Source organism: Homo sapiens, chromosome 9 (genome assembly GCF_000001405.40).
Source record: "Homo sapiens chromosome 9, GRCh38.p14 Primary Assembly".
Lineage (NCBI taxonomy): Eukaryota > Metazoa > Chordata > Mammalia > Primates > Hominidae > Homo > Homo sapiens.
In genome coordinates, this window is record NC_000009.12 from 74,071,297 (window position 1) to 74,343,273 (window position 271,977).

The 271,977-nt window shown below is 36.7% G+C and overlaps 1 long non-coding RNA gene across 2 annotated transcripts, besides 8 other annotated features; it reads right to left on the reverse strand.

Moving 5' to 3' along the window:
* Positions 13,951 to 14,514: an enhancer, noted in NCBI's record as "OCT4-NANOG-H3K27ac hESC enhancer chr9:76700163-76700726 (GRCh37/hg19 assembly coordinates)". NCBI's record gives its function as "activates a minimal SCP1, AML or CMV promoter by ChIP-STARR-seq in naive and primed H9 embryonic stem cells {active_cell/tissue: H9 hESC(naive and primed)}" and the evidence as "EXISTENCE:reporter gene assay evidence [ECO:0000049][PMID:30033119]".
* Positions 14,515 to 15,078: an enhancer, noted in NCBI's record as "OCT4-NANOG-H3K27ac-H3K4me1 hESC enhancer chr9:76700727-76701290 (GRCh37/hg19 assembly coordinates)". NCBI's record gives its function as "activates a minimal SCP1, AML or CMV promoter by ChIP-STARR-seq in naive and primed H9 embryonic stem cells {active_cell/tissue: H9 hESC(naive and primed)}" and the evidence as "EXISTENCE:reporter gene assay evidence [ECO:0000049][PMID:30033119]".
* Positions 15,079 to 15,642: an enhancer, noted in NCBI's record as "NANOG-H3K27ac-H3K4me1 hESC enhancer chr9:76701291-76701854 (GRCh37/hg19 assembly coordinates)". NCBI's record gives its function as "activates a minimal SCP1, AML or CMV promoter by ChIP-STARR-seq in naive H9 embryonic stem cells {active_cell/tissue: H9 hESC(naive)}" and the evidence as "EXISTENCE:reporter gene assay evidence [ECO:0000049][PMID:30033119]".
* Positions 17,331 to 17,894: an enhancer, noted in NCBI's record as "H3K27ac hESC enhancer chr9:76703543-76704106 (GRCh37/hg19 assembly coordinates)". NCBI's record gives its function as "activates a minimal SCP1, AML or CMV promoter by ChIP-STARR-seq in primed H9 embryonic stem cells {active_cell/tissue: H9 hESC(primed)}" and the evidence as "EXISTENCE:reporter gene assay evidence [ECO:0000049][PMID:30033119]".
* Positions 19,544 to 20,130: an enhancer, noted in NCBI's record as "OCT4-NANOG-H3K27ac hESC enhancer chr9:76705756-76706342 (GRCh37/hg19 assembly coordinates)". NCBI's record gives its function as "activates a minimal SCP1, AML or CMV promoter by ChIP-STARR-seq in naive H9 embryonic stem cells {active_cell/tissue: H9 hESC(naive)}" and the evidence as "EXISTENCE:reporter gene assay evidence [ECO:0000049][PMID:30033119]".
* Positions 31,878 to 32,379: an enhancer, noted in NCBI's record as "NANOG hESC enhancer chr9:76718090-76718591 (GRCh37/hg19 assembly coordinates)". NCBI's record gives its function as "activates a minimal SCP1, AML or CMV promoter by ChIP-STARR-seq in primed H9 embryonic stem cells {active_cell/tissue: H9 hESC(primed)}" and the evidence as "EXISTENCE:reporter gene assay evidence [ECO:0000049][PMID:30033119]".
* LOC101927329 (uncharacterized) lies at positions 49,886 to 204,090 on the reverse strand. Of its 2 annotated transcripts, none has more exons than XR_242624.4 (5): positions 203,817 to 204,090; positions 203,490 to 203,525; positions 103,230 to 103,397; positions 101,636 to 101,842; positions 49,886 to 52,604 (listed from the first exon to the last, which is right to left on the reverse strand). It is a non-coding gene; the product is annotated as an uncharacterized LOC101927329 (long non-coding RNA). The 2 variants fall into 2 exon arrangements; XR_929946.3 differs by lacking the exon at positions 49,886 to 52,604 and adding an exon at positions 72,118 to 72,202.
* Positions 74,689 to 74,858: an enhancer, noted in NCBI's record as "experimental_108123 CRE fragment used in MPRA reporter constructs". NCBI's record gives its function as "activates a minimal promoter by MPRAs in K562 erythroleukemia cells, with activity observed for both the introgressed and non-introgressed 9:76760986 variant alleles {active_cell/tissue: K562}" and the evidence as "EXISTENCE:reporter gene assay evidence [ECO:0000049][PMID:34662402]".
* Positions 231,517 to 231,811: a silencer, noted in NCBI's record as "tiled region #9175; K562 Repressive non-DNase unmatched - State 24:Quies". NCBI's record gives its function as "represses a minimal TATA promoter and a strong SV40 promoter by Sharpr-MPRA in K562 cells {active_cell/tissue: K562}" and the evidence as "EXISTENCE:reporter gene assay evidence [ECO:0000049][PMID:27701403]".

Genomic DNA, 271,977 nt, shown 5'->3' on the forward strand with positions numbered 1-271,977 from the left:
AAAAAACCAATTTCTGAATGTGTTGATCTTTTCTATGGTTTTTTAAGTCTCAATTTCATGTAATTGAGCCCTTATTTTGGTTATTTTTTGTCTTCTGCTAGCTTTGGGGTTGATTCCCTCTTGTGTTTCTAGTTCTTCAAGGTCTGATGTTAGATTGTTAATTTGAGATCTTTCTAACTTTTTGATATGGGCATTTAGCACTATTAACTTTCCTCTTAATGCTGCTATGTCCCAGAAAATCTAGTATATTGTATCTTTGTTCTCATTAGTTTCAAAGAATTTCTTTATTTCTGCTTTAATTTCATTATTTCCCAGAAGTAATTCAGGAGCAGGTTATTTAACTTCCATATAGTTGTATGATTTTGATTGATCTTAGTATTGATTACTATTTTTATTGCATCATAGTTTGAGAGTGTGGTGGTATGATTTCATGTTTTTAATGTTTTCTGAGAATTGTTTTATGGCTGATTATGTGGTCAATTTTACATTATGTGTCATGTGCAGATGAGAAGAATGTATATTCTGTTGCTTGGGGGTGGAGAGTTCTGTAGATGTCTGCTAGGTCCAAATGGTCAAGGGTTGAGTTCCAGTCCTGAATATCTTTGTTAGTTTTCTGCCTTGATGACCTGTCTCATAGTGTCAGTGGGTGTTGAAGTCTCTCACTATTATTGTGGGGTTAGTTTCTTCATAGGCCTCTAAGAACTTATTTTATAAAATTTGGGTGCTCCTGTGTTGGGTGCATATATATTTAGAATGGGTAATCTTCTTGTCGAATTGAACTCTTTATGATTATGGAATGCCCTGCTGTCTTTTTTGATCATTGTTGGTTTAATGTCTTTTTTGTCTGAAATTAAAATAGCATTCCATTTGCTTGGTAGATTTTTCTCCATCCCTTTACTTTGAGCTTATTGGTGTCATTGCATGTGAGATGGGTCTCTTGAAGACAGCATACAGTTGGGTCTTGCACCGTCATCCAACTTGCCACTCTGTGCCTTATCATTGGGACATTTAGTCTGTTTATATTCAAGGTATATATTGATATGTGCAGATTTGAACCTGTAGTTATGTTGTTAGCTGGTTATTATGTAGATTTGATTGTGTAGTTGCTTTATAGTGTCAATGGTTTATGTAGTTAAGTGTGTTTGTGGTATGGCTGGCTATAACCTTTCATTTATATATTTAGCACTCCCTTAATGACTTCTTATAAGGCAGGTCTGGTGCTAATCAATCTCTTTAGCATTTGCTTGTCTGAAAAAGATCTTATTTCTCCTTTGTTTACAAAGCTTGGTTTAGGTGGATATGAAATTTTTGGTTGGAGTTTCTTTCTTTTAAGAATGCTGAATATAGGCCCTATCTCTTTTGGCTTGTAGGGTTTCTACTAAAAGGTCCACTGTTAGCTTACTGGGGTTCCCTTTGTAGGTAACCTGCCTCTTCTTTCTAGCAGCCTTTAATATTTTTAATTTCATTTTTACCTTGGAGAATCTGATGACTGTGTGTCTTAGGGATGGTCATCATGTATAATATCTTGCAGGGATTCACTTAATTTCCTGAATTTGAATATTGGCTTCTCTAGTGATGTTAGGGAAATTTTTGTGGATGATATTCTCTAACATATTTTCCAAGTTGCTTACTTTCTCTCCCTCTTTTTCAAGGATGCCATTGAGTTGTAGATTTGTTTCTTTACATAATACCATATTTCTCTGAGGTTTTGTTTACTTTTTTTTCTTCATTTTTGTCTGAGTAAATTAATTTGGAGAACTAGTCTTCAAGCTGTGAAATTCTTTCCTCAGCTTGGGCTATTGTGCTTTTAAAGCTTGCCATTGTATTATGAAGTTCTCGTAGTGTCCTTTTCAGCTCCATTAGATCACTTTGGTTCTTTCTTAAAGTCATTTCATCTTTCAGCTCCTATACTGTTTCATGTATTCCTTAGATTTCTTGAATTGGGCTTCAACTTTCTCCTGAATCTCAATGATCTTCATTCTTATCCATATTCTGAATTTCACATCTGTCATTTCAGCTATTTCAGTCTGGTTAATAACCATTGCTAAGAAACTAGTGCAGTTGTTTGGAGCTGAGAAGACACTCTGACTTTTTCAGTTGCCAGAGTTCTTGCACTGGTTCTTTCTTAACCGTGTGGGCTGATGTTCCTTTAATCTCTGAAGTTACCGTTCGTGGATGGGGTTTTTCGCTTTTGTATCCTTTGATGCCCTTTGGTGGTTTGATTGTGAATTAAGGTGGGTTTGGTCAACTGGCTTTGATTCCGCCCCTTGAGATTAGGAACCTGCTGTACTAGATGACCTGAAGTGTTCCTGGTCCACTAGCTCCAACACCCAGCCAAAACACTTTGTTCAGGTGGTAGCAGCAATATCCATGCTCACTCATGTTTGCCAGTGTAACTGCCCAGTGGGTTCACCTTGCCTGCTTCCTAGACAGAGCCAATTTATCAAGGCAGGGGAATTACAATAGAGAAAGATTAATTCATGCAGAGCTGGCTGTGCAAGAGAACAGAATTGTATTATTATTACTCTAATCAGTCTCCCTGACAATTCAGGGATCGGAGTTTTTTTCTTGTTGTTGTTTTTGTTTTTAATTAAAAAGCAAACTTTAATGTCAAAAATGCAAACTTGAGGAGGGCAGAAAGATCACACACAAGGCTATCACTTCACACTTGGAGGGTTGCACAGTGGCCAGGCAGCGGTGCTCCTCACTTCCTAGATGATGCGGGGGGCTGGGCAGAGGTGCTCCTTACTTCCCAGACAGGGCTGCAGCTGCACAGAGGTGCTCCTCACTTCCGAGACAGTGGGCAGCTGGGCAGAGGTGCTCCTCACTTCCCAGATGGTGAAGCGGGCAGGCAGAGGTGCCCCTCACTTCTCAGAAGGTGGGGGGACCAGGCAGAGGCGCTCCTCACTTGCCAGATGGAGCGGTGGCTGGGCAGAGGTGCTCCTCATATCCCAGATGGTAGGGGCGCCTTTTAAGGATAACTTGGTGGACAGGGGGACAGTGATTCAGGTGTGCTGATTAGTTGAGTTGGAGATGAAATCATAAGCAGACAAAGCTATCCTCTTATGCTGAGTTACTTCCTGGGTGGGAGCCACAAGACCAGATGAGCCAGTTTATCCATCTGGGTGGTACCAACTGATCCATCAAGAACAGGGTCCGCAAAATATCTCGAGCACTGATTTGGATTTTGCATTTGTAATATTATCCCCAGGAGCAATTTGGAGATGTTTAGAATCTTGTGGCCTCCAGCTGCATGACTCCTAATTTCTGATCTTGTGGCTAATTTGTTAGTCCTGCAAAGGCAGTCTAGCCCCCAGGCAGAAAAGGGGTTTGTTTGAGGAAAGGGCTGTTATCATCTTTGTTTCAAAGCTAAACTATAAACTAAGTTCCTCCCAAAGTTAGTTCATCCTATGCCTAGGAATGAACAAGGACAACTTGGAGATTAGAAGCAAGGTGGAGTTGGGTTAGGTTAGAACTCTTTCACTATCTCAATTATAATTTTGCAATGGCAGTTTCACCAACAGCTGCAGCAGTGTGGCGGGTTGCCTGCACATAGGTGGGGCAGCGATGGGGGTGCCAGCATCAGTGCACACACTCATCCCAGTGGTGGTGGTGGCACAGCAGGCCCACTCATCTGTCATTGAACATTTAGGCTGTTTTCATTTGTTGGTTATTGTGAATAATACTGAAATAAACAAGGAACTGCAGACATCTCTTCAAGATCCTAATTTCAGTTCTTTTCGATATATGCCCAGAATTGTCATTGCTGGATCATATGGTCATTTTACTTTTAATTTTTAGAGGAACATCTTCATACTGTTTGCCATAAAGGCTGCACCATTTTGCATTTCCAGCAGTGTACAAGGATTCTAATTTCCCCACATCTTCACCAACATCTTATTTTCTTTTTTATTTAATAGTGGCCATCCTAACAAGTTTGAGATGATATCCCATTGTTCCTTCAATTTGCATTCCCCTGGTGATGATGAGTATCTTTTCATACATATATTGGCCACTTATATGTCATCTTTGGAGAAATGTCCTTGCAAGTATTTTGCCCATCTTTCAGTATTTTTTTTTTTTTGCTATTAAGTTGCAGGATTTCTTTATATATTTTGGATGTTAACCTCTTATCAGGTATATGGTTTTTAAATATTTTTGCCCATTCAATATGTTGCCTTTTCATTCTGTTGATTGGCTTGCAGAACAGAGCCATTTTAGCTTGATATAGTCCCACTTGTCTATTTTTGCTTTTGTTGCATGTGCTTTTGGTGTCATATCCAAGAAATCATTGCCAAAAATCAATGTCATAAGGTGTTTCTCCTGTGTTCTCTTCTATGATGTTTACAGTTTTAGGTATTATATTTAAGTCATCAATATCCATTTTGAGTTAATTTTTGTGTATGATGTAAAATAAGAGTCCAATTTCATTCTTTTGTACATGAATCTTTATTTTTTTCAACATCATTTTTTGAAGAAACTTTCATTCCTCCATTGTGTATAATTGGCTCTTGTGTCAAAAATCAGTTGATGGTATATGCGTGGGATTATTCCCCATGCTTTCTATTCTGTTTCATTGGTTTATATACCTGTCTTTATGCCAGTTCTTTATTAGTCTGTTCAGGCTTTTATAACAAAAATACCATAGACTTGGTGGCTTAAACAATCAACATTCATTCCTTACAGTTCTGGAGACTGGGAAGACCAAGATCAATGCACTGGTGATTTGTTGTTGGTGAGGATCTGCTTAATGGATCACAGACAGTCATCTTCTCACTGTGTCCTCACATGGCAGAAAAGAACTAGAGAACTTTATTTTTTTTTTAAATAAAATAAGGCCACTAAGGCCATTTATGAGGGTTCCATCCTTGTTATTTAATTACTTCCTGAAGACCCCATTTCCCAATATAATCACTCTGGGGGTTACTGTTTCAACACAGAAATTTGGACAGACACAAATATTCAGTCTATAGCAAGTACCATACTGCTTTAATTACTGTAGCCTTGTAACATACAGACATACCTCAGAGATATTGTGGTTTCAATTCCAGATTACCTCAATAGAGCAACCATTGCAATAGAGACTCACGTAAAATTTTTTTGTTTTCTAGTAGACATAAAAATGATGCTTACATTCTACTGTGGTGTACTTAATGTTCACTATGTGTAAGAAACAATGAACAGATCTTAATTTAAAAATACTTTATTGCTAAAAAGTTGCTAATGTATTAGTCTTTTCTCATGCTGCTATGAAGAAATACCCAAGACTGGGTAATTTATAAAGAAAAGAGGTTTAATTGACTCATAGTTTCACATGGCTTGGAAGGCCTCAGGAAACTTACAATCATGACAGAAGGTGAAGGGGAAGAAAGGCACCTTCTTCACAGGGCAGTAGAAAGGAGAAGTGTTGAGCAAAAAGGGAAAAGCCCCATATAACACCATCAGATCTCACGAGAACTCACTCACTATCATGAGAATAGCATGGGGAAAACTTCTCCCATGATTCGATTACCTCATACTGGGTCCCTCCCACAACATGTGAGGATTATGGAAACTACATTTCAAGATGTTATTTGGCTAGAGACACAGCCAAACCATATTATTCCACCCTTGGCCCCTGTACTTATATTTTGAAATGAAATCATGCCTTCCCAACAGTTCCCTCCAAAGTCTTAACTCATTCCAGCATTAACCCAAAAGTCCATGTCCAAAGTCTCATCTGAGACAACGCAAGTTCCTTCTGCCTATGAGTCCATATAATCAAAAGCAAGTTAGTTACTTTCTAATCATAATAAAGTTATAGGCATTGGGTAAATACACCCATTCCAAATGGGAGAAATTAGTCAAAATGAAAGGAAATAGCCCCCATGACAGTCCAAAATTCAGTAGGGCATTCATTAAACCTTAAGTTCTAAAATGATCTTTGACTCTATGTCTCACACGCAGGTCATGCCAATGCAAAAGGTGGACTCCCACGGCCTTTGGCAGCTCCACCCCTGTGGCTTTGCAGGTATATCCTTAAAATTTTTATTTCTTAATTAATAAGACTTGAAAGTGAAATTACTCTTGATCCATGGGCTATAGAATGGATGCTGTGTTAGCAGACATAAAAAAAACATTAAGCCAATAAGGAGTTTTCAAGATGGCTGGCTAGGGACATTGGAGGTCAGTTCTCCTCAGAAAGAAGATCAAAATTACTCAAAAATGGATAAGTTCTGAACAGAAAACTGAAAAAAGAGAGCTATGCTTTGTCAGAGTGCCCACAGAGAGAAGCCAGGGCACAGAAAAGGAAAATCAGCAGGAGTCTGGCAGAGACTGACCCCCAAGGAATTTGAAGCCCCATGGAAATGATAGGTGAAAGTGCTTCCCTGCTCCGCTCAGCCTTCTGACAATCTGCTGATAGTGAAACTCTTGGGGAGTTCCTCTGTCCTCACAACCCAGGTAATGCCATCAGTGGCAATTTGGGAACTTCCTGGGGACAGCTACCTGAGTGGCCAACTCACACAGATGTTCCTGCATTTCTCTCTGACTGAACTGAGATTATTGGTGTCACACTGGTTATGCCCATGGTAGGACATGACCTTGCTTGGGATTACTTGCCCTTGTGTCACTATACCACCACAATCCCTGCAAACATACTCCCACAACCTGCCTTGACTTTGTTAAACACAGGGCCACCAGTGGTGCCCTGAAGAGCTGCAGGGCCCCTGGAGATCTAACCCTCAGTATGGACCACCCCTAAGGGAAGGGGAAGCACAGCTCGCCAAAGCCACTCAGTACAAAGGAGATGCAGGCACTGGGCTAATTGCAGCATCGACCCAGGAATAGACATGAAGATGGGGTCACCTCCCATCCACCAGCAACCTCCCTGTACACTGCCGCAGGTGCAGCAGCAGTTCTTTGCACTGGGAGCCAATGAGAGTGTGCACTGGGGGAAAGCATTTTTCACACTTTTCATGTCTGTTGCCCTCTACCCCCCAAGTAAACCCTGACTTCTGGGGCTTTCACAGTGGGGGCGGGGGCCAAGCTACCCCTCCCTACATAGAGTGGCAGTGCCTGGCAATGAAGAAGATACTGTGGAAATTCCTTCCCTAGAGAGCGAGAAGAGACTATGCCCCAAGCCCCACTTTTAATGGTAGCCATCAGAAAGGCATATCCATAACCCACAGTGGCACACTGCAGTTGGGAACCAAAGGACAAAATCCTTAAACTGAAGGTCATGAGCCCTGTGACAGAGGCATGATAGGGAAGCAGATTATGTTTTTCCTAAATCAGGATAAGGAGCTGGTGAACCCTCCACCCTTTCCACGAGACCTCAGTGCACCCCAACACAATCTCTTCCCACCATCCTCATCAGGAAGGTGCTTCCACTTAGCAGCAGCCTATCTGTCAGCTCTTACTCATAAGCATCATCTAATAGACTGCAGCCTGAACTGCACCACCAAATTAAAAACCTGCTACTGAATTGGCTTAGTTCTAGTCCATGAGTTAAGCTTTCTGAGACCTCCACACCCTCAGCTCTTCAGGAGATAGTGTGCTGACTCATACATCTAATATGTCACTCCAACAAGCAACACTGAATTCACCACAAAAGGAATTTCACCACTAAAGGAATTACCATTAAAATATTCACCACTAAAGGAATTTCAAAAGCTATCCACAACCAAGGAGCCCATAGAGAGCCTTGGCCCCCTGAACAGTATCCCAAAATGAAGCAAAACAATCATACACAACATATACCACAGACATAACCTCAAGGAAAAAAGAATTTAAAAATTTAAAACCCCATCCAAATGATAGTGAATTCAAAAATAAGAAGTGAGAGCTACCTCAGATGAGGAGGAATTAGCATAAGAACTCCAGCAGTTTGAAAAGCCAGTGTTGTGAAACTTTCAAAGGATCATATCAGCTTTCTAGGAGTGGATCCTATATACATTGAAGTGTCTGGAATGACAAGTAAAGAACTCAGCATATTGATTTTGAGGAAACTCAACAAGATCCAAGAGAAAATGGAAATTCAATTAAAAAACCAAAAATAATACAGAAATATGAAAGATAAGACAGCTATATTTTTAAAAAATAGAATTTCTAGAATTAAAAAATTTACTAAAGGAATTTCAAAATACAATTGTAAGCATTCACAATAGGCTAGATTAAGCACAAGAAGGAATTTCAGAGCCCAAAGACCAGTCTTTCAAATTAACCCAGTCGGACAAATATAAAGAAAAAAGTATTTAAAGAAATTAACAAAGCCTTTGAGAAACATGGAATTGTGTAAAATAACCAAATTTATTGGCATTCTTGAGAGCTAAAGATAAAAGGTAAGCAACTTGAAAAACATTTTTGAGGGAATAATTCAGGAAAAATTCCCTAATCTTGCTATAGAGATCCACATCCAAATACAAGAAATTCAGAGAACACCTGCGATAAACTATACAACACAACCATCCCCATGACATGTAATCAACAAATTATCCAAGGTCAACCCAAAAGGAAAAAATCTTAAAAGTAGCTAGAGAATAGGGGCAAATTACCTATAAGGGGAATCCCATCAGACTAACAGTAGGCTTCTCAGCAGAAATCTTTTAAGCCAGAAGATATTAGGGGCCTATTTTTAGCCTTCTTAAAAAGAATGCCAGCCAAAAATGTTATTTCCCACTGAACTCAGCTTCATAAATAGAGGAGAAAGAATATCTTTCCCAGAAAACAACATTAATCCACTTGTACATCTCCATCAGAACTCCTGGATGATTAGGTGCATTGTCAGTAAGCAGTAACAGTTTGAAAGAAATCTTTTTTCTCTGAGCAGTAAGTCTCAAAAGTGGGCTTAAAATATTTAGTAAATGATGCTGTAAACAGGTGTGCTTTCATCTAGCTGTCATTGTGGCATGTATAGAACACAGACAGAGTAGATTTAGCATAATTCTTAAGCATTCTAGGACTTTTAGAAAGGTGAATAAGCATTGGCTTCAACTCAAAGTCACTAGCTGCATTATCCCTTAACAAGAGAGGCAGACTGTCCATTGAAACTTTGAAACTAAGCATTGATTTCTCCTTTCTAGCTACAAAAGTCCTAGATGGCATCTTCTTTTAATATAAGGCTGTTTCATCTCTACTGAAAATCTATTGTTTATTGTGTATATCTTCATCAATTTTCTTAGCTAGTTTTCTGAATAACACAGTTATTCTGAATAAACACAGTTCATGGCACCCCAAAGCAATTTCAATAGTAACATCAAAGATCACTGATTACAGATAACCATAACATATTATAATAATAATGAAAAAGTTTGAAATGTTGCTAAAACTACCAAAATGAAGGCATGAAGTGAGCACATGCCTTTGGAAAATGGCACCAATAGACTTGCTCAATGCAGAGTTGCCACAGACCTTCAATTTGTAAAAAAAAAAAAAAAAAGCAGTATCTGAAAAGGGCAATAAAGTGAAGCACAATAAAATGTTTGTACTTTGAAATCAGCAAGTGTGACACTTGCAACTTTTTTGTTCCTCCTTAAGATTCTTTTTATTATTTGTTATTTATTTATTTATTTATTTATTTATTTATTTATTTATTTGAGACAGAGCGTCACTCTGTCACCTAGGCTGGAGTATAGTGGCATGATCTCCACTCACTGTAACCTCTGCCTCCCAGGTTCAAGTGATTCTCCTGCCTCAGCCTCAGAGTAGCTGGGATTACAGGTGCTGCCACCACGCCCAGCTAATTTTTGTATTTTTAGTAGAGACACGGTTTCGCCATGTTGGCCAGGCTCATCTCGAACTCCTGACTTTAGGTGATCCACCCACCTCGGCCTCCCAAAGTGCTGGGATTACAAGCATGAATCACCGGGCCTGGCCACCTTCTTAAGATTATTTTTTACTTTCCAGGGTCCTTTGTGGTTTCACATGAATTTTATGGTATCTTTTTCTATTTTTGTAAAAAATTTTATTGGAAATTTGATAGGAATTGCACTGAATCTTTAGATCACTTTGGGTAGTATATACATTTTAACAATATTGTCTTCTAATCCATGAACATGGATGTCTTTGTATTTATTTTTTTCTTTTTCAATTTATTTTATTTCATCAGTATTTTGCAGTTTTTAGTGAACAACTGCTTTACCTTTTTAGTTAAGTTTAATGCTACATATTTTATTCTTTTTGATGCTATTTGAAATGAGATTGTTTTCTTAATTTATTTCAGACAGTTTGTTGTTAGTGTACAAAATTATAAGAAATAGAAAATCTGAACAGACCAATGATAGTAAGGAGACTGAATCAGTAGTCAAAACCTCCCAACAAAGAAAAGTCCAGAACCAGATGGCTTCACTGGTGTATTCTGCCAAACATTTAAAGAAGAACTAACACCAGTCTTTTCAAACTCTTCCAAAAATTTGAAGAGGAGTGAATACTTCCAAACTCATTTTCTGAGTCCAGCATTGCCCTGATACCAAATCCTTATAACACTACAAAGAAAAAAAAAAAACAAAAAAAACTATAGGGCAATATCCCTGATGAACATAGATGAAAAAATTCATTACAAATACTAGCAAACTGAATTCAGAAGCACATTAAAAGGATTATATACTATAACCAAGTGAGATTCATCATTGGGACTCAAGAATGGTTCAACATAAGCAAGTCAATGAATACGATACACTATATGAACAGAATGAAGAATAACAGTGTATGATCCACCTCAACAGATACATAAAAAGTACTTGACAAAATCCAACATCTTTTCATGATAGAAACACTCCACAAACTAGGAACAGAAGAAAATTACCTCAACATGGTAAAGGCCATATATGAAAAGCTTAGAGCCAATATCATATCAAGTGTGAAAAACTAAAAGCCCTTCCTCTAAGATCAGAAAGAAAGCAAGTATGGCCACTTTCACCATTTCCATTCAATAGAGTACTGAATGTCCTAGCCAGAGCAATTAGGCAAGAAAAAGAAATAGAAATCATCCTAATGGAAAGGAAGAAATAAAGTTATCTCTGTTCACAAAGGTCATAATCTTATATGTAGAAAACCCTATGGACTCAACATACATCAAAAACTGTTTTTAAAACTAGCAAATGAATTCAGTAAAATTTCACAAAACAAAATCATCATGCAAAAATCAGTGGCCATTTAGAAGTATTACCTGACTTAAATATGTATCCAAGCCATTTGTTTAGTTTTCAGGAGCAATAGGGAAATAGTACTGATTTATCACTACAAAAAAGTGTTGACTGTATGCACCTGTATCTACATAATTGCAGCTACATATGAACATATTTTGTAGGGCATATAACGTAGGACACTAGCTCCCAAATGGCATTTAAATTAAAACCCTCTAAAATGTATTTGCTTTACACACTAGAGACAAATTGCTTGTGACGTCACCTTGCCCCAAGAGACAACATTGCTTTTTGCACACCCACAACATTTTGTCTTTAAAATATCTCTTCTCCTTCTGTTGTGAATGGAGAATTTTTAAATTGTTTCTAATTTTTTATGGTTGAAAGATAGAACTATATTTTCTGAAATAATCATGTTTAACTTTGAGTTAGGAAAACTTTGAGACCACTGAACAATTAACTTTGACATTCTTGGCTCTCTGAAAAGTGCCTAAGTTATGAAGAAGTACCATATTGTCTTATAGAGTACATTACATTGCTTTTTTTGTCATCATTGGAGGTAAATCTCAGGAATGTTAAGGAAGAAATGCACATCAAAAAATCAGCAAATTAGATTTTTCCCCAGATCTTTATGAGATGTGACATTAAAATATCTGGGCATTATACAAGCCAAAATATGATTGTCTCTGTTACAGGTCACTCCAATTTTTATTTTATTGTCCAGAATCCCATTTTTGGACAGAATACCATTTCTGAGACTTCATCATGTATATTTACACCAAGCAGGTGGTTAGGAAGTGCCATCTACCGATTGTTTTACTTTCTAATTTGTAGAGTCTATAATGCCCTTTCATATATCAAACTATAATTAAAACAAAACACATGGGAATAGAATCCAAGTATTACTTTAATAGCTTAGGCATTTGTGGTTAGTACAGATGACTTTTTTCTATTTGTTTTCAGAAGCCCAAATACCGTAAATAGAATCCTGCAGCAAGCCTTGTGTTTCAACTGTATAACAGAAGCTTGAACTGGGGATTTTTAACAATTCCACTTCAAAGGAAAGCAGACTAGTCAGTAGCTCAGTTTTGTCCTTTTGAAGCAAACAATAATAGATGTGCCAGTTTGCAAAATGTGCACATATGACTAGTGTATCAACATTGTTAAATAAAAGGTTATTGCATTAAATAAGATGACCTTGCTACCTTTTAGTCACAGTCTTAGAGAGCAAACTTGTTTTAATTAGCAGTCAGCAAGCAGACTGTAACTTCACTGAAGGAGCATTGAAGAATCACTGCCTATTAACAACCCAGCGGTAAGTAAGCCAGCACAAATACTTATAACCAAATAGTGTGCATTTCAGGAGTGGAAAGGATTAGCTATTGGGCACACAACACAGTGGAGGAAATTGCTTTATTCCCAGTACTGCTGGGTACCAGGAGGCAATCACTGTGCCTCCATCCCATTAACAGCATTCAGAGTGTTGCTTCCCATAGAAGGGGTTATTGGCTAACCACTGGGTGACCAATTAAATGCTATGAATAAGTCCCAAACCCAGCAGCATGGGGCCTGTTTGTGGCACAGTTGTATCATTACTAAAGTGAAAAACTTGATGAGAAAGGAACATATTTAATTATAGAACTATACAAATGGCTAATTAGGACCATAAAGTGAAATGAATGACTTTCCAGTGGATTTTTGAATGTTACTGATAACTGCTCAGCTTCTTTGGAGACCATGAAAGTGATCTACAGACAGAGCTTGCATGTCATGGTAATGGATGGATCTTCATTAGAGGAAGTTTTTTGACCTGGTTGCTCAGGTAGCATGGGTTCTAAAGACAATCCTTGATTCCTTTCACTGCAAGGGTTCTTTCACTCCAACCCCCTGGTCTCTCTTGAGTTCCGCTTGCTTTCACAATAATTCTTATGGGTTTAAATGCAGAAACATTATCTGCAATAGTCACTCTCTATCAGTTGGAAAACTGAATGGCAAAAGAGTGTCACTAGTTAGTGGGAAACACTGATCCATGCTTAAGTTTAGCTTTTAAACTCTAGGATTAATCCTAAAATCTGCAATTACACTTTGCTAATTCAGGCATCTCAATTGCTAAAATGTCATGAATCCTTTAAATGGAAGAATTATAATTTAAGGCTGTATCTACCTAGTGACTAAGATTAAATTAAGAAAAACAAAAAAAAGGAACATTGGAAATTGATCTGAAATCATGAAAATGAAAATCAATGTAATTGACTTCTTGCTATCAATTGCTGGAGCAAACTTTTGTTTTGGATGTGTTTGTGTGTTTTATGTTAATTTTGTAAGAACAGGTTTAATGATACTAATTTTATTTTTGTTTATCAAAAATGTAATAAACATCTATAATGTATAAATAACTGCACTAAAACTGTTCAGAAACATCACCTTCCTGGCAGAGTAAGAAATATTCAGTGCTATCAAAGAATTACATCCTTCTAGTCAGGTAACTATACAAAAGACTTACTTGATGTCACTTAATATTATTGAATGCTTGCCTTTGCTTTTATTTTTATAATTTAATTTTATTTTTATTAAACAAATTATTATTAAAAAATAAACAATTCTTCAATATGTATAGTAAAGAGAACAATTTTATCACCTCTGAACTCTGTCTACTAAATTTGCTAGTCACTATTATATTGTAAAGGGCATAGTAACCACCTTCCTGGTAATCAAGATTTGGTGAAAGATACTGATACTAGATGAGTTTATAAACATTGTGGCTAGAAATTTGAATGAGAATGCTATAAATTTTCCACATCGGTAAATACATTATATATTCCTAGATGATTTTATCCAGCAGCAAAGTCAAGGTCAATATAAATATGTACCCAATTCTGTTCCTGAGAATACTGGAATAGTGAAAATGTATATTGACTGACTCCATTTCCACCAATCACAAGAATACTTGTCATGAACTTGTTGATTGACTGCTTAGTCAGAATTCATATAAATATTATTTTATTTTTAGCTTGATCACTGAAATGATTTGGAGAGTTCTAAAGGTAGCACAGATCTCCAAAGATCATCTGACATGGACCTTTCTATCCAGGAAAGCTACATTTTACTCATCCAAGGAATTGATGGCTCCTTACGTTTAAAATATCCTCAGGTATGCAGAGCCTGTCAGGCCTCTGAGCCCAAGCCAAGCCATCACATCCCCTGTGACTTGCACATATATGCCCAGATGGCCTGAAGTAACTGAAGAATCACAAAAGAAGTGAATATGCCCTGCCCCACCTTAACTGATGACATTCCACCACAAAAGAAGTGTAAATGGCCAGTCCTTGCCTTAATTGATGACATTACCTTGTGAAAGTCCTTTTCCTGGCTCATCCTGACTCAAAAAGCACCCCCACTGAGCACCTTGCGACCCCCACTCCTGCCTGCCAGAGAACAAACCCCCTTTGACTGTAATTTTCCTTTACCTATCCAATCCTATAAAACGGCCCCACCCTTATCTCCCTTCGCTGACTCTCTTTTCGGACTCAGCCCGCCTGCACCCAGGTGAAATAAACAGCCATGTTGCTCACACAAAGCCTGTTTGGTGGTCTCTTCACATGGACGCGCATGAAATTTGGTGCCGTGACTCAGATCGAGGGACCTCCCTTGGGAGATCAATCCCCTGTACTCCTGTTCTTTGCTCCGTGAGAAAGATCCACCTATGACCTCAGGTCCTCAGACCGACCAGCCCAAGGAACATCTCACCAATTTTAAATCAGGTAAGCAGCCTCTTCTTACTCTCTTCAACCTCTCTCACTTTCCCTCAACCACTTTCTCCTTTCCACTCTTCAATCTCTCCCTTCTCTTAATTTCAATTCCTTTCATTTTCTGGGAGAGACAAAGGAGACACGTTTTATCCGTGGACCCAAAACTTCGGCGCTGGTCACGGACTGGGAAGGCAGCCTTCCCTTGGTGTTTAATCACTGCAGGGATGCCTCTCTGATTATACACCCATGTTTCAAGGGTGTTAGACCATGCAGGGACGCCTGCCTTGGTCCTTCACCCTTAGTGGCAAGTCCTGCTTTTCTGGGGAAGGGGCAAGTACCCCTCAACCCCTTCTCTCCTTGTCTCTACCCCTTCTCTGCTTTTCTGGGGCAGGGGCAAGTACCCCTCAACCCCTTCTCCTTCACCCTTAGTGGCAAGTCCCGCTTTTCTGGGGGAGGGGCAAGTACCCCTCAACCCCTTCTCTTTCACCCTTAGCGGCAAGTCCTGCTTTTCTAGGGGGCAAGAACCCCCAATCCCTTATTTCCGTGCCCCAACCCCTTATTTCTGTGCCCCGACCCCTTATTTCCATGCCCCGACCCCTTATTTCTGCGCCTCATCCCTTATTTCCATGCCCCGACCTCTTATCTCTGCGCCCCAACCCCTTTTCCCAGTTTTCTGGAAGGTAAGAACCCCCGAACCCCTTCCCTCCGTTTCTCTACTCTCTCTTTTCTCTAGGCTTGCTTCCTTCACTATGGGCAACCTTCCACCCTCCATTCCTCCTTCTACTCCCTTGGCCTGTGTTCTCAAAAACTTAAAACCTCTTCAACTCACACCTGACCTAAAACCTAAATGCCTTATTTTCTTCTGCAATGCCGCTTGACCCCAATACAAACTTGACAGTAGTTCCAAATAGCCAGAAAATGGCACTTTGAATTTTTCCATCCTGCAAAATCTAAATAATTCTTGTCGTAAAATAGGCAAACGGTCTGAGGTTCCTGACGTCCAGGCATTTTACACATCAATCCCTTCCTAGTCTCTGTGCCCAGTGCAACTCGTCCCAAATCTTCCTTCTTTCCCTCCCACCTGTCCCATCAGTACCAACCCCAAGCGTCACTGAGTCTTTCTAATCTTCCTTTTCTACAGACCCATCTGACCTCTCCCTTACTCCCCAGGCTGCTCCTCGCCAGGCCGAGCTAGGTCCCAATTCTTCCTCAGCCTCTGCTCCTCCACCCTATAATCTTTTTATCACCTCCCCTCCTCACACCTGGTCCAGCTTACAGTTTCGTTCCGTGACTAGCCCTCCCCAACCTGCCCAGCAATTTACTCTTAAAAAGGTGGCTGGAGCCAAAGGCATAGTCAAGGTTAATGCTCCTTTTTCTTTATCCCAAATCAGAAGCATTTAGGCTCTTTTTCATCAAATATAAAAATCCAGCCCAGTTCATGACTTGTTTGGCAGCAACCCTGAGACACTTTACAGCCCTAGACCCTAAAAGGTCAAAAGGCCGTCTTATTCTCAATATACATTTTATTACCCAATCTGCTCCCGACATTAAATAAAACTCCAAAAATTGGAGTCAGGCCCTCAAACCCCACACCAGGACTTAATTAACCTCACCTTCAAGGTGTACAATAACAGAAAAAAGTTGCAATTCCTTGCCTCCACTGTGAGACAAACCCCAGCCACATCTCCAGCACACAAGAACTTCCAAATGCCTGAACCGCAGCAGCCAGGCATTCCTCCAGAACCTCCTCCCCCAGGAGCTTGCTACACGTGCCAGAAATCTGGCCACTGGGCCAAGGAATGCCCACAGCCTGGGATTCCTCCTAAGCCGCGTCCCATCTGTGTGGGACCCCACTGAAAACTGGACTGTTTAACTCACCTGGTAGCCACTCCCAGAGCCCCTGGAACTCTGGCCCGAGGCTCTCTGACTCCTTCCCAGATCTTCTCGGCTTAGCGGCTGAAGACTGACACTGCCCAATGGCCTCGGAAGCCCCCTAGACCATCACGGACACCCAGCTTCAGGTAACTCTCACAGTGGAGGGTAAGCCCCTCCCCTTCTTAATCAATACGGAGGCTACCCACTCCACATTACCTTCTTTTCAAGGGCCTGTTTCCCTTGCCTCCATAACTGTTGTGGGTATTGACGGCCAGGCTTCTAAACCTCTTAAAACTCCCCAACTCTGGTGCCAACTTACACAATGCTCTTTTAAGCACTCCTTTTTAGTTATCCCCACCTGCCCAGTTCCCTTATTAGGCTGAGACACTTTAACTAAATTATCTGCTTCCCTGACTATTCCTGGACTACAGCTATATCTCATTGCCGCCCTTCTTCCCAATCCAAAGCCTCCTTTCGTTCTCCTCTCGTATCCTCCCACCTTAACCCACAAGTATAAGATACCTCTACTCCCTCCTTGGCGACCGATCATGCACCCCTTACCATCTCATTAAAACCTAATCACCCTTACCCCACTCAACGCCAATATCCCATCCGACAGCACACTTTAAAAAGATTAAAGCCTGTTATCACTCACCTGCTACAGCATGGCCTTTTAAACCCTATAAACTCTCCTTACAATTCCCCCATTTTACCTGTCCTAAAACCAGACAAGCCTTACAAGTTAGTTCAGGATCTGCGCCTTATCAACCAAATTGTTTTGCCTATCCACCCTGTGGTGCCCAACCCGTACACTCTTTTGTCCTCAATACCTTCCTCCACAACTCACTATTCCGTGCTTGATCTTAAAGATGCTTTTTTCACTATTCCCCTGCACCCCTCGTCCCAGCCTCTCTTTGCTTTCACTTAGACTGACCCTGACACCCATTAGGCTCAGCAAATTACCAAGGCTGTACTGCCGCAAGGCTTCATAGACAGCCCCCATTACTTCAGTCAAGCCCAAATTTCATCCTCATCTGTTACCTATCTCGGCATAATTCTTGTAAAAACATACATGCTTTCCCTGCTGATCGTGTCCGATTAATCTCCCAAACCTCAATCCCTTACAAAACAACAACTCCTTTCCTTCCTAGGCATGGTTAGTGTGGTCAGAATTCTTACACAAGAGCCAGGACTGCACCCTGTAGCCTTTCTGTGCAAACAAGTTGACCTTACTGTTTTAGCCTAGCCCTCATGTCTGCGTGCAGCAGCTGCCACTGCTTTAATACTTTTGGAGGCCCTCAAAATCACAAACTATGCTCAACTCACTCTCTACAGTTCTCATAACTTCCAAAATCTATTTTCTTCCTCATACCTGACGCATATACTTTCTTCTTCCCAGCTCCTTCAGCTATACTCACTCTTTGTTGAGTCTCCCACAATTACCATTGTTCCTGGCCCAGACTTCAATCCGGCCTCCCACATTATTCCTGATACCACACCTGACCCCCATGACTGTATCTCTCTGATCCACCTGACATTCACCCCATTTCCCCAAATTTCCTTCTTTCCTGTTCCTCACCCTGATCACACTTGATTTATTGATGGCGGTTCCACCAGGCCTAATCACCACACACCAGCAAAGGCAGGTTATGCTATAGTACAAGCCACTAGCCCACCTCTTAGAACCTCTCATTTCATTTCTATCGTGGAAATCTATCCTGAAGGACATAACTTCTCAGTGTTCCATCTGCTATTCTACTACTCCTCAGGGATTATTCAGGCCCCCTCCCTTCCCTACACATCAAGCTCAAGGATTTGCCCCACCCAGGACTGGCAAATTAGCTTTACTCAACATGCCCTGAATCAGATAACTAAAATACCTCTTAGTCTAGGTAGATACTTTCACTGGATAGGTAGAGGCCTTTCCTACAGGGTCTGAGAAGGCCACCGCAGTCATTTCTTCCCTTCTGTCCGACATAATTCCTCAGTTGAGCCTTCCCACCTCAATACAGTCTGATAACAGACGAGCCTTTATTAGTCAAATCAGCCAAGCAGTTTTTCAGGCTCTCTGTATTCAGTGAAACCTTTATATCCCTTATGGTCCTCCGTCTTCAAGAAAAGTAGAATGGACTAAAGGTCTTTTAAAAACACACCTCACCAAGCTCAGCCACCAACTTAAAAAGGACTGGACAATACTTTTAACACTTTCCCTTATCAGAATTCAGGCCTGTCCTCGGAATGCTACAGGGCACAGCCTATTTGAGCTCCTGTATAGACGCTCCTTTTTATTAGGCCCCAGTCTCATTCCAGACACCAGACCAACTTAGACTATGCCCCTAAAAAAACTTGTCATCCCTACTATCTTCTGTCTAGTCATACTGCTATTCACCGTTCTCAACTACTCATACATGCCCTGCTCTTGTTTACACTGCCGGTTTACACTGTTTTTCCAAGCCATCACAGCTGATATCTCCTCATGCTATCCCCAAACTGCCACTCTTAACTCTTGAAGTAAATAAATAATCTTTGTTGGCAGGACTATGCTGAATCTCCTTAGGCACTCTCTAATCAGATATCCTGAATCGTCCCAATTCTTAGACCTTTTATACCTGTTTTTCTCCTTCTGTTATTCCATTTAGTTTCTCAATTCATCCAAAACCATATCCAGGCCATCACCAATCATTCTATACGACAAGTGTTTCTTCTAACATTCCCACAATATCACCCCTTACCACAAGACCTCCCTTCAGCTTAATCTCTCCCACTCTAGGTTCCCACACTGCCCCTAATCCTGCTTGAAGCAGCCCTGAGAAACATCACCCATTCTCTCTCCATACCACCCCCCAAAAATTTTCGCCACCCCAACACTTCAACACTATTTTGTTTTATTTTTCTTAGTAATATAAGAAGGCAGGAATGTCAGGCCTCTGAGCCCAAGCCAAGCCATCACATCCCCTGTGACTTGCATGTATATGCCCAGATGGCCTGAAGTAACTGAAGAATCACAAAAGAAGTGAATATGCCCTGCCCCACCTTAACCTATGACATTCCACCACAAAAGAAGTGTAAATGGCTGGTCCTTGCCTTAACTGATGACATTACCTTGTGAAAGTCCTTTTCCTGGCTCATCCTGACTCAGAAAGCATCCCCACAGAGCACCTTGCGACCCCCACTCCTGCCCGCCAGAGAACAAACCCCCTTTGACTGTAATTTTCCTTTACCTACCCAAATCCTATAAAACAGCCCCACCCTTATCTCCCTTCGCTGACTCTCTTTTCGGTCTCAGCCCATGACTCTCTTTTCGGACTCAGCCCGCCTGCACCCAGGTGAAATAAACAGCCATGTTGCTCACACAAAGCCTGTTTGGTGGTCTCTTCACACGGACGCGCATGAAAGAGCCCACGATCTTCCTTTCAGGTTGATGCCCATCCTGATCATATCTATAACCAAAAAGGCATCCTTATATGATGGCTTTGCTTGGGCTTAGAGGCCTGACATTCTTAACTCCAGTTTCTCTTGTTAATATTTGTATATGTTTTGTCAACATCTGCCCCTGTATTTAGTGACCTCTAAAAACATTCCTCACCAGTTAAAAAGAGGCATAACTATGTAAACCAAAAATAAAATTATAAGCCTCCCAACCAACTGAATGGACTCACTTCTTGACCAAATGGATCCCAAAGAAACCTGAAAAACTAGTTCAGGCCATGATGGGAAGGGAGGTCAGACATGCCTCATTATACCCTCTCTCTATGGTGTTTAGAAACAACTGACCAACATTAACATTAAAATAGAGATCCTAAGACTAACAGAACAGACTCTTTGTAGCAAACAGATACCAAATTCCAACCTGTTTCCTGTATAGCCTCACACAACAGATAGCAGGCCCTGAAGGCAATAAAAATATTTTACCCCAAAATATATTTCTTCGACAGTTTGAAATGGCTCTGTAAAGCTGTCTTGTGGGTAAAATTTGCATTCTGTGGAGAATCTCCTCCCTTTTCTAGGTGTTTTCCAAGTCTGATACCTTTTAAATTCCGAAAAGAGACATTCATAGGCCGGGCGCGTTTGCTCACACTTGTAATCCTAACACTTTGGGAGGCCGAGGCGGGTGGGTCATGACATTGGGAGTTCGAAACCAGCCTGGCCAAGATGATGAAACCCCGTCTCTACTAAAAATACAAAAATTAGCTGGGTGCAGTGGCAGGCACCTGTAATCGCAGCTACTTGGGAGGCTGAGGCAGGAGAATCGCTTGAACCCGGGAGGCGGAGGTTGCAGTGAGCCAAGATAGTGCCATTGCACTCCAGCCGGGGCAACAAGCAAGACTCTGTCTCAAAAAAAAAAAAAAAAGGGACATTTACATTGCCCATCTATTCTCTCTGAAGCCTGCTACTTACAGACTTCATCTACGTGACAAGAACCTTGTCTTCCACAACCACAATGCCCTTTATCTTTTTTTTTTTTAAGAGCTAACTCTTATAACCAGTTGTCAATCAGAGAATCTTTTATCCACCTATCACCTGTAATACCCACCATCCACACCTCTTTTCCTACTTCCAGATGTCTCACAGTTCTAGGCCAAATCAATGTGTGCCTTACATGTATTGATTTATATCTTTGCCTGTAACTTCTGTCACCCTAAAATGTATAAAATCAAACTGTAACCTCACTATTTTGGGCACATATTCTCAGGACCTCTTGAGGTTGTACCCCGGGCCATGGTCACTCATATTTAGCTCAGAATAAAACTCTTTAAATATTTTACAGAGTTTGACTTTTTTTTTGCTCAACAACTATAGACACTCAAAATTCTTTAAAATTCTCTGGCTCTCTAGAAGTGAGATGTTTCAAATGATCATTATTTTTTGTTTTCTTCCTCATTGTTCACTTTAAGATGATTTTTAAGTATATAAACTACAAAAATGTTATATATAAATTAGCTCTGCACTGATATTTACTATTATCTTGAAAATTATATTGCCTTTTAATTGCATGTCAGATATTTTGCATAGCACATGTGACTAAAGTGTATCTTTTTGCTAATTGCATACTGATTCTTTTGGTTGTTTTGGCTTCTGAATGTACTGAATTTATCTTAACTAAATTTATCTCTATGCTCTTCTTGATGACATCGTTAATATATCTGTTTCAGATAAAACAACAACTCTGCCCCACTTCCTCAGACTCAACTTTAAGATAGTGTTTTCTATTTTATTACCTAAGGCACGAATAAGAGTCTTAAAAATGTTTCCATTACTTTTGTTAAAGCTTTACTTAAAATAGCTAAATAATAGAAAAAAAAAACAGACAAAAATGTAAACCAAATATAGCTATGTTTTTATTAGGTATTTTTGTTATTTCCTGAAGAAACTCAGTTTGGATTTCAAAGGCTTTGCTGAATCATATATACTATTTCTGAATGCATTCTTAAGGGAGGACAAAGAAAGAATTTACCCTACGCAACAAACAACAAATATCTTCAGTATTTGTTCTACTTCTCTTTGCAAGTCCCACATCACAGGCAGCTAACTCTAGTATTTCTTGTCTCTCTCTCCTTGATAAAACTTTAGCCAACTTTAGTGAGTTCTCCTGTTTGGCTTTCCTTTCCCTTTCTTTTCCTAACTCTACTTTCTCACCCGTCCCAGTTTCCTGGTCACCATGCACTGGGACCACACAGAAAGAGTTCAGAAATAGTCAAACAAAACAAAATGGCCCGAAGAAACCAAAAAAAAAAAAAAAAAAAAAGGGAAAGCTTTTGGATGCTTGTATTTGATATTTTTGACTCTGTCTCATTCATATAAACAGTCAAAGTAAATTATGGTGAGCTCATTTGAAGAAATATAATCCAATTATAAAGGTAATTATTATGAACACTATATAACCACACAGATAAATGTTTATGGTATAATCTCAAAGGAAAGAAAAGGACAGATTTTAGAACAGAATATTTACCTACAAAGATTGTAAAATAAATAAATATATATACTGTTAGGGTAAAAAATGTTCATTAACAGGTGAATAGACAAATTATGCTATAGGCACACACTGTAATGCTACTCAGCAATACATAAAAATACACACAAACACATACATGCCTATTGATATGGTTTGACTCTGTGTCCCTACCCAAATCTCATCTCAAATTGTAATCCCCATGTGTTGAGGGCGGGGTCTGGTGAGAGGTGATTAGATCATGGGGGCAGTTTCCCCCATGCTGTTTCATGATAGTGAGTGAATTCTCATGAGATCTAATGGTTTTATAAGGGGCTCTTCCCCCTTTGCTCATTTGCTCTCTCTTCCCTGCTGCCATGCAAGACATGCCTTTCCTTCTCTCTTGCCTTCTGCCATGACTGTAAGTTCCCTGAGGCCTCCTCAGCCATGTGGAACTGTGAGTCAACTAAACCTCTTTCCTTTATATATTACCCAGTCTCAGACAGTTCTTTATAGCAGTGTGAAAATAAACTAATACACGCACATACAGGAAATAAAAAATAAAATAAATCCAACAGAGAGACTAATGAACAAAATTACACATAAGTCTCAAATCTAACTCAATTTTTCAGCAGTCAGTATAATAATAATGACCCATTCCACAGCTCAATGTAATAATCAGATACAATTAATTAGTGTCTTAAGTGAAACACAAATCCTAAAAATGACATAAAAGAAAAAAATTGTCTTATAGGTCACATTTGATATCATGTTATCAATATAAGAACATCCTCAACAGCATACATTTCTTAGAGACAAGTACACATTTTACATGAGAGTTTTTGAAAAAGTTCCTCCGATTATGTCAAAGTAAATTCAGAAAAATAGAAATTAAAAGTCAGGGGATGAAGTATGGTGGTGTTTGATGAGTTGCAGAGAAATGATGAGGTCCACATCTGTAGCAGATGACTAACATTGTAGTTTAAGGTAAGCCACATTGTAATGCTTTTTAGAGGAACAAGTAGATTTTAGATGCATTGGTCAATCAACTGGATTTGATGGACATTAAGTATCAGTTCTATTCCCTGACAAGCATCTGAGATACAGATATTCTACACTGTCAGTAACATACAAAGCCATAAACTTTACAAACAGGTTGAGTTGAAGTAGATTAAGATTCTTTTGTTTGAAAACAGTAGGATTTAAAAATGTTTTGCTCCTAGGCAAAACACTAGCTGCAAGTAGTGCAAATATATATATACACACTCATAAAATAATCTTGCATCTAATCTTTTCATGTACATGAATTTTAATGGGAGAAATGTCTCTTAAAGATAAAATAGTGGAAGCTGGAGAAGGCAAGGAGACACTTCAGAATGATGCAGGTCTAACATGGGTACAAGAGAAGCAAGGCACAAGGATTAGGTAGGAAGAGTTTTAGACTAGTGAACAGTCCAAGAAAGTTTTGTCTAAACCAATAAAGAATCCTAGATCTCAAGTTCCCATTTAAAGAGGTCCCATATCCTATATAAATAGACCAGCGTTAGTATTCTCACTAGGCTCAGAAACTGACTGGGAGCTGTCTGTAGAAGCATGTCTTCAGTGTAAATGCAGTGGTTAATTCAAAAGGATCACATATGAGACCATCAGTCCATTACATTCTCTGCAGCAGAATATATATGAGTGGGACATTTTCATGTCCACTACAGGAGGCTTGTTATGTATGTGGAAAACATATTTCTTGTGATTGGCAACATAAATAATACAAGTTTGCAGTATGAATTAATACTATCTGTGTGTTGTAAAATCAACTTCTAAGGGTAAACTTAAAATGTTTACTGGTAGGTAGACTCTCAGTCAAGTAGAGAAGAAAATGTAAATCTTCTCTGGAATAATATAACTTAAAACAGGCTTCATTAAATTTCATTTTAAAGAAAAGTAACACAATCAAAATCACAAGGTACACAAATGAGTAAGGAACCATGAGTGTAAGCCTGTAGAAACAACACACAGTAGAAGATAATATTTAAGAATAAATTTAGGTTGTATGCAGTGTCTCACATCTGTAATCTCAACACTTTGGGAGGGTGAGATGGGAGGATCACTTGAGCCTAGGAGTTCAAGACCAGCCTGGCCAATATAGCAGGACCCTTTCTCTAGAATTTTTTTTTTAGTTAGCCAGGTATGGTGGCACAAACCTGTAGTCCCAGCTACGTGAGAGGCTGAGATGGGAGGATCACTTGAGTCGTCAAGGTTGAGGCTGAACTGAGCTGTGATGGTGCCACTGTACTCCAGCCTGGGCAACAGAGAGAGACCTTGTCTCAAAAAAAATTAATAAATATAAATAAATGAACTTAGATATTAAAACTATTAGAAAACAAGATATGAGATAATTACATTTAATGTGTTTAAAATATAAAAGAGATAAAAATATGCATAAGATATAGAATATTATAAATATAAAAGATTGAAAAAATAATAACTCTAAAATTGGAAAATAATTTTTAAAACTCAATCGATAGATTAAAGTAGGTGTCAGCAAACTATGGCCCATGGGCTAACTGCCTGTTTTTGTAAATCTGTTTTATTAAACACAGTCATGCCCATTTGTTTATCTATCATCTATGGCTGCTTTCATGCTACAGTGGCAAAATAGCGTGGTGGCAACAGAGACCACAGAAGCCAGAAGCCTGACAGACAAGTTGACACTCTGGTACTTTTAATAAAAAGACTCCTGGATTAAACAGATGATTAGATTCAGCTGAAGAATTAGTTCATTGGAAGAAAGGGTTAAAGAAATTATCCTGCATGCAACACAGAAGAGACAAAGACATGGAATATATATGAAAGGGTTGATATACAGGGATGATAAAAACAAAAGAAAATATCATATACCTAAATGAAGTTCAGAGGGAGGAAAGGAGAAAGAATGGGGAAAAGGTCCTATTAAAAGAGAAAATGGCTACAAGTATTTTCATAGTTATTCAAAGAAAACAATTCTTAGCTCTGAGATTTCCAAGAAATCACAGGAAGACACATGAGAGATCACCAAAGAAAATATTTCTTCAAACAAGCCAAAGAGAAATGAGAGATCAACTACAAAAGAATTGCAATCTGAAAGAGGAGAGACTTCTCAGTAACAATAAAAACAGAAGACAATGGAATCATAGCTCCCATGTGCTAAGATAAAATATCAGGGAATATAGAATTCTATACATAGCAAAATTAGATTTTGGTAATAAGGACAAAAGAAAAACCAGGTAATATAGTTCAGGTGAGGAATATGATGACTGATAAAAAAAGAATATTGAACAAAAACTTTGGTTAATATGGGGTAAATCTAAACAAACTTTGAATGTAATAGAAATAATAATTATGTTTAACATATACTAGGGGCCAAAAATCAGACTAAAACATTTCTTGAAACATACTTGAAATCATAGCATATGACAGCATTTAATATGAGAGACGCTAATGGGTCTTAAAGTATTCTAAGATCATTGATTTTCAAGAAGAAAATAAAAACGGTTTAATTTTAGATTTTGCTAATTTAATTATAAGTGTAAAAAAGAGCCAGAAACCATAAATTAATGGCATACAACACTTAACTTCAAAACAAGTAAAAAAATAGAATGAGAAAAAGGGAAAAATAAGTCAGGAAACATGCTAGTGAAAGAAACAGGAAAATGAGTTTGCTTAGTTAAAAGCATGTGATAAGATAGGAGTAATGAATCCAATTATCAATCATATCAATCATGATAAATATAAGTGGACTAAACTCTCCAATTAAAAAGCAGGTTTTCAATGGCCAGGCATGGTGGCTCACACCTGTAATCCCAGCACTTTGGGAGGCTGAGGCTGGAGCGTTGAGGCCAGAAGTTTGAGATTATCCTAGCCAACATAGCAAGACCATATCTCTATTTTTTTTTAATTCAAACTGCAATTTAAAAAATAAAATTCTGTCATATTCTGTTTATGCTGTTGATAACTAAAACATAAGAAGAAATTTTGAAATCAAAGGGCTGAAAAACATAAAGGGAATAGTATCTATCCAAAAGAAAGCTATGTAGTTATATTAATATCATGAAAAAAATACAATTTGAGGCAAAAACCAATATTGGAAATATAAAGGCAATTCATAAACATAAAGGTTGCAATTTACTAGGATGATCTGGTAATTATAAACTTGCAATTATTTAATAACATAGTTTCAAAATATATAATGACAAATTTAACATAACTACAAAAATAAATGGTCAAAGCAATATTTCTTATGGCAATTTTAAACATGTTTCTCTCAGTAAACCATGGATCAAGCAAAACAAAAATCTAAAATGATATTATTTGAATGTCAAATTGTAAAGCCTAAAATAATATATGGATAATAAACATTGGGCTTATCAGAAAACATTATCTTCAAGTACATATGGAAAGACATTTGCAAAAATTGGCCATGTGCTAAGATTTAAAGCTATCCTTCAATTTCAGAAAATTTATATTGGTCAAACCAACTTCTGACCAGAGGGCAATTAAGTTCATTCAATAAAAAGCAGACAGAGAGCTTAGAAGATACAATCTCTTTGGAAATTTATATAGCATACTTTCAAACAAACCAAAAGTCAATGGGGAATAATGAAATATTGCAAATATTTAAAACTGAACAAAAGTAGAAATACTAAAGTAAAATATGTTAAATTTTCATAGTTTCTTAATCACGTAACCATGAGTGACTGAGCAACTATTAAAAGTAATGGCAAAAACTGCAATTACTTTTGCACCAAAGAATACTTTGTTGATTTAATTTAATTTTTACTGATTTGAAATTGAATTTAAATAGCCACATGTGGCTAGTGGCTACTGTATTGGACAACACAGATACAGTGTATTCCCACCATCATGAAAAGTTATATTGAACAGTCAGGATCAAGCACAGAGGCTGTGTTTGTGTGTAAGTGCGTGTAAGTGTGTGTGTGTGTGTGTTTCTGTAAAGAACCAGAATAATAGCTTGTTGTTCTTTTGGTCTCTGTTTCACTTTGCTCTTGTAATACAAAAGCAACCATAGAGAATACAAAAATGAATAGGAGTGGCTGTGCTAAAATAGATTTTGTCTATTTGTTTTGGTTTAGTTTGAGACAGGGTCTCACTCTGTCCCCCAGGCCTGACTGCAGTGGCACAACCACATCTCTCTGCAGCCTCAGTCTCCCAGGCTCAAGCAATCCTCCCACCTCAGCCTCCCAAGTAGCTGGGACTACAGGGGTGCACCACCACATCCAGTTAATTTTTGTATTTTTTGTAGAGGTGGGGTTTTGTCATGTTGCCCTGGATGGTCTCGAATTCCTGAACTCAAGGGGTCAGGAGTTCCAGATCAGCCTGGGAAACATGGCAAAACCTATCAGCCTTGGCCTCCCGAAGTGCTGGGATTACAGGCTTGAGCCACCATGACCAGCCTAAAATAAAATTTTATTTCCAAAAAGGCATCCAGGCAACAGACTGTAGTTTGCCAACTCCTGGTCTTAGAAGAATATGACAGAGGATAGCAGTCTTCCTCAGTTCTCAGTACTCCGGGTAAGGATCTAGTATTGTTTATCTAACACAGTGACAAAAATTTGAGTTTGTAATTTTTGTTATTTAGTTGCTATACACCACTGGATAGCAAAGAAAGAAAAAACATAACCTGTTCTACTCTCCCGTCTCCCAAAAAATGACTCTGAGAAATGAATTCCTTTAAGAAGAAATACAATCTCAAGGAAAAGAACTCAAAATGAAATAGTCTAAACAACCTTGTAACTTCTCTAATATTGGAATATTCTCTGTTTTCCAAATCCAAATCAAGCTTGATTGTGTCATCACTAGAATCTGAAGTAGAACCCTCTATCAGCTTCTTGTATCTCACATGCTTTTCAAACAAACATGTATCTTCTCTATTGAATGATAATATGGTAAGCTAGTTGGTTGATGTCAGCCTGGACAGTTTAGATTTACTTTTGCTGTATAGTAATAAAAGAAGAAAGGTAGAAAAGATGAAACAAAAGTAAACAAGAATGTTATCCTCTGGGATATTCACTGTGGAGAGATTACCACTGAGGTAAGTCACTGACCTATGTTGAAGAGTTACTCCTGAGAAGTATGGGGCTGTTGTTAGGAAACAACACATCCTTGTAAGGTGTAGGTGGAAGAAGCCTAGGAAGAAACCTGAGAGTGAGAGTTCAGTGAGATAGGAGACAAGGCAAAAAGTAACCTGTCTTTATGGCCCTCTAGCCTTTCCCCACTGGGGCCTAAATGTCTATTGTGGTTTCAGACATAGATAAGGAAGCTGTTTCAGATCACCTGCGCTCTCAACCTTCTTCCCCATTTGTTGAATCTGCCCCTATTCCAAACACCTGGTAATTTGACCTTGGTTTTTATTTTCATTTATTTATTTATTTATTTGTTTGTTTATTTTAGAGATGAGTTCTCACTATGTTGCCAAGACTGGTCTTGAACACCTAGTCTTAAGCGATCCTCCTACCTTGGACCCCCAAAGCGCTGGGATTACAGGTGTGAGCCGCTGCGCCCAGCTTAACTCCAGTTTTTATGTGTTCCCTCTTTTCAAAGTTCTGTTTTATTTTGCATAACCAGTTTTCTGACTCCTAATATCCCTGATTCAATTTAGCACGAAGAACTGAGCTCTTTTTCTCTGAAAATTAATAGTGCAGTGAGTACCTCTGCATGGATTATTGTTACTTATTAAAACACAGCTTTCTCTGGACCTGTCTAATTATTTCTACCTACTGGTAATGATTCTCTACTTAAATTCCATGGGCTAGCAACGTAGAAACACTCTCAACATTTCACTTAACAAATTTCTCATCAAAACTGAGATTCTTAGCTAAGCCAATAATTATTCTTCATCTTGAAACAACAAACAGGATACCAGACATTCATTACTTTGCTAATAGCTGTTTCCTATTTATACACCAGCTCTTTTTATTTTTTTTTCCTTTACTACAAACAGCAACAGATGCACAAAATATTTTGGCAATATTATCACTAAAAATATAATTTTCACTGGTGATAAAATATGTCGAAATTTTTATCTTTGAGTAATGGAACTGATTAATTTTTTGTTGTTGCTCCTTTTCATGGACTTTCTACATTTCTCTATACAAATCAAGTGTTACTTTTGTCATGGAGGGAAAAAGTAAAGTAGTCTTAATTTTAAAAAAAAAAAAGGTCAAAAATCTGTGGTCAATATTTGTATATTGATATATCTAGTTGTTCTAATGCTACCTTTTAAAAATGTGTGTACTACCAGAAGAAAAAGGCCTATCTTGAGAAGAATAATGGAAGCTGGCAGGCATGTCTAAGTATATAAAATCTGACTTTATTTTCAGTTTTTTTCAACCATAGGTACAAATGTAGGAAAATTAAACAAATTCAGTAAGTTTCCTTCATTTTGTCTTTAAAAGCCACAAATTTGCCAGAATGTTTTTGTTGCTGTTGTTGTTTTTATAACAGGTTGCTTCGAAATGGCATTTCTTAATTCGGCAGAAGTGGTTTTCTAAACATACCTCTATGTGTGCTCTTAAGTGCACCTATATGTAGTATACCAAGAAAAATATTATAAAACGCAGAAAAGTTCTGCTTCATAGAGTGTTTTATGCTTATCAGTAGCTAATCAAAAGTTTCAACTTTCCCTTAGAATGCTATAGAGAAAAACAATAGGGAATATCCTCCAGTTCCCAAAAATATAATCCATACTTTTTTACTTTGAATAAATTGCAGATGTTTTTCCCAAAGCAAAATATGTATTCTTCAGAGCTAATCAAGGTATACCTCATGAATTTTCTAATGGAGAAAATTGTGTTTAATAAAGCCTAAAGAAAATTACTCACATAGAGTAATTGTGCGGCCCCACTCAGGAAACCATGCTTTTCCCATGTATCTTTGCAACCCACAGATCAGGAGATCCCCTCATAAGCCCATGCCACCAGAAGACAGAAAATTAACAAAGATATTCAGGACTTGAACACAGCTCTGGATCAAGTGGTCCTGATAGATATCTACAGAACTCTCTACTCCAAAACAACAGAATATACACTTCTTCTAATTGCCACATGACACTTACTCTAAAATTGATAACATAATCAGAAGTAAAACACTGCTCAGCAAGTGCAAAAGAACTGAAATCATAGTCTCTCAGACCACAGAGCAATCAAAATAGAACTCAAGATTAAGAAACTCACTCAAAACCACACAACTACATGGAAATTGAACAACTTTCTCCTGATTGACTCCTGTGTAAATAATGAAATTAAGGCAGAAATCAGGAAGTTCTTTGAAACTAATGAGATCAAAGAGACAACATACCAGAACCTCTGGGTCACAGCTAAAACAATATTAAGGTGGAAATTTACAGCACTAAATGCCCACATCAAAAAGCTAGAAAGATCTCAAATCAACAACCTAACATCACAGCTAAAAGAAGTAGAGAACCAAGAGCAAACAAACCCGAAAGCTAGCAGAAGACAATAAATAACCAAGATCAGAGTGGAATTGAAGGAGATAGAAACACAAAACACCTTTAAAAAAAATCAATGAATCCAGGAGCTGGTTTTTTGAAACAATTAATAAAATAGATAAGCCGCTAGCTAGACTAATGAAGAAAAGATAGAAGACTCAAATAGATACAATCAAAAATGATAAGGGGGATATCACCCCTGACCCAAATAAATACAAACAACCATTAGAGAATACTATAAAAAACTCTTTGCACATAAACTAGAAAATCTAGAAGAAATGGACAAATTCCTGGATGCATGCACCCTCCCCAAACTGAACAAGTAAGAAATTGAATCCCTGAATACAACAATAAGGAATTCTAAAACTGAGACAGTAATAAATAGCCTAACGACAACAACAACAACAAATCCCAGGACAGTACAGATTTAGAGCTGAATTCTACCAGAGGTACAAAAAAGCACTGGTACTATTTCTACCAGAACTATTCCAAACAATTGAAAAGGAGGGGCTTCTTCCTAACTCATTTTATGTGGCCAGCATCATCTTGATACCAAACCTGGCAGAGATACAACAAAAAATGTAGACTTCAGGCCAATATTCATGATGAACACTGATGCAAAAATTCTTCATAAAATTCTGGCAAACCAAATCCAGCAGCATATCAAAAAGTTTATCCACCATGATCAAGTTGGCTTCATCCCTGGGATGCAAGGTTGATTCAATACACACAAATTAATAAAAATAATTGACCTAATAAACAGAACTAAAGACAAAAACCACATGATTATCGCAATAGACACAGAAAAGGCATTCAATAAAATTCAATGTCCCTTCATGTCAAAAAATGTCAATAAACTATGTATTGAAGGAACATACCTCAAAATAATAAGAGCCACATATGACAAACCCACAGCTAACATCATACTGAATGGGCAAAGCTGGAAGCAGTCTCATTGAAAACCAGCACAAGACAAGAATGCCCTCTCTCATCACTCCTATTCAACATAGTATTGGAAGTTCTGGTCAGGGCAATCAGGCAAAATAATGAAATGAAGGGTATGAAATAGGAAGAAAAGAAGTCACATTACCATTTTTTTGCAGATGATATGATCCTATATCTAGAAAACCATGTCATCTCAGCCTAAAAGCTTCGTAAGCTGATAAGCAGCTTCAGCAAAGTCTTAGAATACAAAACCAATGTGAAAAAATTGCTACCATTCCTGTACACCAACAACAGGCAAGCAGAGAGCCAAATCATGAATCAACTCCCATTTACAATTGCTACAAAAAGAATAAAACACTTAAGAATACAGCTAACAAGGGAAGTGTAGGACCTCTTCAAGGAGAACTACAAACCACTGCTCAAGGAAATCAGAGAGGACACAAGCAAATGGAAAAACATTCTATGATCATGGATAGGAAGAATCAATATTGTGAAAATGGCCATATTGCCCAAAGTAATTGATAGATTCAATGCTATTCCCATTAAACTAGCATTAACATTCTTCACAAAAGTAGAAAAAACTATTTTAAAATTTTATAAAACCAAAAAAGAGCCTGAATAGCCAAGACAGTCCTATGCAAAAAGAACAAAGCTGGAGGCTATCCAACTTCAAACTACACTACAAGGCCACAGTAACCAAAACAGCACGATAGTAGTACAAAAACAGACATACAGACCAATGGAACAGAATAAAGAACTCAGAAATAAGACTGCACACCTACAACCATCTGTTCTTTGACAAACCTAACAAAAACAAGCAATGGGGAAAAGATTCTGTTATTTAATAAATGATGCTGGGAGAACTGGCAAGCCATATGTGGAAAATTGAAAGTGGATCCCTTCCTTTTACACTATAAAAAAATTAACTCAAGATGGATTAAAGACTTAAATGTAAAACCCAAAACCATAAAAACCCTAGAAGAAAATCTAGACAATACCATTCCAGACATAAGCATGGGCAAGGATTTCATGGTGAAAACATCAAAAGCAATTGCAACAAAAGTAGAGGTTGACGAATGGAATCTAATTAAACTAAAGAATTTCTGCACAGCAAAAATTATCATCTGATTGAACAGACAACCTACAAAATGGGAGAAATTTTTTACAATCCATCCATCTGACAAAGCTCTAATATCCACAGTCTACAAATAACTTAAACAAATTTACAAGAAAAAGACAATCAGCCCCATTAAAAAGTGGGCAAAGGACATGAACAGACACTTCTCAAGATAATACATTCATGTGGCCAACAAACATTTGAAAAAAAATCTCAACATCACTGATCATTAGATAAATGCAAATCAAAACAACAATGAGATACCATCTCATGCCAGTCAGAATGTCAGTTATTAAAAAGTCAAGATACAACAGATGCTGGTGAAGTTGCAGAGAAAAAGGAATGCTTTTACACTGTTGGTGGGAGTGTAAATTAGTTAAGCCATTGTGGAAGACTGTGTGGTGATTCCTCAAAGGCCTAAAAACAGATATACCATTTGACCCAGCAATCCCATTACTGGGTATATACCCAAAGGAATATAGATCATTCTATTACAAAGATACATGCACATGTATGTTCACTGCAGCACTGTTCACAATAGCAAAGACATGAAATCACCCAAATGCCCATCAATGACATACTAGATAAACAAAATATGGTACATATATACCATGGAATACTATGCAGCTATAAAAAGGAACGAGATCATGTCCTTTGCAGGGACGTGAATGGAGCTGGAAGCCATTATCCTCAGCAAACTAATGGTGGAACAGAAAACCAAACACCACATGTTCTCACTTGTAAGTGGGAGTTGAATGATGAGAACACATAGACACATGAAGGGGAACAAAACACCCTGGGGCCTGTTGGGGCGGGTGGGGGTAGGGAGAGCATCAGGAAGAATAGCTAATGGATGCTGGGCTTAATACCTAGGTGGTGGGTTGATCTGTGCAGCAAACCACCATGGCACACATTTACCTATGCAACAAACCTACACATCCTGTACAAGTAGTTCAGAACTTAAAATATAAGTTAAAGAAAAAAATTACTCACATAAAGATAGATGTACTAATTAATGTAGGAGGAAGAGTTAGATTGTATGTATCTTTAAATGTGATACTACATGCTATAAATTCTTCAATAGAGAAACTGAGTTTCTTTTTTACTGGTTCAAAATGCCAATATTGAATCCACATTGCCATCATCAATGTGGAGATGAATGTTGAGTGCCCTACTCATTCTTAGAAGAGTTGTAGAACTATCTCAGAATTGTCTGGAAGGTTTTCAGTGCCCTTGATAAATGCACGTTTCCCAAACTTTAGGAGGAAACAGAAGCAGGTGTATGGTATGAGCAGGAGAAAAAAAGGAGCTACAGTTCCAGGGACAGATGTTCTGGGAAATTATATTTTAATACGGAGAAGAATCTTCAAAAGAGAGGAAGATGTGATCCAGTATTAATGTATTCGTCATTCTTTGCCAAGAATCAAACATTGCAGTTTTCCTTCGTGCCCTTGCTTATCTGAGCTTTCTGCCTGTTTGTATTTCACTATTTAATGCTTTAACCTGTGGTTTTAGACCCCGTCTTTCCTTTGCTCCATTATCCTAAAGTAATTTTGTAAATGTTTTGATGTTACCAGATGTGTGAGATGAATTGCTTCCCCACAAAAATTCATATGTTGAAGTCCTAACCCTCAGACCTCAGAATGTGACTAGATTTGCAGATAGTGTCTTTAAAGATTAGGTGTCATAGGGAGTGGGCACTAATCCAAAATGACTGGTGTTCTCATAAGAAAGAAAATCCAGACACAGACATGTACAGAAGGAAGACTTGTGAAGACATAGGGAGAAGATATAGGGACAAGAGGGCCATCTACAAGTCAAAGAGAGAGGCCTGAAACAGACCCTTTCCTCACAGCCATCAAAAAAGAACAAACCTTTCTGACACTTTGATCTGATTCCAGCATCCAGAACTATAAGAAAGTGAATTTTGTTGTTTACACTGCCAAGTCTCTGGTACTTTTTAACAATAGCCCTAGCAAATTAATGTTTCAGATTTTCTGATTTACTAAAATTTTCATGCCGTAGATTGCTCAACCTAAGAGGATCCAGTTGTCAAAATTGCCTTAATTTCTGGAAGTGTTGGAGTTAAGTTTAGGAGTCTGGACGTGATGAGTGGTTTGGGGAAGAAGGCACAATTCTGCCCCAAGATGGACAAATTCTACATGTCATCTGCTATGTGAACATGATAGTGAAAGGCTGTCCAAGAGACAGCAAAAATAAACCAGAAGTTTTACCATATGTTCCTATTATACATGAAGAAAAAGTGTCTTCTGCGAGACCCAAAAGGAGCAAATCTTAGAGAGCTTCTACTTATTCCCTTTAGTGGGTAATATTGAAATGCACTTCTTCTGAATTTAAAAGAAGGTAAGGTCTTGGAAAATAGTTACTAATTCCAAATAAATTAAAACCTAAAAGAGTACTTAAAATGAGAAAAACCAGGCCATCCTACATTCTGGTAAGTTGAGAAAAATGGTTGTTTTTGTCTTTTTTGTTTATTATATTTAAAAGCAATGAGAGGCCTATAAAAAAAAGAAAAAATATTTGCTTATTAAGTAAATCAGAAGGTCACTGACAATACTCAGTTAAACTAAACATTAGATTGTCACCGTTAACTACTTCTGTCTCCATCTTTAACATTGTAAGAACATTTACCTTGGAAGTTTTTTGGGAACTCTTACTGGCATTGCTGTATGTTGCTCTATGATTTATAGAAGGTGAAGCATAGAGCAATTTTGGTAATCTTTTTGTCAATGTCAAAGTCAACAACAGTCCCTAAATTAAGCAAATAAAAACACAGGATACCCAGATAAATTTGTATTTTACTTGTATTTATATTTTATGATCGTGTCTTCAGCGTAATTATGTCTCATGCACTATTTGGAGTACACTTACAAAAAGTTATTCCTTGGTTATGTTTCAAATGTATCTAGGCACTGTAGATGTTATCTGGCAACCCTGGGTATAACTTCCATTTTGACAGGAACGGTAATAGTCTCTCACTCTTTCTTACCAGGGTGCCTCTCTTTTATGTTAGTTGAGATTTTATAGCTTTACATCCAAAACTTAAAAAAATTACTCAGGAAATATTGGAATTTACAAAGCATTATCTCACATCAGCAGGATATTAAGTAGTATGTCACATGGCAACCAATGAGGTTGTTGCTATCAACTAATGAAGTGGTTTGGGGTGGAAAACCCTGTACATTTTAATGGGCAGTAATATCTCAATTCCCTAGGAAAGTTTGAGGCCAGCCTGGGCAACATAGTGAGACTTAATCTGTGAATGTTTTGTTGACTGAGCAAGCATGGGGTAAAGTCTGTGCTACCTGCCTGCATTAGTGGACCTTGGCTGGCCCAATTTCTTGATGACTCATTGATGGAAACTTTGGCCCTTCCTGACTTTAACTTTGCATCTACCCATGATTTTAGGATAATAGCAGGGTGGAAAAACCTCTCAGCGCTGTTATATTATTCAAGGCTACTTTAAACATGTTGAAATGGGTTCTTCATTTTTTTATAACCTATAAATATGTGTGTCAAAATAATTTTCCCATGAGAACAATGATAAAAGAGCTTATTGTTTCATTTTCAGGGGACTCTCCCAACTAGCTGGTTACTTGCCTATTTATAGGTTAACTTATGTAGTTCTCAAGATACATTTAACCTCTGCCACCACTCCTCCCCAACTAGAGTTGTTCTATGTTAAATGTTAGATTTCAAAGTTAAATTTAAGATTTGAGTAATACACCCTTATATTTATGTTTCTTAACTAACCTCCACGGCTTGGAAAAAATAAAGAGTGGAAAGGTTGTACACCATTCTGAAATACAACATCCCCACAAATGTACTCCAGAAAAAAAGCTCTATCTTCCAACTCTATTCCATAGTAAAAGTAACTGCTAAATGTTCTCTCAAACACTGTGTTAGGCTCTTTATAGACACAGGTATAATTCAATCTTCACAACATGTCTATAAGTTAAAAGTTATGATTGTAATTTTACATAAAATGAAATGAGACTAAGAGAGGATAAAGAGGTTAGAAAGTGGAGGAACCCTTATTTGAAAGCACATTTAACAGAAAAACCATGTTTGTCTGTCTGTCTCAAAAGTTTGGATTTTTAACTACTTCCTAGTGCTTTTTTTTTTTCTCCTGTATTAGATCCCAGACTTTGCAGGATCCTCTGCCCCAAACCATCAGCAATGATTTATAGTTGGGGGATTCTCCACTCCTGTTTTCTATCAGGTGGAGCAAAGAGAAAGGTGGTAAAATAGAAAAGAAAGTCTCAATCTCATCAAAATTGATGAAGAACATTTAAATTTCTTAAACTCTTACTCAGAGTAATATGGGGATGTCTGCTGGGTAAGATCTATAAGACCATTAGTACAGTATTAATGGTGAATTTTTTTAGGTATAACACATGTTAAACGAGCTTTTGGTATCAGGTGAGGAATCTACCTTAACTGCTAACATGCAAAGATAAGATCCACACTAAATACAAGTCAATAGTGTGGACCTTATAAATGGGGCGCCCCTTTGTGGAAATGAGAAAGTTATTTTGGCTTTATTCCCTCATTTTCTCAAAAAGTTAAATCAAGACCCCTGTCCTTTGTCCAAGCAATCAAATTAACACTAAATTGAAGTGTTGCATGGCCATCACAGCCACAAGTATGGCCTCACACATACCAGACCAAGAAGATGCCCACATCTGACCATGTCCTGGTTACATGAGGTCAAAAATAAAATTGGATTGGTTTTGAATATACATCAATAATTAAAAATATTGCAGGGTACACTCAACAATTTTAGTATTGAATTTTTGTCACATATCTATTTCTGAACTCTTTTTAAAAAAAAAATTATTTAATTTTTTATAGAGTTGAGGTCTTGCTATGATGCCCAGGCTGATCTTGAACTCCTAGGCTCAAAAATTTCTCCTACTGTGGCCTCCCATGTAGCTGGATCTATAGGAGTGTTAACCACACCCAGCCGTGAACTCTTTACAATCCATTCATAAGTTGTAGTCTGTTTGTTTATTTATGTAAATTGCTCTTGTTTGTTGCTCTTGTTTATTTATGTAAATTATGCAAGGTTTGGGTGTATGTTCATGAGTGTTCCTGTGTATAGAGGTAAGAAAAGACATTATAAATAAATGAAATTCCATGTTTGTAGGTATAAATAAAAGCAAAGGAGTTGGAGCCAGACTGAAATCAAGCTATGTCTCAACCACTGATTAGCTCTGCGATTTTGGGCAAGTTCCTGAGAAACTCTTTGTGCCTTAGCTAAAAGTTCCTCCTTATAACATTGTTGTGGGGAATAAATACAATAAAACATAAAGAATAAGTTTAATAGTGCCTGAGAATATAGTAAATGCTCAATAAATATTAGTATTATTGTTGTTGCTGCTCTTCTTGTTGTGTGACCTTATTTTCTGAGAGGCTTAATAAATGAAAAAGAGATGACCCAGATGTTTGTACCTATGCCCTGTGATGCTGTCTGGTTTTTGAAAAGTGTCCATTATGCTATGAAACCAGGATAATTTGTTACTTATTTGCATATGCACAGCAATTGAGAGACATGCAATCCAACAGACTAGGATTAAAATGCTTAAAAAGAGAATTGTGTCTTCAAAATGAACTGAAGATAGACTGAGAAGATGCGAACCACTGCCCAGAATATCTTGAAGACACAACCTTTATTAGCTTTCCTCTTTTCTGCTCACATCTTCTGGGAGATTGAAGAACATTACACTTGCATGCTCTCGGTCATTTTCTAACCCTTATTTAAATAAACTACCTAAGGTTATGTTACAATCTGTTAAAACATATTATTGTTGGATTATGAATATTAGGAACTTTGTAACAAAGTGGAAAGTCGAGGTTATATTTGGAGCTTCTAAATTATTGAATCTAGTGAATGATGAAATATAGGCTTCATCACTATCTCTTCAAAGATACCTCAAAGAATATTACAGAAAAAAAGTTATAACACAGACAGTGTGATTACTTTTTTACATTAATGAAAACCAAAATCAAGTTGAAATTCTGCATTAGCACTCAACAGGAATGCATTTTTTGCTAGATCTTTTTAGAGATTATTTCCTAATCATGTGTTACTATAACTAGGTAAATAACAGTATTTACTCAAATACAGCTATGTTTATTTTTCTGGGGTGGTACATTGAGCAACAACATATTTTTATCTTGTTTTTGATTACTTAAATATTGTACATCACACCTTGCTCTTCTCTCTCTGCCCCACCAGTCCCTCATGGCTATTTCATTGAATACTGATGGTGCCTGCAAGTAGCTTACCAGAATGGTTTATTTTCGTATTTTATAGATAAATACTAGGCACTGTTATATGAAAACAGAATGCCCAAATCTGGTTTCAATTCCAACATTCCATCTGTTGTTTAAATAGAAAGAAGTGGTCATTGGTACATCAATCTGTGGCATATTTCAATAAATGTAAAGGAAACATCTTCAGATGGTTGGTTGGATTAGAAATAAGAAGCAGTATGAAGAAGTGATGTCCTTTTCCATTTCACCCCTAAAAATAGCATAATTCACTTGATTATGTATACCAATCATACTCTCTAAATTGCCTTTTTAAAAAAGATTGTATTTATATGCAGTCTTATTTATAGTGTATTTTTAAATATTCCAAAATTCTTTTGTTTTTATATGTCAGTTTCTACTATTTATATGCTTTTTATGCTTTAAGAAATTTAAAACATCAACCCTAGTGCTTATTATTCTACACAACACTCCAGTCTACAGCTTCATTTAAGTTGGTTAAAATGGAAATATCAGTTCTTAAGCAAACCAGGAAACCACCATCCTCATGCATCTTGCTTTCAATTATTTTTTAACGTAACCTTATTATTATGTTTAACTTTCTATTTTGCCTTTGTATTTAGTTTACTCAATCCAATATTATGACTTATTTATAAGTATATAATAAATGGTAAATAGAGTGAAGGTTCATGGAATTTTTGCGTTTTATTTTAGAATGCAATATTCACTTAAATGAATTACTTCCAAAAATGAATATACACAATGTCTAGACAAGTGCAAATAATACCTTGGCAGAAAGACAATTTACAGAGAAGTTAAATAAAACTCTTAAAATTTTTTTAAACAACAATAAAGGATTATATTAAGCTAGTCATGTTGCTAAGAATATTGTTATCATTCAATAAATTAATGCTATTCTTTTATTTGTATTATTATGGTTTGTATAATCACTAGTGTATCAAAAGTGAGGATACCAAGAGAATATTGATAATTTGAAGTATAACTTTCTGATTGAAAATAATTGTAATATCTGAGTGTTGTCCTTATACTGAAAATGGCACATTAGAGTTTTAAAATATTCTGTGAAAAACAAAATTTAATTAATTTTAAGAAGACAAATTCTTCTATTCTATCACAGAAAACCACTGCTTCTGAGAAAATAAATACACTAAATACCAAATATTGTCAGCAGCCTGCACTGTACTTTCAAATGAATAGAGTTGAAAGGCCTCAAGGGAAGTTCTCCTTCAATAAAGTAACTCTTGACCAACAGCCCTTGCCTTGTCCTCAAATGTCTTGTGGATTTTTTTTCATGTAACTATTACAGTTTTTGGTGACCCTATATGTAAACTCATTCATTTTATAACGTAAATGCAGTTCAATGAATAATATTGGAATCACTGTATTATTGAGACACAAAATGGTAAACACTTTTTGTCTTTTAAAGAAAATAATGAGAGAATATTCGAATTCTGAAAACTACTTTTTTTGCCATCTCTACTTCTAAAACAAGATTTAGAAAGTTTAGAATAAAATTTGACATCGTATGCATTTATTTTATTATTCAAAGATCTTAGTTAAATGACATTATTCGGAGGATAGAACCATGAGTAAGTTAAAGCCTGTATTTACAGAGCTTCATATGGATTTAGAAAGCTGAAAAATCCCAATCTTATTTCTTTTTCCTTCCTGTGGTTGGGCTTTTTGCTATTGCTAAGCAGATGAACCAAACAGGCTAGCAATGTGAGGGGTATTCTCACTTTATAAAAAGGTCTCTTCATTTTACCTACAAATCAACCTCTTGGTCATGTTCATATATTTCTGCCTGCAGTACTGTTGAGGAATGAGCTTGCCTCTGAGACTTGGGAGAAATGGATAGAACTGCCTGGGAGATCATCATCCTTTGTGTATCACCACTTATTGTGCTCTTCTCAAGAAGAGCACAGAAGCAGATATTGAATTTGGAATACTATCTATTGAATTTGAAAAGAAAACAATTTGTAGTGAAAAGAGCATTTAGAAAATAGAAAAGCATGAATTTATTTTCTTTTTTTTTTTTTTTTTTTTTTTTTGAGATGGAGTCTCATTTTGTTGCCCAGGCTGATGTGCAGTGCTCTATCTCAGCTCACTGCAACCTCCACCTCCCAGTTTCAAGTGATTCTCCTGCCTCAGCCTCTCAAGTAGCTGGGATTACAGGTGCCCACCACAACACCCAGATAATTTTTGTATTTTTGGTAGAGATGGGGTTTCACAATGTTGGCCAGCCTGATCTCGAACTCCTGACCTCAAGTGATCCACCTGCCTTGGCCTCCCAAAGTGCTGGGATTACAGGTGTGAGCCACCAAGCCCAGCCAAATAGAACTTGGGGAATTACATCTAGTTTAGCAAAAATTTAGAAATAGTGAAGTTTCTGGTGCTTTAAAAAAATAATCACAGGAATATAGTGATTCTACCCATTAGTGTGAGCATAAACCAGCCAGAAGATTGGGTGGCTCGTTTTCCTTGTCTGTATCAAAATGCACAGATGCCCTTCCACTGATGCCATAGAACTGACTTCCACAGGCAAATAAAAGTTGACACTTCCTGCCTTTGATTCATTGCAAAAGTGTGACTTTGGGGACTCTTACCATCAGAGCTGAAATAGGTCACTGTGGCAAGACACTGAAATAAAAAGAATGGATAACAGGAAAAGTCTCTTCTTGTCCCACCATAGCCCATCAACATTTTCTCATTTGCATAAGCATAGTAATTTCATAACGAGGAAAGAAGTCTCCATTAAGCCTGACTTTATGTCCTTTCCAATGGCTACTGCCCGCTTGTTTCGGAAAGGGGAGAGTAACTGGTATCTGCAGAAGACAGTGGAAGACAACACAGTGTTTCCCTGAAGTGGTGGGATCTGAATTTGATAATCCACCTAAGAAGAGTTATTAATTAAATAAAAAATAATATTGGGGATACTATGAATAATGATCAGCATTTCACCCTTTCAACATACAATAATATATAAATCCAATAATTGATATATTACTGTATTTAATTCTTAAATTAACTCTGGTAAAAACAAAACAAAACAAAACAAACAAAAAAAAACAGTAGATTAGCATCCCTCATGCATTTACCTTACACCAACCTTCGGTGAAAAATATCTGGTCTTTATTTTTTCTCTTCCTCTCTCTTTGACAGAATTTAAAGTATAGGAAAGTCATACCTTGCATATATGCCCTCTCATATACCAAACTTTCTGGGTACATTTATATATACCTACTCCTCTACAGAATTGCATATGCAGAAGCACATGCACGCTACTTCACAGACACTTTAAAACATTTTAAAAATCAATTTTTACTCTATTTACTTCTTATTTTATTTACTCATCTTAGTACTTTCACACGTCATTGTAAGATTCTGATAATGACAGCAGTAGTTTGTCTTGAGTTCAACTGAAATGTGAAACGCTATCTTAAGAGGTCTACACACAGCACCCAGCAACTCTTTAAGGTTTTCGCTTCTGATATTTGCATTTTACAGATGAAGAAATTAAAGCAAAGGAGTGTTGAATAATTCTTCTAAGATGACACAGCAGTACATTTTGAAGCTGGAATGCAAACTCAGATAATATTTCTCCTAACATGATGCTCTTGACTATTATTTTACTCTACTTCCCTTCCAGTGCTTCTATGTTATTATTATCAACAACTTACAAATGTAGACAACTAGGCTTAGAGAAAGCAAGGGTATTGACTAAGGTCATAGAGTGAATAGTGGTGAGGCTGAGACTGCACCCAGAGGATATGCTCTTAAACAATACACTGCAATATAAATCCACACGCCTTTTTCTTCATTATGGGGCTAGAGTTTCATTCATCCATAGCTACTAAGCTGTATAATATATATTACCTTTGTGGGAATCAGAAAGTTATTTCAGCTTTTATTCCCTCGTTTTCTCAAAAAGTAAAATCAAAGCCCCTGTCCTTTGTCCAAGCAATCAAATTAACACTAAATTGAAGTGTTGCATGACCATCACAGCCACATGTCTGGCCTCACACATACCAGACTAAGAAGATGCCCATTTCTGACCGTGTCCTAGTTACATGAGGTCAAAAATAAAATTGCATTGGTTTTGAATATACATCAATAATTAAAAATATTGCAGGGTAGACTCAACAATTTTAGTATTGAATTTTTGTTACATATCTATTTCTGAACAAAATTTAAATCTTTGAGCACTGCTGGAGTTCATTCAGCACCCCAGAATTGTTTGCAGTCATCTGTGTGTCCCAACAGCCTAGTTCCCTTTGATTCTTTTAGTATCAAACTCTGGACATGTGAAGTTGGGATGAAAGGCCTTGGCTCCTACAGTGAGGACAAACATCAGTGGTTCACTCTCAGGGTGATGGAACCAGGAAGGAGAAGACAAACTTTGCATTGTGTAAGGCACCCACTGGAAAGCCATCTTTAATCCCTTTCCTCCACAGAAGGATTTGAATGGAATTGAACTAAACAATTAATAAGTGTCTGGAGATACTGTAAAGGAAGATACTTTAAGCAACAGATCAGTACTGTCATTATTCAGAATACTGTATATTAGAAGGCTTTACACTGGAGGAGGCCAGTGATGCATTTGAAGCTACCCGTATGTTTTCTCTTGCTAGGGCTTCCTCTGTCTTGCCATGGCAGGACGTGAAAAGTTTCCTAGAGGCTGAATTGAAGGGCAAGAGCAGCCAAGTACAAGGTTCCAAAAAGACTGAGCCAAACCTTTCTGTCAAAGTAATTGCATAACACGTTTCTATATTGACCCAATGATTTCAATATAGAATTGAACAATTTCACACTGATAGACTTTTTTTTTTTAAAACCATTAATGGCATAATGAAAATCTGTGCTATATTGAAAAGAGACTGCCACTTTTTGATGAGAGAAAACTGTATAGCCATAAACTCAGTCATGAGAAATAAACCTGGGGAAATAAACCTCAGTTGTGGCTAAATGTCATGGTGATTTTAGCTCACTTTCATCAGCTGCTATTTAACTACAGGTAAAATCGCTTAAGAATGATATCTCTCAATATGGGAAGCCCAAATGTTAAGTGCGATCACTTTGCCCATATCCATAAATATAATGGCACTTTCATGCTTATATATATACCCTATGATACTTTATATTATCATGCTATGGGATTGTAAAACTGATTTCACAGCACGTGGCTTATTAAAACTCCGGCCGTCACACAGCATTCCTGTGCACTGGATTTTCAATTTTGTTGTCGCTCTTGATTCCCTTTTGCATATGTATTTGCTGGGAAAACCAATTACCAGATGGCACATGGTTATTTTTACATTTTGTATGGAGAGCTTCCAGCTGATAATTATGACATTACAGGAAGACTCCTATGCTTTGCATTAAGAATCTTTGGCAGAGGCCGTGATAAGCTTTTCCATTTGACTCTATACCTCTTGACTGATATATATTTATAAATTATTTGTGGGCAACGTTCACAGATATCAGGGAAGAATTTCCTTTCTTATAAATGGGGTTCCACAAACATAACACTCATGGAACAATGAACGGTGTTTTTCATTCCTTCAATCCATCAATAAACTAATATGTATTTTAAAATTTCTGGTTCTAGGTAACTCAGGACAAATTGTCATAGCCATCGCATATCAGAAAAGTCACACAGTCCAGTGGTCTATGTGTGACTGAGGCTTTCAGACCTGTCAGGTGGCATCTGTGTTACAGCATCCAGTCATTTTTTTTATTAGCTCCCTTGCTTTAATGCTTCTGAGGGAGGTTTTAAGAGAGAGGAAGAGCGAAAAGGAGAGACTGAAAGCAAAGGTAATAGTACAAAATGACTATAATTACAATTATGTAGTAGTAATAAATCCAGAATTGCAGTGTAACACACCAGAGTAGAGTCAGGCCTTAAAACACATTAGAATTAGAATTAATAGGCTATACTTTTGTTAGTATATCAACCCTCAACCCAAAATGCACCTTAGCTCCTGAAAAACACTGGGTTGCGTTCCTGCTATGCTCCCAACTCAGACACTTCTTTCCAATTACTTTAATTATGTTATTAAAAGCGTAGAATATGTGAAATCTTGTTTCCTTGAATATTATCAATGTTTTCCTTTTGATTCACCTCAGTTACAGAAAGTACATTTTTCCCCTAAATACATATATTGTTCTTGCTGGTTTTGATTTTTTTTAATTTTTCAATATAAGGGAAGAATGGCTATTAGATTACCACCAAATACTGTTTAAATATACCATTTTACATAAATATTGCTCTAATATTAATACATTTAATGTGGGCTGTGAAGAAATGTCTTTGGACAGCTTAATTACAATTCAGGAAATTTTGCCAGCTTCTTTCCCAGTTTCAATGATAAAAATAAAATGCTGTGTGGCTGATCTGAGAATTAGTCCCTAGAGAATAAAGGAAGGACTCAGTAGAAATCTGTGTGCTTCCAGACTGCATTTTCCTACTCAACCCCAATGAACATGAAGCATGCATAATTTGGCACTGCTGTCTCTGTATTTGCATTTAGCACACATACATTAAGCTAATTAATCATGTTGTGTCCTAACTCCTCCCAACAAATAAATTAACTATTCAGTTAACTGATGATGAAATAGCCAATTCTTTAAATGATATCCACACTAAAAATGGTAAGGTGAGCACATACTTATTGACAGTTGATGCTTTTCTGGAATGACCCTCCCCTGCTCAACAGAATTTCTGCTCAGTGAATGCAGCAAAAGAAAAGACATGTGCGGAATAATCTGAATCTGTGAAAACCGATTGTTCATGCTGCTAAAATAGCTATTTCCTGTAAAGAAAACACAGTGGTCAATGTATCTTTAGTAAACAATGCTCTTTATTAAGTTGATACAGTTAAAAATTAGAGGCAGATGGAATAATGGAGGAAGGAGTCACAATTAAATACTTCTTCATAATTTCTGACACTAAAGTAACTTCTAAAGTAATTGCATGTTTTCTGTGGCTTATATCAGTGAAATGTGGTCAGCCTTTACTCTGGCACTCATTATGAGTGGCAATGTCTTTAATCCTTGTGCTGTTTCTGACCCTGATTCTGAAGATTAGCATTCTGCAACCCTGAGTCACTGGGTTATCCTGGTAAGTTGTACAATCATTGACTTCGAGCAGGGTTCTGATCAGTGTAGTACAAGGTTAAGATAATCCTTGCTCTTCGTGACATTTTTCTTCTCTTATTTTCTGTTAAGGAGACAATCTGATGGCTGTGGAAGATTTTACAAGAGTCGGTGTTTGAAAGTTTTTTCCAAATCCACGTTAATGGAACAAAATAATGGGGAACCAACTGAGACTGGGGCCTAATTTAAAGTCACTTTGCCAAATTAAGGCATAGCCTTTCACCCACAGCACTACATCCTAGTGCCATTTGTCTTTTCAGTTAACTTTATGGATCCCAGAAACACTAAATATCAAAGCACATAAAAGTAAGCACTTTAAATAAAACCTGGAAGAATCTTAAATTAATACAGCCATTGCAAACTTAGATAATACATTTTTTTTCCCCAAATGACAGTGTTCAGAAGATAGGAAAAAGCTCTAGCTGTTTTAAAAGAATGTGTTCTGCATAACAAAGATGATGAAGATGAAGCAGGTAAGCAATTATCAGTTAGTAAAATGGTTAGAAAATAGAATAACTAACCTGGTGGGTGAAAACTCAGATGAGGATATTAATTCACTATTTAACTGGACAGACAATTTATAGCTAAAAAAATTATTATGTTTTGATTTTGTAGCTGTTATTGAAATGAAAGTCTTTAAGCTCAAGACAAAAGTAGTGTTTTCCATTCACATCTCAAAGGTAATATAAAATGAAGTTGCCTTATTTTCCAACCCAAGATAAATTTAGAAGGCCGTTTTTCACAAAAGGAAAAGGATATTGGAAAGGAGGGAAGATAGAGGAAAGGAAAGTAGGAAGGAAAGAAGATCCTTACAAAGGTGTCTTAAAAGGGAAATAGCTAAATCCTACAAAACTAAAGAAAATGGTATACCGTTGTAAATGAAAAGATGGGAAATAAAGCCAAATGTGGATGTGTAGTACTTTCTTTATGATTTTTACTTTGTTAAGCTTATATCTAGTCTTTTATTAATAAGAAACTATTATTTGTCTCTCATTTTTTTCTCCTATTTATCTCTTGAAAGTTCTTGATGAAGCAGTATGATTGTGTCTTATCCTATTCAGGCTGCTATAACAAAAGACCACAAACTGGTAATTTATAAACACCAGAAATTTATTTCTCATGGTTTTAGAGTCTGGGAAGTCCAAGATCAAGGTGCTTGGCAGATTCAGTGTCAGGTGAGGTTCTACCTCCTGGTTCATACATCGTACCTTCTGATCCCCACATGGTAGAAGGGCTTGCAAGGCATCTCTCTGAGGCCTCTTTTATAAGGGCACTAACCCCATCCATGGGAGCCCCCAAGACCTAATCATCTTCCACTAGGCCTAACCCAGTAATATCATCACCTTTTTGATAAGGCTTTAACGTGAACTTTGGGGGAACACAAACATTCAGGGTGTATAGCAAGTTCTAAATTTGTGGGAGTTTGAAAGTTTTTTGTGTGTGTGGTTTTTTTTAAATGTTTATTTTAGGTTCAAGGGTACATGTTCAGGTTTGTTATATAGGTAAACCCGCATCACAGGAGTTTGTTACATGGATAATTTCATCACCCTGGTTCTAAACCTAGTATGCTATAGTTATTTTTTCTACTTCTCTCTCTCCTCCCACCCTCCAACCCCTGAGAGACCCCACTGTCTGTTGTTCTCTTCTTTGTGTCCATGTGTTCTCATCATTTATCTCCCATTTATAAGTGAGAACATGTGGTATTTGGTTTTCTGTTCCTGTGTGAATTTCCTAAAGATAATGGCCTCCAGCTCCATTCATGTTCCCACAAAAGACATGATCTTTTTCTTTGTTATGGCTGAGTAATATTCCATAATATTTGGTAATATTCCAAATGTAACACATTTTCTTTATCCAATCTGTCATTGATGGACATTTAGTTTGTTTCTGTGTCTTTGCTACTGTGAATAGTGCTGCAGTGAACATTTGCATGCATGTCGTGCATGCGTCTTTATGGTAGAACAATTTATATTCCTCTGCATATATACCGAGTCATAAGACTGCTGGGTCAAATGCTATTTCTGTTTTTAGCCCTTTGAGGAATTGCTGTACTGCTTTCCACAATGGTTAAACTAATTTACACTCTCAGCAACAGTTTATAAGTGTTCCCTTTTCTCTGCAACCTCCCCAGCATCAAGTTATATATTTGAAGCATGAGATTTATCTATTTTGCAATCCAGGAAATCATTGTAATTTTTCCTGAGTCTCTAAAGGAACGAGTAGCTCTGTCTTGCACACTAAGCATACATAAGGTTTGGGAGAATATGTAGTTCATAAGTTATGAAATCCCACAAAGTGCCTCAGGGAAAATAAAAGGCATTAAGAAGTACAAATATTCATGTGTTGTCTTTTTTATATTCAAATATAACAGTGAGAAGACAACTATATTTTTTTCATGTGCATGTGAATAAACAAGTCCAGAATATGTCACCTTTTGGGATGTTTATAGAAAGACCATCCTTCAGGTTAGAGCTATTTCTCTTAGTCTGCAAGTCATCTTGATTCTTTGATCAAAATGAATCATGCCATTCTGGATGGCTGCAAGCTTGGTTGGCCTGCTGCTGCTGTTTCGTAGCATCATATAGCCATACTGCGTGTCACATGACAAGGTCATTGCCCAGGAAGTGTTGCTATCCTGCTCATCAGCACTGAAGCAGCACACATCTGCTGGCCTGAACCATGTAGAAAAGAGAGGATGTCACAATCAACTGCTGTGAGGCAGGCAGGAGTAGGGTGGCGTGTGAAAAGGAAAGACTACAAGACACAAGCAAATGGTTTGTCTTATCACTGGATATTAAGACAGCATCCTGTCAACACTGTCGAAACCCTCAACATGGTAGGATGAGAGTAATCAGTCCAATCCTTTGAGGTCAAGTATTTGGGGAAATATTTCCCCCACTTCTATTTTCTCAAAAATATTCTCATGTCTTCTTATTTAATGCAGGTTAAAATGTAACAGAGTATGTAGAATTAGAATAAAGTATAATCTCAGATTTTTCTTTGCCTTATAAAATAACTTAAATGCAAAATATCCCTTATGAAATAAATGTGTATGAGTCAACACATGAGTGCAAGGATGGGGTCTATCTTCAAGACAGGTAAGCTTCTTGTTTTCTAGGAGTTTGAATTGGAGTGTGTGGTGAGAGAGGGGAAGAAGAGGAAGAAACACTGTTCAGAGAAAAACTGGTTTTTATTTAGGATGCTTAATGCGAACAGGTACATTATCAGCTTTAACATAATAATGAAAACAATCTGGCTTATTTACTTACTTTCTGACAGCATTACTTTACCATATCAAATATTTTTCATCAAATGCCATCGATTTATTTAAACCCAGTCTATTTAATATTTTAAAAATCATCAGATAATATAAGACAAGACTAAGCGGGAGAGGGGAAATTTTCATTCACCTTACATCAGGGAAGCACTAAAATATAACCATATATTTATATTTATTTATATAATAAAGTTTTTAATAGAGAAGGTTTGCAAACAATCTTATTCTCACCTTTATATTCTTTGTAAATATTGAGAAAACAGAAAACTAAAGTTGGAAATAGACAAAAACTGAACTCATGATCTCCCATGTTGACCATAAATCTGTCTCCTTCTTCATTCAATATTTCAATGTTAAATATCAAGCACTCACAGCAAAGATTCATAGTTAATTTTGTCCTCAGTTTTAAAAAGAAATTCAATATGCACTCATACATGAGGTAGAAAAATTGATACATGTACTGATAAAAGTAAGATCAGTTCCAGTAGCTAGAACCTTTGTGAAACAGAAGATGAGAAAAAACTGAGACTCTAAGCATGGAAGAAGGTAAAGAATGCTAAAAATAAAAAAATAGCCTGCCTCAGATCAGAACAGAAGCGCCAATTAAAAAGTGAAAATTTCAGCCAAATCATCAGTTTGAATGTGGAGTTTTTTTCTCTGTCAGAACGTATTTTGACATATTGCCAAATAACTATGGGTTTTCTTCCCCCCTTAACTGAATTGACCAAGTTAGCTGCTTGCTTCAGTTTTACAAAATTTTAACCCAAGTTTGGAGAACATTTCAAAAATTGCAGGTGGATTGTTTCTACTGTCTGCTAAACAAATGTGTTGAACATCTTGTGATTTGTTCATCATGTACAGTATGAGTGTTCTTTTTCTTTTTGTCTTTAATTGCTTCTTGAGCTAAATATAAAGCTAAGCTAGCCTGGCTATTGTTGCACAGTGTTATTATATCAGCTTAATAAATTAGTTTTTGGGTGGGAATCTGGGCAGAGATCCATGCGTGTTACTGTTTCTTGTTGTGTTTTGTTTTGTTTTCAATGTATTACCCCCAGTTCTGTTCCAGTTTGTCCTTTACCTGTCTTTGAAATATGCTGTCACTCAGAAAAGCTGGTTCCTTCTCTTGGCTCCTCTGCCTGTGCATATTCAGTTAAAAGGAAGCCACGGAATGGCTACATCCTGTTGCTAGCTAAAAGTTTTGGGGTTTTACATTTTGAACTACTCTAAGATTTACACCAGAGCAAAATTAAAAAAAAAAAAAACAAAACAACAAACAAACAAAAAAAAAAACAACCAGACATGCTACAGCCATCTATTCATGTAAAACAGGAAATGTATGTTGAATTACACAGAAATCTTTCCTAGGGATCTGAGTTGTTATATTAGTCTGTTCTCACATTGCTACTAAAGACTTACCTGAGACTGCGTAATTTCTAAATGGAAGAGGTTAAATTGACTCACAGTTTCACATGGCTGGGCAGGCCTCACAATCATGGCTGAAGGCAAAGGGGAAGCAAAGGCATGTCTTACGTGGTGGCAGACAAGAGAGAGTAGGAGCCAAGTGAAAGGGGTTTCCCCTTGATAAAACCATCAGAGCTCATGGACTTATTCGCTATCACGAGAGCAGCATGGGAAAGGCCTGCCCCCATGATTCAATTACCTCCCACCAGCTATCACCAGCCACATGTGGGAATTGTGGGAGCTACAACTCAAGATGAGATCTGAGTGGGGACAGAGTCAAACCATATCAGTTGACATTTCTTATTTAAAAACTAGGGGGGAATAATACAGTTGACTGTCCTTGATGTCATTTATAATTAGTCAATCAACAAACACATTTTTGAAGCTCTAGCAAGTGGAAAGTACCATGCTGGGCTTGAAGTGAAGGAGACTGGCACATTTATCTTTGCCCACAGGACATTGCCAGGAAAAAGTATGGAAAGTAAGAGAGGGCTGAAGATTAATTTTCGTGCTCTAACACCTTCACTTTTCTAGTAATATGACATTGGTAAAGTCACTTTTCCCTTTTAAACCTCAATTTCCTCATCCATAAATTAGAAAGCTTATTACCTCACAATGACTTTATGAGCATCAATAAAATAATGCATGTGAAAGTGTTTTGAAAATGATACAACTCTTTTCTGATGAAAATTATTATTTTTATTGACATCATAAGCCAGATAATTCTTCATTGCAGGAGCAGTACTATGGATTATAAGATATTTAGCAGTACCACTGGCTCTACCCTGTAGATGCTAGTAGTAGCCCTGTCCCCTAGATTGTGACAACCAAAATGTCAAATTGCCAGATGTCCTCTAGCTGGGGGAGGGAGCTGGAAGGGCAGTGCTGTGTTCCTGCTTGAGAATATTGATACACATATAAATGTAAATATACACAGAGCAAGGATTGTAACACTTAAGGCCATAACACATTTAATATGTACAGATATCACTTTAACAATCAACATAATAAAGATTCACCAAAGAAGAGTACATTTTTTGCACTGTGGTGCAAAGGGGGCCACTTAATTTCCTGAACAATCAATAGTGCCTTTGTCTGATGGAGGAGATAACTGGTCATATCTTCTTACTTTCTCCTACCAAGGTGGCCTCGCTAGAAAAAAAAAAAAAAAGATTTCCTAAATGACAAAACAAGTTAAACACTAAATTCAATTTTTATTAGCTTTATAAAAATATCTTTGAAATGGATAATACAGTGAAGTGGATCAAAACACCTATGGAGTGTTTGCATTAGAAGAACCATCTGGGTAGGGCCGGGCGCGGTGGCTCGCGCCTGTAATCCCAGCACTTTGGGAGGCCGAGGTGGGCAGATCACAAGGTCAGGAGATCGAGACCATCCTGGCTAACACGGTGAAACCCCATCTCTACTAAAAGTACAAAAAATTAGCCAGGTGTGGTGGCGGATGCCTGTAGTCCCAGCTACTCAGGAGGCTGAGGCAGGAGAATGGCATGAACTCGGGAGGCAGAGCTTGCAGTGAGCCAAGATCACGCCATTGCACTCCAACCTGGGCGACAGAGCAAGACTCCGTCTCAAAAAAAAAAAAAAAAAAAAAAAACCATCTGGGTAAAGATAGTATAAAAGATAGTATGAAAGGAGGAGGAAAGAGCTGAAACCAAGTTTAAAAACCTTGGGCCAGACACTATTCTAAGCCTCAGTTTTCCCAATTGTAAGAATAAAAAAAAAAATACAATCTTCGCAAAATATTGTGTAGATATGGATATGCAAAGCTCTCAGAAAAAGTGCCTGGAATGTTATATCAACCCAATAAATGTTACCTTTGCTTTTTTAAAAGAACAATAGACATGTTTTATAGTTTTCTATAGTTTTTAAAATAACTCTATACAACTTATTTCATTTCACTCCGAGAAAACAATTCGGTGATATAGATATGTTATTATTTCTGTTTTATAGATGAGGACACCAAAGCTGGAAGAAGCTCACTAATTTGGCCAAAGTCATAGAGATCATATAAATCAGACAAAAGATTCAAACTGGTATCTTCTGGATCCAGTATCCATTAATTTCTCCTGCTTCTGTCCTAAATCTGTGAGCACCCTAACCGTTTGCCTTCTCTAGGACTCAAGTTTTTCTATATAAAAATATAAAAATTAAACGTTATCAAATGTATTTTCTAACTCTAAAGAATCTTTCCATTTTCTCTACCTGATACTATTCTAATGTACACCAAGGCCAGTGGTGAGATTACCACATATGTTAGCCACTGGCATTTATTTAGAAACTAATTATAAGCAAAGTGCCAAGTGATTTTACATTTATCTTATTATTTTTACCTAAGAATCTCTACCAAACAAAAAAGGGGTGCATTTAAACCTTTCTTTTTTAAGTTTGAGAGTCCTGGTGTGTTTCTGAAAAAAAATAAAATTATCTTTGGTTCCAAATTCTATGAATTACAATTTTGAATTTTACCTCTGATCATTTCCTTCCATGAAAATGTGTTGGTTACTCAGGAGTTAAAAATCTCTCACTTTTGCAATCCAGACAATTTATGTATTTCTGGTTTAATGTGTGGCTATCTCAAGAGATCTAAGGTGCCATTAGTGAATGCAGAGCTATTGCTGAGGAGATGCTAAATAAAATTAATGTCTTCAGATTTACTAACCCCAAACACAGCCACATTCCCTGGGCATGTGACGACGGAGAGGCTATGCATATGAGCCTAAAACCCTGGAGACCTCAGCCTTGTACTATAAAGAAGATCACAATTTAGTAACATCTGGTCTGTTTGTTAGGCTGAAAAAGGTAGAGAAGATGAAGGAAAGTGCTAAAATTAATTTGAGAAAGATGACACAGCAGTTGTGATTATTTCCTTGAAGCATTCTATCCCGACTTAGGCTTCTGATAGCTAAAAGAAGAATAAACGCAGTGACTCTCCCAAACTTAGGCTATAAATGAAGGTAGAATCCTTTTTCCTGTAAGATCCATCTAGGAGTGGAAAGAAATACAAACAAGCTGCTATGGGAATCTCTAGTTATTCTTCCAAAGAAAAGTGATAAACTGCAGCTTACAATAGAGAAGCTCCAGAGAGCTTCCAATACTTTAACAAATTGCAACCCCCCTTTCCCTGGGACTGAGGAAAAAGTAGACGAACAAGGGGATCAGAGTGTAGATTTGTTCGCTACCACTTTCTCTCCAGGGAGACTCCTCAAACTCTGAAATTGATAGGTTCAAGACAAAGGATGCCCCGTCATGCCTCAGAGTCAGCATCCACCGCCCGACTGGTTTCTTCTGTCTCATTCTTTCTCCCCACCAGTGACTCTGATGCTTCACTTCACACAGCTGTAGCCCTGCCCAGTTCACAAGCAGCCTTCAACAGCCAGCACTCCCAAGCCTCATGATTTGCCAATAAGGAAGAATGGGAATTTTAAAACAAAACAAAACAGAAAACACTGAATCATGCTTTCCAGATACAGGATATGGTATCTCAGCAAAGAGCTTTGCATAGGGAATGCCATTCATGCCTCACAGTCTATCTGACGCTGATCCCATATACCAGGTATAAACCATTGTCTAGAAAAAGGATCTGCTTCAAAATTCTTTATATCTTTTATCTGAGCCTCATTATTTTTTCTCAGGTGTGTCAGTTATACTGTTTAGCCCTCCATTCCTTTTCTACCCTAGCTTAATTCTGAGTATCCTCCATAGCTCTTGTCAACTCTCCATTTCTGCATTAGATTCTCCCCTCTCTCTGTGACTTACTGGTTGGAGGTCCCATATCTGAAAAGGTGTTTCAAAGCCTAATATTATAGCCTAAATTCATTAAGCATATGATACATGCCATGTGCGTTACATGTTGTTTTACATATTATATTTTTTCCTTACAATAACTGATAATGGATAAGTATTATTCTTCCCATTTTCTAGATGAACAAATTAGAGCTGAGAAACATTAAGCACGTCACCACTATTATAAACCTTCTCTCCTCATCTTTAATAGATGCATTCTTCTGAAAGTCTCAAAATATTGAACGTAAGACAATGACCAAAATAGCTCATAAGATCACTGTGAATTTTAGCATTTGAGTGATGCTAACCCAACATATGGGGGGCAGCAATATGGCATCTAACACCCATGTCAGAGATGAAAACTTTTACAACTATTTTCTTGGTATAACTATTCACTTCACAACATGTAAACAACTTTTACAACTATTTTCTTGGTATAACTATTCACTTCACTTCCTCTGTTTATTACCATAACAACCCTCATCCCTTGCTAAGCAGGATTTCTTTTAAGAGAGGATGCAGAAGAGTGGAACTGTTGATGTTTATTCATAAAGGGGTCCTTCTGGTACAAGGCCCTGACATGTTATAATTCAATTAACATTGAAAGATTTCCAGATATACCTTATTTTTTCCAACGTCTATCATTAAGCACAACAGTTACTCCAAACCTCTGTTCTCTCTAGTTTCAGCAGCCAAACTTTAAAATAAAGTTCGTGCCAGGGGCAGTGGCTCATGCCTGTAATCCCAGTATTTGGGGAAGCCAAAGTGGGAGGATCGTTTGAGACCAGGAGTTTAAGACCAGCCTGTACAACACAGCGAGACCCCATCTCTACAAAAAAATTAAAATTAAATTAGAAATTTTGCAGGATGCAGTGGTATGCACTATAGTTTCAGCTATTGGGAGATTGAGGCAGGAGCATTGCTCGAACCCAGAGATCAAGGCTGCAGTGAGCTATGATTGCACCAATGCAGTCTAGCCTGGGTGACAGAGCAAAACCCTGTCTCAAATGAAAGAAAGAAAAGAAAGAAAAGAAAGAAAGGAAAGAAAGAGAAAGAAAGAAAGAAAGAAAGAAAGAAAGAAAGAAAGAAAGAAAGAGAAAGAAAGAAAGAAAGGTGGAAAGAAGGAAGGAAGGAAAGATGAGCATCTAAGATACAGAATTTCAAAATAGAAATAAAAGGAAAAATAGCTCTACAATTTCTAACAGCCTGAGTGACAGAACAAGACCCTGTCTCAACTAAATAAACAAATGAAAGACAGGAGGGAAGGAAGGAAGGAAGGAAGGAAGGAAGGAAGGAAGGAAGGAAGGAAGGAAGGAAGGAAGGAAATTATAGCACCTAAGATGCAGTCCTAAATAAACATAAAAGGAAAAATAACCCTCCAATGTCTAATGCCTTTGCTGCATCCCAGTTGTGCCCATATTTTTTCCTCCTTGACTGCTACTACCCAGTTCACGTCACCACTAAGCCTCCCCAGACCACTGGCATATCTTCCATTCTGGCACCCTTGCTTCCTATCCTTCCCCTACAAGGCCTCCAAAGTGATGTTTGACAGACAAAAATCCAAATCATGTCATTCCCCTACGTACAATCTCCTTGAAAATTCCCAATATACTTCGAGGGCAATAAAGACTTTTTCCCCTGGCTTGCAAAGTGATCCTACTCCTACATCCTTTCCTCCAATTGTCCATTCTTTTACCTACACTGGTCTTTCTTCTACTGGCGAGCACCCTGTGTGAGGGCCTATATACAGCCTGTTCTCCATGCCTTGGATGTTTTTAATGTCAGCCCTCCTAGAGTCACTCCTTCTAGTTATTCAGATCTCAACTCACTCCATCCTTTTTAGAACAACATTCCCTGATGACCCGATTGATAAGAGACACCTGGTAACTCTATCACGTCACCCTATTTTAATTCTCTGCCTCGCATCTATCACTGTATAAAATGTGTTTTTCTCTCTTCTCTTACTGTGAGTGGGGGTTTTGTCTGTTTTTTTTTTCCCCCCAGTGCACGCCTGAAATGTAGTAGGAACTTAGGAAATAATTTTGAATAAATGAGTGAATGATTCTCAGCCAGTAAGAGGCCGAAGATCTGGTGGGCTAAAAGGGAGGTCATCCACACCTTGAATAAGTAAATGAAATACAATGAGGAAACCTATTGAGGGGTGGGGGGACTAAAACAAAAACACAAAAAAATCCTTAACTAGTTTAAGAATAAGGAAATAAGGCAAAAGGATTGCTTTCTAATGCCCTGCCTGACTTCCAAGTAAGAGAGCTGATAGGAAGCTCTTATTACAGTTCTCCAAATCTTGGATTGAAACTCTCCCTCATCTCCACCCCAGATCTTGCTATAATCCTGCCTGAGTTAGCAATAAACTTGAATATTAGACCACCCAGCTTCCTTGACCAAGCCCAGTTTTTGCTTCCAAGTTACTGTTCTTGTTATTATAACTTAACTTTAGGGAGGGGAGTTCCGAATCAGTCCTCTCCACCAATCCCAAGTTACTAAATTTCATACATAAAATCTGTACTTAATGTTTTTAATACAGAACCTACAGAATGTCAGCACCTCAAGTAATGTCATATAAATACTTTATCTGTCTGCCTTTCTGGCAGCCCTTCTGTACCCAGAATGAAGTGTTTCAAATGTCCTGAAGAATTCAGGGTCCCCTAGGACATGAACATCCTTAAGAACCAAATATTAATGGCCACATATTCCATGCTATTTTAATAAAATTTTTATTGTAAAAAGTACATGTGGTGCACAGCCACTCTGGAAAATGGTTAAACAATTTCTCATAAACATGTTCTTTCTATGTGATCCAGTAATTCCACTCCTAGGGATTTGCCCTAGAAAAATAAAATGACCACAAAGAACCTGTATGCAAATCTTTAAAGAAGCTCTATTTATAATTTCTTAAAACTGGATATAACCCAAATGTCTTTCAATGATGGATTGATAAACTATGGTAGATCCAAACAATGAAAACAATTTAGCAATAAAAAGGAACAAACTAGGCCGGGCGCGGTGGCTCACGCCTGTAATCCCAGCACTTTGGGAGGCCGAGGCGGGCGGATCACGAGGTCAGGAGATCGAGACCATCCCGGCTAAAACGGTGAAACCCCGTCTCTACTAAAAGTACAAAAAATTAGCCAGGTGTGGTGGCGGATGCCTGTAGTCCCAGCTACTCAGGAGGCTGAGGCAGGAGAATGGCGTGAACCCGGGAGGCGGAGCTTGCAGTGAGCCGAGATCGCGCCACTGCACTCCAGCCTGGGCGACAGAGCGAGACTCCGTCTCAAAAAAAAAAAAAAAAAAAAAAAAAAAAAAAGGAACAAACTATCAACACAGGCAACATCTTGGTTGTATTTCAAGGGTATAATGTTGAGTGGAAAAAAGCCAGCCTCAAAATATTGTGTCAGAACAATGGTAACCGTGAACTGACCCGTGGTTGTCAGGGGCTATGCAGAGGGGGAGGGTGTGACTGGAAAGGGATCGCATGAGGGGGTTTTAGAATGATTAAATTATTCTGTATCCTGAGTATTATGAAGGTTACGTAAATCTAGACATCTCAAAACTCATGAAATTGTATACACAAATAATGTAGTTTGCCATATGATAATTTTAAAAACAAAAACTGCATATACCTATACACACAGGGGTGTATGTGTGTGTGCACCTGTGCGTGTGTGTGTGCATTGCAGAACATCTAGACAGGAGAAAGTGTGTAAAGAAAAATACTGAGTCTCTTCCTCCCTTCCTTGAAATCCAAATTCTACTTCGAATTGGAAATGCCTCTCTCTTGCTTTCTGTGTGTATGTGTATATGTGTGTGTGTGTGTGTGTGTGTCTCCTCTCTGTATACTTATTTGTATGTACATATATGTATATCTGTATAGATTATGCATAGCTGTAGATCTAGATTTACATTTATAAATATGCATACCTATAGACCTAGATCTATAAATCCATATAGGTGTATCTATATGTTTGTGTGTGTGTGTATGTGTGTGCACGCACGCCCAAATTTGGGCAACACAAATCACACTCTATTGTTATGTATGTTACCTTTTTCTTTTAACACGACCTCATGGTCATCTTCCTATATCAACAAAATCAAATGTAATATTTTTATTTTTATAACAATTATATTCTAATATATGGAAAACATGTTTATTTAGAAGTGCCTGATGATAAGTATTTTGATTGTTTCTAGGTTTTCAATATTTTCCTTTATGTTTGTTTTTACCATTTTAAGTAAGGCTAGAGTGAATATTCTTGACATATATTTTTTGTCATACATGAATGAGTATTTTTGTAAAAACAATTGAAGAAAGGAATTATTGAGCAAAACGGTATATTCATTTTAAGTTGTTACAGGCATGGCTAAATTTCCCTCTATATAATAAAAGAACAATTGAGATATAGATAAGGAGAGCTTTATTCAAAATACTATTGTTTAGAGGGAGGTGGACTATCATACTATAGGAAGGGGACTATTGCAATAGAGGGAAGAGGTTATTGCAGTGAAGAGAGGGGGGTGACTGCAGCAGAGGAAAGAGGACTACTGTAATAGAGAGAGGCACTATTGCTAAGAGAGGGTGAGTGACCACTGCAATACAGGGAGGGAACTATTGTGATAGAAGGAAGGGACTATTGCAGTAGAAGGAGGGGGACTATTTTAATATAGAGAGGGGCTACTGCAGTAGAGAGAGGCGACTATTGTAATTGAGAAAGGGGAATTTGCAATAGAGGGAGAACTCAAGGACGCTGGGATCTGCAAGCATCTCAAAGGTCTGGCAAAGAAGAGCTACTTTTTCATAGGGAGGAGAAAGCAAGGTAGTTAAAAACCAGGTGTTGGGGAGTGGGCTGAGCTAGTGGCATAATCTGACAGTTGATCAAGAAATGTTTTTCCCTGAAGTCAGCTGATTCTTGGGAGAGGACGTCAAGGAGGGTTGTTCTACATGGTCCGATGTTCATAGGTGGATCAAAATTCAGCTGACTGGGGAAAGAGGGAAGTCCAACTAAAGTTTAGTAAGGTTAAGGTAGGGGGCATTTTGCCCAGCTTGGTCAATGGGGACAAACAGTTCAGCCAGTCATTTGTGAGACAAAACCCAGAAATCTGGAAGGTCCTGTCTCACTCTGTTATGGGTAAACGGGGTCATTCGTGAGTCTTATCTAAGTCACATGGGGAAGGATGGTTCTTTGCAGTAAGCCATTAAAAGAACACAAAAGAGTGGTGATGAGTGGTTTCTTAACTACTGATATTTTCTGGGACCACAAAGCTTAAGTAAACTTAAACACCATCCCCTCTAACAAGGATTGTATTGATTTTCTCTTCTCAGTAATTGTATCTATTAAATACACCCTAACCAATATCAATATTAAATAGATCTCTTTCTTTTCTTCCTAAGTTATATCAAGCTTCCTCTATGTGACTTATGGCATGGCATGGACAGTTCTGCTGTAGGTACTGTGACTCAGAAATAAAAACTATAAAGTGTGCAATCTTATGCGAAACTCGAACTCCTGAGGCTTCAGGAGGTCTCTCCCAACAAAAATGGTGTAAAAGCTACAAACATGGGGCTCTGAGATCCTCTGACTTTGTTAACTTTTTTCTCTACTCAGGCTCCCTTGAGAAATGAACCAAGAGACAATCTCCCTAAGGAATATGGGTTGCTTGGGAACTTGTCTACTCAATTGTATTCTCATTTCATGCATATCCACTTTAATTTCTTCTCTGCTGGACCAGTAAGATAGGAATACAGGTAACTTAAGCATGGAGTCATCCTAACCACTCTTTAAAATTGAACCAGACATTGAGGTCTAGCCTAGGTCCTGTGTGTGTCAGACACAGATTTTTTTTTTTTCTGAGTTAACTATTTACAACTTTAAACTTTCTGTTTTAAATTTAAAATGTTTTTGTTTTTCTATTGCTTTTCATCTTTATTACTTTTTTATTTTTTAAATGCAACAAATTTGCCTTTTCTCCTCATATGTATTGAAAATAAATTTCCTGCAGCTTAACTTTTGCCCTTTAAATATCATATAATGGTGTTCTAAATTTTGGTAGACAATTTTTCAAGTTCTTTTCTTCATACTTTCTCAGTTTGAGATCATATTTATGAAAGTCTTTTCTGCTCTAATATTATAAAAATGTTCAAATATTTTCTTATAAATACTAAATTCATATAATTACATGATTTTTATATTTGTTAGAAATCCATTGTTATCTTTACTGTAGTCATTTCTAGAGTGAACCCCAAGATTATTTTACCAAATTATTTACATTTTATTTTTCTATAGGTAGGAGCTGATGTTTTATCATAGTTTGCTATCTTAGCTTCCTTCTTATTTCCCTAGTTTGATGAAATTATTTCTAAAATAAAGTTAAAAGAAGATGTTTCGGCCTCACTTTTTAAAAAATTTGTGTTGCCATTGCCACAATCCACAGCTGTTCAATCTTCCCCCAAAGGTTTCCTGGTGCTGTCACTTAGAAACAGGATATTTTCCTGACTCCTTTGCAGGACTTGCAAAAGTGGTGCCTTGTTGACTCAGCCCACCACTCTCAATTTTTCACTGGAGGGAGCATGTGAGCAAACGAGGTAGAAACTGGAGTGCATGAGCGCTGGAACCAGCTGGCTGCTTTGGCACCGGCAGGAGTGAGCTCCACTCACTTGGACCTGCTGCGTTCCACCCTCGTGGCAGGGAGCGCACAGGTGAACAGGTGCAGGAGCCAGGTGAGCGCTTATGAACCTTGGCAGGAGCAAACTCTGTGCAGACCCCATGGCAGCATCTGAGGGGTACCTGTGACTCCTAAAGGCCCAGAAGGCATGTTACAGTGCTCTTTTAGCTCTGCTGTCTGTGATGGCTTAAATGTTAACAGCTCAGTGGGCCCTTTACCTTTTTTTTTTTTTTTTTCAGACGGAGTCTTGCTCTGTAGCCCAGGCTGGAGTGCAGTGGCGCGATCTTGGCTCACTGCAAGCTCCACCTCCTGGGTTCACGTCATTCTCTTGCCTCAGCCTCCCGAGTAGCTGGGACTACAGGGGCCCACCAACACGCCCGGCTAATTTTTTGTATTTTTAGTAGAGATGGGGTTTCACTGTGTTAGCCAGGATGGTCTCGATCTCCTGACCTCGTGATCCTCACACCTCGGCCTCCCAAAGTGCTAGGATTACAGGCGTTAGCCACTGTGCCCAGCTCTCAGGGGGAAGAACAGAAGAGAAGACAGGGCAGGAAGGTAATCTTCCCCTGAAGTCCAGCCATCTCCAGCCAGATTCCTCTCCGAAGTTGCACCCTCAAGCTGTCCAACTGAAGCCAAGCCGCTTCTCTCCGATGTCCAGATGTAGTCCCTGACATCCAGCTGCTTCTCCTCTCTGCCTGCTGAGTCTGGGGTCTTTATAGGCACAGGATATGGGGAGCGGGGCAGGCCATGGGTGGCGTAGGAAAACAGGGATATAACTTCTCACTTTGGGCAACGATCTCAGGCTATCCGGCTTGAGGGTGGGGCTTCTCCCTGTCTGCCTAGAATTTCCCTGCCCCCTGTCCCTACCAACTATATAGGCACACCCACCACTTCCTCCTACATGCCCAACTCCCTGACACGGCTCCTCTGTTCTCCACCTCCACATTTATTCAAACATTTCAAGAGTGTTATATAAATGCAATGATAAAGTATGTAACTTTTTGGATGAGTTTCACTCAACATAGTTACTTGCAGAGCTATCTAAATTGCTGCATGAATCAGTAGTTTCTGTCCATTTTTATTGCGTAGTGGTATTCTGTAGTATGTGGGTATCACATTTACTCATTCAGCTGGTTAAGAATATTTAGGTTTCCAGTTTGGGATTATCACAAATATAACTGCTACAAACACTTGTGTACCCATTTTGTGTGGATTTAAGTTTTCATTTCTTTGAGATAAATACCTAATTTTTCCAGTGTGGCTATACCATTTCATATTTTCACCAGCAATGTATGAATGATCACTTCTCAGCCTCCTCTCCAGCATTTGATGCTATTGTTGTGTTTTTTTTTTTTTTTTTAGCCATTCCGATATCACTATCACTAGGTTATCACTACATTTGGTTACCACTACACCCAAACTCTTATTTTGATTTTAATTTGAATTTCCTCAAGGACTAATTATGTTGACCATCTTTTCCTGTGCTTATTTGCCATCAGTATATATTCTTCAGTAAAATATTCTTACAGTCTTTTGCTTATTTTCTAATTGAACTTTCTCTAATTGTTGAGTGTTGAGAGTTTGTTATATTTCAGATGCAAGTCTTTTGTCATATATGTAATTTGCAAATATTTTCACCTAACATAGACACACCACTGTTTAACTTGTCTTTTTATTCTCTTAACAAAGCTAAAGTTTTTGGTTTTATGAGGTCTAATTTATTAAGCTTTCCCTTTATGTATCATTGCCACCGGTGTCAAGTTTAGAAGCTATTTGCTTAGTCCTAAGTCCCAAAGATTTTTTCCTGTATTTCCTTCCAAAATTTTTGTAGTTTTACATTTTACATGTAAGTCTGTGTAATCCATTTTGAATTAATTTCACTGCAAAGTGAGAGGTATAAATCAAGGTTTCCTTTTTTCTTCTTTCTTTCTTCATGTTCTTGCCTGTGGATGTCCAGTTGCTCTAGTACCATGTGTTAAAATGTTGTTCTCCCTTGAATTGCTTTTGCATTTTAATTGAAAATCAGTTGGACATATTTGTGTGCATATATTTATGGGTACTCTATTCTGTGACATTCATTAACATCTCTATCCCTCTGCTAATAGTAAACTGTATTCATAGTACAGCTATATTACAATCTAGTAGAGCCTTAAAGTACAGTAAAGCCTTAAAATCTAGTAGACATTTATTTTCACTGTATTCTTTTAAAAATTACTTGGACTATTCCAGGATTTTTTGCTTTTTTATATAATTTTTAGACTAAGTTTGTCTATTTCTACAAAAGTCTTCGCTGATATTTTGATAGGAATTAAAATTAATTAATTTGGGGAAGTATTGACATCTTCACTAATGTTGAGTTTTCTATTTGTTGAACGTATTATGTCTTCTTTGATTTTTTTTCAGCAGAATTTAATTTTCAACATAAAAATTGAAACATTTTGTTAGGTTTAGTTAGAGGTATTTCACTTTCTTTAAAGCAGAATAAATGGTTTTTTAAATTTCTTTTTTTTAACTTCAGTTTCTATGTGTTCACAAGTAGTATGCAGAAACACAATTGATTTTTATCTGTTAATTTTTTATGCTACAACCTTGCTGGACTCTTATATTAGTTCTAAGAATTGTTTTGTAGATTCCTTTGAGTTTTCTGTATTGACAGTAAGGCATCTGCAAATAGGCACAATTTTATTTATACCTTTTCAATCTGCCTTTTGTTTCTTCTTTCTTTTTCATCTTTTTTTTTCCTTATTGTACTGGCTAGAATTTAGAATTTTTTGTACTATTTCAAGTAAGTCTAAGAAATGCAGACATTCCTGTCTTCTTTTCCATATTTAGTTGAAAGTACAGAGTTTTCCCACATTAAGTATGATATTAGCTTTAGTTTTCTACATAGGCAGTTTTTTTTTAATGAATTGGAAGAAATTCTTTATTTCTACTTCACTTACGATTTTTGTCATGAATAGATACTGAATTTTGTCAAATGCTTCTTTGCATCAATTGCTGTATCTACATGATTTTTCTTCTTTAGCCTATTGAAATGGGCAGACTACATTGATTAATTTTTAAATATTGCCTCCATTCATCTATAACTATAATAAATCTCTTGATCTTTACGTGAAAGTCTGTTTATACTTTGCTGGATTTGGTTTCCTAATATTTTGTTAAAATTGTTTAATTTAAGCTCATGAGAGACATTTGTCTATACCTTTTTTTCTGGCTTTTGGTATCGGGGAAATACTGGCCTCATAAAATAAACCTGCCTCACAATTTTAAAGCTATCCAATTACGGAATTTTCCTGACTTTAAGAAGGCTATGTCAATTTTGTTAAATGAAAAATGTATAGTACAGCTATGACCCAAGACATGTGACATTTTGTTTTACCAGTGTTGTTTTAATTCTAACTGGCATTTGTAGAATTTTTCTAGTTTCTTTCAGCAAGTTTATTTTTCTCACACCCTATCAACAACCATGTTATGATATTATATGTATTGCTGACCTGTTGTTCTATTTAACACCAGAGAGTTTCATTTTAGTAGTGAATGAAGTACTATCCTAGAAATCTGTGGCATGAAAACAAGATAAATCACTAAGCAACTTGTATTTTTGTCAGGTGCATCTGGAAGCACCATTATTTCACAATATCAATTGTATTAAATATTTTAAATAATCAGGGAGGTGGCTCATTAGTCATAGTGTATGTGGGCATATGTGATGAATGCAATTCATTTAAGTATATTTTATATTGTGGACAGAGTACTGAAAATGGAAACAGAATATCTGAATTCATGTCTTCATATACCAGCTCTCCTGCTTACTAGCTATACTTGGGACAAATCAACTAGTTTTTCATATGGATATAGTAGAGATATTAACATTCATCTTATATATAAGAAACTTAAATAAGGTCATTTTAGAATTAATACGATGTAAATTTCTTACTGTGACTACCTACATTTTACTATGTCCTTACATGGCTTTGACTATAAGCTTTATGCAGAGATACATTTCATTGATGTTTGCAAACACAAAATGATTTTGAAATAAGGTAACTCAAAACGGGATTTTCAAATTTCACTTCCAAGTTGGGAAGCTCAGAAGGCTATGGTTAGGCAAACTTTGAAAGAAGAAAAATGTTTTCTACTAGAAAAATATATAGTAATACTGAAAAATACTTCTGGAAAAAAAATGAGGAGACTAGAAGAATGTTCTGAGTTCAAAAAATGTTAATGCACTTCTAAATGCCATTCATTTTGTGTTTCATAATGCACACTAGTCACCAAGATCTCCAGGAAATCCTGAAACAGAGAAACCAAGATAGCTTAATTTAACCTAGCATTTTAACACTTATTTAAACATGAACTTTCCCTTTTAAAAAATATTAAAATCATAGACAATTTGTATTCTCCGTAAAACTCTGTGGAACATTCAGTAACATAGTCCTTTACTTAGAGGAAAGCAAAGCAAAGACAACAATGCAAGAAAATGGTACCTGTGAAAAACACCTTTTCATGCTAAAATTTAAAAAGAAAACTGGATTTAGATAACTGAAATCTAAAAGTTTTAAGATTTGGGGAAGAGATAGGGGAGCCATGTGGATTTACACAAATCACATAATTTTTGAAACATTTTAATGTACTGGATTTTTAACACTTTTATATATACATATTATAGGACAATATATTATATATAATACTGTGGCTTAGAAAAAAACAAGTAATATGGCATTGGCTGCATTAAAAAACTTCACCTGCATCCTTCCACAACCACTATTATTTTGCCTAAAATATGTGCCACATGAGGGAACTGTTATATCCCAAGGACCACAATACCAAGTAGTTGAGGTTAACTTTTTATTTGAACAGTAGCCACGCATGTGACAGGTAATGTTCACAAGCTTGCCATGTTTCCATATATTTAGTCATATATTAAGAAAACCTGAAAGTTTTTGCACTGAATTTAAAAGCTGTCATAATTTTCAGTCAACATGAAAGCTAATAATATAAAACATTTACATCCTATGTTCCATGAATTTATGCTGATACAAATATCCACTCAGCAAAACTGAAAAAAAGAGAAAGAGAAAGAAAAAGAAAGCAAAACAAAAAATGTAAATAGTGCTATTGATTTCTGCCTGTCATTCAGCCTGTGTAGACCGCACAGTAAACACAGGTGAGTTTGCTATGCCTATATACCTGTGACCCATTGACTATTCATACCCTTCTGCCACTCTGTCACCTCCAAATCTTAGTGTAAGCCTCTCATCTGGCTAAATGTGATTCATACCATCAAGTGTGTTGTGCACGTGCACACATACACATGTAAGTTAGAAACAGAAATCTATTTATTACAGTGACGAAAAAACTGACTTTGTTGGACTTAATAAGGAATTGTGTATGGTGCACTTAATTCACCATATCTAAGCTCCTGGGAGTTTTTCTCACCTGGAAATTGAAGATGATACTCATCCTATCTCCCTCACAGTCTTAATGTAAGGACCAAATGAGGTACTGCATATAAATATTTTTGCAAATTTTGCAGCATTATAAAACATGAGATATTGCTATGCAGCAATGTCAAAAATAGGTCTAAAAGTGATGCCACACAATTGCACCAATCATTAATTATGTTTTCTTGCTAAGGTATTCTTATGCTATAAAAGTCTTAAATATAAATTATATTAACCAATCAATGTAAGAATAAACCAGTTTTCTAAAGTAAAGAGGATTTGTTAATTGTACTTAAAGAAACCAGCCTCCAATATGAACCCCGGTGATCCTTGCCTCCTGACACATATTCATATTCTTCTATAGTCTCCTCCTGTTGAGTGTGGGTTAGATGTCCTGATTCACTTCGAATAGAATAAGGCAGAAGTGACCCAGAGACTAGGTCATAAACGCAGTGTGATGTAACTCTCTTTGCTATTCAATCATGTGTTCTGAGAGACACCAGCTGTCATCTCATCTACAGCCCTATGGAGAGGTCCATGTGGCAAGGAGCTGGGACCTTTTGCCAACAGCCATTTGAGTAATTTTGGAATTACATTTTCCAGCCCCAGGAAAAGTTGTAGCTGACTGCAGCCCCAGCCAACACCTTGAGTACAAACTCATGAGAGATCCTACAGCAGAACCACTCAGCTAAGCTATCTCTACATAAAATTGGCAAGGCAAAGTTAAACTAAACTCTTAACCCTGGGTTTTCTGTACTCATGTAATTTTATGTAATATACCTATCTCTGTGCATCTTCATCAAGGCCATGCAACTAGGATTTCTCGACTGTATTTTTCTCTTTTAGCCTTTGATACCTATTGATATATTATTTCAAGTAACTTGTGTCTAAAGAAAAGTGTCATTGAAAGTATTTTTTTTATCTCATGCATGGATGTGTTTTCGTGATGTTACAACCTAGAGTTGTTCCAATCAAGCTCTTAAATGAAGATAAGTTCTTGCATTATATAGTATGAGAAAAAAACGCAGATTTTCGCAAAAGTTGTTGTTACGGGATAAAGATTTTCCCTTGCCAAAAATGTTTTTTTTCAGTTGTAGCAAATCAAGCATACATATATTCATTAAATTAATGCAGATATTGTATCATAAACTCAAATGGAGGGAAATCAGCCTGCTAACTGAAAATTATCTTTACTTTGGTCACTCAAACAACCAGCATATTTGTGGCAACAATAAATCACCAATTCATACAAAGTGAAGGATGATCTAGAATATTGATTCACAAACATTAGTATGAATCAGAATCCTGTGGAGTTTCTTTAAAAATCATTTTCTCAGGGCCAAACCCCAGAAATTCAGATTAAATGGGTCTGGAGCATAGCCCAAGAATCTTGATTTTTGTGAATTCTTGAAATTAGAGACTCCACTTTGATAAATGCTGGCTGTATCTTCTTTGAGGTTCCTTTCAAGATGAATAATTTTAAGTAGTAAAGCAGCAGATTTCAAGGTCCGCTCTACTTTCAAACACTGCACTGTCTTAGGCCAAGTGTATGTCTCCTTGCCACAGGCTGCAGTTTGAACATATAGCTGATTTTGAATTCTGAACAGGATCTTTCTAGCAATAGAGAACGTGAAAATAACTCTAAGCCATTAGCACCTCATTGTCAAATCACCTGATCTGTCATCACACCACTTTTCTCTTGGAAAGGTCATTGCTCAGCTGTGAACCTGATTATTTTTGAAATGGTTGAAATAAAGAAAGTATGGGTTACTGCTTCTTCTTCTTTGGCAGCATGGATTTTCTTTCAAGTACTTATGCTTTATAGGCAAGGTGATGTTTAGCTTTACTGAGCAAAAGTCTTGGAATATGAGAGGCCTTGGAAACTTTTATGAGAAGTAATAGAGGAGGAAACAAAAGTTAGTGGCATTATTACAGCTGTCAATAGCATTTTCTTTACAGAAGTTTTGTATAGGTTATTGCATATATTTTTGCTATTTAAATGGCAATCATATACATATCCAAACATGTTCGTTGGAATTGAAAAAACAAACTTTTATCATGTGCTGTCTTTGCAACAATGTTACAGAGATGTTAAAGTCCCATGAAACATATGTAACTTCTCGGACCACTGTTATCCAGTAACCCAAAATGAGAAGATGAGAGAAAAAAGGAGAGAGGGCAAGAGACAGACAAACAGAGACAGATTGTGCCTAAAGTTCCCAAAGGATGATCAGAGAAATAAGAGACAATGGCATTTACTAAGATTTGATGACATGATTGTATATCTAGAAAACCCCATCGTCTCAGCCCAAAATCTCCTTAAGCTGATAAGCAATTTCGGCAAAGTCTGAGGATACAAAATCAATGTGCAAAACTCACAAGCATTCTTATACACCAATAATAGACAAACAGAGAGCCAAATGATGAATGAACTCCCATTCACAATTGCTTTAAAGAGAATAAAATACCTAGGAATCCAACTTACAAGGGATATGAAGGACCTCTTCAAGTAGAACTACAAACCACTGCTCAATGAAATAAAAGAGGATACAAACAAATGGAAGAACATTCCATGCTCATGGGTAGGAAGAATCAATATCATGAAAATGGCCATACTGCCCAAGGTAATTTATAGATTCAATGCCATCCCCATCAAGCTACCAATGACTTTCTTCACAGAACCGGAAAAAACTACTTTAAAGTTCATATGGAACCAAAAAAGAGCCTGCATTTCCAAGTCAATCCTAAGCCAAAAGAACAAAGCTGGAGGCTTTGTTCCTGACTTCAAACTATACTACAGGCTTTGTTCCTGACTTCAAACTACCGACTTCAAACTATACTACAAGGCTATGGTAACCAAAACAGCATGGTACTGGTACCAAAACAGAGATTTAGACCAATGGAACAGAACAAAGCCCTCAGAAATAATGCCACACATCTACAACTATCTGATCTTTGACAAACCTGACAAAAACGAGAAATGAGGAAAGGATTCCCTGTTTAATAAATGGTGCTGGGAAAACTGGCTAGCCATATGTAGAAAGCTGAAACTGGATCCCTTCCTTACACCTTATACAAAAATTAATTCAAGATGGATTAAAGACTTTAATGTTAGACCTAAAACCATAAAAACCCTAGAAGAAAACCTAGGCAATACCATTCAGGACATAGGCATGGGCAAGGACTTCATGTCTAAAACACCAAAAGCAGTGGCAACAAAAGCCAAAATTGACAAATGGGATCTAATTAAACTAAAGAGCTTCTGCACAGCAAAAGAAACTACCGTCAGAGTGAACAGGGAACCTACAGAATGGGAGAACATTTTTGCAATCTACTCATCTGACAAAGGGCTAATATCCAGAATCTACAAAGAACTCAAACAAATTTACAAGAAAAAAACAAACAACCCCATCAAAAAGTGGGCAAAGGATATGAACAGACACTTCTCAAAAGAAGACATTTATGCACCCAAAAGACACATGAAAAAATGCTTATCATCACCGGCCATCAGATAAATGCAAATCAAAACCACAATGAGATAACATCTCACACCAGTTAGAATGGCAATCATTAAAAAGTCAGGAAACAACAGGTGCTGGAGAGGATGTGGAGAAATAGGAACACTTTTACACTGTTGATGGGACTGTAAACTAGTTCAACCATTGTGGAAGTCAGTGTGGCAATTCCTCAGGGATCTACAACTAGAAATACCATTTGACCCAGCCATCCCATTACTGGGTATATACCCAAAGGATTATAAATCATGCTGCTATAAAGACACATGCACACGTATGTTTACAGCGGCACTATTCACAACAGCAAAGACTTGGAACCAACCCAAATGTCCAACAATGATAGACTGGATTAAGAAAATGTGGCATATATACACCATGGAATACTATGCAGCTGTAAAAAATGATGAGTTCATGTCCTTTGTAGGGACATGGATGAAGCTGGGAACCATCATTATCAGCAAACTATCGCAAGGACAAAAACCCAAACACTGCATGTTCTCACTCATAGGTGGGAATTGAACAATGAGAACACATGGACACAGGAAGGGGAACATCACACACCGGGGCCTGTTGTGGAGTGGGGGGAGCGGGGAGGGATAGCATTAGGAGATATACCTAATGTAAATGATGAGTTAATGGGTGCAGCACACCAACATGGCACATGTACACATATGTAACAAACCTGCACGTTATGCACATGGCCCTAAAACTTAAAGTATAATAAAAAAAAAATTAAAAAAAAAAGATTTGGTAGTACAATGATAGTTTTGTTGTACATTCATAAAGTCCAAGTTAAAATATTTTAAGGGTGACTAAAACTTGGTTTTACGTCAAAAGACCTGATTTTTACTTTTTGCCACTTACTAGGGGAATAGCCTTAGGAAAGTCTCTTAACCCTGTGAACTTTAGATTTCTCAGCTAAAAAAAAAAAAGGGCAGGAGGTGGTATGTGGGACAAATGAAGCATTCTACCCTAGGCTATTATGCAAATTAAAGAGATAATGTTGCCTGGTGCAGTGGCTTACACCTACAATCCCAGCACTTTGGGAGGCCGAGACAGGTGGATCACAAGGTCAGGAGATAGAGATCATCTTGGCCAACACGGTGAAACCGTCTCTACTAAAAATGCAAAAACTACCTGGGCATGGTGGCAGGCGCCTGTAGTCCCAGCTACTCAGGAGGCTGAGGCAGGAGAATTGCTTGAACCTTGGAGGCAGAGGTTGCAGTGAGCCGAGATCACGCCACTGCACTCCAGCCTGGCCGACAGAGTGAGACTCCGTTTCTTCTCAATCACCGTCATTACATTTGCTCTTTAGGTGGTATAAATAAAAAGACAAGCATTTCTTAAATGCTGAAGTCAAGAAAGTGTCTACAAAGGACATGTATTTTTAAATTCAGGCAGCCCTTATTTTTCTATTTTAAATCTTTAAAGCCAAGATAATTATAATAATAATAATGTCTATGGTCTAAAGTGTATGTATTTTTTATTCAATTCAAAAACATAGTGGAGACCAGATGCTGAGTCTACACTAGGAGTCCTTCAAAACTGAAACAAATTTAAGTGAAAGAAATCTTATACTTAGAGGGGAACTAATCCTTGTTAGATCTAAAAGATCCTATACATTAGAAGAAAACATTGAAGCCAAGGGCTTAAGAGTGGACAGAATGTGGCAAGAATCCTCTTCTCCCATCTCCCTTCCCCATTCCCATTTCCAGTTGCTTAGCCATAGTTTTCTTTGTGCTGTAGCCAACACAGAGTTTTTGTATCAATTTTCCTAATACAAAACCTAAATTTATAGACAAGATGTAATGGAAGAGTTGTATCAAAATCTTCTGGGGAGTTGTTTCCAAATTATTAAGTGACTTGCACATTCTTCCCCTCCCACCTGTCCCCAACACAGATTCTGATATTCTAACATGCACAGAAAGACATATATCCCCAGAGAAACCTAACCTGTTATTGTCAGGGAGGAGAGTAGTCAAGTTAGGCTATGGGACAGAACATAAATACCTTGTGTTCTGACTTATAAGTGGGAGCTAAGCATTGGGTACTCATGGACATGAAGATGGTACCAATAGACACTGGGAACTACTAGAGAAGGGAGGGAAAGTAGAAGACAAGAGTTGAAAACCTCTTGGCTGCTATGCTTGGTACCTGGGTGATGGGATCATTCATACCAAAAATCTCAGCTTCATGCAATATACCCAAGTTATTTCCATAGACATCTTCTCCCATCTTTACTTTCACTTAGATGGGTATCATAGCTTAGAAAATGCTCAACTTAGATTTCTCTGTAGTCAATAGTCTTTTTAGAATGACTGTTTTTAAAAACATAGTGTTTTTCATACAAAATATGGCAGTGTCAAGACTGTATGATTTTCCTTAAAAATGCACACCTGTATTATTTTAGATCTATAAACTCTTATCCAAATAGTGTGTGAACTGTGTTTTTTTAATTAGATAGATAATATATAGTCATGCATTGCTTAGCCATGGGATACATTCTGAGAAATGCGTGATTGGGTGATTTTGTCTGTATATGAACATCATAGAGCATATTTCCACAAACCTAGAAGGTCTAGCCTACTACACACCGAAGCAGTACGGTATAGCCTATTGTTCTAGGTTACAAACCTGTACAGCATGTTACTGTACTCAATACTGTAGGACATTGTAACCCAATGTAAATTTTTGCATATCTAAACATAAAAAAGTATAGTAAAAATACAGCATAAAATATAAAAAATGGTACACCTGTATAGGGTAGCTTCATTATAATCTTATGAGACCACTCATGTATATGCTGTTTGCAATTGACTGTAACACCATTATACATCACAAGAACTGTATTTACTGTAGTGGCAAATATAGTACAACTATACAAATGAGCCTGTGCTGAACATAAACATTTTCTAGTTTATATGACAAATGCTTCACTGACATTGGCATCAAGACATTGACATGGCAGAGAGAAGACAGAGTAGGTGTACAAAAATAAGGACAGTAAGAGAGAAAAAGAGACATTCAGAAGAGAAATAGCATCTTAAAACAAATATGTCTAAGTGCAATTTAAAAGCAGGGTTGTTTGTGATTAACCTCAATGCAAGGATAAAGCGATGCCTCTATTAAGTACATATTACAATCAGAATATTTGCTATCATCTAGAAAAGGCCAGGTACTGATTGATCTTCTCTGGAGAGCAGAGACTAGTAGCAGGCCAGATAGGCTCCCTGGCCAAGCAGAAGAAAAAATTTACACTTTTTTTTTAAACAAGTAGTTCCCATGAATGACTCAGTTTTGTGAAGGAGGAGTGGAAATAAATTAGAATCCTCTAAATATTGAGATTCAATTGCCATAATATGCTTAGGGGCATTGTCATGGAATTGAGTGCCTGGAGGCAGATGAAGGATTTGACCCTCTGCCCTTATCCAGCAGCCCTCCAACTCCAATCTAATGAACACATAGTCATAATTATTTCTCAAATCGTTTTTATCTAATTTTAAAGTGGATAATTTATACCACTTGTATAAAAACGCATTAAGTTTCATTAAAATATTCAGCATTAGTAGAACTTTGAGCAGAATATATTTCTTACAGTTTCAAAAAGTCATACATATTTATAATATTAAACTCTTCAGTTGCTTTAATAATAGAATCTCTATCCCATAGATCTGAATACTAATTTTAATATGCTCCTGTAGTAGAAAGCTATGTGCACAAGAAAATGCATTTGCACTATATACTTTCTAGTTTTGTGCTTATTTCTTTCTTATTAGACTTTCTTTTACTTAAACTTTACTTTTCAGCAGAAGTCTTTTTCCCTTGTTTTTTCTTTTATTTTTGTAAGTTAAAAATACAAGAGCTTGTTAGACCACATTCCGTTAAGGAAATCAGGAGAGGCGCACATCTTAGCCTTCCAGCGTGGTTTGCATTATTTTGATGGGCTCCCTTTTAATTCCAGGCTTTGCCTAATGGGTCATTCATTTTTGAGAATATAAGCATTTAGAGTGAATAATCACGTATGCCCATGCATTGCTAGTCTTTTCTGGCAACTCTGAAAAGAGAAGTGGCCGAACACCAAACTGGCAGAGATTATTTCTGGTGCAAGCTGCCTTCCACAATTCAGTCATGTCAGAGAGCTTTATGAAGTAATAAATTAAGTACTCATAATGCAAGGACTCTAATCAAATGAAGCTGTGATACATCTATCATCTATCTGTCTATCTTTAGAACCCATATCTAAAGTGACTGACGCATAGCACTCTCAAAAGCAGGCAAGTATACATGCATCATAGCTCCCGTTAGCTTGGGAAATTAGACAGCCAACTTTATTGTGAGGAAATATGCTCCATGACACCGGAACTATAGCTCTCTCCTTCCTCAAAGTGCCGTGCAGTCTTTAACTTCTGGCTCACATTGTTACAGTTTCAATGAGAATATAGTGTGAGATTAAAAATATTCCTCTAAAATAATAAGTAAGCTAACACAGAAATCCTGTTATTCTGATCTCCAAGAAATCCAGAAACACAGAAACCTTAAACTATGAACCCTCAGTGGCCTTGTAAAGTAGGGGTATGGAGGATAAATGTGAATATTTGTCACCACATCTTAAAATAGATTTTTCTCCCAGGCTTGGTTAATGTTGAGACTATAGAGGGGTCAAGCACTCCTAGCTTTCAAAATGAGATGCTAAAACATCTAGATGAACCTTGCAACGTAGTAGAGACAACCCAGATTTGCGACACTTCTGCCTTTGCGCAATCTTTACCAATGACTTTAGGGTATAAAAGGATTAAAGTTGGCCACCACAGGATAGTTGAAAATTAGAGAGAGGATTTCCTTAAGGGAAATTCTAAATATGAGAGGATTTTCTCTACTCTCATGGAAAGTAAGATAGGATACTTCAGTTTCACCCCAAAGTTTCGAGAAGACTAAATAGTAGCTGTGATATGTGTGTCTTATGGTTTGTGGCGTGCTGTGGACTGGTATATGTCTCTGCCTAATAAATCAAAAGGGCAAAGGGCTGTAGCTAGAATTGTTCAAGCAGCTAAATGAAAACAGGGTTGATGATGGGTCAAAGTGACCTAGTTATTAGCCTCTTTAGAACTCAACCAAAAAGGATGTCTGGATGTATATAGTAAAGCCCTAGATAAAAGAAGGAATAATAATTAATCAACTGGAGTAGAAGTGTTTGCCTACTTTAAGTGATTTGCTGGTGTTAATTTTCTAAACTCAAGGATGTGATCATAAATTTTATGTGCCAACTTGGCTGAGCTAAGGGATGCCCACATTGCTGGTAAAATATTTTCAGGTATATTTGTCTACTTGCATCCGTAGACTGAGAGAGGAGATCTACCCTCGCCAATGTGGCAGGGATCATCCATTCCAATGGGCCTGTTGAGGGTTTGAATGGAACAAAAGGCAGAGAAAGAGAAAATTATCTCTCTTCTTGACTTGCGACATGCATTTTCTCCTGCCTTCAGGCATCAGAGCTCCTGGTTCTTGGGCTTTAGGACCCTGGGACTTACACTAGTACCTCCACTGCCCCTTCGGATGCCTTTAGTCTCAGACTGAATTACACCACCAGACATCAGATCATGGGAATTCTCATCCTTCATAATTGCATGAGCCAATTCCAGTGTAAAAAATTGGAATTACAACATTTAATTTAAATTTTAAAAATCTTATTTATCTATATCTACATATAACCTTTTGGTTCTGTTTCTCTGGAGAACTCTGACTAATACAGAGTAAATCTGAAACACCTAAGAAAGTGCCCTATAAAAGAAAGCACAAACTTTAAGCATCTGCCATGACCAAAGGAAACCACAACTAGATGGGTACCTGGCCAGGAATGTAATCCCTTTTCTGTTTCCTCAACTCTTTCTTCTTCAACAAAGGAAATGGCATGAGCCAACAAATTGCATACACTCTAGAGTGGGAATTTGGGTGGGAAAATGAGTCATTTTCATCTTTTCCAGTACTCATTTCCTGCTTTAATTTGGGAAGTTTCAAGGTTTTGATTATGACACAGAACTTGACAAGTGAACCCATATTATGACTAAAAGTAATCGGACTTTTAGAAATCTATGAGAGACAAGGAAATCTGTGAGACCTGCTCTAGGTTTCATCTAGAGGCTGGAGAGGAACCAGCCCTTAAGAGCGTGTTCAGATGGTTGGTGTGAGAATGGAATGAACTTGCTGATTATCCTACATATGTCCTGCTTAGTCAGTGTGCCAGTTTCATAGCATTTCCTCTTCTGAGCTGCCAGGGACATTATGAGGACAAAATGAGATAATGAATGTGAAAGTCAGGTTCACTGTAAAGTGTCAGGTGTCTATAACGCACTTTTCAATGCAGTTGAAGAATGAGAGTTGCTTATTACAGTTAGGATCCGATTTACCACGGGCTGTTTTAGTAACAGATACATTTGCAGGAATCCTTTGATGTACAGAGTTCAAAGGAGACAGTAGCAACAATACACAATGAATACTCCCTAAATTCTAAACCAGGGTTTTTCACCCCAGGCCTATGGAAGGGCTATGGTTTGAATGGTGTTTTCAGCTGGGTTCAGAGAAAGACAAGTCTGCCTCTCCAGCGGTTTAACAAGTGAAAGGTGGGAGTGGTCTGTTCTGATGAGGAAACATTCTATCAATCCCATTGTCTAGAATTGCTGGTGCAGGGTAAGTAAAAAGCAAACTGATTTTTTGAATCAGGTTTATTTTTGGTTTTAAATTTTTAATACACAATGCAGTCTCTTATTGCCTGCACTTGGGATGGACTGCTCCCATTGCCTCTCTCTCCTCTATCTTGATAAGTCACCAGGTCAGAACATTGATTTCCTCCACTATTCTAATTCAAGAGATGAAATATTGCTAAACACATTAGCCTGGGTGTGGAGATGAAATGTGTTGAACCTTTGTAAATTCATTTGCTAGATCTTTCTAGCACCTATGCTAGCTAGGCAAGTCTCCTTGCTCCTCCGCTGCTGCCTGCATCTCTCCACATTATGGTACATCTTCATTGGTGAGTATGGTCTTCTCATAATAGGGATAACTGTCCTCAGCCAAAAGCATACAAGTAGCTCCAAGCAAGGGCTCAGGTGGCCTTTGTGAGAGTCAGAAATCTTCCCCTGGCAAATTCAAGTTCAATGGCATTCCAGACATGGGGCCTGTAGTAAAGAAAAGAGTCCAAAGAATAAAAAGACTCCTCTTTTATAAGTTTTTCACATCCAGAGGCAATACTGTTGCACTGTCTGTCAGCACACAAGAGAACCATATTCATTTATGTCCAGGAGATGTCGTGGACTTCAATTGTCTTGAGAAGGGGGAGTCTGGGTGATGGAAAGAACACAGGTTGCAGTGGGCATTACCATCTAAGTGTGAATTCAGATATTGCCATTTACTAGCACAAGGAAATTGTGTTGGTTAATTCATTTATCTGACTAGTTTCTTCGCCTCTGTAATGGTGAGAATAATTCTTGCCTTGGAGCTGCCTAAGGACTCAATGATACAATGGAAGATAGATATCAAAATGACTAAGGTAGTTCCTGCCACTAAGATAGGTGACTGGAGTGCATTTGCCTAATGAGTTGTACTCAAGATCATGCTTGCCATAGAGTAGACACTCAAAAATGCTTTGCCTCCCTGCTTTATTGGAGAGTATATAGTATATCAGACAGAATATAAAAGCATAACATTTTCAGGCAATGTTTTACAAAGAAAGCCAGTTTTTAATGGCCAAGTGAAAATTTCATGCACTTTAAAATCATCACTTTGGTATTTGTATCAGCTTGAGTAAGTTAATCTCTCTTAGTCTTTTTTTTCAACATCTGTAAACAAGAGATGAGAATGCAGGTTTTTTTTGGGGTTTTTTTTTGTTTTTTTTTTTTTTTACAAAATCAAATGATCTATACAAAGCATCTAACAGTGCTTTGCAAACAAAAAGTTTTCAATACAAGCTTTATTTTCCTTATTTAAGTGCTTCTGCTCCATGGGGGTGGAGGTAGAAACAGGATGATCACTGAAGCACAATACTATTTTTAAAATACTTTGGTAATAAAATTATCAATTGGCTGTGGAAACACCTTAATTCTTCTTGGTGTACTATTAATCAAAAATTAAAACCTAGGTTGTCAGTGGGGTAGATCAAAAGCGGTTAAGTCTACAGGGAAAATGATATTCCAGAGAGATAGAGTCCTGTGTTGAACCACACAATAACCGAAGCTGACTATTTTTCATTGGTTTTCCATGAAAATAAAAGACAACACACTGACTACATCAAAATTGTGAAGTGCAGCTGTAGTGAAATCATTACTCAATATATATGCTGATGCTTACTTAAAATGGCACTCCTCCTTAATGCTAAGTCATTGTCAAACTACACATGGTTAGAAATAGAGGGGGACTGTCATCTGCAGATGGTCTGCCATGTTTGGGCATTTTTCAAGTGGCAAGCAAAATGGTCCATTCCATACTTTTTAAGAATGAAGAATTGTTTTTCTCATGGAAATATGCCTTATAGAGATGAAGGGATGATAAGAGATGTTATCTTTGCCTGGAATTGATCAATGAGGAGGCTAAAGTCAAACAGAAAACCCATAGATCTTCTTCAAATGTGCTTGACAACTGAGTTAGAGTCTTTGTGATTGCTTCTAGGCCAACCACACTTCAGTTCAATTTGGCTAACTTTAATGGGCACTTACAAAATACTCTTCCTTAGAAAAGTAGCAATAGGCTTTCAAAAACCATCTGTAAATAAATCTTTATGACTGTATGTAATACATGAATCCAGTTCTATTAAGAAAAGTCCTTAGAGTTACATTTCCATATGTGCTCAAGCATCGACCATTATTTTGTTTGTTTCTCACAACTATTCTTTAACTGAGACATAGTCTTTTTAAAAAGAAAAAATGTTAAAAACGTACAAAAACTAAGGTTCACCTTCTTCCTCTCTGTTTCTTCACATTTACTTACACATGATCTTCCTAGAATAGATTGAGAAGTATGAACTTTCTAATATTTATGGTACATACATACTTCTTTACACTTTAGTAGCTGCAGAGTTTGGAATGAGAGAAATTAAATATTTGATGCTTTATTCACATTTAAACTAGAATATTTTAAATTTCTTCATTTTCTGTAATTTGTTTGCCAGAAAAAAAGTTGTTAAAGAAATACATATACCTACAGGGGGGAAATATGTGTATATTTCCTCAATCTACCTACTACAAGTAGATTCTGATATCTAGAGGCGATCTTTTTTGGCTAAGAACAATTTTAACATATTGCTTCATTGTGAAGATAACATTGATTGATATGTGAATATAAAATTAGAGAAGTCAAGGTCATTAAATTTTCTTGAATAAGAAATGGTGAAACCTAAAAGGATTCAGGATGGGATATTTAACACTAGAGAAGTTGGAGGAGGAGGGACTGGAAAAGAATAGGTGTTTGGTGGCATTTGAGTAAGAGAAATAATCATTCAAATGATGGATAAAAATTTTCTAGTTTGGGGAAGGTAAAATATTATGAGTGGTGCAATAAAACTCCCTTTCTTCTTTTCCCCTATGAAATCTTTAGTAAAATAACTATTTTTTCTTTAGTTCCTAATAGAGTATTTTTTTAATAGAAGTGCTGAGCCCCACTCTCACATTAGAGCAGAACTAGTATGACAGGGTTACATTTATTCAACTATTACATAGATAATCATTTGAAAGCAATATTTTATTCTGACTAATATCAGGAACTATGCTTAGAAGGGAAGAAAGGAAGGAAAGAAAGCTAATAAGAATGTCAGCGATTTTAGTTGGAATTCCAGTATTTCAGTTGGAATTTCAATAAAATAATTGGATAGTTATTGGATAATTGGATATAGTCAATTACATATCTAATTTATATGTATTAAGCATTAATTGTTAATGGTGAAACGGTAAATAGTTCAAGTAGAGACTGATTTTTGAATCTGAAGACACAATCTCTTGAGAAGTGCATAGTTAATAAATTTCAAAATATCTTTCAAAATCAATCTCCTTATTATAGGTAGTCTCAATGTTTTTTTTTTTAATTTTAAGATCAAGGGTATATATACAGGCTTGTTATATATGTAAACTTATGTCATGGAGTTCATTGTACAGATTATTTCATCACCCAGGTATTAAGCCTAATACTCATTAGTTATTTTTCCTGATCCTCTCTCTCCTCTCTCCTCCCATGTGTTCATGCATCCTCATCGTTTAGATCCCACTTATACGTGAGTACATGCTGTATTTGGTGTTCTGTTTCTCCATTAGTTTGCTAATGGATATGACCTCCAGCTTCATCCATGTTCCTGCAAAGGATATGATCTCATTCTTTTATGGCTACATAGTATTCCATGGTGTATAGCTACCATATTTTCTTTATCTAGTCTGCAGTTGAGGGACACCTAGGTTGATTCTACATCTTTGCTATTGCAAATAGAGCTGTGAAAAACATACAGGGGCATGTGTCTTTTTGGTAGAACAATTTATTTTCCTTTCAGTATATACCCAGTAATGGGATTGCTGGGTCAAATGGTAATTCTCTTTTTAGTTCTTTGAGAAATCTCCAAACTGCTTTCCACAGGAGGTGAACTAATTTACATTCCCTTCCAGCACTGTAAAAATGGTCTCCTTTCTTCACAACTTCATCAACATCTGTTATTTTTTGACTTTTTGATAACAGCCATTCTACTGATGTGAAATGGTATCTCACTGTGGTTTTGGTTTGCATCTCTCTGATGATTAGCGGTCTTGAGCATTTTTTTATGTGTTTGGCCACTTGTACATCTTCTTTTGAGAAGTGTCAGTTTATGTCCTCTGCCTATTTTTAAGAGGGATTATTTATGTATTTTTTCTTGTTGATTTAAGTTCCTTATAGATTTTGAATATTAATTCTTTGTCAGATGCATAGTTTGCAAATATTTTCTCCCATTCTATAGATTGTCTGTTTACTCTGTCTTTTGCTGTGCAGAAACTCTTTAGTTTAATTAAGTAACATTTGTCCATTTTTTTTATTTTGTTGCATTTGCTTTCGGAGTCCGCAACATAAATTTTTTGCTTAGGCTGATGTCTAAGAGTATTTTCTAATTTTCTTCTAGGATTTTTATAGTTTAAGGTGTTACATGTAACTCTTTAATCCAATTGAGTTAATGTTTGTATATGGTGAGAGATAGGGGTCCAGTTTTATTGTTCTGAATATGGTTAGCAAGTTTTCCCAGCACCATTTGTCGAAAAGGGTATCCTTTACCCATTGTTTATTTTTGTTGAAATTGTTGAAGATCAGTTGGTTGTAGAAATGCAGCTTTATCTGAGGGGTCTGTATTTTGTTCCATTCATCTCTGTGTCTATTTTTGTACCAGTAGCATGCATTTTGGTTACTGTAGCTTTGTCGCATAGTTTGAAGTCAGGTAATGTGATGCCTCTGGCTTTACTCTTTTTGCTTAGGATTTCTTTGGCTATTCCAGCTTTTTGTTGTTGTTGTTGTTGTTGTTGTTCCATATGAATTCTAGAATGGTTTTTCTAATTCTGTGATAAATGGCATTGGTAATTTGATAGGAATAGCATTGAATCTGTAGATTACTTTGGGCACTATGGACATTTAAATAATACTGATTCTTTCAATCCATGAGCATGGAATTTTTTTTTTCATTTGGTTGTGTTGTCTATGATTTCTTTCAGAAGTGTTTTGTCATTTTTTTTGTACAGATTTTTTACCTTCTTGGTTAGATATATTATTAAGTATTTTATTTTTGTGTGTCTGGCTATTGTAAATTGGATTGAATTCTTAATTTGTTTATCAGCTTGAGTGTTATTGATGTATAGAAATGCTACTGATTTTCGTATGCTGATTTTGTATTCTGAGACTTTGCTGAAGTTGTTTATTAGTCTAGGAGTCTTTTGGCAGAGTCTTTAGGGCTTTCTAGCTATAGAATCATCAGCAAAGAGAGATAATTTGACTTCCTCTTTTTTTCCTACTTGGATGCCTTTTATTTCTTTCTTTTGCCTGATGCTCTGTCCCAGATTTCCAGTTCTATGTTGAATAAGAGTAGTGAGAGAGAGCATCCTTGTCTTAGTCCAGTACTTAGCAGGAATGCTCCAGCTCTTGCCCATTCAGTACGATGTTGGCTGTGGGTTTGTCATAAATAGCTGTTACTATTTTGAAGTATGTTTCTTTAATGCCTAGATTATTGAGGGTTTTTTTTTTATCATAAAGCAATGTTGGATTTCATCAAGTGCTTTTTCTGCATCTATTGAAATGATCATATGCTTTTTGTTTTTAATTCTGTGTATGGGGTGAATCACATGTATTGATTTGCATATGTTGAACCATCCTTGCATCCTAGGAATAAAGCTAATTTGATCATGATGAATTAACTTTTTTTATGTGCTGCTCAATTCGGTTTGCTAGTATTTTGTTAAGGATTTTTGCATTTACATTTATCAGGGATATTGGACTGAAGTTTTCTTTTTTATTGTGTTTTTGTCAGATTCTGGAATCAGGATGATATTGGTTTAGTAGAATGAGTTAGGGAAGAGTCCTTTCTCCTTGATTTTTTGGAATAGTTCCAGAAAAGTTGGTACCAGGTCTTCTTCGTATATTGGGTGGAATTTGGCTATGAATCTGTCCGGTGCAAGACTTTTTTTGGTTATTAGGTTTTTTATTAGTGATTCAACTTCATTGCACATTATTGGTCTGTTCGGGATTTCTGGTTCTTTTTGGTTCAATCTTGGGAAGTTTAGAATTTATCCAGTTCCTCTAGATTTTTTAGTTTGTGTGCACAGTCATGTTCATAGTAGTCTCTGAGGATCTTTTGTATTTCTGTGGTATCAGTTGTGATGCAACCTTTTGTCATTTCTGATTCAGTTTATTTGGATCCTCTCTTTTTTTCTTTTTAAATCTAGCTGACAGTCTATCAATCTTTTTTATCCTTTCAAAGAAAAATCTTTTCATTTAGTTGATCCACTGTATGCTTTTAGTGTTTTAGTTTTATTTTGTTCTGCTCTGATTTTAGTTATTTTCTTTTTTTTGTTGGCTTTGAGTTTAGTTTGCTCTTGTTTTTCTAGTTCTTTTAGGTGCTAGATTAGTGCCTCACACCTGTAATCATGGCACTTTGAAAGACTGTCATGAGAGGATCACTTGAAGCCAGAAGTCAAAGAAGAATCACATTTTTAATTGGCAAAAATTTTATTTTCCAAGAAAAGACAAAGAAAATTACTAGTAAAAACTGTTGAAGAGAGAAAGCAAGATATACATAATAATTGACAAAAAAAATTGATTTTGTAAACTAAAGTTTTAGTAATATGGCTACAGTGTTCCTTTTATGCCATGCCCCAAACAATTTTTATTCTAAATATAAAGTGTGTCTATGTTTAACACCAATGATCTGTTAGATAATAATAATGTTGAGCTATACAAGACTACTGGAATTTTTCAAGAAAATTTTGTGTCATCCCAGTTGGTTTTGCTTCTGAGGTCAAGGGCAATATCTCATTTCCTATTACTGATAACTGAAGTGGAACATTCCTTACATTTTTAAATAAATCATTTAATAAATAAGTATAATGATTATTATTCTGGGTCCCAGGCTAATTTGTATTCTGGTCCTACTAAAGAATAATTTTGTCTTCCATCATGATAACTAAGAAATGTTTCAGGAATTACTCAGTAACAATTTTTGGAAAATGACTGTAGGACATCATAATCAGCCATTTGGGGTATTTTGAAAGCCTTTAGTTTTGTATTTTTCTGGGGAATTTGTGTGTGTGTGTGTGTGTGTGTGCATGTGTGCAAGTGCATACTTGCTTTACATGGCAACTAACACATAGTAAATGCTAAATAATTAATTTATTTTAAAAAATAGTTCTTTTCAGTTTCTGTCCTCTAAATATCTAAGGCTATCAAAAGCATTGCTTTTCTTAGATTCTCAGCCTGGAATCAGCTTGGAATCAGAAAACTCCTTCAAGGGAAAAGTGATCCTTAAAGACAGACTTATCTCTGTCTCATTTTTGTCTTCTATATATTTCTCTCTGACTAGCTTTCAAATGTGTTCTAAGTAGACGTATAAAATTTATATATTTTTTAGTTTTTCTGAAAAGATTGATCCCAATACCAGAAGCAGTGTTACTGAGATTTAGAACATATCCGCTTGTTGAAAGACCCACAGCTAGAGAAACATGTTTAGAGCAATGATTTTAGTTGGACATCAGAAACCCATTGTCCTCTGCAAGTTTTCCTGATTGGTTAGCCCATTGGGCACAACAGGCTTCTCAGATCCCAGCAGTCCTCACACTAGCCAGACTTCCCTAGCTGGACGCACAGGACCCAGCTGATGCCCATCAATCTGATTTACATGATCTGATTAGTTCTTCAATTACATAAGCCTTTATTCAGTTATGATTTAAATGCATTTAGAATAATGATCCTATTTTAATATTTTACAGAAAACCCCAAAGTACACTTATATACCATAGAATTTTAACATTGTGAAATGGCACAGTTAGTTATCTAATGTAAGCCTTTGCCTAACTAAAAACTTTACTGGAAACCTTCCAACATGTATTTACTACCAGTGACTATTTCAGTAAAGCACTCTACCACTATCCAGAGGAACTGCATACTAGTCCCACTAGCATTGAATTCTTGGATGATGTCCATCTTTACTCTGTTTTGGAAATGCCTCCTGAGATCTATAAGAATGATGTTGTCAAAAAATAATGTAAGATCTATGAAAGAAAGAGTTAAGGTTGATAAGTCTGGGGCTAAAAAGCCAAGTATCCCATATGGAATAGGGCCCAGCAAGTAGGAATGTGGGGAGGGAGAGTGGATACAGCAGAGAAAGTAAAGGAATAAAATTGGCAAGGCTGAAGAATATATTACTAATAAGACACATTTCCTAGCAAATTTTGTAGTCTGAGTAGACTATAAATAATGTGTGATCACAGAAATTCTCAGAGTGAACCTATTGCTTTTTAGTAGAAGTGTGGTGGGTTCGGGGGGAGGCTAAATTTCAAGTCAAATGATTCAGTTCTGCCACCAAGGATTAGTATGACCTTGGAAGAACACCCAGTCTCTCTGAGTTTTAACTTCCTTGGCTATATATTAAGGATTTAAATGATCTCCAAGATATTTCCAAGCACAAATATTTTATGATGTCATTCTCTTGAGTCCTTCTATGATGAGAAAGAGCACTCAAGGTAAAAGTCAGATGACTCCATGAAGATGTTAAAAGCAGAACTACCCTAAGCAAAAAGAAGTCAATCTATGTGATGGGATTTAAGAGGAACACAAGACTGTACCTATGCTTTTGGACCTGCTGTAGTGATTTGCCTCCCTCCTGTATGAAAAAATCCTGCAGCATGGCAGCCTTTCTCTTGGTGTTGACAAGATAGAAGCAGCATTTTTAAGAGACCACTTTGGTTGTAAAGCTTATTTATCAAAGACATTTGTCCTTCTTTTTGATCACTGATATTTATATGCTATCAACTTTTATTTTTTGGTACTCCTTGATTATTCTTTCTAATTATTTAATATACATTCCTATGGGATCTTCCCTGGGTTATTTGTGTTTAACTTGTATTTATGACTTTGCTTTTGAAGGGACATTTGGGTATTTCATGAGGTAGTAATAAATTGTTTTAGAATCTTATTTAACACTTGACAGGGAGGACTTAAGTCTTCATCATAAGTCACTCTTCAATATAATGCATTAATAAATGAGACATAAATATAAGTTGATGGAAAAAATAGATATTTTTTCATAAGTAAATTAACAATCTCTAATAACTTTATTAGCATTAGGTGAGTTGATTAATTTTATCTTATTTAAAAATTTCCCATTTTGAATAGTAAAGTGATATCTATGGTTTAAAAAATGCTATTTGTTTTTCTGTCCTTCTTTTTTTTTTTTTTTTTTTTTGAGACGGAGTCTCGCTCTGTCGCCCAGGCTGGAGTGCAGTGGCGCGATCTCGGCTCACTGCAAGCTCCGCCTCCCGGGTTCACGCCATTCTCCTGCCTCAGCCTCCCGACTAGCTGGGACTACAGGCGCCCGCTACCACGCCCGGCTAATTTTTTGTATTTTTAGTAGAGACGGGGTTTCACCGTGTTAGCCAGGATGGTCTCGATCTCCTGACCTCGTGATCCGCCCGCCTCGGCCTCCCAAAGTGCTAGGATTACAGGCGTGAGCCACCGCGCCCGGCCTCTGTCCTTCTTATATTATGTCATTCCCAGATTATCTTGGTTGGTTGCTCCTTTTCAGACCTCCCCTTCTAATTAGTACAGATTTATGCAGACAACGGAGACAAAGCTGGGCATTGCAATGTTCATTGATAACCTGAGGAGTGAGGACGTGGAGGGAAGAGGCCCAAAAGCAGGAACCACACATCCCAAGATAATGGTGTTTTTAAACATATTTTCTAAAGCAATAGATAACAGCATAAATTGTCAAACCAAATAATGTGTAATTTAATAATGTATAGATATATTAATGTGAATTCTTACAAGGGTATTAAACTTATTTCAGATTTAAAAAATCAGCTAAATTGTTAAAAAAAAGTCAATAATAAAACTAATCTGGAAAGTCTAGAATGCCCTATTCCCATTTCTAAGAGTTAATGAGTGTAGGATTACTAGAGAGATATCAAAATGAGGGTGAGGCTATTCAATGTGTGAAGAGGTTGCCACCACTTATTACCTATAGTTTAGTCTCTCTGTGCCTCAGTTAACACTTTTATGAAATGGAATTAATAATAATATCTAACTTTATAAGGAAATTATAAGATTTGATCAATCCATGTAATGCTTTTAAAATAGTGTCTAGCACATGGATTTATTAAATGCTAGCCAGTATGGTTGCCCTTGTTGTAGTTATACGCATCATTATCATATCAGTAAAGAACTGAAGAACATACTCTCTACTTGAGAAATTTAGTGTATGCTATTTTTATTATGGTCTTAGGAGTAAAAAAGATGACACATTCAAATAGGTTTATTGAGAAGAGTTTGATAGAGGGAAAATTTACAAAGTTAGGTAGAACGTATTTTTAAAAAATCAACAGAAGATGGTAGAGTACCCCACGGCTACCAACATTAGGAAAACTTTGTCAAAAAGGAGCAAGAGGAGGGAGTGGTTACTGGAACCCAGAATATGTATCTATAAAAAAGAACGAGGCAATTGTCTGTCAGGAGCTATGATTTTCAGTAGAGCAATGGAGCTAAGCCTTGACAACCTGACAAGGAGAAATTCAGAGAAGGAAAAACCATGATCCTGCACTTACCCATTCTCCAAATACTTGTAGGTGCTTCTCAACAGCCATATCCAAATGGACCCTAAAGGACAAGTGGGTCCTTTCATGCTGTCTATAAAGATTAGCCTCTTGAGCACAAGGAAAGTGGAGAAGGATAGAAAAACAAATGGGAACTGCCCAGAAGAGCTGACCAGACAAAAGGAAATGAAAGTAAATATCAAGGCCATTTTCAAGGACTTTATTCTTCCTCAGAACATGGATTAAGTCTGGGTAGAAAATAAAACTGTTGACCAGGCATGGTGGTTCATGCCTATAATCACAGCACTTTGGGAGGACAAAAATTAGCTGGGCATGATAGCATGCACCTATAATCCCAGCTACTCAGGAGGCTGAAGTGGGAGGATTGCTTGAGCCCAGGGGCAGGAGGTTCAGCTGCAGTGAACTGCGATTGTGCCACTGCTTTTCAGTGTGGGTGACAGAGCAAGAACCTGTCTCACACACACAAAAAAAAAAAAAAAAAGAAAGAAAGAAAGGGAAGAGAAGGGAGAAAAAAAGAAAAGAAAAATAAGAAAAAAGAAAAGAAAAGAAAACAAAGGAAGACTGATATACCAAGGATGGCTGAGAAAACAGATCCCGAGTTCTTTTCTGCCCCAAAAGTATAAGAAAAAGTCTTTTCTAATAGTATTAAGTAAAATTTTATTAATCGAAAACTTAATCCATTTTAAAGCATATATTCTGGGCAAGGCTTTATATTTACATTCCAAAATTCATCTTTTGAGCATAGTAGTTTATTTCTATTAAAATTTTAATACCTCTGAATGGACAATCTATTTAACCAAGTTTTAATATTTTATATTTCCACATGAAAGAAAAGTTTGAAGTCATGTCAAGGATTAAAAGAGAGGAAAGTGGTATCTGGCCTCAGGAAAGAGCACAAAAAGGTAAGCATAGAAAGTCACCTTGCATACTTCATGGTTTCCATAGGTCAGTTTATTTCTTCTCTCATAAAACAATAAACAAATAAACAAGAACTCTTTAGTAGTTTACATTTACTATAAGTTAGGTAATATATGACATGAAAAAAACAGCGCCATGCCATTGAGTTACTCCCAAGTAGACCAATGGCAGAGCTAGAATAGTCTCTCAAGCAAGAGTTCTGAAGAGCACGGCCCTTACATGTTTGTATTGATACCTTTCTTCTCATTTCTTGAATACAATTTTCTAGAGTATATCTATCATATTTTTTCTAAGACAAACATATGTCTGTGTATCTACAATTTTTTCTGATGCATAAGTTGTTTAGTTATACTTTCATTTGTATTGATAGTCTCTTGTTCCTTTTGGGTTTAGGTTTTTTTTCTTATTCATCTTGCTTTTAATTTACTTAATTTATGTGCATTACTTAATTAATAATATCAACACTTAAGGCTCGGAATCTGTCTCTGAGCCTCTTCATTGGGCAAATCTCAAGAGTATATAAATAGGACATTCATTATTGCAATTTCTAAAGTTGTTGAGCTTTACATTTTTATTTTCAATTAGACAAACATGGATATTTTTATCTTCATAGTAGTTGAATTCTTTTCAAAATGTATTTTTCAACTAGTTGGTAGTTGTATTACATTGTAGTCATAAAATGATATCAATATAATGGCTGTTTTCTAGTGGACATATATCTGGTCCCAGGATTTCTCTAGACTCTTAAAAATTATTGAGAATCATAAAGAGCTTTTATTTGCATGGGTTACTATTTATCAATACTTTCTGGATTAGAAGTTAAAACTCTGATAAATGACTTCAACAAAGTTTCAGGATACAAAATCAATATCGCTAAATCAGTAATATTTCTACATATTAATAATGTTCAAACTGAAAGCAAAATCAAGAACACAACCCAATTGCAATGGCTACGTAGGAATACATCTAACAAAGGAGGTGAAAGAGCTTTATAAGAAAAACTACAAAGCACTGCTGAATGAAATCATAGATGAAACAAGTAAATGGAAAAACATTCCATGCTCATGTATTGGAAGAATCAATATTGTTAAAATGTCCATTCTCCCCAAAGCAATCTACAGATTCAATGCTATTCCTATCAAACTACCAATGTCATTTTTCAAAGAACTAAAAAAAACTAGTCTAAAGTTTGTATCAAACCAAAAAAGAGCCTGAATAACCAAAGCAATTCTAAACCAAAAGAACAAAGCTGGAAACATCACATTACCCAACTTTGAACTATACAGTAAGGCTACAATAACCAAAACAGTATGGTACTGGTACAAAAACAGACATATGGACCAATGGAAAAGAACGGAGAACCCAGAAATAAAGCCACATACCCACAGCCATCTAATTTTTTAACAAAGTGGAAGAAAAAATAAACAATAGGAAAAGGACTCCTTATTCAATAAATAGTGTTGGGATAGCTGGCTAGCCATATGTATAAGAATGAAATAGGACCTCTACCTTTCACCGTATAAAGAAATTAACTCAATATGGATTAAAAATTTAAATATAAAGTCTCAAACTATAAAAATCCTACAAGAAAGCCTAGGAAACACCATTCCAAACATCAGCCTTGAGAAAGAATTTATAACTAAGTCCTCAAAAGCAATTACAACAAAAACAAAAATTAACAAGTGGGACCTAATTAAACTAAAGAACTTCTGCACAGCAAAACAAACTATCGACAAATTAGACAACCTACAGAATGAGAGAAAATATTTTCAAACTACACATCTGACAAAGGTCTAATATCCAGAATCTATAAGGAACTTAAGTAACTGAACAGGCAAAAAACAACCCCACTAATAAATGGGCAAAGTCATGAACAGACACTTCTCAAAAGAAGACATATGAGCAGCCAACAAACATATGAAAAAAACGTTCAACACCACTAATCATCAGAGAGATATCAAAACCACAATGAAATATCATCTCACACTAGTCAGGATGGCTATTATTAAAAAGTCAAAAAAAAAAAAACCCACAAAAGATGTTGGCAAAGCTGTGGAGAAAAATAAACACTTATATACTGTTGTCAGAATGTAAATTAGTTCAGCCCCTGTGGAAATGAGTTTGGAGACTCCTCAAAGAACTTAGAACTACCACTCAACCCACCAATCCCATAACTGAGTATATACACAAAAGAAAACAAACCTTGCTACCAAAAAACACACACACACTCGCACGTTCATTGCAGCACTATTCGCAATAGTAAATACATGAAATCAACCTAGGTGACCATCAATGGTGGATTGGATAAAGAAAATGTGGTACATATACATCATGGAATACTATGAGCAATACTAAGAACAAAGAATGAAATCATCTTCTTTGCAGCAGCATGGATGCAGCTGGAGGCTGTTATCTAAAGCAAATTAACACAGAAAGAAAACCAAATACCACATGTTCTCATTTATGAGTGGAAGCTAAACATTTGGTACTCATGGAGATAAAGATGGCAACAATAGACACAGAAACTACTGGTGGAGTTGGCAAAGGTTGAAAAACTAATTATTGAGTACTATGCTCAGTACCTGGATGACAGGATATCATAGTTCTAGAATGTAGTTCTGGTGTAGGATTGCTAGAGAGATATGAAAATGATGGTTAGGATATTCAAAGTGTGAAGAGGTTGCTGCCATGTACTAGCTATTGCTTCATCGCTCTGTGCCTCAGTTTACCCTTTTATAAAATGGTATTAATAATAATACCTGGGATTCCTGGGCAAGATGGCTGAACAGGAAGAGCTCTGGTCTGCAGCTCCCAGCGAGATCAATGCAGAAGGCAGGTGATTTCTGCATTTCCAACTGAGGTACCCAAATCATATAACTGGGACTGGTTAGACAATGGGTGCAGCCCACAGAGGGCAAGCCAAAGCAGGGTGGGGCATCACCTCACCCAGGAAGCACAAGGGGTCAGGGAACTCCCTCCCCTAGCCAAGGGAAGCCTTGAGGGACTGTGCCATGAGGAATGGTGCATTGTGGCCCAGATACTACGCTTTTCCCATGGTTTTCCTAACTCACAGACAAGGAGATTCCCTTGGGTGACTACACCACAAGGGCCCAGGGTTTCAAGCACAAAAAACTGGGCAGCCATTTGGGTAGACACTGAGCTAGCTGCAGGAGTTTTTTGTTTTTTTTTTTTTTTTTTTTTATTCCAGTGGTGCCTGGAATGCCAGCAAGACAGAACTGTTCAATCCCCTGGAAAGGGGACTGAAGCCAGGAAGCCAAGTGGTCTTGCTCAGCAGATCCCACCCCTACAAAGCCCAGCAAGCTAAGATCCACTGGCTTGAAATTCCTGCTGCCAGCACAGCAGTCTGAAGTCAACCTGGGACGCTAGAGCTTGGTGGGTGGAGGGGCGTCTGCCATAAATGAGGCTTGAGTAGGCGATTTTTCCCACACTGTGTAAACAAAGCCACTGGGAAGTTCGGACTGCATGGAGCCCACCACAGCTCAGCAAAGCCACTGTAGCCAGACTGCCTCTCTAGATTCCTCCTCTCTGGGCAGGGAGTCTCTGAAAGAAAGGCAGTAGCCCCAGTCAGGGGCTTATAGATAAGATTATTTGAAAATTCTTATGTATATGAAACCAACCTATCATATTGCACTTTGGTCTTTTTTCTGCTACTTTTTTTTCAAATGTGAGCCTAATACCAATAAATATTAAAATACAGCTATTTTATTAAAAAAAAATCCCATCTCCTTGGGACAGAGCACCTGGGGGAAGGGGCAACTGTGGGTGCAGTTTCAGCAGACTTAAACTTTCTGGCCTGCCAGCTCTGACGAGAGCAGTGGATCTCCCAGCACAGCACTCAAGCTCTGCTAAGGGGCAAACTGGCTCCTCAAGTGGATCCCTGACCCTCATGCCTCCTGACTGGGAGACATCTCCCAGCAGGGGTCAACAGACATCTCATACAGGAGAGCTCCAGCTGGCATCAGGAGGCTCCCCCTCTGGGACAAAGCTTCCAGAGGACAGAGCAGGCAGCAATCTTTGCTGTTCTGCAGCCTCTGCTGGTGATACCCAGGCAAACAGGGTCTGGAGTGGACCCCCAGCAAACTCCAGCAGAACTGCAGAAGAGGGGCCTGTTAGAAGAAAACTAACAAAGAGAAAGCAATAGCTACAGCATCAACAAAAAGGACCACCATGCAAAACCTCCACCCAAGGGTCATCAACAGTAAAGACCAAAGGTAAATAAATCTACAAAGATGAGGAAAAAACAGCACAAAAAGGCTGAAAATTCCAAAAACCAGAATGCCTCTTCTCCTCCAAAGGATCACAACTCCTTGCCAGAAAAGGAACAAAACTGGACAGAGAATGAGTTTGATGAATTGACAGAAGTAGGCTTCAGAAAGTGGGTAATAACAAACTCCTCTGAGCTAAAGGAGCATATTCTAACCTTATGCAAGGAGGCTAAGAACCTTGATAAAAGGTTAGAGGAATTGCTAACTAGAATAACCAGTTTAGAGAAGAACATAAATGACCCTATGGAGCTGAAAAACATAGCATGAGAACTTTGGGAAGCATATACATGTATCAGTAGCCAAATTGATCCAGTGGAGGAAAGGATATCAGAGATTGAAGATCGATTTAATGAAATAAAGTGTGAAGACAAGATTAGAGAAAAAAAGTATGAAAAGAAATGAACAAAGCCTCCAAGAAATATGGAACTATGTGAAAAGACCAAACCTACATTTGATTGGTGTATCTGAAAGTGACAGGGAGAATGGAATCAAGTTGGAAAACACACTTAAGATATTATCCAGGAGAACTTCCCCAACCTAGAAAGACAGGCCAACATTCAAATTCAGTAAATACAGAGAACACCACAAAAATACTGCTTGAGAAGAGCACCCCCAAGACACATAATTGTCAGATTCACCAAGGTTGAAATGAAGGAAAAAATGTTAAGGGCAATCAGAAAGAAAGGTTGGGTTACCCACAAAGGGAAGCCCATCAGATTAACAGCAGATCTCTCTGCAGAAACCCTACAAGCCAGAAGAGAGTGGGTGCCAATATTCAACATTCTTAAAGAAAAGAATGTTCAACCCAGAATTTCATAGCCAGCCAAACTAAGCTTCATAAGTGAAGGAGAAATAAAATCCTTTACAGACAAGCAAATGCTGAGGGATTTTGTCAACACCAGGCCTGCCTTACACGAGCTCTTGAAGGAAGCACTAAATATGGAAAGGAAAAACTGGTACCAGCCACTGCTGGTACCATCGACAAATCAAAATCTAAAGACTGTAACACTATGAAGAAACTGAATCAACTACCAGGCAAAATAACCAGCTAACATCATAACGACAGGATCAAATTCACACATAAAAATATAAACCTTAAATGTAAATGGGCTAAATGCCTCAATTAAAAGGCACAGACTGGCAAATTGGATAAAGAGTCAAGACCAGGACGGGCGCTGTGGCTCACGCCTGTAATCCCAGCACTTTGGGAGGCCGAGGCAGGTGGATCACGAGATCAGGAGATCGAGACCATTCTGGCTAACATGGTGAAACCCCATCTCTACTAAAAATACAAAAAATTAGCTGGGCATTGTAGCAGGCGCCTGTAGTCCCAGCTACTCAGGAGGCTGAGGCAGGAGAATGGCGTGAACCTGGGAGGCAGAGCTTGCAGTGAGCTGAGATCACGCCACTGCACTCCAGCCTGGGCAACAGAGTGAGACTCTGTCTCCAAAAAAAAAAAAAAAAAAGGAATCAAAACCAATCTGTGTGCTGTATTCAGGAGAACCATCTCATGTGCAAAGACACACATAGGCTCAAAATAAAGAGATGCAGGAAGATTTACCAAGCAAATGGAAAGCAAAAAAAGCAGGAGTTGCAATCCTAGTCTCTGATAAAATAGATTTTAAACCAACAAAGATAAAAAAGACAAAGAAGGGCATTACATAATGGTAAAGTGATCAATTCAACAAGAAGAGCTAACTATCCCAAATATATATGCACCCAATACAGGGGCACCCAGATTGATAAAGCAAGTCCTTAGAGAAATACAAAGCAACTTAGACTCCCACACAATAATAATGGGAGACTTTAACACCCCACTGTCAATCAATATTAGACAGATCAATGAGACAGACAATTAACAAGGATATTCAGGACTTGAAGTCAGCTCTGCACTAAGCAGACCTAATAGACATCTACAGAACTCTACACCCCAAATCAACAGAATATACATTCTAGTCAGCACCACATCGAACTTATTCTAAAATTGATCACTTAAGAAGTAAAAACCTCCTCAGCAGATGCAGAAGAACAGAAATCATAACAAACAGTCTCTCAGACCATAGTGCAATCAAATTAGAACTCAGGATTAAGAAACCCACTCAAAACCGCACAATTACATGGAAACTGAACAACCTGCTCCTGAACGACTACTGGGTAAATAACGAAATAAAGGCAGAAATGAAGATGTCCTTTGAAACCAATGAGAACAAAGACACAACGTACCAGAATCTCCGGGACACATTTAAAGCAGTGTGTAGAGGGAAATTTATAGCACTAAATGCCCACAAGAGAAAGCAGGAAAGATCTAAAATGGACACTCTAACATCACAATTAAAAGAACTAGAAAAGTAAGAGCAAACAAATTCAAAAGCTAGCAGAAGGCAAGAATAAACTAAGATCAGAGCAGAACTGAAGGAGATAGAGACACAAAAAACCCTTCAAAAAATCAATGAATCCAGGAGCTGGTTTTTTGAAAAAAGCAACAAAATTGATAGACTGCTAGCAAGACTAATAAAGAAGAAAAGAGAGAAGAATCAAATAGATGCAATAAAAAATAATAAAGGGGATATCACCACCGATCCCACAGAAATACAAACCACTGTCAGAGAATAGTATAAACACCTCTATGCAAATAAACTAGAAAATCTAGAAGAAATGGATAAATTCCTGGACACATACACCCTCCCAAGAATAAACCAGGAAGAAGTTGAATCTCTGAATAGACCAATAACAGGTTCTGAAATTGAGGCAATAATTAATAGCCTACCAACCAAAAAATGTCCAGGACCAGACAGATTCACAGTCGAATTCTACCAGAGGTACAAAGAGGAGCTGGTACCATTCCTTCTGAAACTATTCCAATCAATAGAAAAAGAGGGAATCCTCCCTAACTCATTTTATGAGGCCAGCCTCATCCTGATACCAAAGCCTGGCAGAGACACAACAAAAAAAGAGAGTTTTAGACCAATATCCCTGATGAACATCAATGCGAAAATCCTCAATAAAATACTGGCAAACCAATCCAGCAACACATCAAAAAGCTTATCCATCACAATCAGGTCGGCTTCATCCCTGGGGTGCAAGGCTGATTCAACATATGCAAATCAATAAACGTAATCCATCACATAAATAGAACCAATGACAAAAACCACATGATTATCTCAATAGATGCAGAAAAGGCCTTTGACAAAATTCAACAGTCTTTCATGCTAAAAACTCAATAAACTAGGTATTGATGGGACATATCTCAAAATAATGAGAGCTATTTATGACAAACCCACAGCCAATATCATACTGAATGGGCAAAAACTGGATGCATTCCCTTTGAAAACCGGCACAAGACAAGGATGCCCTCTCTCACCACTCCTATTCGACATAGTGTTGGAAGTTCTGGCCGGGCAATCAGGCAAAAGAAAGAAATAAAGGGTATTCGATTAGGAAAAGAGGAAGTCAAATCGTCCCTGTTTGCAGATGACATGACTGCATATTTAGAAAACCCCATCATCTCAACCCAAAATCGCCTTAAGCTGATAAGCAAATTCAGCGAAGTCTCAGGATACAAAATCAATGTGCAAAAACACAAGCATTGCTATATACCAATAATAGACAAACAGAAAGCCAAATCATGAGTGAACTCCCATTCACAACTGCTACAAAGAGAATAAAATACCTAGGAATAAAACTTCCAAGGGATATGAAGGACCTCTTCAAGGATAACTACAAACCACTGCTCAAGGAAATAAGAGAGGACACAAACAAATGAAAAAATATTCCATGCTCATGGATAGGTAGAATCAATAGTGTGGAAATGGCCATACTGCCCAAGGTAATTGATAGATTTAATGCTATTCCCATCAAGCTACCATTGCCTTTCTTCATAGAATTTGACAAAACTACTTTAAATTTCACATGGAACCAAATAAGAGCCCATAAGGCCAAGACAATCCTAAGCAAAAAGAACAAAGCTGGAGGCATCGTACTACTTGGCTTCAAACTATACTAGAAGATTACAGTAACCAAAATAGCATGGTACAGGTACCAAAACAGATATATAGACCAAAGGAACAGAACAGAGGCCTCAGAAATAACACCACACAACTACAACCATCTGATCTTTGACAAAGTTGACAAAAACAAGCAATGGGGAAGGATTCCCTATTTAATAAATGGTGTTGGGAAAACTGGCTAGCCGTATGCAGAAAACTGAAACTGGACCCCTTCCTTACACCTATATAAAAATCAACTCAAGATGGATTAAAGATTTAAATGTAAGACCTAAAACCATAAAAACCCAGGAGAAAACCTAGGCAATACCATTCAGGACATAGGCAAGGGCAAGGACTTCATGACTAAAACACCGAAAGCAATTGCAACAAAAGCCAAAATTGATAACTGGGATCTAATTAAACTAAAGAGCTTCTGCACAGTGAAAGAAACTATCATCTGAATGTACAGACAACCTACAGAATGGGAGAAAATTTTTGCAATCTATCCATTTGACAAAGGACTAATATCTAGAATCTATAAGGAACTTAAACAAATTTACAAAAAAAAAAAACAAACGACGCCATCAAAAAGTGGGCGAAGGATATGAACAGACACTTCTCAAAAGAAGACATTTATACAGACAAGAAACATATGAAAAAAAGCTCATGATCACTGGTCATTAGAGAAATGCAAATCAAAACCGCAATGAGATACCATCTCACACCAGTTAGAATGGCGCTCATTTAAAAGTCATGAAACAACAGATGCTGGAGAGGATGTGGAGAAATAGGCATGCTTTTACACTGTTGGTGGGAGTGTAAATTAGTTCAATCATTGTGAAAGACAGTGCAGCTATTCCTCAAGGATCTAGAACCAGAAATATCATCTGACCCAGCAATCCCATTACTGTTACCTAAATCAACTCCACTCGCATTCTGCCTCCTGCTTTTATCTCTGAGAGTAGATTCCACCAACTTTCCATTGCTGTATTAATCCACATTCTTTCTCCTAATAACTGTGTTATGAATTGACCCTGTAGCAATAAAATCTGACCCTTCTCATCACATTGAGTTAATATGCATTGAAATGCTGCTTTATCTGATGTTTTATCTCCTCCTTCTTTCCCTTTCATTCTTTCCCTCTCCATTTCCTCTTTCCTAATTTGTTTTGTACATATGTTAGCTTAATCATTTACTCATGAATTTTTTGAGTCACATTTAAAGACTTATTTCTATAATTATAAAAATTAAGAATTACACATTATCTAATATGTTCTCTTAGTGTAAAAAGAGTTAAATCAGTATACTTTTTCTTCCTCCTAAAATTTTGTTATTTTTTACCTTCTAGTTTTTATAAGGCATAATCTAAGACTTCCAGTAAGTTTATTCTTGTCAAGTTATCATTTCTAATATTCTATTTATATATTTTATTCAAAGAACTATTTATGACATACAATTATCTATATACAAGGTATGTTTAAATGAAATATCATTATGTTTAAATGAATGCAATTCTCACATTTACTTCTATAGCATGGCTTTTTTTTTTTTTTTTTTGAGACAGCATTTCGCTCTTGTCACCCAGGCTGGAGTGCCATGGCACGATCTCAGCTCACTGCAACCTCCACCTCCCGGGTTTAAGCGATTCTCCTGCCTCGGCCTCCCAAGTAGCTGAGATTATAGGCATCCACCACCATAACTGGCTAATTTTTTGTATTTTTAGTCGAGACGGGGTTTGCCATGCTGGTCAGGCTGGTCTTGAACTCCTGACCTCAGGTGATCTGCCCTCCTCAGGCTCTCAAAGTGGTGGGATTACAGGCATGAGCCACTGTGCCCGGCCCCAGTGGCTTTTTTTTTTTTTTTTTTTTTTTTTTTTGAGACGGTGTCTCGCTTTGTCGCTCAGGCTGGAGTGCAGTGGTGTGATCTCGGCTCACTGCAAGCTCCGCCTAGTGGCTTTTTTATTTGGGAGTTCTTTATATTGTTTTATTAATCATTAGCCTAAAATAGGTCCTTGTGCATTTTCTTAGTGGAAAGAAACACAGGCATTGTATTTGTAGAGTTTGTATGTCTGATTTTTCCTATTTTCTTACATATTAATATCAACCTTAATGAGAAACTAATATCTTTGCCTTCTTCAGCAGCTTTTTTAAGTTGTGCAGACATTAGTCTATTCTTCTGGCATCTAATATTAAAGAAGAGTTTGAAGCCATAGTTGATATTTATTTTCTTGTAGATAACTTGATTTTCTTCATGAATTCTCATAATACTTTCACATTTCAAAATGCTACCAGGTTGTGTTATTTCTTCACTCTCCCTTCCCCTGACAAAATTTTAGACTTTTCCCCTGACATAAACTGGATGAGATTACTTTTGATTTACCATTCAATAGTGCAGAAATCTGAGGTTCCCTAAATTTTAGCTGAGTGTCGCCCCAGAAAGGAAATGTTGACTCTGTGCTTTCTTCTTTGGGTTTTATGAGCCTGTTGACATAAGCAGAACCTTCCTAAACCTAATTATGTATTTAGTCTAAACTAGACCAGATTTGAGATATTCAGCCTCTTTTCTCATGCTACAGAATGAAACAGCTTCAGATAGAGTCCAAGAGACAGAGAAACCATACGTCTCCCTGAGTTTCCATTTGGTGTCATTATGTTTGCCCCTGAACAATCATTTTCTCAAGAATTTAGAGGAAAAATCACAGGGAACTTGCTGGAAATTTACATTCTTAAGCCTCATACCAGAGCTTCTTAATCAGAATAACTGGGTGTAACTTGAAAGATCTTCAATGTTTTTGGTTTTTTGTTTTTTTTTTGTAAGCAACCCGGGACTAAGTGATGGAAGACAGTGCCCTGGGATCTCACAACAAGAACTAGTTGGGTGCCCCTATTCCGACACCTACCTTTGCCTTTATTTCTTTGTCCCATGGAATTAGGACAAGTGTCTGCCAAATTCTTACTAATGCCCCTCAGCACTACACTGTTTTCCCATGAAAGAGAAATTGTGAGTGGGCCCTTGGTATCACCCTTGAATTCTGCCTCATCTTCATTCTGGAAGAATTAGAAGGAAGACCTCCTTCCCAAAAGAATTTCCAGCAACAAAATAGACTCTTCTGTATTTTCCTAGTTCTTTTATCATTATTAGCCAAGATATGCATGCATGGAACATTAGTAAGTTGAACATGAGTTGAAATTTTATTCTAAAAACCTTCCTAATACAATTTAAAATTTTTAAAAGTTCATGTTGATGGACTGCTGAATGAAGTGTATCTTCCTGTGGAAGACGTTGTTTATTATAATATCAATATCTTTCTACATGCATCAAAATGCCAGGTCTTCTTATGTTCATGTAACCTAAAAATCTTAAATAACTCCTGTTCTATCTCACTTGGACACCAAATGCTGACACATCTTACCTTAGCTAACTGTTATCTGCCACACATTATACATGCTATACATCAATTCTATTTAAGCACAAAAAGAAGAACCAAAAAATTACGCAGATTTTCAGGACATAGTGTTCGATGACATCTTGATGAGAATACCAAGTCCTGGGCGTTGGCAGAATCAGATGTTTTACTGTCTTGTCCAGGTAACTATATGAATGGGATTTCTAGAACTCATCTGCAGTGTCATCACAATAAATGGGCCCACTAACCATCATTAAAGAGACAGCCACCCTACATAGATAGTGTGGGTATTATTATGAATGGAAAGAGTTGGCAAGAAAGAGGGAACAGTGGAAGAAGGAGAGATACTGAAATTCAAAGCCTATTGGCTCAGACAGTAAGACAAAAAAAAAAAAAGAAAAAAGACAAGCTCCAGGAACACTAGCTGACTTGGGGGCCTTGCATGAATTTGGCAAAAAGCAGAAAGCGGAAAAACAAAAACAAACAAACAAACAAAAACAAGAAGTACTGCATTGAAGGCAGGGGCCCAAGTTACCTAGGTCTAAGGGTGGTAATGTTATAATCACACAAAGGTGCAGTATGCAATAGAAGCTTTAAACCTAGGTATCGCATTCACTGAAAACGTTTTCAGCTAAAGTGTCTCCTTCAATTAGTGCTGTTCAAAATAAAATAATTGGGAAAGTACATGACCCATAATATGTGAGGCTTTTAAGATTCTGACACAGAACAAATTACTTTTCGGGTGAAAAATTTTAGGAAGGTATTTTGGTCATCTATTTTTGTATAACAAATTACCCCCAAACATAAAAGTTTAAACACTATCCCTTTTGGTTACTAGCTCACCTTTGTGACTTGGACAGGCTTGTTAGAGAGAACCTGTCTTGGCCCCTGGTAGTGTCACCCATGATGGCTCAGCTTGGGCCATCTATCTCGGACTTCAGTTTTCACTGTTGTTTAGGTTTCTCAGTTCCCCTCCCTGTGGTTAGCTTGGACTTCCTCACAATATGGTAATCTCGAGTCAGTCAGACTTTTTGCATGGTAGCTAGGTTTCTGCAGAATGCAAAAATAAACATTACCAGGTCTTCTTAAGGCATAGACATGGAGCTGGCAAACAGTTGCTTCTGCCACATTTTATTGATTAAGGTATATTAAAGGGCCAGCCCAGAATCAAGGGGAGGGGTCCGAATGAGGACATATATTCGCAGAGGCATAGTTTATTAGAGCACCCAAATACCAATTAACTACAGAGGGAAAAATTTTTCTTTATATCCAGACAAATATGGGTGAGTATTTAGTTGTCTAAAGAAATGTGTCTATATTTTAAGTATTTCTTCAAAAAGTCACGTGACCTAGTACTCAAAGTCATCGAACTAAAATTTATGATTTGATACTATTAATAGCATAAATTTTCTGCAGAAACAGAAAAACCACAAAGGTTTAAGATTGCATTGTGAAAGTAACAACAGCTGTTAAAAAATGAAAGTAGTAAAAATTTAAGCAAGGGTCGGCATAAATTTCATTCACAAACCTCTCAGAAAAGTGAAATAAGTTGATGTCGATGACTCTACATAAAATAGTGACATAAAATGGAATGAAATCAATTGTTATAGATAATCCTTTTTCAAAAAAGCCGCATAATGCATCTCCTTTCTGTTATTTGTGTGTGTGTGTGTGTATCCTTGAGTAATGTAACTATTCAGTTTAGGAATATATTCCCAGACAGCATTAAGAGAGACTGCTTTTTTAAGCCGAGAAGGAAAAAGTCTAAACTCTCAGCATCTGTCAGGATCTTATGGAAAAGAGTCAGACAATTTTTAGGTATTTAAGAATAATAACTAAATTAATATGTAGTCAAATAACAGTGGGACTGAGCTTACATACTGTTGTATTTAAGAAAAAATGGTGTGAAGGCAATTTGTAAAGAAATATAAAATGTATTTTTAAGGTAGTAAATGTATTAGGTATAATAGAACTTTACCCAAATTTGTTGTGGAATAAAGTTCTCTGTTCCACTGAATATTATAAATTAATATAACTTGGATGATTCAAAAGCTTAAAAAGTTTTTGAATAATCATTGTAAGCATTCATTCAAATTCAATACCAATGTAAATATATTTGAATTTTTTTAATTTGCAAAACAATTTTGCTTATATTACCTACATAATGCTTGCAACTACTCTGTAGAGTAGTTCTTCCAATTTTTGTTTTAGTGATCAAATGAAATACTCTCTTAACTGGCCACAGTTTTTTCTCCAATTTTAGAGTTCATTCTCTACTATAAAAGTTCAACATATTATTGTTTGGCACAGTGGTATTGTCTAATACATTTGCCCTGAATCAATAGAATGATGTTACGTGAGGGTGCCAGAAGGCCAATGTAAGGACAGAGTTTACAGGACATGATAAGAAGATTCCAGCACACCGGCTGACTCTTACCACAGGTCCCACATGGCAACAGCTGATTGAGTGGGTTGGCCACTGTTCCTCCTCTTGCAGGGAGCAGGCACGCTTTGAAAAAGGACTTAGGATCTCATGTTTGCTATAATACCACCACTGTATTTCTGGCGATCTTGGCTCCTTTCTTCAAGTTTTACAGCCTCTGACCTAAAGTAAAAATGGCAATTAGAAATTCATTTACTGAAGTTAAATTGTACAAAAGAGTTCATTCTACTCTACCGTTAGTTACAGAAGTCAATTTTTTGACAGAAGATTGGATGAATATGGGTTCTACATGCAGACCAGCCTTAAGGGCAGTAGGCCTGGGTAGGATGTTCCAGTGCTGAGTAAACACTGGGGAAGGAGGCTGAGGGTAAACAGGAGACAGCCTTGGATCATAGACACCAGGAGAAGGGAGAGCTTCTCAAGTTGGAGAGGACACTTGAACAGACAGAATGAAGTCATTAGTGCATGTCAAACATCTTGCTGAGATTTTAGGGGGTAGTCTGAGCCAGGGATAAGATTGATACTGATTTCTCAGTATTTTCCATGATATAATTGTATGTTAAGGAGGTTTGACAGAAAGTTACCTACTTAAATCACATCACTTTCTATTTTGTTATTGTATTTTTTTTTCCATGGGAGCTGATAAAATCTGCCTACAAAAATCAGTTTTAAATAGGGTTAGTTATAAATCTTCTGAGATCTGAAAAATTTGTTACAGAAAGAATTTCTCTGAATTACTTTTTTTCCCCAATCAAGGGTGTATACATTTGACCAAATAATGCCCTTTATACGAAGACTCTGATTAATTTCTTTCAAATCTCTAGACCAAGAAAATACTTGTTTCTACAGAGAAGTTGACACATTTTATTCTACTATGTTTCTGAACGTTTAGTTTTTCTCTTTCCCATGGTTTCTGGGATGCTTAGAGCTAATATTTTTATGAAATTGTGCAGGTTTATGAAACACAAATTTTTGAAATTTTTTTAGCTTTTCCTCACCCTTTGATGACTGATTTGCCCACTTAAAGAAAAACAAATCTCGTACTAATTTGTGTATTACAGAACTTTGGAGTTTTATTGGTTGTTAACTCTCTTCTAGAAGTGTGAATAAATCATTTTCATATACATATTTCTAAATTTTTCCTAGGGATACCACTGAACTCAAAGTAATGTGTTTGACTAATTATTGATAATCACTTAACACAGTTGTCAAATTTCTTTCTTCGGTTTTTGAGATTTGAAGTTAAAAGAGAAATTATGTTATTCCTTGTTGAGAATGTACCCTTTCTGTGTTACTGAGTCAGTCACTTAATTTATCTTGTATTTTCATTTGTAATATAAAATCAAGGATGTCTATTTCTCTGAATTCTGAGCATATCCAATGAGATAATATATTTGAAACATTTTGTAAGCTATAAAGTGGTAACGTAAACTGTTATTATTAATTCCTCATAAATTAAAGCACAGGAAAGCTAACATTTTGACAATTTTATTCAAAATTAATTGGAATTTACAAATGTATGTATGCAACATGTTGGGATTTAAATATCTTGTTGAAATTAATATACAAAACAATCGTTTAAGTAAATTTCTTTAAGTGGCTTAATGTCTGTCAGTCAATCAAAGAAATAACAACCTTTGCATAGGTAGTGCTATCTGCTCAGCCTTAAAGAGCAATGAATACATTTTTATCAATTTCATTCATTTACTTGACTTTTCTCTTTCCTCAAAACTATGCTTCATTTGAACAATATTTTTAATATGTATTTTGTTTTCTATTTATATGGTTACCACTGTATTTCTCAAATGTTCATCACCTTTATCTGAATCAAAGTTGTCTATCTTTAATCACCAGCCCTAACATGCAGAGAATCCATCTACACAATTGCCAAAAACGTCACTTCATAATGATCCAAGCATAAATTGACACATTATAAACTTGATTTGTTAGTAATCATATAGAGGAGTTAACATTTTAAAAATAAAATTAGATCCCTCCTCCTTGCTCTTCTCTGTAGTAGCAGAAACCCAGACCTAATCTACTGATCTAACTAAAATATATTCAAGTGGAAACATAGAGATTTTAATATATGTTTTTGCTACATTATTTTCAACTAGAAGTAATCTTTTAAAAATGCATTTTAGTATCCCAGATGGGAAAGTAGAAATGGAAAATAGGAAAGATATTTCACTTGGTTTTGGAAGGAAAGCACATCAATTAACAGATTTTAAATTATTGGCCTGCTTTCACAAATTAATGTATTTTGAGGCAGTGTGTATATGCAGAAAAGAAGTTTCATAGTATCTGTTACTATTCCTTTAAGAACTGTAACTTCAGTAAGAAAGTAATGAGTTGAAAGAATTAGAAAGACATCAGGAGCTTTCTAACAATTAGAAGAATCTGTTAATTAGCACAGAATATGAATCTTAAGCTGCCTTGCTCATCAAATCATTTATTTTAATGAAGCAATGTTGATCAGAAACCTTACTAACACAAAAAATAATTATAAAAAAAAATTAAATAAGCAAAAGGCTTCAACAGAAATATGGCCCAGGACTACAAGACGTAGATTCACTTAAAATTGAGATGATGATGTTATATTACCTTTCTTTTGATGCTTCTGCCCAAATTAATTAACTGAAATTAACTGAAATTTGATTTATCAATATAAAGGAAGAATGTATCCACCATGCCAAACAGGGTGAAAATGACCCATTAGGCTGGCCATGTTAAGAGATTAGAAAAAATAGGACTGGCTCAGTGTCCATTTAAATAACCATCATGAGAGTTCACTATTCATGATCATTGTGAAGAAATGAGAAAATTGTAACAGCAGCTATTCAGAGTTCATCAATTGATATTTCATTGAATTTTAAAATATCAAGTAGAAAAGAATTAAAGAAGTATTAGTGAGTGCAATGGAGGCTTAGAATATGTGATGGAGAACAGTATGTCTGGCATGTGAGTGCTTTCATAGAATTTATCAGCATATAGACTTAACTGGTTTTATTACCTTGTGAGAATTGACTTTATGTGCCCAGCCTAGTTTTCCTAGTATCTCTCTAAAACTCAAGTTAGCCCTCTATTTTCAGTCCCTCCTTTGGGCTCCCAGAGTGTATATTTATTTTTTGGTGAGTTTTTTCTCTCTGAAGTGTACTACAAAATCCTGGCTTTATACTTTGATTATAAGCAGAATTACTGTGTGTCAGGTCTTATTACCTTCTAACCTAAGAAGAATGCTATGATATGAATGACATGAATCTGAGTTTCACACACGAGAGAGACACAGAGAGAGAGAAGAGAAAGAGAGAGAAATAGGAATTTAGAAGTCCACAAAAATGTTTTAATTTATTTTAACCTCAAAATAAAATTATTTTTAGTTTGAGAAAACACTTTACTACATAATGTTACTATATTTATCTTTATATTGATATTGTCATAGTATATACTTTTTAGTTATTTGTTATTTTTTAAAAGAAAAAGAGGCCCACAAACATCATATTATGGCCTTGAAAGCGATAAAGAGAGAAACAAAGAGAAAATTTACTTCCACCATTGAAGAAAATAACTTTCAGGCTTAGGTCTGAGACCTCATGTATTATGACACCAGGTAAAAATATTGAACCTCCCCTAAACCCAGGAGGTCAGGGATGTTTCTGCTTTTTCTTATTTTCACTATTGCATAAGTTAAATTGGCGGTTCTAGACTACTACTAATGAAGTTCAGGTATTAAAACCAGATGTAAAGACCTAAGTTCAAATACTATTGATAAATAATAACTTATTTATTGAGCATTTACTATATTAAGCTTCTGATAAATTGTCTTGTCACAATAATCCTATGAGATGATTATGATTATTAACAACCATTATTATTACAAATAACAATAACTTAATTATTAATTAAGTCTAAAGACTTCACTTCCCTTAGCTGAAAAGTCATTAATAATAATCATCATCTCATAGATAAATAATAATCTTCACATAGATAAAGGGATCTGTACACCCTTAGCCATATTAGGCCTCAAATTATTTTCGAGATTAAAGGGAATTATAAATTTATTTCATTATTCACCTTTTTGTTGAGATCCTGAAGTGCACATTATTTCAAAATTTTAACTTATTTAACCTATAAATATTTACTTCTATAAATATTTATTTCTCTAAAGAGTTATGAAGTTGAATCCTAAAAAAAGAAGGATTAAGAGCAGTTTAACTTCAAACTGCTAATGTCATATATTGAATTGATGGAAAAGCCGCTGCCTGAGGAAGTATAAATTGGTATAACACCTTTGAATACCACAGTTTGGTAGCACCTGGTAAAGTTGAACATATGTGCACACCAGGGCCCAACAATCCCATTCCAAGGTACACACCCAAAGAAAGGAGTATGCGTGTGCCGCTAAATATTCAAGAATATTAAACTGGAAGGATCACATATATCCATCACAACATTAAGTATATATACATTATACTATATTCATATGATGGAATGCTCTGTTGCAATGAAAATGAACTAACTACCTTCATGCACAAAACCATGGCTGAGTTTTACAACTGTACTCTTGAAAGAAAACTGATACAAAAGAATGCATGTGACTGTATAATTGCATTTTTATAAAGTTCAAAAACAGACAAAATTCAGTTATAGCTCTAGAAGTTGAGACAGTGGTTTCCCTGGGTGAGGGTTGAAGAGATTTTGATTGAAATGGATCACCAGAATGGCTTGTAGATTCCAGTAATGATCTCTTTTTTTGACCTAGGGGCTATTTCACTACTGTGTTCACTATTTGATAATTTATTGAATTTAGGATTTATGAACTTTTATTATGCATATCATATTTCAGTATACAAATATTTTTAAATGAAGGTAAAAATTCATGCTGTTAAAATTCTACATTGTGTTAAACTGCATGCAAATAGAATATAATAGAGGAATAGATAGAACTTTTCTTATGAGACTTGCTAACTTGTGGAGGAAATTATCAAAAAAGAAAGAAGTCTGCATTAGCCTGACATGCTTTTGTAGGACTAACTCAGACAGAATATAAGGGCAGACTTCTGCGATGATAAATGGAGATATAAGGAATTGATTTAATTGAGATGAGGATAAAACCAATACAGTAGATTTACACATTCCCTAAATTGTAAAATCTATGTATTTTCCCTCTTTAAAGACTTAGTTATCTATCCTGAAGTTGTGTTCTGATTTAATTGTAGAATATTGCAAGGTAGAAACTTACTAAATCAATGATTTCTGACCTGTTTTTATAAATTATTGTGTTAAGGCTACCATATATGAGAGGGAGAAAAACAGCGATTATAAAAATAATTTTAGAAGTTAAAAAGCAAAGGGTGGCTTCGAGCTATAAAAATAATATTTGACAAATATTTATAGCTTGGTAACTCTAAATAGTTTAATGTCTTTTGTATTCTCTCTGACACATTTTGGTCTAAAATAGATTAAATAAATGATAAAATCCATGCTGGGCTCTGCTTTAGTCTGCATGCTGCTGAGCAATCATCAAAGTTAACCAGTAATTTAAGAAATAGATCTATTATTATCTCCCAATGATTAGGTCAGATCAGTCAGGTTGGAATCCTCATTAGTGATGACAAGGGTCTCTGTGCCACTGCCCCTTAACTAACTCACGCACAGCAATGCTGTGGATATTTAATCAACTTATGAGCTATACCTTTGTGGTAAGTCTCCTTCCTCTCCAGAATGAGCAAACTGCTATGCTCAGCATGACCCCTTTACAAAGCCCCCTGCCTGGCAGCCATATCTATCTTTGAAATAGAGGACAGACTTCTCTTCAGATAGCATTTCATCATCACCTGGCCTAAAGGATTCACATAAAACTATGGAGAAATTAAAATATTGAAGTATGAGTAGCCTATAATTTAGGATATACAGTATTACCTTTTGGCTCCTAGATGACCTGCCTCTTCTGAGAAACCCATGTATACAAGAGTCACGATCATCCTGCCAAGTGCTTGTCATGTTTGTGAAAAACTAGACAAGGAAAGCCAAACTTTAAGTGCGTAGCCTATCCACCTACCAGCTCTTAGCTGAGGTCTTCATTCTCATTGTGAAATCTATTTCCATATCCCACAGAAACCCATTATCTCATCATTATTTATCATATCAAACACCTCCTTTTAATTTTAACTTCAATAGGTTTCTTTTTTTTCTGGTGGGGGTTACCCTCCCCTTCCACTTTCTTTCCATCTATTTTTATAAATATATTTACAACCTTTGGGAGAAAAGAAAATTGTTTACACGTATAATTGCACCTAGAAAAAATCAGACTACTAATTCATGTAAACTGTTTGATCCAGAACATTGTTAGAAATTTAATTACTTGTCATAAAGTAAAAATACTTTTTCAGTTCTGGGTCCATTAAAGAAGTAAGGTCTGCTAGCAAGAAAGACACGAAAAACTAAACCTTTGATGGCAGTAGAATTTTGATTGGTAGACACTCAAAGGAAGAAAATGTGTAACGACCAATATAAATTCCACAGTGGCTGTTGTCTTTGTGAATTTTTAAATAGAGAATCAGTGGTTAATTTGCATGGAGACGGAAGATTGTGCTTCATTTTCTTTAAGATTACGTCCAAATTCTTTATCCTGAAATCCATGATTTAAGAAAACATCACGTACTTCCTTATGTGATGCCAAAAAAAAGATACACACAAAATGGATCATAGGCCTAAACATACAAGAGCTAAAACTATAAAACTCTTTTAAGAAAACACAGGAGTAAATCTTAGTGATCTTAGGTCTGGTAAAACCTTCTTAAGCATGAGACCAAACACACAAGCACACACACACACACACAAACAAAATTAGCTAAGCTTCATTAAAATTTAAAACCTTAGTGCTTAAAAAATGACATCAAGAAAGTGAAAATAAAATACACAGAATCAAGAAAATGTATACAAAAATCATATATGTGAAAGTGAATTTATTTAAAGAATATATAAAGAACTAACAATAATGAAAAAACAAATTTTCATAAATGGACAGAAGGTTTGAATAGACATTTCTTCAAAGAAGATACACAAATAGGCACCTGAAAAGATGTTCAACATAATTAGCCATTAGAGAAATACAGTGAGATACTAATTCATACTAACAAGACTGGCTACAACCAAAAAGAAAGATAATAACAAGTGGTTGAGAGGATGTGGAGAAATTGGAACCTTTATATAAGACATGTGGGAAAGTAAAGTGTTGCAGCTGCTTTAACTAATTATTTGACAGTTCCTCAAAATGTTGAACATAGATTTACCAAATGACCCAGAAATCTCATTGCTGAGTAAATATCCAAGAGAAATGTAAATATATGTCTATGCATAAAAAGTTGAAGGCAGTCACTGCAGCAAAAAGTGGAAATAACCCCAATATCATCCACTAATGAATGATAAATAAAATGTAAACTGTCCATACAATAGAATATTATTTAGTTTAAAGAAATAAATGAAGTAATGATATGTGCTAAAACACAAATGATTCTTGAAAATATTATGCTGCATGAAAAAAGAGAGTCACGCAAGACCACACATTATTCAATTTATATTAAATGTGAAAAATAGGTTAACCTATAAAGACAGAAAGTAGAGTAGTGGTTGACTGGGGCTGGTGGAGGGAGAAGAGTGAGTAGGAATGTGGAGTGACTTGCTAAGAGGTACAAGGCTTCTTTTGAGCATGACAAGAAGGTTCTTAAATTCACTATGACGATGGTTTTGCAACTCTGTGAATATACTGAAAACCATTAAAGTATGCACTTTAAATGGGTGAATTGTATCATATGGAAATTATATCTCAAAAAAAGCTGTTAAAAAGTAAAAAACAGTCCAGTTGGGAAGGCCTATAAGGAAACCATAGTACAAAGGTTGTCATAGACATATCTACAAGGTGTCCTAGAAGTGCAGCAGAGAAAAATCTAACATTTTTATGCCACTTAATTCTTATTGACTGCCTTGGGTCATTATGTGTGTGCCTATTAGTGCATATATGTGTGTATGTGTGTATAACAGAGAGTCCTGCCTAGACTTAAATATGTCTGGCCCATGGAGTATTGCAACACTTCAATCACCCAGAAGGAACCTGCTTCTAGTCATGCTTTTGCATATGCTGTAAGCAGTGATGTGCTGGAGCCAGCAGATACCAGTTCAAGAGAGCTGAATATAGGCATCAGTTCCCAATTCTAGGTACACACTGGTTCCCTGTAACTAGCCCTGCTGGGAGTATTTACCCCATAGAAATCAGCTAATGCTACAAATCAAGGCCTTCCTCGCCACCCAAATTGTGGTTGTTAAACATTTGGAAGCATACCACTGGGCCGCCCTTTGAAAGGGAACTCACAGTATTGAAGCAGAATATTTCCCTGACCCCTTCATGGGCAGAAACTGGGGTTCATGGGTGCTGGAACTAGTTGGACACTTCGGCACCAGCAGGGGCAAACTCCACTCACTGCTCCAACCCTTATGGGAGGGGGAGCACAGGTGAGCAGGTGAAGGGGCTGGGGCAAATGCTTTTGGGTACTCACAAGAGCAAATTCAGTACCGGCCCCATGGCAGTGTATGGGGCAGGTGCCTGTGATCCCTGAAGCCCCAGAGGAAGTGTTACACTGCCCTTTTAGCTTTACCATCCACAGACAGCTTAAGTGTTAACAGCTCAGTGGAGGGTCAGTGTGACAGCCTTTTGCACCCACACTCATGGCACCTGAGTTCTTGTCCAGCATCCAGGAGGAATGAGGTCACACGAGCAAATTGAAGATGGTAAATGCAGGGGATTTTATTGCTGATGAAAGTGGCTCTCAGCAGGAAGGGGAGCAGAAAAGGGGATGCAGCAGGAAGGTAACCTTCCTCTGAAGTCCAGCCATCCCCAACCGGACTCTTCTTGAAAGCTATGCTGTCAAGCTGTCTCTCTGAAGTCAAGCCACTTCTCTCCAACATCCAACTGTAGTCTCTGCCAACCAGCTGCTTCTCCGCTCTCTGCTGGCTGAGCCTGGGGTTTTTATGGGCACAGGATGGGAAGTGGGGCAGGCCATGAGCAGTTTTGGAAAAGGCAACATTTGAGTGGGAAAACAGGGATGTAATCTTCTCACTTTGGCCATGGTATCAAGCTTTTCATCTTGAGGGTGGTTCCGTCATCAGGAACCTGCCCTCTTCTGCTGAGAACTTCCCTGCTTCCTGTCCCTATCAGTATTATTCTTGGGATTCAGATATATTCATGAATGCCTGCAAAACTGAAAAAGTCATTTAGAAGCCAAATTGCCTGGGTGCACATTACATCTCTAAGAAAGAATTTATCATAAGGGAGTCCAGAATTTGGCAGGATGAGCCAACCTGAAACAGAAGCTGAGAATCAGGAAAAATCAAGTGTTCAGGGTAAAACTCAAAGGCACATTTAGCACCTTGGAAGGAAACAGCTTTGGAGGAAACTAAAAAGTGCCAGACACAAATTCTGGAATGATACAGTGTTCAAGTAATACTGTAAGCTACAAACAGGAGTCACTTCAGGAAGACTGCCCAGCACTCCAAGGGCAGCAGCGGCAAAGGTGAACTGCAGGGTGGGATCAGCAGCAGGGCAGCACAGCCTGCCCCTCAGTTTGAATGGAAGAGGAACTGAGCCAAGTTTCAGGGCCATGATAGTGACAAATTGTGACTTCTCAGAATAAAGTGACAAATAGAAGGACGTCATATAGAGAAGACTAGTGGTACCTACCTAAGTAGAGGACACAGCAGCAGTGTGGCCCTAGACAAACAGGAGACAGAGGAGAAACCCCTCACTTCTAAGTGAACTCTTGAGCACTCCTCTTGGAAACTCCAAGATATTTTAGGATAGGAATCTCCAGAAACAATCTAAGCAAACTGGGTGTAGGTGTGTGTCGGGTAGCTGTCACTACAGCAACTAGATCATATCTCAAACATAAAACTCATATCATATATTAGAATGGTTTACTTTCCTGTTCCTATCTCATACTACACTGTTGCCTTCTTAGGATAAAATTAATTTTATTCCATATTAACTCCCATGGCAATAACTATAAGGTACATTGTAAGTATTTGATGTTTGTCTAATAACAGAGCTAATTACTACTCTGTATAGCATTTAATATGTGCAGGCAGTGTTCAAAGAGTTTTACACACACTCATTTGAAGTTTCTGAAAGGGTACCAACATTTTTCCCGTTTTCCAGATTAAAAACAAACTGAGGCACAGAAAAAATAAGTAACTTCTCAAGGTCATATATATGCCAGATAAATAATAGAGTGATAGATGATTGATTGATCAATTGATAAGATAGATAATGATAGATTGATTTATATGTTATTCAGAAAACTTGGTTTTCTATTCAGTTTCTGCCACTTTTTAATAATGTTCTATAGGTTTTTTTCAAACTGTGAATAGAAGACTTTCGGTAGGTCATGAAATCAGTTTAGTGGATGGCAACTATAATTTTTTTGAAATAATAGAATGAATAGAATAGAATAGAATAGAATAGAATAGAATAGAATAGAATAGAATAGGAGTAGAGTAGAATAGAATAGATCAAAGTGCATTACATATAGCTAGGGTGAGTTGTTCCGTGAAACCTCTTTCTCAGTTGTGCGTAAGTATGGGAGTATGTTTGTGTATAGTGGGTCATAATGTAAAATCTATTTTCTAATGTGGTCTGCTGTAGAAATTTAAGAATCTCTGACCTAAGACATATTATGTTAATAGTCTCTGAGCCTTAGTTTCTGCAAAGGTCATATATGACTCCTATCATAGAATACCCCTTTCAATAAATGGGTATACACCTTTTTCGATTTAATGGGTATTCTAGAAGGCACTTAGCTAAATTCCAGTTCACTGGCCTTAAGCTTTCTGAACTAATATAACTGAAACCTTGGAGAAAAATGTTTTAAATTAATGAACTAAAATATGCTGTAAGTACCACCATGACCTGGGGTGCCTTTTTCCAAAGACATGTAAATAATTTGACATATTATGACAAATGCAACATGTAAGACTTTTAAAATCACTGTGAGAGAACTCTGCTCAAGAAACTGTGGCCCTGGTAATTACTGAAGACTAGAAACTACCCATCCAGTCTGCCTCAGATGCATCACTGAAGTTATGATTGAACCACAACGCTGCTAGCATTTCTACATTGAGAACGAAATGATAATAATAACAATATCAATAACACATGATTAAATCAGTTATCATATCTGAAGCTGTTTCTTGGTCATAGAAGAAGGGCTGTTAGCTACCTCCACTCAAGAAAACAAAAAATCCAGAACTCCTGAGACCTTTATAAGGGAAAAAATTTAAAAAAGATAAATCACCCAAGCAGAAGGCTATAACCAGTGCAAGTAGTATGTAGCTGTTGCTTAATATTGCTTTGAAGAAAAAGATGTAGAGGAATTATGTGATGGGTATTTTCACCACCTGTTTTCCAAAAATGTTGTACTCCTAGCTTATTGTAAAAGAAAAAGAATTAGATATAGCTCAAAAACCATAAATTAGTTCTTATTTTTGCATGTTTCTTAAACAAGTATATACATCTAGATGTTTTATAGATTGTAAACCTTGTGCTAATATTATTTATTTTATTACCTAACTAATGAGAAGATAAAAAATTAGTATTATCCCTTTTTTACATTTGCTTCAGCAGCCAGCAATTCTCAAAAATTCAAATAGACTCCTGATACAGTGAATGCAGTCGAGTAAAAAGTGTTGAATCCTCAAAAGCAAGAATCCATATGTTAATTGCATACCTTAGCTAAAAATTTTGTACAATTTATCTCATTTAAGCCTCATCAAAAGTCTATAAATATAGTAAATATTATCCTGATTTTAGGAAAAGAATGAAATGTTATTAGGCTAGTAAATTGCTAAGTCAAGATTCACACTGATGTTTTTATGTTTCCAATGCCCATACTCCCTCCATTACATATAGAACATTTAAATCATCAAACTACAGGGGGAAGATAAGGATATATACCATCACTCCACAAAGCATAGCCTAGGGATATTTTGCTCTGTTTTCAGAAGTAACATATTATCACAGTGAGAGGGACTGATCCATAAATAGGAGACATTTAGGCACTAGAGTGACATTTCTTTCATTATTTCATTTCATGTCATTTGCCACATGTTTGTCTCTAATCCCGTGCATGTTCCTCTACCTATGTAATATTCAGTGTGAAATTCTATGTCAGTATATTTAAACTTCCAAAAGTCAGTAGGTTCAGAGTTGTGATTCCCATAGCAACCATAATTCCACCCCTTTGTTTTTATATAGCATTTGTATAACTGGGGAAGTTGTTAAGTTTTATATCTTAATATAAATATGCAGTCATGTTGAGTGTCTTTTTATAGTTGCTGTGGGAACCACAATTTAGAATTTTCTGATTTTCTTTGCATTTAAATTCCCAATCAGATTATTGCAATCATTGGCATTCCTCTAATTTTATTGAAGAAGTGGAAATGGGGAAAAGGAATAGTAATTTTATTATAAATTCTCATAGTTTTTATTTTAAGATACTACATAACTGCCAAGAGGAAAAAAACTCTTTAAAAAATGGAAGGAAAGAACACGGCATATTTTAAAATAAAATGGCAAAAGGAAGGAATACTATGGTAAATAAATGTAAAGTATTTTAAAATATGTGCAATTCCCAAATATTTGGAAATGTTATGTTTTCTTATGGTCACAGAGCAGTAAGGATTAAAATAACAGAGACCTATGAAGTTCTTAGATCTCTTGGTAGGCATTTGTGTGCATGTTACGAGTGAGGAGCAATGTGAGTGTGTGTGGTAGTGAAGTGCGTTTGTATAATTTCTCTTTCCACTCAAAATGTATAGTAGAATTAACCTCAATAGACACAATATTTGCATGTGATTCAATATTTTTATGAGTCTTATGGGGCTATGATGTGAATGTGTGCTTAAAGCCCAGGAACCTTTTGTTTAATAAGAGCTTACTAAAGTCCAATATAAAAGTATAGGTGCTATGATTGAAGAAAGGAGTCTGACGTCAGGATGAATATGCAGACAAATGCAGTAACCAAACTTAACTCATAACACTCCCCTCCCCTACAGCAGCCCCAGTGGGTTTTCGCAATATTTCTGAAACTCCAGGAGCCAAGCTGAAATTTAAATATCATTAGTGTAGACACATCCCCACAATAGAAAAGAAGCCATACTACGTGACATGGAAGTGTATTTCTTTCAAGTTTTGTAGATAGCATCTCTGAAGCCACGTAGATTGTAGTGTTTATGATGATGAACAGGGTTTTATTTCTCCACAAGACAAAGAAGGGGGATGGGGTGCTTTGGGTGCGATATTGTTTGCCTCACAGTTGATAAAAATGATCTTGTGAATTACAAAATCGTATTCTTTCACTGTGAAATAGTTTTTATAAATATTTCCTACCGAACTGAACTGACAAAAATGTTGTGGCTTTGGTGAAGTTAGAGAGACAAAACATATAGTGCTTTCTGGCAGGAAAAGAATAAGCCCCTAGCTTATTAAGATCCAGGTAGGACAAGGTTTGTCCCTCAGGTTTACAGGTCCCCCAACTGAATATTTTCTGGCAACTCCGAGCTGAGCAGACTCAGTGTGGCTGATTTACCCAGTTTAATTCATAGGAGATTGGGATATAAATCCTAATGACAATTTCCTAATTTTGTGTTAAAGTATGATTGCCAAGCTGTCTATACTACTGTGTTTCCTCATTAATATATTCTCCCCATGTAAGTAAATCTTCCTGAGGAGGGTCTTTTTAATCAGGTGGCTGCTTGCAAAGCCTGGAATCAGCGTGGAAGAATCCGAATGGCAAGTGCCGTCTCCGTTGGAATTATTTATTGCCAAGGAGCAAATTAGAGCAGATGTTGGTGGGCAATAAAACCTCCATTCCAGGACTAGCCAGTGTGGGTCATATCCCTTCTCTTAAAATCCATCACTGCCCCAGAACCAACATAGCCCCCCTTCAGGCCTTGTGCTTAACTTGAGGAGCAAGACTTTGTCCAGGCCATGAAGGGTATTAAAGATATTTAATATCAGCCGGGTGCAGTGGCTCATGCCTGTAATCCCAGCACTTTGGGAGGCCGAGGCGGGTGGATCACGAGGTCAGGAGATCGAGACCATCCTGGCTAACGTGGTGAATCCCCATCTCTACTAAAAATACAAAAAATTAGCCAGGCGCGGTGGCAGGCGCCTGTAGTCCCAGCTACTCGGGAGGCTGAGGCAGGAGAATGGTGTGAACCCAGGAGGCAGAGCTTGTAGTGAGCCGAGATTGTGCCACTGCACTCCAGCCTGGGCAACAGAGTGAGACTCTCTCTCAAAAAAAAAAAAAAAAAAAAGATATTTAATATCCTTCACAGGTATAGCCCATCACAGGTATGGCCAATGTCAGCTTAGGAAGAGTTTGACTTCAGTCACACAGCCTAGCTCATCCTAAGGCCAGCCTGGGCACCGATATGGACACTGACACATTACTTCAGACAAAACTAACTTGTTTAAGAAATAGTAAACCCTCCAGTAAAACAGACGAAAGAACACTGATTGCCCAAATTTGTCATCAGTCTTGTCGTACCAGCAACTCTGGGTACATGGGGAGGTGGAATTTAGTATCAACTTCCTAAATACTAACCAAATCTAGACACACTGACCATTTTAGAAATATCAACCATCCCTCACAGACACATACAGACATTGCAGGCACATTAACAAACACTTAACACTCTAGAATCCACATTAAGAGAATTATACCAGAAATTTTCTATGTCATCACGGGTCATATTTTACCTTCTTTCTTATAAAATTCATAAATGTTCTCCATAATTCAGCTAAACATAAAATTCTCGAATGTTCATTCAACCAATGAGCATGAAAGCTTTAAAAGAACAAGTAAAAATTAAGCCTGTTTTGTGAAAGTTGACACTGAACATGACATGTATGTAGTCATTATTCATAATAATTATATGCTACTTTTTAAATGTATTTTTATATAGGTACAAATACAAACATATGATTTTACAAAAATGTGCTTGGTGTATACTTTCTTTAATGCTGTCTTTATTTCCTTTTTGTGCTTAGCTTCCCAAAGTTAAAAATACACTACGTTTATTGCCTGTATTATATTTTTACCTCTACTATAGTTCATGGTTCCATATCAGACTAACAGGGATTCTCCTGCCATATCAACTCCCATTGACAGTCCTGAAAGTGAAATTGAGTAACAAATTGGATAAATCAAGAAAATTTGCTACTCTTCGAGAATCTGCAGCAAAATGAATTGTCCTCCACAGATAGGATGAGCACTTTAACTCTTCTCTAACAATCTATGATCGAAGTTACAGTCGCAGCACAGTATCTGGGCACTACTGGGCCTTGGAACAAGATTATCTGGTGGATTCAGACAAAATTAGACCATCCTTCTGCTTCCCTTTATAATGGTCAATAGCCTATTTGGATAAAAACCGCCATGGTGGAGTTTCAACATTTCAAGAGAAAAATAATAAACACTATTTTTTAATTTTTTTCATACTGCAATCCCAGGGACACAGAGGAGAAATACACAAAGGAGGAGAACATTCATTGAATTGATCCTTGGTTTTTGACATGGTTACAATTACTATTTCCAAAAGATGGGAATATTTTGCTTGCACGTAGAGAAGTCAGCTACAGGGAATGGTGGCCATGCAGAAGACTCTGCCATAGAAGGATAATTTTATATCACTTTATGAGAATTATTGCTCTGAGTCAGGAGACTTTATTGCCATCAAAGCATAGCCTGTCAGGGATGGTGCCATTAGTCATTGAAGTGTGGTTTATCCCAGGGCAGTCTGGTTTATAATGTAAACACCTCTATCTTCATATTTCATATTTCATCTGGGGGCACAATTTAAACTGATTGATGGACACAGGAAAAATACTTTAATTCTGAGAAAGCTTAATAAAAAATCAAGGTAAAATCCCCCATCAATAAAACATCTACTGAAATGACAAGATAGACTTTGTCAGACACTTGCTATTTCTCACTTAACCTATATTTTCCTGTCATTCTTGCACTTGTACTTTTTATTTATTCTTTACATTTAAATCCCAGTTGAGAAACAAAATTGAAGTAGAATATTTCGCATATGTAAAGGAATGCTGTCAAATGTATTGGAATTCAGATAAACTATAGGTTATCAGTAAACTCTTGAGGGTGGTAGGAGACATTTCAAAATTTAAAAAAATTACAGCCTTTGCCATACACAGCTTTCTCTAGTCTAATTTTCTGATTTTCTTTACTGTGTTTTCTCTATGGAAATTTTCCTTCTTCCATTGAGATCTCCAGTGTCTACTCAGTCAGGACCGTGTTATCTTGATTTCCAACAATTTCCCTGTTGCCCACTCTTGCCCAAAAGAGAAAGGAGGGGGACAGAGAGACAGAGACAGAGAAAGTCATTAAAGATAGAACCATCTAAATTCATCAGTTTCACCTTGGACATCTTCTAGAGACTGTTTTGTGCTCTGACTCCGTCTATTTGAAATTTTTGACTTAGGGACTCAGCTGTAACTCTGGCAGGAAATACCATCATGGGACGATTTCCTGACTTTTTCTATTATCTATAAGTATGATCCTCTCTGTTACTTTAGGTAATTGGCAGTTGACGATATGACACTATTCCTACCTTCATTGCCTAACCAGCTTGTTTGCAAGAATGTAGTCCTTTAACATGTGTTATGTCAACAAGAATCCACCCTACTCTACCCCCAGTCTTCAGCATGACTAAAAAATTTATCAACTGAATATGAAATGAATAGCTTCATTCATTCACTCATTTATTATTAATGAAGTGAATTATCAATTCACTTCATTATATAAAGAAATATTTACAGGGGTTATCTTACCAAAACCTTTGCTTTTGGGGCATTATAGTTTATGAGTAAGATTAACAAACCTACATGCTTGATAAATGTATATAGGGAGTAAGGAGATTAGAAAATATTTTCCTTGGGCCTGGCACAGTGGCTCACACCTGTAATCCCAGCACTTTGGGAGACTGAGGTGGGCGAATCACCTGAGATCAGAAGGTCAAGATCAGCCTGGCCAACACGCGAAACCCCGTCTCTACTAAAAATACAAAAATTAGATAGCCTAGTATGGTGGAGTGCACCTGTAATCTCAGCCACTCAGGAGGCTGAGGCATGAGAATCACTTGAACCATGGAGGCAGAGGTTGCAGTGAGCCAAGACTGTGCCACTGCACTCCAGCCTGGGGGATAGAGTAAGACTCTGTCAAAAAAAAAAAGGGGAAAAAGAAAAAGAAAAAGAAAATATATTCCTCTGCGCCATTATTCTTACTTTTATCCATCTTCCCAATAGGAAGAAATTATCAATGAAGTGGAAAATTGAGAACATTCATTAAACTATTCATTCAGGTCCTTCTTTGCTACCTCTTCCTGCTGCTGATGGTGAAGACAGTAATTTCATTAAACATCCATTTCTATGTAACAAATTATCCCCAAATTTAGCAGTTTAATACACAAATATTTATTATCTCTGATAGTTTCTGAGAGTCAGAAATCTGGGAGCAACTGAGAAAATTGTTATGTTCAGAGTTTCTTATGAGGTTGCCATCAAGATGTAGGCCAGATCTTTAGTCATATGAAGGCTTCACTTAGCTGGGGATCCTGTCTTTGTCCATTTTGTGCTGCTATAACAGAATACCAATGCCTGGATAATTTATAAAAAAACAGAGATTTATTTCTCACAGTTCTGGAAGTGGGGAAGTTCAATATCAAAGTGCCAGCCTCTGGGCGATGGTCTTCTGGCCATGTCATTTCATGGCAGAAAGTGAAAAGACAATAGAATGTTCATGCCCAAGAGAGAGAAGGGGGCTGAATTCCTACTTTATAAGATACCCATTCCTGAGATAACTAACCCACTTGTGCAATAATGCCATTAATCTATGCATGAGAGCAGAGCCCTTGTGACCTCATCACCTCTCAAAGTTTTCACCTCTCAACACTGTTGCATTGGAGATTAAGTTTTCAACAAATGAACTTTGGGGGACACATTGAAAACACAGCAGATTCACTTCTCAGCTTGCTTATATGACTGTTGTCAGGAGGCTACTGTTGCTCACCGTGTGGGCCTCTCTATAGGCCCACTCAACATGACAGCTGGATTCCCAAGAGTGAGTGACCCAAGACAGGGAGTGTGATCAAGATGGAAGCTGCAGTGTCTTTTATAACTTACTCTTGAAAGTATCTTCCTATCACTTCTGCTACATTTGCTGGTCGTATGAACCAATTTTGGTACAGTATAGTAGAGGACTAGACAAGGATGTTAATTCTAGAAGGCAGGGATTAACAGAGGCCCTTTTGAAGGCTGACTGCCTGACTACTACAGCTCTGCACTCTCTCTTCCACTAAAGCCCTATCTCCAGCTTGTGCTGTTTCTCACTTCAAGTTTCCATTAAACAGCTGAACCACACCAGATAAAATGCCAGGGTTTGGATGTGGATTTAGAAGAAGGAGATTAAGATTGAAGGCTAATCTATATTCTTTAAACCAGCTTTAACAATGCTAGGACCTCTGATTCTCATTTTTGTGCACAACTACTTTGATGGGAGGTGATGTATAGTACAGAATTGGGCAATTATAGATCCTTTATTTAAAACTCATCATAAACCATCAAAACTCTTGCCTTTCATGATAGATAAATAGATAGATAGATAGATAGATAGATAGATAGACAGATAGATAGATTTGTGACCAATATTCATTGATTCAACAGTTATTTATTGGGCACCTATTATGTTCCAGCATTTTTCTAAATGCCTGTGATAAACCAGTTTATTACACAAAAATTCCTACCTTCATTGTGCTTATCGTGGTGGGAGACAGAAACCACAGTTAAGTAGGTAAATCATACATTATGTTAGAAGATGATAAGTACTATGAGAAAATAGTCCAGTGTAAGGGGAATTGTGAGTGTTGGAGAAGAGGAATTGTGACTTTTAACCAAAGAGGTAAGAAATAGGCCAGGTTTAACAGGTCATATTTGAGCAAAAACCTAAAAGTAGCATGAAAGAAAGCCATGCATGTATCTGGAGGAAGAATTTTCAGCAAAGGAATGAGCCAAGCCAAAGGGCCTAAATAAGAACATTGTATGCACTTGACTGGAGATGAGTAAGAAGTTGAAACAGAGAGTATTAGCAGATGAGATCTGGGAGGTTATGGAAGAAGGGATTTTGAGGAGCTTGTAGGCCATTTAAAATGTTGGCTTTTCATCTGAGTGAAATGGGGAGACACTGGAGAGTTTGTGCTGAGCAGAGGACAGTAGACAAAAATTAACCCAATAAAGAAACGAGGATACACACCAACTACAAGTAAGCATAGGAACATGTTTTCATGGTGTTGATGTCCATTGGTGCTTCCATGTCCTACTGAATAACATCTAAGCACAATCAATACTGTTACTCCCTCAATTCCACCTTCAACATTTCACCCTTTAAAATTCAGCTCAGGCATCACCAACCGGCTCTCTGGGGAAAGGAAGCCCTGAATGATAGCATATTCAATTTCTGTGACATAAATACTTCCCTCGTGGCTGATTTCAAAGATAGTTGTGATTATCCCTTGGCTCCAAAAATGTTAAAAATTAGCCCTGAGAGCCTGTATCAGACAATTCCAGCATGCCATTGTTTGTATTCCACAGAGTCAACACCAAACACACTGACTTTTACAGTAGGCATTACTCAAATGTTTACCACATGAATAATAATAATTATCAGTTTATGAGTACTTATGTGCCAGGCACACACTTCCTCCATCATCAATCATCTCCTCAAAAACGTTATAAGTACATGAAGAAGACACCATAATTTTTTTCTGTATTGTAGAAGAATGTAGTCATGCTCATGGAGATGAAATAACTTGTCCACATTCACCAACTAATAAGTGACAGTCACGATTTGAACCCCAAACAGTCTATGCTCTTTCTATTATGCTGAGTGAGTGATTGTTGCCTGGATTTCAAAATATCAAGTGTTCACTTTTTACCCATTATATAAATGTTCATCACTGTGTAATTGTGTCCAGAATTTATTCCTTCTGGTAGGTTCTTGGTCTAGCTGACTTCAAAAACGAAGCCGCGGACATTTGCGGTGAGCGTTACAGCTCTTAAAGATGGTGTGTCCGGAGTTTGTTCCTTCAGATGTTCAGATGTGTCCAGAGTTTCTTCCTTCCGGTGGGTTCATGGTCTCACTGACTTCAGGAGTGAAGCCACAGACCTTCACGGCGAGTGTTACAGCTCTTAAAGGTAGTGCAGACCCAACGAGTGAGCAGCAGCAAGATTTATTGTGAAGAGCAAAAGAACAAAGCTTCCACAGCATGGAAGGCAACCTGAGCGGGGTTGTCGCTGCTGGCTGGGGTGGGCAGCTTTTATTCCCTTATTTGTCCCCACCCATGTCCTGCTGATTGGTCCATTTTATAGAGTGCTGATTGTTCCATTTTACAGAGTGCTGATTGGTGTGTTTACAATCCTTTAGCTAGACAAGAGCACTGATCAGTGCTTTTACAATCCTTTAGCTAGACACAGAGTGCTGATTGGTGTGTTTTTACAGAGTGCTGATTGGTGCGTTCACAATCCTCTAGCTAGACACAGAGCGCTGATTGGTGCATTTTTACAGAGTGCTGATTGGTGCATTTACAATCCTTTAGCTAGACACAGAGTGCTGATTGGTGCATTTTTAGAATGCTGATTGGTGCATTTATAATCCTTTAGCTAGACACAGAGTGCTGATTGGTGCATTTTTAGAATGCTGATTGGTGCATTTACAATCCTTTAGCTAGACACAGAGTGCTGATTGGTGCATTTACAATCCTCTAGCTAGACACAGAAAAGTTCTCCAGGTCCCCACTCGACCCAGGAAGTCCAGCTGGCTTCACCTCTCATAATGATTTACTGAAGAAATGTAGCACTGTTATCATTCAGCTGGTTTCCACTAGATAACATTGGATCACTTTGTACTATCCTATAGATACAAGCTGAGATTCTATTCTTTTTCACAATTTTATTTTCTGTGAGAATAGCCAACACCCCCAGCTTGCCATTTCCTAAAGAATGACAGCTGAGCCAAATCAATACCACTACTTCCCCAATTTCACTCATTCACATTGCATCCATTAAAATTCAGGTCAAACACCTCCTATTCTGAGAAATTGTTCTCCCTCTACAGCCCTCCTTACATAGAGACATAGAAGAATTAGTAAGCTCTCAATAAATATTATTACCCCATCTTTAAAGAGATTGGCAAAAATAAAACACGTTTACTTGTTTGGATCATAATTTGCATTAATGTCCAGGACAATTGTTAATTATTTTGTTTAACAAGAGATTATCACGAAATAGGTGCCCAAAAGTCATGCTTCCAAACATTCAGTGAATAGAATACATCCAGCATCACATTTAAACTCATAGTTATGTGGCATGTCTTCATGTTGTTTCTCTTTTCACCATCAGAATAAGAACATTTTTAGAAGAAAGGACTGTGTTGTATTCATCTTTATATCCCCAGTGCCTGGTATTAGATGCACCATAATTTTTTTTGGTAGAATAAATGAATGATTAAACAAATGAATGCAAGATTTAGGGCAAACATTGTCAATTTATAGTTTGGCATTTCTATTTATTGTGGTTAATTCCAAAATGTCACAAGATATGATAGTATTTCGACTATAATATTTTAAAAAGCAGAATGAGGTAGCGGTTAAATGTTTGGGTTCTAGTCATACTGCCTGGGTTCAGATTTTCGTTTCACCCTTTACTGGTTGGGAAGTTGATTTTATCTTTTAAGGCCTCATTTTCTTTATCTGTAAAATGGAGATTTTTTATGAGTTAATTAAGCTAGCTAACACATAAAAACACATTGAAGAAACATAGAAGAAATAGTGAGCTCTCAATAACTATTAATTATCACCTCATTGTTAAATAGATTGGTAAACATAAAACAGACTTAGTTGATTACAGCATGATTTACATTAATGGCCAGGGAAGTTGTTAATTATTTTGCTTAACAAGAGATTATCATTTATAATAATAAAAAATTTGCCACTACTAATTTCCCCACAAAGGCATATTTAACACCAAAACCAACTTTACACTGTCATATCTATTTTCTCTAAGAAAGCTAATAAACGCAATTTAAGCTAATCACATATTGAGTTTGTCCTCTTAACTGTCTACCTTTTTTAGGCATAGAGGATCTGCCTCTGCCTCTGCCTCTGCCTCTGCCTCTGCCTCTCCCTCTCCCCATGGTCTCCCTCTCCCTCTCTTTCCCCCGTCTCCCTCTGATGCCCAGCCGAAGCTGGACTGTACTGCTGCCATCTCGGCTCACTGCAACCTCCCTGCCTGATTCTCCTGCCTCAGCCTGCCGAGTGCCTGCGATTGCAGGCGCCCGCCGCCACGCCGGACTGGTTTTCGTATTTTTTTGGTGGAGACGGGGTTTCGCTGTGTTGGCCGGGCTGGTCTCCAGCTCCTAACCGCGAGTGATCCGCCAGCCTCGGCCTCCCGAGGTGCCGGGATTGCAGACGGAGTCTGGTTCACTCAGTGCTCAATGGTGCCCAGGCTGGAGTGCAGTGGCGTGGTCTCAGCTCACTACAACCTCCACCTCCCAGCAGCCTGCCTTGGCCTCCCAAAGTGCCAAGAGTGCAGCCTCTGCCCGGCCGCCACCCCATCCGGGAAGTGAGGAGTGTCTCTGCCTGGCTGCCCATCGTCTGGGACGTGAGGAGCCCCTCTGCCTGGCTGCCCAGTCTGGAAAGTGAGGAGCGTCTCTGCCCGGCCACCATCCCATCTAGGAAGTGAGGAGCGTCTCTGTCCGGCCGCCCATCGTCTGAGATGTGGGGAGCGCCTCTGCCCCGCTGCCCCATCTGGGATGTGAGGAGTGCCTCTGCCCGGTCGTGACCCCATCTGGGAGGTGAGGAGCGTCTCTGCCCAGCCGCCCCGTCTGAGAAGTGAGGAGACCCTCCGCCTGGCAACCGCCCCGTCTAAGAAGTGAGGAGCCCCTCCGCCCAGCAGCCGCCCCATCTGAGAAGTGAGAAGCCCCTCCACCCGGCAGCCACCCCGTCTGGGAAGTGAGGAGCATCTCCGCCCGGCAGCCACCCTGTCCGGGAGGGAGGTGGGTGTCAGCCCCCCACCCGGCCAGCCGCCCCGTCTGGGAGGGAGCCCCCCACCCGGCCAGCCACCCCATCCGGGAGGTGAGGGGCGCCTCTGCCCAGCCGCCCCTACTGGGAAGTGAGGAGCCCCTCTGCCCGGCCAGCCACCCCATCCGGGAGGTAGGTGGGGGGGTCAGCCCCCCGCCCTGCCAGCCGCCCCGTCCGGGACGGAGGTGGGGGTATCAGCCCCCCGCCCGGCCAGCTGCCCTTTCCGGGAGGGAGGTGGGGGGTCAGCCCCCTGCCCAGCCAGCCGCCCTGTCTGGGAGGGAGGTGGGGGGTCAGCCCCCCGCCCGGCCAGCCGCCCCGTCTGGGAGGCAAGGGGCGCCTCTGCCCGGCCGCCCCTACTGGAAAGTGAGGAGCCCCTCTGCCTGGCCAGCCGCCCCGTCTGGGAGGTGTACCCAACAGCTGAGAACGGGCCATGATGACAATGGCGGTTTTGTGGAGTGGAAAGGGGGGAAAGGTGGGGAAAAGATTGAGAAATCGGATGGTTGCCGTGTCTGTGTAGAAAGAGGTAGACATGGGAGATTTTTCATTTTGTTCTGTACTAAGAAAAATTCTTCTGCCTTGGGATCCTGTTGATCTGTGACCTTACCCCCAACCCTGTGCTCTCTGAAACATGTGCTGTGTCCACTCAGGGTTAAATGGATTAAGGGCGGTGCAAGATGTGCTTTGTTAAACAGATGCTTGAAGGCAGCATGCTCGTTAAGAGTCATCACCACTCCCTAATCTCAAGTACCCAGGGACACAAACACTGTGGAAGGCCGCAGGGTCCTCTGCCTAGGAAAACCAGAGACCTTTGTTCACTTGTTTATCTGCTGACCTTCCCTCCACTATTGTCCTATGACCCTGCCAAATCCCCCTCTGCGAGAAACACCCAAGAATGATCAATAAAAAAATAAATAAATAAATAAATAAAAATTAAAAAAAAAAAAAAAAAAGAAGATCTATGAAGATTGCCATTTCTTTTCCAGCCTTGAGTTATGCCATACTACCAGTGCCTGAAAGCCATGGACTGTATATCAAAACCAGTCTGGGATGAAAAAAGGGAATGTTTTAATGCAGAAAAGTAGGCGACTTCTTATGTCCCACCATATCTGACCTCTTGATTAAATCATGGAGCTAATAGCCATTGTTTGCAAATATGATATTTTCTAAAAGCTCTTATTTCTTTACCCCTTTTATTCAGTTCCAGGTAAACTTAAACTTAAATATATATCACTCTAAAGACTTTTAAGTACATTCCATTCTCTAGCTGTATAATCATTTTCCTTATTTTCACAGATAAAAATTATTTTTAGCCAATTTGGTTTGGTTTCTACATTTTTTTTATCAGCTAGAATACAGTTTTGGCTCAGACTTTTTTTCTTTTATTGTTCTCTTATATTTTCCTGAATGAAATTTTATGTTTTCTTGTGAATCATGGCTCCAAGTTACAGCATTTATACTTTATGTTCACAATGTTTAAGATTGTATACTGTGCACAAAACTTTCTGTAAACAAATTTTGTGTAATACTTAACAAAATTGGCTAAACCATGAGGGCTGGTAATTTGTTGATGGCCCTTAAACATAATTCTGGCAATTGTCATCACAAATTCTATATTACTTTAATCTTTGTGAGGATACATTTCTATCTGAACAACTCAGATAATTAATCCAACTCTGTACACAAGAGAAAGTTTGGTTGATGTAACAAAGTTTTTACATTTATAAATATAGCTCAAACATATTTGAGGCTTACCTATTTCTCTAGATCTGCAGTTCTCAAGACCAGGTTTGATGATGATTTATTACAAAATATATCAAAAGTCAGAAACATGTGAGAAATTTAAAAAGCTCTGGGCTTTCACTTAGATATGGCCTTTTTCCTTCCTGGTTCTTCTCATGCTCCTTTTATAAAAACATCTAAATAAAACATCAGATTGCTTCCCGCCTAACCTGTAGGCCCCAAGCCGATTAATCCCATTCCTATTCTATTCCTTTTACAATATGTAGTGTCAGCTCCTTTGTTAATGGCCAGCTGAAAAGCAGTGATGAGAAGTAGAAAAGGGGAAGATTTGCTTTCATTCATCTCTGGAAAAGGAGAGTTGTTTATGCAGAAAAAAATGGTGAGCTCTGCAATTCTCCAGTTTCTTTGGAATTCTATCATTATGCCTGCCTAAAGCAAACACTATTTAATAAAATTTACCTTTATTGAGACCCATTTTTAAATGGGCAAACTTGTCCAGAGGGACACTTTCAGCACATGGCCCCAAAGAACACCTCTGTCCTCTCTACTATTCCTTTCACTGCAGCTTTGCACTGGATGTGTGCTGTCACATTAATAGAGAACATCAAATCTAATAGAGACGTGCTGGGGTTCTGCAGAGTGTGAATTATTAACTCGGATATATGGGAGAGTATTAAATGAACCTGGGAGGCAGAAGGCATTGTTTAATGCTCTGTTTGTATCTGATTCTTTTCTGTTTTCATACACCGATGGAAACCAGGTAAGAATGCTAACAAGAAATTTCAAGTAGATAAGAGAGAATTTTAAACTGTTGCCATCAGTCTCGGCTTCTGTCAGCATGTGAAGTAAACAACTTCAAATGAATTAGACAACAATGAGAGAGACAAAGGATATGGCAGACAGAGAAGTCAATTTCATTGTTATTCCTCCACAGTCATTACCAAGGCTCAATTAACTAAGTCTTAAATTCAAGTGAGACAGAGGTCCAAAGCTCCCTTTTATTTCTGTACCACTTGATAAGAAATCTGAGGGCATATTAGAGAAACCACCTGAAAAATACTGACCAATTTTTTTATCACATCACTTTTCTTCTGAAATACAGACTTCTTTATAAATATCTCATTCTTATGATAAAATAGAGACTAAACTAGAACAACACAGAAAAGAGCATTCTTACTAAGAAAATTAGGGCCAGTCTGGGTATTTTAATTGAAAATTTGCATAAACCAAGGGTTCAGGAAAGTAATTCACATATATCTTAAATATCTTAAACATTTTATCTTAAAACATAACAAAATGTACATGTGTTTGCCAGGCTTTTGATATAGAGCCAAGACTTTTTTTTTTTTCTTTTATATTATGGGTCCACCCATAATATATGGTCCATGATTTTCAGAATCCTAGATCAGCTCTTTGAAGTGGATAAAGATTCAAAGGCACTTAGCGAAGGGTAGTTCACAGTCATTATAATGAGTAAGGCAACTATTCTAATTGGTACTACTCATGCCCTGCTAGTAGTTAAATATTTTTAACAGCACCTTTGTTTGTAAAGCAATGTGAAGAAATAATTTCTTTAGATTTGTAGAATTTTTTTTCTCAAATATTCCATAAATGACTTACCTACCTTTAATTTAACTGAAGTGTTAGCAAATTAGCTTTACTGAGTCTTCAGAATAGTTAACCTATTTTTATAGAAGCAGCTCTCTCTCTCTCCACTTCCACTTAATTCATTTTTGAAATAGTTAGTTTAGTAATATGAGTACAATAATAAGTACAATCATCAGTAAAAGCTTGAGAATAAACAACTGGCTCTTGATAAATATGCAATTAAACTTTAGAAGTATATTACTGTCCTAGAAAGTACCTGTAAGATGCAAGCACTCAGTGAGTCATAGACCATAGTCAACAGATATCATAGAAGGATTGGAAAACATCAATTAGTCCAGTAGACCAGTTACCTGGAAGTTAATTAAGACAGCATACACTTTATTGCCATATTCATAATTACAAAGACAAAAGTATATGCATACCATCATATCCAGGCACATAATAAAAGTATGTGTAATATAAATCACTTACAATAGAAAAATCAAAGAATGTGCTTATCTTGCCCCCTTTACTGCATTCTTACACCCATGACCTGTTGCTGAAAAGAACTCTCCAGATACAAGGATCTGCTCTTCTTAGAAGTTGTGGGGGCTAAAAATAAATACTTTTATTTCTGCTGCAAATTACATTTTTTTCTAGCCATATACCATCTACCTGGGTATATAGTGAAAATCCACAACCTTGAAAAGTTAGGGTGTTGTATTTCTTCTATTGCTCCATAACATATTACAGAAACATTAACTGATTGCATTGCACAATTATATTATCTCACAGATTCTGTAGGTCAGATCTGGGCAAGACATGGCTGGATTATCTGCTCAGGATCTCTGCAGGTGTTATGGGTAGAATTGTGTTCTCCAAAAATATTTATTGAAATCATAACCACTTGTAACTATGAATGTGATCTTATTTGGAAATAGAGTCTTTACATGTAATCAAGTTAAGAAGAGGTCACTAGGATGCACCCTAATCCAATATGCCTGGTATCCTTATAAGAAAAAGAAAAAGCCATGTAAAGACAGGAACTCATAGGAAGAATACCACGTAATGACAGAGGCAGAGATGGGAGTGATGCAGCTGCAAGACAAGGAGTGATAAGGATTGGTATTCACCACTAGAAGCTAGAAAGAAGCAAGGCAGGATTCTGCCCAGACTCTCAGAAGGATCACGGCACTTGGGTTTTAGCCTCCTAGTCTCTGGAATTGTGAGAGAATAAATTACTGATTTTTGAAGTTTCCTAGTTTTTGGTACTTTTTAACAGCAACTCCAGGAAATTAATTCAGCAGGCTGAAATCAAGGTGTTGGTGGACCTGTGCTTCTCATGTGAAGCTCACAGTCCTCTTCCAAAATCACTGGCTGCTGGCACAATTCAGTTCCTTGAAACCACAGGGACTGAGGTCTCCATGGTCTTGCTGACTCTTGGCTGGGGATTGCTATCAGTCCATAGATGCCTCTCACAGTTCTTTGAAATATGGTCATCACAAACAGTTGACAACATAGATGTCAGCTTTCTTTTAGCCCTGCTAGATCGCTTCTCTTTGACTTTCTCTCCCTCTCAAGCAGAGTAAGCTCTGCTTTTGAAGGACTCATGTCCTTCAAAAGGTAAGGCCCAGCTGAATCAGATAGTCTCTCTGTTTTAAGAGTAACTGATTTGGACCTTAATTACAGATACAAAATGCCTTAAGAGCAATAGCTAGATTAGTACTTGAATGAATAACTGGGAGAAAATATGAGTACTTCAGGGGCTGAGAATTTGGGAGGAGGGTATCTTAGAATTCTTCCCACTACAAGTATATTTTGATTTTTTAGGATTTCTGATAGATCCTGAAAAAATCACTAGGAATTACTCAAATAACCATTTTATTTTAGTTCTCTATAACCACAGCTGACATTGTTTCTAATGTCAACATATTTAGCCCATTTAACCTAAGAACTACCCTAGTGATATGGACAGGAGGCAGGGAAATATTGGGTATAAGAGGGCAAGGCCGCTGGCGAGGGCTCCCACACACCCTGGGCCTGCAGCCCAAAGTGAGAGCTATCCCCATTTGCCCACCCAAATGTTGCCTTTTGGCCCTCCCTACCAGCTATTACGTTCGGTGCATACGGATTATAATTATACCCAAATGTAACATTGGCCTCTAAATTCTAGGTTTGGTAACTGAGTCTTTATTAATGATTGGTTTTCCTATATAATCTACTGAAATAGCATAAAATAAAATAGAACATAATAGCTGGTAATATATCAGACAGGCCTTATAGGGAGGTGGTTCTCAAAGTGTAATTCCTTGGACTGGCAGCATCAGCATTACCCGAGAAATTGTTAGAAATAAAAACAATAAGGCCCTGACTCAGACCTATTGAATCAGAAACTTTGAGGGTGAAACACACCCAGAGATACAAGTTTTAACAAATACTCCAGGTGATAGTTTGACAACCACTGCTATAGAGGACCCTATTATTGCTATAATCTCAATGCCTGCTGCTACTCACATCCCACTAGGGTCATTTTAAACAATCTCTACTGCAATCAAAATCTTTGTATGCCCATTTTATGTTACATACATTTCATTCTTTACAATCGTCTGTTTCCCTGCAGGTTTTCTTTCCTCTGGAATGTAGATATGACGTTGTTTATAAAAAGAACCTACTTAAAATACTATGGTTAAATGGTATTTTTGCAAACTTCAATAATAACAACATTTAATAATTTGAAGATCCAGAATTTCTGATCACATGAATGTCTTATTCTGTTCTCTTAAAAGAACATGTGCAAGCGAATGCTTTTCAAGAGAATAATGGAAATACTTTCCATAAGTAAATCCATGCATAAATAGCATAGGATTTCTAACGTGCTTTCACTTGTGCATTGGCACAGATTTGTTGCTATACTTCTGCAAAGATGGAGACTATTGCAATAAAATATATTCTACCAGAACCTAAAGCAGCTCATATCACCATAGTGTCTTATGGACCCATTAATTATAAGGAAAAAAAAGGGTAGAAGATAAAATGTGTATGGGACATAAATGTTTAACCACCACATAGAGTCTGAATAATTAATGGAATGATACCCTTTAGTGCAGAGCCTCATATCTTTAAAATATAGAGGAATATAAGTGCACTATTTCAATATTTAAGTCAAAGTAAGTGATGTAGCTTCTGCATATGAAATATACATCTGGGCAATGGACTGAACAAATGCTTCATAATAATAAAATGACTTTTAAATGTGAATTGGTCTCATAAGGTATGAGGATTTCCCTAACCAACACAATTTATTCAGAGTAAGATTAGTAAAGACAATTTTTGAGGCTATAACATTCATTACCTCCACATTTTATAATATTGCTAGTTCAGTGTGTCTGAAGTGGTCCAGTGTGTTTAGACTGAACTTTTATCATGTCTAAACAGCTTAACTGATAGTTACTTGATAACTATTTTATGAAGCAGTTTTTAATAATGCTTTCATATTTCTGGTTTATGATGCCATTAAAGTCATCATTTGTCACATTAGCAATAGAGAGATTCTTAAACATATCCCCAGCAGCAATTCAGGATGGCTTTTAATGTCAGCATAAATTCCTGTATTACTAAACTAGATATTTGAAATATTAACAGTGTTGTTTGCAATTTCAAAATATATATGACAACGTAAGTGTATAACACAGATCCCTTAAGTTTGGTGGAGACTGATTAGAAAACTAAAAACAATGATACTAAAATAGGTTGGCTTGACCTTGTGATATGATTTAACGGCAAAGAAAAAAAATCCCTTTAGTTGTGAAATGGATCAGTGAAGTTTCTGCTATTGAATTCTTTATTGTCCATACTCTAAGGAATTTAAAATGGAGAGAGAAGGAGAAAAATGTATCTAAGTTGTTCAGAATGCTATTTTATAATGAATCCATCTGAGTTCAAACTCATGGAAATAGTCCCCAATTCTTTTTTGGAAGTTAAAACACTGCATGGCATGCTTTTGTCCCCCCACTCACATTGCATCCCGACATGGGGAAAATTTCTAGAGGGCCATGGATGAGGCTCCAGAGCTCTAAAATTAGACTGGACCAGCTGTGCATAGTTGGTTTGCTGCCGCAGGCTTGTGTGCATATATAACACCATCCCATTTCACTGTCAGATGCTCGGGTTCTTGGAAACACAAGGAGTACTAATGTCCATGAACCCCCTGCTGGGCTGCTTTGGAAACATGCTTGACACAATGTATGGCTCTGCTCTGTGTCTGCTACATCATTAGATAAGAGGAGAAGGGTTTCTTTTTGTCCTTCATGGGTGTGTGAGGACAGCATATCTCATCTTCTAAGAAGAGTTTCTCTTCCCGGAGGGTTAGTTAGCTCTTATATTTCATAGTTAGATAATAAGAGCTACCTCAGAGGCCAATTCATGTGCTTATGACTACAAGATAGGATTGTGTTTGTAAAACGGAGACACTAATAGAAAAGTACTTTTGTTAAGAAGATGGATTACAGGGGAACTCCACTCTCCATTCCTGAACTGTGGAGTACCTTTCTACTGCTCTTGGAACTTCTCTCATTCAAGTAATAGAATAAAAAGAGCACTGCCATTGAAAACAGAAAGCTCTTGTTTCCAAATCCAGTCATGCCCCTTAGTAGTTATGTGACAAACTTGTAATCTTACAGAAGCTCATTCTCTTCATTTTTTTTACTATGAAAATATATTTTTATTTTACTTTAAATTCTGGGATACATGTGCAGAATGTGCAGGTTTGTTACAGAGGTATACATGTGCCATGGTGGTTTGCTGCACCTATCAACCCGTCATCTAGGTTTTAAGCCCTGCATGCATCAGGTATTTGTCCTAATGCTCTCCCTTCCCTTGCTCCCACCCCCTACAGGTCCTGATGTGTGATGTTCCCCTCCCTGTGTCCATGTGTTCTCATTTTCAACTCTCACTTATGAGTGAGAACATGCAATGTTTGGTTTTCTGTTCCTCTGTTAGTTTGCTGAGAATCTTCATTTTTATAATTACAGATAACGCCTGTTTTATCTACTGAAAACAGTTGTAAAAATTATTGGGAACATAAGATAACTATAAACAGGGTTATAAATTAAACCATACTTGACATTTCAAAATGTTGGTTTATTAGTACAGTTATTTTACTTTGAAATTAACTTTGTCAATTGTAGAAAATTGTTCTATATGGCACCATTATTAAAACTTTTTTAAGTGTCTTTTGTGATATGACATGAAGACAGAGTGTCACAGTCAAAAATTTTATGCCCAACTATACTGAGTTATTCCTTAGTCTGAATGTGCTGCTTTGTAATAAACTGTTGACTGTGTCACTGACTGTGGCACTGTTCACTGTAATGAACTGTTGACTGACTCCATTTTGATTTGGCAACTTTCATATTTCCCCCTTTTGATCAAGATCTTTGTTTGAAAACATCATTGATCAATCATCCTGTAGTTAGGCTTTGATTGTCTCTAGGTGCCAGGATAGATGTGTTCTAGCTTGTTCGTCTAGTCCCACATTGGAGAAAGTAATTTCAGGCACATTTGAGCAACAAGGGACGATTGAAGGTAGTACATCTCAGCCTAAGTCTACCTAGAGTCCATTTTTAAGTTTAATTTTAAGTGAATGGACTATGACATTTCTATGGAAGAAGTAATTTACCCACTGGAAATTCATCATAATTCTCAAGGGCATAAGATGTGCCCTAGCTCCAGACGTTGACTAGGTCCATGAGGAGCAGTGCATTCATGGCTAAAAGACCAAGTAACAACAGAGAGAGTGAGAGAGAGAAGGAGGGAGAGAAAGATTTATTACAAGAAATTGGCTCTCCTTATTATGGAGGCTGACAAATCACACCATCTGCATTTGGCAAGTTGGCGACCCAGGAGAGTTGATATGTAGTTCCAGTCTGAAAGCTGGTAGGCTCAAGATCCAAGAAGAGCTGATGCTTTAGTATTAGTCTTAAGGCTGGAAAAGGCTAGTGTCCTAGCTCAAAACAACCTGGCAGGAGGAATTCCCTCTCATTCACAGTAGGATAAGCCTTTTTGATCTATTCAGGCCTTCAACTGTTTGGATGAGGGCCATCCACATTAGAGAGGCAATCTGTTTTTTTCAGTCTACAGATTCAATGATAATCTCATTTAAAGCACCTTCATACACACTCCCAGAATAATGTTTGACAAAAAATATGAGTGCTCCATGGCCCAGTCAAGTTGACTCATAAAATTAACTATCACACCACCTGAACTCATAGATGATAGAAAATCCCTTGTCAAATCCAGATACTCCTTGGTGGATCTGTGCCTAATCCTCCAAGTAGAGTGGGGCCTGTCTTAATCAATGAAGGTAATTTAAGACCTAGTTAACTGATCCCAAAGCAGCAAGATTAGGAAACAAGTAGATGGATAATTTCACAGGGTTCAGGACAAAAACCTTCTGTTGGAACAAGAGTTAGGTTGAAGGATTTTGGGCTGCATCTGTCTCCATTTGTCCTGAATCTTGTAAGCTATGGCTTCTCTAACTTTGGAGCCTGTACCAATTCCCTTTCCTTTGCTAAATTCATTGACTAGAGGGTGAGAACATTAGCTGGATTCTGCCCAGTCCTCTTCTCCTGCCATGACTTACATTGCCTCACTTCCCCCTCCCCTTCAGCTTGCAAATTAATTCAACTCTGCTTCCCACTTGCTTACAAACTTCTGCTTAAACTATACTGATCTAGCTTGGGTATTTTGTCTCTCTTTCATTGCATATCCTTTAAGTTTACCTTACATTTTCTGAGGGAATCACACTCAAAATTTTTACTTTATCACATATATCTAGCAAAATATACCCTCTGTTTTATCTGGAAGGCAGGAATCTTCCTATTAGCATGAATTTTCTTTTTGATCCATGATTAAGCTGTCCATATAAGAGTATATTTGGAAGACCTGTTATATAAGTTGAACAATTCTTACTAGATATGACAATGAAAACTTTATCAAATGCCATACTAAAGGCAACAATTTAACTCAAGTTGTACTTATTTACTAATACATTAAAAGTCTAATTCTGAGATTTGAACAGCATTACTATTCTGTGAAACATATAAAGAAAATTGCTGTATACATGGTGATAGATAGATAGATAGATAGATAGATAGATAGATAGATAGATAATGTCTGTACACATGCATGTGCATATTGTTTTGTACTGAGGAAAAATAACCTGATCAACATTTTCTATCTTTATAAAAAGAAACGATAACATTCTGACTATTCATATTTCAATGTAGAGTGGAAAAACTGAATAAATAAAAACTAGTAATGTAGTATGTATCAGTTTTCCATAGCTGATGTATCATATTACAACAAAATTAGTAACTTAAAACTGTCAACCTAAATAACACAGAGAGACTCTATAAGAAATTATAATTATTTGCGAGTAGGCATTGTAATGGAAATACATGTTTCATAGTAAACTATGTGCATATTCAGAAAGGTAAAAAAAAGAAAGATTATTTTTGTTGTTGTTGTTGTTTTTTCTGAGACAGAGTCTCGCTCTGTCACCCAGGCTGTAGTGCAGTTGCATGATCTCAGCTCACTGAGAGCTCCGCCTCCCGGATTCACGCCATTCTCCTGCCTCAGCCTCCCGAGTAGCTGGGACTTCAGGTGCATGCCACGACGCCTGGCTAATTTTTTTGTATTTTTAATAGAGACGGGGTTTCACCATGTTAACCAGGATGGTCTCAATCTCCTGACCTCGTGATCCGCCCGCCTCGACCTCCCAAAGTGCTGGGATTACAGGCATGAGCCACTGTAATCCCACTTTAAAAACCGGCCAAAATAAAGGTTTTTAAAGAAAAATTGAGGAGGCTTGCATAATTGTTTTCAGATAATTATCCTTGGCTACAAGGTTCAACAACAAGGTTGGTGCCAGTTCAAGGTTGGGCAGGCAGTTATTGGACAGTTGTCCTCACAGAAGTATTTTTTATGTTTGTGTAAGGATACAACAGCCTTTGGGCAAGATCACAGTTTTTGCAGAGTCTTTTGTGATGGTTCTTGTTATCAGGCATTTGTGCATGAGAACCCCCTTCATGGCCTTCCCTAGCTCCATTCGTCAAGGTTATTAACACAAGTGACTGATTAACACAAGTGACTCCATTTTGATTCTGATAACTTTCATATGTCCCTCTTTTGATCAAGGTATTTGTTTGAAAGCATCACTGATCAATCATCCTGTAGTTAGACTTTGATTATCCCTAGGTGCCAGGATAGACCTGCCCTAGGTTGTTGGTCTCGTTACACATTGGAGAAAGTGATTTTTGCCAAATTTGAGGAAGAAGAGAACTTTGAAAAGAGTGGCTCTCTGGCTAAGTCCACCTGGAGTCCATTTTTAAGTTTCATTGTATCTGTTCTGTAGGCATTGGCTATCATCTCAAAGTGCTAGACCAGCACTACTCTGTTAGGACTTGTACTTATGTAGAAATGTTAACAAGTAACAGGTACAAAGTTCAGAAAAGGAAAATACAGAGTAAAAATAATAGTAGTATTATAACATCAGTTTTATAACAGTTTTAGCCTTGAGACTAGGCTTAAAGGCAACTGATTAAATAAATCAAATGACAATGGGGAATTAAATGACACCTGCTGTAACCATGTGGCTTGTTTTTATTTTGTATATATTGTTCTCAACTTTCTCAAAGGAATTTATCTAGATACAACATGTAGCATTAGCAATAATATAGACATTCACAGATTTAAACAATAGCAATTTTATAATCTAGTATCCCATGACTGAGTTGAATTAAAGCAGAGAATGAGCAACAGTTGTATTAGAGATGTTGCCAAATTTACCGATTAGGTGTACTAAAAGATCTCTTAGGACAAGTTTTTCAGGCTACCAACAGAATTACTGATTGTAAAATTTGAATTATGCCAATATTCTGACAAGTTAAAAAGCTAGACTAGAGTGTGAGAGCCTCATTATGATATCAAGTCTTGTTTTAAAGTCTTTGGGGAAGCTATCTGCAGCACGAAGCTGTCAATTTCTCATTCCGGTTTGCAGTTTGAATGCTTCTGGTTATAGCACCAGGAAGTTTGGTGGACGTTCTTGTGTATCCCATACAACAGGCATGACAATCATTACTTAAAATTCGTCCAGGTTCAGCCTATAAAATTCTAGAAACAAAGCAGTTTCTGTTTTTAATACTTCTATGAAAGAAAGTTGTGTTAGAGAAACCTAGTAATCCAGGATCTAGCCTAGTTTCAGATAGACAATAAAAACTCAAAAACAATGTGTAAGGCTACAATCTAATAACAACTATAGTCCAGCTTTATTTCAGAAACCGAACTTTTTTCTCCATAGTCAATCCAATTTTTACCAAAGAAAATCGGAATAATACCCATTAGTTTGTGAAATAAGTTTAGTCTTTTTTTTTATTTTTAATTTTTGTTGGTACATTGTAAAGGTATGTATCTATGGGATACGTGAAATGTTTTGATACAGGCATGTAATGCATAATAATGACATCAAGGAGAATGGGGTATCTATCTCCTCAAGTATTTAGCCATTGTGTTACAAACAATCCAATTATACTCTTGATTTTATTTTAAATGTAAAATTAAATTATTATTGACAATAGTCACTCTGTTGCGCTATCAAATAGTAAGTCTTATTCATTCTTTCTAATTTTTGTGCCCATTAACCATCTCCACTGCCCCACCAACACCCCCACTACTCTTTCCAGCCTCTGGTAACTCTCCTTCTACTCTTTATGTCAATGAGTTCAATTGTTTTAACTTTGGGATTCCACAAATAAGTGAGAACATACAATGTTTGTCTTTCTGTGTCTGGCTTATTTCACTTAATATAATGACCTCCAGTTCCACTCATGTTGTTGAAAATGACTGGATCTCATTCTGTTTTATGGCCGAATAGTACTCCATTGGGTATATGTACCACATTTTCTTTATCCATTTATCTGTTAATGGACACTTAGGTTACTACTAAATCTTGGCTATTATGAACAGTACTGCAACAAACATGGGAGTGAAGATATCTCTTTGATATTTCTTTATTTGGGTTATAATGCAACAGTAGGAGTGTTGGATTATACGGTAGATCCATTTTTAGCTTTTAAGGAAGCTCTAAACTATTCTTCATAGTGGTTGTACTAATTTACATTCCCACCAACAGTGTAGTATGGCTTCTTTTTCTCCACATCCTTATCAGCATTTGTTATTGCTTGTCTTTTGGATAAAAGCCATTTTAACTGGGGCATAATGATATTTCATTGTAGTTTTGATCTGCATTTCTCTAATGATCAATGATGTTGAACACCTTTTCATATGCCTGTTTGCCATTTGTATGTCTTCCTTTGAAAAATGTCTATTCAAATCTTTTCCCATTTTTAATAGGATTGTCAGATTTTTTTTTCTATGGAGTTGTTTGAGCTCCTTATACATTATAGTTATTAATGCCTTGTCAGATGGGTAATTTGCAAATACTTTCTCCCATTCTGTGGGTTGTTTCTTCATTTTGTTGATTGTTTCCTTTGCTGTGCAGATACTTTTAAACTTCATGTGATCCATTTGTCTATTTTTTCTTTGATTGCCTGTGCTTGTGGGGTATTGCTCATGAAACTTTTGCCCAGATCAATGTCCAGGAGAATTTCCCCCAATGTTTTCTTGAAGTAGTTTCCTAGTTTGAGGTCTTATATTTAAGTCTCTGATCCATTTTTTTTTTCATTTTTGTGTACGGCAAGAGATATGGGTCTAGTTTCATTCTTCTACATATGGATATCCAGTTTCCCCAGCTCCATTCATTGAAGAAACTGCCTGTTCCCCAGTGTATGTTCTTGGCACCATACTCAAAAATGGGTTCATTGTAGGTGAATGAGTTTGTTTCTGGGTTCTCTATTCTGTTCCATTGATCTGTGTGTCTGTTTTTATGCCAGTACCATGTTGTTTTGGTTACTAGAGCTCTATAGTACAATTTGAAGTCAGGTAATGTGAATCCTCTAGTTTTTGTGGGTTTTTTTCTAAAAATATTTGTGGCTACTGTGGGTCTTTTGTGGTCCATATAAATTTTAGAATTGTTTTTTTCTATTTCTGTGGACAACGATATTGGTATTATATTTTGATTGGGATTACATTGAATTTGTAGATTGCTTTTGGTAGTATGAACATTTTAACAATACTGATTTTCCAATCCATGAGCAAAAAGTATTTTTTATTATTTTTTGGTTTCCTTTTTAATTTCTCTCATCAGTGTTTCATAATTTTCCTTATAGAGATTTTTACTTATTTTGTTAATTCCTAGGTATTTAATTTTATTTGTGGCTACTGTTAACAGGATTACTTTTTAAATTTATTTTTCAGATTGTTCACTGACACATAGAAATGCTATTGATTTTTGTGTGTTGATTTTGTGTCCTGCAAGTTTTCTGAATTTATCAATTCTCATAGTTTTTGGTGGAGTCTTTAGGTATTTCCAAATATAAGGTCATATCATCTGCAAACAGGATGATTTGACTTCTTCCATTCCAGTTTGGAGGTATTTTATTTCTTTCTCTTGTCTGGTTGCCCTAGCTAGGACTTCCAGTACTATGCTGAATAACAGTAGTGAAAAGTGAGCATCCTTGTCATGTTTCAGATCTTAGAATCTTAGAGGAAAGGCTTTCAGCTTTTCTCCATTCAGTATGACACTAGCTGTGGGTCTGTCATATGTAGATTTTATTACATTGAATATCTTCCTTCTATACACAGTGTTCTGAGGGTTTTTACCATAAAGCGTTGTTAAATTTTATCAAATGCCTTTTCAGCATCAATTGAAATAATTATGTTTTTTATTCTTCATTCTGTGTATATGAATGTAGCACATTGACTGATTTGCATATGTTGAATTATCCTTGCATTCCAGGGATAAATACCACTTGATCATGAAGAATGATCTTTCTAATGTATTGTTGAATTTGGTTTGCTAGTACTTAGTTTAGGATTTTTGCATCAATATTCATCAGAAACATTGACCTATAGTTTTCTTTTTTTTTTTTTTTAATGTGTCTTTGTCTGGTTTTGGTACCAGGGAAACAGTGGCCATATAGAATGAGTTTGAAAGTATTACTTCCTCTTACATAATATTTTTCAGAAAAGTTTGAGTAGGACTGGTTCTTCTTTAAATGTTTAGTAGAATTCAACAGTGAAGCCATCCAGTCCTGGCCTTTTCTTTACCAGGAGATTTTTTTGTTATAGCTTTGATCTCATTACTTATTATTTGTCTCTTCAGGTTTTGGATTTCTTCCTTGGTTCAATCTTGGTAAGTTGTATGTGTCTAAGAATTCGTCCATTTCTTGTAGATTTTCTAATTTATTGGCATATACTTGCTCATAGTCGCCACTAACAATCTTTTGAATTTCTGTAGTATCAGCTGTAATGACTCTTTTTCATTTCTGATTTTATTTATTTGGATCTTCTCTCTTTTCTTCTTAGTCTGGCTAAAGTTTTGTCAATTTTATTTAACTTTTCAAAAAGCAACTTTTTATTGATTTTTGTATATTCTTTATTTCAATTTCATTTTATTTCTGCTCTAATCTTTATTATTTCTTTTTTTCTACTAATTTGCGATTGGGTTTGCTCTTGATTTTCTAGTTTTTTAAGATGCGTAGTTAGATTGTTTATTTGAAGTTTTTCCTTTTCTTGATATAGGAACTTATAGCTATAAATTTTTCTCTTGGTTCTGCTTTTGCTGTATCTCATAGGTTTTGGTTTGTTGTATTTCCATTGTCATTTGCTTCAAAAAATTTTTCAATTTTCCTCTTTATTTCTTTATTAACTCAGTGATCATTCAGGAGAATACTGTTTAATTGCCATGTGTTTTTCTAATTTCCAAAATTCCTCTTGTTATTAATTTCTAGTTTTATTCCCTGTGGTCAGAGAAGATGCTTGATATAATTTTAATTTTTTGAATGTTTTAGACTTATTTTATGACCTCATATATGATCTATCCTTGAAAATTATCCATAAGGGGCTGAGGAAAAGAATGTGTATTCTGCAGCTGTTGGATAAAATGTTCTATAAATATCTATTATATTAATTTGGTCTGTAGCACAAATTAAGTCCAATGTTTCTTTCTTGATTTTCTGTCTAGAAGATCTGTCCAATGCTGAAAATTGGGTGTTGAAGTCTCCAGTTATTTTTCTACTGGGGCCTATCTCTTTCTTTAGCTCAAATAATATTTGCATTATATATCTGGATGCTTCATTGTTGGATGCATATTTACAATTATTATATCCTCTTGCTGAATTGATCCCTTTATCATTATATAGTGACCTTTTTGTCTCTTCTTATATTTTTGTCTTGAAATCTATTTATCTGATATAAGTATAGCTACCCCTGTGCTTTTTTGGTTTTCATTGGCATGGAATATCTTTTTCCATTCATTTATTTTCAGACTATATATGTCTTTACAGATGAAGTATGTTTCTTTTAGGCAACAGATCAGCGGGTCTTATTCTTTATTCATTTAACCACTATGTCTTTTGATTGGTGAGTTTAATCCATTTATATTCACTATTATGACTAAGTAAGGACTTAACTCTTGCCATTTTATTATTTGTTTTCTGGTTGTTTTGTGGTCCTTTCTTCCTTCTTTCTTTACTCTCTTCCTTTAGTGAAGGTAATTTTCTCTGGTGAGACGATTTTTGTGGATCTGTTGTGTGTTTCTTGGTTTGAGTACCATGAGGATTGCAAATACTGTATTATAACCCATTATTTTGAGCTGATAACAACTTAACCCAATTTACATAAACAAAAAAGCAAAAAAAAACTAATAAAAATTCTACACCTTAACTTTAGCACCCTACTTTTTAAATTTTTGTTGTTTCTATTTGTGTCTTATTGTACTGTCAATGTCTTGAAAAGCTCTTGTAGTTATTATTTTTTACTGGTTCGTTGTTTAGTCTTTCTATTTAGGAGGAGTAGTTTACATACCATAGTTACAGTATTATAATATTCTGTGTTTATCTGTGTACTTACTATTATTAGTGAGTTTTGTACCTTCAGGTGATTACCTATTGCTCATTAACATCCTTTCCATTCTGATTGAAGTATTCCCTTTAGCATTTCTTATAGAATAGGTCTGGTATTGATGAAATCCTTCAAGTTTTGTCTGGGAAAGTCTTATTTCTCCTTCATATTTGAAGTATATTTTAACTGGATATATTACTCTAGGGCAAAAGTGTTTTTCCTTCAGCATTTTAAAATATGTCATGCCACTTTCTCCTGGTCTGTAAGGTTTCCACTCAAAAGTCTGCTCTCAGACATACTGGAGCTCCGTTGCATGGTGTTTGTTTTTTTTTTTTTCTCTTGCTGCTTTTAGCATCATTTCTTTATCCTTGACCTTTGGGAATTTAATTATTAAATGCATTGATGTAGCCTCCTTTGGGTTAAATCTGCTTGGTGTTCTATAACCTTCTTGTACTTGGATGCCGATATCTTTCTCTAGATTTGGGGAATTCTCTGTTATTATCCCTTTGGGTAAACTACTCCTATGCCCTTCTCTACCTCTTTGTTAAGGTGAATAACTTTTAGATTTGCCTTTTTGAGGCTATTTTACAGATCCTGTAGGTGTGTTTTGTTGTTTTTTATTCTTTGTTCTTTTGTCTCCTCTGACTGTGTTTTCAAATAGCTGGTCTTCAAGCTCACTAATTCTTTCTTCTGCTTGATCAATTCTACTATTAAAAGACTCTGTTGCATTCTTCATTATGCCAAATGCATTTTTCAGCTCCAAAATTTCTGCTTGATTCTTTTTAATTATTTCCATCTGTTTGTTAAATTTATCTGAAAGAATTCTGAATTCCTTCTCTGTGTTATCTTGAATTGTTTTGAGTTTGCTCAACCTAGCTATTTTGAATTCCCTTTCTGAAAGGTCTGTCTTTCTTCAGGATTGGTCTCTGGTGACTTATTTAGTTCATCTGATGAGATCATATTTCCTGGATGATTTTGATACTTACAGATGTTCATCTGTATCTGGGCATTGAAGAGTTAGGAATTTATTGTAGTCTTCACTGTCTGGGCTTATTTGTACCCATCCTCCTTGGGAAGGCTTTCTAGATACATGAAAGGATTTGGGTGTTGTAGTTTAAGCTGTATCTTCTTTAGGGGGCACCCCAATCCCAGTAATGCTGTGGTTTTTGCAGACTTATAAGGGTACTGCCTTGATAATTTTGGACAAGATCCCACAGAATTCTCTGGGTTACCAGGCAGAGACTCTTGAATTATTCACTTACTTTCTCCCAAACAAACAGAATCTCTCTCTCAGTTCTGAACTACCTAAAGCTAGGAGTGGAGTGAAACAAGCACCTCTGTGGCCACCACAACTATGATTGCATTGGATCAGACCTGAAGGAAGCACAGCACTGGGTATCACCCAAGGCCTGCTGTAACCACTGCCTCTCTACTGCCTGTGTTTGTTCAAGGTCCTGGGGCTCTAAAATCAAATGGCAATGCTAGGCAGGCCTGAGTCCTTCCCTTCAGGGCAGCAAGATCCCTCAGGTCCTTGGTGAGTCCAGAGGTGCTGTCTAGGAGTCAGGAACTAGAGTCAAAGGCCTGAGAAGTCTACCTGGTATTCTTTCTATTGTATTATGGCTAAACTGGCACCCAAACAGTCCTTCTCACTCTTTCTTTCCATTTCCAAAGGCAGAGGAGCCTCACCCCATGGCCACTGCCACCACAGGCCCATGAGGAGTATTGGCAGACTGCCATCAATGTTCCCCTAAGGCCCAAAGGCTCTTCAGTCAGCTTGTGGTAAATATTACCTGGTCTGGAACTCACCCTTCAGTGCAGTGGGGCTCCCTTCTGGCCCACAGCAGGTCCAGAAATGCCATCCAATAGTTAAGTTCTGGAACAGGGGACCCCAAGAGCCTATTGGTGCTCTACCATCCTGTGGCCAAACTGTTGCCTGAAGCCAACAACTCTCAGGGTCTCATCCACAGCCCTTGATGTAGTACCTTGGTATTGCTCCTGATTATTCAGGGCCCACAGGCTCTTCAATTAACAGGTGATGAATGCTGCCAGTACTGGGTCCTTCCCTTCAAGGCAGTAGGTTCCTTTCTGGCCTAGGATGTATCTAGAAGTGTCATCTAGGAGCCAGAGCCTGGAACAAGGGCCTCACAACTCTGGCTGTTGCCCTATCCTGCTGTGGCTGAGCTGGTATTGATATGCGAGTGCTGAGAAGGGAAGTGTGTTGTCCTGTTAAATGATACGGAAGTGGGGAAGGGAAGTGCTGGGTAGAGAAGGGCATGGTCCCTGCCTAGGGATCCACCCCCACAGACCTAGGTGAGGCCAGGCACTCTTGCCTTTGTACCCTAATGCCCAAATGTTGCATTTCCCAAGACCATCCTGGCCTGCTATGCCCCCATCCTGTGCCTATAAAAACTCCTGAGACTAGCCGGGCACAGTGGCTCACGCCTGTAATACCAGAACTTTGGGAGGCCAAGGCGGGCAGATCACAAGATCAGGAGATCAAGACCATTCTGGCTATGGTGAAACCCCGTCTCTACTAAAAATACAAAAAATTAGTGGGTGATGGTGACGGGCACCTGTAGTCCCAGCTACTCGGGAGGCTGAGGCAGGAGAATGGTGTGAACCTGGGAGGCAGAGGTTGCAGGGAGCTGAGATCACACCACTGCACCTCAGCCTGGGCAACACAGTGAGACTCAATCAAAAAAAAAGAAACAAACAAAAAACCACTCCCAAGACCTTAGCAGGTGGACAGAAGTGGCTGGATATGGAGAAGAGCACATCGGCAGAGGAACACACAGGCAGCTGGACGTCCAGAGGAACGCACAGGCACCAGCATGCCAGCAGGCCGCTGACTGGCAGAACAACATAGAGTTTGGCTGGGGCAGTCATAGGAGAGCCCAGGTCACCAAGCAGCCCAACTGCAGGGAAAAATTATCTCCCTTCTGGCTCCCCTATCTGCTGAGAGCTACTTCCACTCAATAAAACCTTGATTCATTCTCCAAGCCCACATGTGATCTGATTCTTCTGATACCCAAGGCAAGAAACCCTGGGATACAGAACACCCTCTGTCCTTAACAACAAGGTAGAGGATCTAATTGGAGCTGACTAATACAAGCCACCTATAGATGGCAAACTAAAAGAGCACCCTGTAACACATGCCCACTGGGGCTTCAGGCACTCTAATCATTCACCCCTAGACACTGCGATGGGGTCAGAGCCCCACAGCCTGCCTGTCTGTATGTTCCTCTAGAGGTTTGAGCAGCAGGGCACTGAAGAAGCGAGCCACACCCCCATCACATGCCCTGTGAGGAGGACAAGGGAACTTTTCCCGTTTCAGTATCCAAGACACAAGACAAAGTAATTTCCACTATTCCCTCTCTGCTCCTCAAGCAGAAGAAAGAGATGTCTTTTGGAGCTATGAATTGTGCAGCCTGGGGTGAGAGTAGGGGTGATGCCACCCCAGCTGGTATCTCAGTAGGTGACACACTCCAACAGTCAACTGTCTCTGGGAGCAGTTCACCACTAGGACTCATCTAAGATGAGCTGCAGTTCTTGTGGCCTACAATAACTTTCAATTTTTCTTGAGACCTAGAGCACCTTAGCCTACAGTGGTGAGGTTTGCAGGGACTCAAATTTTGACCACAGGGATTGGTGATTCCCCTCTGGCTAGGGCTAGTTTAAATGTTCCCTCCATGGGCAGGCTTCAGCTGTGTTTGGTCATTTTCCTTTTTGCTCTAAGAGGACAGCATCAAGTTCAATGCCTCACAGTTGCTGTGCTCTCCTTCCCCCAGTACACGGAAACATTCTCTACACCACACAGCTGCTGCCAGGGGATAGAGAAGGGGTGGTATTAGTGATTCAAGACTGTTTTTTTCTATGCCGTCAGTGCCTCTTTCAGCAATGTGAAGTGAAAAGCAGGTACTGTGAGTCCTCACCTTATTTTTGAAGGTGTTTTGCAAGTTTAGATAGTTGTTAAGTTGGTGTTCTTGCTGGGGGCATGATCACTGGAGCCTCCCATTCTGCCATCTTGCTCCATCTTCCTTCTGTCCTATTAATTTTTGTCTGATTATTATATAAGTGCAGCTAGAAAAGTGGTTTTCAGATTTTAAAACTTTCTGATGCTGGGAAGCCAAACCAAGGAAGACTTTAGATATTATCTGTAGTCTCGATGTTTCGGGGATTGTCAGGAGTGACAATTTTTAGTCAATCACTATAAGGTTGTTAACCCTTGAAACCAGGCATTTTATGCACTTTCTCTAATGTGACATTCTAGTCAAACCATAGGTAATATAACCAATGTTGTTAACTGTATCCTGTTATGAAAATAGAGTAAAATTTGTATATAACTTATGTAGATAACCATATTACCATACAAATACTCATGAATAGTTTCCAAATTTTGGAAAAATCAAGTAGGAGAAAAAGGTAAATGTTTCCATCTTTGTTCACAAACATATACTTTACCAAATTGCTATAAAGTATAGATTGTTTTAACAAATAATATTTTATTAAATATGGAAAATAAAAGAAGTAAACAACCTTTTAAATAAAAGTCAAAAAACACTATGTTTATCAGTTATTTAAACTATGTAATTAATTTTGCTTTTGTTTGACCTTGATTGGCAGGTTTATATATTTATCAGGTTTCATTAGAGTTCTGGAAATTTTTTATTTTGTCCACTGATTTTAAAGTTATTAGAAATTTGTATTCAAGAATACTTTTTAGTGTCTCTTATATGAATCTAATTGTAAATGCTTCTAAAGTAGAATCAAAACCATGAATAACAGAGACTTAGTACAGCCATGTTTAAAAATCTGATGGAGAGGTGAGTTTGGAGGAAGATGGCATATGAGAGGCAGGTCTGTCTTGCAGCTCCCACTCAGGTGGATAGAACAGCGTGTGGAGAATCACATCGTGAACTTTTGCTCCAAGAACTACCATGGGAACATACCAGGAAAACCAAAAGAATTCACAGACCCTTTGAAAGAAGTGGTTTGCTGCTGCAAACTCTAAGAAACAGCCAAAAATCTGTGAATGCCTAAAGTGTGAGAGGGGGAAAGTCTCCCTCCAAACACACATCCTCACCGGGGAAGCTAAAAAGCCAGATAACAGGGAAAAGTTAACTTTGCCAAGAGCTGAGGCAAATTTACAGAGTGAAATATAAAAGTAGAAGAAGCAGTGGGAAGAACCCTGGAGGAGCTCCCAGCCCCCAAGGAAGCCCAGGGAACTCATTTCTGATTTTATCTCTCACAGGTTCTTGGGGAGGGCTGCCAGTGGAACTGGGGAAAGACCACAGGGAGAAGAAAACTTCCATCTAAACTTTGCAGTGATTTTGACCAAGCGCAAATTTTCCAGGGCAGAATCTGGGGATGTAGTGAAGGAGAAGAGCAGACATGAGCACAGGAGCTGAGCGGGAAGGGGCAAAGCTTGAAAGCCCTGCATGCTTTCACAGCAGGAAGGTTTGCAGCCCGGGGCAAGTTCCCAACCCTGCAGACCAGCTGCCTGGATATAGACTCGATGCTCTTGGGGGAGCACAGTGGGAATGAGATTGTCGTTTCTGGTTGCATGGCAGCTGGGTGAAGCCTGTCACTGCCAGCTTTTCCCTACTTCCCTGGTGACCTGTATGATGGAGCAAAAGCAGCCATAATTCCCCTGGGAACATAACTCCATTGGCCTGAGAACCACACTCCCACCCTACAGCAGCCACAGCAAGCCTTGCCCAAGGACAGTCTGAGCTCAGACACACCTAACCCTGCCCCTACTTGATGGCCTTTACTCACCCTTTTAGACTAAGACAAAAGACAGAATCTCTTGGAAGCTCTATGGCCCTGTCCACCACCAGAGAAGCCCAAATAGTTAAACAGGTGACCCTAGGGCAGGCTTGCGTCCTCTCTATACTACCACAGCTGGTTCTCTCTTGAAAGTGCCATCTCCTGGCTAAAGGCCAACAGACACAAGCCATTATAGCAACTCTTAGCTGAACAACCCTGCCCCAAGAAAGGAGAAAACAGCAGCTAACTCCACCACCTGTAACATACTGGCTAACCAGAGGCCCGGAGTCTATCCACATGACAACTTTACTGCCAGCATAACCAGCATTCGAGAAAACGAGTGCACTATAAAAACTATAACCAAGAACCCTCAAAGAGTCCACTTCACCCCCATGCTACCTCCTCAAAGCACGTGCTGGTATTCATGGCTGAGAGACTTGAAGATGGATCAAATCACAGAGCTCTTCACACATACTCCCCAGTACCAACCTGGAGCCCAGTAGCTCCACTGGGTGGCTAGACCCAGAAGAGAAATAATAATCACTGCAGTACAGCTCCCAGGAAGCCCCATTCCTAGGGGAAAGGGGAGAGTACCACATCAAGGGAGCATTCTGTGTGACAAAAGAATCTGAACAGCAGCCCTTGAGCCCAGATCTTTCCTCTGACATAGCCTACCCAAATGAGAAAGAACCAGAAAAAACAATATTGGCAATAGGATAAAATGAGTTTTTTTAACACCCCAAACAGATCACACTAGGCCACCAGCAATGAATCCAAACCAAGAAGAAATCTCTGAATTACCAGAAAAAAAGAATTCAGAAGGTCAATTATTAAGGTACTTAAGGAGGCACCAGAGAAAAGTGAATACCAACTTATAAAAATTTTTTAAATGTTACAAGATATGGATGAAAAACACTCCAGAGAAATAGATACCATAAATAAAAGAACAATCACAACGTCTGGAGATGAAGGACACACTTAGAGAAATGCAAATTACACTGGGAAGTCTCAACAATAAAATCCAACAAGTAGAAAAAAGAAACTTCAGAGCTTGAAGACAAGGCTTTTGAATTAACTCAATCTGACAAAGACAATGAAAAGACAATTTTAAAAAATGAACAGTTTCCAAGTAGTTGTGTGGTTTTGAGTGAGTTTCTTAAAACAACCTGTTCCTGAATGACTACTGGGTAAATAACGAAATGAAGGCAGTAATAAAGATGTTCTTTATTTACCAATGAGAACAAAGACACAACATATGAGAATCTCTGGAACACATTTAAAGCAGTGCATACCAGGAAATTTATAGCACTAAATGCCCACAAGAAAAAGCAGGAAAGATCTAAAATTGACACCCTAACATCACAATTAAAAGAACTAAAGAAGCAAGAGCAAACAAATTCAAAAGCTAGCAGAAGACAAGAAATAACTAAGAGCAGATCAGAACTGAAGGAGATAGAGACACACACACAAAAAAACCTTCAAAAAATGAATGAATCCAGGAGCTGATTTTTTGTAAAGACCAATAAAATAGATAGACTGCTAGCAAGACTAATGAAGAAGAAAAGAGAGAAGAATCAAATAGATGCAATAAAAAATGATAAAGGGCATATCACCACTGATCCCACAGAAATACAAACTACCATCAGAGAATACTATAAACACCTCTACACAAATAAACTAGAAAATCTAGAAGAAATGGATAACTTCCTGGACACATACACCCTCCCAAGAATAAACCAGGAAGAAGTTGAATCTCTGAATAGACCAATAACAGGTTCTGAAATTGAGACAATAATTAATAGCCTACCAACCAAAAAATGTCCAGGACCACATGGATTCACAGCCTAATTCTACGAGAGGTACAAAAAGGAGCTGGTACCATTCCTTCTGAAACTATTCCAATCAATAGAAAAAGAGGCAATCCTCCCTAACTCATTTTATGAGGCCAGTCTCATCCTGATACCAAAGCCTGGAAGAGACACAACAAAAAAAGAGAATTTTTGACCAATATCCCTGATGAACATCAATGTGAAAATCCTCAATAAAATACTGGCAAACCGAATCCAGCAACACATCAAAAAGGTTATCCACCACGATCAAGTGGGCTTCATCCTTGGGATGCAAGGCTGGTTCAATATATGCAAATCAATAAACATAATCCATCACATAAACAGAACCAGTGACAAAAACCACATGATTATCTCAATAGATGCAGAAAGGACTTCAAGAAAATTCAACAGTCTTTCATGCTAAAAACTCTCAATAAACTAGGTATTGATGGAACGTATCTCAAAATAATAAGAGCAATTTTTGACAAACCCACAGCCCATATCATACTGAATGGGCAAAAACTGGAAGCATTCCCTTTGAAAACTGGCACAAAACAAGGATGCCCTCTTTCACGACTCCTATTCAACACAGTATTGGAAGTTCTGGCCAGGGCAATCAGGCAAGAGAAAGAAATAAAGGGTATTCAATTAGGAAAAGAGGAAGTCAAATTGTCTCTGTTTGCAGATGACATGATTGCATATTTAGAAACCTCATTGTCTCAGCTTAAAATCTCCTCAAGCTGATAAGCAACTTCAGCAAAGTCTCAGGATACAAAATCAATGTGCAAAAATCACAAGCATTCCTATAAACCAAGAACAGACAGAAAGCCAAATCATGAGTGAACTCCCATTCACAATTACTACAAAGAGAATAAATTCCTAGAAATCCAACTTACAAGGGATAGGAAGGACCTCTTCAAGGAGAGCTACAAACCACTGCTCAAGAAAATTAGAGAGGACAGAAACAAATGGAAGAATATTCCATGCTCATGGATAGGAAGAATCAATATCATAAAAATGGCCATACTGCCCTAAGTAATTTATAGATTTAATGCTATCTCCATCAAGCTACCACTGACTTTTTTCACAGAATTGGAAAAAAACCCTTTAAATTTCATATGGAACAAAAAAAGAGCCCACATAGCCAAGACAATCCTAAGCAAAAAGAACAAAGCTGGAGGCATAATGCTACCTGACTTCAAACTATACTACAAGACTACAGTAACCAAAACAGCATGGTACTGGTACCAAAACAGAGATATAGACCAATGGAAGAGAACAGAGGCCTCAGAAATAACACCACACATCAACAACCATCTGACCTTTGATAAAGCTGACAAAAAGAAGCAATGGGGAAAGGATCCCCTATTTAATAAATGGTGCTGGGAAAACTGGCTAGCCATACGTAGAAAGCTGAAACTGAATCCCTTTCTTACACCTTATACAAAAATTAACTCAAGATGGATTAAAGACTTAAATATAAGACCTAAAACTATAAAAACCCTAGAAGAAAACCTAGGCAATACCATTCAGGACATAGGCATGGACAAATACTTCATGATTAAAATGCCAAAAGCAACAGTAACAGAAGCCAAAATAGACAAATGCCATCTAATTAAACTAAAGAGCTTCTGCACAGCAAAAGAAACTATCATCAGAGTGAACAGGAAACCTACAGAATGGCAGAAAATTTTTGCAATCATCCATCTGTCAAAGGGCTAATATCCAGAATCTACAAAGAACTTAAACAAATTTACAAGAAAAAAACAAACAACCCCATCAAAAAGTGGGCAAAGGATATGAACAGACACTTCTCAAAAGAAGACATTTATGCAACCAACAGATATAAGAAAAAATGCCTGTCATCATTGGTCATCAGAGAAATGCAAATCAAAACCACAATGAGATACCATCTCACCCCAGTTAGTTAGATTGGTGATAATTAAAAAGTCAAGAAACAACAGATGCTGGAGAGGATGTGGCTATGCGGGCTCTTTTTTTGTTCCATATGAAATTTAAAGGGTTTTTTTCCAATTCTGTGAAAAAAGTCAGTGGTAGCTTGATGGAGATAGCATTAAATCTATAAATTACTTAGGGCAGTATGGCCATTTTTATGATATGGATTCTTCCTATCCATGAGCATGGATAGGAACACTTTTACAGTGTTGGTGGAGTGTAAACTAGTTCAACCATTGTAGAAGACAGTGTGGCAATTCCTCAAGGATCTAGAACCAGAAATACCATTTGACCCAGCAATCCCATTACTGGGTATATACCCAAAGGATTATAAATCATGCTACTATAAAGACACATGCACACGTATGTTTACTGTGGCACCATTCACAATAGCAAAGACTTGGAACCAACCCACATGTCCATTAATAATAGACTGGATAAAGAAAATGTGGTACACGTACACCATGGAATACCGTGCAGCCATGAAAAAGAATGAGCTCATGTCCTTTGCAGGGACATGGATGAAGCTGGAAACCATCATTCTCAGCAAAAGATCACAAGGACAGAAAACCAAACACCGCATGTTCTCACTCATAAGAGGGAACTGAACAATGAGAACACATGGACACAGGGAGGGGAACATCACACACTGGGGTCTGTTGGGGGGTGGGGGGCTAGGGGAGGGGTAGCATTAAGAGAAATACCTAATGAAATGACGAATTGATGGGTGCAGCAAACCAACATGGCACATGTATACCTATGTAACAAACCTGCACATTGTGCACATGTACCCTAGAACTTAAAGTATAATAATAAAAAAGGCAAAAAAAAAAAGAACAAAACCTCCAAGAAGTTTGAAATTATGTTAAACAACCAAACCTAAAAATAATTGGTGTTCCCAAGGAATAAGAGAAAACCAAAAGTTTGGAAAACATTTGAGGAAATAATCAAGGAAAACTTTTCTGGCCTTGCTAGAGATCTAGACATCCAAATACAAGAAGCTGAAAGAACACCAGAAAATTCAGTGCAAAAAGATCATCGCCTAGGCACGTAGTCATCAGGTTATCTAAAGTTAAGATGAAGGAAAGAATCTTAGGAGCTGTGAGGCAAAAGCATGAGGTGACCTATAAAGGAAAACCTATCAAATTAACAGAACATTTCTTAGCAGAAACCCTACAAGCTAGAAGGGATTGGGGTCCTATTTTTAGCCTCCTTAAACAAAACAATTGTCAGCCATGAATTTTACATCCAGGGAAACTAAGCTTCATAAATGAAAGAAACAAATGCTGAGAGAATTCATATGAACAAATGCTTTTTCAGATGAACAAATGCTGAGAGAATTCGCCACTACCAAGCCAGCTTTACAAGAGCTGCTAAAAGGCACTCTAAGTCTTGAAACAAAACCTTGAAATACACCAAAATAGAACCTTCTTGAGTATAAATCTCACAGGACCTATAAAACAATAACACAATGAGAAAAAAAAAGGTATTCAGGCAACAACTAGTATGATGAATTGAATAGTACATCACATCTCAGTACTAACAGTGAATATAAATGACCTAAATGCTCCACTTAAAAGATACAGAAAGTCAGAATGGATAAGAATTCACCAACCATCTGCTGTCTTCAAGAGACTCACCTAGCAGGTAAGGATTCACATAAACTTAAGGTAAAGAGGTGGAAAAATTATTCCCAAAGTTAGAGGAAGTAGCTACACTTATACCAGACAAAACAGATGTTAAAGCAACAATGGTTAAAAAAGACAAAGAGGGACATCAAATAATGATTGAAGTTCTAGTCCAACAGGAAAACATCACAATCCTAAATATATACACACTTAATACTGGAGTTACCAAACTTATAAAACAATCACTACTCGACCTAAAAAATGAGATAGGCCAGGTATGGTGGCTCACACCTGTAATCCCAGCACTTTGGGAGGCTGAGGTGGGTGGATCACGAGGTCAGGAGTTCAAGGCCAGCCTGGCCAATGTGGTGATACCTCATGTTTACTAAAAATACACATGGTGGTGCATGCCTGTAGTCCCAGCTACTCGGGAGGCTGAGGCAAAAGAATCACTAGAACCCAGGAGGCAGAGGTTGCAGTGAGCCAAGATCGTGCCACCACACTCCAGCCTGGGCAACAAAGCAAGACTCTGTCTCAAAAAAAAAAAAAAAGAAATTATAAAGACAGCAAAACAGTAATAGTGGGTGACTTCAGTACTCCACTGACAGCACTAGAGAGGTCATCAAGACAGAAAGCCAACAAAGAAACAATGGACTTAAACTATACCCTAGAACAAATGAAGTTAACAGATATTTACAAAGCATTTTACCCAACAACTGCAGAATACACATTCTATTCATCAGCACGTGGAATATTTTCTAACATAGGCCACATGATAGGCCACAAAACAAGTCTCAATAAATTTAAGAAAATTAAAATTCTATCAAGTACTCTCTCAGACCACAGTGGAATAAAATTAGAATTCAACTCCAAAAGGAACCCTGAAAACCCTGCTAATACATGGAAATTAAATAACCTGCTATTGAATGATCATTGGTTCAACAATGAAATCAAGATGGAAATTTAAAAATTCTTTGAACTGAAAGATAATAGTGACATAACCTATCGAAACCTCTGAGATACAGCAAAAGCGGTGCTAAGAGGGAAGTTTATAGCATTAAATGCCTACAACAAAAAGTCTGAAGGAGCTCAGATAGACAATCTAAGTTCACACATCAAGGAACTAGAGAAACAAGAACAAATCAAACCAAACCCAACAGAAGAAAAAAAATAACAAAGATCAGAGAAGAACTAAATTAAATTGAAACAAACAAAAAAAGCAATACAAAAAATAAATGAAACAAAAAACCGATTCTTTGAAAAGATAAACAAAACTGACAGACCAGTAGCGAGATTAACCAAGAACAGAAAAGAGAAGATCCAAATAAGCTCAATTAGAAACAAAAAGGGAGATATTACAACTGATACCACAGAAATACAAAAGATCATTCAAGGCTACTATGAACACCTTTATTCTCAAAAACTGGAAAACCTAGAGGAGATGGATAAATTTTTGGAAATATACAACCCTCCAAGATTAAACCAGGAAGAAGTAGAAACTCTGAACAGTCCCATAACAAGCAGCAAGATTGAAATGGTAATTTTAAAAATTGCCAACAAATAAAAGTCCAGGAACAGATGGATTCATAGTTGAATTCTATCAGACATTCAAAAAAGTATTGGCTCCAATCCTGTTGACACTATTCCACAAGATACAGAAAAAAGGAATCCTCCCTAAATCATTCTGTGAAACTAGTATCACTCTAATTCCAAAACTAGGAAAGGACATAACAAAACAAAACAAAAACTACAGACCAATATTCCTAATGAACATAGATGCAAAAATCTTCAACAAAATACAAGCTAACTGAATCCAACAGCATATCAAAAAGATAATTCACCATGATCAAGTAGGTTTCATACTAGGGTTGCTGGAATGGTTTAACATACCAAGTCAATAAATGTGATACACCACATAAACAGAAATAAAAACAAAAATCACATGATCATCTCAATAGATGAAGAAAAAGCATGTGACAAAATCCAGCATTGTTCTAGTATTAAAGCCCTCGCAAAATTGGCATAGAAGGGATGTACCTTAAGGTAATAAAAGCCATCTATGACAAACCCACAGCCAACATTATACTGAATAGGGAAAAGTTGAACGTTTTCCCCCTGAGAACTGGAACAAGACAAGGATGCCTATTTTCACCACTTCTATTCTACATAGTACCAGAAGTCCTAAGCAGAGCAATCAGACAAGAGAAAGAAATAAGGGGGATCCAAACAAGCAAACAAGTAATCAAACTGTTGTTGTTCACCAATGATATAATTGTACACTTAGAAAACCCTAAAGATGGCCGGGCATGGTGGCTTAAGCCTGTAATCCCAGCACTTTGGGAGGCCAAGGTGGGTGGATTGCCTGAAGTCAGGAGTTTAAGACCAGCCTGACCAACATGGTGAAACCCCATATCTACTAAAAATACAAAAATTAGCCAGGTGTGGTGGCAGACGCCTGTAATCCCAGCTACTCAGGAGGCTGAGGCAGGAGAATCACTTGAACCTGGGAGGCACAGGTTGCAATAAGCTGAGATCAGGCCATTGCACTCCAGCCTGGGTGACAAGAGCAAGACTTCATCTCAAAAAGAAAAGAAAAGAAAACCCTAAAGACTAATCCAAAAAGCTCCTAGAACTGATTTAAAAATTCAGTAAAGTTACAAAATAAATGTAAAAAATCAGTAGCACTGCTATATACACCAACAGCAACCAAGCTGAGACTCGAATCAAGAACTCAAGCCCTTTTACAATAGCTATAAAAAATAAAATAAAATACTTAGGTACACACTTAACCAAGGAAGTGAAAGACCTCTACAAGGAAAACTACAAAACATGCTGAAAGAAATCATAGAAGACACAAACAAATGGAAACACATCCCATGCTCATGGATGGGTAGAATCAATATTGTGAAAATGACCACACTGCCAAAAGTAATCTACAAATTCAATGCAATTTCCATCAAAATACCATCATCATTCTTCACAGAACTAGAAAAACCAATTCAAAAATTATGTGGAATCAGAAAAGAGCCCATATAGCCAAACCAAGATGAGGCAGAAAAAACAAATCTGGAGGCATCACATTACCCAACTTCAAACTATACTACAAGGCTGTAGTTGCCAAAACAGCATGGTATTGGCATAAAAATAGACACAAAGTCCAATGGAACAGAATAGAGAACACAGAAATAAAGTTAAACACTTACAGTCAACTGATCTTCAACAAAGCAAACAAAAACATAAAATGGGGAAGGACACCCTATTCAACAAATGGTGCTGGGATAATTGGCAAGCCACATGTAGAAAAATGAAACCATATCCTCATCTCTCACCTTACACAAAAATCTACTCAAGATGGATCAAAGACTTAAATCTAAGATCTGAAATCATAAAAATTATAGAATATAACATTGGAAAAACCCTTCTAGACATTGTCTTAGGCAAAGACTTCATGACCAAGAACCCAAAAGCAAATCTATTATATAGATATAGTTATATAGATATACATAATGGAATACTACTCAGCCATAAAAAGGAGTGAAATAATGGCATTTGCAGCAATCTGGATGGAACTGGAGATCATTATTCTAAGTGAAGTAACTCAGGAATGGAAACCCAAACATTGTATGTTTTCACTTATAAATAGGAGCTAAGCTATGAGAACACAAAGGAATAGAATGATAAAATGGACTTTGAGGACTTGGGGGAGTGCGAGGTGGCAAGGGATAAAAGACTACACATTGGGTACAGTGTACACTGCTTGGGTGATGGGTGCACCAAAATCTCAGAAATCACACCTAAAGAACTTATCCATGTAACCAAACACCACCTGTTTCCCCAAAAATCTACTGAAATTAAATAAATAAATAATTTGTTAAAAATTTGGTGGAAATTTATTATAATCAGCAGTTGACATGAAAATTTGGTTATTTGTGATGTACTACATAAGAAGTATAATTATGACTGATGTCATATAAAATTTCAAAGAATTTTATACAATTTTTGAGCATTTATTATCAATAACATAGTCATAAATGTTACAAAAAGATCTAGCATCACTTATCACTTGACAATGCTTTTTTTTACAATTTACCAAATAATCCTAATTGTTTACTATCTCTACAAGATGAGAGACACATCCCGTGGGGCTCTCCAGGGTACCAACTGAAAACCTCAAAGTTAACTCTATCTCAAAATGACTTAATTTAAACTTTTAATGCTGGGAAGCCAGTTGAAGATGGCAAAATATTTAAAACAACTGATCTAAACAAAATCACAAATCACTGTGAAATGATAGCCATATTTTCACCAGAGTAACATAAAAAGATTTTAAAAGCAATACAGAAAGTTATATAGATTTAAAAAAATTCTAACCCTTTCAAAGCTCAGTTTTCCTAAGTAATCTAAAAATCTAATTAAGTCAACATGAAACATAGAAAATTATCTTGATAAAATATAAAATCTTTGTTTCTTACACCAGTTACCAAAAGGAAAACACACAAAAACCCACCTACCCACACAAAACACAAAGACAAAACATCGTCTCTCAGAGTATGATTGTGTCCCTTTGTGGGAAGCCTGTTTTGACTTCAGGTTTATATAGAAAGCATAACAAAAATTAGGTGTGTCTTTGGTAAAAAATATAAAAGCAAATATATGTTATTTATTTTTTAAATTGGCTAAATTTACAAGTTATTTAAAGTTGTGTAAAATGTGCAAGAGGTTTTGAAGTCAAACCTGATGGAAAAGTACTTGAATTTGATCAGAAACAAGAAGAGTATGTGTCCAGGATTTTGATTGTACACCATATCATAGAAAAACATAAACAAGAAAGCCAGTATCTTGAGCAGGAAAGTACATGGCTATTAGTAAAAACATGGGAAATTGCCTTGCTAGTTACCTGGCGCAATTCAGACACATCAATAAAAGCCAAGAGTACAGAATCAAATTATACTGGAGAGAAACATTGTTCTAAACTGGAAGCTGCAGTTCTGATGGTGGTTGAAAATTTTTAAAAACAGATTTCAGAATTACATCAAAACCTCTTGCACATTTTACACAACTTTAAATAACCTCTAAATATAGCCAATTTTAAAAATAAAGAACATACCTTTGATATTGTTTTTATAGTTTTTAACCAAAGACACATCTACTTTTTTGTTATGCTTTGTATACAAAATTATATATAAATGAGAATTTTAAACTCTCAATAACATTAATTTTTAGTGAAAACCTAGAAAGTAAGAAATTTTGAACTATCTGTCACATATTAGTATTTTATTATAGATGAAACCATTTTATAATTAAAATATATTTTCCCATTATTTAATTTTTATATGTATTAACAGACCCAAATATAGTCTTTGTACAAAATTTAAGAAACTACAAATAAACTTATGTTTATTTTTACAAATTTATGTTTTACTATTTTACCTCTCAATTCTGGGTCATCTGAAAATGACCTATAACTTCAATGGGTTTTTATTATTTAATTGAACATAAATAACTTCAAATTTCAAATTACATAAAAAATTATTTGCAAATGTTTATCCTATTTACACACACTGAATTTATTTAACAATTATACCTAGATTATTTATGAAAACTGATAAATTAGGCAAAGCTAGTCATTATTTCAGGTTATTTCTCTGTTTATCATTTTCATAGCCTAAGAATATCAGGTGTTCACCTAAGTAACAGCCTTAAAATTAAATACATGAGTATTTTGCTGATATTTAAGAAGATACAGTTGTCATCAAAACAACAAGATTAAGTTAGTCTTACTTATCGAAGCATTACTTAAACAAAGATTATTCTGTTTTTAATGTGATTTCACAGCTTCATAATTTTAAAACATCTACCAGAAACAATAATCCTGTCTGACCAGAAGACCCAGGCAAAAATCTATGTTGACAATTCTGAAGAAATTTTTATTTTTATTTTATCAACAAATTTAAAACCAAGTTATTTATCAAAGATTTACTTAAGTAATGTAAACTAAAAGGTATTTGAGTTAATTAGCATATATTCTAACAATTTAAATGAGTGCTCACTTATTTAAGCTAATCTGAATAGAACTCCTTAAAGAATTCTGGCCCACTATGTCAAATTTTACTATTTAGGCACAACATATAACATAATACACGTTCATATGTGTAAACACACACTGAAATACATATATACACACAAAAACAAATAATTCATAATTTTTATTTATGAAAGTTTAGTTATGAGACAGTAAAATATAGTAAGACAGACTCGCTAGGTCATAAAAGTCAGTTGAATTCAAATTATATTTCTGACAAAATGAGACCTGTTCACATGGCTAAATATTTTTTGCCTTGATAGGTAATCTGATGAAGGCTGTGGACTGAAATTGTAGATAAAGCAGTTTGGTTTTTATAAACTATATTTTACATTCTTTTGTTCTTTTTTCAGTTTTAAATTAGTTTAGGGGTAAATTTTTAAATGTTTGCATTTTAGTTAGTACTGACTGAATTATAAAGAGAAACAAAAATCTACAAGCAGGCTTGAATTTTAGTAACAAATTTTTCTTTCGTTTGCTGTTCTGATTTGCCTGACTAGTCAACATGGGCAGGGAAGCATTTTAGAAAAATTTATTTGTAGTTTTTTGGGTTTTCTTTTTTCTTTGTTTTTTGGCTTTTTCTGGCCATGCATGGCAGACAAAGCAATTTTTGCACTGGACAAAGATATCATATTATTTCTGTGAGTTCAAGTGTTTGTTTGACTTGTTTGATCTGAAAGCCTAACTTTTTAAACATTTATTTCATTCTTCTTTTTAGAATATCAATCCTTCAATTAACTGATTCATCACCCTAAGCAACTGCTAGCCATGCAAACCAAAATTTACATTTTCCAAAAGATGACCCAGATGTCTAGATTGCTGGTTACCATGAAACTGTTGTAATCTGTAAAGCCATTAATTTGAAAGTCTTTTAAGACTTTTTTTTTAACTTTGGCTGAAATGTCATAAAGAGTGACTACATCTTAATACCAGCAGAGAAGTCAGCAGATTCAAAGTCAGCAGAAAAAAAAAAAAAAGATAGAAATATAGAGAACTTCAAAGGCTCTACATGTAATTTTATAGTTGGTTACAGTTTTTAATTTAGTTCTAAGGAAAACAGGCTTGCAGAGTCTGAATGATCCCCTTTAAGGGCAATAAATTAGACTTGGTGTAATCTGTCCATTGACTAAAAATGTGTGCAAGAATGGACCATAAAATTTGAATGTACAGTTGGCTGGATTCCCAGAGAGTTTGGCATGCTTTGGAATTTTGAAGATTCCATTCCACATCAAATAAAATTCTATGAATCCTGTCAGGGAATGTCAGAAATTTGGACCAGTGTTTTGGTTGGTGGTAACCTCTATAGTGGCTTTAATTGGCAATCTTGCATTCACCATTTAGAATGTTTAATTTTTGTTTATAGAAGATGTTTAGGAATAAGCAAGGGGAAAAATGTTTTTAAAAAAGCCAAATTATTTACAGATATTCATAACCAAATCAAAATGAAACCAAAATAAGAGTGGTTATGAAAATTTTAAGCCAAGAGCATAAACCAAATACTAAATTAGTTGCATAGAAAGTGAATTCACCAGAAAAGATATGCCTCAGAAACAGAATGTAAATTCTGTAGAAACCAGAGTACTCTCCAAAAGGATACTTACCAGAAAGGGCTTGCCAAAAATACCCTTTATAGTCTCAAGTGGGATGTGAAGTCTGTCAATTAAGGTGGACTTACAACCAAATAAGATCCTGAATGAAATCAAAAATAAGGCGTCTGAAAAGTTGAGAGAAGATTAACCAGGGAAGAAGATTAACCACAGAAAGAGAGAGCATAAAAGGCTCTGTGAATATCACACATTCAAGGGTCCACCGTCTGTCCAAGGTAAGCTTGCTTCAGTCCCACTTCTGACACCATCAACTCAACCTAAATAACATATAGACAGAAGGTTTCTATAAGAAAACAATATTTATTCAGAAATGGAAGTTGCAATGGCAATATTCATGCCATAGTAAACAATGTCCATATTCAAGCAGGTAAAAGCAGACAAAAGTTTCTAAAGAAAAAATGAGGATTACATAATTATTTTGAAATAATTATCCTTGGTTATAAGGATCAGTAACAAGGGTGGCATCAGTTCGAGTTTAAATAGGTGGTTGCTGGGAAGATATCCTCACAAAAGTATTTTGTGTTTTGTCTGTGTATATGTGTCAGGTTATGATGGCCTTTGTGCAAGGTTGTGGGTTTTGTAGTCTGTTGTGATAGTTTTTGTTATCAGGCATTCATGTATGAGAACTGCCCCACTTCATGGCCTTCCCCAGCTCCCTTTGTCAAGGTTTTTAACACAAGTGACTCCATTTGGATTCCAACAACTTTAGCAAAACAATACAAACTTACTATACTACAGTTTCTAGATCAGAAGCTTTATATGATTCTCATTGGCCTAAGGTATTGGCAGAACAGCATTCTGGAGGCTATAAAAGTCAATCTGTTTCCTTACCTTTTCCGGATTCTAGAGCCTCATTGCATTCCTTAGTTCACCGCCCTTTCATCCATCTTCAAAGCCAGCAGTGTAGCATTTCTCTATTCCTTCTTCTAGCCTCACATTTTCTGTGCCCATAGTTGAGAAAATGTGCTCCATTCCAGGAACCCATGCGATTAGATTGATCTTACCCAAATAATCCAAGATAATCTCCCCATCTCAAGTTCCTTAGCCAAATTTACATCTGCAAAGCTTTTTTGCCACATAAGGTAACATATTGACAAGTTCTTGGAGTGAGATATGAACATTTTTGATGGCCATTATTCTACCTACCAGATTGTGCAAAATAACTCTTAAAATAACTCTGGAAATATAAAAGTCCTTTCATTTTTTCTTTCATGCAGTGTAGTTTTTATAATATTAGTTCCTTCAATTAGAAAAAAATTGAAAAAACTCTTTATGCTTTCATAAAAAACTTGGAACCAATAATATATTTAAGGAAAAAAAATAGCAAGGTTACAGTATTAACTATATATCCTAATTAATATCCCTTCATAATTACAAATCAAGCCATATGAATTGCAATTGAGATCAATTTGTCTTCATCTTAAAAATATTTTCTGCACAGTTGTGATAATGAAAACATTTGTGTCCAGGGACTATCTCCTTCTAAATCAGAGTCGTTATTATCTGGTAAAGTCATTAACTTGGATTAATTGGGTAAAAGTGGTATAATAATCCACAGATGACATACAGCTTTTAGGAGAGCTCTTATCTGAAAAGCAGTTTAGAAACTTTTTGTTATCTTTAGAGAAATATATAGATTTTAGCTTCAGGAAGCCAGGTGTATCTCCTTTTGTTCATTCCTAGGGTGGTGTCTGTCACAAAGTAGATGTTGAATAAATATTTTTGAAAGAACGCTTTACAATTGGATGCATCAATATATTGACCAAGAAATATTAAAGTATAAAGAACCTAGAGAAAGCCAACAAGAAAGATAAGATGTGATTTGAATGTTTCACATTATGTTGCCTTTTGTATGTCCCATACATAAAAGCATGGTGGCCTGTTTGGAACATTTAGTTTGCAATAGATTTGTATATGCTGTGCATGCAGGACTTCTATTTTAGGTCAGTAATCTGCTCCTTATGTCTACTGACTGCAAATCAGATATATACTAAGTAAAATATTAGGATGTCTGAAAAGGTTTCAGAAATGATAAAGCTAACAAATATAACCAGGTAAAATCAAAAGCTATTCTGGTGCTCTTATGGTAGAAGTTGCAAGAAACAGTTTGCCTCTTTTGAAATGAGCAGTCTCCTGTACGGGAAAGTTTTCTGAAGTTCATTAAAGTCAAATGCTTGCTGATTTAGCACTGACTAGTAAAGTAGACTGATTATACTGTTAAAAACAGGCTTTCCAGTTCCCAAATTTGGCCTTACTCTCAACTTACACCACCACCTATCCCTTCCTCTAAAGCGGATCTTGTGAAGAGTACAGTCTATCAAGGTCTACAAGAGAATGTGAGGAAGAAATGCCCTGCGAGGCACTTTGTTTGCTCCCTGCTTATTCTGTAGCAGCAGTTGCAATGATATGGCCTTTCTCTTACTCAGTAAGATGTGTGTTTATTTTTTATTTTCTTAGTCACATTCCAACTGAATAACATACTTTAGCATTGCATCGTCTGCGGAATTAATATGAATATTTAACACTATATTCCAACATGATTAATTTGTACCATCATTTAAGGTGAAATCCCATTAAGACAGTAAGCACTTGAAGAAATGTAGAAGCATTCATTCTCCTGTTTTTTGCCACAGTTAAATGATTATTGTGTCTAAAATAAGGGGATAGTTGAAAAGCAGTGAAATAAATTTTGGTCAAGAGGATGCAGAAATCAGGAACAAACTCAAGTTTTAGGCCATTTCCTTTTTAACCAAACTATAAGTGCCCAAAAAAGAGGTTGGAAAAGACATATTACAGAGAAGGGAAAAGATAGTTGTCTAAGATGAGCACAGGAATGATTTGTCCCATGTGCTTAATCCATTTGGAATCTCTAGACTCTTCATCATACTTAATGTCAATAGTAATTCATACAAAAAAGAACTGAAATCCATTCTCCACTGGATGCAGATTTCAGGCAAAGGAGACTTTTTTTTTAACTTCGCCTTACTGAGATTCTTGTGTTTCCATATTGATTGAACCATAAGAAGCCCAGAATGCAAAGACACAAATACTTTTAAAATATCTTTTTGTGTGTGTGTTTCTACCAGACAGAAAAACTGCTATTGTCAGCAAAGTAAGTCTCTAGTTTCACTCTACTCTATAACCTTATGGAGACAGACATCTAATGATGAAGAAAACATGGTGGTAATATTGAAATGGATATAAAGACACATGAAGGCACGAAAATAATTGTCAGTTTGTGACTTTTTTCTGTGTTGTTTTACCCATTTCTCTATGACTTTCTCTCTGATATGCTGCTCCTGGTAACTCACTAACACTAGAGATTAATGAATAATCCTTTTGCAAATGTATCTTCCTTTACTCTTAATGCTCCAACATAAAGTATTTGGAAAACTCAAAAGTCAGTTTCCATGAGAAATATTTAGAATGTTTCTGTGGCAGAATAACTCCATACTACCAATTTTAGCATCATTATACATTTTACCTCTGATAAATCAAATAGTACTTTACATATGCACTCTAAATAAAAATACATATTGAATAGATACATATTGAAGTTTTGTTTTGGGCAATGCATCGAGTATGTTATTTACACAAGTGTGTATGTAGATAACATTACTCAATAGAAAAGAAGATAAAAATATAATATTTTTAAATGTGGTTCTTTCTCCTGTTACCAACAAAGCTAATCATATTTACATCTAATTTTTTTACTTAATAAAAATTCCTTCCAGTGTCTAGGATAATGCTTGACACATAGAAGTTGCTAAATATACTTAAGTGACTAAAATGCTATTTCTCCTCAAACAGAATTGTCTTTTTGCTGTCCAACGGGTTTAGTATTTTAGAAACATATTTTTCATCTCAGTCTCTTTTTATCCCCTCTACCCTTCTGCAATTAATAGTAAGCTGGATATCTTATTGTTCAAGTAAAGGAGAGAACTAGAAGAGACTAAAGAGTCTTGGTAATTCTATAGGAAGATGCTAGTTTTGCAAACAACCCAATTTAAAAATGGGCAAACAACTTGAACAGACATATCTCCAAAAAAAAGTCATATAACTGGCCAATAAGCCCATGAGAAGATGAACAACATCATTAATCATTAGGAAACTGCAAATCAAAACCACAGTGAGATATCTCTTCACACCCATTAGGATGGCTATTTAAAAACAAACAACAACAATAAACAGAAAATAACTATTCCCAGAAAAGCTGTGGAGAAGACTGGAACCCTTGTACATTGTTAGTGGGAATGTACAATGGTGTACCCACTGTGGAAAACAGTATAGTGGTTCCTCAAAAATTTAAAAATAAAATTGTCTTATGATCCAGCAATTTAACTTCTAGTTTATACTCAAAGGATTGAAAGCAAAGACTTGAACAGCTAAGTGTACACCAACATTAACAGATAGCAGCATTATCCACAATAGCCAAATGGTGAAAATAATCCAAATGTCAATCAACAAATGCAGTAGTTGTTTTTCTGTCCCTGTGTTAATTCACTTATGATTATAGCCTCCAGCTCCATATATGTTGCTGTGAAGGACATGATTTCATTCTTTTTTATGGCTGTGGAGAATTCCATGTTACATATATGTATGTACCACATTTTCTTTATCCAATCCACCACTGATGGTCACCAAAGTTGATTCTTCAATATGTCTTTGCAAATAAATAGATTTTAAAGTATTGTCTATACATACAATGAAATATTATTTAGCCTTAATAAAAAATGAAATTCTGATACGTGCTACAACATGGATAAACTTTGAACACATTAAGTGAACTAAGTCAGGTACAAAGGGATAAATATTTTATGATTACACTTATAGGAGTTACCTATAGTAGTTAAATTCATAAGGACAAAGTAGAGTAGTGGTTACTAGGACATTGGAGAAGGAGAGAATAGAAAGTTAATTTTTAATGGGTACAAAGTTTCAGTTTGGCATAATGAAAAATTTGGGGATGGATAATGGGATTACCAAGATGGGTTAGAAAAGACCAGATGGAATTCCACCATACTGCACTTGAAACAGAGATATCTCTGTGAACTCATGGTTTTCAAAACAGAAAAATTCAAAACTAAGTAAAATGCAAGTGTGTGTGTTGGAGGGGGTGGGGGTACATCTTTCCTATCTTTGTCCAATGACAGGATCTAGAAAGAGTAACATCCCAATACGTGAGCAGAACTAGCATCTTGGCTTCTACATGTCACTCTCCACTGAAAGGAACCAGGATTCCTTGGAGAAATGGCTTCTTCCAGGTCTGGGACAGGAGAATATAACAGGAGCCTTGTATATCTTACTGTGCCAGACAGTAAGGAAGTATTCAGATAACAGCCAAAAAAAAAAAGGATTTATCAACAAAATGAATAAATAATAAAACCAGAAAGCAGCTTGAAACAGCTCCCAGAATTCAGGCACAACTTTAGCATGAAACTAAACAATGATAATAAGAGTTTATAACATTTTATAAGATAGAAATCCATGAGTCCCTGCTGATAGAAATAAATTAATTAAAAGTTTGATAAATTGCATGATATTTATAAAGTCTTAAAGTGCCTTGCCATGAAAAATTATTAATTACAAAGGGAAGAAGTGTAACTATATGGTGGAGGAGCCTAGCAGAAACCACTTTGAACAAGGCATCAAATTTAATATCACTAGAACAAATCAGATTCATATATAACTTGATAGAATGCAATGAGGAAATATCAGACAAACGCAACCTGAGGGTTGTCCTACAAAATAACTGGCCTCTAACCTTCAAAAGTCTCAACATAAGAAAGTTATGGTAAGTTGAGTAATGCCCCCAAATATGACTATGTCCTAATCCCTGGAACTTTATATGGCAAAGGGACTTTGCAGATGTTACCAAGTTGAGGATATTAAATTGGGAATATTTTCCTGGATTATCCCATGGGTTCAATGCAATCACAACAGTCCTTATAAGAGGGAGCCAGGAGGATGCAGAGGCAGAGGTGAAGACAGTGTGATAACAGAAGCAGAGATTGGAGTGATGCACTTGGAAGATGCAGCCAAGGAATACAGGCAGCCACCCGAAGCTGAAAAAGTGAAGGAAACAGATTTTCCCCCCCAGAACCTCCAGCCCTGCCAGAACCTTGATTTGTGCCCATTGAAACTGATTTCAGGATGCTGAATTCCAGAATTGTAAGAGAATAAGTTCATGTTGTTTAAGTCACTCAGTTTGCGGTAATTCGTCCTAGAAGCAATAAGAAACTAACATGAAAAAGCAAGAAATGACTGAGCAACTGGATCCTTTTTCTGTAAAGGACATTATTGAGACAGCTATAAAATTAGAATGATATCAAAAGGATACTGTTAATGTGAATTTCTTGATTTCGATGATTATATATTATGGTTATATGGGAGAACAGGCTTGTTTATAGGAAATAGACAAAGTTTTTGTGAGTAATGGAGCATCAGATTGGCAACATACATTGAAATGGTTCAGAAAAAGAGCATTAGACTTTTAAAATAAGGAAATAGAGTTTGGTGTTTTGCCAGATAAGTTCCCACAAAAAATAAGGCAAAACATTTGAGGATATATCCAAGGGAGCGATTAAAATGAATGATTATGCAAGTAAAAGTGGCTAAGAGAGTAAATGCAGATTGAACGGTGAGAGGCGTTGGTAAGGGGAATGGCAGAGTGGAAAACCAATGTAGAGAGGGAGCTAAAAAGACAGTGTGTGGCGGTCAGAGAGGCATGTTTGAAGCTGAGATGAGGTGGGGGGTGTTAGAGTTATCGGTAATGACATGGTCTGGAGTCAGCCATGGGAGTAATTACTAAATGAAATAAGGTAAAGCACAAATTGTAGAAGAACAATTAAAAGAACTGAAAGGGAAGAGCATGAAGAGAGTCTACATGGACACTGAAATAAGCAAAATTCAAAACCAGAGTGGTATCAGAGACAGTGACCATAAAACTAGCCAAATGTTCAACAATGAGAGGAAAAGACTTGGGAATCAATAGATGACTACAACAAGACAAAATAGGGTGATATAGTCTAATGATGTAAGATTGTAAATTGTGGTGGGTTTGGGGGGTATTTTTGGAGGAAAGAGAGGTACAGTGGTCTAAAAGTAGGAATCGAGGTTCTAGGTTCTTTCACTGATATTGATCCAGTCCAACAAAAGGGGATGAAGAGGAAACAGGCTCTACTAAAGATCATTAGAAGAGAACAGTGTCCTCTGTGAAAAGTCAAGTTTCACTTAGAGAAAGGATAAACAAACAAAGCAATATTCAGAGGAGAGTTTGGGTCTATAAAAATTTTTGATATTAAGAGATACCAGTTCCACAGGGCACTGCAGAACAATTTTAAACACTGATAAGGGATGAGAGTTGCCATCAGAAAAAGGGATGTCATGAGCTATATATGGAGGAGAGCCCGGGGTATAAGAATTGCCTTCACTGACATGGGCTTCTAGTGACTGATGCAAATGGGAATATGAATCTTGGTTTCAGGAGAAGTTAGCAAGTCAGAGAGTACTGACAAAGAGATCTATAGTCCTCATGTGCTAAATTAGATCTACAGATCCCCAGGTCTACAGATCTGACCTGTTTTATTCTCTATCTCCAGGTATTTGACTTTTTAAAATAAATGAGATCATGTAATATTTTTCTTTCTGTGTCTGGCTAATTTCACTTAGTACAATGTCTTCCAGGTCTATCCCTGTTGTGGCAAATTTTTAATTTTTAATTTAATTTTATTTTATTTTGAGACAGAGTCTCACTCTGTCACCCAGGCTGGAGTGCAGTGGCGTGATCTTGGCTCACTGCAACCTCCACCTCCCCGGTTCTAGTGATTCTCTTGCCTCACACTCCCCAGTGGCTGGGACTACAGGCGCCTGCCACCACGCCCAGCTAATTTTTGTATTTTTAGTAGAGGCAGGGTTTCACCATGTTGGCCAGGCTAGTCTCCAACTCCTGAGTGCAAATTATCCACCCACCTCTGCCTCCCAAAGTGCTGGGATTACAGGCGTGCACCCGGCCAAATTTTTTTATTTTTAAAGGCTGAATAAGAAGTCCATTGTATATATGCCAAAGTTTCTTTATCCTTTCATCCACTGACAGGCACCAAGGTTTTTTCTATATCTTAGCTATCGTGAATAATGCTGCAATGAACATGGAAGTGCAGATATCTTTACAAGGTGGTGATTTTATTTCCTTTGGGTATATACCCAGAAGAAGAATTTCTAGGTCAGATAGTAGTTCTATTTTGAGTTTCTTTAGAAACTCCCATACTGTCTTCCACAATGGTTGTAACAATCTACATTCCCACTAACAGTGTGTAAGGGTTTCCCTTCCTTCACAGCTTTGCCAACACTTATCTCTTGTCTGTTTTATATTAGCCATCTTAGCAGATGTGAGGTGGTATCTCAGTGTTTTTGATTTTGATTTCCATTTTCCTGATGATTAGTGATATTGAACACCTTTTAATGTACCTGTTGGCCATTTTAATGTTATCTTTGGAGAAATATTTATTCAAGTTATTTGCTCATATTTTAATAAGGTTATATGTTTTCTTGATATTGAGTTGTATGAGTTCTTCATAAATGTTGGATATTAACTTTTATCTGATAATATGGTTTGCAAATATTTCTTCTCCATCTATAGGCTGCCTTTCTATTTTGTGGATTGTTTCCTTTGCTGTGTATAAACTTTTAAGCTTGATGAAGTCCCATTTATTTCTTTTTACTTTTGAGTAGCCTGAATTTTGGTGTGATAACCAAAAAATATCATTGCCAATGCCAGTGTCCAGAAGCTTTTCCCCTGTGTTTTCTTCTAGGAGTTTTACAGTTTCAGGTCTTACATTTAGGTATTTTATTCATTTTGATTTTATCTTCATGTATAGCATAAGATAAGGGTCCAATTTCATTTTTTTCATGTGGAAATAGTTTTTCCAGCATCATTTTTTGAAGAGACTGTACTTTCCCCATTGTGTCTTCTTGGTGCTCTTGTCAAAAATTAGTTGATCATACATGTTTGGAGTCATTTCCGAGCTCTATATTCTGTTCCGCTGGTCTAGCTCTATGCTTTTATGCCAGTACCATACTGTTTTGATTACTATAGCTTTGTAATATAATTTTAAATGAGGAAGTATGATGCTTCCAGCTTTTTTTCCCTCAGAATTGCTTTGGCTATTTGGAGTCTTTTGTGATTCCATATAAACTTTAGAATTGCTTTTTCTATATCTGTGAAGAATGCCACTAGAGTTTTGATAGTGATTACATTGAATCTACACATTGCTTTAGGTACTATGGATATTTTAACAATATTGATTCTTCTAATCCATGAGCACAAAATACTTCTCCATTTATGTGTGTCCACTTTTTAAATCAACATTCTATAGTTTTCAGTGTACATGTCCTAAGTATATTTTTATGCTATAGTAAATAAGATTTTTTTGTTTCATTTTCAACTAGGTCATTATTTGCCTATAGAAATCCTATGGACTTTTGTATGTTGATTTTATATTCTGTAACTTTACTTAATTCATTTATTAGATCTAACCATCTTTAGGTGGAGTCTTGGAGTTTTTTACATATAGGATCATGCCATCTGCAAATAGAGATAACTTTATTTCTTCCTTTCTGAGTTTGATAACTTTTGCTTTTTTTTTAATCTGATTGCTCTTGTTAATACTAGTCCTAAATAATAAGTTCAGTACTATGTAGAATACAAGTGGCAAAAGTGGTTATCCTTGTTTTGTATCTTAGAGGAAAAGCTTCCAGATTCTCCCCATTGTTTAAGACATTAGCTGTGGGTTTTTCACAAATGGACTTTATTATGCTGAAGAACATTCCTTCTATACCTAAACTGTTAAGAGTTTTTATCAAGAAAGAATATTAAAATTTATCAAATGATTTTTCTTTTTCAATTGATATCATCATTTCTTTTTCAGTCTGCTAATGTGATATATCACACTGACTGATTTGCATATATTAAACCAACCTTGCATAGCAAGGATAAATCACACTTGATGATACATAGTGTTCTTGATATGTTGTTGAATTCCATTTTCCAATATTTTATTGAAGATTTTTGCATTAATATTCATCAGAGATATTGAACTGTAGTTTTCTTTTCTTGGAGTGTCTTTGTCTGGCTTCAGTATCAAGGTGATATTGGCCTTGTAAAATGTATTAGGAAATATTCTCTCCACTCTATTTTTTGGAAGACTTTAAGAAGTGTTGATATTAACTCTTTGAAAGTTTGGTAGAATTCAACTATAAAAGCATCAGGTCCTAGGCTTTTCTCTGATGGGAGGTTTTTAATTACTACTTTAATTTCTTTGTTATTGGTCTGTTTAGGTTTTCTATTTCTTCCTGATTCCACCTTGTAGGTTGTATTTTTCTAAAAATTTATGCATTCTTTAGGTTGTCAGATTGGTTGGCATTAAATTGTTCATAATAGTCCCTTATGGTCCTTTTCGTTTCTTAGTCATCTGTTGTCATTTCTCCACTTCTGATTTTTTGATACAATAGTTGTTTTTTGATACAATAGTTGTTTCCTTTGGGTTGGCCTAATAGTGCTCTGAGTTTGGCAGATCTCTCTCACTATCCCTAATGATATATTTTTTTTGTCTGCAACACCTGTGGCCTTAATATGGAGATGGTTATTAAAGGATTATTACTTAGTTCTAATGAACTGTATTTCTCAAGAGAGATTGAATAACTATTAGGAGATGATAGATATGTGATGCTCACAAGTACTCAATTCCTGATAATGAACTCTAAAATACCATAAAAGTTTTATGTGAAACTCTAGAAATAAATACATTTACAATTAACGCTCACCATGCTATCATGTTCATTTTGGACAGAGCTCCTAGTTTCAAAAAATCTCATTGTCATTTCCTACAACTCCAGACCATCAAAAAGTCTTCTGAGCATTATACTATAAGTTTTATTGATTTTTATTTGTTATAATAAATATGACTTTGTATATTAATATGCTCCTAAAATTATTTATATAGTATGCTTTGCCTTGAGCAAGAGAAAGTTTCTTATTTTGTATCCCAGACCATTGGAAAAGAGGAAACCAAGACAGTGATACACAATATATATTTAGAAATTGCCTATCTCTTACTTAAAGGAAATAATGACAAGTTTTAAAGGTGGCAGGGACACTGCCCTTCTTAGCATTTTTTGGATATATCTTATTATTAGTAAATAAAAGCAAAAAAAAAAAAAAGTAGCTGTGCTAGAACACAAGCAAATATTTGCTTTAAAAACACAAAACTAACACAAAAAATAGATTTTATAACCTTAGGTACATGCATATCTGGTTTTGTTTTAAAATTTGGTAGGACTATTGTTGTAGTTACAGAATGCAGAAATAACTCAATGAAACTGCATAGGAAACCCTTATTCAACACTTTGCTTTTCTCTCCCCTTTCTTTGAGTAAATCTGACATTATAAGCATAACTGGTTCTCTGTGGACCTCTTAAATAATTTAAAGATGCTGAGCTTCATATTCTACAGCCCAAAGATGCTGACATTATTTTAAATTAGGTTTTAACACTTAAAACGTATTGAAGTACATTTGGGGGAGATGAAGATTTGCTACCTGTGCTCTTTTTCTGTAATAACAGCGTTCAGCAGACAGAGTTGGAATAAAATAATATCTCCATGGTTTGTTTTTAAATCTTTATCTCCAGTCAAATGACATGAGCTATGATAACACATATATGACAACTTGGTAATTTCAGAATAAATTCTGAATGCAAAGAGACTTGTTAATATCAAGTGAAAATAGAAATTCTTAAATATTTTCTAAAAAGAGCAACAGATTGCTCTTATGATGTGCCTCCCTGTTCAACAGATTTGGGTATTACAACAACTCAAGGGATGTTTGTGGCACTCTAAGCTACATGTAAGAGATTTTTGAAATGCTGAGATGTGGCCATTACTTAACTCTGTGTGACCAATATTAACAGAGTTCAGCTCTACTTGAATAATATGAAAGTTAAGAGATATACTCTTCTTTGTCGGCACCTTCATCTCTTTCTGCATGTTAGGCAGAAAGTCAGTTTCACCCCATTTCCGCATATAACTGCCACATGTGGTTTTTAAGTCCCTAGGTTGAATGTATCTGGGTCAGAGGCAAAGCTCAAAGTTGAACTAGGGCTTAGTACACTGCTTGGCCTCAATCAGAATTTTCTTTTTGTGATCAGGCATGTTCCCAGTTGCCATGCAATGTGAGTTGGCAAGGGAGAAGGGGAGCAAAAAAAAAAAAAGAAAAGAAAATCCAGAATTGGGCTCCTTGCCAAGTTTTCATAGAGTAAAAAATTGGAGCCCTTGAGAGAAGCAAATGTTTGGAACTGCTAACCCTTCTGCCCTATCACATTCCAAGTCAGTCAGATGGTCATAGCCATCTCTGCCAGAATGCGCCATGTTATTGAGCACAAAGACAGGTTTCTAGCCTCCCAGGATATGGTACCATGTGCTGGGGATTCATGAGTTTATATGAAAGATTCTTTTTCACTTGTACCTGATGCTTAGGTTTCTAAAACTTCCTTTTGCCTTTTTCTTGTCCTGTTTCCCTTCTAGATTTCATTTTCCACTGGAATCCTACATTCTGTACTCTCCTTATTCTGGTAATTAATTTTCCTTGCATGAGTAAAATTCATGGTCACTAATCATAGTTTCATATCCAAGGTGCAAAATTGTTCAAGTGTAGAAAAGAGGGACATTCCTCTCAACAGGAGGAAAAAAATATAGAAAAATATGTCAGATATGCTCAATTCCAGTGTTTTCACCTTGGTGGATGCAGCTGGCAATCATTTTGGAAAAAAATCCAAGTCAGCCAGGAGTGGTGGAAGAACACTGAATTAAGATTTTTTTTATTTAAGTGAAATTAGCATGTCAAAGAGATACACTGTCATGTTTACTACAGCATTATTCACAATAGCCAAGATATAGACTCAGACTAAGTGTCCATCAATGGATGAATGCATTTTTAAAAGTGGTATATACATACAGTGGAATACTATTCAGCCTTAAAAAAAAGAAATTATTTTATTTGCAATAACATGGATAAACCTGGAGGAAACTATGTTGTGAAATAAAGCAGGCACATAAAAACAACTACTACATGATCTCACATATATGTAGCATCTAATAAAGTAGAATTCATAAAAGCAGAGAGTAGAATGGTGATTACCAGTGACTAAGGAGAGGGGTGACCTTTGAGGAGATGTTGGTCAAAGGAAACAGAATTTCACTTAGGAGGAATAAGTTGAAGAGATCTATTGTACAATGTATAATTAATGAAAATGTATTGTATTCTTGAAAGTTGCTAAGAGGGTAGATTTCAAGTATTAACACCACCAAAAACATATAAGGTAATTCATGTGTTGATTAGCCACATTTAGCCATTTCACAAAGTATGCGTATCTCAAAAACACTATGTTTAGAAGAGCTGGTACCATACCTACTGAAACTATTCCAAAAAATTGAAAAGGAGGGACTCCTCCCTAACTCATTCTATGAAGCCAGCATCATTTTGATACCAAAACCTTGCAGAGATACAACAAAAAAGGAAAACTTCAGGTCAATGTCCTCAATGAACATTGATTTGAAAAACCCTCAACAAAATACTAGCAAACTGAATTCAGCAGCACAGCAAAAAGCTTATCTGTCATGATCAAGTAGCCTTCATCCCCAGCAATTACAACAAAAGCAAAAATTGAGAAATAGGATCTAATTAAACTAAAGAGTTTCTGCACAGCAGAAGAAGTATCAAGAGAGTAAACAACCAACCTACAGAATGGGGCAAAATATTTGCAAACCATTCATCTGACAAAAGTCTAATATCTAGCATTTATAAGGAACTTAAACAATTTTACAGGAAAAAAAACAAACCCCATTAAAAAGTGGGCAAAGGACATGAACAGACACTTCTCAAAAGAAGACATACGTGCAGCCAACAATCATATGAAAAAAAAGTGCAACATCACTGATCATTGGAGAAATACACATCAAAACCACAATGGGATATCATCTCACACCAGTTAGAATGGCTATAATTAAAAGGTCAAAAAATAACAGATGCTGGCGAAGTTGTGGAGAAAAAGGAACATTATACACTGTTGATGGGTGTAAATTAGTTGAATCATTGTGGAAGACAGCTTGGTGATTTCTCAAAGACATAAAGATGGAAATATCATTTGACTCAGCAATCCCATATCTAGGCACATACCCAAAGGAATACAAGTCATTCTACCATTAAGACACATGCATGTATATGTCCATTCCAGCACTATTCACAATAGCAAAGACATGGAATCAACCTAAATGCTCATTAATGAGAGCTTGGATTTAAAAAAATGTGGTACATATACACCATGGAATACTAAATAGCCATAAAAAAGAATGTGATCATACCCTCGGCAGGAAAATGGATGGAGCTGGAGGCTATTATCCTCAGCAAATTAACACAGGAATGCAAAACTTAACACTGCATGTTCTCACTTAAAAGTGGAAGCTATATGATAAGAACACATGGACACATAGAGGGGAACAACACACACTGGGGCCTAGCAGAGGGTGGAAGGTTGGAGGAGGAAGAGGATCAGGAAAAATAACTAACAGGTTCTAGGCTTAATACCTGGGTGACAAAATAATCTGTTCAACAAACCCCCATGACACAAGTTTACCTACGTAACAAACCTGCACATGTACCCCTGAACTTAAAAGTTAAATGAAAAACATATATACGTTGTATGCAACAAATATACACAATTTTTGTTGGTCAATTTAAAACATTAATTAAAACTAAAGTATGTATCCTATAGGCAGACAAAAAAATGATTTTTCCGCTTGCTAGGGATATGAGTCTGGCAAAACCAGTTAATCTCTTCGAACCTCTGTTTCTTTATCTGCCATTGTGTATTTTAATGGCTGATGTGTTTATATTACAAGATTGTTAGAAAGATCAACTGAGATGGTCTATATAAGAAAGCATATTTTGGAAATATCAAACAATGTTCGAAGGTAAAGGACCATCATCTGCTGTTTCCAATGGGCTCTCAAAAGGTGTGGAATTGCCATTCCTTTCAGGGGCAACTATCCACAGACTAGTACATCAAGTGCTTGACTTAAAACCTTCAACAATAAGTAATTTTGGGTGTTTTAAAGATTATATTTTAATAATCTTATTGACATATAATTCACATTCCATTCATATCACCTACTTAGAATGTATAAGTGAATTTTTTTCACATATGCATAGAGTTGGGTAACCACCACCACAGTCTAATTTTAGAACATTTTTGTCCACTGTAAAGAAAAAAAATGTAATCACTCTTCTTTACCTCCCAACAAAACCCTACCATCCATCCCTAGGCAACCACTAATCAATTTTATGTCTTTATTCATTTGTCTCTTCTGGACATTTCATATAGACAGACGCATACGATATATGGCATTTTAAGACTGGATGCTTTCACTTAACATAATGCTTTCAAGGTTCCAAGGTATAGCTTGTATGAGTTCTTGATTCCTTTTTATGGCTCAATAATATTCCATTGCATGGATATACCACTTGTGCTTATCCATTCATCAGTTAATGGGCATTTGGGTTATTTCAGCATTTTGGTTATTATTGAATAATGTTGCTATGAATATTGATGTACAAGTTTTTGTGCGGACATATGCTTTTATATGTCTTAAGTATATACGTAGGTGCAGAGGTGCTGGGCCATGTAGTAGCTTTATATTTAAGGTTTTCAGGAACTTCCAGACTGTTTTCCAATCAGCTACAACATTTTAAATTCCCACCAAAAAAAAATGAGCATTCTGGTTTTTACACATCCTCTGCAACACTTGTCATTACCTGGTTTTTTTATCATAGCCAACCTAGTAGGTGTAAACTAGTGTCATCAGGATTTTGATTTGTATTTTCCTAGTGATGTTTGGCACCTTTTTATTTGTTTATTGGCAATTCGTATATCTTCTTTGGAGAAATGTCTATTCAGATTCTTCAGTCAATTGTTAATTGAGTTATTTGTCATTTTAAAAAATTTTGTTGTAAGGGTTTTTTATATATTTTGGATAAAGTCCCTTATCAGATATATTGTTTGTAAATATCATCTCCTATTTCATGGATTGCTCTTTTACTTTCTTCATAATATTCGTAGCAAAAACATTCGTTAATTTTGATGTAGTTCAAATTATTTTTTCTTTTGTTTCTTGTGCTTTCGGAGTTGAATCTAAGAAACCATTACCTAATTCAAGATCAAGAAGATTTACTCTTGGGTTTTCTTCTAAGAATTTTATAGTTCTAGCCTTTACATTTAGATCTGCAATACATTTTGAGTTAATTTGTGTTTAAGATTTGAGATAGGCATCCAGTTTCATAATTTTGCATGTGGATATCCAATTCTTCCTATTTGTTGAAAAAAATTTTTTCTATTTTATTACTATTGATTCCTTGAATTGTCTTGGCACCCTTGTAAAAAATCAATTGACCATTAACTTATGGATTTATTTCTAGACTTTCAATTCTACTATATAAATCTATATGTACATTTTTATGCCAGTACCACACTGTCTTGATTACTGTAGCTTTGTAGTAAGTTTTGAAATTGGAACTGTAAGTCCTCTAACTTTGTTTTCCTGTTTTAAAATTGTTTGAACTATTCTGGCTTCTTTGAATTTCTATGTGAATTTTAGGATCAGCTTGTCAATTTCTGCAAGAAAACCAGCTGGGATATTTTTAGAATTTGCATTTATCTGTAGATTAATTTGGAGATACTCCCATCTTAACAATACTAAATCTTCCAATTCCTGAATGAAATACCAGTTTATTTAGATCTTTAATTATTTCAACAATGTTTTACAGTTTTTAGTGTACAACTCTTGCCCTTTTTTGTTAAATTTATACCCAAGTATTTTATTCTTTTAATGCTATTGTAAGTGGAATTGTTTGCTCAATTTCATTTTTGGAGTTTTCACTGATAGTATACAGAAGTTCAATTGATTTTTGTATGTTCATCTTGCATCCTAAACCTGAATGAACGCCTTTATTAGTTCTAACAGTTTTAATAGATTCCTTTGGATTTTCTATACATAAGATCATGTCATCTACAAATAGAGATAGAATTATTTCTTCCTTTCCAATCTAGATGTTTTTTATTTCTTTGCTTCCGTAATTGCCCTGGCTAGAACCTTCAACAACAGGTGTTTAATATATATCAGAGGTTATATAGCTTCGATTGGCTACTTTTGGAAAAGAAAATAGGCTGAAAGAAAGAACAGTAATAACAAATACATAGTAATAAGTATACTAATTTATTTTTGCATCCATTTCATTGTTATGATGGTTTCAATGGATTACAGATTTCAGTTGTCTCATTGTTAATTTGTATTCATTTAAAATACGAAATCTTCCTGTAATTTATTTGTATGGTTTCTTGTTGTTTTCGTGAGTTAATGGGTTTCTTATTTGCACCTGACTTAATTTCCATATAGATTTTGGGGGACCTAATAAGCTAACTGGAGAAGAGAGAGAAGCAATGCTGCAGTCTCTATCTGACTTTCAGTTTGTTTGGGTTGCCAAAACTGTCCAGGGCCACTCTTGTTTCATAGCTGGTTTAATTAAATGGTACACCAAAATCTGATGCCTGGAAAAAATAAGTGTATTTTTAACATAGAAACTGAATGAAGAAAACTAGATCCCAATTAATTTCACGAGTTTATAGAAATACTAATAAGCAGAAAAATATTTAATCTAGTTTACTTACCTGAGTGATCACAATAAGTACAAATTGAAAATGCCATGTTTTCATCATTAATTAATATTTTGTAACATATTTCATGTTGTGGGTTTTCACTTGGCTTTCGCTAGTTCAGCTCTGTGGATAAATCACTGTTTATAGCTGCATATTTTACTCAAAGAAGCCCTACAATTTGTCTTAATTGTGAACTCAGTTTATTTGCAGATAACTGATCAAATACCTCTAGAGTAAGGCTCTCCATTCACTTTTATTTTCTTTAATAAATGTATATTTAAAATAGAAATATATGATCATTGTAATAAGTTAGATAAAATCTTTCTTTAATAAATGTATATTTAGAATAGAAATATATGATCATTGTAATAAATTAGATAAAATCAACATTAAGGAATAAAATTATTCTCATCCACCTCTCCCTTCCAATTACTGACCTCCTTCTCCTGCCCCTGTGACAAGTAATTTCTGACAGCAGCCCAGTATGTAACCTTCTACAGTCATATAAACTCTTACCAACGTATATGCACATACAGCAGTCTTTGTTTACACATTTGGGTTTTTATAAACACAACTGGAATAATCTAATGCAAATTATTCAAATTTCATTTGTCTTTTAAGAGTATAATATGAACATTCTTCCAGTTCAAAACAGCTAGCTTTAACTCATTCTTTTCTTTCTTTTTTTTAGAAACACTTTTATATTTAACAGCAACCATTCCCCAATGATGAATGTTCAAGATGCTTCCAGTGTTTTAGCCACTTCAAATAATACTGCAAAAATCACCTTCAAAGAACACTGAAAAACCATTTTTATACATACATCTCTTTTGGATTCCTTTTTTCTAAATTGTTTTGTCATATATTTTGTCCATTATTTTGGTTTTTTTCCCCTCCAATTATTACTTTGCACTAATTATTTGTATAATGAAGATATTTACAATGTGTCTGTCATATACATTTCATTTTTCCTCAGTATATTTATTGGTTAGCTTTTGGCATTTTAAAATTACATCTTCATCCAGACAATTTTTAAAGATTGTTTACATATTCAAATGTATCTTCTCTTTTATGCTTTCTGTGTTTCTTGCTTAATATAAAAATATAGATAAATAGATGGATGGATAGAGGTAGATGGATGAATACACATTTATGCTGCTGAAGCACAGAATATTTTTGGAAGGTACTATGGATTGAATGTTTGTGTCTCCTTCTAATTCATGTGTTGATCCTCTCATCCCCAATATAATCATATTGGGAGGTAGGACCTTTGGGAAGTAATTAGGGTTAGATTAGGTCAAGAGGGTGAGGCCCTTATGATGGGATTAATAGCACACCAACATGGCACAGGTATACATATGTAACAAACCTGCACATTGTGCACATGTACCCTAAAACTTAAAGTATAACAATAATAATAATAAAGGAGAGATATAAAATTTCTCTCCCTTGGGATAAAACCAAGTAGAAGGCCCTCACCAGACACTGAACCTGCTGGCACCTTGATCTTGGACTTCTCAGCCTCCAACTGTGAGAAATAAATGTCTGTTTTCAACATATCACCTGGTCTGTGGTATTTTTTTATAGCAGCCCAAACTGAAATAGACCAAAAAACACACTGGAATTTGGAATCAGTGGTTGTTCTGAGGAGAGAAACTAGAAGGAAGCTAATTGTCCCTGTATGCCTCCTTTTGCCATGTGAATTCCTAGCATACTTAAATTGTGTTATATAATGGCAAAGGGCATAATCTCCGAAGCCAGAGTTCAAATCTCTGGCTCTGGTTCAAATCTCTGTTCTGATACTTACTAGCTATGGGACATTGATCAGCATCCGTTTATCTTCATATCTTTGTAAAATGGATTTAATAATAGTGTGAACATTAGAATGTTGTTATTAGTACTGAAATAAATATATGTAAAGCACTTAAAATATCAAGAGCCGTATTATAAGCACTATCATATTAGCTTTTTTTATCTCAATACATTTTTAAATGACTATTAAACTGAGAATAAAGACATAGCTAGATGTGAAAAATATGTTTTTAGTTGTGTTTTTATATATTAATTATATGGATTATGTGTAGGTGTATGAGAAATTCTAGAGCACAGTGAATTCTAACCAAACATAAGGCACCCAAAAAGAGGTATAACACTTATCAGAAAAACAACAGAGCTAGCAAGACACACAACAAACAACAACACAAATTTTAGAGGCAGGTTCATAACTGTGCATTTAAACATAAAAAATCTCCAAGATATATTGTTTTAATGAAAAGAAAGATGTTGAAAAGTGTGTATAATGTGCTACAATTTGTATAAAATATGTATTCTTTTGTTTATTGTCTATAGAAATTGCAAATATTTATTTTATGTCTTAACTTTATTTCTCTTAATGATAACTGTGAACCAAGAGAGTAGTTAATTTTCATATAGTGCAATTTATTAATATTTCCTTTTGTTATTAATGCTTTTGGTGTCCTGTTTGAGAAATCCTGCTTTAATCTTCAAATAATGAAGATCGTGTCTTGTATTATCTTCTAACAGGTATAGATTAGCTTTTCACATCCACTTGAAATTGATCCCTTTACGAATGGTGTGAGGCAGATGCCCAGTTAACATTTTCCCCTGAAGATACAAAATTTTCCTGATATCACTTATTAAAACATTTTTCTTGCTCCACTGCTCTGTAATATCAGGTTGTTATAATCAAGTGTCCATAATGTTTTTATATTTTGGGGCTCCCTATTCTGCTGCAAAGATTTATTTATCTATCCATATGCTAATACCACATTCTTAATTTTATATCATTATAGTAATTCTTAATTAATATTAGATAAAGGAAACCTCACACCCTACTCTTCTTTTAGAGATCTGCAATATTATTGCTATTTTGTATATCCAATAAATCATGAAATTAGTTTGTAAATTTACAAAAATAAAACTGTGAAGATTTCAATTGAGATTATAGTGACTATATACTTTAATTATGGGAACATCTTTATAAAACTGATGTATTTACTTAGCTGTTATTTGTCTCAATAAAACTTATAAATTTATCCTAAAACATCAGTGCTTATTTTTGCTATATTTGTTATCAGTAATTTTTTAAACTATTGTAAATTGTATCTTTTGAAATTGTATTGTCTAGTTTTTAATAATATACATAATATAATTGACTTACGTGTTTTTAGACATTCTAATAATTTGTCAATACATTTTATTTTTTTTACTTACACAATTATAGCATTTTGCTCAGTATATTTTCATTTTTTCCTTTTTTTCCACTCTGCAAATCCTTTATTTCTTTTTTATGTCTTACTAGACTAGTTATATTCAATGCTCAATAGAAGTTTTCTTGTGTGTTTTTGTTTTAATAGTGGATATCTTTTTCTCTGAAGAAAAGCTTTAAACACTGCACTATTAAGTTTAATCATTATTCTAACCTTACAGATATAACCTTTATCAGGTTAAGGCTTTATTTCCCTTTTATTATCAGTTCCCTAAGACTTTTAACAATGAATGTTGAGTTTTATCAAATGCTGTACAGCATAGACTAATGTGGTCATATTATTTTTTTTCTTGCAATCTGTTAATGGGGTGAACTACAATAACTAAGTTTCTAATGTTAAATTAACTTTGCTGTCTTGGAATAAATCCAACTAAGTGATGATAAATAGGGACAAATATGGAGATAAAGACTGTAAAGCAATAAAATTTCAACAATTTGGTTTAAAGATCTAATTGGCTTCTATTCCAGGAGCATGAATCAGGGCAGCATCTCATCTAAAAATTTAGATAAGGTACTCTGATGGGCATGACAGAGCAGTAGGTTTTTATAAGGTAGCTTGAGCAGAAATGAGGAAACAGCAGAATATAAAAAGTGAATTTGTTAACATCTAAGTACTTAAAGTTTATTTCCTTGTAAGGGTTAAAACAGAGTGAACTTCCTCATCATGCCAGCTAAAACCGGCTGATTTGGAAATTTGGCAATCAGGTCTATCCTGATTTCTTAGAAGGCTGGATAAACAACTTAGCTTCAGTTCGGAGACATGAAACTTTAGCATGAGTCACTCCATTTTGTTTTGGCCTATTGGGGCCTACTGCGCGAGCTCAGTTCAAATTATGGTGTCCCATAAATTTTACTTGAAAAGATAGAAAGTTATATAATCACTGGATTCAATTTGCTAATATTTTATTTAGGATTTTTATATCCATGTCAGTAAATAAAGTTGTCATGTAATATTTTTTTCACAATTTGTCTTATGATTTGGTAACCCAATTATGCTATCCTCCATACTATTAGTAGGAGAATATAACTTATTTTTGTTGTTGTTTGTTGGAAGAGTTTGTATAGCTGAGAATTTTTGTTTCATTTAATATCTATTTTAACTCTCTAGTGAAACCATGTGAGCCTAGGATTTTCGTTGTGGATTATGGAAAGGTTTTAAATTATTTTCTCAATTTCTTTAATGGTGACAGTTTTATTCAGTTTTTTAAAAATAGGCCAGACATGGTGGCTCAGGCCTGTAATCCTAGTGCCGTGGGAGACCAAGCAGGGAGGATCACTTAAGGCCAGCAGTTTCTGACCAGCCTGGGCAGCATAGCAAGACCCATGTGTGGTGGTGCATGCTTTTAGTCCCACCTACTCAGGAGGCTGGGGTGGGAGAATAGCTTGAGTTCAGTAGTTTGAGGCTGCAGTAAGCTGTGATCGCGCCACTGCACTCCAGTGTGGGTGACAGAGCAAGACCAGGCTCAAAAAAAATTTTTTTTCTTAGAAACATTTTGGGAATTTGCCCAGTTTATCTAGATTTTCAAAATATATATGTGATAAAGTTGTTTCTAAAATCTTCTTTTAATTTTTTACTGTCTCTAGTTTCTGTAGTGATAACACTTTTTCTTGACACTGGTTATTTATGTCTTGTTTCTTTTTTATTAATCTATCTTACCAGATTTTTTCAACATTTGAATCATTTTCACATTGTGTTTCTTTTACTGTATTTTTCTTTTTTCTTTAAGAAATTTATCTTATCTTTATTATACTCTTTTTTCCACTCTTGGGGCTTTATTCTGCTGTTTATTCTCTAATTTCCTAAAATAGATATTCAATTATTAAATTTCTGTCAGTTTTCCCTTTTACTATACATAGTTGAATATATGTTTTCCTTAGAAAATATTTCAGCTACATACCACCAATTTTGATATGTAGTATTTTCATCACCTATTACTTAAAAGTATTTTCCAATTAATCTATAATATCTTTCCTATTTCTGTGATTTTGAATAGATGTAAGTTAGTCCTTCTATTCTGAAAGTTTTGTATCTCTATTATATTTAGTCATTTCTTGGTATCCTGAAGGAATTGGTTCCAGAACCGCTGCCTCAAGAATACGAAAATCTGAGGATGCTCATCTCCTTTATATAAAATGACATACTATTTGCATATAACTTATGCATAGCTTCCCATATATTTTAACTCATCTCTAGAATATTTATAATACCTAATACAGTGTAAATGCTATATAAATAGTTTTTATACCATATTTTTTAGGGAACAAGAAGAAGAAAAGAAAAATCTGTAAATGTTCACTACAGATGCAACAGTACAATTCTTTTTTCAAAATATTTCATCCGCGGTTGCTGAAACCATGTGTGTGGAACCCACATGTATGACAAACCAATTACAAATATATTGTTAAATTTCTCTTTACTGTATGTCTTATGTTCTAATTTCTATTTTATTTATTCTCTCTTCTGTTGGGCTAGGCAGCGAGCTGCATATCATATCCATTGAATTTTAAGTTTCAGATATGATCATCTTCATTTCTAGAAGTTTTAAATTTTTATCAAAAAATCTGTCCCGTTTTATAGATTCCTGTTCTGTATAGATGCTTTCACATTTTTAGATCATTTCTTTAAACATATTAACCAATATTTTTATAATCTAGATTAGATAATTCTAATATCTGGAGTCTGAGATGGCCTATCAGTCTGTTTATGTTTTCACTGGTTCTTGTTCATGGAATGTGTTTCCCTAACATGTCTGGTTAACTTTATGAGCAGATTTATGCACTTAAAAATTATTTTAGAATGCTTATTCCCCCACCCTGCCCAAAAAGGAGCACAGACATTTGTTTCTTTCAGGAAACTGAAGCCAGGTTCATGGCTTGAGGTTGCCTAGACCACCATGGCTTATGTAGCAAACTTTCAAATTTGCAAAGAACCTATCTGTATTTCTGAGGGCTCTGCTCTGTTCCATTGATCTATATCTCTGTTTTGGTACCAGTACCATGCTGTTTTGGTTACTGTAGCCTTGTAGTATAGTTTGAAGTCAGGTAGTGTGATGCCTCCAGCTTTGTTCTTTTGGCTTAGGATTGCCTTGGCCATGCGGGCTCTTTTTTGGTTCCATATGAACTTTAAAGTAGTTTTTTCCAATTCTGTGAAGAAAGTCATTGGTAGCTTGATGGAGATGGCATTGAATCTGTAAATTACCTTGGGCAGCATGGCCATTTTCACGATATTGATTCTTCCTACCCATGAGCATGGAATGTTCTTCCATTTGTTTGTATCCTCTTTTATTTCCTTGAGCAGTGGTTTGTAGTTCTCCTTGAAGAGGTCCTTCACATCCCTTGTAAGTTGGATTCCTAGGTATTTTATTCTCTTTGAAGCAATTGTGAATGGGAGTTCACTCATGATTTGGCTCTCTGTTTGTCTGTTGTTGGTGTATAGGAATGCTTGTGATTTTTGCACATTGATTTTGTATCCTGAGACTTTGCTGAAGTTGCTTATCAGCTTAAGGAGATTTTGGGCTGAGACGATGGGGTTTTCTAGATATACAGTCATGTCATCTGCAAATAGGGACAATTTGACTTCCTCTTTTCCTAATTGAATACCCTTTATTTCCTTCTCCTGCCTAATTGCCCTGGCCAGAACTTCCAACACTATGTTGAATAGGAGTGGTGAGAGAGGGCATCCCTGTCCTGTGCCAGTTTTCAAAGGGAATGCTTCCAGTTTTTGCCCATTCAGTATGATATTGGCTGTGGGTTTGTCATAGATAGCTCTTATTATTTTGAAATATGTCCCATCAATACCTAATTTATTGAGAGTTTTTAGCATGAAAGGTTGTTGAATTTTGTCAAAGGCCTTTTCTGCATCTATTGAGATAATCATGTGGTTTTTGTCTTTGGCTCTGTTTATATGCTGGATTACACTTACTGATTTGCGTATATTGAACCAGCCTTGCATCCCAGGGATGAAGCCCACTTGATCATGCTCAGAAATAATGCCGCATATCTACAACTATCTGATCTTTGACAAACCTGAGAAAAACAAGCAATGGGGAAAGGATTCCCTATTTAATAAATGGTGCTGGGAAAACTGGCTAGCCATATGTAGAAAGCTGAAACTGGATCCCTTCCTTACACCTTACACAAAAATCAATTCAAGATGGATTAAAGACTTAAACGTTAGACCTAACACCATAAAAACCCTAGAAGAAAACCTAGGCATTACCATTCAGGACATAGGCATGGGCAAGGACTTCATGTCTAAAACACCAAAAGCAATGGCAACAAAAGACAAAATTGACAAATGGGATCTAATTAAACTAAAGAGCTTCTGCACAGCAAAAGAAACTACCATCAGAGTGAACAGGCAACCTACAAAATGGGAGAAAATTTTCACAACCTACTCATCTGACAAAGGGCTAATATCCAGAATCTACAATGAACTCAAACAAATTTACAAGAAAAAAACAAACAACCCCATCAAAAAGTGGGCGAAGGACATGAACAGACACTTCTCAAAAGAAGACATTTATGCAGCCAAAAAACACATGAAAAAATGTTCACCATCACTGGCCATCAGAGAAATGCAAATCAAAACCACAATGAGATACCATCTCACACCAGTTAGAATGACAATCATTCAAAAGTCAGGAAACAACAGGTGCTGGAGAGGATGTGGAGAAATAGGAACACTTTTACACTGTTGGTGGGACTGTAAACTAGTTCAACCATTGTGGAAGTCAGTGTGGCGATTCCTCAGGGATCTAGAACTAGAAATACCATTTGACCCAGCCATCCCATTACTGGGTATATACCCAAAGGACTATAAATCATGCTGCTATAAAGACACATGCACACGTATGTTTATTGCGGCATTATTCACAATAGCAAAGACTTGGAACCAACCCAAATGTCCAACAATGATAGACTGGATTAGGAAAATGTGGCACATATACACCATGGAATACTATGCAGCCATAAAAAAGGATGAGTTCATGTCCTTTGTAGGGACATGGATGAAATTGGAAATCATCATTCTCAGTAAACTATCACAAGAACAAAAAACCAAACACTGCATATTCTCACTCATAGGTGGGAACTGAACAATGAGATCACATGGACACAGGAAGGGGAACATCACACTCTGGGGACTGTTGTGGGGTGGGGGGAGGGGGGAGGGATAGCATTGGGAGATATACCTAATGCTAGATGACAAGTTAGTGGGTGCAGCATACCAGCATGGCACATGTATACATACGTAACTAACCTGCACAATGTGCACATGTACCCTAAAACTTAAAGTATAATAATAATAAAATAATAAAATTAAACAAAACAAAACAAAAAAAGAACCTATCTGTAGCCACAGATTCTCAGTGATGTTTTGTTGTACTTTTTCCTACCCACAACCTTTGTTCTGATCAGGACCAAGGTGATCTTTCCCACAACCCAGAGTTGACAGGAGAAAAAAAAAGACACATAGATTTTGGCATTCTCTTACCCTGAGTGTGTGTCCTTTTTTAACCACAGTGTAAAATGTAAAGACAGTCTTCAGAAAGACTCCCCACTGGACAGGCTCTGGTCCCTGGCTCCTATCCCCTTTAATACGGCTGGAAAATTCATTTAGGTAACAGCAACTTTTGTGCTTAGATATTTGCTTACCTCTCCAGCATTCAGGCTTTCAGGGTTCACACTTTCCTCCAGAATGTTTTTCTGGAAATTCATCAATTTCTTGCAATACTTTTAATGTTTTTAAGGTAATGTTTTAAGTATTTAATCTTTAAGTGTTTAATCTATAATATTATCATATCAGCTGGAAATTTTATCCAAATAACCAGTCTCACCATTATCTAAAATATCTTGTTCCTGACTTGAATAGCAATGATCCAGTGCTTTGAGGGTGAGCTTGATGCTGGATACACACACACACACACACACAGTCATTAAATGTCTACTCATTCATATTTTATTCAATGTTTTTATGAAGAATAAATATCAGGCTGGGCTTACACCTATAATCCCAGCACTTCGGGAGGCTGAGGTGGGCAGATCACTTGAGGTCAGGAATTCGAGACCAGCCTGGCCATAATGGTGAAACCCTGTCTCTACTAAAAACACAAAAATTAGCCAGGCATGGTAGTGCATGCCTGTAGTCCCAGCTACTCAGGAGGCTGAGGAAGGACAATCACTTGAACCTGGGAGACAGAGGTTACAGTGAGCCAAGATCATACCACTGCACTCCAGCCTGGGTGACAGAGTGAGACTCCATCTCAAAATAAATAAATAAATATCATATTAATTGAAATCTTTTCAGTGTTTATGAAAATAGCATAGAGTCCAACTTCTTTGATTTATTCTTCTGCTTAATCATAATAATGGATTTCATTTTACAGTCATGCATCACTTAATGATGACAATACGTTGTGACAAATTCATCCTTAAGTGACTTTGTCATCATGCAAATATCAAGAGTGTGTTTACACAAACCTAGATGATATGGCCTACTACACACCTAGGTGATAAGGTGTAGCTATTGCTTCTAGTCTACAAAGCTGTACATCATGTTACTGTACTGAATACTGCAAGCAATTGTAACATGATGGCAAGTATTTGTGCTTTTAAACATATCTAAACATGAAAAAGGTATAGTAAAAATATAATAGAAAAGACAAAAAATGGTACACCTGTATAGGGCACTGACCATAAATGGAGCTTACAGAACTGGAAGTTTCTCTGTGTGCCTCAGTAAGTGAGTGGTGAGCGAATGTGAAGGCTTAAGGCGTTACTGTTGTACTGTAGACTTTATAAAACACTGTACACCTAGGACACACTAAATTTATGTAAAAATCTTATTTTTCTTCAATAATAAATTAACTTTAGTTTACTGTAATTTTTTATCTTTAAAAGCTTTTTAATTTTTAAATGTTTTGACTCTTGTAATAATGTTTAGCTTAAAAACATAAAGACATTGTACAGCTGTATGAAACTATTTTCTTTATATCCTCATTCTACAAGCTTTTTATTATTCTTAAATTTTGGGGTTTTCTTTAACTTTTTAAACTGTTGTTTAAGAAAACTAAGACATGAACACACACATTAGCCTAGGCCTACACAGGGTTAGGATCATCAATATCACTGTCTTCTACCTCCACATCTTGTCCCAGGTCTTCAGGGGCAATAACATGTGTGGAGCTGTCATCTCCTACGATAACAAGGCCTTCTTCTGAAAAACTTCCTGAAGGATCTGCTTGTGGCCATTTTATAGTTAACTTTTCTTAATAAGTAGAAGCATATACTCAAAAATGACAATAAAAAGTATAATATACTAAATACTAGGCAATAGGAATTTTTCAGCTCGATTAGAATCTTATGGGATCACCATCATATATGTGGTCCATCACTGACCAAAACATAGTGATTGTATTTATCCACCTTTGAATCATTGCAATGAATCTCGTATGTTCATGTGCTAACATTTCATTTGCATTCCTGCGTTAACTTTCATAAGTGGGATTGGCCTGTAACTTTTATTATCCTGTTGCAGTTTTAAGATTGACCTCATAAACAGGTGTAAAAAGAAAAAACAAATATTTTCAGTCTTACTTATTCTCTACGTACTGGGAAACCTGAAATAACATTAGAGTTTTCTATTTGTTAATGATCTTCTAGAATTCACCTGTTTAACTCTGTGGTTCAATGCTTTTTTGGAAGAGGTGGCCCTTTGAAAACTCTATCATTTTGTTCAATGTTAGTGTGATTTGCTTTGATTTTGTGTTTCAAGATTAGCTTGGGTAAATTAACCTATCATCATCATTTTCAGTTTCTTTTATCATTAATTTTGTTGTTTTTTTAAAAAACAATTTGCATAGAACCAAAATGTTATCTTATCCCATGTTCATCATTTCTTAAAACTTTTTACTATCTTTATGCCATAAAGCAGTCATGAGTATCACCTGCATCGGGTAAGTATTTGTCTGTGATTTTGAGAAAGAACTTCTCCCTTGTCAAGGCCACCCAGGCTTAGAAAATCTGGCACCTTTCCTGACTGCTGACCAGGTACAAGAAATTGGTACAAAACAGCCTTATCCCATTCCCCAGTGTGTAGGGAGTGGTAAGCAGAGAGCACATCAGTTTCTCAGGGGCATCATCCCTTAGCCAAATCTAACCTGAGGCCTGCCTGAAATCTACTTTCGAAGTCCTCTTTAATAATTTTAACCTTGAATTCTGCTTTGTCTGAATTCTTTCCTTCTTTCCTTTCTTGCTTCCTTTTTACTTTTGCATTTGCCTGTTACAAATTTATCAGTCTTTAAATATTTTGACTTTTCTTTGCCATGTTATTTTTACATCTTTCTTAAAAACAATGAAATATTAAATTTCTTTGTTTTCTACGCTTCTGATTATTTGATATAGAAATATATTCAAATTTGTTGAGATAATTAACATGCCAGTTATTTAATGTATCTTATTTACTATTTTTTAAATTTATGTACTATTTAACACATTTTATTGTTATTTTCTTTTCTTTACCTGTTATTAATTTTGCCAGCTTAGTCAACTTTCTCTTCCATTTCCTCTCCATCCTTTTTCTTCCTGTTAATTTACAATACTTCTATGCATTTTGATTTTACTAACAGCCATAATTAAGCCTGTATTACTCCATTATTTTATCAAAATTAAATAATGACTATAGTCTTTCTCTAATATCTTTCGCATACACTTCCTATCTCTCATCATTTTACTGAGCCTAAGCCCTTTACAATCTAGATTTCCCATTAGCAGAGCAGTCTGATATCGCAAGAAAAGACACCCCCTCACTTTCCAAGACATGTAAATGCTATAGAATAAAATAACTAATTCTAAAAAATACCTAGAAAATGTTGATGTAAAGGAAGGTACCAGAAATGAAGCAAAAACACAAAATCAGATTCTTTTGTTTGGCAAAACCCAGGAGCTCATGACAATATAGAAACCGCTGGTAGCTCCTGGGGGCTAGGGTTTCCACACCCAGCTGTGGAGGCACAGCCAGGACACAGGATCCTTGTGCATGAGAAGCTGCAATCACAGAGCCAGGCCTGCCTCTGAAATAGGCAATTGAAAACTCTACCTACCTGCTTGAAGAAGGGAGCTGAATGCTTCTTTCTCCTCAGGGACATGAATAAAAATAGATTCATCTGTTAGAAATTAGAAACCCAAGAAGATCCCTGTACTGCAGAGCTTCACAAACTGGCTACAGACGACCTGGGGATCTCCCTAGAACTAAGGCCTTGATTCAGTCTAGCTCAAGATTCTGGATTTCCTCAGGGTCCCCGCACTTGAGGTAGCAAGTGTGGGTCTGAGTGAACACTACTCTTAGGAAATGGGGACTCCAAGCCAAGGAACTATGATCAAAGCTAACCTGCAACTGGTGAAACCTTCAGAAGCCAATGTCATGTCATCCCATAGGGGAGCAGTTTCCAACCTTTTTGACACCAGGGAATGATTTCATGGAAGACAATTTTTCCAGGGATGAAAGGAGGGGAATGGCTTCAGGATGAAACTGTTCCACCCCAGATCAACTGGCATTAGATTATATAAGGAGCTCACAACCTAGATCCCTCACATGCACAGTTCACAACAGTGTTCAGGTGCTCCTATGAGAATCTAATGCCGCTGCTGATCTGGCAGGAGGTGGAGCTCAGGCCGTAATGCTGGCTCACCTGCGCTCACCTCCTGCTATGCGGCCCAGTTCCTAACAGTCCATAGATACAGCCCAGGGGTTGGGAGCCTCTGCTGTAGGCCACAAAGGATATCCATTGCAAACGTCTTCCTCCTCCAAGTTGGATTCAGAGACAAAAATAACAAATCACAGTAAGAAACCAGTCAGCCAGCCTAACAAATGAAGAATGGATATTTCAAGAACTTGGATAACAGAACAAACTGAAGGATATTTTATAAAAAGTATTTTAAAATTTAGAGAACTGAAGGAAGAAATAGAAATTTAAGGCAAGTAAAAAGATATGTCATAAAAAATAACAAGGTACACTTTGGGAGGCCGAGGCGGGCAGATCACCTGAGGTCGGGAGTTCGAGACCAGCCTGACCAACATGGAGAAACTCCATCTCTACTAAAAATACAAAATTAGCCGGGCGTGGTGGCGGGTGCCTGTAATCCCAGCTACTTGGGAGGCTGAGGCAGGAGAATCGCTTGAACCTGGGAGGTGGAGGTTGCAATGAGCTGAGATCATGCCATTGCACTCCAGCCTGGGCAATAAGAGCAAAACTCTGTCTAAAAAAAATAAAATAAAATAAAATAAAAATAAAAATAAAAACAACAAAACAAATAAAAAACAAGGTGTTTTGAAAAAAACCAAGAACAAGTTTCAGTAATGTCCAATGTAGTCATTGAGAATATGCAGGCTTCATCTGTGGACTTTACATATTGATTCAAGCAAATCAAATATAAAATTACATTAATGAAATAATCAAGGAATTTTAACAGACTGATTAAGGACTTGTTCATTTTAAGTATGAGAATGGTATTGTGCATGTCCTTTTTTAAGAGAGGTCTTAGAAAATTCAAAATATATTTTGAAATATTTCCAAACAAAAATTCTATGATTCTTGGGTTTGCTTTAAAATACCCTAGTGAGGGGGAAAAAGGAGGAATCCCACCCAAGGTCTTGAATCCAAGCTGAATTGTGTTTAGAAAGGAACCTGGAACAGAGGTCATGAAAGACAGAGTGGAAGTGGGAAGGATGGATGTTCGTTTCTCTGGTTGGCAGTTAGTACTGCACAAAGGTGAAAGGGGGGCTGTGTAGATGAGAAAAACATGGAAACTTCATCAGAAAAGTAAATCCAGCACGGCAAGGAGTTAAGTCAATGAATTCAATAGGAAATATTGTCTGTAACTGATGACAGCATGGCACAAGGACAGCATGGTGACAAATTATGTTAAGACCAAGGCATGGGTACTAATAAACAAACCCGGAATCTTGTTTCCCCAAGTATTTTTCTCTGTGAAATAGCATGGGCAGGTAATACGTATAGTGAAGAATGTGTTTTGTGAATGTACGTCACAAGATATAGTTGTCATTATTACAGTGAAAAGGCCTGGTAAGTCTTCAAAGAAGTCAGCTAATGGATATGTAAGTCCCCACATGCCACAGAGTCTTCTGTTCCACCATTTCGGCCAGGCCAACTGGTGAACCAAAGAAAGCTTGTAAGTCAATAAGCATACTTTTGGCTGGAAGTGACAGAATAGAAAACAAAACAAAACAATGATTAGTAGCTTGAATAATGAGTGCAATGATTATTTTATATAACAAAGTATAAGGTAGGTTGCTGCAGGTTAGCCCGGCAGCATGACGCCACTAGGAATCTAGTGGTTTTCATTGTCTATGCTGCCATCCTCAGCAAATGCGTTTTACCCTCCATGTTCTCCTCTCATGGTCATCAAACAGCTACTGCCATTCCAAGCAACACATCCTCACTTCACAATATCAAAAAAATGAGAAAGTAGGAGAGGAATCAATTCTTCTCACGTCTCTCCCTTTTCATCAGAGAGAAAAATATTTCCCAGAAGCCCCTCAGACTACCCAGTAAGTATCTCAGATGGCTCTACAGAAGTCCTTATACATCCATCTCTGTACAAGTCACTGGCAAAAGGGACTAGGATTAATTTGCTTGGCCCAGATCACACATTTCTCTTTTTTTTTTTTTAACTTTAAGTTCCGGGATACAAGTGCAGAATGTATAGGTTTGTTACATAGGCATACATGTGGCATGGTGGTTTGCTGCACCTATCATCTAGCTTTTAAGCCCTGCATGCATTAGCTACTTGTCCTAATGCTCGCCCCTCCCCTTGCCTCCCACCCTTAGACTGGCCCCAGTGTGTGTTGTTCTCCTCCCCGTGTCCATGTCTGGGAACACATTTCTAATTCCAAGATCCCTTGACATAATTGGCATTCTGTTCAACAAGAGGGGCATAGCTATTGGTTAGGAAACCAACATTGTCTGCCCCTATCTGATACTCATTTAAACATTTGCAATTTCTAATTTTCTCTGACAAGTCCATTTACCTGTCTAGGGTGAGGGTGAGATTGTTCTAGGGTGACAATGAGAATAAAACCTTGGGTCTCTGTGATAGGGACATTTCTATCTGAGCCCCAATGTGCCTTAAACCACCTCTTAAGTGAGATTTGCACATAATCGACTTATAGCGTATAAATGAAAAGAATGTCTCCAGGTGGATAGTGTCAGAAAAAATATTTTAAAAAAAGAAATAAAAAAGAATGTGCAAATTTTATATTGGTGAAGTGACACAGACAAAATAGGAAATATATTATTTTAGAACATTTTTGGGACAAATGCCAAAGTATAAATGTGATACTGCTTAAATTTTGAAGAATTTTGTAATATATACATATTATACAACTTCTTTTATCCTTCCAATGAGATAAATTTAAAAAAATGAATTTAGTAGAAGTATTTCAAGTTTTGACAGCAACCCGATAACTGTCCAAATTATAATGCTTGAGAGTTAATCTAACAAGAAATGAAATTCTGGTGACAAATCATGAGCATAATAAAGATAATCACTTTATTAAAGTAATGTGTCACAGTAGGTTTCCTGTCTTCTGCTCTCCACATGTAATCACAGGAAAGCGTAATATTCAGAAACTTTACAAAGTTGATTTAACAAGTCAAAGTTAGAGAAGTTTCAGTGCTTTTTTTCGTTTTTGTTTGTTTTTCAGAGAAAACTCATTTGAGAACTAGAATCTACTATTAAGAAAAAACAAAATGCTTTAAGCTAACTGCAGTGTCTACCTCCTTAAGAGGGGTGTGTGTGTGTGTGTGTGTGTGTGTGTGTGTGTGTGTGTGTGTGTTTTCATTTTGCTCTGATCTGAGTCAGATGTTTCTTCTCAAAAGTCATGGAGCCTCAAAGGTAGAACAAGATTAAAATATCCTCAACATTGTCTATCCACTGCTTCAATAAAAATGCCAGAGAGTCCCCACTCCTTCTCAATTTGATAATCCTTATCCACAGAGAGATGATTAAGAACAATCATACAGTAAATGATTAAGAACAACCACTTGTTCTATCCCTCATGAACGCTGTATGAATAAATAAAGGTAAAAATCCAAATTCCAGGCCTGACTTTGCTATATTGTCTTTTTTGAGTCTCATCACAAATTTAGAGTTGGCTAAATTTTCTTGCTTCGTTGAGGTATGTGATAGTTCAAGAGTACTGCCATCTTAAGGAGATTCCACCATCTTAAAGTATCAAGCTTTTATTTCTCAGAACTGTCTGTTGCTACCTGACTAAACTGCAAATGTCAGCCCCACCCACATCTTCAACAGAACATAATGACTCTAATCGCAACACAGCTAACATAGCTTATCCAAGTCTAGCCAGCACTTTCCCAACCCCTCCCTGATAGGAACCCCTCTTAGAGCACACTTCCCCCACTGGGCCTTTTTAAAAAGCCTTATGCTGTAAGAGAAGTTTGCTCCTGACCCTGATGGCCAGAAGCCCTTCTCAGGTTTACTCTCAATAAACCTGTCTTAACTGTTGAACCCCCTACTCGTCTCTCCCTTCCTTTCATCACTCTACCCTAACAGTATGTAATAAAGAAATGTAGGGGAAAATAGAACAGGTGGCCATTGTTTCTAAAGCTAGAATACGTGTAGGCTGTAGATGGAGTTCAAGCAGAGGATGTCACTTGGAATGTGAGCTACGATTTGGGGAAAACTACAGGGGTACCTATGCATATGGCAAGTAGTCAAGAGCATGTGTGGAAACACTACAGGGCATCCACAATTCCACTTTGTCAAGGTTTCATGGGTTCAGCTCTATAAAAATATAAGATGAGGAACAATGCTTTTTTTGTTTTTCTGAAAGACTCAAATTTGGCTGTTTTCAATTATCTCTGTAGTCAAACAACAATTAATTATAAATTCATTCTGAATGTATTCCCATGTGAGCACATCCATCATTTAGAAACAGAAAGCTCCCTGACCATGCACAAATATTTGGAGAAATGGAAGAATGCCTTAGATGTAAAGGGTACTTTATAGTTTTGGAAAGAGTTAAAAAATAAAAAAAAAATAGGAGTTTCATATCCATCATCTTTGATCTTCACAACAGTCTTTTGTAAAACAGGAAAGTGGGATTGAGAATGATTCATTGGCTTTTTTCCAAGGTCATAAACTAAGAAGTTTTCAAGTCAGGGACTAGACCTTCAGGCTACTCTTTAGTTTAAAGGCCTTTCAACCTCAGGTTCAATGCACTTTCTATTTTACATAACTCTGTGAGGTTGATATTTTAACATACGCATTTTGGAAAAGTGCACAGATTAAACATACAGATCTAGAAAAATGGCACCATGTGTTTTCTAAGTTGAATTGCCCAACTCCCAGGTAAGGGGGCCAAGTGGTCAAGAGCCCTTCTGTCTCTCTCTTTACCTCTCTGTAATTTAATCTCTTCTCTCCCTTTTTGCTGTTAATTTTTTAAACAAAAACATTAACATTTAACTGAATTTCTGCATGTGCATATTAATATTCAGGAAGACAATGACCTCTGTTCACTTTAAAGTGGTGAGTGTTATCATTTGTTTTGTTTGGAATGTCCATACCTTACTTCATCTCATCAGAGTGAGACCCGGACTAAAGTCCTATATCTTTGGAGACTTTTGTATTTTAAAAAAATAAACAAAGAAAAGCTGTAATTAAAAGTTTATGTTTTCATTAAAGAAATACTCAAAGAAGTAAACATTCAAAACTCCAAAAGAGGTAACAATCAGGAATTCTTAAATGATGTTGATGTTAACACTCTATTTTAGGCATAAACTGGTTGCTAAATGGTAAAACATTTAGAAAAGTTACAATCCCACTTTGGTCTTCTTATTTCACTTTTTTTTCAAGGATTAGGTTCATTAAGTGTTTCATAAACTGTTACAGATTTTGTGCTCAAACAAAAGAGAGTTTCAATGAAAAATGCTTTAAAATCATGCAAATTTCCTTCATTTCATATTTATAAACCTTACACCTAACAGAGCCTATTTCACAGTGTCAGGGACACATCCCAAGTGTGTCTAGTAAAAAAAAAGGAAATGACAGATTTGCCAAGCCTTCAAATGGAAATTTTAACATAAAATAAAGACACATCTTGAAATTATTTAGGAAGGCAAATTAGTCCTTCAAAAGGCACAAGCAAATATTGGGGTATCTTCTCCGTGAGTAGAGAGCACACCTTATCTTGGTAAAGAGAATGATGTACCCTGACCTCAGGACCCAAAAACAAATTGTTAAAAGGTGAACCTAGTCTCTTCTTGAAAGTTTCCTTTACCTTTTATAAGGAGACAACGTAATCCATCAGTGCAGAGAACAGCAGGGTAACTACATGCTCCTTGATGTGCAACTGGACAGGTACCTGTGCTTTGTTAAGGATGCTGAAATCTCAGGAAATCTGGAGGATTGAGGACCAGTTTCAGGGATGCCAAGAAGCAGAGGTGGTTAATTGTGGATTAGGGCACAACAGACTGTGTTGAGGACTGTTGTGAGCTATGCCACAAGTCATTGATAACTAGACAAAAATCATTTACCTGCTTACAATAAATTACAGGTATTCAAGGTTATGCCTATAAAAAGAGTTATCTCACTCTTGTGCATTCAGTTTGCTTTCTAAACAGGCACGGAAATGGGTGGAACAGCAGCTAGCTCCCTGGATGTTTCTGTATTTGGGAAACAACTATCCCTGCTGCTGGAAGTACGCGCATGCCCACAACTGCACACACAGGCAAGCACGCACAGAACATTCCACAGCCCAGGCCAAGCTCCTTTGAGACAATGAAGTGCAAGGTAGCCACCTGAAGAGAATAAAGCCTTAATTAAAGGAGGAGGAAGAGAAAGAAGAGAAAAGGTCTCAATGGTGTGATTTAATAAAGGCCAAGGGACCCACTGCCTTCACTGCACTATCAGGTGGAAGTACACAGCCTCATTTCTAAAATTCTAATAAGCAATAAGCAGTCTTAGCAAACCCTAGTACTTGAAGATGGATGGGAAGAGAGTAAAGGTAAAACATTCCAAAGACATCACGGGGCTGAGGGAAGAGAGGAGAGAAGTAAAGGCTTTTCATAGGCCCGACTCTATAGGAGGAAGAGGCTGGAGGAGCAAGGTATTAGAGCACGGTGCTAGAGAAAGAGTGTGACCTAGAGAATAATGGGTATATTGTGCAGAACTTATAGTAGAATCTTCCACACCCTATTAAGAGAGCAGGGAGAGGCGTGGTAATCATTATTGAAATAAAAATATACAGACAACAGGCCCTCCAAATTAAAAAAAAAATTGGACAAACAGAATCTTGAAGAGGCCAATAATTGAGAAAAAGGAAAAGGAAATGAGCAATCTAAAACATCAAAAATGTAGGAAAAGATGAAACAAAAACACTAAGAAACTAGATCCATGCATGCATTTTTAGCTGAAATACAGATAGGATAAAAGGCACGAACCAGATGCATGCCACTTACTAAGAAACACTTAAAATAACATGAAAAAAGCAATGAGCAAAGAGATAGTAGACAAATGTAAGCCAAAAGGATGTATTCTGTTTAGGATTTTTTAAATGAGTTTCTCATTCTTTTGTATAATACAACGTTTGTTTTTGTTGTATTTTGTTATAAATATAATTGTTTAAAACGAGGACTCTGGGATAGTGACACAAAGATATGACAAAGCGTGATTCTCAGATCTGGGAACTTGTGAAAAATGGAATTTCTGGGACCCCACTCCAAACCTTACAGTCATAGCCTTCAACATGAGGCCAGTAACCTGTTTTTAATAAGCCCTCCTGGCAATTCTGTTCATTTTAGGGTTTACATGAGCCTATAGATGTACTAGTGGCTTTGGTAGCCTAAGGGCAGCCCTCTGCCAAAGCAGGACGCTCCAGTGAGGGAAAACATAGTAGGGTCTGATGGGCAGGAAGAAAATGGTAAAGAAACGTGACGGGATGTGGATAAGCCACATTTGCGATAGCTCCAGAACAAACTTTAAGAGCTTTAGCAAGAGAGAGGGAAAAACAGAAGAATACACAAGTCTCACACACACACACACTGAAATTTCACCAGCTCAAGAAAGTTGCCTAACACGTTGGGTTCAAACAGTGTTGGATTTGAATCCAAGCTCTGTCATTTATAAGTTGGAATGGCATAAAGTGAGTGATTTAATTTCTTTAAGCTTCAGTTCCTTCATCTGTAAAATGGAGAAAATAGTCTTATCTCAGGAAGTTTTCGTGAGAATTAGATGAACTAAAGTAATAAAGTCTTTAGCATATCATTAGTACTTACAGCCTCAACAAGTGGTAGCTGTTATTTTAATAATAAACCTGATGGCAGCTACTCTAAACTTAGCTTCTGTAAGTGCTTTATAGGTTTTGATTTTATAATCCTCAAAACAATCTTATGAGGCATATACCATTATCATACCCTTTTTACAGGTGAAAGAACTGAGGCATAGAAACACTAACTGAAAGTTAACAGCTGGTAAGTAGCAGAGCCTAGATCTAACTCAAGCAGGCTGGCCCTGAAGCCTGTGCTGTATGCCTCTCCAGGATGATGTTAATGACAATACATGACTCCTCTTATTATTAGGACCACTCAAGATGTTTAAACTCTATTTTTCCACTGTGCTTTCTACCTGTATGTCATTGGCGCTCTGTGCAGAAATAGAGGACATGCCCAGCTAGTGGGGAAATAAGCCAGTAATATCAGAGTCAGATTTCTTCCAGTAATACAAAAGATTTGGCCCCCCGAATTGTCCTTTTATTTATGGTTTATTCAGCCAATGCAGTGGCACACATTTGTCCTTATTTCTGCATAAAATATTCAACAGTGCATGCTCTTCTATACCCTCTACCATCTACATGAGAAGGATGATCCCACCCATCTCTCATGCCAAGATTCTTAATTGCCTTTTAGCATTGCTCTTCCATGGCACTAACCTCGCAAAAACTCATACTTGAGTAAATTCTTCACCCTGCCTATCCTAGTGCCATTAAGAATTGGTGGAAAATGACACAACTATTATGGGACAATTCATAAAAAGCACTCAGCACACTTGCAATCACATGGAGTACACAAGAGAAATTTCAAGCTATTATTATCATTAGTCCATTTTCTTTCACTCTTAATAATGACCATTGTAGATATTCTCTGTTCTCCTCCAGGCAAATGACCCCTGCAACTCCTTCAACTTCTTGTCACTAAACCAACAGGCTAACTTGCATCCATATCTACAATTGTGATTTCCCTCACTTAAAGGGGGAGATGTTCCTTTTCCTACTGTTAACTTTCCATGGGCATTCAACAATTCTGGACCCCTCCTGCCTTTTCAGGACCTCCTTCATTTAATCATTCTTTCCTGTTCCTATAGCTTCAATTATTTTGTTGAAAATATTTTCTACAGTCAGGAGAAAAATGTTCTAGGACTTCACCCCCACTCACCCTTCAACCCATTGAAAACTGGCTTTTAGTCTCTAACACCCCCTTGTAATTGGTCTTACCAAAGCCACCAAATTTTAGACAATGTCATTATGTAATCCAGGAATTATCTTAAAGAAATTCCCCCCAAAATGGAAAACGCGATTATCATAAGACATTCATTGGAAACTCTTTTATGCAAAAAATTAAAAGTAAATGAGATGTCCACAGTTAAGAGAATGTTAAATTACAGTGCATCTACCTGATTGAAAACTATGCAATTTTTAAAATGGATAATTGTAAGTCCATATCGCAACACATAAAAATCCTTCTTCAGCTAACTTTAGTAAGAAGGAACAAAGTTTTTATGAGTACATTGTGATTGCAATAATGGAAGATCGTTTGGATGAAAAACAAAAGGAAGAGAGCCCACGAATATCAAAAATATTGCATTTTAATGTTTGAGTGTTGAAATTATGATTGATATCTTCCCTTGTATTTGCCCAATTTTTTGTAATGTTGTGACATTGTTTTCACAATTTAAAAAAACACCTTTTCATAGACCAGACAATTCCTACATAAGTTATGCCATATCAGTAAACCTGCTAAGTTTTTGCAGCTTTTCTCACATTTAAGGAATATATCGAGGGACTGTTTATCTTTAGCCTTAAGATGGCTGAGGGATAAATAATTTTTTCATTTTCAGCTGATCTCTTAAGCTGCTTCTGTTTGCAGAACACTCTGTTAAGCTTGGAACTCGTCAAAAAGTGAATTGAAGTTGACTTTGATTGGCATAAATACCATATTTATCTTCTCAGATACGTAATCAGGAGACAGCTATCTGGCCACACTTGATTACTAACATATCTAAAGCTAATGTAATATCTAAGTTTATCATCTTGAGTATTAGAGATAAAATCTGAAGCCCTCAGAGACAGCATGCCTTGTTTACCTTGCCCTCATCTTTTACAAAGAGGCTGTAATGCATTTTTTCATTAATTAATATCAGAGCAAATTTAAAGACAAATAAATTACATTCATCACTGTAATTGAATAAGTCTTTTTTAAAAAGTATATGCACCATGCGGAATTAGCAATATTCTGATCAATAAGTAGTTAAGAGGGGTCAAAATGATTGACTACTCTAAATATCACACCAATTAAAAATAAATATACACAAATAAATAAAGTGCTCCTCTGTAACTCGTAGCATTGCCTCCCAGAACATAACTTTTATACCGGCTTACTGTTGCATTCAGCCTTTATCTCCAAGTCTTATTTCATGTATTTTCCAGGGATGGATGGATTATAGGACAAAGTCCCTCTCAGGAGCTCACCTTCCTGAGATATTGTCCTTCCTTTTCTACATACACCTATAAAAAGGAGAATACAAATATTATTTACTACTATTTAAGACCTGTCATTATGATCTGATTTTATAAAACAAATATCAAGTCTAGATTAGTACTGTTTGGGTGTGGTAGACAGTGTTAGGGGTAAACATTGGTAAATCAGCTTTTGCTCTGCAATTTTTCAAATTACATTCACCCAATAAATGTTCTTCCTTATTCCAGCTTCTCCAGTTTGTAGTGTCTCCAGTTCACCCCTACTCCCACAGCACCCCACTGCTATTATGTCTGGAATTGGTGGGTTCTTGGTCTCACCGACTTCAAGAAAGCAGCTGCAGACCCTCGCGGTGAGTGTTACAATTCTTAAGGCGGTGCAGCTGGAGTTGTTCGTTCCTCCCTTGCAGAGTTGTTTATTCCTCCCTGTGGGTTCATGGTCTTGCTGGCCTCAGGAGTGAAGCTGCAGACCTTTGCAGGGAGTGTTACAGCTTATAACGGTAGTGCAGCCCCAAAGAGTGAGCAGCAGCAAGATTTATTGCAAAGACCTAAAGAACAAAGTTTCCACAATGTGGAAAGGAACCGGAACAGGTTTCCCCTTCTGGCTTGGGCAGCCTTTTATTCCCTTATCTGGCCCCACCCACATCCTGCTGATTGGTCCATTTTACAGAGACCTGGTTGGTCCATTTTACAGAGAGCTGATTGGTCTGTTTTGACAGGGTGCTGATTGGTGTGTTTACAATCCCTGAGCTAGACACAAAAGTTCTCCAAGTCCCCACTAGATTAGCTAGATACAGAGTACTGATTGGTGTATTTACAAACCCTGAGCTAGACACAGAGTGCTGATTGGTGCATATATAAACCTGGAGTTAGACACAGAGTGCCAATTGGTGTATTCACAATCCCTTAGCTAGACACAAAGATTCCCCAAGCCCCCACCAGGTCAGCTAGACACAGAGCGCTGATTGGTGCATTTACAAACCTTGAGCTAGACACAGAGTTCTGACTGCTGTATTTACAATCCCTTAGCTAGACATAAAGGTTCTCCAAGTCCCCCCCTACACTGAGGAGCCCAGCTGGCTTCACCCAGTGGATCCCGCACGGGGGCCCATGCGGAGCTGCCTGCCAGTCCCATGCCCTGCGCCCAGGGCACTCCTCTGCCCCCAGGGCGGTCGATAGGACCGGGTGCTGTGGAGCAGGGAGCTGCACTCGTGGGGGAGGTTCGTGTGGTGCAGGAGCCCATGGCTGGCCGGGGAGGCTCAGGCATGGCGGGCCCCAGGCCCTGAGCCCTGCCCCGTCGGGAGGCAGCTAAGGCCCAGCGCATCACAAGTGGGCCCGCACTGCTGGGGGATTCGGGGCACCCTCTGCAGCCGCCAGCCCGGGTGCCAAGCCCCTCACTGCCTGGGCCGGCAGGGCCAGCCGGCCCCTCCGAGTGCAGGGCCCGCCGAGCCCTAGCCCACCCGGAACTCGCGCTGGCCTGCAAGCACTTCGCGCAGCCCCGGTTCCTGCCCGTGCCTCTCCCTCCACACCTCCCCTCAAGCTGAGGGAGCCGGCTCCGCCCTCGGCCAGCCCAGAAAGAGGCTCCCACAGTGCAGCAGCCGGCCGAAGGGCTCCTCAAGTGTGGCCAGAGTGGGCGCCAAGGCCGAGGAGGCGCCGAGAGCGAGCAAGGGCTGCCAGGGCTGCCAGCATGCTGTCACCTCTCACCGTGACAGGTATGATTTCATATTCGTCCACTGTGTTGACAACAGATAAAAGTTTGAGAACTTCCAAATTAAAAGACCAGAAGAATATAGTTGCTTGTACAGCACAAAGCCTGGAGGTTTGCAGGCACCAATGAGATAGCACTATCTGTGTAAGGTGTGGTATCATACAAGGAGAGTCCAAAATAGTCTGAGGATGATCGAGATTAGATTAGGCTGTGCCTAATATTAGACCATAGGTACTTGTTTCTTTCAAAACCTGCACTGTTAAAATCACCTATTGTATATTTGTTTCATTCCAGGAAGTAGTAGACTGGTGAAGCCGAAAAAGAAGTTTGTTGAAAAGATATTAGAGGCTCACAGAAGATCTGAGAAGGCTGAGATTCCAAATCAGGTGCCATGCTTTCTGGAAAGATATATAAATTGTCCAAAAGTAGTTTTATGGGTCATCTGCTACTTCTGCCACCATGAGCTAGGTGCTACAGTTGGCAAAGCCACCAGGAACATGACTCTCCTCCCATCACCATGGTCACCAGCACCAGGACCTCTTCTGTACCACAGACTTGAAACTGTCCAAGAACACTTTATGGCTCTACTGAACCCTCACCTGGAGAATAGATTGACATTCCTCACCTCCTAACCCAAGTCCTGGGTAAATGCATCTGATTTATAGAACCACAGTGTGTCCTACCAGCACACGCTACCTTAGGGCACACAAATAGAGCAATACTCCAGTGATAGAAAAGATGTTTAAAGGCTGCTGGAAAGCAGAGTGCATAACACATACAATTTCAACATTTTACTGTCATTTACCTGTGTTAGTTATTTCCTTAATGAAAGACTCGTTTTGCTTAAAAGAGAAAAGATAAACAGAAAAGTGATAAAGCTCTTTAAATTCACCTGCTTGGGAAGGTGCCAGTTGCCCTGAGAACAACTACTATTTGTTCTGTAGTATATGTAAAGACTATACACAACTCTTAATAGTTAAAAAGAACTATACAGAGTTGTTATCTTATGCTAAATGGTGCAAAGTAATGTGTAAACATGATTTTACTTAACCTTTCCATAACCACATTAGTTGTTTACAGATAGGACTCAGAGAAGTTGGGTGACTTGCCCAAGGTCACACACCAAGGACGAAACAGAGCCAGGATTTCCACCCAGCATGAGGCCTGGCAGATGTTCAGTATTTCACCCAAACCACCACCCCCATCTAGGGACTTTTTGGGGGTTAGCAATACTGCATCAAGGGAAACCACCAGCCACAAGCTCCGTGCTGCTGCCTCACTAAGTTGTCCAAGCAAAGTGAAGAGGAACAGGAAGAAACACAAATTCAGAAGAGCAGCATACAAAGAGGTGATTCAAGGCTAGTTGCAAGATGAACCTCCCAATTTCCAAATTACGTATGTTGGAGCAGTGCTCTTCAAATTATGTTTTGCTCAAGTCTCCTAAAATAATTTGAATAACAATATATCCCCTCCAACATTTCCTAAATTGATATTTAAAATTTTTTCATTGTAAGTTTAAATAGCTTAAAAGCATGCAATTTCTAGTACATCATAAATATATTTCAAAATAGAAATCCCATCAATTTTAAATGTACCCAATGGAAACCACATACATACAATGTGATAATATCCCATCATCTCTTTTAAAAGGACATTAAGAAGCTACTCTTTCCCATTTTACCTTTTCCTTTTCTCCTTGAATTTGTATTTTACTTCCCTCATACAATTTAATTCTAATAAAATATATTTAATTCTTCAAAGTCTTTTATTAATCTCTTACCATGCTTCTCTATACTGAAAAGGTGTTGTGTTTATTAATTGAAACAAGTTTATTTTATTCCCTAAGTCTCTAATACTTAACAAAAAAATCTGGATTAAGTTATCATTTTAGTAGTAACAAGCGATTAAAACTATACAAATACACAAATAGATTTAAAATATGGATACATCATTACTAAGCACGTCTAAGATTTTTTGGAAGTCCAGGCATCCTTAATGAAATAACTGGAAATTTTGAAAAAAAAAAGTTCACGCTTCTTGATGTCAGATTGCTAGAACGGCACTGGGCTATCTCAAATTTAATGGTTTAAAGTGGAACATATGGGCTTTTACTTTCAAACTTGCTCCTCTGGTCCTTACATTTTCTATTTCCTTTAATGGACCTTTCAGTTACCTGCCTTAGAGTTACCCAGAGTGTGTGTTCCTCTCTCACCATTATCCACCAACTTCCAAATCAGTTTTCAAGTTCCATCCTGAGTCCATGCTGTATTTTTTATCTTCTGTTACCTTATATCTGCCACTACACTGAATTGTGTTGGTAGCTATTAACTGGTCTTCTTCTTTCCTTTCTTCTTCCCCAGCTAATATTGCCAGTCATTGAAATATTGCCAGTCAGTCCTGCTGGCTCGAGCAAGTTTGGGTTTTGTGCCTATCCTGCTTTAAAACCTTCTATCATCTCTCATTTCCTAAAGAATTCCTACCGAGTGCATTAGCTTAGAACTACTCATTCAAGGCTGGGTGTGATGGCTTATGCCTGTAATCCCAACACTTTGGGAGGCCGAGGCCAATGGATCACCTGAAGTCAGGAGCTCGAGACCAGCTTGGCCAAATGGCAAAACCCTGTCTCTACTAAAAATACAAAAACTAGCTGGGCATGGTGGCAAATGCCTGTAGTCCCAGCTACTCAGGAGGCTGAGGCAGGAGAATCACTGGAACCTGGACAGTGGAGGTTATACTGAGCCAAGATTGCACCACTGCACTCCAGCCTGGGCAACAGAGCAAGACTCTGTATCAAAAAAATAATAATAAAAAGAACTACTCACTCAAGGCCAACCACAATCTGATATTAATCTTCTTTTCTGTACTTATTTTCTGCTATTAGTATGTGAGCAAATGTATGTCCATGCTTCTCAAACTCAGGTCACATACATCCAGGGATGGGGGCCACTCCCATGACACAAAACTGTGGCATTTTCCTGAAAATAATTTAAGATATTTTTGTATGAAAACAAATGTACTTGTATTATAGAATAAAATGCAAACTTTGTAAAATATTTTTAAAGATTCAGATTTAAAGAAATGTAAACCCCACAACTGTTCTCTAGTTACACTACCAAATTCCTGTTGACTATTAGTACACACCAGAGGACGTTTTAAGAAGCACTGTTTTGTGAAAGTTCGTTGCTCGGCTCATATCAACTATGGTGAATATTATTGTTTAACTGCCTTTCATTTCTTGTGTAGCACTCACCCTCCCCGCATACACTCTGTCCCTTCCTGCCTCCTCTGAATGTGCCTCTGTTATTGCTTCCAAAAAAAGACCTGTCCCCCTGAAGACACATTCTGAAATCCCATCTATCCTTCAAGGCTGGCTCAGACTTAAAAGTTGACTTTTCTATCCCGGTTCTGTTAATCACATATACTCCCCTCTCACCCTTCCTAAGAAATAATCCTTGGATTCTTCCTCTTGGTGTACACATATTATTTCATCCTGTTAAAGGAATCTTAAGCATTAACATGCTTGAAAGCAAGATCTGTATCTAAATAAAGTCCCTTTCGCTGCTCCTCCAATCATGCCTAGTTTAATAGGTGCTCAATAAATAAGTAGTTGAATGACAGGATGATGGAGTAAAGCATCGCTTTGTGTCCAGGTGTTATCACCAAATTACTATTGCTTTGTTTTACAAACCTATGATTCCTTTGTTTTGAGACCATATGAAATATATGTTCACCTCGGCCGAGCGCGGTGGCTCACGCCTGTACTCCCAGCACTTTGGGAGGCCGAGGCAGGCGGATCACGAGCGAGGTCAGGAGATGGAGACCATCTTGGCTAACACGGTGAATCCTCGTCTCTACTGAAAATACAAAAAAATTAGCCGGGCATGGTGGTAGGCGCCTGTACTCCCAGCTACTCGGGAGGCTGAGGCAGGAGAATGGCATGAACCCGGGAGGCGGAGTTTGCAGTGAGCGGAGATGGCGCCGCTGCACTCCAGCCTGGGCGACAGAGCGAGACTCCGTCTCAAAAAAAAAAAATTGTGTGTATATATATATATATATATAGTCACCTCTACTCATAGCAGCAGACCATGGTCAATTCTGAATCACTGAAAAGTGACTGTCATGGTACGATTTGAAATTTAGTTATAAACAAGAAGACTCTCCCAAATCTTCTCATAGGTCAACAATCATAGAGCTAGAGGTCCCATTTCAGTTGCCAATATTCTACCCTTCAAAGGAAAACATTAAGCTTTCAATGGCATTTTTAAAAGGTGCCTATACCTAATATAAACAAAATATTAAAATATTTACTAAAGCTTGAGTCTTATACATGGATAAAGGAGAACACTAATGTAGAGTGTCTTTGCAGCACAGCTGCTAGGTCATTTCAGAAAATATGGGTCTGACAGATGGAGAGAAACTAGAATTAAACCTGCAGGTATTTCATGTTCTTTCTCAAGTCATGTTTATTTTAATTAAATTAGGGAAAAGAGAGTCTCATTTCTTAAAAGGAGAAGTCTTAAAGGACTTTCATCTCCCTACCATTTCTTTCCCTAGAGAATTCTGAATGGGGGCAGGGTGAGGTGGGGGAGGAGAAAGCCTGTGGCATTTTATGATTGGAATGAATAACTTTCAAAGGGAATGATATATTTCTTTTTCCAGAAATGTTTAACAGATTATGCTGTATAAGCTGTTAAGGTAAAGAGTCTTCAATTTGGAGGTAAAAGGCAAAGAGAGAAACATAAAACCAAATTAGGTATCAAACTAATTAGAATCAAGTAGTTCTTGCCAATAAATCCTGTATTTGTGTCTGATTCACTATATCCACGTTATTTTTAAAAGGGAATTATCTAATTATCCAGCAAGATATGAATTTATAGACACTTTGACCCACTTGTGAAAAATGGATTTATAGACATCCATTTCCTCTGCTGTCAGGAAATTTAATCTTACCAATCCAAAGTAAATTTAGTTTCTTCTAGTTTTAATTCCATTCCATCTAGGTAAATATTCTGTCAATTCAATATTTCTCCTCCACATTATTCTTTCTGTCCTGGCAGGGAGACAGGATGAGAGAGGGTGATCTACATTTCCCATGTCCTGGTGCTCTCATCAATAATCATTATCATCAATAATCACTTTTGTAATGCATCAGGAACTGTTTAAAATATTTTTTAAATTGTCTGCCCATTTTAAAGATTAGGAAACTAAAGGACAGAGAGATTAAGTGGCTTGCCAGATCTCACAGCTGGTAAGAATGTAAACTTAGGCACTAGGACAGAGGCCTTTGATTCCCCATCACTCAGCATCCCTGTACCTGATTACTGCGGTCAGGAGCCATCTTGGCTTTTTGGGACCCATGCTGGCCATACCTGCACTGAAGCTTCAGACACTCCCTCTGCTGGCTGGTGACAAATTCAGTGCAGGGCACTCTGCATCTTCCTTTCTTTAATCAGGATCTGTTCTGTCTAAAACAAGAAAGCTTTTCAATAAATGGCTAATAAGATTTGTGGTTGAATAGTAGGTTCAGATATTAAAATCTCAATCTGTGTGGTCCTTTTCCCCACACACACTATGTATTTTTATTATTATTACCCATTAAAGCAAGTAACCTGCTCTTGAGGAGATTATAAGATTCCTGTATCTTGAGGAATGGTAATTATAGAAATCGCAAGTCTGTCTGTACTTTTTCCCTCAAATGGCTACACCATTAAGAAATGTAGGCTGGGCGCGGTGCCTCACGCCTGTAATCCCAGCACTTTGGGAGGCTGAGGTGGGCGGATCACAAGGTCAGGAGTTTGAGACCAGCCTGACCAACATGGTGAAACCCCATCTCTACTGAAAATACAAAAATTAGCTGGGCGTGGTGGCGCATGCCTGTAATCCCAGCTACTCAGGAGGGTGAGGCAGGAGAATCTCTTGAACCCAGGATGCAAGGTTGCAGTGAGCTGAGATCACACCACTGCACTCCAGCCTGGGCAACAGAGCAAGACTCCATCTCAAAAAAAAAAAAAAAAAAAGAAAGAAATGTAGAAGCACCCTGAATAGAGGCAGGGAGTTCAGGAAATGCAGAAAAGGCACTGGGTTACACGAGAAAGAGAATTTGTGTGCTGCTCTTAAGGAGGTGACAAGATTTGAGAGAAGTGCTTCAAACTAGTGTGGCCACAGACAGCCTTTCAGGGAGCTTCAGGTCACAAGCATGACATAAAAAGAACAGGAGATGCCAGGACTGAAGAGGCCATGTGGGCAGGAGCAAGGAACATCTCAGCAGTTGTCAAAGCAGACAGATGGCTGTAATGACTACCAGGGGCTCTTACCTCTAATGTCTTATATCTGCAAAAGGCCCCAGATTCATGGCCCCCACCCCAGTGGAGAGAGGAAAACCTCAAGAAAGGGAGAAAGAAGTCAAGCTTCCATCATCCCAGCAGGAAGAGTCCTCAGAAGTTGGCTTTTATGTCATTCCCTGGTAAATAAAGATGTGGAATATCATGTGGACACTTCAGTGCATAGATTGAGTCACCCCTGCTACCTATCATTACAATTTCTGAATTTGAAAGTGAGCATGTGTATGTAACTGCCAAGAAAATACAGAAAGAGCACTTAAGAAGATCATTTTTAGAGATAAAAGCTCATTTTCTCCAGTACTTGGAAATCTTGGTGAACTAGGAAAGATATTTGAAGAGATAGATTGGTTTTCTCACATTATACATACATCACCTATTAACTAGCAGGAAGTGGGAACTTATAAAAGCCTGGCGTCACACCCTGACTTGGGTCAGCTTCAAAATTAATCTCTTTTTTAGTTAGTTTTTATCTTCATAGATTTAGGAGGACGAGTACCACAGTTGTGTTCCATGGATATATTGTGCAGTGGTGAAGTCTGGACTTTCAATGCAACCATCACCCGAGCAGTGGGCATTGTACTCAATCAATAGCATTTCACCCCTCACCCCTCTCTCACCCTCCTGCCCACTGTAGCCTAAGTGACATCATCAATACGAAGAAAGCATCATTCCTGATCACAAGCAGTTCCACTCCATTCACTGGAAGTTATCTGATACATACATTTTATTGGTGGTATTATTAAAAATATATCTGTATATTGTATGTCAGAAGATTCACTGAAAGCAAATTCAAAAAACCCTCACAAACACTAACCTAGGCTCTAGGAGAATAAATTAAATATCTATAGTCAGAGAGACCAAGGATCAAGAGATCAAATATTATCTCAAGTGGAATTAATTATAGATTAGAAGAAATGAACATTCCTTACTTCCTATTCTAAGTCCAATGTCATTATGATTCTTTTGTGTCCCTATTTAGGGACATGAAAACAGGTAGACAAAAATAATCATATGTATATGACTATCAGAAGTTGTATCTTTGGATCCCAGATATTTTATTATCAAAGTTTTGTTTTTTATTACTTTCCTCTATGGTCAATGAAACCCTGAATTATTACATTTACAATATTATTATTTACAGCCACGGTCAATAAGCCAGGGTGATACAATTACAGCAAACAAGAAAAAATATTATTTAATTAGCATTACAGCTCTCTCATGCTAGCAAATGTATGACTTCTGTTAGGCTTTTGACATCTTAAGGGAAAAAAAAAGAGCATCTCTAGGTTTATCCTAGCTACTTTCAAGAGACTTAGAATGAAAATCGCTGGATCAGACACATCTAAGAAGGAAATATATTTTATGGCAAAATCATGTCAGACTTGCCTATTCCCTTTTAGTTTTATTTCAGTAGCCTTCACGAATCCTTCATAAATAAATTAACCTATTTAGCTCTTATCAGAAAAAAATATTTGAACATACATTAATTCAAAAATTTCTCAGCCAATTCAGTTCTGAATTGAGTATTAAAGAAAACTCATTAAAATAACAGTAAATTTTTAAATAAAAAACACCCTCAAGTTTCATTTTACTCCTTGGACCCCAGGTTCTAAATATTGCAACAAGCTCTGTCTATGTGCAAAGGTTTAGGATGGAGAGTTCACGCACCAGACTGTAGACGAAATGAACAATGGGAACAAGCAGAGATGGCATGCTTTGCTCCAATTGCTTCAATTAAAGTTAGACCCTATGCCCAGGGGTTCAGTGGCTTTGCTCCCCGTTATAAAAAACGTCCTTCTTTGACATCAGCATTTTGTTTCCTAGCAGAAGCATTCCACTGAGATTTTATGCATCTCATCAACACTATTCCATCTCCTATGCTAAACGTGTTATTACGAAAGGTTTGCAGTGTCTGGAAGCTGGAAGGGGCTGTGCCCAGGCTATTCCAGCAGCTTAGCTATTGCATTGGCCTATCTCCAGCTTCTCTGCTAAATACATAATTAAATCTCACGGTCGACATGGTGTGATTCATTCCCATAAAGTGTGAAAACAAACAACTGTGCATGCGCTGTCCCCAATTTCAAATTCAAAACAAAAATATCCTGGAATCTTCTATTTCCCTTAAGTTCCAAATGTAATTAGACCGTTTTTAAAGGCAAGTAGTCTTCCAGTTTCCATGTGTTAAATCCAATCTGTCAGTTACAAATGGGGTGGGGGGGACAAACGACTGCAAAATGTAACATCTTGGTTTCCTCTCTTTATAATCAAGTGCTCAAATTGACTTATTTTCCCCCAGAATTACCAAAATGTCATTGCTCTCTCATGCAGAGCCTTTGTTTATTTACCAGTTTACAGCCAAGAGCAAATGTTCACAAGTAAGTAATCAGACCCTGCAAGTGCTGTTGACTAATGCAAACTTACAAACTGCAGCAATGTGACTAGGGGCAGCCGTGATGCTGGTTTTGGCTCAGTTCCATAGCCCTAAGTCACAAGGAATTTAAACAAGATGCCCAGCACCTCTCTGCAGACGTCACTACCAAGTTCTTCTGTAGGGCAACAATTCTTTTCATTTTTCCAAATAAACTTCACATATAATGAACTAGATTCTTCCAGCTGCCTCCTAGGAAAAATTCAATATATGAGGAGCTAGAGTAAAATTTTCTATCCATAAATAGATATCTCCAGTATATTTGTATTGGCGAAATGCAAAATAAATCAGAAAATATTTCCGGAAGGGAGAGAGTCATAAGATTACATTTTCTCTTCAATAAATACCAATTTTGTGGCACAAGTCTACAATTAAAAATTTAAGTAACTGAATAGAGGTTTTAGCTAATCTATGAATATAAGTCTACAAAGGTTAAATATATTTTATGCAAATGTGTCTCATATATAAACATAGCACAAATATACTGCTCTTTAATGACCAACAATATTTTTATATTGTCTTCCATTTTTCTTGTTTGATTCTCTTCTACTATACTTATATACTTCTTGAATCTATATTATACATATATATATATACAACTATACTTCCTTATACTGTACTTATATGTATTTCCTCCACACTTTAGCTGTACTAGATAACATGTTCTCAAACATGGCTTATGCATCCCTGACTCTATAATTCTGCTAATTCTGTTTCCTCCACTGAGAATTCTATTCCACAAACTATCAAAACACTTACCTGATATTTCTCAGCCCAATTCAAATGCCATTGAGCTAAAATATTTGTCTCCTCTTAACCCCTTATAATATTTTATTTGTGCTTTTCTAACTTTTTAATAGTGTTAGTATATACACCATTATATTACTCTACATCTACAAAATTATACAGACTGATGACAAGAATTATGTCTCATTCATTTTTAATCTTTTTTAAAGCCAAGAGCAAAATTTTAAAGATAGTCCATGCTCAAAAAAACAAAATGCATTGATGGAACAAAGAAATGAATGAGCTAATGTCTTTAGCACGCTTATTGTATAGAAAACTTTTTAAAGTGCAGAGGAGCAAAAAATAAGAATCTTTTAAAGCATTCATAATCAATACATATGTATTTTGTACACCTTGTATGTGCAAATAAAATATGTGCACAATTTGTATTTGCAAAAATATTTTGGAATGTACCACATTGACTTAGGATTACCATATATCATGATTGAATGTGTCATGATAATATTTTTCTACATACATTTTATATAGTAATTCATTATGTGGTCACAATATAATTTTAGATAATCTTCTGCTAAATATTTTGATTGCTTCTCATTTTTCTGGCTTTATCTCTCCTACTATGTTCTAATTGTTTTAGTAATATAAATAGTTCTCTACCTCTACTGCTAATTGCATTGCTAAAAATTTGCATATTTTACCATTGTCTCTCACCTGAAACATGCATCAGCCTGCTAACAGGTCTGCTTGTTTTCATTCTCAGCCTTCTCTAAGATATTCTCAACCAAGCACACAGAGTGATGATATCACCCATCAGATCATGCCTACTATTTACTCAGAATATTCCAGTGTCTTTCTGTTTTATGCAGAGTAAAACCAAAGTCCTAGTAACAGAGACTGGAAAACTGCATTTGAAACTCTACTCCCATCCTCCCCCTCATTATTTTTCTGGTCCAATTTATTGTTTTACCCTCTCCCACCCTGCTCCAGCCACATTGGTCTCTTTGCTCTCCCTGAAACATACTGACTATTCTGCCTCAGGGCCTTTGCACTTGCTGCTCCTTAAGGTGGTCAACAAATCTCCACACCTAGCTAAATCAAAACTGTCTCCTTTGAACCCCATTGCATTTTGTTTGTATTAAAGCCATTCAAGTATGTTCACACTCTCCTCTCTTTTGCATCTTTACAGAAATATCAACTCAGTAAGGCCTTCAAATCGTAGACCCTATCTCAAACACCACCTTGCCTTTGCCATAGGCTTTTCACCATATTTCATATTTGTTGAATGTATTTCTACTTTATAGACTCTACGTTTCATAAGAGTAGAGATTTATATCTGCTCTATTCATACTGTATCCCCAGTTGCCAGAACTATGTATCTGACACATAGTGGGTACCTAATAAATATTGGTTGAATAAGTAGATGTTATGATTAATTGACTTCAACTATATCTGTGCTTATATTCAAGATGACTAAGAAAAAAGTGCTCTTGTCTCAACTTAACTATTTACAGGCAAAATAGAAGTTCCTGAAACTGATAAATCCAAGCTTGTCCTTCCATCTCTAAAACATCCGTATGCTTTGGCACATTGTATGCTCACAGTTAGCAGACTACTCACAAGTACATCCACACGTCTGCTCTCACTCATTGTGTTGTATGTTTAATAGAATCAGTTGTGTTTGTTCCCAAAACTGTCTGTGTCAGTTGCACTTGTTATATTGTAATTGTACAACTTGACTAAATATTAGTAAAGCAATAGACTATGGATCTGCAAATCGAATTATAGTAGTATGAAAATGCCATTGAATGTTTTAGTAAGACTCAGTAAAGGCAAGTGACTAACAAATGTGAAATATGATAACAATAAAATATTTGAAAAATAATAAAAATATAGAAAGGGATATACCACATCACTTTAAAATTTTAAGTACTTACTCTCCCCCTGCCAAATAAAATCCTAGACATTATAGATGATTCAATATGGGTATGATTTATGTAAAAAAATAATTATAGAGAACTTCAGTCATCAAAAATATATGCAAACAAAAAGCTTTAGCCCATGTCAGAATGTATACTTATATGTTTAAAGTTAAAACAAAATCTTGAGGCACACACACACATATATGTACATATACACAAACACATTTTTAAATTTAATCTATTTTATTAACTTACCACAAATTTTAAGAGTAATGACAGATTTATGTAATCTTTCTGCCCCTCAGTTATTTTATCAACAAAGTGAAGAAAATACAAATTGTGCTGCCTGCAACAAAGATCTATTAAGAATAAAACAAAGTTATATATCACAAAGTGCCCTGAAAAGCTATTACAGATGTGTAACCTGGTGGCATAATTAAACGGATTTAAGGAAAAGCCGAAAGTAATAAAAGACACCTTTACTTCTTCATTCCCCTTAGACATATTCTTTTCTGGAATTTTCGAGGCATTTTCACATAATACTGTTCTAAACTTGAAAATTCAAATGCATCAGGCATTCCAAGCATAACTGGAACAAATTCAAATGAACATCAGATTTCCATTTAAATCCAATTTTACTCACTTTCTCCTTCCTCTGTTTCAAGTCTCAGAACCCTCTCCTTTCTTATAACTGAGCTCATTTCTCAAGAGTCAAGGAACTCACTTGGGTCAACTTCCTACCTGGGGCACCAACCATCTTCAAGAGCTTCATCTGTGCCTGCATACCAAAGAGATGCTTACACAAGAGCCTTGGCAATGAGTCCTGAAGTGCTTCGTGAATGTAAATGACCTGAAACAAGGGGACTGCAGATAAGTAGGGAGGCCAGGTTTCCATGATTCCAACCATTCCAACCTTTCTATGCATCGCCTGAAACCTACACAGGTGGCAACCAGACCCCATCTGACTGTGTAGCCGCTCTGCTGTCCTTCCTGCGTGAGAGCTGTTTCATCAGCAGTATGACAATAATGCTGGACATCTATTTAGGTTCTGCTTTGAGAAAATGAAAAGGGTTTCACAGTTTGCAAAGGATCCAACAGGAAGGGCAATAGCATTGGTGTTCAGGGCATGTGCTTTGGGTTTAAATCTTTACTACTTAGCATGTTGTGATTTTGTGCAAGTTATTTAAACTCTCTTAGCCTCAGTTTCCATATTGTTAAAAATAGCTATCAAATGCCTACTCTAGATTGAATAATTTAGGGTTTTTAAAATAATTTAAAATGATATATTTAAAGCATCTATTTACCAGAACATATAAAGTGGGAAGCTATTACTATTATGTTTTAAAACTATATAATTTAAAGCTAAGACAGAATGTTGTCATATTTCAGTATGTCAGGTAAGCAGAATCCAGCTGTTACAGAAATATTTTTAATAATAGAAGAGCAACAAAAATGAGTGATAGGCATACAAATTTCATTTTCACGACCTTACTTCTGTCCTCAGCATTCCACAAGCCTCAAATGTTCAATTTAGTCTCAGAGGGATTCATTTTCTAGTTCTTTCTTTGGACTAAAGACATTTACGTAAATAAAGGTTTGAATAAAACAACCCCCAGAAGTATTTCACCATATTTCAAGACACCTGATTTATTTTGTGTATTACAAATAAAATGTTTTTTAATAATCAAAATGGAATATTTTCTAAATGTCTGTTTCTAAACTACCTCTAAATATATCTCAATGAAATTTTCTTCAAAACAGTAACAACAAATCATTGTAACACTACGTAGTAAGCATATACAATACCATAATTGTACACACAATCCTGATAGATACATTTTCTAAGTTGCTTTAAATAGATTTCTGTTTTTTTAAAAAAAAAGACATTTACCTTCTATTTTTAGATGACTGATTGAATAAAAAAAGTATCACATTACCTCTCCCCCAAGAGACAAAAACTGTTACCAAAAATATGTTCCAAGAAGAGAAACTTTTCTTGGAGTAGAAGTTTAATTTAAAAAAAAAAAAAAGACTCAAGCAAATCATATGCCAAGGAAGAAACAAAAATGATAGATTCAAAGGACTTTTGTGTTTTGTATCTGATATCTAATAGACTTTTTGTACTACTGCTAAGCTGAAGATAATCATTTCTCATCATCTTTATCAGAAACCCCAGAAGGCTCAGCCACATGCAGACCTGGTAATTAAGCTGTTAAATTGGGAAGTGGTCATCCCTTCAGGTGAATTCATCTGTTGTCAGATCCTCCAATCCTTCCCTCCCCTCTAGGTTCCTAAATTTCCTCTGACATGTTCCTTTTTTGTGTCTCATGTGTTGAGAATCTTAACAGCAGCTCTGGTTTTCAACTAGCTAAAAACTGCATTATACCCTTGGATCGACACAAGAGGACATTCTATAAATATTCCATAAATATAAATGATATATAAAAAGAAACTAAAGAGTTTAGGGAAGTAAACTTGTAGACATACTATCAAAGCCTTCTTGCATTTTACATGAGGAAGAATTCAAACACCAAGCAAAGTTAACTAGAAAGCTAATAAGAAAGGCCGGGTATGATGGCTCATGCCTGTAATCCCAGCACTTTGAAAGGCTGAGGCGGGTGGATCACTTGAGGTCAGGAGTTCAAGACCAACCAGGCCAACATGGTGAAACCCCGTCTCTACTAAAAATAAAAAAATTAGCCGGGTGTGGTGGCATGTGCCTATAATCCCAGCTACTCAAGAGGCTGAGGCAGGAGAATCGCTGGAACCCTGGGGGCAGAGGTTGCAGTGAGTAGAGATCATGCCACTGCACTCCAGCCTGGGCAACAGAGCAAGATTTTGTCTCAGACCACACACACACACACACACACACACACACACACACACACAGAGCTAATGAGAAGAACATGAATCCTATCAATCAAATTTATAACTAATTCTAGTTCTAACAATTATAATTCTTTTCAATTATTTTGCATAATTATTTACACAAATTTTGAGTCTTTCTTTTATAAAGTTAAAAGTTATAAGAATTTCTTCAGAGAAAAGGTACAATCGCCTCAAATCTTCTAAAGGGAAAAGCTAAATTCTGATGGTTTGAACTGCTGTTTTCCGGGAAACACTGAGTAAAAAACTGACTGGCAAAAGTAACTACAGGCTGGACCTTAAAGCCCATGGCACCATCTCTGAGAAGTAAGATACTTCGTACAATGGGTTTAGAGAAAATTATTGTATTCCCTCAGGATAGTCAGATCAACGACAGAGACTCAACCTGGCTGAATGTATTATTATCTCATAGCCTCAGAAGCCAGCATGGCAGATTTTTAGGGTGCCATTTACAGGTAAAACAAGTGAAAGTATGAAGAAAGCCACTTGATTTTTTTGTTTTTACTACATGAAGCCCTTTATTTTGAGGACATGATATGTGCTACATTTTTTCAATTAGGTATATTCTGATCTATGCTTAAAAAATTATTTGAAGTATTATTTTAAATATTATTTATTCTGGCCGGGCACGGTGGCTCACGCCTGTAATCCCAGCATTTTGGGAGGCCGAGGTGGGTGGATCACAAGGTCAGGAGATTGAGACCATCCTGGCTAACACAGTGAAACCCCGTCTCTACTAAAAATACAAAAAATTAGCCGGGTGTGGTCGTGGGCACCTGTAGTACCAGCTACTCGGGAGGCTGAGGCAGGAGAATGGTGTGAACCGGGAGGCGGAGCTCGCAGTGAGCTGAGATCACACCACTGCACTCCAGCCTGGGCGACAGGGTGAGACTCCGTCTCAAAAAAAAAAAAAAAAAAATATATATATATATATATGTGTGTGTGTGTGTGTGTGTGTGTATATGTGTATGTGTGTGTGTATATATGTGTATATGTGTGTGTATATATATATATATATATATATATAATTTATTCTTTCAAGGTCCAGCTCAAATGCCAGTTCCCCCAAAAAGCCTTTCCTGATAGAAATCGTCTTATCCCCATTCTATATCAGATATATATATATATATCTTTGTTTTTCATGCTATTAGTTATTAATCACTTGCTAAGCAAGTACCTGCTATTTATCAAAAAATCAAGCCTACATGAATATAAAGCATGAATGAAATTGTACTGAAAATATATTTCAGTTTACATACACATTTTTAGAAATACACAGAGAAAACATTATACAGCAAACATTAGGTGCTTTCATTTATCTTAAAGTAGAGATATATTACTGTTTTTTAACTGTCCAAGGGAAAAGTTCATAACTTTGCAGTGAAAGCATTCAATTTCATAGCAAATCTCCCTGAGTGTTCCAAAACCCACAACACTACACTTCACGTAGGCTGACATAATTTGCTTAAGCACTGTTGGATCTCCAGTATCTTATACAGTCAAATTGTAGGTATTCAGCTGATTTTTATTAGAAGATTAAAGTATTATATCATCTCATTTAAACTTCAAAGCCATACCAATAAATCATTGTCATCACCATTTTATAGATGAAACAATAGAAATCAAGAGGGTAAGGGTAGGTAATTTCTTCAGAAAAATACAATTTTGAGGAAAATACAGGAATCGAGGAGATTCAGCATGAGTCTTCCTGGCTCCACACCTTGCTTTTAACTACTGCATTACGCCTCCTATTACAATACTTAGAACATTTTGTTCTTTCCTTTTTTGTACTGGAGTTACATGACAGCATGGGAGCAGGGGTCATGTCTTTATAACTCTAATCTATGAGACTTTGTACCTTATAAGCATTCATAAATATTTGCTAAAGTAGTATTGGAATTAATGAATCAAACTATACTAATGCATTCAATTACAATGTGTTAGTACTATACAGCAAATAACATTAAAAATAACCAATATTTGGCCAGGTGCTGTGGCTCGCGCCTGTGGCTCCCAGCACCTTGGAAGGCCGAGGCAGGTGGATCACCTGAGGTCAGGAGTTCGAGACCAGCCTGGCCAAAATGGTGGAACCCTGTCTCTACTAAAAATACAAAAATCAGCTGAGTATGGTGGCACACACCTGTAATCCCAGCTACTCGGGAGGCCAAGGCTGGAAAATTGCTTGAACTCGGGAGGTGGAGGTTGCAGTGAGCCAAGATCGTGCCATTGCACTCCAGCCTGGGCAAGAAGTGTGAAATTCCATCTCAAAAAAATATAGATAGATAGACAGATAGATAGATAAGCTCCAACTATGTGCCAGGTTTCTTTTTTTGTAATTATATTTCTTATTTTGAGATCGTTGTAAATCTACATGCAGTTATAGGAATTAATTCAGAGAGATCTTATATAGCCATTACCCAGTTTCCCAGAAGGGTAACATCTTGGAAAACTTTAGTACAATGTTACAATGAGGATATTGACATTGACATAGGCAAGGGGGTTCCTCCATTGCCCTTTTACAGCCACACACTCCATCTCAATCACCACCACCATCCCCCATCCCGTGTGCTAAGATTCATCCAAATTGTTACATGTATCAATAGTTCATTCTCTTTTTAATAGTGAATAATATTCCATGGTATAGATGTATCACCGTTTAACCAAGTTTGTATTAAGCATGTCTTTTTATCATGATGTTTTGACATCCGAGGCCTTACTGATCCTGGGGAAACTGACCCCTATCCCCCAAGGCTACACAATTTCTAGAGAAAGTAAATTACTCACCTGCAGGTGCACCTTTCATATGCAAATTATCAATCTAGAGCCCATAGCTTGCATATGCAGGTGCACCTTTCATATGCAAATTACCACTCTAGAGCAGTGTTTTTCCTCTGCTCTCACACCACAACAATCAACACAGAAGACTTCTGTGACAAAATGTTTGGGGGTTCCTCTCCATACATACACAGTTGAGGGCTCAGTCCCCAAGACTGCCCCTGCCTTCAGACAGCAGTTGCAAGTCCAGGCTTTTGGGGTTTCAAGTTGGGGTTCCCACGACTCCCTCTTTGGGTCTGATTAATTTGAAGTGCCTCACAGAACTCAGGGAAACACATATTTTGCCGGTATATTATAAAAGATATTACAAAAGATACAGATAAAGAGATGCATAGGAGAGGCCTGGGGGAAAGGGCTCAGAGAGTCCATGCTCTCCTTGAGCGCACCACCCTCCAGCAACCTCTACATGCTTAGCCATCTGGAAGCTCTCTGAATCCTGTCCTTTTGGGTTTTAATGGAGGATTCATTACACAGTCATGAGTGGCAACTGTGTGGAAATGTAATTGGACAAAAGGGGTATGATCTCATACTAATGGACTGAATGGGGAAACCTAGCAAGATCTGTCTGTTTAGATTCTTCTTGGCTTCTCTGGGCAGCATTCCTTCCTCCAGAACATCGACAGGACCCTCTCTGGAATGAGGGTCTTTTGACCTACAATCAGAGCCCTGCCTTGCGCAGATAAAAGGAGGACAGGAGAAGGTCAGAGAAAGAGATTCTGTTTCCTGAGGCCTAAAGTACCCCCAACATTATAACAAAAGACTGTAATAAGGGCTCTGGGAGTTATGAGCCAGGAACCATGGATAAAAACAAATACACATATATAATCATAATATCACAGGCTCTTATATTCCAAGCCAATATTTCCCTACCCTAATCACCCAGGGCCAGGTACCAGACAGTACTTACACCCCACAGCCTGCTAAAATTATTCAAACTAGCCAATCCTAAGCCTGTTTGCTTTGCCTCACTCATTCCCTCCTGTGGAAACTACAATAAGGGTTCACGTTCTTATTTTCTCCCCTCCCTCTGCTTCCCCAGTAAACCTGATGCTTCCTCATATGGCACTGCACAGTGTGGCATGCCCCCTCCTTTTACAAACTGTAACAAACCACCATTTCAATGGCAGTCACCTCCTGATCTGTTGGCCTCATCATACTTAAACAATAATAAAATCTACACTTTGAAACATTATTTAAATTTGTGGCCATTATGGATAAAGCTGCTATGAGTATTTGTGTACAGATTTTCGTGTGAACACAGCTTTTCATTTCTCTGGGGTAAATGTGTAGGGTCGCAATTGACAGATCACATGGTAGTTGCCTATCCAGGCTCTCTTTCCAGTGCTCATCCTCACAGCAATTCTGTGATGTTAGTGCGATTGTCATTCCCATTTTAAAATGATGGAATTGAAGCACAGGGTTCAGTAATTTGCTAAAGATCTATAGTATGTACCTATTCCAATGCTATCAATAAGAATAAATACTTTATTTTGTGATATAGTGTATCAATTGTTACCACCATAAGGGCACTATGTATTTTCCAGCATCTCTGGGTTAACATGGCAAAATAATAATAATAATAATAATAATAATAATAATAATAATTTACCTGCTTTTTTAAGAAAAACCTAAGGATCTCGTTTAGCCCATTTGTGTCTTGGGATATATAACAGATAGTTTAAAGAATAAATTTTGACAAAGTTTAGTTAGATGTTATACTCCTTCTCCATATTGCAAAAATTTTCAAATTCCCCTGCTATCATTGTAATAATATACATCTTATACCAAATGGAAAGGCATTATTCTGAAAGAAGAGAGGAGTGAATGTGCAGCAATTGCTGCCCAATTGGAGATGTTCATCCTTGAGCTCTCAAGGAGTGGCCTCATCGGGGTCTTCTGGTTTCTTGACTTATGCAGCACTGAAAATGTTCGCAGCTGGATCTAAGTAAGAAATTGACAGGAGGGCCGTCACTTAAATCCATACTTGTCCTTGCCAGTGTCCAGAACAAATAGCTAAAAGACGAAGGATTTCCACTCTAACCAAAACTGCACAAATGTTACAAAAGGATATGTGGGATATCACCAGATGGCGTAATCCTCTGATAATTAAGAAGGATTTTAGAAGGCTGGAATCACAATTTCTATGGGGACAAAAGTATGGACAAAGCAACTCAAGTCCAATTTGAAACTCTGGACAGGGGCCATGCTCCTTTTCTTGTTGTTGTTGTTGTTATTGTTTTTCTTGTAAGTTGGTCAATACTTCTGCCCTTTTAAAATGTTTTTAAATTATCAACTATTTCAGGCAAGTAAAATATTTTATGTAATAATATAGTGAACACTCTTGCAACCTCCACCATCTAAAAAAATAAAACATTAGACTTTCAATTCCTTTGTGGATTCCTACACAACCTCATTCTTCTTCTTCCCTAGAGATAATCACTTTCCTGAATTTTGAATTATAATTCTCATATATGACTTTATTCTTACATATATATATAATATAAAGTAAAAGTCATATATGGGTATTAATTTGTATATACATGGCTTCCTTCTGTCCATATCCTTTTTTTCACTAGAAGTTATACTTTTCAGTTTTATCCATGGTGGTACATTGGCTCTACTTTTTTCATTTTCACTGCTGAATAATGTTACATACTTCAATGTATTAATCTATCATATGTTTTTGGATGCTTAGATTGTTTTAAACTTTTGCTATTACAAATAATGTTACCATAAACATTTATGTATAACTGATTGAGCAAATCTATCTTAAGGAAATATGTCTAATAATTGCTATTGCTGGGTCATACCCATGCACTCATTCAACTTTATCAGGGATATCCTTTTCCATTCTAGCAAGAATCAGATGGCACACTCAAACTGGAAAATTTAAGAGGAATTTAATAAAAACTACTCAATAGGTATTGTTAGTGTTTAGAGACCTAAAAAATAGTGCAGTACTCTGGCATTAGCAAGAACAGAGTCATCACCCTTTTAAGCCTCAAGTAGCAAGGAAAGAAAACAGAAGGATCTGGAGCACATCACTCTATGGAGAGAAATGTCTGACAGGATGTGTTTTAAGGGATAGGACAAGCAAACACACGTGAGAGGGGCAAGAGGACAATTACCATGACCTTACTTCCCTTACATACTCCAATCTACAATTGAATCCAACTGTAAGCCAAAGAACCATGGAGCTTTCTTGATGTAAGGTCAACCCCCAGAGCAAAAAGCTAGGCAAAGAAAGAGGGAAAGTGGAAGTGGAGGAGTAAATAGAAAGTATCCAGCATAAAGTTGCAGCAAAATTGCTTTGCAACATGATTGTATCATTTTACCCTCTCACCAGTTGTATATGGGAGTTCCATATTGTCATTAATGCATTACTTTCATGCATTTCACTTTTGGCTAATCTGATGGATATGAAGTGGCACACCATTTAAATATGCATTGACCTAATGTCCACTGTAGGTGAACATCTTTTCTTATGTTTATTAGCTATTTCTTCCTCTGTGAATCCCTTCCTCAAACATTTTACCCATTTTTTTCTTAAATTAACTGTCATTTCTTTTACACATACCTCTAATGACTTCTAAGTTTTTCTCTACTTCAATTTTTTTCTTTTTCTCCTTTTTATTTTATTTTATTTTATTTTTTTTGAGACAGGGTCTCACTCTGTCACCCAGGCTTGAGTGCAGTGGCACAATCTCGGCTCACTGCAACCTCCCCTTCCTGGGTTCAAACGATTCTCCTGCCTCAGCCTCCAGAGTAGCCGAGATTACTAGCCACACCCAGCTAATTTTTGTATTTTTAGTAGAGACAGGGTTTCACCTGTTGACTAGGCTGGTCTCAAACTCCCGACCTCAGGGGATCTGCCCGCCTCAGCCTCCCAAAATGCTGGGATTACAGGCATAAGCCACTGCGCCCGGCCTCTACTTCAATTTGAACAGTAGCCCATTCTTTATTCTCCCATATGCACATTTAACCTCTGGCATTTCCCAGTGGTAACTATATTACTTCCACATATTATCCATTTTTCCTGACCCTCATGGCAAGATATGAGCACTTTCTGTTAGTTAGCTAAAGTGCCACTATTGATGTCAGCAACACATTCTATTCAATGTCCAAACTCACTTATATAACACAAAAATGAGAATCAATGTGTGATTGTTTTCATATGTATCTTTTCTCCAGGAAACTGCACTCTTTTCCTTTACAACTGGCTTAAACTCTATTGTTACTAACTAAGGACCCATTTCTTTAGAGTCTAACATTAAATGATCAAATATATAAACGTTAATGTACAGAGACATGAAAGGAAACAGATAATGCATTATGTGAGGAATCCTCAAACAGCAATATAATAAATTACTCTGGCTACATTAAACAGGTTCCTGTTTGTTCAATAAGTAAGCAGAATTTTCAGGACATTGAATGATAACTGTGAAATAACTGGAAAAAAAGTTTGAAAACAAAAACTGTCTTATATTTCAGTTTGGAGCAATTGAAATAAACATACATTGATGTTTTTAAGAAGAAATTGATCATAAGAGAGTTTGGTCAAAGATTTGACTAACATTAAAAGATGATAGCCTCTAAAATTATTTTTGACTCAGGTTTTTGTTCTTCCCCTTTGAATGTTGAAACCAATGTTAACAGAGAGCTACCAGCTCAGCAAGAAAAATTATAATAATTCATACAATTTACATGCAATTTGGTGGCTTGCTATTTTCAAATAAGGATTTTTTTAAAATTAGCCTAGAAAGTATGATAGTTTTCTCAAACTGAAAGCTTCTTTTCCAGAAAAATATGCTATGTGATTCAAATTATTTTGGAAGAGCTATTTACCAATGCCCCGAAAGCACTGCTATGTTATATATTTTAAATATCAATGCTATAATTAAAGCCATAAAGTGAAATATTTTTTTCTGAAAATCCAGCAATATAGCTGTGAAAAAAACAAAAGCTATGAAATAATGCAACAAATGCAACTGAAGCATTCTTAGAGGGACATTAATAGCTTATTCCCTATAGGAGAAAAGAAGAAAGATATAAAGCTAATAATCTATGTTTATATCTTAAGAAGTGAAGGGGAAAAAAGTAAATTAAATACAAAGTAAACAGAACAAAATGGGAGAAAAAAATACAGAAATTAGTGAATTAATGAACAAACATTATTAAAAAAGTCATTTGCTTCTTTGAAAAGATTACTAAAATTGATAGAAATTATCACAAGAATCATCAAGAAAAAAGAGCAAAGCACAAACTTTAGATACCAACATTGAATGAAGGGTTGTAACCATAGATTTTACAGGCCTTGTGATTATAAAAGGTAATCATGAGTACTTTATGCTGATAAATGCAGCAATATACATAAGATGCACAAATTCCTTGAAACATGCCATTTACCAAAACAGACACAATAAAAACTAAATTATGATAACATATCTAGGTGGATTAAATAAACCAGATTTGTTATATAAAAAGTTGAAGCAAGCCCAGATGTCATCACTGGTGAATTCTATCAAACGTTTACAGAAGAAATAACATCAGTTCTATACAGATTGGTTCAGAAAGTAGAAGAGGAGAGAACATTTACCAACTCATTTTATGGGGTCAGAATAATTCGGATACAAAAGTCAGACAAGAACATCATCAGAAAAGAAAATTACAGACAAATACCCCTACAAACATAGACACAAAACTTCTTAATTAAATATTGGCAAATCAAATCCAGGAATATATTTTAAAATATTAAAAAATAATATATAATGGAATAATATATGTAATATATTATATAATGGATAATATATAATGGAAAAATGCAAGGTTGGTTTAATTTTTGAAAATCAACAAATATAACTTATAGATATAATTTATTACATCTACAGATTAAAAGGGAAAATATTATATAATATAGATGCTGAAAAAGCATTTGACAAAATCCAATTTCCATTTAGAATTAAAAAAAAAAAACTTCACAGCAAACTAGGAATAGAAGAAAATCTTCAGCCTGATAAAAGTCATCTATACAGAACCTACACTCCCTGTCATATTTAATGATTAAATTTTGAAAGCTTTCTCTCTATTATCTGGAATAAGACGGGAATGCTTTCTCTCACAACTTTTATTTAGTGTTGTACTGGAAGCCCTAAGTGAGTGCAATATGGTAGTAAATTAAATTCATGGTTTAAAATTGGAAAGAATGAAAGAAAACTGTCTTTATTTAAAGATAGCATGATTATGTAGGATGATATGAAGAATTTGTAAAAAATTGCCACAACTATTAAGTAAATTTAACAAAGTCATAAGATATAAAGTTAATGAAAAAAATCGATTACATTTCTTTATACTAACAATAAAGAATTGGATAATGAAATTAAAATTACTGTATAATAATATTTACAATTGCTCACCAAAATATAAAATACTCAGTATAAGTTTAACAAAAGATATGTAGTATCTCTGAATGAAAACTCTGAAATATTGCTGACAGAAATCTTAAAAGGCTTAGAAATGTAATTATACCAAAATTAAAATTACTGTATAATAACATTTACAGTTGCTCACCAAAATATGGAACACTCAGGATAAGTTTAACAAAAGACATATAGTATCTCTGAATGAAAACTATAAGATATTGCTTAGAGAAATTTTAAAGGGCTTAGAAATGTAGAGATACACCATATTTAAGGATTTGGAAAACTCAATATGCCAGAATGTCAATTGTCACCAAATTCACCTATAGATTCAATGCACTTCTGAGCAAAATTCCAGCAAAAAACTTCCTGTAGATATGGACAATCCTATTTTTAAATTTTTCTGGAAATGCAAAGAACCTAAAATAACCAAATTTATCTTAGAAAAGATGGATGATATAGGAAGAATACCTGCCTTCAAGACTTACTTTAAAGTTATAGAAATAAAAGGAGTATGACACTGGCAAAATAACAGAAGTATATCAATAGAACACAATAGAGACTCCGGAAATAAACCCATACATATATGGTAAAATGATATACACTAACAGAGCCCCAACAATTCAATAGGGAAATAAAAGTATTTTAACAAACAGTTTTGAAAAATATCCATATATTCACACTGACCTCACACCATCCACAAAAATTAATTTTATATATATCTTGGAGCTAAATGTAAAACTAAATCTATACAGCTTTCAGAAAATAAAATATAGAGAATTTTTTATAATTTGGGAGTAGGCAAAGATTTCACAGAGAAGAAACAGAAAACACTAATGATGAAAGAAATGATAAATTTGAATTCATCAAAATTTAAAACTTCTGCTCATCGAAAGAAACAAAACATTGAGAAAATATATATACTGTATGAGTCAAAATATTTGTGTCCTATATATCTAATTTATCTCTAGAATATACAAAGAACTAACTCCTACAACTCATTAATAACATGAAAAACAACTTCTCCACCAAAGAAATGGAAAAATGACTTGAACAGACACTTCACAAAATAAGATATGTGAATTGCACATATATGCGTGAAACAGTAATCAATATCCTTTGCCATCATTGAAATTCAAATTAATGAGATATCATTATAGTGTTATTAGAAGTTAAACAGAAAAGACAACATTAAATCCTGGTGAAGATATGGAACAATCAGAGTCCTATTTCCAATGGGAAGGTAAAACAGTAAAATCTCTTTGGAAATCTAGTACTTTCTTAAAATGTTAGAAGTACATCTACCCTAAGAACCAACACTTCTACTCTTGCATATGTATCTAGACAAATGAAAAAATACAACCGCAAAAAGCTTTGTATAGGAATATTTTTAGCAGCTTCTGTTTCTGTTATAATAACCCCAAACTGGAAACAGCCTGATTTCCTTAAATAGAACTGAAAATTCTGTGGCATATTCATACAATGGAATACTACTCAGCAATAAAAATGAACAAATTAAAAACATGAGCAATTACAAATATGAGCAATTACATGGATAAGTCTCACAAACATTTTGCTGAGTGAACAAAAGCCTCATATAAAAGAGTTCATACTATGATTCTATCTACAGAAAGATCTAGAATAGGCAAAACTACACTATGATGATAAGAATTAGACCAGTGAGGCTGGGCGCGGTGGCTCACGCCTGTAATCCCAGCACTTTGGGAGGCTGAGGCGGGCGCATCACGAGGTCAGGAGATCGAGACCATCCTGGCTAACATGGTGAAACCCCGTCTCTACTAAAAATACAAAAAATTAGCCGGGCCTACGCCCGGCGGGCGCCTGTAGTCCCAGCTACTCCAGAGGCTGAGGCAGGAGAATGGCGTGAACCCGGGAGGCGGAGCTTGCAGTGAGCCGAGATTGCGCCACTGCACTCCAGCCTGGGCGACAGAGACAGACTCCGTCTCAAAAAAAAAAAAAAAAAAAAAAAAAAGAATTAGACCAGTGATTGTTTCTGGATGCTGGAGATTAACTGGGAAGGATTATGAGAGAACTGATGGAAATATTTCATTGCTTGATAGTGGTACAAGTTAATGATTATGTGCATTTGTCAACACTCATGAAACCGTACACTTAAGATCAGCACATTTTTTGATATGTAAATTGGACTTCAGTTTAAAAAATTTGTTTGCCTTGTATGATGATCAGTTGGCATTCAACAAAAAAAGTGAGTAAAAACTAATTATAAGAGTGTACATTAGCCTGAAACTTATTGGCTCAAAGAAAATCAATTAGGCTTCTTAGCTTTTTTTTTTTTTTGCATTTACACACCCACTTACATTCAGTTTTTTAAATTAACCATTTAAAATATACATATAATATAAACATATTAAAATAATTCTCAGAAATAGGTTCAAAAAGATTAGAACAAATGATTCCAAGTAGGGTTGAAGTTAAAATGCAGATACTCCAGTCATAGAGATCTAAACAATTATTAAATTTGAGTTTTAAATTTGGTTTTGAAATTCTTGCTCACCCAAATAAAAAGAGAAGAAGCACAGTAAATTATATAACCCTCAATATTTAGCTTTAAAATGTCTAGTTTCACAGAGGGATAAAAGCTTTTTCTAGCGCTTAATCTTGTAAAATGAAGGAAAAAGGACAAGAAGATGAAGACTCCTGTGGCTTGTAAGATACTTATCACTAAGTTTATGTAGACTTGCTGTAAAATTATGAGACAGGTGAACACAGTAATTTCCCAATAGGGAAAGATAAAAAGCAAATACAACTTGACCGGAGAAAGAAAAGGGAGGTGAAACGAGTTTCAGGAATGCACTGTGAATGTGCAGGAACTCCACCACTTTCAGATTCTGCTTGCCCAAGAACACAGCCAGTCAGGTGTCTTTTTGATTCAGGCCAGGCGTGGTGGCTCACCCCTGTAATCCCAGCACTTTGGGAGTCAGAGGCGGGTGGATCACCTGAGGTCAGGAGTTTGAGACCAGCCTGGCCAACATAGTGAAACGTCGTCTCTACTAAAAATACAAAAATCAGCCAGGTGTGGTGGTAGGCGCCTGTAATCCCAGCTACTCGGGAGGCTGAGGCAGGAGAATCGCTTGAACCCGGGACATTGCAGTGAGCTGAGATCGCGCCATTGCATTCCAACCTGGGTGACAAGAGCAAGACGTCGTCTCAAAAAAGATTACTTTTGGTTCAAATTTTATATTTATAGGAGCAACACTTTTTCCTGAGTCATATGGAATATGCACATATACATATTCTATCTAATTAAATGTATATATACATATTTACATATGTACGTGTATATGTACATATTCTATATAATTAAAAATTACATATAATTAAATGTATTAAATTTAATTTAATATTTAATGTATTTAATATTTAATACAGCTAATACTTAACGTATTTAATATTTAGTAATTTACTTTTAAATTACATGTATTACATATTGCATGAATTGTATTACCTATTGCATAAATTATATTACATATAATTAAATATACATATAATTATAGTGCAAATAAATATATTACATACTATTACATACATTTAAATTACATATAATTAATATAATGTATATAATTAATAATTATAAATAATAAATCACATATAGTTTATATAATACATATATTGCCCATGAATATATTGCATGTAATATATTACATATAATTAAAAGTCAAACAATGCAGAAGGTAGGAGGGGTTAGGGTGTTGGGTCAGGAGTCAAAGGCTCGTAGTTTAAAAACAAAATCACCAAATGATTTACATATGCATGTCCACTAAATATCCAGTGAACTACACTAGTGATTTGCAAAATTTGGTATATTTCATTCCTCTGGAGCTTCTTTACATTCAGATTATGTAATGGCCCAGAAATGGGAGGCCCCCAAATCTACAAACTTAGTGAACACTCCAGGTGATTGTGATGAAAGTGGCACTGAGGCCACGCTTAGAACAAGAACAACTTAGAGAGTCACAAGGTCAAGTGCTGCGGGGGAGAGGCAGGTCACGCCAATGAGTGAAGCAGGTCTCACAGGACACTTGACAGTTGGGGTGGGCGGCAGAGGAAATGTGATCTGGAGTCCATGTGCCTCGCTCAAAGAGGGCAGGCACTAGGCACTACTAGCTGAATGCAGGGCATGTAGGTTCTGTGTGCTGGAATTTCTGAGTTTTGAAGAGACACTTAAATCCGAACTTTTCTGCAAAATATCCTGACTTTTTTAAAAATGTGGGCCCTAATATATGTAAGGCAAAACAAAGCATGTGAGTGTGGCCAAAACACAGCCTTCTACCAAATACGGACTATGGCCATCACTTTGCAAACTCAGCTCTTGACATTGGTAGGGTTTCCTAAAGTCTGGCTGGATCACAGTCAATAAGATTTTCCATTCTGGTAACAGGAGAATTACTACTGTATTGTACTTCATGAAGAAGAGCCAAACCATTTGATGCCTGATCCTTCAGTGGCATGTCTGATTTTTTTTAATATATACAAATTATGATCCTCACTAACTTCCAACCCAGAAGATTACCAACCTCTACATGGGGATGGGTAGCTTGGATGCCAATAGGCAGGGCCAATTTTTCAAAAGAATAGGAAAAGAAAAAAAAATGTGCTTAAACATGTAAACAAGGACTTGGTGAGGACCCAAGCCTTCTATTGTGCAGGATTTGAAAGAGAGGATTTGACTGGGACAAATTTCAGGACAATGAAGGTATTTTATTCAGCCAACTAGTCCTTGAAGAAAGTTCAGTATGAATCCATGGAATGCCTGACTGGGTAAACTGTCTCCTGCTGAGCCTCATTTGCATGATTAGTGGTAAAAATGTAATCTTACTACTTTCTCCAATGTTGACAGGAATATTTCGATGTAAACTTTTAGAAAGCATTCATAGCTTAGGCTTACTCTACAAATGTTAGGTGAACATGGGACAAAAAATTATATTTCACAATAAAATAAAACAAGATATGTTAATTACCACAACGAAATGCTTGTATGTAAAACTCACTCTCCAAAAACGGGTTATAAATTCTATCAACAATGGCTAAAACCAAAAAATAAAGGCCGATTGGATCAAAAGTTAATCTTGAAAATAAAATGTAAAATTAAAAGGGAAAGAAAGTCAAAACATTAAAGCTTATTTTTGTTGTTTTTTCTTAATATGAACTAACAGTTTTGCAGGTATTAGTTCCTTAAAGTTGTCTTCCAAGCAGTCTATATGATTTGAAGAAATATAGACGTGATTGATCAATTTAAAAGTTACTTTCTCCTTATAGCAAGTGCCAATAATCTATAATTATATTATTTTTTCTTCCTATCCAGTATCTAGTATTTCTGTTTCGCTTGATGTGGCAATGGAAGTAGAAATTATACTTTTGGCTGGTGGCATCATTTAACCTGAAAGCCCAACCATAGAGAACATTCATGTGGTGGTCAGTATAAATTTGAGGATCTTGGAGAAAAGTGACAATATGAGGATTTTAGACATTTAGAGAAGACTGAATCATGTAAAGGAGATTTCAAGTTGGAGATCTCATTCGTTTTATATGACAGCGGTCTTTGACCAGGTTAAAACAAAAACACTTTTGCTCTTTTCTAAGATCAATCTCCATGAAGACATATTTACCCTTTCACAAGAAATAACCTCATATTTGCACCCTCATTGTCTTATAAAGATACAAATAAATATGCATATTTACAGTTTTACCTATTTACAAAGGGATTTCAAACTGAAATGTTGCTTCTGTTCTTTGAAAAACCATTATATAAGCCTGGACAATCAGATACAGCTTGCCTACCTCAGAATTCCATATACAAGAGACTCCCCATAACACTGAGACAATAACATAGTTAGTTGTTTTGGTCTGTAATATACTCTTATGGGAATTTCCTTGATATTTATGCTCCACTTTATAAAATTTATGGAAGATAGGGCAAGAGAAATTGAGAGGAAATGCAACACACTGGTACAATTAGGTATTTTTTCTTTTTAATTTTTTCTCCTTATGTCCTCATGGACCTAACTAAATGTCACCTTTATTGCCTGACTTTGAATCTGCTAATGTTTATTACTAATATTGCAAAATATTATTATATTATTAGTATTAAAAATATCCTGTACTCTAGGCTTTCAATGATGTAAAGTCATCTTTACTACATGTCAATAGTACAAGAGAAAATAGTTTAAGCAGGTTATAAATTCATTTACAGAATAGGATAAAAGACTGTTTGATAACTTATACAGAAAAAATTGTTGAGGTCTTAGTATACTGTGGGAAAGATCGGCAATACTCACCAGACATTCTGTGTGGTCCCCTATGCTTCCCTTTTACCCTCTCACTTAAGTTGTAGCAATAAACTACTTTCAACCAGAACATATGTCACTCTGGGGTTAAGGCAGTTGAGAATCAGCGTATATCCACCATACTCTTTTTCCCTTGGATACCATCTGCTCCTGGCATCAGAGCTGAGGCGGAGGTGGGAGACTTTATTACGTTAAGGCACTGACACTTCAGAGTATATGCATTACTTAAACAATTCAATTTTCATTAACATGTGAACAATATAAACCAAGGAAGATACAGAGAATAAAATGATATATAAGACCAGCAGCAGAAAATGAAGGGAATAATACACAAGCTGTCATCTATGAAAGACTTAGGGTCAAAAATCAAAGAAGTCAAAATTTACCACCAGTTCTATTATGTAAGCATGCTAGGAGGTCAGGACCTAACTGGTGGAAAAAAGGAAGTGAAGAGTAGGATGATAAATAGAAGAATCGAATAAATTTTCTGGAAATTGCCTGCAATGATGGCACTTTTCACCAGAGTGGCTTTAGGGTTATGAAAGTGAGTTGGGCTCCTTTTGAGACACAAGCTTAAAAAAATTCAATCATGAGCTGAAGAAGAGGACTAGGAGATTATTCTGCTATGGAAGCCAGAAAACATGCGCAAATACATAGGAAGTGGACCGCTGGGAGGACATAAAAGACTTAGCTAAGTTTGAAGTTTGACTAAAATGAACATACCAGAGACATAGAGCATCCAACAAACTGTACATATAACAGAATATATAGAAGCACAGACTCTGGTGCCACTTTAACCAGGTTCGAATCCCAGCTCCCTTATGAACCCTCTGTGTGAGCTTGGATACGTTTAATCTCTAGCCTTATGTTCATCATCTATAAAATGATATTTCCAACAGTACCTGCATTACAAGGCTGTTATGGGGACTAAAAGAATTAATTTGCATGAAGCACTAGCACAGTGCCTGGCACACATCAAGTGCCAAGCACGCATTCGCTATTATATTCCTATCAATCTTGATAAAATTACTTTTAAAAAGCCACAAAATTCAGCAGAATACAAATTCTGAACATCAAGTTTTATGACAGTCTACACAAGTATAGCATTAAAACTTAAGAACAATTTACTCTGCTTAAGTCATGATTTAGTGTTTTCAGTTGAATGAAGTACTTTCTTAAGTACTGAGGCCCCAGAAATTTAATGTTCTTCATTAAGTTCACAAATGACTACTTACAGAAGTCTTTATTTTTTTAAAGGGAGAGAAAGAGGAATGTCTAATTCATTCTGATTTCATGACTTAAATATCTTAAGATCAAAATTTAAATCATTGTACTACAGTAGCAATTACTTGGAATAAAATATTACTTAGGTTTGGAAGCTATTACTCAACTTTAGCTCAGTGGTATTAGATATTTTTATTCCAAATATGGAAAATGTAAGACAGTGATAGATGATTATCTGATCTGATTTCCATGTTGAATTTATAAGATAATTTGACAACAATGAGATCAACATGAATAAAGCATACATCAAAATAAGGAAGTCCGCAATATGTATTCCATTTTTCATGCACATCAAATTATCCTTGACATAAGAAACTTGAGTTTGTTATTTTTCCCTTCTACTATGGTGATTATTCTATTTTAGCATTGTTCATCTTAAAAATCATAACTAGATACTTTAGGAAGCTAAGGGAGGTGGGGGTAAGCATTCCCTCAATTGTTACAGATTTTATTTATCTTTCCATTAATTAATGATAAGGATGTTTAAGCTCCCAGTTAACAACGACTAGAAACTGCAGTATCTTATTTAGAAGATGTATCATTCAAATTACAAATTGATATAATGAATTCTAATGAATACTTTCCTCCTACATTGAAGCTTAATCCCTATTCAAAGTGGATTAGTTAGTATTTAAATTTATCATAGGATCAAGGGTGATTAGCAGCCTATTATAAAAAAAGAATCCCATGAAATTTATGGATCTTTATCACATGCAACACTGAGGGTGAGCTATTTGAAAAGTTCTGGGGATGGTCCATTCTACTAAAAATCTTGCAAATGGTGCCTTTTCCTGAGGTGTTCTGCAGTAAATGCAACCCGGAAAGAATGAGGTCCACTTGTACAAAAAAATTGTTCTCTAAGAAATGAAGCAGCTGCATGCTAATGGTTTGCTAAGTTCTTATTATCTGCATTCCCATTGACTGTTCAGCCTCACAATGTGTGACTCTAAGTCCCCTTTGCTTGAAAGATTCTCTAAGGAGCTTTTGAAAACGTTAAAGCTCCTGAAAGACAGCGAAGTTAGAAGTTTGACTAAAATGAATGTACCAGAGATATGGCTTAGTAAAGGAAATTGTCATTTTCCTGTGATTGTGTTTATGCCTTCTCGGGATACATGTAGGAGTGAATCAGATTTGAGGGTACATATTGCAAACTCAGAAATATCAGAATAATCACAGTTATAATAACATCCAAATGTCGTACTTGTTTAGAATTACATTCTGTTTTGGGGAATGTAAGCGATAAAAATATTGAGGTAGATCAGAAGTGGTTTTCAGTGTCTCGTAAAAAGTCAAAGGTGCCCTGTATAACATCTTTTGTTTCCCTTAATAAACAGAGATAGAAATATCTTTCCCTGAACTCACAGAAACCCCACACTGTGGTACCTTTAAGTTCAAATAATTTACTAGTTTTTAAAACTAGATCCATCTTTTCTAGAGAAACACAAAATATTAATAAGTGTATTTTTAGTAAGTTTGATTGGTATTATTACATGGTAGAAATTCTTTCTCATGATCTTACCCATTTTGTTTGCTTTAGATGGCTGTTTACGTCTTTTAAATTAGAAAAGCTTTACTCTTCAGGTTGTCAAAACACCTATCTTCCTCTTTGAAACTGAATTTCCTGATTTGAGCTGAAAATTATTCCTCTTTCTAGACAAATAGGTCTTACATTTCTTTCTAATACATTGGTTGTTGTAAAAATTTTTACTTATGGTGTTACACATATTTTTATTATGAGAACCCAAATATAAGCTTTCTTTTTTCCAATTATTCTTACTATTATTGTACCATTTTTATGGGAAAATGTCACAATATAATGGACGGCCTAGAATTTTTATTTTGCGCACATTTTTTAAATGTGATTGCATGTATAGTGTAAGACCTACTCAGTATATACGTTTTTCAACTTACTTTTTCAAAGTCAAATGAATACATCCTTGCTTAAGATATTAATGAATTGAGACTAAACCTAACTTCTCCTTATGTATGTTCTCCATGAGTTTATAAACATTACCTCCATCTCCTCTTAGCATTTATTCTGCAACTGCTGGGCCACCCACGAATACTATGGAGTTTTTTAACATTGGCACTATTGACATTTTAGACCATGTATTTTAGAGGGGTGTCCTGTGACTTGTGGAATATTTAGCAGCAGTCCTGGCTTCTACCCACTAGATGCCAGTAGCACCTTTCCAGTTTTGATGATCAAAAACATCATCAGACATTGCCAAATGTCACTCAGGGGGTGTCTTAGTCTATATTGTGCTGCTATAGCAGAATACCTGAGGCTGGTTAATTTATGAAGGACAGAAATTGTTTGTCTCATAGTTCTTGAGGCTAAGGAGTTCAAGATCAAAAAGTCAAATATGACGAGGTTCTTCTTGCTCTAACATGTCAAGAGAGAAGGGAGCCAAACTCATCCATTATAAGAACTCCAAACTCTCCACACTGAACCCACTCCTACAATAACAGCATTAATTCATTCATGGCGGCAGAGTTCTCATGACATATTCACCTCTTAAAAGTCCCACTTCTCCACACTGTTGTATTAGGGATTAAGTTTCCAACACAGATACTATGGGAAAGACATTCAAACCATAGCTGGAAACAAAATAACCCCCAGTTGAAAGTCACTAGTATAGCAGTCCAATTACAAAATTGTTTTATGTGTATTATCAAGTGTGATTCAAACATCTTCCACTTAATACAACAGTGCAAAGATTAGTATTCCATTTTGAAGATGGACAACTAAAGCTAGTAGAAAGCAATAGCATACTCCACCCAGCAATAACAGAGTCTGCTTTGTTCTCAAGAGCACATGGAACATTCTCCAAGATAGACCATATGCTAGGCTATAAAATGAACCTTAATGAATTCAAAAGAATAATATAAACAAAGTATGTACTCTGACCACAATGGAATGAAATTAGAAACCAATAGCAGTAAAAACATTGGAAGACTAACAAATGTGTGGAAGTTAAACAATGCACATAAATATCCAATGGGTCAAGAAAAAAATCAAGAGGAAAATAAAATATTTTGAGTAAATAAAAATAAAAGCACAGCATATCAAAAATTATGAGATCCAGGTAAAGCAGTGCTTAAAGGAAAATGTCTGGCTATAAATGCCTATTTTAAGAAAGAAGAATGATCTCAAATAAAAAACTTACACCAAGACAAGAAAAAGAAGAGTAAATCATACCTAAAGCAAGAAATTTTAAAGGGACATAATAAAGATAAAAGTAGAAGAATGAAATAAAGAAGAGACAAAAAATTGAGAAATCCAATAAAACCAAAGTTTGGTTGTTTGAAAAGATCAGCAAAATTGAGTGACTTTTAGCTAGATTCACACACACACACACACACATGCACACACACACAGAAAGAGAGAGAGAGAGAGAGAACAGACTCAAATTACAAGAATCAGAAATGAAAAGGAGATATTACTACTGACTTTATAGAAATAAAATGGATTATAAAGGAATATATGAATAATTCTATGCCAGCTAATTAGATAACAGATGAAATGGACAAATTCTTAGAAAGATGAAAATCACTAAAACGAGCTCAAGAAGAAATAGACAATCTGAATGGACTTATAGCAAGTGAAGAGCCTGAATTGGTAATCAAAAACAACCCACAAAGAAAAGCCCTGGCCAAGATGGTAAATTCCATTTACCATTTATTTGGTATTACCATTTTACTTGGTATTACCCTTTCACTTGGTATTATTGGTAAATGTTATTAACATTTATTTGGTATTACCATTTTGGGATGGTAAATTCCAAAAAAAAAAAAAAAAATTCTTGAAGAAGAAGTAATGCTAATTATGTACCAACTCTTCCAAAAAATAGAAGAGGAGAAGACACTTCTTAATTCATTTTACAAACCCCGTATGACTCTGATAGCAAAACCAAATTACAAGAAAGGAAAACTATAGACCAAGAATTCTTAGAATAGGGATGCAAAAATCCGAATAAAATACTAGCAAACTAGATCTGGCATATAAAGAGAATTGTAAACCATGACCAAGTGGAATTTATTCCCTCAATGCAAGGTTGATTTAATATCAAAAAATAAGTTAATGCAGTGTATAGCATACCTGTTAGAATAGAGAAGAAAAATAAAATGATTACCTCATAGATGCAGAAAAAGCACTTGATTAAAAACACTAGCACCTTTTCATGATAAAAACACTCAGCAAACTAAGAAGAGAACATCCTCAGCTGATAAAGGGCATTTACCAAAAACCTCACAGGAAAAACATTTAATGGTGAAAGACTGGAGGTTTCCCATAAGATCAGGAATAAAACACAGACGTTCACTGTCATCACTTCTATTCAATATTGTTTTGGAGGTTTTAGCCAAAGTAATTAAGCAAGAAAATGAAATGAAAATGAAATGTTCATTCACTCGACATCATGGAACCCAATGTTCCGTAAACATTGGAAAGGAAGAAGTAAAACTCTCTCTATTCTCAGAAGATATAATCTTATTGATAAAAAACCTTAGGGTATCTACTAAAAGAAAGAAAAACCAAAAAAGAGTTTAGAGTGTTTACAGGATACCAGAAGAAAATTACAACAAAAAATTATATTTTTGTTGTAATTTTTACTTACAGTAAAAATTTCTGAACATGAAGAGAAAGTTTCATTGACAATAGCATCGAAATGGATGAAATACATAAAAATAAAATTAACAAAATACATACAGAACTTATACTCTGAAAACTACAAAATATTGTTAAAATAAAATAAATTAAAGAAGATGTAAATAAATGGAAAATCATTACATATTCATGGATGGGAAGAGTTGACAGTGTTAGGATGTTAATACTCCCCAGACTGATCTATAAATTAGATGTAATCCTATCTGAATTTCAGCTGACTCATAGAAATTGGCAAGCTGATTCAAAAATTCACATGGAATTGCGAGGGACCCCAAGTCCAAAAACAATCTTGAAAAGGGAGAACAAAGTAAGAACACTCACACATCACAGTTTCAAAATTTAGTATAAAGCAGTGATAATCAAGATAGCATATATTGGCAAAAGGATAGACATACAGACCAACAGAATAGAGTTGAGTCCAGAAACAAACCCTTCCATCTATTAATTTCAACAAATGGTTCTGAAATAATTAGATAACCACATGCAAAAGACTGAAGATGGACTTTTAACCTATACCATTACTAAAATTATCTCAAAAGGTATCAAACACCTAAACAAAAGAGCTAAAGCTATAGAATTCTCAGAGGAAAATACAAGAGTAAATCTTCATGATTTTGAATTTGGCAAAGAGTTCTCAGATATCACACAAAAAGCATAAGCATCAAAAGAAAAAACAGATAAATTGAACTTCATCTGATTAATAGCTTCTATGCTTAAAGGATAGCATCAAGAACATGGAAAATACAGAATGGGGGAAAACTGTAAATCATATATGTGATAAAGAACGTGTATTTAGAATATATAAAGAATTCCTACAACTCAATAATAAAAAATAAATAAACCAATTAACAAGTGGGAGGAGGATGTGAATAGAAATTTCTCCAGGGAAGATATAAAAATGGTCAATAAGCACAAAAAAGGATACTCATCACCATTAGTTGTCAGAAAAAAATGCAAAGCAAAAACACAAGGAAATACCATTACATACACACTATGGTGACTAAATCAAAAAGTCAAATAATGACTAGTGTTGATGAGGATGTAGAAAAATCAGAACTCTCATACACTGCTAGTAGGAACGCAAAATGGTGCTGCCACTTTGGAAAACAGTCTGGCAGTTCCCCAGATAATTAAACATAGAGTTGCCATATGACCCATTATATTCCACTCCCAAAGAAATGAAAATATATATCCACACAAAAACTTATGCACAAATGTTTATAGCAACATTATTAATAATAGCCAAAAGGCAAAACCAATCCAAATATCCATTATCTGATGAATGGATAAATGAAATGTTCATACAATAGAATATTAATTGGCCGTAAGAAAGACTGAAGTACTGTTACATGCTACAACTTGAATCGACCTTAAAAAATACATATTTAAGTGAAAGAAGGCAGTTGCAAAAGACCACTTATTATATGATTCATTCATATGAAAGTCCAAAATAGGAAAATCTATAGATACAGAAAGTAGAGTAGAAAGTCCAAAATAGGGAAATCTATAGATACAAAAAGTAAATTAGTGGTTGCTTAGGGCTGGCAGGGATGGGAGATGAGGAGTGATGGATAGGGATTCTTTTCAAAGTGATAAAAAATCTTCTAAAGTTGACTGTGGTGATTGTTGCATATATCTGTGAATATACTAAAAGCAACACCTTGAATGGGTCACTAGAATAGTAAATGAACTATATCTCAATAAAGTTGTTAAGATAATGGAGTGTTTCTTTTTTTTTCTTGAATGTCTTTGGTTTTGGATTTTTAAAAATAGAGTGTCTCCTGTTTTTCCTCTAATAATGTTACTGAATATGCTCAGTAATCTGCTTACCCTTAAAACCAAAAGAAATTCATAGAATTGTTTACAATGTTTTCACGCTGTTCTTTACCTGAAATGGTTAGCTATAAGCTCATTAATTTTTTTTTTTAGACGATTCTCACTCTGTCACCCAGGCTGGAGTGCAGTGGCACCATCTTAGTTCATTGTAACATCTGCCTCATGGGTTAAAGCAATTCTCCTGACTCAGCTTCCCGAGTAGCTGGGATTACAGGTGTGTGCCACCATGCCTGACTAATTTTTGTATTTTAGTAGAGATGGGGTTTCACCATGTTGGCCAGGCTTGTCTTTAACTCCTGACCTCAAGTGAGCAACCTGCCTCTGCCTCCCAAAGTGCTGGGATTACAGGTGTGGCCCCCATGTCCAGACTAAGCTTACTAATATTTATTCTACTTTTCCCCAGAGTAAAACATGTTTACTGGTTTTCTCCCATTTGTTCAACAACTTTGCATCAGTGACTGTGCTAGGTGTTGGGAATATAATTATAAGACACAAGATAATTTCCCTCAAGATTTCATTTTAGCAAAATGAAGGATGGGTGAGATTTATACAGGTAAAAGGATCACTGAACAGGGATTGGGGCTGCAGAGAAAGTTTCAAACACAGCAAGCAGTAGGTGCAAAGTTTCTGGGGCAAGAGAAAGAAAACATGTAAGAAAGACTTAAAGTGGGTTTATACGCTGAGATACAGTGTTTAGGATGGTAATCATATTTATCAATGAGATTAGAGAAGCTTATCAAGAGCAAGCATGTTATATGCTAATGAGGAGTCAGGTAGGATAAAGACTGAAAAGTGTCCATTGGGTTTGGCAACAAAATAAATGTTGGTGGCCTTGATAAGAGAAATTCTAGTTGATTTTTGTGATGGTTAATTTTATGTGTCAACTTGGCTGGGCCACAGGGTGCCCAGATATTTGTTCAAACATTATGGGTGTGTCTGTGAGGGTGTTTCTGATGAGATTAACATTTGAATTGGTAGGCTGATTAAATCAGATTGACTTTACTAATGTGGATGGGCCTCATCTAATCTGTTGGAGGCCTAAATAAAACAAAAAGTCTGAATAAAAGAAAATTCATTTTTCCTGACTGCCTTGAGCTGGGATGTCAGTGGCCATTTTCCCCCTTCCTTCAGATGTGAACTGAGATACTGGCTCTTTCAGGGTCTGGAGCCTCCTGGCTTTCAGAATGGAACCACATCATTGGCTCTCCTGATTCTCAGACTTTTGAACTGGGACTGGAACTACACCATTGGATTTTCTGGCTTATCAGATCGCAGATCTTAGGACTTCTCAACCTCCATAATCAGGTGAGCCAATTCCTTGTAATAAATCTCTTTATATGTGTAGATACGTATATTAGATAGAGAGATAGATGATAGATAGATAGATAGATAGATAGATAGCTACTACTGGTTCTGTTTCTGTGGAGAAGCTTGAGTGATAAAACTGTTAAAAAGTAAAAGCTTTATTTCACAGATTATAGAATTAATAGGAAGTAAAACAGTAAATTCAATGCCTGTATTGCTGCTATAACAAATTGCCACAAACAGTGACTTAATACAACACATATTTATCATCTTACAGTTCTGGAGGTCAGAAGTTGGCAAGGAGTCTACCTGGGCTAAATTCAGGGTGTTAGTAAAGCTGTGTTTCTTTCTGGAAGCTGTAAGGGAGAATCATTTTCTTGCCTTCTCCAGCTTCTTGAAGTTGCCTGCATTCCTTGGCTCATGGTGCTCTTCTGTCATCAAAACCAGCAGTAGTTGTGAAGTCTTGGTCATCACATCACTCTGACCCTGACTTTTCTTCCTCCCTCTTCTGAGTTTAAGAAACCCTTGTGATTACATTGGGCCACCTGGATAACACAGGATAATTGCCTTATCTTAAAGTCAGCTGATTTGCAACTTCAATTTCATCTACAACCTTAATGTAAAATAATATATTACCCATTTTGGGGATTAGGACACAGATATCTTTAGAGAACGATTATCCTGCCTACCATAGTGAGCAAGTGTAAAACAAGTCTTTCAAGGAGACTGTTTCTGAGTGGGGAAAGAAGATAGAGTAGCAGATAAAACAGCAATGGGCTCAATGGAGTGATTTATTTTCAAAGACAAGGAAGATTTAGGTGCATTTTATGGGAGAGAAAAAAATAATCAAAAGCAGTGAGCTTTCTGAGGAAGGGTCACAAGAGGCAGGGAGGAGCAGAAGATATCCTGAACAGAGGTGGAAATAATACCTTCAGAGGAGAGAGAAGGAGAAATAGGAAGCATGAGTGTACAGATTGCTATAGGCTTGGTGGCAAGAAACTTAAGTTCACTTCTTGCGGCTTCTCTGTTATAGGAGAGAAAATCATCTGCTATAAAAGAGGGGCAGGTGATAAGATTGGATGTTTTAGGAGAATGAAGGCTATGGGTGTATGGGAATCTGTATTAACTATGGACACAGGGAGGATGATCTAATAATGTGTAGGTCCCACTTGACAATGGAATCCAGGGATGTCCTGTAGCACTAACCTAGGTAGTTTTATTATTTTCACAGGCAATACAAGGCATCTCTGGAGGAATAAAAAGAATATATCCATTTGGATTAATTGAGAGGTTCACTTACATACACCTGGGAGATGCTCCTAGTGTTTAAACCTGTAAAATATTGCAATTGTTTAAAGAATTCAAAACTGCATTCCAATGCACACTCTGCCTGGGAACAAAAGCACTCTCTTACCAGGTTATATCAAAAGATTAAAGGGACATAAAGCTCATAGTCATTATGTTTCCTAAAGGCAGGAACTATGGAAAAACATTTGACGTAAGTTGAACCTATGATCAAAAGTGAATTGTGGGTGCCTTTAAACCAATTTACCTCCACTAAGAAAATGCAACAACATAGTCCTACTCACAATAGTAGATACTTTTAGAAAGTAGGAATCTAAAAAAAAGAAAGCATTTTTAAATAAGATTAACAAACTTGTCTCATTCTACATATTATTAGGTTTGCTGCAATATATTGAAAGAAACCTCAAGCACACCATAAAAAACTCTTGCAGCAGATTCTGTAGGTGACGCATCTATATCCACACAGCCCCACCACTTCAGTGGATACCAGTCTTCCAACTCCCCAATACCAGCTCCTGAATTCCTCCTGAATTTCTTTTCCAGAAGAGCTTTCTCCAGATGCTGAAGCCCTCTTTGCTACATGCTCAGGAGGCAAGAAGTGATACCAACCTCCAGCATCCTTCAAACAATGACTGATGTGGGTTGGTGTTCAAACATCCCACAAACTCCATTCACTTTCTTTCCTTCATGTCTTCCCTCTTCTCTACCAGCACTTCTTGCACTTTCTGAGTAAGCTATTTGGACTTTATCTAGAGGTTTGCTTTTGAAGGAAGACAGTTATGCTTTACAAGACAACTTAAAATATTGCTTAGCTAAACACAAAGCAAAACAAGCAAACAAACAACAACAATCTTCTAAGGCTAATAAAATGCTAAAAATTATACAATCATCTTTGGCCGTTTTGCCAATGTAGTATTCTGGGAGTCATGTGGGATGTCCAGGTAAGTCATGCTAAAGAAGCAACACAAGAATGGTCTAGATCGCTGCCTAAGATCTCTGCCACACTGTAGAGTGGAACGAACTACAAGGAGCAAGCGAGAAACCAGGAAACAGGGCATCACTGTGGTTTCTTCCTAAGGTTCATTTTTCTGCACTGAAATAAAAGCAGCCCAAACAGCTCTAATGTTGATGGGCTTCAGGGGTTGCACATGCCCCTAGAATTATATGCAAAAATTGTGGGCTAGTAAATGTGTACATTTTAATGGGACTAACATTCGCAGTTTCTACAAAACATCTAGATTGTCTTGTGGCATAAAAAAAAAAAAGAAAAAATATATGAACTTATGATCCCATGAGCTAGGAGTTGGAGGAGATGCTTTTATCACGGATCAAAATGGTAAAAATGTTTAATATGTCCTTCTGTTCCTAGAGTTGCAGAAATAAAATACCATTCTATGTTAATGGCAGTCACAGCTATGGCCCCCAGAAAGGTGTTCTTAAGAAAATAGACACATGCCAGAAATATGAATAATGCACTAAAATGTTAATGTAGATCATTAAACCATTTTCTGCAGAGTGAAAGCTTCCTTCTGGCATCCCCTCTTAAATCACAGAAGCATAAATCATGGAGTCGAAAGAGCCCTTGGAAACTGTCCACTTGCCCCACACACACCCTCATTTCACCATCATTTAGACAGAAGCTCACCTTCACTATCTCTTCCACCCCTCCCATTCCCCCTACAAAGACTTCAAAGAATCAAGAAGTCATTGCCTTCTGTTTTTGCTTGTTTATTTCTTAAAAATCTAATTAATAGAAATCTCTTTCTTTTTTTAACATTTTTACCTTCATTTTTAATATAATTTGTTTACTTGTGGATTTACATCATTTAATTTTTTGCAATTTTAAAAAATTGTATTCTTTTTTTTTTTTTTTTTTTTTTTTTTTTTGAGATGGAGTCTTGCTCTGTCGCCCAGGCTGGAGTGCAGTGGCACGATCTCAGCTCACTGCAAGATCTGCCTCCCAAGTTCATGCCATTCTCCTGCCTCAGCCTCCCGAAAAATTTTATTCTTAATTGATAAATAATCATTGTATTATTTACGGAGTACAATGTGTGGGCTACATGTGTTTACATTGTGAAATGATTAAGCTAAAATATGCCTTTCTTTTTTTTTAGTGGTTCTGCTCTCTAGAACAATAGAAAATACATTGAAACTCACTTATTTAAGACTGTTAATTCTGATTCTTAAGTGTTACTTTCATGGTCTTCTTTCTTCCAAGATAAATACCCCAATTCCCTCAACCAAAGTTTCCATGGCACAGTTCCTAGGTTCATTGTGCCCCCTTCCTCCATAGGCTTTCATCTATCATTTTTAGGCAATATCAACAGATATCCAAAAGATAGGCAATGACAAATGCTGGTGAGGATGTGGAGAAAAGAAAACACCTGTACACTGTTGGTGGGAATGTAAATTAGTACAACTGCTATGAAAAACAGTTTTCAGCTTCCTCAAAAACTTAAAAATGGAGCTACCATATGATCCAGCAATCCCACTGCTGAGCATATACCTAAAAGAAAGAAAATCGGCATATCAAATAGATATCTACATTCCCATGTTTGTTGCAGCACTGCTCACGATAGCTAAGATTTGGAAGCAACCTCAATGTCCATCATCAGATGAATGGATAAAGAAAATGTGGTACATATACACAATGGAGTACTATTCAGCCATAAAAAAGAATGAGATCCTATCATTTGTAACATGGATGGAACTGGAGGTCATTATGTTAAGTTAAATAATCCAGGCACAGAAAGACAAACATTACATGTTCTCACTTATTTGTGGGATCTAAAAATCAAAACAATTGAACTCATGGACATAGAGAGTAGAAGGATGGTTACCTTCTACTACCTTCCCGGAATCTGGTTACTTCCGGGTAGTGGGGGTCTTGGGAGAGAGAAGATGGGGATGGTTAATGGATACAAAAAGATAGTCAGAAAGAATGAATAAGATCTGCTGTTTGATAGCACAAGAGGGGACTATAGTCAATAATAACTAAATTGTACATTTTAAAATAACTGAAAAGTGTAACTGGATTGTTTGTAACACAAAGGATAAATACTTGAGAGGATAGGTACCCCATTCTCTATGATGTGATTATTTCACATTGCATGCTTGTATCAAAACATCTCATGTATCCCATAAATGTATGTACCTACTATGTACCCACAGAAATTTCAAATTAAATTTTTTTGAAAAGATTGACAGATAAGCTGGAGTATAATATGACATTTATACTATGGATTCATTCACTGTACATCTAAGTAACACAGAAGAAGTCACCCGATTGCAAAGTGTACGGCAAACTGTTCTCGATCACAGGTTCTATCACCTAAGCCATGTTAGCTATAAACTCAATGTAATCAACTAGCTTGTGCTTTCTCCTCAATAAGATTTTGTAAGACTTAGAGAAACATGCACAATATGTTTAAGGAAGCAAATTTTGATTCATCAAGGAAGGTGAGAAGTCTGCTCTCTTGTAAGTTAACAAACTGACTCGTATATTATCTGGCAACTAAATACGACACGGAGCCAGATCACTTCAGGGTGCTAGACTTTGGTTTGTTGCTATATCCTAGTTAGAGGGAATCATCACAAAAATGTGAATGAGGCTGGTGGCCTGAACTGCATTAACAGGTTTCTACCGCATTCCTGAAATACAAAAGCATGGTGATATGGTTTAGCTGTGTCCCCACCCAAATCTCATCTTGAATTGTAGTTCCCATAATCCCCACATGTCCTGGGAGGGACCAGATGGAGACAATTGAATCATGGAGGTGGTTTCCCCCATACTGTTCTCGTGGTGGAAAATACATCCCACAAGATCTGATAGTTTTATAAGGGGAAACCCCTTTCGCTTGGCTCTCGTTCTGTCGTCTGCTGCCATGTAAGACATGCTTTTCACCTTCCACCATGACTGTGAGGCCTCCCCAGCCACGTGGAACTGTGAGTCCATTAAACCTATTTTTCTTTATAAATTACCTAGTCTCAGGTATGTCTTTATCAGCAGCAAAGAAACAGACTCACACACGGTATTGTAACTCTATTTGTCTGCCAAAAAGAAGTCAGAGCAAAAGGCAAAGTACTATGTTAAATTCTCATGAAACTTCTACTTAGCCTAATTAATGTGAGAAACCGGTCCGTCTCATTTGTTCAGATTCCTTTATGGGGGTTGGAGATGGGCCATTCATGGGAGATAGAGCCATGATAGAAGCCCTGAGGCCACTGAATGTCCACATGAAGGGAAGTCAGAAGATCAAGAGGAGATTCTTTTGTTTGTTTGGTGTTTTTTGTTTGTTTGTTTTAAGCAAAGAGAACTCTATAGAGTAGGACAATAGTCATACATTCACTGTAGAAAGGGTAAAGAAATGCACTTCAGGTGGATGCAGAACAAGTCAGCATAGAATGGGAATCAAGATTTCAAAGGCAGAGAAAGCATCAGAGCTCTGCTTCAATATGCATTTCTGGTTATAAAATTGTGGGTTGATTTAATAGTTGAAAAAATCCTCTGCATTGTCTTGTTACATGAAACTTAACCAACACCAAATCTTCACCGCACTCCAACAACTCACAAAAATAAAACACTTGCAGAGGTTCTTAATCTGAGACAGAATGTGGAGGGGCCAAATTCTTAGATGGGGAAGAATTTTCATTTTTATTTTTACTAACCTCTAACATGTATGATTTTCTTCAATTATCCCTGTGACAAGCAATAAATCACAGTTGTGTTAGGGGATCCCTGCACTTCACCAAGCTGCCACACAAGTCTATGACACACCAAAGGTTAAGCACAGCACATACGGTAAATTTCGGTGAGAAACCATGCCCCAGACCTTAGGCTAGATGCAGGTTTTAAAACAAATTACTATAGCACAGCTTTAAAAAGAGGAACTACAGAATTACTAATAATTCCAGCCAATGTTTAGTGGAGATATTTCTTCTGACATTCTAACCAAGTGATAATCATATTTAAGTGTTATTAAAGAATTAAATAATACCATAAAAGTATATAGCCCTGGAACTTGCTCTATCATCTGGCATCTAGCTACTTGACTGCTATAATCTAATTGTAAACAAAAACAAAACTGAATACAAAATTTCCCTAAAGTCTTTAAATATAAGGTTTTGTAAACCTTCTTCTGAGGAGTAAGCCTTAATACTTTCGAGTCTCTTTACTAAATACCTCAGTCACCATTCCTTTAATAATAGCATAAAGCATCATTTGTCCAGCTTTCCGAAATGAATGCTCTTTGTTGCTAGAGTTATATCTTGGGTTCCTCAGGGAGTGTGAAGCCTGGGCCACTTTACCTACAAGTTATTCTGAAAACCGTCTATTCTGAAAACCAAGTAATGGGGATCCCTAACCTATTTTAAGTATCTCAGAAAGAGCTAGTGTGTGTCTTCTATTTTCCCCTGAAAAGTTAGTAAAGTGTCAGAGTCCTTTGCTTTTGGCTGGAATTACATCAACTCCTTCATCAAATAATCACTTTAGCAGTTATGTTATGGCTGTATTTTTTTAATGATAAAATATATTAGTTAACAGTCAACATATGCAGATTTTTGTGAGGTTCATGAAAAATTTGAGTGATTAAATGGTTGAAAAGCAGCAGCCTATATAGAATTTCAGGAGTGCCAAGTAACACTAACACAATTTCACCTTCAAATTGCTACATTTTAACTAAAATTTAGCCATAGAAAAAAAAAAAGAAAATGTGGAAGGGGCAATGCATTTTTTTTAGGAAGAGGCAATACATTTTTTTACGAAAACAATGTCTGGATCAGAAATCTGAGAGCAGTTAGTGGGATAGAGGCAAGACAGAGCAGGGTTCTGGAAGGATCCTGGGACACTGGAGTGTGGATCAAGGTAGGAAGGAGAGAAGATACAGAGCAGAAATGTCAGGAGAGCAAAAGCCAGCTTTGATCACATGACAATGCTGCAGGGGGCCAATCCTGCATGTGGGGGTTAAAGTAATCATCTCGCTCCTGGTTGAGCAAGCAGGTTTCCTTTGCAGATGTATCATGTTAGTTTGCATAAATTACTTCAGCCTGATTACATAGTAACACCTTGGCCCCACAGCTGTCTTTGCTGCTGCTAGAAGCTGTTATGGATTATGCTGTCTTTTGACCAGGCAATAATAGAGCTCTCCTCAGCAACCCACAAGTGATTAATGAAATGAGAAGATAAAATGCCCCACCTGCTCCAGCCGCCTGAAAATGGAATTAATGAGACAGAGAGAGAGAAAGAGAGAGAGAGAAAGAGAGAGAGAGAGAGAGAAAGAGAAAGAGAAAGAGAAAGAGAAAGAGAGAGAAAGAGGAGTCCTGAAGCAGCTTTGGTATACTGTACCAGGTAGATTTGGCTTGGCTTCTAATGATCCTGTTTGTGAATGAGTTAGTGCCTTCTGAATTAGCGCACTAGCAGCAGCCAATTTACAAGAAGTTATATACTCCTCAGATAATTACCATGTACACCAAGAAATTTTTACCTGACTGTAGGACTGTATTCTTACAGGGGGGAAGGAAATCTTATCCTCATTACTCCACATTTAAGCAAAATAAATTGACTATAAAAATTAAAAAGAAGCATCACAGCTGTGAGAGTGCATTGAAGGGGGATTCTCTTGATGCAGATCATAGCCAAGGTATGTATCCTGGGCTACAGACATTCAAATTTAGGTTTTGTGACATTTCCAAAAAATGAAGCCAATGAACACCACTGGAGTCTGCTTACTGGTTCTGTGTCAATGGAGAAGTGCAGTCCAAAGAGGAAGAGTTTGTTTGTATTACATGGATAATAAGCATTTTCCTGAAAATGGTGATGCATAATTTATTGTGCAGCAGGTGATGGATAGGGGGAAGTTTGCTTTTTCCACATTACTTCTAACTCTGAGAGTTAAAAACACCTCTCCAATACAATGGCTCTATCTCAAGAAGAAGTTATGAATATTCAGTTATGGCATTATATGATTATGTTTAGTAGTGGGCAAAATCACTGCCATAAAACTTCTGTCTACTTTTTCTCTCACCTGTGTTGTGGGAGGGGCACACTCACCACTGCCACTACTGTGGCCAGCTGGGGTACAATAAAGATAAGGATAACACTAACAGTTGACTGGATGAAAAAATATATAGTATATATACACCATGGAATACTATGCAGCTGTAAAAAAGAATGAAATCATATCCTTGGCAGCAACATGGATGAAGCTAAGACCATTATCCTAGTGAAATAACTCAGAAACAGAAAATCAAATGCCACATGCTCTTACTTATAAGTGGGAACTAAGCAATAGGTACACATGGACATAAAGATGGAAATAATAGACACCAGGAGTTTCAAAAGCAGGGAGGGCAAAGGAAGAGCAAGGGTTGCAAAATTACCTGTGGGGTACAGTGTTCACTATTTGGGTAATGAGTATACTAGGAGCCAGATCCCCACCAGTACGTAATATACCCATGTAGTAAACAAGCACATGTACCTACAAATCTAAAACTTAAAAATAAATACATAAGTAAATAAATTAAAAGATAAAAGGAGAGCTTTTTCATGTGACTTCAGCCTAAGTTAGATGCTCTAGGCCAGCTCTGACACATGTCTGCTTTGAGATATTAAGAAGTACTCTGGATTATTTTTTAAATGAATCTGACCTGTTCCACATTTTATTTATTTGCTTACTAGAATGTAAGCTCGATAACAAAGCATTTCTGTCTCTTTTGTTCACTGCAATATCCCTAGCACTTTAGGACAGTGCCTGGCATGCTTGTTGATACTTGATGAAAAATTTTGAATGAATTATACTTTGATTTCTATTCACATTATACCTTAGATGTACAGTTGCCTTAAAAACATCACAGAAAACAGGCAGAAGTCCAGAAGAGGATTTAGATATATCTGGGTTACCTGACTTGCAATTACCTTGAGAAAACTAAAATCTAAATTTCTCCACTAATATTTATGTTTTGCCAAAATTGGTAAGATCGAAAATCAGTGATATGTTATGATGTTTAAGGGATACGGGAAATATGTAATATGAACTAAATGTGAACATTTTATTTTTGGTTCAATGTACTTTGACTCAGCCAATAAAAACTTAATAATACCTTAAATGGTGTGTCACAATCCAAGCTAAGATAGAGTATAAATACCTCCTTCCAGCCTAGTACCTTTTGGCAGAAATTCCACAAAGACCTTTCCCCTAACTGACTCCTATAAACTTAATACGGTCAGCTCATTTTCATGATTTTTAAGGGATATGTAGGATTTATGGGGACTAAAACACAAGTTTCCATTATAAAAGAGAAAATGGATGGATCTTCAACTGTGTTTTATTCCTAATGAGAATTCTATCCTTTACCAAAACTACTCAGGGGAAAAAATTCTTTCCTTTTATAAAATGTCACTTGTTTAAGTTGTAAACCAAATTCTTTTTATTGTAATCTAAAAATAAAATATTCAACACCATCAATTAGCAATTCTTTGTGGCCGTGTGTGTTGTGTTGTGTTTTAGAATGCATTGCCTTTGAAATGAGAAAATGGTCCTTCTAGTGATGTTTCTATTTGTCTGCTTAATTAAGCCAATTATAAACTAATTGTGCAATACAAAACACTTATATTTTAATTAGTTTCTCAGACAAAGAGGAGTCAATATTGCCCAATTTCACCAACAAAAAAGTCTAAAAATGTAGTCCAAGTTTCTATTTAAACATCTTCTAGGCTGGGCCCGGTGGCTCATGCCTGTAATCTTAGCACTTTGGGAGGCCGAACCGGGCAGATCATGAGGTCAAGAGATCAAGATCATCCTGGCCAACATGGTGAAACCCCATCTCTACTAAAAATACAAAAATTAACTGGGCGTGGTGGCATGCACCTGTAGTCCCAGCTACTCAGGAGGCCAAAGCAAGAGAATCACTTGAACCTGGGAGGTGGAGGTTGCAGTGAGCTGAGACTGCGCCACTGCATTCCAGCCTGGCAACAGAGCAAGACTCCAGCAAAAAAAAAAAAAAAAAGTCTTCTAGTAAAAAAGGAGAGAATTACTTTTTCTTTCTAGTACTAGTTCATAATATTTCTGAGATATGACACACTTCCCTAGGTATTCTACATTTTTGTTGTTGAATCAATGTAAAGTATTTCTTTCTTTCCGCTTTCCTTGTTCCTTCATGTATTTACCAATATTCAATCATACTTTAGCTTGATTTAGCCAAACTTTTGTATTGAAGGATTATATAAGATTTAGCATACAAAATTCACTGCTGGGTGTATTGTAGAGAAGGTATTGCAGGTATATCTCTCTCTATTATAGAATGTCTTCTTTGTGTAAGAACCCATAGCAGACACTGTTCGAGGTCCCAAAGACAGTTATACTTCCTTGAAGCAACTCACTTTAATATTTAGAACTAGGTGTCTTTTAATACCAATAACATCATTGCCCTGAATGCTGAGGAACTTAGAACTAAATTTTGGCTACATGAGTACAGGATCGTATAGTCTGCATTTAGTATTGACCCTAACTTTGTCTTCCACACAGTACTGTGGAGAAAAAGGAGAGTCAAAATTATAACTAGAATGAAAAATGCTGTTTAAAATAAGATAGTTCTCTAATCATGCCTAGTTGGTTATAATTTAGTAATTATAAAAGTCTCACCAACCAGAGCAAAATACAATGATCCTCAATGCCTGGTGTTCATAATAAACTTTAATTAGGAAAATAGAAATATATGAAAAAATGAGAACTAGATAAAATGTATTTTGATCATTTGAAAAACAGGACTAGTGATTGTCCAATTTTCTTATTGCTGTTATCTCCTATTTCCTATGACTTGGTACCTTTTAAAGTCTTCAGGCTCTCATTTTGCAAAAGCTCTCAAGAGAAAACACAAAAGCTATGATGTTCAATAGCTTTGGTTTGGTTTAATGAACCAAAGACAAGATTCAATAAATAATAGAGCTCAATGGGCCGAATTGTGTCTATACCTCCAGAGTCACTTCTCCATCCATTCTCTGCTCATTCTTTCTTCCTGTAACACCACTGAGTTTTCCAAAATTTGACCCTTTTCCATCATCCAAACTGCCATTGGATTGGAAGACTGGTTTTCACCACCCTAAAACTGACTACAAAGTATGAATCAGTCTTCCAAATGTTTCACCCTTTCCTCACAGCCCACAAAAGCAAGCACGCAGGCGAGCCCTTTTGTTTAAGCAATATAGTGTAGATACACAGACCCAGATAAAGTTACACAAATTATAATCATGGAGAGATCTTGCACAAGTTTTGTTTTTCATCTTTTATTTTCTATTTCTTTCTTTTTTAAATAGTACTGTGAAAACTGCACCATTAAAAAATAAAACTTGGGCAAAATACTAAAAGTTAAATCTTCTTAAATTGGTAGTTGACTCTACCAACAAGCTCTTGACTGTAATTAGCAAAAGTGTGCCAGGGAGAGTTGACTCTCTATGGTTGCCTGTCAATGGCCTTACTGCTCTTATTCCCATAAGATTAAATAAGGAGCTTTAATCAACTAAAGCAAGGGGAAGTTTTCATAAAGTCCTTCTCTCCTCATGTTAACAGAGGAACAGTACCCAACTTCTGCCCACCCCTAAGAGTTGTCAGGCCAAAGAAAATAATATACTTTTTTACTTTTCAGGGATCCTTTCTTCTATTCAATTTCTACTGCATGAGAAAGAGAAGAAAATTCAAAATGGAATTTATCTTGGTTTCTCCTCAAGGCTTTGAACAATATCAAAAGTTCTAGCCTGCTGTTACACAATAAAGTGATGCAAAGCCCAGCATGCTGGATTAACAAATAAACCACAGACAAAACCAAGGCATTTTAAAAGAAACTAGGAATCCTGGTAGATATCTGCCAACAGCTTTATGATGGTGTTCTCTTGGGAGCTGTCTTAATCCACTTCTTGCTGCTAATAAAAGAATACTTGAGATCAGATAATTTATAAAGAAAAGAAATCTATTTGGCGCATAGGTCTGGAAGTTAGGAAGTCCAGGATCAAAGGGCTTCATCTAGTGAGGGTATCCTTGCTCTGTCATCTCATGGCAGAAATTAAGATGTCAATAGAACATGAGAGAGCAGGAGATTGAAGTTCATTCATGAGGGTGGAGCCCTTATAACCTAATACTTCCCATTAGGTTTCACCTTCCAATACCATTGCACTGGGGATTAGGTTTCCAACACATGCTTTCTTGAGAGACACATTCAAACCATAGCAGGAGCTTTGGTCTGCAGTTATTTTCAGAGCCTCTTCAATATTTGGCTGACAAAGAGCTTCTTCTATGAGGACAGGCTCAGTATTGGTCACAGATGTTTAATGTCCAAATTAAAGTGGAAAATTCTTACTTCTCTGTATTTAATCCTTCAAACCAAACAATTCTCTATGTGGGCTTCTTGTTAGAGCTCAATAGATGAGAATCAAACAATCACACTCCTCTGTGGAGTTCTTCCTACAATTCCATTTAGATGTTATTTTTCATGCTTTCATTCCTTCAGCAAATACTATTGAGTATCTACTATGCATCAGGCAATGGACCTATTACTAAATGAAATCAATAAAGTTCATGTTTTATAGAGCTTATAACTCAGAAAGTGATCCAATCAATCGATAAATCCAAAATCATATATAGGTAATCACACATTGAAATCAGTGCTAGGATGAAAGTTAAATACTGTAAGAGGAAAATGAGAGGACCTAAGTAAGACAATAAAGGTAAACATTTTTTGATCAGTTATGAAGGAAGAGAAAATGCCAGAATATCCTGGAGGGAGGGAGCTCCAGGAAGAGAAGACAGGGCGAGAAAAGATCGTAAAGCAAGGAAGAAGTTGATATATTTGGAAAACCAAAAGGACTGCAAGGCTGCTTGAAAAGAGTACATGAGGAGACAAATAAGACTGGAGATGAAGTTAAAGATGTAGACCAAGGTTAGGTCATGCACTGCGCTGTAAAACGTTGGCCAGAGGATGGATTTTTAGTGTAACTGGAAGAAGATGGAGGCTTGCACAAGTTGGGCAGCCGTGAAGATAAAGAGAAATAATTTCCTATGAAATCCATAGGTCATACGGGTTAAATGAATGAGGAAGATTCATTGCATAGAGGACAAAAGAAAGAATAAATAAGGATGATTCTCAAATAATCTGGTTTTGATAAGTGGATAGGACCATTTTCTAAGATGAGGAATGCACTGAATAAAAAATAGATTTGAAAAAGAAAACCACAGGCTAAACTTTAGAGGTTTGGGGTTTGAGGTGCCTGAGAGATATTTAAGTGTTGTTGTGATGAATTTAGTCATGTATTCAAGACTGAAGCTCAGAGGCATTCTTTTAGCAGGAGATGGGGATTTTAGAGTCATCAAGAATTCTGGCAATTAATGAAAACTTTTAGGGAGATTATAGAGAAAGAGAACATCTCCCTAAAATATGGGCCTGAAGACTGTCAACAAGTAGAAGTACTTTTTCCAAAAGGAGCTATATTAAGAAACAACAAGAAAATAAGAGTAAATTTTCAGAAGAAAGTATCAGCTGTGCCAAGGAAAATGAGCAGGGAAGTGTCTGTCGATTTGATTTCCTTAAATGGAGTTTATTGGTTACTTGACATACGCAGTCTCAGTGGAGAGTTGGTGGAAGAAGCCAAACTGGGGCACAGGAAAGAATAATTGGGAAATGAGGAAGCAGAAGCAACCTCTGAAATGGAACAGAGAAATAAAGCAGCTAAAAGATAATGACAGAACATCGAGAGTTGTTTTGCTTTTTTTGTGATTTAAAATTCGTGATCATGTTTATCTGGTGACAGGAGTAGTGCAGAGGCAGAGATTGTCAGGGATGGTGTGAATTTTTTCTTGAAATAAAAACAGAAATCTTGAGGAAGTGAGAGATGTTGCATTCCAGAAGGCATTAGCCTTTAAGAGAATGAAGAACAGCGGCACAAGGATGGAAGGGAGGTCAGGTGCAGATGTGGATTCATATGAGACTCTCTCTTGGGAAGATGGTAGAGCTCAGAGCTGTTGGTTTCCTTTTTCCCAGTACTATTTAATGAATGTGAGGAAGCAAGCAGGGATTTTGAAATAACCATTGCACAGAGTAGAGGACAAACCTCGTAGAGAAGGGCTGGGTGATACAGAATACTCACTTGAGGCTAGTAATTTTAACTTATTCTGATACAAGTCTGCTAGTTTACATGGTTTTCTCCAGTAATACTTACCTGCAAAGGGACCAGATATAGAAGAAATTAGCTGACTGAGGTTGATCTAGGACTGAGGTTTGTCAGGGAAAATAGCGAAAGACTAGGAAGTGGAGAAAATTTGTAAGGAAGTGACTCTAACTATGAACCTTAGGATACAAGCTACACAAAGAAGTGCAGGTCAGCAGAGGCTTTTACATAGAGGATCCATACAGTGGACAGTTTTATAAAGTCAATAAATTTTACCAGTGGTTTAATCACATGTCTCTATTTATAAAAAGTGATAGTACATCTTGTTAAGGAGAGGTTCATGCCTCTTATTTTTGTACCAAAGCTTGAGTATGAATACAAAGGTGCTTATGGATGCTGAGTACCTTAAAAAGTGGACTGCACTCAAGGGTGTCTGCTGCTTTCATCTCTATACTTGCCTTTCTATAATCTCCTGTGTACACCAGGGCTGGAGGCTTGCATGCCACATTTGTAAAACCCCCTTGCCAATTGACCTCCTAATGAGTTCTTTCAATGGGAGACAATAGCAGAAGGTTGGAAATAAGGGAGAAGGGAGATGACATTTATTTTTCCTTTTGGCCAACTCATTGACAGTACCAGCCACAGGCAACTGAAGGCAACTATAGGTAACTGAGCTCTAGCTGCGTGGGTGGCCATTTCAGCAGCATCAGTGAGACTCCAACCTCCTGGATGAGTCCAACTCAGTGGCATCAGTGTGGTTCCAATTACAGCAGAGGCAGCAGCAGCACCTCCAGCAACTCAGTATGAGGAGCAAGGTGACTCTAGCTTAGCAGCTTTAAGAACATGAATTTAGAAAACAAAACCAAAAATGTCCTTTGGTTGTTCCAGTCCCTCTCTACCTTCTCCTATTTGCTTTCCGACTTTCCAATACCTTTTACACAATTCCCTGAATCAAATCTCTGCTTAAAATATCTTGAGATGTTTCTGATTGCCTAATTGAACACTGCCTGAAAAAAGGAAGGAAACCAAGAGAATGAGTGGGAAACATTACTACTGTGGCCAGAAGCCAGATGTCAAATAACATAGAGAAAAATTAGAAACACATGTATATCAGACCTCAGGACAAGCAGAGATCTCAGATATACACCATACCCACAGGAACCTATGAATTCACAAAGTGTGGCCCAATCAGGAGTGCACAATTCAATAATCATTTAATAATCCAGCAATTTCCTATGGTCTTATAAGACCAACAGTCCATGGGTATGCTTTACAAATTAGAAGTTTTCTAGAAAATAAATCGGAGAAATGATCAAATTAATTTGTTTCTTATTCCTTTTCAAAGTATGTTGGTGAATTAAAGGTTCTGAAAAATCTTGAAGGAATAAATCTGTTTAACTTCATTTAATTCAAATGTTTCTCATATATGTATATGATATGAGTATGTAAATCTCACGCTCTGCTTTTATCTCTATCTCTGTTTCTTTTCTCATAACACCTAGTAACATCCCATTTAACACCCCTCGAAACAAGTATTCTGCTGAATGCACTTTGGGAAACTCTACTGTGAGGGAAGCTGCCCATCTGGTCCGTCTATTCTGGACTCTCAAATCTCAACTGCAGTTGGCAGTGCAGCACACTTTGACCAGATATCTATATATAAAAATGTTCCAAAAACTTTGAAGGCAACAAAAAGATTAGTGGAAATGATTAAACCAACATTGTAAAACAAATAATTTTCAGTTTAATAGCTGTTCTCATTCTAAATGTACATGTGCAGGTTTACATGCACACATACATAAACAAACAACAAACTCCATAGGGCAAGCAGTGAGTTCTGGTGTTATCAACCTCTTCTGTGAAATCATTAATGAAAATATTGCCTAATGAATGACCAAATAAATAAATGACCTAGAAATCAAGGAAGTTCTCGACCTAACCAGATAGGCTGTTTGTTAATTCGTACTTTACTGAACTTTTTTACTCAGTTTATCCTTTTGACTCAATAAACACCTAACTGGGTCCTTTCTATGTACGAGATCCAGCAACATTTTAGGAATATAAAGATAAATAGGACAGAGCCCCTGTCCTCAAGGAGTACCGGCTCAGGAAGTGGGAAAGACAAACACATAAAGAGATGACTCTGAAAATAGTGTGCTTAAAGAACAGCATTTTGTGCAGTGGCAGGGAACAATGGTAACAGCAAAACTAGATGCCTAACACATCTTTGCATATAAGTGTGTGTGTGCATATGTATAGGAGTGTGAAAGAAGAGAGAGAGAAGTGGAGGGTGTAAGTGCAAGTAGGAGCGTAGGAGTAAGGGAAGGCTCTCTTGCAATGTTGTTTGTGGTGGCAAAAGGAAAACCAGGTAGGAGAAAGAAAATCATCTCAAGGAGCTGCTATGTTCATTTACCATATTGAAATAGAAACTAGGAAGTGACAATAAGAATAAAGCCTGAGGGTTATACAAAGGTGACTCTGAGTTATGAAAAAGGTGTACTTCCTGTGCAGTCCTCACCTTTAATAAAGGACACAATTTAATTCAAAGATATGAATACTTTATGAATGAATTTCAGATCTCTGCTACCTGCCTCCACCCCACTCAAGACACACCAGGTAAGCCCTCACTTACGTCTTGTGCTTCTGGCTGAACACGAGTGTCACACTCAGGACTCCCAGATAAGAACAGAGCACTAAAAGGATGAGGATCCCATGAGAAGGAAACAAGAGCAGCACATAAATTATTCTGTGAGAGCCATAGCCTTCCTTTGCATTTTTCTTGTAGAGCTTCCCCCTTTCTTTACCCCTAGACCCCAGACAACTAGTTCAGATATGTCTGGCGTCATCTAACAATTCCCTTACATTTCTTGCTCATGCAGCAGGAGGCATTTCCTATTCTACTTAAGGAATCCAAAAGGAAACTAAGACGTTCATAAAAACTCATTTTAACAGACAATTTAATATGAATACTGATATTCATATTAAATAGTGCAATAAGTAAACACTGGCAAAAGTTCTCATCAGTGGATAAATGTTTCTTAAATCCTTATCACTAGAAACTAGTAATCCTGATCTGTAGAATCATGTCTCCAGAAACTGACTTGTCTCCAGGGGAGCAGAGGCAGGTGCTCAAAAGCTTTGCTTGTATGTCTATTACCAGTATAACGTCTCAGATATTAAACCTCTTGCAGACAAAGATCACAGACATATGATGAATAAATAAATAGATTTCATGAAAGTAACTCAACAGTACATTTGTTGACCATGGTGACCTTCACTAATAGCAACTGAAGAAGTCTTGTCAAGTGGAGAATTGCTCAAAAAAGAAACAATTATGTATAATATGGCACCTATAAAAATGGCAGTAATTAACCATAAGCAGTCAGGAGTATGGGTTGTGATTTGTAGTATGTAAAATCCAAATGTAAATTCTATGTAAATTTGGGAAGAGGTTTTAGGGATTACCTAATTCAACTTCTTTTTTATTTGACGTATGTACTACTGAAGGCCAGAGAGGCCCCTGCTGAAGGTCATTGGCAGTATACAAATTAGAACTCATGTTTGAGTCTCTTTATGGATTATATCGGGCTGCCTTATATATTCTTCAGAGGTGTCATACTGTTGATATGACATATCACTTCTCAGTACAAAGCAACAATCAGACACTCTAATCCCACTTCTCTTTTACACAGATATTACCATTTCAATGTGTGGCTTCTCATTTTGCTGAGAGGTTTTTCTTCCTCACCCACCCCCTCCTTAAATCAGGCAAAGAGACAAGTAACTGACTTCGGTTTCAAAAATGTAACCCGCAAGTGCATAATTCTTCCTGTCAGATTTCCTTTTCTGTAAGTTGGTGAGTTTATTGTGGTAGCACTCAAAAGGCTGAGCCTGAAAAGTTCTATAACATATGGCATACATTTAACATGGCTTGTGAATTAAAAATAACAGCCTGCCATCTGCCTCTGCAAGTTGATTTTATCAAAGTCTAAATGAGAAGCTCAGAGACGTGAATGTTGTCAATTAAAATAAGAAATACTCAAGTTCAATACAGAGTGACCAGTCCATGCTTTTTTTTCTTCTGCACTGGACTAAAGTTACCCATCCCCTTCACTCCTGCCAATTGAAAGAGCTGCCTAATTTTCAATCTACAGAACTATTTGTAACCATACATCTAATTTCTTTCCTATCTTCCCCAAAAAAACTTGTCACAAATTTAGCTTCCAAAGTTACCTTCCTCTAGGAATATGTTATGTGTATTTCTTCTTGAGGTTTTAGACTCCTAAACAATTGATTACAGTTTGTAAAATCTTTTCTCCATATAATATTAAAGTTCTTTTCTTCTAAACTTGACAGCCAATTAAGTAATAGATGTCAGAAGGAGGAGTTTGATGATTTTTTCATCATCATACATTCTCACATCCTGTAGAAATTTCTGGAAATGATCTAAAATGCTGAAGTGTGACTCAGAAGCCCACACATCAATTTAGCCAGATTAGCATTTATCAAGCAACTATATCAGAGACATCCCTGGAGAGGTGATGGTCACGTGAAGGGTTTAAGGCAATTGATGCTTTCAGAAAGCTGGCGCCAATAGTTGAGAAGATAAGATTTATGCCTAAGAAATGATTTGAGATGAAGCCCATCTTTGTATAGCCAAGTGCTTATCTGAGTATACTGACAATAAATACAATAATAGTTCTGAGAAAGGAGAGTTTCCTTCCTGAGTCCCTGTCATTTTTAGTCTAAGGGCAGGAGGCTTAACCTGTTTATTTTCCAATTTTATTACTGCATAAACATTTTGTGTGCAGAACAATAAAAAATATGATCATATAAAGTGCTAAATTTGTAAGCATTTTACAAAAGCCAAAGGGATAACCGTAGAGAATATAAAGTGTGCTTATTAAGTAATCTAGGTAAAGTGTCCAAGTCCACAAGAGTATCTTGATTGAAATTTAAGTAGGAAAGCTTTATAGGAACATATAATTTCTTGACTGAGATTAAAAAACAAGTAATTCAAAGTACAATACAGAAATTCCATGAATCAGATGTCACAACTATCAACACCGGGGAGTAAATCTTGCAATGGATAACTGCATGTGTTATAAACATGAAGATCTGGGCTATCTAATCATGCAGGTCCCAAGTGGCACAAATCTAGGGGGAGCCCTTCGTGTGGATGACAGTATGTATATTTTATTAATTTCTCAAGGCTGCTACAACAAATTACCACAAATGTGGTGGCTTATCACACAGAAATTTATTCTCTCTCAGTTACGGGAGCCAGGAGTCCAAAATCAAGGTGTAGAATAATGCTTCCTTGGAAGGCTCTAGGGCAAAATTTTTCCTTGCCTCTTCCAGCTTCTGGTAGTGGGCATTTTGGCTCCTCACTCCAAGCCTCCTGGCTGTGGCAGTGTAACTCAATCTCTGCCTCCATCTACACATTGCCTTTGTCCCAGTGTGTGTCAAATCTCCATCTCCTCTCTTATAAGGACAACAATCATTGGATTCAGGTCCATTCCTAAATCCAGAATGAACTCATCTCTGGATCCTTAATTGAATTATATCTGCAACAGCCCTGTGTCCCAAATAAAGTCATAGTCACAGGTACTTAAATTAAGACATGGACATATCTTTTGAAGGATACAGTACAAGTTACTGTAAGTGTGTAAGTGTCATTTGCTTCCAAATTACGGATGCTAGAAATTTGTACTAGGCGGTGGGAACCTTATTTACCAAAACTTTTTCTCTAGAACTTTCAATAAGTGTATCTGGCTGACAATATTCCTCTCTCCCTGTGTACCAAATCACCCATATTATATATATACATATATTATATATGTATATATTATATATATATAAATTGTATATATTCATATGTGTGTATGCATGTATTTTTTTCCTGAGTCAGATTTTCTAATAAGCAGCAATTCACTTAGTACAGTGACTCCACAGAATCACAGTTCAAAAGGAGTTTTAAAATGTCATCCAGCAATTAAAAGAACTAGTGTGAGTTGTTTCTACTCCTTTTAGTGTTACAAGTTGAACATCCCTTTGATTATAAATCTGCTTCCAATTCTCGTTATAGGGGTCTGAAGAAACTGGCAATCACTGATATCAAGTAGAAGAAACATCTAAATGTTAAGAATAATAATGTTCATTAAGTACCCCCCCAAAATCCGGAAAAACATTCAATGATTCCTATCTTACTCCTTCAATGATAATAAATGTTTACCTAATCAAGGGAAGGCTCTTGGAAGAATGCATGTTTAAAATCCCATTAACAGCAATGCAAGAGAAGAGCCCAAATGATGAACTGTGTACATTTTAAAGTGAAAATTCATACCACAGGAATGCCCACATATCAAACAAATCAATGCAAGCAATCAATCATCTTAATGAAAGCTTATGGTTAGCAGGTATAAATGCCACTGTGATCTCTCACACTTACAAGAAGAAAACTGATTGTGGATATAAACAATTCACTGTGGTTACATATAAATCAACTTCAATAGCAAGAACTAAAAGGAAACATAATTGAACTTCGTTAAACATCTACAGTCTCCTCATTTATCTTTCAAAAATAGAGCACCAGGCACTGTGGCTCATGCCTGTAATCCCAGCACTTCAGGAGGCCGAGGTGAGCAGGTTACCTGAGGTCAGGAGTTTGAGACCAGTCTGGCCATCATTGCAAAACCCATTCTCTACTAAAAGTACAAAAAGTAGCCGGGTGTGGTGGTGCACACCCATAATCCTAGCTACCTGGGAGGCTGAAGCAGGAGAATTGTTTGAATCCGGGAGGTGGAGACTGCAGTGAGCCAAGATTGTGGCACTGTGCTCCAGCCTGGGCAACAGAGCAAGACTCCATCTCAAAAAAAAAAAAAAAATAGAGGAGAGCTAGAGGGATTTTGCTGCCAGTAATTAGACACTTTTCCTCTAAAAACCCATCAACGGCTGTTTCAAACAAAACAATGCCTTCCATTTGAATCACTGAAGTTCAAGGGAAAGGGAAATTAGAATGTAAGCATGGCAGACTGGTTCTTGAGATAGTCAAGTGTCCAAGTTTGAGCCCAAGTTCTAAATCTTTCACATCTAATAGAACAATAATTTATTGAGTGGTTAAGAAGGAATTATCAGTTGCATGAATTGCATGTCTTCTACTAACTCTGATGGGTCATATATAATACTTCTATTGATGTAGACATTGGGTTGCGGCTAGGGCTACACTGACTAACAGTGTGATCTTCATTATGTAAGTGTTCACCTCTTTACTTGGGATAGGTGTGAAATATCATTATCAAATTTAGCTGGGCTAAGTTGTAATCATCAATAAACTCTTTCAGTTACCCTAAACCTGCCATTTTGCAAAACTTACTACAAATACTGGCAATATCATCAATTAAAATTTCAGCTGGTGAATCATACCTGAGGTTTTCTAGTTTTTCACCAATGCTACCTGGTGAGTTCACCCACAAAAGAAAATCAGGAGATATACTCATAACCCCCTATATATGTGGAAGATTCACATGGAATTAACAAAATCATTTTAGCAGCACATTACAATTTAAGCAATCAACTTGGCTGAAGAGTGGGGGGGAATCTATCACACTATAGTTTGATGTTATGCTGATGAAACAATTCATTGACCAATAACTTTTATTTTTATCCAGTTACCTCAGATGTGTTATCTCACTCACTTGATAAGAACTTCTACTTTAAAAATGAATTTTTTACCTTTGGTTTCTGGTGCTCCATCCATTCATATATTTTTATGTCATTTGAAGCACTTTAGTTAAGGTAAAAAATATGGATCAAAACATGAAAAAAATATGTGCTTCATCTATTTAAGTGTGGCATTAACACTTAAATATAGAAATATATTCTATAAATCTACCCTCTGCATCTCCAAGACTATTTTTTGCCTCTTCAATCTCAGTCCACAGACTTTCCATTTATTCCAAGAATAATGAAACTGTCAACCAATTATCTTCTGTTAATGGATGTTCAATTACTTATACAAAGGGCCAAAATAAGCACCAGTTACTACAAAACACTTGTGTGTAATTCAAATCAGAAACAGAGGGACTTTAAAAGTCTCTTAATATGGCAAGGGCAGGAAGTGCTGCACAGACTGAAGGCGCCCCATAAAAATCAGAGGGGATGGAAAGAAGATGCAACCAGAAAGGAAAGAGTAAGATTTCAAAAAGCAGTCTTCATTGAGAAAGCTAAGCTGACAAATACATGAAGATTACAGTTGGCTGCTTTGAGCCCTCTTTCTCTTGGGAATACTTCACTTGGCCCAATATTCCCTAAGGGTTGGTCCTTGAGAAGTAAAATGCCTCAAGGGATGTCTCCAGGCATGAAAGTGATTGTTCTTCTCTATTGAGCCTTATGGCTCCAAAATTGACAACAGTACAAAATGCTTTTTTAAGTAGTCATAATCTCAGCTAGATAAATTTTGTCCAAACAAGAAAAGATGTAACAACAAATGACACAAAAACTTTGCATAGGAGTTAGAAGGCCATGTCAGTTGCCAACAAAAAATTAAGGTTGTAGGTTCAGCTTAAGCAACGGTAACTGAAGATGGCAATCACAGAAATGAAGTCCTCAGACCTGAACCTGTTAGCGGTGGAAGAGATCTGAGTTACCCTGAGTTACAGGCAGCGAATCTGTACATGACTGCAGCAACTTCAGCTCTTGCCTACTCAGAAGAAAGAATTCGACTGAGGAGCATAGAGCGGAAAAAGAGACCCAGGCAAGTTCCAGAGCAGGAATGGAAGTTTATTAAAAAGGCCTTAGAACAAGAAAGAAAGGAAAGATCTCTTGGAAGAGACCCAAGTGGCTACCTGAATGTCAAAGAGAGAAAAAGAAAGCTTTTTACCTTGGACTTTATAGGCTCACTTCTTTCCCATGACTCTTCCCTTAGGGTGGGATTTCTGCAAGCACGGTGCCCTCCTTACCCTGGAGAACTGACCACAGGCAGTGTGTTTATGGAGTTATACACATGCCCATCTGAGGCTCTTTTCTTTTCTGGAAGATCATACTTCACCATTTTTGTCTCTTAACATGCATACACAGGAAGTTGCTTCTCCCTGGGGCCTAGATTCAATTAACATTTTGATGTGGACCATCAGGAAATGGCCTCTCCCTGGCAACAGCTGCCAATTTGTCACTTTTAGAGAGGCAATGTGATCATTGCCAAACCATCATTGACCATTTCTAGTGAGTAGGGGGAAGACCCCTCCCCTGCCCCACTCATGCTTAACTACCTGTAACAATCCCAGCAAGGACAAACAGTTTTTAAACAGCCACAAAAGTAAGAAATGGGTTAAGTCTTAGAGATCTTTTGAGATTAACCATCAACCGAAAAAAAAAAAAAATGATGGCCCAAAACAATGCTAAAACTAGAAAAGGGGTTTGCAAATTATTCCTGATATACGATACTTTAATAAATACAAATTTGACTTTGCAGGCCATACAATCTCTGTTGCAACAACTTTATTTTTATAGCAATGTATGCAGGAATAAATATGGCCATGTTCCAGTAAAAAAAAACTTTATTCACCAAAATAGAATGTGGACCAGATTTAACAATCCAGCTATAGTTTACCAACTCTTGAACTAGAATGTAAACTTACATTTTTTGTGTATATCTGTTCTCAATTAACTACATTGGGTTTTTGTTTTCTTAAAATTGTAAGCTTTATCAAATAAAAGACTGTATTTTGCCTTTTATTATCAGTATTATAAGTATTATAATTACTGTATCTAAAGCATAGTTCAACTCTTTATTCATTATAAGCACTCTATAAATATTTTATTTTAATTTCCCATCAGTAAAATATTACTATTTTTAACTTCTAGTGACTTCCTTCATTAATTGAATCTTGCAGCCAAAGATTTAATATGATATTAATTTTGAAGTGGGGAGAGGGACTTTATCCCCAGATGAAATACAGTAGCTTTTGGCAAACCAATATGTACATTAAAAATATTTTTTGAATCTGTATTGAAAACAAAAACAAAACCTGTTTTTAAGCATCAGATAGCTGTCCAGGATGCCAGTACTGACCGCGCAGACATTTCAAAGAGAAGGAAATAACAGAGAGGAGAGGTGAGCTGATATGTCCTATGAGCTACTTTTCTGCTCAAGGCATTTCTGTATTTTTGGTGCAGATGAGAGGCTGAAAATCTGGGAAGGAAGACATTGCTAAGAGACAGAAAAGCCAGAAGAGTTTTGAAATTCTCATGGGCTGAGGAGATAAAGTTCAGGTTTTTCAGGCAGCTAGGATGTAAGGAGCAAAATTTTTTTAAAAAGAGGGTGGTGCAGTGAATTGAGCCTAGCATTCAGTAGTGTTTCACTTGAGTATTTCTTGAACTTTTCAACTGCATAAGGAAAGAAGCTAAGAAGACAAATGGAAACGCTCTGAAAATCAAAGATACTTTTCAGCAGTCTCATCGTGACGAGAAAAAGAAAACTAGAGTTGAGAATAGAAGCAATATTAAAAGTGCCAGTCCCAAAGTTTAGAATTTAAGACTACATCTTAGGAGGAGAGACAATGCAGAGGTGGATCAAAGTTTATAAGGACTATAACTTGGTCTCTACTCAGCTCAGTCTCTGAATGAAATAAGTTGATGTGGCCTCATTCAAGCTCTCCATGATAGGACAGGGTGAATGCTCTGCAGTAGAAAAATCATCATCTACAACTTCTATAATTTTATTTAAGATATCTAGTAATCAATTAAAAGCTACTAGGCATGTCACAACAAAGGCCCAAGAGAAAAACTAGACAATAGAAACAGACCCCATACACAATTCAAATACTAGAGTTAACAAACATGGACCTTAAATGTGATTAATATGTCTAAGAACATAAACAACAAAATGTAAAAATTAGAAACTACTATAAACTGTACAAAGCAATCAAAGATAAACCCAGTGACTGAATTTAACAAATAAAAGAGTGGGCTTAAAACAGAAGGGATACATCAAAAAACAATGTTTGTAATACAGAAGATGGGATAATAGAAAATAATCCAGGTAAACATCGAGAACAAAAGATATAGAAAATATGTAAAAAGAATATAAATTACATATGGAATAGAGTGAAATGGTCTAAGATACATTTAATTGCAAATATAGAATAGGAGGAGACAAAATAAGAGGCAGAAGAAATACTTGAAGAACTAATGAGCAAGAATAGTCCAGATTTATAGGAGAATCAGAGCACAGATTTGAAAAACAAAATTCTAAGCAGGATAAAGGAAAAGAAAATCACAACTCTGAATGACATAGTAAAACTCCTAAAGATAAGAAAAAATGTTGCCAAACTAAAAAGACACATTACATCAAAGAAAAAATAATAATAAAACTCACAGCTGACCTCTCAACAAAAACAGTGGAAACAGAACATAAGTGAATGGTATATTTTAAATGTTGAGAGAAAATAACTGCAAGCATAGAGTTCTACACTCTGCAAAAATACCATTTGGATGTGAAGTGAGTGAAAAAAATTGTGTGATGTATAGCAAGGAAGCAAAGAGTAAGATATTTGATATAATCATATCTCAATTATGACAAGTAAGACAGAGGTAGAAAGCAAAACTTAATTATTTGCAGTTTACAATAGACAAACCTTAAATATATGACCAGAAGAAAAATTAAAACACTGGAAAAATATGCCACGTAAACACTTCACAAAAGAAAGCTGGTATAACTGTACTAACATTGGTTAAAGTAGACTTTAATGCAAGAAGCATTACTAGAGAAAGTTTTTTTCATAATAAAAAGGTCAATTTTGAAGAAGATTTAAAAATGCTAAATTTCTTGAGGAATATAATTAATAATAATGTATACTGAAAATTTGTTAAGAGAAATTTTAGATGCTCTTAACACATGCTCACACACACACATAAAAGTCAACCAAAGAAAGTGTTGGATTTATAAATTTGTTTGACTGTAGTAATCATGTTACTATGTATGTGTATATAGCAAAACATCATGTTCTACAGTGTAAATATATACAATGAAATAAATTTTAAAATGCTAAATTTATATGCATGAAAAATATAGCTACAAACATAAAGCAAAAAACTGACAGAACTAAAAGGAGAAATAGACAAACATAGTCATAGTAAAAAGCTTTCATTCTTCTTTCTTAATAACCGATAAACCAAGTTGACATGAAATCAGTATATAAACTCAGCTAATTGACATATATGGACATATATGGAGCACTTCACACAACTGCAGATTTCTTTTCATGAACCAAATTGAACAACATGTTGGGCTACAAAGCAAGTCTAATCAAATTACAAAAGATTCAAGTCATGTATATTATATTCTCTGACCACATTGAAATTAAGCTTGAAATAAATAAAAAGATGACTAGAAAACCCACATATTTAAAAATAAAGCAATAAACTTCTAAATAATCTATAGGTCAAAGAAAAACTTGCAACAAATGTTAGAAAACATTTTTAACTGAATGAAAATTAAAATATAACATAAAAATCTGTTGAATGCAGCAAAAGAAAGGCCCAGAAGGGAGTTTATAGTGTTAAATCCATATATAGAAAAGCTAAAAATAAATTATATAAATAGCAGTCTCCAACACTAGAAAAATAACAGTAAATTAAACCCAAATAAAGTTGAAGGAATACATTAATGATAAGAGTAAAAATTAATGAAATAGAAAACAAAGGTGTAATTAAGAAAAATCAATGAAGCCCAAAATTAGTTCTCTAAAAAGACTAACAAAATTTATAAATCTCTAGCAAGACTGATAAGAAAAAAAGGCAAAAGTTGCCGATATCATAAATGAATGCACCTACAGATGTTTGCAGCAATAAATTCTTCTAAATAGAGAAAATAGAAAAAACTTTCAATCTTATAGAATTCTTCTAGCAAAGAAAAAAATAGTGATCCCTTCCCAGCTCATTCTATGAAGCCAATCTTAAAACAAAAAAACCTGATAAGGACATAGTAAGAATAGATAATTATAGGCACCTTTTAAAAATAAATACAAGTGGCTGGGCACGGTGGCTCACGCCTGTTATCCCTACATTTTGGGAGGCCAAGGCGGGTGGATCACCTGAGGTCAGGAGTACAAGACCAGCCTGACCAATATGGTGAAACCCCGACTCTACAAAAACTGCAAAAATTAGCCAGAAGTGGTGGCAGGTGCCTGTAATCCCAGCTTCTTGGGAGGCTGAAACAGGAGAATCTCTTGAACCCGGGAGGAGGAGGTTGCAGTGAGCTGAGATCGCACTAGTGAACTCCAGCCTGGGTGACAGAGTGAGACTCTGTCTCAAAAATAAGTAAATA